This window comes from Phascolarctos cinereus, unplaced genomic scaffold (assembly GCF_003287225.1).
Source record: "Phascolarctos cinereus isolate Bilbo 61053 unplaced genomic scaffold, phaCin_HiC Scaffold_1;HRSCAF=81, whole genome shotgun sequence".
NCBI lineage: Eukaryota > Metazoa > Chordata > Mammalia > Diprotodontia > Phascolarctidae > Phascolarctos > Phascolarctos cinereus.
In genome coordinates, this window is record NW_027555514.1 from 257,967,502 (window position 1) to 258,209,979 (window position 242,478).

At 42.0% G+C, this 242,478-nt stretch overlaps 1 protein-coding gene across 6 annotated transcripts; it reads right to left on the reverse strand.

The window, feature by feature from the left end:
* Positions 1-81,189: 81,189 nt before the first annotated feature.
* POC1B (POC1 centriolar protein B) lies at positions 81,190-189,822 on the reverse strand. Of its 6 annotated transcripts, XR_002325921.2 has the most exons (13): positions 189,652-189,811; positions 186,614-186,698; positions 173,654-173,825; positions 160,630-160,809; positions 147,768-147,875; positions 147,523-147,638; positions 146,135-146,268; positions 142,060-142,128; positions 140,758-140,910; positions 128,363-128,449; positions 87,327-87,551; positions 82,730-82,888; positions 81,190-81,931 (listed from the first exon to the last, which is right to left on the reverse strand). XR_002325921.2 is itself a non-coding variant. In XM_020993452.2 (12 exons), the coding sequence occupies exons 1-12, from the start codon at positions 189,664-189,666 to the stop codon at positions 82,787-82,789; spliced, it is 1,446 nt and encodes a 481-aa protein (XP_020849111.1). In that variant the 5' UTR covers positions 189,667-189,810; the 3' UTR covers positions 81,190-82,786. The 6 variants fall into 6 exon arrangements, 5 of the variants coding, with proteins under 5 accessions (XP_020849111.1, XP_020849112.1, XP_078002676.1 ...); XM_020993452.2 differs by having other exon boundaries at positions 81,190-82,888; positions 189,652-189,810; XM_020993453.2 differs by lacking the exon at positions 189,652-189,811 and adding an exon at positions 186,952-187,032 and having other exon boundaries at positions 81,190-82,888.
* Positions 189,823-242,478: the final 52,656 nt, after the last annotated feature.

Sequence of the window (242,478 nt, forward strand, 5' to 3'; positions counted from 1 at the left end):
AGTTTACATAGACAGAGGATATGGATAAGAGTCATGTTAAAATGATCTTCAGAAAAATGAAGGAAGGTTCACTAGGAACTCTGCTTCCTTCTATTGGCCTTAAGATAAACCTTCTCATTTGACTGGGGGAAAAAAATAAAGAGATGAGAAAGAGAGATGAGCTTGGAGAAGGGGGAAGGGAGAGATGGAGTGGAGAAAATGTTCTCACATCAAAGACGAGCACAGAGAAGTGCTTTTACAGTGGAGGGGAAAAGGGAGGTGGCAGGCGATGCTTGACCTCACTCTCACCGGAATTAGTTCAAAGAGGGAAGACTATATATACATACTCATCTGTGTATAGAAATATAACTTACTTAATAGGAAAATAGGAGGGGAAGGGGATAAGAGAAAGGTAGGGGGATGATAAAAGGGAGGACAGATTAAGGAGGGACTTTGAGGAGGGACAGGATTAAAAAACAGAGAAGAAACAGAACAAAATGGGATGGAGGGAAGTACACAGCAATCATACTATTGTAGTTTGTCCTTCAGTTCAGAAGAGGACCAGTGACATCACTGGCTATGTCCAGACTTGTGAATGATTGGATTTAAGAATGTTGTATTGATGATCAACTGTGAAAGACCTGGCTAATCTGAGGCATACAGTGATCCACGAGAATTCTGAAGGGACCGTGATGAAAAACTGCCACCCACCTCCAGAGACAGAACTGATAAACTCTGAGTGCAAATTGAAGTCTATAATTTTCTCACTTTCTTTATTTTTCTTGCTTCTTTAAAAATTATGGCTAATGGGGAAATAGGTTTTGCATGATTTCACATACATAATTGATAATCATATTGCTTGTCTTTCAAGAGGGTGGGGGAGGGGTGGAAGGGAGGGAGAGAATTTGGAACTCAAAATTTAAAAAAGAGAAGAATGTTTTAAAATAAATAGTAAAATTAAAATTAAAAATCCACAGAATGCTTCCAGCAAAACAACATTTTTTTAAAAAAAGCAAACAAAACCAAAAATTTGTTCTAGAGGTTTGCCAGTTTCCTAGCAGTACCAGAGGAGTGCAGATAGCTTTCCCTTTCACAGGCAGAGAGAGAAAACAAGGACTAACTCTACTTACATACCCTCAGATTTCCCAACCTGAACAATAGAGGAGGGGAAAAAAACCAAGCCTTCACAAAACCACTGCTGCTATTTGCTAATCTTTTATGACTACATAATGAGATTGGCTAATGTCAGGAAAGTGATTAGGATCATTCGGATGAGACTTGGGGGGTGAGAGGGAGGGCATTTACCCTTCCAGTGGGGTGCGGATCTGGTGGGGTCGGGGAAGAGAGGGAAGGAAGCAGAAAGAACAGAGCCCAAGTAGATTTACCTGACGCTACCTGAAAGGCAGACATAGCTCCCCACTGCTGAGTGGATGTACAATTAGAAAGGAATGGCTCCCATCCAGTCAGGGAGGCATTTACTGTTCCAAGGAAACAGCCCTTTCCCCTCTTTTCCCCAACACACATATTTCCTGCAGATGATTCATCCTTGCTCATTTCCCACCCCCACTCCCTTCTAGCAAAGGCATTAGGGCAAAATGTCATTAAGCAAAGTGGAGCCCAAGGCTATGGGAATGAGGACAAAGCACTCTGGAATTTCTTAAAGCAAACACAGAGCCTTTCAATCACAGGGCAGGTCACAGGATCAGGTGTTTAGAGCTGGAAGGGGCCTTAGGGGTCACCTCCTCATTTTGCAAATAAGGAAATTGAGACCTACGGGCAGCGAGGTGGCACAGTAAATAGAACGCCCATGCCAGGAATTAGGAAGACTCATCTTCATAAGTTTAAATCCAGTCTCAGACACTAGCTGTGTGAGCCTGGGCAAGTCACTTAACCCTGCTTGCCTCAGTTTCCTCATCTGTAAAATGAGCTGGAGAAGGAAATGGTAAACCACTCCAGTATGTTTGTCAAGAAAATCCCAAATGTGGCTAAGAAGAGTCAGCCACGACTCAGCAATAACAACAAACCCTGATGGCGAGAGAAATTGAGTGGCTTGTCAGCAAGGTGACACATGTCAGAGAGAAGATTCAAACCCAAGGCCTCTGACTCTAAATTTAATGCTTTCAGGTACATCATTCCCAAAAGTTAGTGGAGAGTTGGCTCATACTTGGGTACACACCCTGCTCCTGAAACGTGCTGGCTTTGTAACTCAGGGCCAGATCAAGTATTCTAGGCAATGATCCACAACTATAAATTGCAGAGAATGCGCTGACCTGAACTGGTGGAGGGAGTTTCTTCACCTGGGAGTTCCCTATATCAGTAAATCACAGGTATACTCTATTCTCATCATTGCTACTATGCCGCTGCATAAAGAACGTTGGATTTGAAATCAGAAAACCTAAATTTGGGCTCTGTTCTCTCTTGTGTTGTGTGTATTCATGTGTGAATGTGTTTCCTTACTACTAGACTTTAAGGTCTTTGAGGGCAAGGTCAGTGTCACATCTATTGGCCCCTCAACATTCAACATCAGCCCTGCCCTGTGTAGGCTTTTTAATAAATGTTTATTATTGAAATGATCTTGGGAAGTCATAAACACCATGGAGTCATGGAGTTATTATGGTCATCCATTCCAACACTCTAATTTGACTGGTGTTTCAGAGAGATTAAAGTGACCTGTCCTAAGTCATGTGTACAGTAAGTGCATTCAGACTCAGATTGTGTGGCTTCTCCCACCCCCACACTGATTTTAAGAAAATAGCCAAAAAAAAAAAAACCAAAACACAAAACCCTGAAGAAATCGAGAGATAACTCCTGCTTCATGGATGGGTCAAGCAAATATAGGGGAAATGTCAATCCTTGCGAAACTAATTTAGAGTCATTTTCTTGAATGTTTACTCATCTGCCAAATGGATAATAATAATAAAACTTGCCATTTTAGCAGAACTAAAGTCCTACCCAGTGACCCATCAATGTCTGGAGATGACCCAACAGATTCCAAGCTCCGGTCGGCCCTTTCAAGATGTATTTCATGAACAGAACAGGCCTATTAATAGACTGTGGGTCTGTTTCCTGAGGATTAGCCTGTCTAATTTGGAGAGATTTTTTCACCAGGCTATGAATTTTTTTGGTCAAAGTAACCTCCAAATAATAATTTGTTGACTAAGTGTGGTTTCATTGGTGTGGGTATTTCATCCACTGATGCAGATAGAAACTCCTTTATGACAAGATTAATGAGTTTTGAAAGTTGCTGTGACCAAAAATATTTACCTCTACTTAGCTAATCTAGTCATTTCTGGGTCTACTATACTCAAAGCCTTTTCAGGTTGGCAAGATCCATTGGAATTTATGTTCCACTAACAAGCTTTCAGTGAGTCACTCAGTCAACAGGCATTTATTAATTGCTAATCACGTACCAGGCACTGTGCTAAGTGCTGGGGATACAAAGAAGGGCAAAAACAAACCAAAAAAATAGCCTCTGCTCTCAAGCAGTTCACAGTCTAATCAAGGAGATTTGGAGAAACCAGAGTCAGTCATCGCCAAAGCCCAATGAAGTATTGGAAGAGGAGGTTAGTGAAATTTCAAGTGTTATTATACTCAATTTGACAGATGGACATCAATAACAATAGCTACTAGAGCTCAGGTTTGATTGATATGGGGAATTCTTAAATGAAGAAACTCTCTACAGCTGTAGGTTAGCGGCTTCTCTTCTACTTATAGGAATTGCCTAGAGTACTAACAGGATAATTCCTTTGCCCAGGATCGCACAGTTGGTATGGATTTGAACCCACGTCTTCCTGGATATAAGGCTAGTTTTCTACCCACTACTCTATGCTGCTTCCAACCACATAGAAGACCAACACAGAATTTTTCTTTCAAAATCAGGTCCCCAGAATTTCCTATATGGGTGCATCCAATCTGAGGTGATCTGAGCATTCACCAACATCCCATCATACTTTAGGATGGAAGAAATAGGAAGATTGTGACCACTAAGGCTATGCTTCGTGGTAGTGGCTAGCAAAATACAACAAGGCAGAGGGACATAAAGACTGAGGTGGATTAATGAATTCTAGGAACCTCTCAGAGAGAACCAAGGCATTTTCAGACTGTCTGTAGAATGTAAGTCTCCCGAGGGCAAAAGTTTTTTGTTATTGTCATTTTATAGTTGACATAGTGCCTGTGAAATAACAGATGCCTAACTGCTGAATTGAATTGTGTTGATCTCAGTGTTCCAATCATGTCCACAGCTACTATCTATCTGAAGAAAAGGTCTTACCTAGCTAAATTATGAAATTTTCAAGAAACTAAACAGATTAACCCTCTTTGTAAATGTTCTGATGAATCATGTCTGCTGGGGAATACTCCAAGAAGGGACTCATCCATAAGCATTGATTAAGCTCCTTCTAAATGCTAGGCACAGAGTAGGAGATATAAAATGCCCCCCCCCCCAAAAAAAGAGAAAGATAGACAAGGTCTCTGCTCTCAAAGTGCTTACTTCTATTAAGGAACATATACAAATATATGTAAATGCAAAATGTATACAGAGTAAATACATGGTAATGGAGCAGGGGGAAGGCACTAGCAGTTGAGGGTTCAAACAGGCCTCCTGTAAAAGGTGGCATTTGAGCAGATCATTAAAGGACTCTGGGGGGTTCTGAGGGGTGGTGATGAGGAGAAAGTGGATTCCAGGAATGAGGAGACAGGCTATACAAAGGAATGACATCAGGAGATGAGATACCAGGTATAAGGAGTAGCGTGAAGGCTGTTTTGGCTAGAGGACAGCATGTGTGATGGGGAGTAACGTATAATAGTCCTGGAAGGGTAATTTGAAGCCAGGCTGTATGGGGCTTTGAGAGCTAAACTGAGAGATTAGTATTTGATCCCAGGTGCAATAGGGTACCAGTGGAACTTAGCAAGCAGGAGAGGCCTGGGAGTCATAGCAGGAAGGGTGTGGGTACAAAGCTTAACAACGTATCTCTCCAGACCTTCACTTGTGGCATGGGAATGAAGCAGAGGAAGTGAGAGCCCTTGCCATGTGCTGTAGTGGTGATGGTTCTTACAGTTGAGAGGCAGGCGGCTTCCTCCTTGTATGGGTAAGGAAACCCCAGGCTAGAGAGGTCACATGACTGGTCTAAGGTCTAGAGTTGTTCAAATTGCTAACAGTTCCAAGAGAACAGCTCATCACGGTTCAAGATGAGGAACCAGCCATCTCCTGATAAATCTTGGAAGGTATTGGTCCGAACTCACCTTGGTCCCTTGACAGTAGCCATAAATTTGAGAGTTGGAAGGGACTTCATTGTCCATCTAGTCTAACTTGTACACAAAAGGAATCCTCCCAATAATGATGTTGTTTGTGAAAGGATCATGACAACTGGAAGGTGATGACATGATTTGCAAGTGAATTGGATTTAAGTGAGGAAGGCTGTGCTAAGTCTCCGGCCTCACTTTCTCCTCTGAGCCATCTGTGTCCTGTGAAAAGATATAGATCAGAATAACTGGAGATGGCCTAGGATGCAGTGAGAGACCTTGGCCTTTTTAAGCTAAGGTCTTTCTCAGGTCTCAGTTTGACTAAAGCAACACCCATTCAGTGATAAAGGCTAAGTAAGAAATAAGGCAAAGGATGGCCTCTTTTACATAGTCCAAAAGGAAAAAAAATTGATCTGGGAGGGGAAGACCCTCTGGGTTTCTGGACAAAACAGAAGCAGTTGCTGTTCACGTTCATTCTGAGCCATCAGAACCCAAACAGTGACCATGTGGGGGTTGGCCTGAGACTTACTGTTGGTCAGTTAATGAGAGCCAGAGTGATTTGGGTTTAAGGCAAGGTCCTTAAGAAAGAAATCTAGCCAGTAAACCCCAAGATATCTTGTGAGGTTTCCGTGATCAAAATTTACATTCCTTTGTGCAGAGCACCTGCAGGTAAGGGTGTGATACCCTGTGTCTCTGTAACAGGGCTGTTCAGTCTCTACTTGAAGACATGCAAGGAGGGAAAACCACCATCGCTCAAGGCATCCCATTCTGCTTTTGGTGTTGTTGAGTCATTCAGTCGTGTCAGACTCTTCATGACCCCATGGACCAACTGTCCATGGGATTTTCTTGGAGAAGATACTGAGGTGGCTTGTCATTTTTTTTCTCTGGCTCATTCTACAAATGAGGAAACTGAGGCAAACCGAGTTAAGTGGCTTGCCCAGGGTCACACAGCTACTCAAATCTGAGGTCAGATTTGAACTCTGGTCTTCCTGACTCCAGGCCTAGTTCTCTTTCCCATCTACTAAAATTCTGATTTTGGAAAGTCTTAACTGTAATAAGCCTTCTCCTGACATGGAGCCTAAATTGGGCTTGAAGCAAACTTACGTCACTCACAATTGATATAATAGCTCATTTTCTCAAACAAGCAAAGCAAGTGAGGCAGTAGGTCTGGACATGAGGACATTTACTTGGTTATTCTCCAGTCTACAACAGGAATTTCCCTGCCAACTCTAAAGGAATTACAATTTTTTCCCTGAAAATATGATCTAAGAATACTTCCATGCTATTAGGCATTTTCCATAATTGTAAAGGAAGAATTCTATGCATACCAAGCCTTTTCAGTCTCTTTCACTGGTCCACTTTCCTTTTCCCACCCACTAAGTGTGGGTGTTCCTAAAGATTCATTCATCAGCCCTATTCTCTTTCTGCCTCCCTTCTTCTTTCCCTGTCCCCCTCTTTTCTCTCTCTCTCTCTCTCTCTCTCTCTCTCTCTCTCTCTCTCTCTCTTTCTCTCTCTCTCTCTGTTTCTGTCCCTGTCTCTCTTTCTATCCTTTTCTCCCTTTCCTTGACAACTTCATCGTTTTCCACGGATTCAATCACCACTGCTATGCTTATGACTCCTAAATCTATAAATACAGGCTCAATCTCTTCCCCTGAGTGCTAGTCCCACACGTGGTGGGTTGGTGGTGGTGGGAGGAGTGGAGCTCCATACCTTGGGTTTCACAAGACAGTTAGGTGGCACAGTAGGAAGTGTATTGAGCCTGAAATCGGGGAGACCAGAATTCAAATCTGGCCTGAGACACTTACTAGCTGTTTGACTCTAAGCAAGTCACTTAACCAATGGTTTGCCTCAGTTTCCTCAACTGTAAAATGGGGATAATAACAGCACTTATTGCCCAGGCTTCGTGTAAGGATCAAATGAGATAATATTTATAAAGCACTTGGCACACTGTAGGTGCTACATAAATGTGCATTCCCTTCCTTTCATGGAACTCCTAGTGTAGAAACTCCCCTATATGCAATCATCATTTCAAATAAGTCTGCATTCTTCTTCATTATGCACTGGCTTCTTTACATTTCAAAGCTTCTCCCTGCCTACCCCACCTCCAAATAATAAATCTCCTGTAGGTAGTTCTCAGCATCTCTCATAGAATATGGTAGAAGATGGGGTTTCCTAGAGTCCACCCTTCCACACATCCCAGTCATCTTGTAAACAGTTTCCTAGGGACTACACAGCCCCTACTCAGTAGGGACCAATCAGGAGTTGCTCTGTAAGCCTGGCAAGATGTAAGTCCTTCATCAAGGAGCCAGAGTCTATTTCTGTGGGAAGTATCTCTAAGACCCTGAGAGGAAGATATAGCTAGCCTTTCCCAGGAGAATGAGCCAGAGAGTATACTTGCTTTCTGCTGTATTTCTCTCTAGCTTTGAGTAAACTTTAGGATTCCTTCATCTCTTCATCTTCAAAGTGAATAGAATCATATTTATAAGACTTTCTGGCAGTCTGTCAATAAACATTTAGTAAGTGTCTAGTACTATGCTAAACACTAGAAATACAAAAAGAGGCAAAAGCTGGTCCTGCCTTCCAGGAACTTACAATCTAATGTTTATTGACTAATCCCCATTTCTCCATCTTCAAGGTGAGAAGAAACACCGTATAATACTTTCTTCATCAAGTAGCTAAAAGTCTAAGTGATGACTGAGGGTCAAGAAAAGCCAGCATTTCTCATCTCTTATATTCCCAACCCTTCACATAGTCCTTCATATAGAGCAGTCACCTAAGAAATGTTTGTTGAATTGAATAAGGTTACATTAAGCAAATGACCTCAAGGGTACAGATCATATCATATCATTCATATATATATATATATATATATTTATTTATTTATTTAGCCTACCTAGCACTCACACAGGATTAAACACATAGCAGATGTTTGCTTGATGATAGCTTTGGTCTAGACTTGAATCTGTATTCACCCAAAGTGACTCTACCCTAAGTGAAATACTTCATGTCTTCTGATGTATTTCCTTTTTAATAACATTTTCTAAAGAGAGTGATGTATCATTCATATACTTACAGCCTGTGAGGTGCCATAAATGATGAGGATGGAGAGAAGATTTTAAAAAATAAACCCTTTAGAAGAAGACCTAAGAAGATGAGGATCCATTTGGAAATTGAAGAGCTCTCAAGTTCATTTTGAGATATTCTTTCCGGGAATATTTCAGTTTCAACCTGTTCTCACCCATCTGGCTGCTTTATTAACAAAAGAGGGTAGCAATTGAAAAGACTTTTGCTTGAGGCAACAGACTTTCCAAAAAATCACAGAAAGAACTTTTGAGATGCTCTTTATCATATTTTTTTTCTCTTTCTCTCTTTTTTTTTATTATTTGGAAAAAATAAATCCCAACCAGAGGGAGAACATTTTATGGAGAGTGTGTGCATAGAAACTGAGTGACTCACACATGGTGTTGTAGGTCTATTCCGGTGCGTGGGTGTTTACAGAACAATTACATAAGTGGCAGCCTAGCAAAGGACTTTTGACATTTGTGGCAACTTAATGGAGTTCTTTTCATCGCCGAAAATGTCCTAATTGTTGTTTCCTCAAATCTAAAATGCATAAAACCAGTGAAGCATCTTAAATTGCTTCTTGGATAGTTCTACCAAGTATTTGCTTTGTTCGCAAAGGAGTTGAAGAAATTTATTTTTGAGAAAATACACAAGATTAAGTTGGAAGAAATGTCAAGGATTCGATCAGTTAGCTTACATTGTCTGGAAGCTCAGACTATCTTTGGGGGAAAAAACAAAACAAAACAAAAAACAGCTTGCACCCCATGCAGTTCATTGCAATTCTTCTGGTTAAGGGTTGGTTAGCATTTCCTCTTGCAACCTACGCACTCTTGGCTTTCACCCAGAAGCAAGGTTACCTGGCCTAGTTTACATAGGTCTGTCTCGGAATTTTCCAACCACATATCTTGGTAAGCACTAGGATTCTAGATTCCACTCCCTTTATAAACAGCAAGCATGGAATCCAGAGGTATGCCATTTTTATTGGTAAAAATAGCATTCAGAGAAGAGCTGGGTCATTTCTTGGAGCATTGTAAGAATGAAGTGTGGTGTAGTAGAAATGATGCTGCATTTGGATTGAAAGGGCCTAGTTTCAAATCCAGGCTCCTCCATTTAATACTTATGGGACTGCAAGTGAATCACCTTAGTGTCTGTAAATGATGGGTCTGGAGTAGATGACCTCTAATATTCTTAAATCCATGATTCTATGAAACATTGCTTTTGAAAACAGAGGACAAAAATACTCTTAGGCTATAAAAATTGATGAAAGGGACAGATTCAGAGAAACTTTAGAAGTCTTATATGGATTGATTCAAAATGAAGTGAGCAGAACCAAGAGAATGATTTACATAACAACAGCATTATAAAGAAAACACCTTAGAAAGACTTAACTTTGGTCAGTGTGATGACCAACCATAATTCTAGAGGACTGATAATGAAGTGAGCTACACACTCCCTGACAGGAGTCTTGATGGACTCGGGATACAAAATAAATATTTTTTCAACATGGCTGATGTGGTAATTTGATTTGTTTGACTATACATATTTGTCATAAGGGTCTTGGTTATTTCTTTTCTTTTTCAATGGAAAGGGAGGTGGGAGATTTTTGTTAATTAAAAAAATTAATTTAATTTAAAAAATACACCACTAAGGAAATCTCCAAACTATCTTCCAGTTTGAGGAAAGAAGGAAACAGCTTACTGAGGGTCTCAGACACTTCTTCCTTTTTTGTTTCTCTATGTGGCTCAAAGATCTTGGGGTTCATAGCATTATAGAGGTTAACAGAATTAATGAATATAGAGCTAGAAAGGATTTTATAATTCATCTTGTTCAGTACTTCCATTTTACAAATAAGGAAACTGAGGGCCATAATGATTAGGATCATAAAGCCCAGTGGGTCCTTGGATATTATTATCTGAATAGAGGTTGGCAAACTATGGTCTGTAGGCCAAATCTGGCTTGTTTTCTGTCTTTGTATAGCCTGTAAACTAAGAATGATTTTTATAATACAGTTTTATTGTATCTAAATTTCTAGATTCTAGGAGAAGCCTTTTATTTTATAGATGAGAGATCTAGAGAGGCTAGGCTCATAAGATAATAAATTTAGAAATGGAAGAGACAGGAGCCATAAAGTCCAGCTTCCTTCTTTTACATGCAGTGGAGAACTGTGATTATAAGTCCTTATAAGTATTCCCTGCTTAATGCAGTTGCTACATGGAGCATGTGCAGATATTGTTTTAGTCTGCTTACCATCTGACAATAACTGAAATGCTCTGAAAAGTGACCTGTGGCACCCAACCCAGCTGTGAAGACCAGGCAGCCAAAAGGCTTTTCTGCAGCCACTTCATCCATTAGCGGCCCCACAGTGGGAGGTGAATTTACTGGGGTGAATGCTTGTAACAAGTGCATTAAGTCTTGAGACCACCCTCTCCAGGGACTGAGGTGATAGAGGAGAGAGTGTGCCCTGATTCAAAGCAATGGCTCCTACTTCTGTTCTTGTACTATCTTCTCAGTGAATATTTCTTTGTAAAAACTAACCAATTTTAAATGATACTATGGTACTAATCACAAGAGGGTATCAGTTATATAAAGGAGATATCGACTCTAACTGGAGATTAATATTGGAGCAAACATCAGAATGGGGGGCTTGAACTGACAGCATGAGAGACAAACCCTGAGGAGAGATATTGCCTTCTTTTGGGGGACCCGATTCGTCAGCTCAAATGGAAACTGGGATAAGGAGTTTATAAAACTGACTCTCAGAAAATTGAAATGACTTCCTAAGTTCACACAGGCAGCAAGCAGAAGGAGTAGGATTTGAACCTGTGTCTCCTGACTCTGAATCCAGCATTCTTAGGACTTGGAATGTATTGCTGTTTGTTTGGCAATCCTGAATGAGTTCTTGGCAAGTCCCTGGGTAAAGATAGGAAATTGAAGTTATGAGGGTGGTGCTATTTACGGGTTAAAAAGAAACAGAACAAAGATCAAGGCAATAATCAGATGGGCTTTGACTCATAGAGGTCAGTTACTGCCCTGCTAACCCCCTTTTAAAGGAGACAGCACAGCCAGAGCACACCCAAGTACAGCTGCAAATACCCAAGTGCCCTTGGATTCTTTCCACATGACTAGAGCTCTTGAACAAGTTTCTTATGCACTGGAAATGAAGCAGCAATGCCCCCAGGGTCCTCTGCCTTTACAGTTTAGAAGAGAACCAGGACTCTCTGAACTTTGTTGGCCTTGGTCAAGGAGATGGTGATATAATGTTACTTATCAATGAGTTATTGAATTAAATACTTGGAGTCCCTGATTGCTAGAGTCACATTCATCCAAGGAGCTCATCTACATTAAAAAAAAAAAACACCAGCTCCAGCTTCCTGATTCTCCATGTAGAAGGTATTTATAAATATTATTCTCCTGACTGAGGGTGGAGAAACTGAGAACCTAAGACATGGTCAAAGGGCAGCTATATGGCACAGTGGGTAGAGTGCCTGGAGTGAGGAAGACTCATCTTCCTGAGTTCAAATCTGGTCTCTGACTCTTACTAGCTGTGTGACCTTGGGCAAGTTACTTAACCCTGTTTGCCTCAGTTTCTCCACATGTAAAATGAGCCAGAGAAGGAAATAGCAAACCACTCTGGGATCTTTGCCAGGAAAACTCCAAATGGGGTCATGAAGAGTCAGACACAACTGAAATGACTGAACAAGACATGGTCAATGCTACAGAAAAGCACAGTAATTATAGAATTCTATAAATAAATATGTACTCTTATAAAATAATAATCCTGTAGTAAGGTTTGGAAGGATCTTAAAGGCCATCTGGCTGACTCCTTCATTTTACAGATGAGGAAACTGAGGCCTGGAGAGAGGAAGAGATTTGCCCAAATTCATACAAATACAAGATTATTGGATCTAGAGCTGGTAAAGACCATCTGGTCCAACTTCTCGTTTTACTGATAAGGAAACTGAAGCCAAGCGGATGTTATGTGAATTGCCCAAAATCACACAGATAGTAGGAGTTAGAGGTGGGATTTGAACCCTGCTCCAATGACTCCAAACCCAGCTCTTTTTAGAGGCAGCTAGTTGTTATGATGGAGTACCAGACCTGGAGTAGGGAAGATCTGAGTTCAAATTTGACCTCAGACACTTACTAGCTACGTGACCCTGGGCAACTCACTTAAGCTAAGTCTGCCTCAGTTTCCTCATCTGTAAAATGGGGGGGGAAACCACACTATCTCCCAGGGTTGTTGTAAGGATAGAATGAGGGAATATTTGTAAAGTATTTTGCAAACCTTAATGTGCTATTATAAATGCTAGTTGTTATAATTATTATTATTAATTTTTCACTGCTCCTTTTAGCCTTTCAGATGAAAAAATGAATGTTAAAGATTGATTCCACTGGGTACAGTATGTGAAAGTGTTTTATAAACCTAAGGCATAATACTAGTAGGGTTCTTGGTTATTTATTTTATTTTTAAAATGTTTTATCAATGAGTTTTGCTTTTCAAATATATTCATTGTCCAAAAATACCATAACATAGTTCCCTTCCTCATAGCTGACAAATAGAAGAGTCAATTAAAACTGACTGATACAGCAAAGGTGACTGAATGAATATACAGCGTTCTGCAGTAGTAGTTTCCCACTTTTTTACTAAGAAAAAGGTAGTGTGTGCCAACAGTTCCAACATTAGTTATCTGGTTGCATTATGTAAATTGTTGTCTTTTGCCGGTTGCCAATCTGCATTATGTTCTCTTTTATCGTCGTCTTCTTTCATAGGACTTTGGTCATTGTGTATGCTGCTCTCCTAGTATTACTTTTGGGTTGTTTCTTAGTGAATCTCATTTTGTCTGACACCTTTGAGCTACAAAAAGTCTATCAGATAATCACAAATCCATTGCCATGAGCCTTCCTTGCTTTGGTGAGTGTGCTGTGAAAGTCTAGCCTAGAAGATCCTCAAGCCATCATCCGTTCTTCCCCACTCTCCTGCAATTATCCCTTCTCAGAGATACAGACTCAGAGAAACTCAGGAAGTCAATGGAACTCTGGTTATGCACCACTTCCTCCTCTGTTGACCCTTATCCAGCTGTGTAGAACCTGAAGACCTTCCCAGTGACAAACACATACCTAAGATGAGTCTATTGCTAGAGTCTTAGTTGTGGTGATACCGAGTGAGATGAGTATTGTCTGATGAGTCCCCAGGTACGTAGCAAGGGCTTCAACAGAATAGACTGAGATTGCTGATTGCTGAAACCAAATCTTAATATTATTTTTATTCAGTTACATTCAAAATAATCCTAAGTCTTTATAGACCGTTTTGGTTTTGTCTTCATATTCTTACTCCCTGGTGTGGTGACCTGCACCCAGTAGGTGCTTAAAAAGTGTGTGTTGAATTAGATTGAATGCTATCCAGTGCCTTTGTTTTCTACTGGGTGAAAAAAACTTGGTTTATTTATTTGCAAATATTTATTATTTTATAGATATTATTTTTCCAATTAATCATTCTTGGTCCTATCAGAATTCTCATGTGGCAGATTGGTGGTAGTGTAAGCCAGGCTTACCATAAGTAGTGAAGTGGAAAAGAAAATGAAGAGCATGGTGTATTGAATAGAAGGAGCACTGAGCATCAGGAGATCCATGGCCTAGTATCATAGAATCTCAGAATTTGAGAGCTGGCACCTCATTGGCCGTCTTTTATTGCTGTTGGGTCATTTCAGTTACGTCTGACTCTTCATGACCCTATTTTGGGGTTTTCCTGGCAAAGATAATGGAGTGGTTTGCCATTTCTTTATCCAGCTCATTTTACAGATGAGGAAACTGAGGCAAACAGCATTAAGTGACTTACCCCAGGTCATACAGCTAATAAGTATCTAAGGCCAGATTTGAACTCCTGATTCCAAGCCCAATGTGTTATCTACTACCCATCTAGTTCAACCCACACATAAAAGATATTCTCACTATAACATGCTTGATTATTAGTTATTTGTTTTCCTGCAGGTGGCCCACCCATCTTCTAGGAGTCTTGCTCTCTTTCTATTGACATCTTAAGGATACCAGTAAAGCGTAGGGTCTGCTCATCTGTGCTCTCTCTCTTTCTTCCCACATAACTAGAGCATGTTTCTCTGCCATATACTTCTTTGATAACATACAGTTGGCTATTTAAAAGTATATATTGGGGCAGCTAGGTGGCACAGTGGATACAGCACTGGCCCTCGAGTCCAGAGGACTTGAGTTCAAATGTGACCTCAGACACTTGACACTAGCTGTGTGACCCTGGGCAAGTCACTTAACCCCTGATTGCCTCACCAAAACAAACAAAAACCCCTCAAAGTGTGTATTGAATGGAATATGAATTAGGCTGCCCAAGCTCCCATAAGTAGGTAGAATGTAAGAAGCATTTAGTAAGTGCCCAGTGCCCTAGAGTTGGAGAATCTGGGTTTGAACTCTACCTCTGCCTCTTACTGCCTGTGTCCTCAGGCAAGTTACTTAGCTTCATTGGGCCTCAGTTTCCTCATCTGTAAAATGTAGTGATTATAGTGGGTGGTCTCTGATGTCACCGCCAGCCCCAGATTTATGAGGCAGACAGGTAGTCCAGTAGATAGCGCGCTGGACTTGGAGTCAAATCTGGCCTCAGACACCTGAGATGTCTGGCCAAGTCACTTCATCTCTGTCTGCCTCAGTTTCATCATCTGTAAAATGGGAATGCTAACAGAGTTGTTGTGAGGATCAGATGAGATAATTGTAAAGTGTTTTGCAATCTTAAAGGATTATATAAATGTTGATGTTGCTGTTACTTTTATTATTATTACTGTTATTATTATTATTATTATATTATCCTATTATTATTCCTATTATTATCCTGAGGGGCTATTTGGTGGGACAGTGGGTAGAACACCAGGCCTGAAGTCAGGAAGACTCATTTTGCTGAGTTCAAATCCAGCTTCAGACACTTACTAGCTGCGTGACCCTGGGCAGGTCACTTCCTGTTTGCCTCAGTTTCCCCACCTGTAAAATGAGCTGGAGAAGGAAATGGCAAACCACTCCAGTATCTTTGCCAAGAAAACCCCAATGGGGTCATGAAGAGTCAGACAGGACTGAAAAGATGAAACAACAACATTGTTATCCTACTGTGTGCCAGTTAACTGTGCTAGGCAGTAGGGATACAAACACCAAAATGAAACAATCTTACTCTCTAAGAGCTAGCATTCTACTGGGGAAAATAACAGTTACCTATATAAGTACGTGTAGAAGTGACACAAAGTAGTTAGGAAGGAATAGCAGTGGAATCCCTTTGGGTTGAAAATTCAACGCGTCCTGGTACATAGTAGGTACTTACACTATTCTCTATGGTCCCTGGCCATTATCACATGGTTAAAGTGGGTCAGAGCCATATAGCTTTGTGGGCCCGCTGATGCTGCTGTGGCAACCTGTGGAGGTGAACCTGGTTATTCAAACCAGGCCTGTCAGTGGCAAAGAACCTTAACCACCAAGGGGGTCTGTCATTATCAACATGGTAATTACATAGCAGATTTTGCAGAAGGGGCCCCTTTACTCAGGCTGGTGCGTGTTGTCTTAATCACTACATAGCTATTTGTTCAAACCACAGCCACCTATTAAGGAGATTGCCTTCACAGATGAGCCTCCTTCCATTCGAGACTTAAAGACAGATAGAATTGTTGTTTATCTATTGCAATTCTCTGAGAAGCTGCAGACCTTTTCTTTTAATTTGCTATCTAGGGTGTCTCTTGGGGTCTGAGTGCTTTGTGTTTGTACATTGGAGTTGGAGTTGTCCTTGCCTGTGGGTCCTTTCTCTGGGAAGTGGTCATTTCTATTTGTTCAAAATATACCATGAAACAGTGATCTGATTGTTTTATTTTTTTAATCTAGGGATACTTTTTGTTTTTACATCACCCTCACTTCTAAATGTATCATCTCTTCTCCCCAGAGAGCCATCCTTTGTAACAAAGAATGAGAGAGAGAGAGAGACAGAGAGAGAGAAGAGACAGAGAGAGACAGAGAGACAGAGAGACAGAGACAGAGAGAGAGAGAGAGAGAGAGAGAGAGAGAGAGAGAAGAGAGAAGAGAGAGAAAGAAAGAGAGAGAGAAGAAGAGAGAAGAGAGAGAGAGAGAGAGAAGAAGAGAGAAGGAGAGAGAGAGAGACAGAGAGACAGAGAGACAGAGAGACAGAGAGACAGAGACAGAGACAGAGGAGACAGAGAGACAGAGAGAGAGAGAGAGAGAGAGAGAGAGAGAGAGAGAGAGAGAGAGGAAGGGAGGGAGGGAGGGAGAGAGAGAGATGGAGGAGAGACAGAGAGACAGAGAGAGAGAGCAATCAGTAAAACTAACAAATATATCAGCTGTTCTACTGGGCTCAGTCTTTGGATGGCTTCATAACCATATTCTTTCATCTTTGAAAAGAAGGGAAGGAGATAATTTTTTTCTCTCCTCTTTCAGACCATGCTTGATTATTATAATTTTATAGCATTTAGGTTGTTAATTTTACCATTGACATAGAGGTAGCCACTGGGTATACTGCTTTTCTGGTTCTGCTTACTTCATGTTGTATGAGTTTCTACAAGTCTGCCCACATTTCTCTGTATTCTTCATATTTGTCATTTTGTAGGGTATTAATATATTTCATTAAATTCTTGTTGATTCTCCAGTCAACTCGCCAATTCTTTTCAAAGGGAGTTAGGGAGGATTAGGAGAGTGGAAATGATCAGTGTCTATTACACCAACACCAACAATAATGATAATAGCGTTTATATAGCTCTTTAAGGTTTTGCAAAATGCTTTACAAATATAATCTCACTTGATCCCTACAACAACCTTCTGAAGTGAGTGGTACTATTAATAATAATAATAATAACTGACATTTATTATTTAATACATACTATGTGCCAGGCCCTGTGCTAAATGCTTTGCTATTATTATCTCATTTAACCTTCAGAACAACTCTGTGAAGTATGTGTTAATATTATTATTAAACTTTCTGAAGTGCATGCTACTATTATCTCCATTTTCCAGATGAAGAAACTAAGGCAAAAAGAGGTCAAATAACTTGCCTAAGGTCACACAGCTAGTAGGTGTCTGAGGCAGGATTTGAACTCAGGTCTTCTTGACTCTAAACCCAACACTGTCCACTCCTCCACCTAGCTATATTTCAATCACCAGTTACCTATTGGAAATTTCAACCTAGATGTCCCAGAGACATCTCAAATTCAATGTCCCAAACAGAACTCATTCTCTTTCCCTCAAAATCCACCCTTCTTCCAAACATCCCTATTTCTGTCAAAAGGATCACCATCTTTCCAGTGTTCCAGGTTCACAACCTTGGGGTTATCCCGACCTCTCTTATCCCATGTAGTCAAACAGTTGTCAAATTTCATCATTTGCACCTTCATGACATCTCTTACCTCTGACCCCTCCTCTCTAGTCACACAGACACCACCTTAGTTCAGGCCCTTTTATTTAGATTATTGCAATAACATGTTAACTGGTTCCCCTGCCTCAAGTCTATTCTCCAAGTTATCCTCTATATTACTTCCAAAGGGATTCTTCCTTAAGCTCAGATCTGACCTTGTAACTCCCCTACTCAACCTCCCCTGGCTTCCTATTTCTTCTAGAATAAAATACCCTCTGTTAAGGTTTTTAAAGCCCTTTACAACTTGGCCCTGACTTCTTTTTATAGCCTCTCTGGATGTTAGTAGGGTTGGGGGCAGCTAGGTGCCTCAGTAGATAGAGCACTAGGCCTGGAGTCAGGAAGACCTGAGTTCAAATGTAATCTCAGACACTTAATAGCTGTGTGACTTAGGACAAATCACTTAACCTCTAACCTGCCTTGGTTTTCTTAATAGTAATATGGGGATCACATTCTCCACACTGGAAGTAGACCCTTACCTTAAGAAAGAGTTTGTAACTCAAGTAATTGGCTGGGATCATGAGCAAACCTCACAAAAAAATAGTCAGACTATAGAATCTTTCTTTGGTGACAAAGAAGATCAGAAGAAAACAAAGTCAAAGCTCCGACATCCAAAGCCTCCAAGAAAAATATGAATTGGTCCCAGGCCATGGAAGAGCTCAAAAAGGATTTTGAGAAGCAAGTAGGAGAAGTAGAGGAAAAACTGGGAAGAGAAATGAGAATGATGCAAGAAAATCATGAAAAACAAGTCACCAGCTTGCTAAAGGAGACCCAAAAAAATACTGAAGAAAATAACATCTTAAAAAATAGCCTAACCCAAATGGCAAAAGAGGTCCAAAAAACCAGTGAGGAGAAGAATGCCTTCAAAAAGTAATATGGGGATCATAATAGTATTTACTTCCTGGGTCGAATTTGTGAAGTGCTTAGCACAGAAAAGACATTTAGTAAATTGTACTTTGTTTCCTTCCTTCTTTCCTTCCTTCCTTCCTTCTCCTCCCCTACTCTGTGACCCAGCCAAATGTCCTTCTGTCTCTTCTTTACACACATCTTTCTACTGTCCATCTCTGTACCTTGTATTGGCTGTCATCTATGCCTGGAAGCCACTCTCTCCTCACCTCTGATTCACTGGACCCTTCTTTTCCTTTAAAATACAGGTCAACCTTAGACCTAAAGCTTTTCCTGATACTTGTTAGTGTCCCTTCCATTCAAATCCTTTGTATACATTTATTTTTTATTCTTTTATTTTTATTCATGTTCATATATGTATGTATGTGTGTGTGTGTGTGTGTATGTGTGTGTATGTATGTATCCTTGTTGTCACTCCCATTCAGATGTAAGAACCTGAGGGATTTTTTCCATTCATTGTCGTTGTTTTCATAGCACCTCGTACGGTGCCTGGCACAAAGTAAATGCTTAATAATTGCTTGTTGAGAGGCTGAAACTAGGTTTCTAATGCCCCTCTAATGCTACTGCTGGTTTTGACATATGCCTTACATACATTACCTCATTTGATCCTCACAGTAACCTTGTGAAACAGACCCTATAAGTATAATTTTTCCCATTTTACAGATAGGGAAAGTGAGGTACACAGAAGTTATTTGGCTTGCCCCATGATCAAAAAGTTATTAAGCATCAAAGGTGGGATTTGAACCTATGTCTTTCTTGGCTTCAAATCTGGCACGTTTTCCACCAAGGTCTGTTGCAGTCTTTGGGTAAGCCCAGTGAGGGCTTAATAAATGCTTATTCATCCATAGCTAATGTGGAAATATGTTTATTATGATTGTACATGTATAACCTACTTGCTGTTTTAGGGAGGGAAGAAAGGAGGGAGAAAAAAATTGGAACTCAAAATCTTATGAAAGTGAATATTGAAAACTGTCTTTATAAGTAACTGGAAAAAATTAAATACTATTAAGTAGGAAAAAAAATAAATGCTTGTTGATCTATTGATATGATATGCTGCTTTAGCAGTGGCATTGAAACTTCTCCCCATTGCCAAAGGACCTGGGGCTGGGTCCTGGCTCTGTGATTTACAACTTGCATTATCTTGGGCAGGTCAATTTTAATTTCCCTGGGCCTCAGTTTCTCCATTTATAACGGGAGTTCTTAACCTGGAGTCCACTGATCTGCCAGGGGTCCACGGACAGATTTCAAGGGGTCCATGAACTTGGACAGAAAAAAAGTGACATCTTTATTTCAACATAATTGGTTTCCTTTGTAATGTCCTGTAATTTTATGCATCTAAAACCCTGATTTTAAGAAGAGTTCCCTAGCTTTCAACAGGCTGCCCAAGGGATCAGTGACACACGAAAGAGGCTAAGGACATCTAATGTATAAAATGAAGTCACTGGATTAGATGATCTCTAAGGCACTTCCAGCTCTAGTTCCTAGGGCCTTGAGAAAAAGGACAATATAACTGCTCTTGCAGTAGTGAGCTATTAAGCAAAACAAATGAAGAGAATGTGAGATGGGGATTCTAAAAGGCAGAGAAGTCTCTTGCCAAGACTGTGAGCAAAGAACAGGAAACAAAGCTAAAAACTACAGGCAGGGAGGAATCACATTGGTTTCCTTGTCTGTGGGTGGATGAGGAGGATGGAGGACTACCGCAGGAAGGCTTAAAATGACAAGATGACAGGAAAGAATACTTTTTATAGAGGGAGAAGAAGTGGATCGGCCGCCTGGGAGGGGAGCGAGTTCCTCCTCACTTGAGATTTTCTAGCAGAACCTAGAAGCCCACCTGTCAGGCATTTTGTGGACAGGATTCTTGTACAGGCCTGGGTTAGATTAGGTGCCCTCTGAGGTTCCTTCAAACTCTGAGGTTCTCTGTAGTCCCCATGTACTCTTGGACATGAATTCTCTTTTTGGGAGGGTTTTGCCTATGCCAGCCCTGAATTTTCCAGAGAAGAAATTACCAGTGCTTTCATATGGCCCCTGCTTACCCTAGCAAGTGCACCATATGCTCTGACCCTCTCTTTTAAAGCTAAGCTGGCCACATCTTCCCCTTAGAGTACTAGAGCAACTTGAGGGGTCAGTGTCTCTCCTCTCTACTACAATTGACTTGAGCCCCTACTGGCTGATAATATTTGTAAAGTACTTAGCTCAGTACCTGGCACATAGCAAGCACTGAATAAATGTTAGTTATTATTATTAATTTTATTATAGTTGTTGTTAGCGGCTACAGACTAGTGCCCCAGCTCCATTTAACCATTTAACATTGGTTAGCTTTTTTCAAAGGAAGATTAACTTCAAAGTTATAGCCAGAATAGATGTCCAAGTATTTTCCACAATGTCTCCAGGGCATGCTCTCCTTTATACCACTTCAGTCTCTTGGACAGTAGGGTCAAAACTTAGCTTAGTTTCTGTATGGCAGGTTAATATCCAGATGTAATACATCTGCAGGATGAACCCAAGTTACAGATACAGAAAGGAAGGAAGGAAGGAAAGAAAAAAAGAAAGAAAAAAGAAGGAAGGAAGGAAAGAAAGGAAAGGAGGAAAGTAAGGTGGATAGAAGGAAAGAGAAAGATGAAGGAAGGGAAAGAGGAAATAAAAAGATGGAAGAAGGAGAGGGAGCAAAGAGAAGGAAGAAAGAAAGAAAAGAAAAGAAAATTAACTCATTGGTTGAAGATTGAATTTTTTGCTGTTTCAGTCCCATTTTAAAACATGTTTTATAGATGACTTTTTTTAAAAAGTGAGTATTAAGCACCTACTATGTGCCATGCCTTCTGCTAGGTGCTGGAGACACTCCTGCTAGCAGTGAGCTTACATTCTGATTGAGGAGGTAATAAGCACAAAAGTATCACTGTCCTGAAGATGAACATGGCCTCAGTACATATGTAAATATCATTCTCCTTTGGACTTCAGGGATAAACCTGAGAAAGCAGACATGGATTGAATGATAGACGGTATGTGTCTACCGTCTGAAGGCCAACCTGCCTAACTGGAGAGGCTGGGCACCAGTTGGAGAGCCACCAGATGATGAATGCTTTTGGCCAAGGCAGCCTATAAAATGGGTTAAAAAGAAGAGTCCATTGCAGATATGGGGAAACTAGTTGGAGAGAGAGCTCCAGGGGTAGAGATCGTGGAGGGAGGCAGGGGATTATGGGAAAAGGCCCTAAAGCTAGAAGGGACCTCAGAGTCTACCAAGTCTAAGCTTTCCTCTTATAGATGATTTACCCTAGGTTTCTCATTCTGCTATGCCACAGTGCTTCCAAGAGTTGGAAGGGAGGAGAGAGAGCACAAGAAATGATACTCCCCTGCTGCCCCACCCTGGAGATCCCACTAGGGCCTGGCAAGTTCACAGCTGCGCTCCTTGCTTTAAAAGTATTGTGAAACCGTCTCTAGATGGGTTAGATAGCTCAACCTCAAAATAGGAAGTGGATATGAGCCTAGCACAGGGCTGCAAATACTTGTCAAAAAATCATCCAGCTATGAAAATTCTCCATGCAACTCAAAATTTACCATCTCTGCTTCCTCCTTCTTGCAGCTATCCTCACCTTGTGCCCGGGGACTAAGTCTCAAAATACAAATAGATAGATTCCAGTGTGAACATCAGCCCTAACAGGAATGAAAAAGAGAGTTAAAAAACAATCACTGTTCTCTAATCTTTGTCAGTCAGAAGTACCAGAGCCAAAACCATCATGGGGTGACTGGGGATGGGGTCCGGGCTCCAATTCTCACCCCAGCCCCCAAAATCTGGGGGCTCGAGGGGGAAATGTAGGATTCCTGGCCCTTCCCTCTCTCCCAGCTCTAGCCACTCTAAAGTCTGTTTGTTCCTTTGCCTGACCAAAGCTACTACGCCCCTGCCCCTCTGACTCCGACTCCCTGAGGATCCTGTCCATGTCACATTCTCCTAGCTTTGTGCCATGTAGGTTAACTGCCACAGCTAGGATCACCAGAATCTAAACTAAAACTCAGCCATAATATGAGGCATTATGGGGCACAATGGATAGATCTCCAGCCTTAGAGTCAGGAGGACCTGAGTTCAAATGCACCTCAGACACTTGACACTAGCAGTGTGACCCTGGGTAAGTCACTTGACCCTGATTGCCTCACTAAAAAAAAAAACCAAACAAACAAACAAAAAAACTAAACCAGGCATCATGGTGGGGTGGAGAAAATGGCTTAGACATCCCAAGATGGAGACACAAATCTTGGCTCTACTGGTGTCTGTGAGACTTTGGGCAAGTTATTCCAAATCACTGGCACCTGCTTCCTCACTTAGAAAATGCGAAGGTTGGATTAGATGAACTCTAAAGTCTTTTCCAGCAGTGAGTGTATGACCCTAAATGGGTTTAGCTGATATTTCATTATAGAAGCTACTTGCTTTTTTACTGATAGGAACAGAGTTTAAACATGGAAGAGGCCTCAGAAGTCATCTGGTCCAATCTTCTCTTTTCAGAGATGAGGAAACTGAGACTCAGATCAATGAATTTACTTGCCCAAGATTGCACAGATAATAAGTGGTTAAGCCAGGATTTAAATCTGGGTCCTCTGTCCTCTTGAGGGCTTATACGGGGAAATTTAATGCCATGAGAAGATCCTCCAAAGATCTCTACTTACTTTAAGCAGAGATCATTTAGGTCTGTAGCTAATCATAGGTACCTTATTCTAAAAAGAAACCTCTGTCCCCCACTTCCAAGAACAATTTTGATAACATTGAGTCTAATAGAGGAATAACAGCATTTATCAGAAGAGACCAATATAGATGCACCAGAAACTTGTTCACCAACTTAAATTAAAAAAAAATATAGAGAAGATGGAAGTACGGGCAGACAGCTGAAGATGTGTGTAAGAGTATGACTCAGACTGGTAAAAATAGTGTGAAGAATGCTGAAGTTTAGAATGAGCTGAGGCTGACGAGGGATGCAAAGAACAACAAAAAAGGGATTTCAGTGGCAGCTAGGCCTGGAGTTAGGAAGACCCGAGTTCTAATCTGGCCTCGGACATTTACTAGCTGGGTAATCTTGGGAAAGCCATGTAACTGCTGTCTGCCTCAGTTTCCCCATCTGTAAAATGGAGATAATAGTGGCATCTACCTCCCAGGTTGTTGTGAGGATCAATTGAGATAATAATTATAAAAGTGCTTAGCATAATACCTGGTACATAGTAAGAGCTATATTAATGTTTGCTGTTTTATTACTATTAAAATGGGATTATTGTAATAACATCACCTACTTCCGAAGGTTGTTATGAGGACCAAGTGAGATAGTAATTGTAATTGTAAATGAGATAATAATTATTGTAATCAATGTAAAGCACTCAGCACAGTGCCTGACACATTGTTAGTGCTATATAAATGTTTGCTATTACAATTAGCTGTTTTTTAAAAGCTATATTGGGAGAAAAGGAGGTTCCAAGAAGGGAAAGGAACTTTGCTTGGTGATGGATAGGACCACGATAACCGGGAAAGAAAAGCTGCTTAATTCATGTTGTTTTTCTGTTTTCTCTGAAAACGAGAAGGGCCTTTACACTGGAAATGGCAGCCTGAAAATGATCAATGGGTAACCAACACTCAATATGAGTGAGGACGGAGTAAGTGAACATCTGGTTGCCCTGGATGAATCCTAGCAACCTGGTCCATTTCCTGAGAGAACTGACCAATATGATTCCAGAATCATTATCAGTGATTTGGAAAATTGTGAAAAAGTGGGGGAGCCAAGATTGGAGAAGGGCAAATGTGCTGATTTTCAAAAGAGAAAAAGGAATAAAGCCTGTAAAATACAAGCCATTGAGCTTGATTGTGATTTCTAATTCTAGAATGTTGTTTGTCCTTCATCTTCAAAGAGGACCAGTGATGGGGCAGCTGGATGGCACAGTGGATAGAGCACGGGCCCTGGAGTCAGGAGGACCTGAGTTCAAACCTGGCCTCAGACACATAATACTCATTAGCTGTGTAACTCTGGGCAAGTCACTTAACCCCAATTGCCTCATTTAAAAAAAAAAAAGACCAATGATATCACTGGGTGATGTCTTGACTGCTGTGTGAATTGGAGTTAAATGAGGCAGAACTGCACAAAGTCACCAGCCTTATTCTCTCTTCAAGAGTCATTGAAGTCTATTGGCAGGACAAAAGTCAAGATGACTAGTGATGAAGTGGATGATTTTGACATCTTTGGTGTCTGAACAAGCTCTAAGTGCTCTACAGCACCTGCTTTAGCCTCCTTCATGGCTGTTGGAATAAATTGTTCTCATCTTCCCATTCTTTTTTTGGTTAGGCAATGGGGTTAAGTGACTTGCCCAGGGTCACACAGCTAGTGAGTGTTAATGTGTCTGAGGCCAGATTTGAACTCAGGTCCTCCTGAATCCAGGGCTGGTGCTCTATCCACTGTACCACCTCGCTGCCCCCTCATCTGCCCATTCTTCCAGTGCAAGTCTTCACCTGCTTGGGATAGACATCTCTCTAAGTCACCAACAGGTTTGAGACCCATTGGTTCCCCTGGTTTGGCCCATCTCCTGAGATGGTTTAACTGGTATGTGGCCACTGAGTATGCTACAGCTTCTTGGAGCCACAAGTGAGAGCTGGGTGATAGGTAGACACCAAAGGTGATGAGTAGCCCTGAAATGGGCTCAGCAGCCTTTACACCAGAGGTGTGCCTAAGCACCCCATATACCCCAATTCTATAATGACTTAATAAAGGGATAGTTGTTGAATATCTAGAAAGGGAAGCAGTGATTAAAAAGAACCTGCTTGGCTTTATCAAGAATGGGTATTGTTGGGGCAGCTACGTGGCTCAGTGGATAGAGCACCAGCCTTAGAGTCAGGAGGACCTGAGTCCAAATCTGGCTTCAGACACATAACACTTACTAGCTGTGTGACTCTGGGCAAGTCATTTAACCTCAATTATCTCACCAAAAAAAAAAAGGGCAGCTAGATGGCACCATGGATAGAGCTCTGGCCTTGGAATCAGGAGGATCTGAGTTGAAATCCCACCTCAAACACATAATACTAACTAGCAGTGTGACCCTGGGCAAGTCACTTAACCCCATTGCCTAACAAAAATAAAACAAACCAAAAAAAAGAGAATGGATGTTGTCATACTAACCTGATGTCTTCTTGAAAAAAAAAACAGATTAACTAATCTAGGAGATGAAGGATATTATTTAGCTATTAGTAAGGCTTTTGATAAAAAGTGCTATTCTTGTGGAGAAGATGGAGGGAGGTGCCTAGAGCAGTGATGTCAAACCTAAATAGAAACCATACTTAAAGATCCCTGAAGGAAGCATATTGACTTAGAAAACCACAGATTAACATTGTCTGTGGTCTATTATATTTGTATTTGTTTTGTTAAATATTTCCCAATTACATCTTAATCTGGTTCAGAAAGCAGTGAGGAGTTTGGGGTAGTGGACACTACAGCTCTGATGTAGATGATAATATAATCATATGGCTTCAGAACTGGATGGATAGAGGACTCAAAGGAGTAGTTGTTAATGGTTCAAGATTGGCACTGTTGCTGTTTAACATTTTTTTTTGTCATTGACTTGGTTAAAGGAAAAAAATGGTACCTAGTCACATTTGCAGATGACACAAAGCTGAGAGATTTAGCTAAGACAGATGATGGTAGAGTCAGGGCACAAAGGAATCTTAACAGTCTATAATAGAGGTCAGCAAACTAGGGCTTTAGGGCCAAACCCAGCCATCTGCCTGTTTTTGTATGGGGACAAACTAAAAAAAAAATAAATATTTTTAATAAAATAGAAATCACCATGGGTCACAAACAAAACAGGCAGTGACTAGATTTGGCCCATGTTTTGCCAGCTCCTGGGCTAGAACGTTAAGCTAATTCTAATCAGATGAAATCCAACGAGAATAAATGTAAAGTACATTTTACATCTCTTACATTTGGATGCAAAAAGTCATCTTCACAAGTACAACATGAGAGTAGCCTAGATATATAGCAGTTGTTATAAGAAAAAATATGTGGGTTTCAGTAGATCATAAGGTGAGTATGAGTAAAACAATGCGACACTGCAGCCTGCTGAGACTGGATTAGCCCTGTGGAATATTTTCTGATTAGAATTAGCCCAGTACTCTAAGCCTAGAAGTTGGCCGACGGCACACGGGCCACATCTTGTCACTGCCTGTTTTGGTGGTGACCCAAGGACCATGGATGGATTTTACAATTTTTAATTAAAGTTTTACTCTATTTAAATATGTTTAAGAATTTTTTTTAAGTTTATATCTGTAAGAAAACAGGCAACTTGCTAGATTTGGCCCTGAAGCCTTAGTTTGCCGGCCCCTGCTGTAGACTGTCAAGATTCCTTTGTGCCTAGACTCTGCCATCAACTGTCTTAGCTAAATCTCTCAATTTGGTGTCATCTGCAAATGTGATGATGTACCATTTTTAATTAGCTTAAAAGCTAATGAGATCTTGGTCTGCATTAAGAGTGTCATATCCTCCAGGACTTGCCTAGAGAGGTCACATAATAGGATCATAGATTTAAATTTTTTTTCTTTTAAATTGTGTTTCATTTATATTTATATTTATTTATTTATATTAAATTTATCCAATTTTAAAGGTTCATTTTTTAAATAAAATTTTCAGTTCCAAATTTCCTCCCTTCCTCCTCCCTGAGAGGGGTAAGCAATTTGACATAGGTTATATATGTACAATCATGGAAAACATATTTCTGCATTAGTCATGTTGTATAAGAAGAAACAGAACAAAAGAAAAAAACTACAAAAAAAATAAAGAAAGTGAACATAGTCTGCTGTGATCTGCATTCAGACTCCATTAGTCCTTTCTCTGGATGTGGTAGCATTTTCCATCATGAGTCTTTTGGAATTGTCTTAGAGCCTTGTATTGCTGAGAAGAGCTGGCAGTCATAGTTGATCATCATACAATGTTGTTACTGTGTACAGTGTTCTCCTGGTTTGCTCACTTTACTTTGCATCAGTTCATATAAGTCTTTCCAGGTTTTTCTGAAAGGATCATAGATTCAAAGTTAGAAGGGACCTTAGAGAATATTGAGTCCAGTTCTCTCATTTTACAGATAAGGAAGTTGCTAACAGAGGATGTGACTTGACCAAGGTCACACAGACAGTAAGTGTCTGGGGTAGAGTTTGAACACAGGTCTTTTCAGCTTAGACCCAGAACTCTATCTGCCGTGCTACATAGCTGCCAAAGAGGGGTGGGGGAGCTCTCCCTACTTGATGGGTTGTCTTTTTTTTTCAGAGGCTATATGACCACATATGGGGTATAGCTATAGTGGTGATTTCCTTGTGTATGAAGTAGACTGGATAGCCCGTGAGGTCCTTTCCGTCTCTCAAATTCTGTGATTCTTTGAACCTAGAGCATTGAAAAAAAAATCAATTTCATTTTCTTTTCATTTCCAGATTCTCTCCCTCCCACACCCATTGAGAAAGCAAGAAGTACAAAACCCGTTATAAATATGAAGTTGATCATCTATTTCAAAACAAGATATGTATCACAAGGCTTCAGGGGAGTCAGCTTTTAATAATTTGAAGACAGGAAGTCAACAGCTATAATTAGCAAGTATGAAGAGTTTATGATTATTGTTATTGTCATTAAGAACACAGCATCCCCCTGCATGTTAATGAATTGCAATCAGCTCTGAGGGAGACAAGTTTTTAGCTCCCAGAAACCACCAGATTCTCCAAATCTGAATGAGAGCGCCCAACAAAACTGTAGCTCTTTGTTTCATGAAGAGCTGCTGACCTGGCTTTAATAGTTTCCGGGAGATTAACTCCATTGATCTGAAGCACCTGTGTTTCTGGAAAAATTCGGACTTTATCAATTTTTGCCATTTGCCCAGGAAGCAGGGCCTGAACTCAATGTTATTTGTACAGCTGAACACACTGACTGTGGAGACCAAGGCAGCTAAGTCAGGAATTTCCTAATGTCTTAGAGGTGTCCTGGATGATTTCCTGAGGCCTAGAACCCTGATCGATGAACATTGGTGCCAGATTATGAAATACCACATCACTCTCATGACCTATGAAAAGGATAAAGACAAAGGAGGAAACGCTGATCATGTGGCCTGACATGTTTTAGTGGTTCCTAGTTTCCCCGTGTAGGCAGATTCTGAAGGTTTCCTTAAAATTCAGTGCACAGGGAGGCTGTTTGTAACAGCTTGAAGCTACAATTTGCAGATATCAGGTCCTTGAAAGAGTTAAAGGGAAGGTCAAATGAGTAACACTATGAGAGGGACCTCTTAGATCTATCTCCTCCATTCACTCTTCCTCTGAATCTTTTCCTTTTCTTCTGCCATGTTAGCCTAGGCAGTGAAAACAGGCAGTAAAGGCAACATGGGATGAGAAACAGATTATCTGGGACCACAGAGACATATCGAATCTTAGCGGCAGAAGGAGGTCATAGAGGTTATCTGACCCAACCTATGACCAAACCAGAATTTTCTCTACCATATGCCAAGGTGCTGTTTAGTCCCTGTTTGAAGATGTTCACCAAGAGGGTGGCCATAATCCTGCCCACTGCTGGACAGTTCTGTGGGGATAGTGATTGGATCAAAGTTATAGAGAGTCATAGATTCCCTAGGTCAAAGGTCTAGAGCTAAATGGGTTATCAGAAGCCATCTAGTCCAATTTAGATGCAGAAACTGAGGCCTAGTAAATAACTTGCCTTAGAATTGGAAGGGACCTTAGAGATCGTCCGATCTAACCCCCTCGTTTTATGGATGTAGAGATGGAGGAGCCAGAAGCTAAAGTCACTTGCCCAGGGTCACATGAGTGTTAAATGACAGATGTTCAGTTGTTTTTCAGTTTTGTCCAAGTCTTTATGACCCCATTTGGGATTTTCTTGGCAAAGATACAGTAGTGGTTTGCCATTTCCTTCTCCAGATCATTTTTATAGATGAGGAAACTGAGGCCAACAAGGTTAGGTGACATGCCCAGAGACACAGAGCTAGGAGGTGTCTGAGGCCAGATTTGAATTCAGGAAGATGAGTCTTCCTGACTCTAGGCCAGCACGCTATCCACTGGGCCACTTAGCTGCTCTAAATGGCAGAGCCAAGAGTCAAACTCAGGTCTATTGACTCCAAATCCACTGCAGTTGCCACTATGCCAGACTAGTGTTAATTTTCAGTGTAGTCATGTATAAAATTTCCTTTTATGCTCAATGGAAGCATAAGGGAGGGAACATTTGGTCCTTTACCCAACTCAGTTGATATAACAACCAGGATGTAATCACAAATGATGAGGTATAAATGTGGTAACAAGTTATTAACAGCCAGTGATCACATTACAAAATATGAACACATTTCTTTGATGGAATTTAAAGAGTCCTGGCCATTGGATGAACAATAACAACAAAATAATAAAAAGGCCATGTTAGGGGCTTTAAATAGATAAGACCCACCCAGAAACAATATAATCCACAAAGTTCAAAGCTGGAGAGCTCAGTGAGGCAGTGAGGCAGTATAGGGGGAGACACTTCTTGGAGTGGGGGAGGATTTTCTCTCATTCTCTCTTTGTGAGTCATCACATTTAGCAAAAGAGCTATTCTACCAAAAGGGGACACTCCATCTAGCAGTTGGAGAGTCCGTTTGAGAGAGCATGAGTGAGCAGAGATATACTATAGACAGACACAGATACAGAAAGGTAGTCACTCAAAGCAGCTTCCAGGAAAGTGACCTCTGGCAGCAAAGAAAAGATTGGTTTAGGACTCAGAAGAACACTATCCCATATAATAATGAGTCAAGTTATAGAGGAATAGACCATGGGAACCTAGCTGAGCTTTCCACCTGCCCAGCAGAAATGCTATACCCAAAGACATGCTTTGTGAGGATTTTATACAGAAGTATTTCAAGGTCCGGCAATACTGTAGGAATGAATAGCTTTGGGGATGTGTAGTCCTTACATATGTAGTGCTAGGTTTGTGTCCATTCTTCCCATAGATGGCATACGTATTTGTAAGGAGTCTGCTGTGGGTTTTTCAGGGGAACATTTTGTCACTTTTGCTAAGAGCTAATTGTGTCTGCTGTCTGACTGCTTAATGGGAAGCACATTGGTGGGGGCTCATGAGTTGTTAGCAGTAGAAGTTGGTACCCAAAGGTTACCCTAGACCCACTCTTCTCCACCAAAGACCCAACTAGCAAGTATAAATGCATGTGTAGAGTATTACAGAAGGCAGGCTACAAAGGGCTTGTGATAAGGAATAAGAAAGGGAAAATGAAAAAAGGAAAAAACCAAAAAACAAAACAAAAGTAGAGATAGCACAGGAAGAAAAGATAGATTTAAGGACCCTCCCAGGATTAACCTGGGAAGTGAAAGGCTAAAAGAGGCTTTTAGATATGGGAAATTTACATATGGGAAACTCCTCCATTTCCCATTGGAAGAGGCAGGAGGATTTCCCAAACATCAGATCACAAAACCAGGCAGCCTCCAAGGCTGGGAAATGATTGTTACCAGACTGAGGCAGGCTCCATGAATCAGTCTGAAAATTAGTTTAACAAAGGTAGAAGAGAAACAACTTCGGAATAGCACCACTGGTGTTCTTCCTTCTCTTTCCTTAATTGTAATGCTGCAGAGCTCTTGACAAGTTAACTGCTAAAATTAATCGAGATTCAGTGATAAGAATGAAGGTGATCTTATGCAACACACACACACACACAATGCCTCATGTGCTCCATGAACATCAGCTTCCTTACAAGGCAGCATCCTAAGGGCTTCCAGGATCAGCTGGGTCATTTGAAAATCAGTAATGTGAATTGAAAAGGGAGAGAATAAGAAAGCCTAATTTAGATTGAATAGTGACATTCTTAGGATTTTCTCTTTTCTTTCTTTCTTTTAAGTTAATTTTGTTTTATTTTTTAAAAAAAGATTTATGGCTTCTTTTAAAAAAAATAGTCACATTCATTTCCCTTTGAATTCTTCCCCTTTGCCATTGAACTCTCCCTTGTACCAAAAAGAATTTAAGAAAATCCAATTGAAATAGCAACCATATCTGACAGTGTAGACCACATTCCGTATTTATAGCCCCGATCTCTGTCCTGAGAGGGGCAAAGTAGGTTCCCTAGGCAGCTGAGTGGCACCGTGGATGGATCACTGAATGTGGAGTCAAGAAGACCTGGGTTTAAAGCCAGCCTCAGATCCTTACCAGCTATCTGAACCTCAACAATTCACAACTTTTAACTGCCTCAATTTTCTCACCCATAAAATAGAGGTAATAACAGCACCTACTTCCCAGAGTTGTAAGGATAAAATGAGATAACACTTGTAAATCAGTACATAAATGCTAACTATTATTATTGGTTCTGGGCAGGTAAGTGGCACAATGGATGAGTGCCTCGCCTAGAGTCACTAAGACCTGAGTTCAAATCTGGCTTCAGACACTTCCTAGCTGTGTGACCCTTGGCAAGTCACTGAACCCTGTTTACCTCAGTTTCCTCATCTGTAAAAGGAGCTGGAGAAGGAAATGGCAAACCATTCCAGTATCTTTGCCAAGAAAACCCCAAGTGGGGACATGACTTAAATGATTGAACAACAAACCACAATTATTGGTTTTCCATGACTATGATTGTTCACTCCAATTATTCAGTGCTTGATGGTTTTGGTTTTGGTTTTTTTGGTGTTATTATCTTTTACATCAATGAATGGTTCTCTTGCTTCTGCTTTCTCTGCTATGCATCACTTCATAGATGTCCTCCATATTTCTATGAATTCCTCGTAGTCAATTTCACTTTACAATAATATGCCATTGCATTCATATACCACGATGTGTTCAGCCATTCTTTAATTGATGGTCACCCGTTTTTTCAAGTTTTTTTTCTCCTACCCCAAAGAGTAATGCTGTAAATATTTTGTTATAAGTGGGGTCTTTCCTCTTTTAGTCATTAACCTCTTTTGGCACATATACCTTGGGATCACTGAGCCAAAAGGAAGGATCAGTTTGGTCATTTTTCTCCCAGAATTACAAACTGATTTCCAGAAGAGCTGATCCTATCCAGCTGCCCCAGCTATGTATTAGAATACTTCTCTTCCTACAGTCCCTCCATCACTCTTTCCATTTTGTTTTCTCTTTGTTTCTTTGTTTTTCTTTTTCTTTCTGTCTTTCTTTCTTTCTTTCTTTCTTTCTTTCTTTCTTTCTTTCTTTCTTTCTTTCTTTCTTTCTTTCTTTCTTTCTTTCTTTCCTTCCTTCCTTCCTTCCTTCCTTCCTTTCTTTCTTTCTTTCTTTCTTTCTTTCTTTCTTTCTTTCTTTCTTTCTTTCTTTCTTTCTTTCTACCTATTTGGTGGACAGGAGGCAAAATCTCCCTCTTGGCATTAGTCATGTTTAAATAAGTGAGGCTTGAGGTATTTTCATTGCATGCCATATTTTCCCCCTTCCCACTCCCACCCCTTTCTAAGCTTTATATTAATTTTGGTCTTTGCTCTAACAAGTTAGTGGGTTGACTCCACTCAGACAGCTGATTCAGAAATGACTCCCACATCGGTAACAAGTCGTTTCCTGTCTGTTAAAACATAATTAATTTCATTTTTGTAATATTTTTGATGCTGTGTCCAACAGCTTCTGATTCTTTTCTCAAAGAAAGTATTTATGATGTTGAAGTGAGAGGCTTCTGTGTAATCACCAAGTGCTTGGCTTCTCTCTTTCCTTTCTTGACCATATGTTCCAGTGTCTTTTTCACAAAAAAATTAATTTCCCAAAGAGTTTTTTACTGACATATTTAGCAGAGTGTCCTGGGTAAGATCCATAGCCACTCAAAAAAGTTTGTTCTGTCTATCCTTTCAGTAAAAGCCAAATGGATAAAGAATAGCTATTGTCCAAATTATGATATGCAGTTCTATAAACAAACCATAGAGCTCATTCAGCAGTATATATGTCTTGGACAGACATGGCAAATGGACCATAAGTTGGGCCCAGAACTAAACAGGAGGTGAGTGGGCTGGATTGCCTTTGGGAAACTGCTAAGTTCTTATAATGATCTCAAACTTCTTCCTGAGCCAAAGTCCCATCTTTTTATTACCAAGAAGCAATATGGTGTCGTGTACAGACAAATGGCTTCAGAGCCAAGGAGACCTTAAGTCAAGTCTCATCTCTGTCCTATACTGGCTGTGTGACCTGAGGCTAACTGCTTAACCTCTCAGTGCTATAGGCAACCCTCTGAGACTTGAAAAAAAGGTGCCCACCTCTGGAATGTCTAGTCCCACATCCTATTCTGCTGTGCTTTTGTTAGCTGAAATACATGGAGAACTACAATGTACAAGAAATTGCAAATGAGTATCACAATAGGGTAAAGGAGAGGTGAAAGATGGAGGGAGGTGTATAAAGAGCTACATACAACATATTGGAAATGAGAAATTATTGAGAAGAACCAGAGTAAAGTAATATCATCAAAGAAATAGACTTGAAAAAGATGAGCTGATTGTGTGGAAAGGGCAAAGGGATAATGGACCTATGGCTTGTGTAGTCCACTGGTATCCTTGGGATGTCAACCAAAATGGAGGAAGGCCTCCAGCATGGTGAGTGGTCCTAATAGACTCTGCTACCCAGTTATAGCAGGTCTACTGTGTCCTATACCTAAATGGCCTGATTTTCAGCTAGCTGTCAATTCCTTTCTTAGATTCTATTCCAAGGCATTAAATGATAAGGATATTTATAATTAATGGGGAAAGGGCTGGCCAGATGCCCTCCACATCTCATCTCTTTCAATTCTTGCCCTTTGTGGTGGTTGTTGGGTTGTTTTCAGTTGTGTTTGACTCTTTGTGACCCCATTTGGGGTTTTCTTGGCAAAGATACTAGAGTGGTTTGCCACTTCCTTCTCCAGCTCATTTTACAGATGGGGGAACTGAGGCAAAAAGGGTTAAGTGACTTGCTCAGGGTCACACAGCTAGTAAGTATCTGATTTAAATTCACAGTCTTCCTGACTCCAGGTCAAGTGCTCTATTCATCGTGCCACCTAGACACCCTCAATTCTTGCCCTAACCTTCCCATAAATCTTCCAAGGAGGAATCCATAGGAAGCTCTCCTGCCTGCCTGAGGTCAGTGTTGCATTTGGGCAGTCTGGGATAGTGGACACTCTCAGGATGACATGGGTCTAAATCAGGGGTGTGCTGGAGTGTGAAGATTTGCATCTTAGAAATTGGCAAAAGCTACAAACCAGGGCTTGATTTATTTTTTTGTTGTCTAAATTTTAAAAAGTGATGGTAAAAATATTATTAATGCAGATTAAACTTAAAAGTGATGCATGTCTACTTTTTAAAAAAATAACTTTTTAAAAAAAACATTTATTGGCACACTGCTGGTTCTAATTATACTTTTAACAGCTGTGTAGCCCTGAGTAGCCCTGCCTTTCTAGGTCTCACTGTCTTCATCTGTAAAACGGGGGAGAGAGTTGAGCTGAGTTGAGCTCAATGACCTTTAATGTCTCTTCCAGCTCTAAAGCTATGATTGAATGATCTCTTATCCCTTAATGCTATCTTGTGACCAGCCCACCTCCCCTTCCAGTCATGAATTTTTAACTGACATAGTCATGTGGTTTGTATTGTTCTTATTGATATGGTCTGTTAAGTTTATATCTTTATTTTTAATTTTTAAATACCATACCTTTCAAAAACAACTGTACCTTCAGTGTCCATTCTTATGCACCATTGATCGTTGATTGTACAATTGTACAACAAGCCAGTGGTTTGGCTTAAGTAGGTTGTACGGAAAGCCTACACACAACTTTGATTCTTCCAAGATTGTAGTGTTTCTGAATCTGTAGCCATCCTCATTACTGGTCACCCTTCATTCTCAAAGAGGACCAATGACATCACAAGCGTGATGTCTTGACTCGCTCGTGAGTTGGATTTAAGTGAGGCAGAACCACACAAAGTCATCAGTCTCACTCTCTCTTTCAGAGTCATCGTGGTCCATATAAAATCGCTGAGAGAATACTGGGGTCACAATGATGAATTTCTGTGTCAGAGAGGTGAATGCGAGTGGTGGAGGGGGGCAGCTTGAAACAGTGGAAAGAGTGGCTTTACAATCCAAGGATCTGGCCCCAAGGCCCTTGTCTAATATTTACAACCCCTGTGCCCTTGGTCAAGTCAAGTCACTTCATTGAAATTTTAAAAAATTTTAATTAATTATGTATATTTTTTAAGCAATAGCAGTTAAGTGACTTGTTCGGGGTCACACAGCTACTAAGTATCTGAGTTAGATTTGAACTCATGCCCTCCTGACTCCAAGGCTGGTGCTGTATCCACTGGGCCACCTAGCTGCCCCAAATCACTTCATTTCAATGGACCTCAATATCCTTATCTATAAAATGACAGGTAGGATTTTAAATTGGAAATTGGAAGGCACCTAGACTACCTCACTCATTTTATAGATTGAAGCCCAGTGAAATTAAGTGACTTACTCAAGATCACGTAGGATGTATGTAGTCAAATTGCTGTTTAAATTCAGGTGAAATTTTATCTTTGTTAGTCTTTTGACTAAAATATTTGAGATTAATATAGTCTATGCACTGTTCAATTGTTTTTCAGTTTTTTGGGAAATTATTCTTGATTCTCATGGGTAGGCCAAGCTAATATTATAAAAATGACAATTCTACCTAGAAAAAAAATGCCAGGGTTATGTCTTCACATCCAAAAGGGGCATCTGTTTGTGTTGGTAAGTACTGTGCCAGCCATGGACCACCTATAAGGGGGGGAAAAGATAGCCTGAAAAGTCCTCTCCCCACCTTGTACAACCCTGAATCCCAGGTCCTAGCATGGCAAGTGGGTAGGTGTGAACCAACCTCCCCAACCCATCAGGGAAGTATTAACCCTCATTCCACCTCCTTTCACCAGCCCAGGATATCCAGATGACCAAAATGATCCCTATTCAAGGATGTTCAGAATCCCAACCAAATTGGCCTGGGAGGGTTGAATCACTCACCTTGGGATCCCCCACCTCGCATAGCAATTCCTGCTCAGCTTCATGCAACTCTTCTGCTGGGTCATAGCTGTACATGGGGGTATCTGCCAGTTTTAGATTCATGATTCATGATCCTGTGAATAGTTTCCTAAATGCTATCCAGACTTTTTTTTCCCTCTCTTAGTCATTAGTTCATTGGGGAAGATCTGGTAGGCCAATTTGGCAGCAATAGAGAGCTCAGGAAGGGCAGTAGGGAATGATAAGCCTGGGAAAGTAGGAATTTGATGCAGAAAGCCTTTAAATGCCAGAAAGTTTCTATGTGATCCTACAGGAAAGATAGAACCTCTGGAGCTTTTGGAGCAAGAGAGTGACCTGGTCACAGCTGTGTTTTAGGAATATCAATTTGGTAGTGAATGGGATGTCCCAGTGAAGACTTCTCAGTGTCATTAAGGTAATGAGTTCGGAAGGTAGTGTGAGAAATGAACTCTCAGAAGTGAAGGCTCCTCAAAGGGTCAAATAATTCTTGATTACAACTTTCAAAATCCTCCTCCACTCAGACCCTGTTTTTAAGCACTTAACAGAAAGAATAAACCCTGCCTCACCCCCAACCTGAGCCGTTTGCCCTTGGCATCCGGCTTCTTTCCTTGTCTTTGAATTTCGAGCCTAGAATGCAAGCCCCACCTCCCAGTTAGAATGTAAGCCCACCCCCAGTTAAGGGGGTAAGGGATAGTGGTGGGTGGAGACTTCGCGTGGTGGGCGGAGATTTGCTTTTACAACTCGGCCCCTGTTACCCGGTTCTCTCTCTCTCCACCTGTATCGGAGGAGCAGACAGCCATCTCCTGAGATTGTAATAAAAGTAACCTTTGCTTTCTACCTTGAGAAGTCTCTGAGTTTAATTTGGGTTGGGGTCGCAGTCCCACACAGTAGCTATGTGGAAGATAGTTTGAAGAGGGAAGATAGATATTGAAGACAGGAAAACCAGCTGAGAGCCTATTGAACTGGTCCAGATCAGAAGCAATAGAAAGCCTGGCCTAGGAAGCCTAGAAAAAAGGTAGTGCTTGAGCCCAGACTTGAAAGAAACTAGAGATTTTAGGAGGTGGAGATGAGGAGGAAGTGCCTTGTAGGCAAGAGGATGGCCAGGGCGAAGTCTTCAAGAAAGAAGATGGAGTACTATATGTAGCACCGGCAAGAAGACATTTTGGCTGGGCTATGGAGCACAAGTAGGAGAACAATATATCATGAGCTTGGAAAGGCAGGTAGGGACCAGATTGTAAGGGTTTTACAAGCCAAACAGGGATTTTCTGTTTCATTGTCAAGGCAGTTGGAGCCATTCGAGTTTATTCAGTGGGGAATCAAGGAGAGTGATCAATCAGTCATGATCCTGGAGAGGAGATGAGAAGGGATGGGGTGAAAGGGCATTTTTTTCCCTCCAAGGATTTAGATGGATTGGAGAAAAGAACGATCAAAAATATTCAAAATATACTGAAAAATAATCTTGGCAGCACTGCTTTAAAAAAAATTACGGATATCTTTTGCTTTTACATTGCCTTAATTTCTGCAGCTAGGTGATACAGTGGATAGAGTGCTAGGCCTGGAGTCAGGAAGACCCGAGTTCAGATCTGGCCTCAGGCATTTACTAGCTGTGTGACCCTGGGCAAGTCACTTAACCCTGTTGCCTAAATTTCCCCATCTGTAAAATGAACTAGAGAAGGAAATGGCAAACCACTCCAGTACCTTTGCCAAGAAAACTCCAAATGGGGTCATGAAGAGTTGGATACAACTGAACAATAATAACAATTTTAAGGGCAGCTAGGTGGCACTGTGGATAGAGTGCCAGGCCTGGAGTCAGAAGACCTGAGTTTTAAATCTGGCCTCAGACAGATTTAGCTGTGTGACCCTGGCCAAGTCATTTAACCTTGTTTGCCTCAATTTCCTCATCTGTAAAATGAGCTGGAGAAGGAAATGGCAAACCACTCCAATATCTTTGCTGAGAAAACCCCAAATGGGGGTCACAAAGAGTTGGACGTGACTGAAATGACCGAAATGACCTCCCCTCCCAGAGCCACCAAGCCATTCCCTGTAACATTAAAGGGAAAAAAAATAGTTCAAGAAAAACAGCTAAGAAAAACATCAGCTAAATCTGATAACCTATGGAACATTCCACCCACCTCAGTAAAGAAGGAAGGGGAATTTCATGAGGGAGGGGGAATTTGGTTCCCCTCCCTCACTCACCCTCAGGGAATGTAATGTGTTAATGCAAGATGTTAACACCCTATTATCCTTCTACAAAGTGTGACTGAGGGAGCAATGTCATTGGAGGAGAAATGATTGACCATGCTCCCAGGTGACCCTTAAAAGATATAATCAGGCTGTTGGAGAGGCAATCCATTCCAGGAAGCCTCAGGAGTTACTCCCAAGAGGGTTCACTGTATGGGGGGGATGGAGGGAGGGGAAGAGATTTCTCACCCCCATCTACCATGGCATCCAGAGGCAGAGCTGCTCACCCAGTAGGAGACATTCCACCCAGCCGCTGGAGTGTCAGTTATAGAGAGTGCAAGGCACAGTTGATCAAGTAGAGACACACACTATTTAATCTTTCCTTTATACATCACCTTCACTTTCCAATATATCCCTTACCTCCCCTGCCCAGAGAGCCATCCCTTTTTAACAAAGAATAGAAAAGAGAGGGGGAAAAAATCTTCAGCAAAACTAATCAACACGATGATTGTGTCTGACAGCATATTCGGTGTTCTGTACCCATATCTCTCAGCTGAGCAAATTGGATGCTTGTATTTTTTTGACAGAAATTAAAATAATATTTTTTTTAAAACCACCATCAACTGAATGGGTGAGCGCCAAGTACTACAAAAGGGTTAGGATGACAGTCTGAACCTCAAGAAAGATGACCTCAGTTTCCTCATCTGACAACTAAGGTCATTGGATTAAATGATCTTTAAGATCCTTTGCAGCTTTAAATCCTATAAAATATCTGGGATAGCCTTGACAACTGAAGCAGTTACTGTCTCATTGCCTGGCTAAACTGCATGACTGAGGAACTTTTCCAGGATGTTGTAGGTGAGGGCTGGGGATGGGCTATATCAGGGGAGCAATGAGATCCCTTCCAGCTCTGGGATTTGATTGCCATAGCAGGCAGGGCCATGGTGACCTGGCACAACCCAGGCCCACAGGTTGCTCTGCCTGTTCCCACGAGATTAACACTCCTAATGGGATCAGGGCCACTACTAATCCATAGATTATTAATACTATTGTTTGCAAAGATTGCTTCTGATTTGTTTAGCAGAATTTAGCATTATTGCGTTTTTTTAACTTCTTTCCCTCTGTCCATTTTTCCTTCCTTCCTTCCTTCCTTCCTTCCTTCCTTCCTTCCTTCCTTCCTTCCTTCCTTCCTTCCTTCTTTCCTTCCTTTTTTTCTTCTTCTTAACCAATTCCAATTCAGTTCTCCCCTGAAAATGTGGGTGGGTAGCTCATAAGCTTACGAATTAAGTACAATTGAACATTAAAAGCTATTCCAGGGACACTAAAGCTCTAAAGTCGTTGGGAACAAGGTAGTGATTCTTGTCTGCAAACAGGATAACCAGCTCTAAAAGATGCCTGTAGAACCCGGTAGAATTTTGGAAACAAACATGTAAGGCGCCTGAGAAGGCGAAAGGAAGAAAGGAAAAAGGAAAAAAAAAACCCACTCAGCAGTAAAAGGCTACTTCGGGTAAACAGGAAAGAAAGGCTCCTAGTTGCTTGGGGGCCCGGAGGTGGAAAGGCTGGGGAGAGTTCCGATCTGAAATCCTGATAGGGGAAACAGAATGGACAGATTTCCTAACACCCTGGCTGCCCGGATCATTTAGATTTCTGAAGGGCTGCTACCTTCCGAGCCAAATGTGTTTCTGCCCTGATCCTACTGCTGAGCTGACTGTAACACGGTCTGACCCACTGGATCTATTCTGGGTTCCCTCCCTGACAGAGAACCCTCCCACTTACTGCCGCCTTCAGAACAGCCCCTAAATTCAGGTAACCACATCATTTTCACTAGTACCAGATCTCCCAGTCTGTACTATGCTTCTGGGACAGAGGGAAACATAGGGCTGGCACACAAGTTGATATCTGAGACTAATATCTTCAACATTTTCCCCAACCTGTCATCAGGCCAGTATGGATTCCATCCAACCTCAGCAAATTGTGTCCGACTTTCACATCGATGACCTTGTTCCAGTCCAAGCCAAGTCAACAAACACTGATTAAGCACCTGCTATGTGCAGACCATGTCATAATGAACAAAAAGGGGCCCTTGGAGTCAGAAGCACCCGTTCTGTCCCTGAAACTTCATGGCTGTGTGACCCTGGGCAAATCACTTTAATCTTTCAAGGCCCCAGGCAAGTCTTTAAAAGAGCAGCTGGTAAAGATCTGCATTGGTAGACAGAGTTTCCTTGGCGGGAATTCTTTATGCCAGTTAAATCACACATCTAGGTGCTGAAATGGATACAGCAGGAGCCCTGAAGTCAGGAGGAGGACCTGAGTTCAAATTCGGCTTCAGACACATACTAGCTGTGTGACCCTGGGCAAGTCATTTAACCCCACTTGCTTCTAAAAAAAATGAAAAGAAATCACAAGTGTAATTCCCTTCTTCCTCGCCCTTTCCTCCCCTCCCTCAAATGTGCTAAGTAATGGAGATAAAATTCCATTCAATAAACATTTATTAAGTACCTAACATGTGCCAGATATAAAGACAAAAAGGAAAAATCGTCCTTCACCACAAGGAGCCCACGTTCTACTGGAAAGAAAGGGATACAACACATAAGAGAAAAGTTTGTAGGCAATAATTTGAGGAGGGTTGGAGCACTCCCAAGCAAGGGGACCAGGAAAGGCTTCCAAGGAAGTGGAAGTGAATGAGTGAAGCCTTACAGGAAGCCAGGGATTCTAAGAGGCAGATGAGAGGAAGGATGGAATTTCACGGGAGAAGGACAGACTGCACAGAGACGGAGGCAGCAGATGGTCTGGGAAATAACAATCAGGCCAGTTTGGCTGGATCATAGCGCTTGTGAAGGGAGGTAACATGCAGCAAACCTGGAAGAATAGGCTGGAGTCAGACTGTAAGGGACTTTAAATGCCAAATCCTAGAGGCAAGAGGGGAATGACTCGGTCAGTCGTGCTGCTTTGGGAAGGTCATGTTGGCAGGTCGTATAGGAGATCCTACCATGCCTTCTGAACCAGGATCAAAAGAGCAAATTATGTTCAGGATGGTTTTGATGTTGTTCGCTTTTTCTATTTTTTTCTAATTTCTAATTTCTTTCGAAATTCGTGTTCACCTTTGTTCTCTCTCTGCTGCAACTTTCAGGCAATCAGAATGTTCAATTAATAAACACATCCAGATAAATGACATTCATTATCTGACCTTGAGGGCCTCAGTTTCCTCATCTGTAAAATGAAAGGTTTGGACTGGATGGCCTTTGAGAACCCTTCCAGCTGTGGATCTAAGAACCTATGACGTTCTGAAATATTCATTATAACTAACGCCTGGCAAATTAGAGTTATAAAATGTTAGAGCTGGGAAGAAGAAAAATAGCCTACATTTCTATAGCACTGCCCCTTGAGGGAGGGAGGTACTTTTAAGAACTATTACCCCCGTTTTACAGATGAAGAAACTGAGGCTCAGATATATTAAATGACTTGCCCAAAGTCTACGGCTATTAAATGTCAGAGTCTGCCATGTAGTAGTGTTTAATAAATGCCTGTTGATTAACTGATTGAAATTGAGGTCTCCTCTGATTCCAAGAGCAGTGTTCTCTCCACCACCCCCCATTACCTCTCTTTAGTGTCAAGATAACATTGACCTGTACAACACAGAATGAGAAAGATGAGAGAAATCAATGGCAAATCATAGATTTTTCCCGCAGTCATTTCCAAGGATGATGACAAACTAGGAAAGTGTGATTAGTGATGTGGAACTCAAGGATGTGAAAAAGCTGAAAATTTTAGTTGGAGCAGGTTAGTTACCTTTCACGTCTTCCAGAAGTTTAGACTCTGTAGCTGACCTTGAACAAATCACGTCATCTCAGTGGGCCTCACTTTCCTCATATGTAAAGAAAAGAAACCTTGGATTACATGGTGTCTGAGGTCCCTTCCAGCTTAATAAATGCTTGTAGATGGACTGACTCTTGGAAACCCAGGTGTCCTGTGATACCGGGGGCAGAGCTCTCTCTACAATGCCTATGTGATGACTGACAGATACACCAGGAGTTGGAGCTAGGCAAATGCCACTAACTTAGAAGCAATGTCACAGCAAAATTGCTTTTTGTTGTTTTTTACAAAAAGGATATTGTGGAAGCTGGAAGTGATTTTGATTTTCTCTCTAGGTGTTTCTAATACCCTGGGCTCTTTGATAGGATCAGCCAATTTTCAAGTTTCACATTTGCAAAAAGAAGAAAAAATTTAGGCCAAAACCCAAACAGTAGCAAGATCCAAGTGAGTTTCCTGAATGCAAAGACAGATCTCTCCAGTAGATACCCCTTCTAACAGAGGAGAAGCGGAGACTGGACTCTTTTTTTTTTCAGCTGCCCCTCCACTCCTCGAGTCATTTGCAAAGAGGATGTGCCACACATGACACCTTGCCATCTCTCCCTTAGACAAATGATTCAGGAAGCCTTTACTGTTGTCTTAGCACGCTAGATCAACAGGCAATTTGCAAAAGAGAGGTAGCTGTGTGACCACTGGAACTGGGAAAAAAAAAAAGAGCTAGAGGAGATTTCTTTTTTAACTCTCTGTAGATGGATCGAAAGGAATAAAAGCACTTTGTGGTAGAATCTGGCTCTCTGCAGGTAATGCCCAGCTGTTGATTTTTGTGGCCAGAACATCTGCACACTGCGGTCTCTTAACAATGGTTAATGTTTAGAAAGGTACAGGGTGTTCTGGTTAAGGACGCTGCTCATTTCCTCTTCCCCCACAGCGCTCTTGTTATTGCAGACCTGCGAAGGAAAGGAAGGGCTTTTTCACCCCATGAAAGCACAGGACCCGGCGCCAAAGTCCCGCTAAATGTAAGGTCACTTGAAAATAAAGACAATCACAGACTCCAGGAAACGCTCGAGTTTACCTGAGCTCCCGTGGGATCGCTTTGCTGGCGGACCTGGGGAAGGACACCCAGTAATCACTTAAATGTACTCTAGTTAGGAAATGACAGGAAAGGCTGAATTCAATTGAAATCAAGGAGGGGTGGATGAGATTTAACCTTCTTGCACACATACACTTTTTAAAAGCAGTATAAAGTCCACAGTCTGTTGATAAATTTGTTATAATCGTAGGTAACATCTATAAGGGACTCTACGATTTGCAGTGTTTTATGCCTTATCTCATATGGTCCTTAAACATGCTGTGGGAAGTGATGCAACGAATAGAGCACTGGCCCTGGAGTCAGGAAGATCTGAGTTCAGATCCAACCTTAGACACCAACTGTGTGACTCTGGGCAAGTCACTTAACCCCGATTGCCTTCCCCCTCTCCCCCCAAAAAATGCTGCGGAAAGTAGGTTGTGTAAGCATTCTTACATTCGTTTTGCAGTAGAGGAAACTGAGGTCATGAGAAATGAAGAAATTTGCTTAAAGAGGTTAAAGGACTTCACTAGGGTCACATAGTAAATATCAGAGGCAAGATCTGAACTCTGATCTTCCTGATAATCTAAGTCCAGCAAGCATTCTTTTGCAAAACTGCCTTTTCAGTATATAAAGGTTTCCAAGTGGTCCTCTTCCCTCCCCTCACCATTTCTTTTTTTTTTTAAGTTTTTTTGGCTAGGCAATGGGGTTAAGTGACTTGCCCAGGGTCACACAGCTAATACGTGTTATGTGTCTGAGGTCAGATTTGAACTCAAGTCCTCCTGAAACCAGGGCCGGTGCTCTATCCACTGCACCACTTAGCTGCCCTGCCCCCCCCATTTCTAAGGCTACCAATCACATATAAGATAATAGACAAAGAGTGAGAGAATAAAAATAGTTATTTACATCCTACTGTATGTTATATACTTTATAAATATTATCTCACTTGATTATTCATTACTATTCTTTATTACTTATCTTGTGAACTGAGGCAGAGGTTAAGTGACTTGCCTGGGGTCACATAGCTAATAAGCATCTGAGGCAGGATTTCAACTCCAGTCTTTCAGACTCCAGATCCAGTGTTCTATCCATTGTACCACCTAGCAGCCCCTAGAGCTGCAAGGGACCCTACAGGTCACCTAGTCCTAGTCAGTCATTTGGCAGATGACAGAACTTAGATTCAGAAGAGAAGGGTGACGTCATACTGGCACTTGGCACTAGGGCCAGTATTTGAACTCAATGTTTAGAGTGTATGCCTCCGAGTCAGGAAGACCTAGGTTCAAATGCTGCTTGCAATATATACATACCATCTGTGTGACTCTGAACAATTTACTTAACTTCTCAGGGCCCCAGGCACCTAAGCCTGTAAGCAGTAGAACCGGTGTTCATTGGCCTTGGTTTTTCTCCAATACACTGTCTTTTTTTAAATTTTATTTTTAATTTATGGAATAAACCAAGCATTTCTATAACAAAGTACAATTAAAAAAAAGATGATTGCACATGAGACTGCAAATCTTCTCTGCACAACTTGCTATTCCTTTCAAATATACAACAAAATTATGTAAATTTCTTTTTTTTTCTTCTCTCCCCCCTCTCTTGCCCTAGAGATGGCTACCATTAGACCCAAATAGGCATATACATATATATGTAAAATTATTCTATACATATTTTTATTTATCAGTTCTTTATCTGGACACAGACAGCATCTTCCTTCATATGTCTTTTATAGTTAATTTGGATATTTATACTATTCAAAATAACTTATTTACTTAAAGTCATTCTTAGAACAATATTGCTGTTACCGTATACAATGTTCTCTTGGTTCTGCTCACTTTCCTCTTTGTTATTTTGTGCAAGTCTTTAAAAAAAAGACCAACATTTGTTATCTCTCCTTTCCACTGTCCATCACGTCATTGAACCATTAAGAAAGAAAACCAAATATACATAATCCAGAAAAACAAATTACCATTATTGCCCGTCCAAATATGCATGTCTCTCTTTGCATCATTGTGGCAGGAAGTGGGTAGCAAGTTTCCTCTTTTGTCCTCCGGACTCATAATTTATCATTGCATTGATCAGAGTTCTAAAGTCTTTCAAAGTTGTTTTTCTTTATAATGTTGTTGTCCTAGAAATTGTTCTAATTCTGCGCATTTCCCTCTGATCAGTTGATAAAGGTCTTCCCAATTTCCTCTGAAACAGTGCATTTTATCATTTCTTGTGGCACAAAAATATTCCATTATATTCATTTGCCATAATTTGTTTAGTTATTCCCCAATGGGAGGAAAGCCTTTTAGTTTACAGTTTTGGAGCTACTATGAAAAGTTATTCTAAATATTTTTGTACATATGGGTCTTTTGCCTCTTTGATCTCTTTCAGGGTAGAGGTCTGTCAGTTATACCAATGAAATTGCATGTCTGATTCCCCTCTCTCCCCTCTTCCAAAAGACCAGGAGAACAGAGTGAAACTGAGTTTGGGTTCTCATCTTTATTTCACAAAAGGTGCTATGTCAAGTATCAATAAAAAGTCAAAGAATGCACGTGCCTTTGTCATTGAATTGAGATAAAACCACTTTTGAATAAAACCCATCCTACAAATCACTGCGTCATATAACTATTGAGACTCAAAAGAAGTCAGAAACTATTAAAATAAAAAGGTTAATGCTGCATCCTAATAGTACCCCCCAGCGCACTATGTACTTACTACCTTTCCGAATGTGCTCAGGTGAGCCCACTACGTGGTCCTGATTTCCAAATACTTCCCTTCATCAGTTATGTAATCAGTCAATACACCAGTATTTCTCAATTGTAGCCAAATTTTAGGCCCCCTCACCTTCTTTGCCTCCCTTTAACAGTACTATAAGGCTCTCTAGATGGTACGTGTGTTTGTTTTTTTAAATGTCTTTTGTATTCTCCTAATAACAACCACTAACCTTTTACAAAGTACTGTCAAGTTTATTATTGTAGCCAGCTAGCACAAACACTATTCATGCAGTCCAGATACTACAGTGGATCTTAGGACGGTAGTTCTGGAGCCAGAAGGGACCTCCAGGGTCAACCCCCTGGTGCAGCCCCCTTCCTTGTTCAAGGTCACACAGCTGGTAAGTGTCAGAAGCAGAATTCCTACCCATACCTCCTGACTCCTGAGACAGTACTGAACTTGAAGGACTGCTAGACTTGGAATCCAGAAGCCTGGGGTCAAAGCCAACTGTGGATGTGTACGAGCTGTGTGATTCTGGCAAATCACTGAACTTCTCTGAGGGTCAGTTTCCCTTCCTGTAAAATGGGCTGATGAAAGCACTTGCCATTTGTGAGGATGTAGGTAGCTATTATGTGAGGATGTAGCTGTAGGGTCTCAGAGTTTGTAATGATGCTGCTCAACTCGATGACTCTTCTGCAGTCTTCCATGGTCTCCTGCAGTCTGCCTTCATCTTGTTGCATAGATTTGCACTGGTCCTCTCTCTAACTCATTACATGATTGGCTCTTTCCTTCTTCCCTCTCCCTAATCTTCCATTTCTCATTTGTAATTGTAGCCCACTCAAGCCCACCATGATTGCCTTTGTTAGATACAATAAACTGTCTGGCCTATTCCTGATTACCATATCCAGTATTTAATTACCAACATGACTTTCAGCAAACCAACTCATGCCATCCCATTTATCCTGTAAAATAGGGTAGCAGAAATTGGCAGTGGATTCCTGCTAGCTATAAGTCAACTGCATTTTACTCAGCAATTTCAAAAGGCACAATTCAAAAATAGATCAAACCTTGTCTGGCTACTTTATAAACTATAAAATGGGAGAGTTGGACTATAAGTCATTTGATACCTTTAATCTTTTCAGAGATCGGCGATCTAAAATGAAAATTTAAACATTTGAATTTTATATTTAAGATCATGATCAAATTCTTGAAAGGGAAACCACACTTGGATCAGGAAGATCTGAGTTCAAATCCTACCCCAGATGCTTAATAAAGGTGTGACTTTAGGCAAACCACTTAACTCCTCTGAAGAATCTCAGTTTCCTCATCTGTTAAATGTAGGGGGTGGGCTAGATGACCTCTAAGTTTTCTTCTAGCTTCAAATCCAAGATCCCATGCAGTTCCAGGGAGCCTATCTCGTTTTCTCACCTTTGTTACGTGAGTTTATCAAGAAGCTGAGAAAACTACTGCTTTTTGTTATTGTGAGGAGAAGGAGGAATAGCACTTGTATTACCAATAATAATAGCAAACATTTATATGGCATTTTAAGGTTTGCAAAGCACTTTGAATATGGTATTATCTCATTTGGTCCTTACAACAATCCAGGGAAGAAGGTGCTATTATTATCCCCATTTTACAGATGAGAATGTGGTATCACTACTAGAATTTCCCTTGTTAACTCTGTGGTATAATTAAACTAAATAATAAATATTTTTTATTTATTATTGTTAATAATAATCAACATTTATATAGTACCTACTATGTGCCAGGAACTGTGCTTACAATCATTATCCCATTTGATCCTCACAACAATCCAGGGAAGAAGGTGCTATTATTATTCATGTTTTACAGATGGGGAGACTGAGGCAGAGAGTGGTTAAATGACAACAATTCTGGGAGTCAGATGCTATTGTTATTCTCATATGGGGAAACATATGGGGAAACTGAGGCAGAGAGAAGTTAAATGACTTGTTCAGGGAAACACAAATAGGAAGTGTCTGAAGCTGGGTTTGAACCCTGTTCTTCCTGACTCCAGTCCCGGGGTTCTACTCATTACACCACGTAGCTGTCTCTTTCAAACAAGATTTCTGAAAGGTCTCTTAGTTAATTATATAGGAAGTACAGTAGACTTAGAGTCAGAAGACCTAGATTTGAATCCTCGCTCTGCCACTCACCCCATGGGTCACCTTTGGGATATTCCTTAGCCTCCCAAAGCCTTGGCACCCTCATCGGTTTTAAAATCTTATTTTTTTTCCCAAACATATAAAACAAGAGGAAGACAATTGTACATGAAGCTATAGGTCTCTAATATAGGTAGCTTGTTTTTCTTTTTTCAGTATGTAATACATTCAATTTATAGCCTTCAAAACTATCCTGCCTGGCAAATTTTGGAAAAACCTAGAAAGACTTATATGAACTGATGCAAAGTGAAGTGAACAGGACCAGGAGAACATTATACACAGTAATAGCAATACTGTGTGGTGAAGAATTGTGAATGTCTTAGCCATTCTCGACAATACAATGATACAAGACAATTCCAAGGGACTGATGATGAAAAATACTACCCACCTCCAGAGAAAGACCTGATGTAATGTGAAGGCAGATCGAAGCATACTATTTTTCACTTTCTGTATTTTTTTCATGTTTTTTTTTTCCGCTTTAGGTCTGTGTCTTCTTTCACAACATGACTGATATGGTAATAGGTTTTATATGATTGAACATGTATAACTTTAAAACCCCAAACTGTCCTGCCTGTCTTTGCTTCTTTTTGGCTTTCCTTCTGCCTTCTGAATCTAAAAAAAAAAGGGGCCTCGACAGCCCTCTTTCTTTATCTGTTAAATGGAGGTAGGAAAATGGACATTTCCTACCCTACAGGGTTATGGTGAGGAAAGCACTATGTGAATTTTGGGGATGGGGACTGGAACTTGTGATTTATGGAAACAAGGTTCACTCGGATAATGGGGGCTCCCTCAACAAGTGTAGGTTGGTACTTTTGTCTCACAGTCTTAATTACCTAGAACACCACCAAGATCCCAGACTTACTCAGAGAGTATCAAACCCAGGTCTTTCTGGCTCCAAGACTAGCTTTCCATAAATTTGAACTATTTGGCCTTGCAAATGACAAATATTGAATAATTAGTTGTAGTACCACGATTGTGTCTGAATTAATTTTGGAGGCAGAAATATTTGGTGGCAGACTCTGTGGAGCCTGTTGGCAAGAATTTCCTCTGCTTGCAGGTCCCCTCAGGGGCTCCCACCTCCATACAAGTTGAAGGTTAGGTGACTCAGATTAGGGCTGTAGTGGAGACATTTGTATTGTTTCTGTCCACACACTTGGTCCTTGGATAAACAGTCCTCCCTACTACAAGGCTGTCGGTTTCACTTTTGGCTAAATTCCTGCACCTGTGATGAGGCCCAGGCAAAGAGTGATTTGGGGCCAACAACAAAAAATGCCACTGAATAAGTGAAAGGTGAACCCAATGACTCTGGCTGGGCCTCGTTAGAGCAAAGCTATTTTTTCAACGTTATGCCTTTTTTGATGACTATGTACATTTGTTTCAAGGGTTTTAAATTGGGGAGGGAAAGAAATTCTTATTAGTTAAAAATGAAAAATGTAATTTTTTTTTGGCTAGGCAATGGGGTTAAGTGACTTGCCCAGGGTCACACAGCTAGTAAGTGTTATGTGTCTGAGGCCAGATTTGAACTCAGGTCCTCCTGAATCCAGGGCCAGTGCTCTATCCACTGTGCCACCTAGCTGCCACGAAAAATGTAATTTAAATGATATGTAATGCATTCTTCTCTAAATCCAAGCCCTCCTTCACATGAAGAACAAGTTTCTACCATTTCTTGGAATGAGAAATCAGTCAGTCAGTAAACATTTATTAAGCACCTACTATATGCTGGGAGAAGGGAAAATTTTTTTAAAAATTTAATAAAAAAATTGAGGAAAATTGAGACTTTGGCTCTTTGACTTGGAGTTTAAGAGCTGCCAAACAATATGGACACCTTTTGTTGTCCCCAGTTCAGTTACAGACCAGCAACAAATTTAAATGGGAAAATGAACAGGAATACACAATTGTGGGCAGAAATGACACAAACTCTAATCTAAATGAGTGGTGCTGCGCTCTTTCAGCCTGGATGAAATTCAGGTCACTTAGGTAGTGAATGGAAGGGCTGGGATTCAAACTGAAGTCCCGTGACTCAGTTTCTATTTTTCCAAGGCACCTCCCTGTTTTGGGTAAAGTAAAATTTGTAAATTGAATCTTTTGAATACTTCCTTTATGGGGGGTTGGGGGGGAGGAATCCTTTTGTGAAGCAAATAGAGATAGGAGAAGGGAGTGGGCCAGAGTTTTCATTACAGTGGGAAATTTCTGAAGGAGAAAGTCCATCTTCTACATTTATAGCCTTAAAGTATTGCCCCAGGCACTAGGAGGTGAAGTGATGTGTTCTGGGTCACAAAGACCTGGGTTCCTTGAGAATTATAGGTCAGAGGCAAGACAAGAATCCAGATCTTCCTGACTCCAAACCTAGCTATCTATTTACTAAGTCATGTTGGCTCTCAAAAAGCGAATCATCACCCAGTAATTTAGCTGTCTTTAAAAAAATTTCTCCTTAGTCTGCCTGCTAGATAGAGACAGTGGATCTCTCGCTGGGCTAAGCAAGGAATTCTGACCATCATCTTGCAAAACACAGTTTTAAACGCATAAAAGACTCAGTCTTGTTCTCAATGATGCAAGGCTTCTTTATTTTAGCTATCAAATTTGTTGTTGCTGTTGTTGTTCTAACGGCCATGAAGGCTACTGATGCAGGTACTGTGGAGGGATTAGAGCTTGGGTAGACCTCAAAGGCTCTAAGGTTATCCACTGCATCCCTGGCCATTGCCAGTCATTTGGACTTTTGTCCCACCACTGGACTTCAGTGACTCTGGAAGAGAGAGTGAGACTGATGACTTTGTGTAGCTCTGCCTCACTTAAATACAGTTCCCAGGCAAGTCAAGACATCACTCATGATGTCATTGGTCCTCTTTAAAAAACAAACAAACAAACAAACAAAAAAACAAATGAAAGACGAATAACCAAACAAATTGGTAGAGTCAGGGAAATTGAATTTCAAAACCTACCAGTGACACTAACTTTGGTATCAGAGTTTAGTCATTCAACTTTGTGCCTCAGGAAACTCTCTAGGACCTACCTACTAAAACAGAGGGGGTTGAGATCTGCATTGGTGCAGAGGTGTTCTTGTACCTGGAGTTTTTCCTGAGGAAGAAGTCACAGGGCTATGGACCTAGAGGTGGAAGAGATCTTATAAATGATGTAGCCCAGTTCCTTGTTTTTGTTTGCATGTTCCTCCATAAGTTTCTTGGGATCGGGAATGTCTTTTTGTCTTTCTTTATGTCCCCAGAGCTTAGTATATAGAAGGGGCTTAATAAATGTTTTTGACTGAGTGATCATATAGCCAGGATGAGATTTCAGGTCTCTGGACTTCCTGTCAGGCTTTCCACTATCCCAACCAAGTAGCCTCGACATATTTTCCAACAAATGTATTCGTCTAGTTGCCAAAGACCAGAATTTAGATGTCCCGGATGCAAATATCTTTAGCCTCACATACATAGAATACTTTCTGTGTTGAGCTGAATGAACAGGTAACAGCAAGCAAAAATCTCCCAGCCTACGATTTTGAGGGCTCAGAAAGCATGTTAGTCTATACCATATACTGTTTTCTCCTCCTAATGTGTTCAGAATTACATTTTCACTTGGTTGCCTTTCTCCGAAGCTCCATTTTACATGTCAGGGAGCAAATAGATTTGATTGGGATTTGTTGTTCACTGAACCAAATCCCTAGCATCCAGTTCTCTTTCTACCTGATAGAGGCATTCCAAATTGGCATCAACCAAACTGACTATGCCCCAGTAAGAAAGAGACTCTGCTTACCTGGGTCACATGCAAGAGAGAGACAGAGAGAGACAGAGACAAAAAGATAGAGACAGAGAGATAGACTCAAAGACAGAGAGTCAGAGATAAGAGACTGAGTTAGAGAGACCCAAAGAGACAAAGACAGAGAAAGAGACACAAAGTCAGAGAGAGACAGAGACACACACACAGAGACAGAGTGAAAGAGAGAATACTTGTAATAAACAATCCCTAAAATCAGATTAAATAAAAGTTCATTTTAACCTCTGAGATTTTTTAATATTTTTCCTTTCTAATATCTGTTATAAAAATTTTCCTTAGTAGAATGTAAGCTTTTTGAGGATGGGCCTATTTTGTATATTGTCTTCATATTCCTAGTCTTTGCACATAGTAGGTGCTTTATTAAACATTTGTTGAGTTGAATATTTTGGATTCACCCAGAACTACTCTATCTATTCTGACTTAGTTCTCTTTTGTATGCCCATGGTCCAGTAGCCCCTTTAACCGCAACCAGCTTGTTTTTTAGAATCTATAAGGAAATCGAAAATGTCCCAGTCAGAGGTCTCCATAACTAAGAGGTATTTTTAGTTTCTTTGGAGTCTTATTGTCACTGAGGTTTGGGGGTAAGGGTAGGAATGTGGTGAGAGGTGAAACCTTTATCAGCGAGAGGGTACTTCCTCCCCAAGTTGATAATATCTACCAATCTCTCCTACTCTTAGATATTCACACATTCATCTAGTCAATTTATTTATGTATTTATTTTTAGGTAGCTACTCATGTGAAAAAGTCCCCTAATGTCTCATAACGGTATAGAGGCAAATCTAGGTGCTCAAGACTTATGCCAGTGAAACAGACACTCATCAGACCCTATCAAGCTGGAAATGCTTTGAGAATAGTCCCAGGCATGAACTGTGTTTATTTTTGACTTAGTCTGGGGACTTGTATGGAATTTGGAGGTAGGAGAAGGGATCAGACTCTCCTGAACACCTTACTCACCATTTAACAGCAAATGTTCTCTAGAAGGCAAATTTGTGGTGAGCCATCTGCCACACTCTGAACAAAGGAAAGACAGCCCATGCACAAAACTTAACACACTCTAATAAGGTTTATTGAAGGATGTTTTCTAGCAAGTCAAGGCTTAAGTACTGGGATCCAAACATAAAAAAGCAAGACAGTCCCTGCCCTGCCCTCAAGTAGCTTACATTCTATTATATAACACACAAAAGAGAGTGATGTCCAAGGAGGGGCATTATGGGCTGCAGTTTTCCAGAAGGTCAGTGAGGCTTTAGGGGAGCATATATCAACACAAATCATCTACAGATAATGGAGGGAGGGGAGGAGTTTGCATTCTCTCCGTTTTAAAATCTGTTTCAGTAAGTGCCAGAATATTATTCCCAAGAAACAAGATTGATCGTAATAGAAAGATCAGAATTTGAGAACACTTTGAAGGACTAAGCAAATTTTTGCATCAGTTGACTTGCCTGGCTCTTCCAGTGTTAGAAACTCAGGGTTTTCCCCATTTTAACTCTAGCATAAAATAGCAGCTCTTCAGTTTGACATCATGTAAAGGCCTTCCATGATCTGGTCCCAGCCTACCTTTCAACCCTTGCTTTGTATAATCCTCTTCTTGAACTCTACTCAAATTCTAGCCAAATTGGACTAGTGTTGTCCAAAATTACTAGCCATTTCCAGATTCCAAAGGCTATTTATCCCTCCATGCCTTTCAGAACCCTCATTTATTTTCAAGACTCATCTCATGTACCACCTTCTCTGGCTAGCCTTCCCTCATCTCCCATCTGAATATCCTGTATCTTGCACAGTTCAGTTCCCGGGGGGGGGGGGGAGTGCTTGCACCGTTGCCTCTAGTTACTTTCCTGCCACTTCTCAGTTCCTTCTGATCTCATCACTCAAGACAGTCTGCTTTCTGACCTCATGGATCAGCCTAAACTGCTCTCTGCCCTCTGGGAGATCTCTGAATGACCACATCTGAAGATCTATTCTCAGTCCCCTTCCCTGGATCTTTGTGTCACTTCTCTCTTTAGGTTCTCCACCTACCTGTCTGGCCATCTTCCTTCACCTTTGCTGGATCATCATCCATCCCCTCTTCTTCTGTGATAGTATACTCCAGGGCTCCGTCCTGGGTCCTTTTATCTTTTCTTTCTATACTCACTGTCCTGGTGTTCTTGTCAGCTCCCATGGGTTCTACGTCACCTCTGTGAAGATGACTTCCAGCTCTATATATCTAGCCTTACCTGAGTTCCAGTTCCTCATCACCAAGAATCTACTGGACCTTTCCAACTTAAAGTCCTATAGGCATCTCAAACTCAGTATGTACAAAACAGAATTCATTATCTTTTCAGCCCTGTTCTTAACTTCTGATCCTACCTTTCAAGGCATAGTACACATTACTTAATTTTGCAAACTTTATAGTCTAGCCAATCTGTCTTCCTTACGCAAGATGACTCCTTTCTGGTCATTTGTATTAGCTGTTCCCCATGGAAATGCCCTCTTTCCTTACCTCTACCTCTTTGAATTTCAGTTTTCCTTTAAAATTCAGCTCAACAGAACCAGGAGAATGTTGTACACAGTAACAATCACATCGTATGATGACTAACGTTGCTAGACTTAGCCCTTCTCAGCAACGCAAGGATCTAAGACATGTCCAAAGGTCTCATGATGGAAAATGCTATCCACATCCAGAGAAAGAGCTATGGAGTTTGAATGCAGATCGAAGCTTACCATTTGCTATTGTTTTCTTCTGTTTTGTTTTCTCTTTCTTGTGGTTCCTCCTACTGGTTCTAATTCTTTCTCACAATATCACTAATGTGAAAATATGTTTACTAGGAATGTATATGTAAAGCCTACATCAGATTGTGCACCATCTTGGGGAAGGAGGTGGGAGGGAGGGGGAGAAAAATTAAAAATATAAAAAAAAATAAAATTCAGCTCAAGAGCTTCCTTCTACATGAAGATAGATTTCTTGATCCCCTCAAGTGCTAATGCTTTCTTTCCAAAGTTATCTTGTATTTATATACCTATGGATGTTGTCTCCCCATATTAAACAGTAAGCCTAAGGACAAATATCATTTAATTTTTGTTTTTATATCTCTAGAATCGAGTCCAGTGCCTGGTATATGATAAATGTTTCTTGAATTTAACTGAATTAGGGGAAACCTTGGTGACCCAGCATATTGGTGTATATTGCTTTGAGATTGCTTCCACTTCCTCTGCCTAGGGCTTACCAAATGGATTCTGTCTAGATGGTTGCTTCTATACTCAGGTTGGGAAGCATTAAGATAGGGTGAAAAGGAGTCATTGGACTTGGGATCAACTTCTGGCTCTGCCGTTTGTTACCTGTATAAACTTGGACATAACTGAGCCTTGGTTTCCTTATCTGTAAAATGAAGGGATTAGACTAGATAGTCTCTAAGATCTCTTCCAATTCAAAATCTATGATCCTATGATTCTAAGTCCTTTGATATGCTTCCACAAGATCCCACTTTCCTCTGAAGCTGCTGCTATGAAAATTTTAAATCTCAGGTCCTAGGTTGGTGACCCAAGGGCATTTTTTTCTCCTCTATTTTCAGTACTGCATATTTAGATCCATTTTGGGGGAGTTGAAATTGATCGGACAATTAGTGGTACAAAATTATCTTAAATCTGGATGCTTTAAAAATTTCTGTCCATTTTTAAAAAAGGATTTCAGAGAATGGAGACATTTCATACTCAGTTGATCTTAACCAAAAGGTAACACGCAAAAAATTAATGCTCATAGTCACTCATACAAGACAAGTCTTCTTGTGAAGAAATGCATTCTATCCCATTGCTACCTGCTAGGTCCTGGTCAGAGAAATGTCATGCAGCTAATAAGTAGCCTCTGTCCCTAGAATTCATAACCTCTGGATATCTGTCCCACAACTGTTAGGGTCTGTGTAGTTATATACTGTGGAACACAAAGGTGCTAAAATCTATTACAAATGGGCCTATCCAGGGTAAAGACTTCAGGTACACCAAGTCTGAGTAGGTCAAACAGAAAAGTTGGTAGAATTCTTTTGGAGTTAGTGTTTATCATGGATATTATCAGTCACTCTAGCTACATTCTCTCCTGTCACCTCCTTTAGGAAGGGGCCCAAGTTAGATAAGGGTTTTGTTTTTGTTTTTTTCCTTGTTTTTGTTTTTGTTTGTTTATTTTGGGCAAAATAAAATTATCTCAGCTCCTGTCTCTAACTCTGTGTGACCTTGGCTTGGTCACTTCTCTGGGTAATGGTTTCCTATTAGCAAACTTGAGGTAATACTAGTAACACCACTTACTTCATTTCTGGTCGTGAACTTAGTTAAGGAAAGCACTTTGTAAACTTTAATTATAATCACATGAGTTATTTCTACAAAGGTACAGAATTATTGGTACCATTAGTATTGGTAGAGAGTATCCCCACATTCAGGAAATTGTGGAACTTTAAACTATTGAAATATCAATACTATGTTATTATTAATTATTGTCATAATTTATATTATTATGTTATACAATATTATAATTATTACAGCTTTTTTACATTTATTAACAATCATAGTTTTCATTTAAGTGGGGATTTATGTTTTACAAAACACTTTCTTTACATCAACCCAGTGAGGTAGGTATTACAAACAGGGGCTTGAGGACAGATTTTAGAGGGTCCACAAACTTGGATGAGGAAAAAAATTACACCTTTATTTTAATATATTTGGTTTCCTTTGCAATCCTATGGATTTTATATATTTAAAACCATTATTCTGACAAGGGGTCCATAAGCCTCACCAGATTGATAAAAGTTTAAGAATCCTAACGCTCAATCTACAGATGAGGAAACTGAGGCTGAGGGAGGCTAAATAATTTGCTCATAGCCAACCAGCTAATTAGTAGTCAGTTCTGACACTTGAATCAAGGTCCTTTTCTACTGGTTCAGTGCTTCATTTACTGTGCCATCCTTAGCCAGCACAATCCTTTTACCAAAGATAATAAAACCATACTATACCGGGGGAGACACTGTGGTGTATAGAATAGAGCATGGGATTTAGATTCAGACCATCTGGGTTTGATTCCTGGCTCTTCTACCTGTATGACCTTTACCTCTCTAAGGCTCAGTCTCTTTATCTCTAAAATGAGTGGGTTGGATCAATGATCTGTAGAATCTCTTCTAGTTTTCAACTTACAATGCTATGATAATTTCAGCATTAGTGCCAGGTGGGGAAAATAATGTTGAGCAGAGTATAGGAAGGTCTCCCCAGGAAGCCTTGAAATGACATCTCACAGGCAATCATTTACTGCTGTCTATGTACCTAAACAGTATGGCTGATCCCACCTGTTTGGGGGTCAGCTCATGGGAACCCTTGATGGGAAAAAATAGAATACAAGGTTTGTGGCTTATATTTCCCATTTTAAATAAAATCTACTATAGTGGTTTAGAAAACTCATTCAGGTAATTCTTCTCCCACAACATGATGGCTTTTAGAGCTGGCCTGATTTCTTTCAACCCTGACTGTGCTGTTTACTTGTAAAATGTGGCCCCTTTGTACAAAGTGTATTGAGCACATCTTTCTTGCTGATTTTTCCATTCACCAGGGGAAAATTCCAAAGGTTATTTTCCTGAAATCTTAATCTCACCACTTGCCCTATAATTTTGAACTAAAATCCTTCTTTAGACTGATTCACCACAAAGCCCTAAGGACTGAACAAGGCGCCATTATTATGTATGTAGCTATTTCCAAATAGCTGGCATTGGCTAATTCAACTATTTATAAGTAACTTTGCAAATGTGACTGACCTTCTGATGTGGGAGTTACTGATTATGGGGCTTTAACCGATAAAAAAAAAAAGTTTCATTAGATCAGGTTAACCCTAAAGCTTCAGTTGGCTTTAGAGAAAATAGTGAAGAGAAATGAAAAATAAAGTTTTTCTTCTTTGATCGTGAAATCACTAAAAAAAATAGAAGACTGGAAATATATTTCAATTCAACAAATATTTATAAGGTACTTTAGATATATGAGTTCCTCACAGTTGTGATTAGCTCAGTTATCAGCTTTATGCAGATGACTCCCAAATCTATATATTCCAGATCTTGCTCCTGAAGTCTAATCCTACATGCCTACTGGATAGGTCTTCCTGGATGCCCAATAGGCACCTTGAAATTAACTCATCTAAAACAGAAGTCATTATTCTTCCATATCTTGGCTTTCCACACCTCTAAATTTCCCTGTTACAGTACAGGACATTACCATATTTCCAGTCACCCAGGTTCACAGCCTTGGAGTCATCCTTGATTCTTCCTTCTCTTATCCCCCATTTTTTCTTTCTTTGTTTTCTTTTCTCCTTCCTTCCTTCCTTCCTTCCTTCCTTCCTTCCTTCCTTCCTTCCTTCCTTCCTTCCTTCTTTCTTTCTTTCTTTCTTTCTTCTTTCTTCTTTTTTTCTTTCTTTTTCCTTCCTTCCTTCCTTCCTTCCTTCCTTCCTTCCTTCCTTCCTTCCTTCCTTCCTTCCTTCCTTCCTTCCTTCCTTCCTTCCTTCCTTCCTTCCTTCTTTCTTTCTTTCTTTCTTTCTTTCTTTCTTTCTTTCTTTCTTTCTTTCTTTCTTTCTTTCTCCTTTTTTTGTGAGGCAATTGGAGTTAAATGACTTGACCAGTGTCACACAGCTAGTAAATGTCAAGTGTCCAAGGTCAGAGTTAAATTCAGGTCCTCCTGACCTCAGGGCTGCTGCCCTATCCACAGCTCAACCTAGCTGCCTCCCTCATCCCCCATTTCCCAATGAGTTTCCCATACTTGAGAATTCTCCCTTCACAAAATCTACTGTATCTGTCTCCTCTTCATTCTCCCAATCACCACCTTACTTCAAGTCCTTAATTTCTCTTGCCTGGATTAATTTAGTAGCCCCCTACTTGGTCTTTCTGTTAACAGTTTCTGCCCTCTCCAATCCATCTTCCACAGTCTCAAAAATTACTTTCCTAAAACATTTCCTCAAGCTCTCCAATGTTTCTAGAATAAAACATGAATTCCTCAGCCAATTTGACCTTCAAAGTCTTTGACAGTCTGGCTCCAGACTGACCTACACACATCATCTCATTTGAGACTCAGAAGAGCTCTGTAGTCTATAAATCAGGAAACGGCTACTCAGAAGTGGTTTGCTCAAAGTCACGTAGCCATTAAGTGTCAGGAATAGAATTCAAACCCAAGTGTCCTCTCACTCCAGGTCAAGTGCTCTTTTGACCACATGCTGCCTTTTTGGGAGGAAAAGGGACTAAACTTTTTATCTGTTTGGCTCCAGAGGGCAGAGCAAGGGTCAAGGGTGGAATTTACATGGAGGTGGATTTCAGCTCAAAATAAGAAAAAATTAGATCTAAAGCTACAGTGGGTTGCCTCATCCTCTAGCTGGAACATAAGCAGAGGATGAATGACCTCTTGTTGGGTATATTGCAGAGGGTGTTGTGTAAAGTAAGGTTAGATCATATCAGTGCTTCCAAACCCAAACTGTCCTGAGGACCAATAAAACCTCACATTTGTTCTATGCATGAAATTGGCTTAAAACATAAACATTCGTGCATAATGAAAAATAAGGGTTTGGAGTAGAATTTTATTATGTCCCAGCCTGATCCAAAAAAGTAGGGATGGTAATCCTAATCTCAGACTAGTCAAAAGTAAAAAGAGATACACTCGAAAAACCCAAGAGAAAACTATGTTATGTTTAAAGGCATTGTAGGTAATGAAACAACATCGACATTGAACATATATGCAGCAATAAGAATAATGTTTAAGGCAGGGGTGGGGAATCTCCGGCCTCAAGGTCCCTGATCTAAGTAGTCAAAGGAAGGAAGGAAATATGGCAGAGTCATTAGAGAGCCAGCACATATTGGCTGTGTGACTTTGGGCAAGTCATTTCATTCATTAGAATGTGAGCTCCTTGAAAACAGAGACTGTTTTTTTGTTTGTTTATTTGTGAGCTTGGCGTTTTGGGGGGGGGAGTTGGCATTTCTTTGTATCATAATCACTTAGTATGACATCTAACACATAGTAGATGCTTAATGAATGCTTCTTGGCTGCCTGCCTGCCTTTAGAAACATGATAAACATAATAAATAATATTTTAACAACAAAATAATACAAATGAAAATAATAAAAATAATAAAAACAACAAAAATACTAAAATTCACCTTAATATAACAATAGATACTAAAAAAGCCATTGACAAAATGAAGCACTTGCTTATTTTAAGAACACAAAGAGTACAATGATTTTTCCTTAATACAATAAAATTTTTAAAAAAATCCTAAACCATGACTAGGCATTATCAATCAATCAACAATCAACAAGCATTTATTAACCACTTACTGTGTGTCAGGTAGAGGGCAGCTAGGTGGTACAGTGGATAGAATGCAGGGCCTGGAGTCAGGAAAACGAATCTTTCTGAGTTTACATGTGGCCTCAGACACTTACTATCTGTGTGACTCCCTGTAAGTCACTTAACCCGTTTGCCTCAGTTTCCTCATCTGTAAAATGAGCTGGAGAAGGAAATGGCAAACCACTCCTGTATCTTTGCCAAAAAAACAAACCCAACAAAAAAACAAAAAAAAACCACACAACTAAAAAACCCAATGCGGTCATGAAGAATCAGACACAACTGAAACAACTGAAAAGAAATGTGTCAGCTAGTGTGCTAAGCTACTTAGAGAGGAAAGCACTAGTAGCTTCCAGGGGACCAGGAAAAGCCTCCTGGAATAGGTGGTGTTTGAGATGAATCTTAAAGGAAAGCAAGTATTCTAAGAGTTGGGTTTTGGAAGTAGAGAATTTCAGACATGGGGAACAGCCAATGCACATGGATGAAGATGGGAAGAGTGTCAAGTGTGAGGAACGGCACATAAGCCAGTATTTATGGATCACAGAGAGTATGGATGGAAATAGAATTTAAGAAGATTGCAAAGGAAGGACAAGACAAGGTTATAAACAGCATTAAATGACAAAGGACTTTCTATTGACTTTAGATGTAATAGTGAGCCATTCAAGTTTAGTGAGTAGAAACATAACATAGTCAGACCTCTACTTTAGGAAGATCACTTTGGCAGCTGAGTGGAAGATGGTCTGGAGTGAGGAGAAGATCAAGGCAGGGAGACAAACTAGAAGGCTATTGTAATAGTCCAGGTAAGAAATGATAAAGACTTGAATTAGAGTAGCGGCTACATGTGGAGAAAAGGAAACACATATGAGAAGTATTGTAAAAATAGAAATGACAAGATGTGGCAACAGATTAGGTATGTAGGAATAACAAGAGTAAGGAATTGAGGCTAATGCTGAGGTTGAGAGCCTGTATGAATAGAAGAATGGTGAGTGTTCAGTCATTTCAGTCATGTCTGAATCTTCATGGCCCCATTTGGGCTTTTCTTGGCAAAGATACTGGAGTGGTATGCCATTTACTTTTCTAGCTCATTTTACAGATGAGGAAATCAAGGCAAACAGGGTGAAGTGACTTGCCCAGGGTCACATAGCTAGTAAGTGTCTGAGGCCAGATTTGAACTCAGACAAATGAGTCTTTCTGACACCTGACCTGGCGCTCTATGCACTATGGCGCCACCTAGCTACCCAAGGATGGTGGTAATCTGGACAATAATAGGGAAATTTAGAAGAGAGGAGGACTTTGGGAAAAGACAATGAGTCTTGCTTTGAACACGTTGAATCTGAGATGTCTATGGGATATCTGGCTCAACATGTCCAAGAGGCAGTTGGTAATTGTGGCACTCACGAGAGAATTTCTGGCTAGATAAAGACATCTAGGAATCACACAATAACTGAATTCACGGAAGACTTATTCAAGAGATTTCTAGAGAGAGAAATTATAAGATTTGGCAACTGATTGGATATTCAGAGCAAGCAAGAGAGAGAACTCAAGGATTACACTGAGGTTGCAGACTTGGGTGACTTAGTACCCCCTGTAGTCATAGGGAAATTCAAACAAGGGAGCAGAAACAATGGAATTTTCACAGTTAGATAAGTGTTAAAACAAGGGTGTTCACTGTCCCTAATACTATTTGATATATTGGTAAAAAGGCTAGTTACAGCAGTAATGGGGCAGGGGGAATGAAGGCATAAGCACAGACCAAGTGGAATAAAAGTTATTTCTATTTGCAGACAATCTGATGCTTTACTAGAACACTCATGAAAGCAAATGTATCATTTTTGTAAAGTTGGAGGATATAAAATAAATCTATAAAAAGCATCAGCCTTTCTTAATACTGCTATCAAAACCCACAAAGAAGAGAAATTCCATTTATAATAACAGAAAAAAATTAAATATTTGGGAAATAACTTATTGAAACACATGTCTGATTCATACAAATGGAACTACAAAATTTTTTTGATAGAAATAAGAAAATACCTAAATAATTGGAGAAAGATTCAGTGCTCATGGCTGAATTGCACCAATGTAGCAACAATGATACTGTTACAGAATTAGTACTACACCAATAAAATTGCCAAAAGGATCATTCATAGAATTAGATGAAGTAAAAATAAATTTCATTTAGAGAAATAAAAGGTTTAAAATATCAAGCCATAGGTATAATGGGGAGGAAAAATATCTTGGTGTTACCATATCCCAAACTATATTAACAAAATAGCAGTTCTGTTACTTGATTAAAAAAAAAAAGGAAAAGGGATGAGTAGAATGTGATAGACTCACAAGGGTTAACAGATGCCATGGCAGCCTTGAGTTCCAGAGCCCAAACTACTGGACTGCTGCCTACTGGTTTAGAAGGAATTGCTGGAGGGCACTGTGGTAAACCTTTCACTTAGATAAGTAGCTCGTGCCCTGTACCACTGTAAGTCCCAAATATATAAATAATTTAAAATATTAAAAGTCAGAACATAAAAAAAAATAGAGAACAGAAGCTTCCTAGTTAAGGACAGCTGGAAATTTTGGGACTAGACACAAGATTAAAGAGATTATGAAAGGCAAAATAATAAATAATAGCCAATAAACATTTATTAGGTATCTGCTATGTACAAGGTACTGTGCTAAGTAAGTGCTGGGGATGCAAAGAAAGGTAAAACACAGCCCTTGTCCTCAGGGAGTTCACAGTTTAATAGGAAGACAACATGTACAAACTATATACAGGATAAATGGGAAATGATAACAGAGGGAAGGGACTAGCCTTAAGGGGGGATTAGAAAAGGCTTCCTGCAGAAAGAGGGATTTTAGTTTGGTACTTGAAGGGAGCCAGGTGGTGGAGATGAAATGGCAGACAATTCCAGGTATGGGGAACAGCCAGTGAGGATGCCTGGAGTTGGGAAATGGAGTATCTTGTGTAAGGCCCAGTAAGGAGGCCTGTGTCACTAGATGTGTGTGTGTGTGTGTGTGTGTGTGTGTGAGAGAGAGAGAGAGAGAGAGGTGGGGTAATAAATTTAAATTTGATTTCACAGATGATAGGGAGCCACTGGAATGTATCAGATAGGTGGGAAGATCACTTTGATAGATATTGGAAGATGGACTGAGAGTTGTGGTAGATGGACTTACCAGCAGGCTATTATAATAATCCAGGCATGAGGTGGTGGCAGTCTCAGAAGAGAGAAGGGGGCATATGAAAGAGATGCTACAAAGGCAAAATTGAGGCTCAGATTCTTAAGATCTGTCCCTCTTGCATAATCTATGCATATAAATGCATAGATTCTTTTTTTTGTTAGTCTTTTTAAAAAAATTATTTATTTTTAGTTTTCAACATTCAGTTCCATAAAATTTTGAATTCTAGATTCTCTCCCCTCCCTCCCCCCTCCCCAAGATAGCATGCAATCTGATCTACACTATATATGTACAATCATATTAAACATATTTCCTCATTAGTTACGTTGTGAAAGAAGAATCAGAACAAAAGGGGAAAACCACAAGAAAGAAAAAACCAAAAAAAAAACCAAAAAAGAGAAAATAGTATGCTTTGATCTGCATTCAGACTACATAGTTCTTTCTCTGGATGTGGATAGCATTTTCCCTCATGAGTCTTTTGGAATTGTCAGATCATTGTATTGCTGAGGTTCTGCTCACCTCACTCAGTATTAGTTCATGCAAGTCTTTCCAGGTTTTTCTGAAATCTGCCTGCTCATCATTTCTTTTTTTTTTAATATAAATTTATTTATTTTTCGTTTTCAACATTTACTTCCACAAGATTTTGAATTCCATATTTTCACCCCATCTTGCCCCTCCCCCACCCCACGATGGCATTAAATGCATAGATTCTTTAAGAGTCTAGGGGCAGCTAGGTGGCACAGTGGATAGAGTACCAGCTCTGGAGTCAGGAGGACCTGAGTTCAAATCTGATCTCAGACACATTAACAGTTACTAGCTGTGTGACTCTGGGCAAGTCACTTAACCCCATTGCCTAGCAAAAAAAAGAAAAGAAAAGAAAAGAAAAAGAAACAACAAAAATAAACAAACACAAGAGAGTAAGGGGAAAGTATCTGGGGCAACTAGGTGGCACAGTGGATAGAACACTGGCCCTGAAGTCAGGAGGACCTGAGTTCAAATCCGGCCTCAGACCAAACACTTGATACTTACTAGCTGTGTGACCCTGGACAAGTCACTTAACCCCAAATGCCTTAAAAAAAGAAAAAGAGTCTGGCCAATATGGCTGATTCTTTAAATATCACCTACCCCCAATCAGTGTTCTAATAACCCTTGTCTTTGGCTGAAAGAAGGCTTGGGTTGAATTCATCCTCACAGGACTGACGTGTTGTGATTTTGGGGTTCTAGCATCTCTAAATCTCAACATTTTGGTGGCCTGTACAGGGAAGTTGCCTAACCCCAAGTTCTTCTCCAGCTAAGACTGGAAGGTATGTGAGCTTTCCCTCCTCTTTCTTGCCCTGCAGCTGGGGTCGCTCTCTAAGCACTTAGGAAGGCTTGGAGGTGCTTTTTGGGCAGACGGTTACGAGACTGTAGCTCACTCGGCCTGACTCTCTCAGGCTCTTGGCATAGAGGACAAGGATGGATGCCCTATCTGGAAGCGCATGCCCAATTCTGTCAATTCTCTCAGCGCTAGGGAATTGGGAAAACTGCAGGTACTTTTTGGTTCCCCGATGATTATTTACTCCCTTCCCCTATACCCCTGGATCCTCCTTCATGGAGGCTACAGAGAAAAGTTTAGAAAAGCTAAAAACATTTTAGCAGATTCTGGAGGTTTTGTGATCAAGCATTAAGAAGTTTTGAAACACCTCCTTACAACCCTGGTCACTCCCTTCTCCCACTCCCTTCCCTTGAGTCAAGAGGGTATCTTAACCTCTCTCCTAGAAGAGAGTTTCACCTTCCCCCCATACCTTTGAATTCACCTCCCCACCTGGAGAAAGAAAGGAGGGAGGAGGGGCAGCAGCTACAGCATGGGCCCCACCAGCAATGGCCTTGGGCCCTGGGGCCACCTTTGCCTGGAAGTATCACCCAGGTTCAGCACATCCTGCTCACCTCTGCACCCCTCCTCAACCCTCAGCAGCTGTGGGGAGAGAGGGAAGGGGGATGGGTCAAAGTAAAGAAGCTAGCCTTCAAACTTGGGTAAGCATACTCTTTTAAAGTTCTAGTTTATGTTAATGATGAGATGTTGATTCCCCGTGTAAAGTACTTTGGAAATGCATTTAACAAAATTGAAGTCACCTAATTGGTAATAGGTTTGTTTTAAGTTTCAAATTGGTCAACTTTTTGTATCCATTATGTCAAGCAACTTTTTATAATTTGGTTACCGCTAAAACAATTTGGCTATTTTTGGTAATTGTTTTAATGTGTAGATTTGCCAAAAAGCTTGTTTGGGTTATGGCTTGCTGAGAATTTGCAAGTATATAGAAATAATCTTTAATGATTGGCTTTTTACACCAGGACAAATTTAAATTTGAGATGAAAATCCTGGAAAAGTTTTTCCTAAGCTATGATTAGTGAAACTTGCTGTTTGAGGTAAAAGCTCATGGGACTGTAAATTATTTTATTTTGAGTTTTCTGATGGATCATAATAATCAATAATCCACCATCTCTGAGACAAATGCCACAAGCTACTCAGAGAGAATGCGATGCTGATGGGAAGTCTACATCGGGAAAAGCTAAGAGGACACTTTTAGCCTCAGTTTAAGATGGAATCCTCCTGGCTCAGTTTCCCCATTATGTTCCTTTGAAAAGGAATGTTACCACTAATGCATTGTTGGTGGAGTTGTGAAATGATCCAACCATTTTGGAGAGCAATTTGGAACTATGCCCAAAGGGCTATAAAAATGTGCATACCCTTTGACCCAGCAATACCACTTCTAGGGCTATATCCCAAAGAGATCATACAAATGGGAAAAGGACCCACATGTACAAAAATATTCATAGCAGTTCTTTTTGTGGTGGCAAAGAATTGGAAATTGAGAGGATGCCCATCAATTGGGGAATAGCTGAGCAAGTTGTGGTATATGAATGTAATGGAATTTTATTGTGCTATAAGAAATGATGAACAGGCTAACTTCAGAAAAACCTGGAAAGACTTGTATGGTCTGATGCTGAGTGAAATGAGCAGAACCAAGAGAATGTTGTATACAATAAGAGCCATGTTGTGTGATGACTAATATTGATAAACTTAACCCTTCCCAGCAATACAAGAATCTAAGACATCTCCAGAAGCCTTGTGATAGAAAATGCTGTCCACATCCAAAGAAAGAACTATGGAAGTTGAATTGCTATTTTTTTTCCTCTTCTGTTGAGTTTTGTTTCCTCTTTCTGATGGTTCCTCCTATTGGTTTTAATTTTTACTTAGAACTTCACTAATGTGAAAATTGTTTAATAGGAACGTAAATGCATAGCCTATATCGGATTGTGCGTCATCTTGGGGAGAATGGTGGGGAGGAAAGGAGAGAAAAATTTTAAACTCAAAAGCATATGGAAGTGATTATTGATAAATCAAAATAAATTAATAATTTTTTTTTAAAAAGAAAAGGAATGTTACCCACCTGGCCATTCCTGAGTCTGGCAATGAGGTGGATTTGATACTGCATGATTGGAAAACTGTGAATTATCTGAATCCAAACAGAACTAAGGATATTTTATCCTGTCACATTTGGGCCCTAAATCTTGTCCCTGCTTTATCCTTTTATAGCAAATTTCTGTAATCAGAGCAAGCGGTCAGTAAAAGATCAATGTATATGTGTGAGATCTTGCTGTTTTGACCTGAATGTACAGTCATTCAATACCCTCAAACAACTGAAATTAAATCAGAAACATCTTCAATTTGGTTTGGGGAGGAGAATTTCAGTGATAATTGAAGTGAAAGTCAGTCTGTCTGCAAATTCATTTGTGTAACTATTGAACCCAGGGGTGGAAAACTTCTACCTGCAAAAGTATTATGTAAACTCTTGAAAGAGTAATGAGATCAGATAATCCTGCAGGTCAAATGTAAATGATTTTACTGGGGCTCTTATATTTACTTCCCCCTACAGTCTTCTTCTTCTTCTTCTTCTTCTTCTTCTTCTTCTTCTTCTTCTTCTTCTTCTTCTTCTTCTTCTTCTTCTTCTTCTTCTTCTTCTTTATCAGATTTGTATCTTCTAGACTACAGGCCATTCACCTACAGCTGTTAGCAAACAGTGAGTACCAATGCCCCCCCATTGTCCCCTGGATGCAGCCTGTGCTTGGTGCCAGTCAGCCTCCTCTTTGGGACCCCCTTGAGGCAGGGACAGCTCTATGCCCCTTACCAGTAGGATGCAGCTTCAGAAGCCAAGACCTTCACCCCTTATCCCAAAAGAATTTGGGTCTCATTTGTTTGAGGGGGGAATGATGGGGATGGGATCTGGACCCCAAAAAAGAAAATCTGTAGACTCTTCCCACATCTCTGGTGCTGTAATCCGCTCAACTGCTTTCCATTGTGGCTACATGCAATCTCCCAATTCTCTTCTGTTACCTTCCAATTGCGCCTGGCCACTTCCCACCCTTAATCCTATCTAGACTCCATTCTCCCTTGGCCACATGGTTCAGGTCCCTGCCATTCTGTTCACCCCAGTTTACTGGCCACTCCCATCCAGATCATCCTTAGATCCCCCCTCCAGTCACCCCAGACTACTTGGCCACTCCTGGATCCCTCTCACAGTCTTTCTGTATATGATTCATTTTGTCTCCATTAAGGTGCTCAGGTTCTTTAAGAGTCTAGCCAAGGGCTCAGATTCTTAAGATCTGGCCTGCTTGCAGTAGCGATATAAATGCTTAGATTCCTTAAGAGTCTGAAAAATATGGTGGATTCTTTAAATCTCACCCACCCCCTGATCAATGTTCTAATAAACCTTGTCTTTGGCTGAAAAAAAAAAAAGGCAAAATCGACAGGCTTTGAAATCAGATTGGATATGGGGGTGAGAGAGACTGAGGAGTCAAGGATTATGCTTAGGTTTTAAGCCTTAGTGACTGAGAGGATGCTATAATTGGAAGCAAGGAATAGTAGAAGTTTTGGGGAGAAAGAGAATGAATTCAGTTATGGACATATTGAGTTTAATATGTCTATAGTACATTTTGTTCAAGTTGTCTAATAGTCAAGTGGAGATGTGAGACTGGAGACTAGCGGATAAGTAGATTTGAGAATCATTAGCATAGACATGATAATTGAATATATAGGAACTGACGAGATCACCAAGTGGAACAGTTTAGAGGGAGACATGAAAAGGGTCTGGGATTTAGCTTTGTGGGACACCTATGGCTAGTAGGCATAACCTGAATTATATAAAATGAAAAATATTTTCACAAATGAAATCAGTGCAGCTATCATCAGAAGAAAATATATAGACAGAGGGGGAAAAACCTTTTGCATTAAATAATTGATAAAAGTCTGACATCTAAAACCTATAGAAAATTTGATACAATTCTAAATGATTAAGATAATTAATCATGTTAATGATCTAACACACTTGTTAAAGAATGGGAAAAGTTGACAAATTAAGAAATACATATCAAATATAAGCTGAAAATGTCCAAAATCACAAATAATCAAAGACATAAAAATTAAAACAACTTTGAATCTATCTCATGCTGATCAAGCTGGTAAAGATGCCAAAAGATAGAAAATCATTATTGGAGGGGTTGTGGGATGGTAAGCATGCTAATTCATTGCTGCTGCACTTATGAGTTGGCTCAATGGCTATTCTGTAAAATAATTTGGAATGGTTCTAGAAAAGTGGCCAAATTATTCCTACTCTTTTACCCAGAGATTCTACCACTAAGATTATATGTGACGTTGGTTACTTACAGGAAGAAAAGACCCATGTGTACAAAAATGTTCATAGAAGCATTCTTGGATATAAAAAAGAGCTTGAAGCAAAGATATGCGCCCAATGACTAGACAACAGATAAAAAAATTCTCATATATTGAAATTATTTCACAGTAATGATGAATATGAATATTTTAGAGGAACATGATATGGAGTGAAGAAAGCAGAATCCTTCAAAACCATAAGAAGCCAATGATGAAGAAAATGTAATTAATGTCAACAATAAATGGCCATAGAACTGTGGTCAAATACATGTTATTGCCATATTTTATCAAAGTTAAAATGTCCCCCTCCCCTTTTTTGTTAACAATTAATCAGCTGTCTTAGGGGGATATATTTTGTGTGGGGCTTACTTTGAGTGTTTATTAGTAAGCATCTGTCATGTGAAAACATAATATATTAAAATGTTAAAAAGAAAATGAACTACTAGCCAGGTTATGTCCAGGAATATAGATCATTTGAATAGATTCTGTGAGGGCTACTGCCAAATAGGTATATGACACGTGCTTTTCTATTACTGGAACCAATGATCCCCTTTGTTGACTTAGACAATTAAAAATTGGCTTTATTTTCAAGGTACTAGACAGGTGATAGTACCAGCTCTTTCCCCTCCAAAAATATTTATCCCTGATATTTCAATAGGCTGATGTATCTGTGTGTGATCTTTTCCATATGGGTACATCATCCAATATCCAATATCACTATCTAGTTATGCCTTCTCATCTTGCATTTGCACATTATTCAGTTGTTTTTCAGTTGTGTCCAACTCCCCGTGACCCCATTTGGGCTTTTCTTGGCAGATATACTAGAGTGGTTTGCCATTTCCTTCTCCAGTTTGTTTTACAGATGAGGCAAGTGAGGCAAATAGGGTGAAGTGACTTGACCCAGGGACACACAGCTAGTAAGTGACTGAGGCCAGATTTGAAGTCATGAAGATGAATCTTCCTGACTCCAGGCCCTGTGTTCTATCCACTATGGTACCACCTACCTGGAGGAATACTGCTGTTAAAAAAAAATGGTCTGAGATTCTGAGATCTGGATCATATTTTCTTTTCTTTTTTCTTTTCTTTCTTTCTTTTTTTTTTTTTTGAGGCAGTCAAGGTTAAGTAACTTTCCCAAGGTCACACAGCTAGTAAGTATCTGAAGTCAAATTAGACTCCTCTTGAATTCAGGGCTAGTGCTCTATCTACTGCACCACCTAGGTGCTCTGATCGGGATAATGTTTTCCATAGAATCATTGGACATCAGATCTGGGAAGTATTTAAAGAATCACGTTCTCAACATCCTTATCTTACAGAAGAAACTGAGGCCCATTTATCACATAGAATATTGCTCACACAAAATGCTATAGAGACCAAAACTTGCTTTTTTTTTTTTTTTTCTTCTGCTTATATAACAGACTTACAGACCAAATCTTACCAATGGGTAACATCCTTGAGAAAGGCTGTGGCAGGACAGGAAAGGCAGCTTCCAAGGTGTTTTGGTTCTATGGCTCAGACTGTACAATGAGCCTAATGGCACCAAATGCTTCAGTTACTTGTGAATAAACAGTTATAGGATTTTATAATCTCCAGTTGTGTACATTTACTGCTTTTAATTACTTCCCATTGCAGATTCCAAAATGCCTTTAGGAATAAACAGAGCAATTTCCTTGAATAAACACACTTTATATTGCAAACGACAAAATCAGATACCGCCACCCTGAGTCCCCCCAAGGTCCTTCCCTCCTTTTATAGGTATATTTATTTTTATCACCTGACATCTGCTTCTAAATTACACCCTCAGCCTTTTGTTCTGGAGCACCTAGTTTATAGTGACAAAAGAAATGCTGGTTGAAGGAATGAAACTGTAAATGATGGCAGGGTTAGAAACAGACATTCTCTCTCTCACGAGGAGGGATCACAAGTATTTTATTCTTTTTCCACCTGAGGATTAGATCTTTAATGTTTCCTTTTCAGAGATCTATGTGCATGAGAACAGAGAAAGGGAGAAGGAGGGGAGGAAGGAAAAGGAGAGGGAGAAGAAAGGGAGAGGGTGAGAGAGGGAAAGAGGAAGGGAGAGGAGGTGACAGTGGGAGGGGAGCCAGAAGAAGGAAAGGGGGGAGGAGAATTATAGGGGCGTATAGATTAGGGAAAGAGAGTGGGGACAGGAGACTGGAGAGAAGGTAGGAGGGAAAGAGTGAAAGGAGACAGACAGAGACAGAGACAGAAAGATAGAGACAGAGATAGAGAGAGGACAGAAAGACAAAGAGAGAGACCGAGACAGAACAGGAAGGGCGCAGAAGGAGAGCAGGCTTCTCTGTGTTACAGGTAACAGGAAGCATCGGGTGCTGGGAGGAGGGGTGGGGGCTCGTTCTTTCACTTAACCGATTCTACCTCTTACCTGCCTAAGCTGGAGCAGACAGAGGATTTGACAGGTCTGAACTTTCACATCATTTTCTCTCCGACCCAATTGCAGTCAGAACGCTAATAAACAATAGTCCCCTTCGAGAACAGGCAGCTTCTAAATCATTAATCTTCTCGCAGACCTTGATATTCAATACAGGTGTAGGAATAAACACTCTAAGCCCTCGGGTTCCATCATCAGGGCTTGGAAAAGCTTCAGTGAAATTCTATAGCAAAGGGCCCCAGCGCTTCCTGCGACTTTCTCTTTGTTCTAACTTTTTTTTTTATCTCTCAGAAAAGCGGAGGGATTTCCTCCAGGGATTAAGCGAAGGAAACAACCTGAGGTGAAGGTAGGATTTCATTAGAATTGAGTAACACAAAAGCCCCTCCCCACCCCAAAGCTGACAGTAGCCAGAAGTCCTTCCCCTTCCCCCCCCCCCCCCCCACTGCCTTGGGCTGCTTCCCTTCTTGGAGCACTAAGAAAATTCTTTCTTTTGGGCCACCTCAGTCCACAAGTCCTGCTAGTCTTTGGTCTAACCAGTTTTTTTTCCCCTGACTTACTTAGGCCTTGTTGAGGGAATGTTTGGGCCTGAGGAGGTAAAGGAAAAGTGGGATCCATAGGGTTCACTGATCTAGAGTTGAAAGTCATCCAACTTCAGAAGTCAACCAACCCTATCATTTTACAAATTCTGGGAAACTGAGGCACAAGCAGATCGAACAGGTAGTCAGTATCTGTGGTGGGACATGAGTCCATATCCTTTGACTCCCCAGCAAGTGTCCTTTCCAATGTACCGTGAAGGGCAGGAGAAGGAAAGGGAGGAGACGTGACTTTGCTTGAGGAAAGAAAAAAGATTCTACCCACACACAGAAATACCTGTCTCACTTCTCAGCTAGCCTGCCACCTTTTGTCTAGGAGTAGAGACCCAAAAAGACAAGAGGCAGAGGCACGAGACTGTTAGTTACTTAGTTGTCAGCTTAGCACAGTGCTTGGCACATAGTAAGAGCTTAATAAATGCTCGTTGGCTGTTGATTATTAAAGCTTAACAAGGACAGTGGAATCTTAACTTGAGGTCTCTGTACCTGGACAGGAAAAAATATATACATCCTTATTTTCACTAACCTCTAACTCTAATTTAGCATTTTCTTCCATTACGAACACAGTAACGAACCTGATTCTGAGAAGGGGTGCATAGGTTTCACCAGACAGCCAACAGAGTCTATGACACACAAAAAGTTAAAAATCCAGGTGTAAAGAATGAATAGAAAATGGAGAATCTCTTGATCACAGAATAGTTTTTGGTTTTGCAAGGTGCCTAAGATACTACTGTGTAAATTTCCATGGGCAAGACTTCATCTCATCCTACATGAAAAGCTGCTGAAAGGATTAGGGCTGTGATAATAAATTGAAAAGATGTGTCAAAGTAACTGCAATAATGTTTACCTGCCATATCTACTAGCAGCACATGGTTAATTAAAAAGGCTTCTATCCTTTCTGTGAAAGAGAAAGTAAAAACACATCATTTAACACATCTAGCCTGGCTTTCACTTTTCTAAAACTGTCACAGAAATGGTCTGGTCATAGTGTTGTCCTATTTAATTTGGAGACTTTTACTTCCTGGCTGATGTGTGAGAAGTCTCTAGTGACCTAGATGACCAGATTCTAACCAGACCCTGTCCTTCATTCTCTTGAAGTAAAAAAGACAGGCTCCTTTTTTTTGAGAGTGGATTCATAGAAATGCAACTGAAGTACTTGGAAATTTGGTAGTGGTGGGAAGTGGGGTGCAGTTTGGATACTTTTTTCCTCCTCCAGCTAATCTCTGCCTCTTGGAAAGTCTAAGTAGCTTTTTTTTTTTTCTGTTTGCAAAGGCTACCATCATACTACCCAGCTTAGGCACATAGAGTTTACAAAGGACAACTTGACAACTACACTATGTTCCTAAGCCAACATATATTCAGAAATGCTCCAGTTCATGAAACTGAGAACCTTTGGACTTGCTGGAGCCGAGGAGATACAGACCATCCAAGGAAAATTCAGTACAGAGGACATATTCTTTGATCTGGGATAATTCTACTTCTAAACGCACCCATGTCCCTTCCTGCTGTTTTGCTTATTAAATCCATTCATGAGTTACTTGTAAGTTATATGACAGTAACCTCTACTTGTGAAAGGCTGATCGATATCTGGGAAGCTTTAGGGTTTTACCCAGTAATGGATGACTCATCCTTATATGTAACCATTGATCTTCCCTGACATGTACAACTCCTCTTTTGAGGTGCACACTCAGAGAGTTGGGAAGTCAAACTTTACACCATAGAGCAAAAAGGAAATGTTAAGTTTCCCTGCGATGATCAAGATTACTTTAGATTTCTGAGACACTAATACCACTACCACCACCAAAACACACATTGCCTGCTTCCTAAAATGGCCAATGATCAAGGAGAATATGGGTGCCAGGGAACTAGGGTGGGGGATTGGATGAGATGATCTCTAAGGCCCTCTCTGTCATAATAATGACAGCTAGCTCTTTAAGATTTGCAAAGCACTTCACAAGCAATATCTCATTTAATCCTCACAACAACCCTATCAGGTAAGTGCTATTATTATCCCTATTTTGTAGATGAGAAAACTGAGGCAGAGCTGGAGTTAAATGACTTACCCAGAGTCACACACTACTAAGTGTCTGAGGCTGGATTTGAACTCAGGTCTTCCTGACTCCACACCCAGCCCTCTTATCCACTGTGCTACCTTGCTGCGCTGCTTGTGTGTGTGCACACACACACGTAAATTTTTATGAGCACAATCTACATAGACACATAGAGAGTATCATTCATAAGGACATTACAAGGCAAGTGATATTACATAGTAACTATCGAATTCCTTATAATATTCTATAATAAACTAAGGTAAAACATTATTAACCCAATTGACCAAAAGACGTACAGTGTAATATCCTACTATAGGTATTACTTGTTTGTAATAAAAAAGCATTTGATTGGGAACAGCAAAATGTTCCCTTAAAAGGCTGTTCTATGTGTGTGCAATTTTAGGTTCTTCTAAACATATAACAATAGAGATAACCTTGTTTGTTGATGCTGTGATTATTGAAAACAGATAAGGCATAAAACAGAGAGAACCAGCCCAGAGTTCAAGTCAAGGAAGGCTCTTTATAAATGGTGAGGTCTTCCAGATATTAACTGTTTAAAGACGACATGGTACGGGTTGCATTGACACCCTGGAACTCACTGCAGATCCTCTTAAATTGAAGCCATAATCACTCAACAGAGTTTGGCTTAACTATATACACAGGAAAAACTAAGCAGCAGAAGAAAGCCTATTGTCCATACTATGATATGCAGCTGAATTTGCAATCTATAGAGCTGTCTATCAGTATGTATGTGTATGTATATATACATACATATTCTATTATTTATCTATTCATCCATTTCTTTTTCTCTATCATCTATGTATCTATCATCCATCTATTCATCCATCTCTCTCCATCACCTCTTTTTTCCATCTCTTTTTCTCAATCATCCATCCATCCATCCACCCGTTTTCAGTCATCTCTTTTTTCCAATCATCTATCCATCCATGCATCCATTCATGTATGTATGTATGTATGTATGTATGTATGTATGTATCTATCTATCTATCTATGTATCTATGTATCTATGTATCTATCTATCTATCTATCTATCTATCTATCTATCTATCTATCTATCTATCTTTGGAAGTCACTTCAATGGGTTGAGCCCACAGTTGAGCAGAAGGAAGAAAACAAGCCAAATTGTTTTCAGGAAATTGTAGGTTAAAATTTTTTTTTTCTGTGTGATTCTAAGTTTCTCTCTGAAACAAGACCCATATTTTTATTACTAATAATCTATAGTTGAGACAAGGAACATAACAGTTTGCAAAGAACCAAAAATGAGACTCATCCAAAGGGCAATAGTTTGTTTGAGCAGCATGTTACAGAGAAATATGGCCAATAAGCATTTCTTAAGCACCTACTATGTGCTGGGCACCATGCTAAGTGCTGTATGTATGAAGGAGAAGTAATGTAAATAAAGGATGTCATCACAGAACTAAGAGAAAAGGAAGATGGGATGGTTATGTGGTAAGAGCAAGGCTTAACTGATGAACAGCCCAGGTCTTCCATTGATATCCTTATAATATCAAGACAAAAAAGAGGAAGGCCTCTATTACACTGGATGCCCTTTTGTGGTGACCTTATGGTAATACAAGAGTCTCACAGCATGACCAGGCATGGATGGGTTGTGATCTGATTATTGTAAGGAATGCCCACATTGGTGAGCTCCCAGGTCCATTTGTGTATTTGGGAACCCATTTCAGGGGCTGCCATGTTTTTTTTTTAAACCATCACCCAATAGCCAACCTCCTCCATTCACAGACAGGCTGGTTTTCAGAAAGCAGATAGTCCAAAATTATAACTACTTCCTTTTTGGTAGAATCTGCCCGAGCTTGTACTTCATCGAGTTAGTTTTTAAGAAGCTGAGGTCACTACCATATCATCCTAAGGCAGGAGAACAGGTCTTTCATGGAGAAATGAAGGAACTGCTTTCAATGAGTTTATGTCTCTTGACCTGGTTGAATTACTCCACAGAGACCTCAAAGAACTTGATCACTGAACTGCTTGCTACAGGTTAGCTTTCAGAATTAATGGAGAAGGGCAGAGCAGCTATTAGACTGGAGAATGATCCAGATTTTTCAAAAAAGGAAGAAAAAATAAACCACTAAGTATGACATTTTATGTTTTAAAAGTAGTCTTTGTGTAATTTGTGGAGAATTCAAAAAGGTGTAGAGTGATCATTAAGAGTTAGTTGCTAAGAAAAAAATTTACATGATGATATTGTTGTATATTTGAAAGGAATAGCAAGTTGTGCAGAGTAGATTTGCAGTTTCATGGGCAATATCTTTTTTGTTGTACTATGCTATGGGAATGCTTGTTGCATTCCACAAATTAAAAATAAAAATTTTAAAAAGTTGTGGAACACTAGCTTTTTTCTTTTATTGGCAGAGTTTCTAGACTGAGACATTGATAAGAGAAGAGTGTTGACCGAAGGACCATAGCACTTTAGTTCTAGAGTTGGAAGAAGCCTGAGAGGCCACCTGTTACATCTAGTAGTACAACTTCCTTATTTTATAGATAAGGAAAATGAGGCCTACAAGGGTCAAGTGACTTGCCTAAAGTTACCTAAGTAATAAGTGTCTGAGGCAGGATTTTTTTTTTTGCATTTATTTAGTATTTTATTTTCCCCCAGTTACATGTAAAAACAATTTTTAACATTTGTTTTTGAAACTTTGAGTTCTAAGTTCTCTCCTTTCCTCCCTCTTCACCCACCCTCACTGAGAAGGCAAGCAGTTCCACACAGGTTATACATGTGTAGTCATGCAAAACATATCCATAACAGTCATGTTGTGAAAGAAAACACAGACAAAAAAAACTCAAGAAAAATAAAGTAAAAACAAAAAGTATGCTTCCTCCATCTGTATTCAGACACCACCAGTTCTTTGCCTGGGGATAGATACCATTGCTTATCATAAGTCCTTCAGAGTTGTCTTGGATTGTTGTATTGCTAAGAATGGCTAAGTCATTCACAGCTGATCATCTTACAATATTGCTGTTACTTTGTACCCAGTACATTTCACTTTGCATCAGCCCATGCAAGTCTTTCCGCATTTTTCTGAGAGCATCCTGCTCATCATTTCTTATAGTACAATAGTATTCCATTATAATCACATACCACAAGTGGTTCAGCCATTCCCCAATAGATGGGCATCCCCTCAATTTCTAATTCTTTACCTCCAGAAAAGAGCTGCTATAAAGATTTTTGCACATATGGATCCTTTTCCTTTTTGTTTTTTTAAATCTCTTTTGGGATACAGATGTAGTAGTGGTATTGCTAGATCAAAGAGTATGCCTGGTTTTACAGCCCTTTGGGAATAGTTCCAAATTTCTCTAGAGAATGGTTGAATCAGTTCACAACTCCACCAACAATGCATTAATATCTTTTTCCCACATCCCCTCCAACATTTGCCATTTACCTTTTCTGTCCTATTAGACAGTCTAATAGGTAAGAGTTAGTACCTCAGGATTGTTTTAATTTGCATTTCTCCAATCAATAGTGAGCTAGAATATTTTTTCATATGGCTATAGAGAGCTTTGATTACTTCATCTAAAAATTGATTTCATCTTTTGATCATTTATCAATTGGGGAATGGCTTTTATTTTTATAAATTTTGACTCAGTTCTCTATATATTAGAGAAATGAGGCCTTTATCAGAGAAACATGCTTCATTTTTTTTCACAATTACTATTGCTAACTGTATTTCCCTCCATCCTATTCTCCCCACCCGTTTATTCTCTCTCTTCTTTCACCTTGCCCCTTCTCAAAAGTATTTTGCTTCTGACTCTCACCTTCCCCAATCTACCCTTCCTTCTATCACTCCCTTTCTGTGATCCCCTCCCTCTACTTTCCTGTAGAGTAAGATAGACTTTTATATCCAATTGAGTGTGTATGTTATTCTCTCTTTGAGACAATTCTGATGAGAGTAAGGTTCACATACTTCCTCTCACCTTCCCCCTCTTCCCTTCCACTGTAAAAGCTTTTTCTTATGAGGCAGGATTTGAACTAGGGTCCCCTGACTATATAACCAGTGCTCTTTTTACGGTACCACAATGCTGCCAGTTGAAATGAAGATAGCTGTTATCTCTTATGACATCACTGGATTAGATGGATGACAATACATCCCAGCTAGGTGGCTGCTTGTGTCCAAAGATTGGGGATTAATACATTATTGTCAGCTTAGAGGAAGGTCTGTAGTGTCATGCCCTCGGGATTCTGTTCTTGGCTCGGTTCCACTCTACATTTTAATCAATGACTCGGATGAAGGTACAGCTAGCGTGCTTCTCAAGTTTGTGAATGACACAAATCAGTGAGGAATAACTAATTTAGTGGATGATTGAATCAAGATGAAAAGTATCTTCACAAACTATAAAATGGGTTCAATCTAGGAAGTGGGCATTTAGATAGGGATAAATGTATAAGTCCTAAACTTAGGTTAAAAAATACAAGCACCAGGGGAGGGGCAGGAGGGTGGTGTTGGAGAGATGTGACTAGATAAAAATTTCCATGAAAAATACTCAAAGTTTTTAGTTGACTTCAAGCCCAGTATGAGTCAACAGTGATGTGGTTGTAAAAAAAAAAAAGTAAGCTTAGGTTGCATTAAAATTTAGAACAAGGAAAACAATAGTCCCACTGTACTCTGTGCTGGCCAGACCACACCTGGAGTATTGTGTTCTGTTCTGGGTGCCAGCTTTTCAAAGGAACTTTGGGAGGTGGAGCATATGGAGAGGAAGGCAACCTGGATAGTGAAGGGACTCAAAACCATGACATCTGAAGGGTCAGCTTAAAGAAATAGGGATGTTTAGCATGGATTAAAAAAAAAAGGCTAAACATATACCCATGCCAACCACGGGGCCTTGAAAGAGTCCTGTATTATTATTTTTATTATTACTTTATGGAGAAAAAAAATTTAAGGGGTGTGTGTGATAATCATAGGGGATCCTTAATCTACAGCTGAAAAGGACCTCAGATGCTGTCTTGTCTAATCCCCCCGATGCAGAAACCTAGTTGAAGTAGATGGAATGATTTGTCCAAGGTCACACAGGAAGTGTCAGAAGAAGAATTTGAATGCCAAACCTCAGACACCAGAGCTAGAGTGCTTTCTGCCGTACCAAACTTGTTCAGTATCTGAAGCAATGTCTGTGGGGAAGAGGGATTAGACGATCTTCAGCACTGACTCCTGGGAAACCATTAAGAACGTAGAAAAAAGGAAAGTTAAAAATTGAAAAGGGAGTTGACACCACTGGCTTTTGGGTCCCCTATGACAGCCCACCCTTGGACAAACAGGCTTCGTTTCATTCTTCCTCTTATTATCATGGATCTGGTTGCCATTTATAAGGTCACTATGTATGCAGACTCCACTCTTTGCTGCAAGTCTACAGAGGGAGCTGTGAGAAGCCCTAATATGGTGGTTATAGCAGCCCAGGGTTAGGTGAAGGAGTCCTTATGTTCCCTTCTTTATTTTTTGAAAATACCTGGGGAATTCTCCACCTGAGAGAGAAAGCAGCAATGGCTCATCTGCAGGTGGATTGTTGTCTCTATCTTTGGACATTTGAAATTGATAGAGGATACTAGTCTATGCTCTCAAAGAGACCAAAGAAAGAGGAACAGGACACACATATTTATAGCATCTCTTTTTGTGGTAGCAAAGAATTGGAAACTGAGAGGATGCTCATCAATTGGGGAATGGCTGAACAAATTATGGTATAAGAATGTGATAGAATACTGTTGTGCTGTAAGAAATGATGAAGGGGATGGCTTCAGAGAAACCTGGAAAGACCTGTATGAACTGATGCAAAGGGAAATAAGCAGAACCAGGAGAATAATTTATACAATAATGACAATACAGCAAAGATGAACAATTATGAAAGACTAAGGAACTCAGATCAACATAATGACAGTAATTCAAAAGGACTCATGATGAAATAGAGTATCCACCAGAACTGATGGGTTCAGATTGCAGAATGAAGCATATGTTCTTCTCATTTCTTCCTCACTCCTGCTCTCTCTCTCTCTCTCTCTTTCTCTCTCGCATGCACACACGCGTACACACACACACACACACACACACACACACACACACACACACACACATGCACGCACATTCTTTTTCTTTCCAACTTGGCCAATATAGGAATCTGTTCTGCATGACTATACATCTTTCAAATGGGTTTTGGTTTTTCTTGCCTTCTCAGTGGGTGAGTGGGGGAAAGAGAGGGAGAGAACTCAAAACTGAAAAGAAAATTGGATTTAAAAAAGAATGGTATTTATGATTTTTAATTGGGAAAGAAGGATCTGAGATCTAGTTCCACCCCTTTCTATTACAGATGAGGAAACTGAGACCCATGAAAGGGAAATGACTTGTCCAAGGACACATAGGTAATAAATATGAGTCCAACTTTGAATCCAGGACCTTTAACTCCAGAGTCAGTGCATGCCCTTTCTACCACACCACGTGGCCTCCAGACTTTCTTGAATTTCATCAAGACTTAGAGGAGAACTCACACAAGAAAAATTTTAAATGTCAATATTGAAAATTCTTCAAAATATTTTTATTTTATATCATTATTTTCACAGCATTTAGAAAAATCAGAATGGATGATTCATATAAAAAATGGTGGCTATAGAAATCAGGAGGTCTAGTTTTTTTCCAGGTCTTACTCATTAAAAAATATGAAAAACATGAAAAAATTGTTATAGAAATAGTCTTTATTATTTGAAGAACAGAGTGGAGAACTAAACAGAAATTGTTTTTTTCCAAGGAGGTTATTTAAAAAAAACCATTTAATCTTTGTAAGCATTTGGAAATTTGTAAAAAATTCAAACCACGTTTGATATAAAGGTACTAGCACCCTATGAATAGACCAGAAACTCAGTGTTTGACCTCACAGATAAAATAAAATTAAGGTGTGGGAATACTGAATATACATGTATACATATGCACACATAACAAAGGACTTCATTAAAAAAAAAGTCTAGCCCCCTTCCCTAGTCACTTGCAGACACTGTAAATATGAAAAATTTTTTTTTAATGTTCCCTTTGGTCTTGATACAGATAAACGGAACCTGCAGATTACATATGGTCAATGTGATAACTGTGACCAAATACACCAGCTAACATATGACTGTAAAAATCCCATTTGCTTCACTAATTCACCTGGTTTTCTTCACTTTGATCTTAAACCTTGTTTTAGGAAAAAAGACAAAACAAAACAAAACTCAATCTGAAATCAAGATTCTTTAGAAAGGCTCGGCTCATTTTTATTGTGTTTTTCAACCACCAGTCGTGACAAAATCATTAGATGATGACGATGCTGCGGGGTAATTTTTTTTAAAAGGGCTTTGCTCTTCAGCAGCCAGAAGGCACCCTTCTTCACCAGTAATATTGCAATGTAGTTTATCCCTCTCGCTCCCTTTTGCCCCTCGAGCATCCTGAAATCACATTAACATAATCTTTAGGAACTGTTGCTTCCGGCCATTGGTGCAGTGTGTTCATCTTTCAAAGGAAAGAAGTCTGTGCCTCTAGATTTCCATACCTATTCACTGTCCTAAATGACAGCTATTCCCCCTCGGAGGGAGGGGGCTGACCACCAGCGAAACAGTGGAAAACAAATGCAAATAAAAACCCATTGTGCGCAACTTTGTTACTCAGAAGTCATGTATACTCTTAGATGTTAGCTTGTTGGGGAAATTCTCAGTGTCTCATCCTTTTTAGATTGTGTTTTCAAGGCATTATTAAGAAAGGAAGCTTTATTTTTAATAAAAGCCTCAATGGAACGGGTAATGGCATACGGAACCAGGCATAAATAACCTACTCCCTGGCTTTCTTATGTCTTTCTGGAGGCCAATGGGTCCTTCAGCTCTGCTCTCTACAGAACCCCATTCGATGCTTAAAGGAGTTACATCTGATGTGGCGTGGCTAATTTACGTCCAGAGAGTGGGCTCCTAACCTGGCAGGATCTAGCTCTAAATGAGAACTGTCATTTTGATTAACAAAGGGGGAAAGTCATACTCACTTACACACTAGGTAACTGTGAGCAGAAACAAAAAATTCCAGATGTCAGTATTTTCAATTAGCCTCAACTGCCATCCCTGATGATGTTGCCATTAGTCCTTGTATGTGGGTTTTTGTTTTTCTGTTGGTTTGGTTTTGCTCTGGTGCTCAGACTTACGAAATGCTGTGATGGTTTGTCTGCTTGTTGTTGAAGTACAGGAAGTATTGCCTATTACCTTTCTAAGATCCTATAAAAACAGGTGTTCGTCGGCCTGTCTACTCAAACTTTCTGTTCAGCTTCTCTGTTCTCTGTTGAAAACCTTCTGTTGATTTTCTAGGCAGTCTTTCAGTTTATCCTCGGTCAATGTCAGTCGCTGCTCCAGAATAGAGACAGTCTACAAGAAGAGGACAATGAAACGAACAGAGGGTGGTTATGATGATAGACTCATTACCCTCTGTCAGAAGGGCACAGCACACCAGGACTCAGGGGAGGGGTTCTGAACCTTTATGGGATCATTGATCCCGTTGGGCAGTCAGCCTGGATGCCTATGCATGCCTTCTCAGAACAATGTCTTTCAAAGCATAAAATAAGACACACAGGAATACAAAGGTAATCAATTCTGCTGAAATACAGTCACCAAAACATGTGAAAAACAAATTCACAAGACAATAACTTAAGAATTCCAGGTGCTTGTCACGTAAAGTTAAAAGGCCCCTAGATCCTGCCGGCCTGGGCAAATGACTAGAAAGTGGGCTTCTGGGAAAGGAGGGAAAACAGGAAACTTTTAAGGAATAAGGGATCAACCTGCAGGAATTCTTCACCTTTTTGTTGTCGTGGGCCCCTCTGACAACATGGACGCCTATGGGCCCCTTCTCAGAATCATGATTTTAAATAAATGAAGGAAATGCTACATTTCAGTTAGAGGTGAGTGAAAATAAATGATGAAATTTTTCCCCCCCATGAAATCTATCCATGGAATCCCTCTGGGATCCACAAGTTAAGAATTCCTGAACTAGAGGGAGTGGAAAGGGTAGTAAATTAGATTCTCCTGACTTTTGGTTCTTATTTTGAACCTATTCCACTAATACTCCAAGAGACGCTTGAGGAGATGGCATTTGAGGAAGCCAGAACCTTCATCCATCCCTATGCTTGTCTATCTCCAATCCAAGCAACAAAGCCTAAAGCAGGGGGTGGGGAACCAGCGGCCTTAAAGCCACATATGGCTTTCTAAGTCTTTAAGTGCAGCCTTTTGACTGACTCCTAAAGGATTTGTTCTGTAAAATTTGGATTCAGTCAAAAGGCCGCATTTAAGGATTTGGAAGGCCATATGTGGCCTTAAGGCCACAGATGCCTCACTCCAGGGCCCTAAACCATCCCATGCCAATGCATCCCATTTAAAGTATACATGGATAAGCAGCTTAAAATAAGATAAGGCATACATGTAGGAAGGAATCTCCTTCCAAAAAGGTGGACTTGAGCACCTGGGAGAGTCTAACAAGCAGACCATGTCAGGTCCAGGATTTAATTCACAGCAATATGAATTTTTTCATCTAAAATCCACATTTCTAAATCAGTGGCATTTAAGCACTACTTCTGAGACTCTTAAGAGTTTTAAGATCAGGGCAGCTTGCTCTACGCAACTTCCCATGAAAAATGTAATTAATTGAATTTTAATTGATTCCCAATTCAGAAACAGTTACAAACTGCCCAGGTCTGAGTTAGCCAGGAAGTCATGAGTCATCTGAAACAAAATGAATCAGAATGTGCTTATTTAGGAAGCTGGTAGCCCAGTGAAGCATGGACTTTCTGGAAAGTGAGCTGGGTGGGGCCCTCCCTCCTCTGACTCTTCCTCATCTCCTGCCCCCCCAACATGAGGCTTGGTTTCAAAAAGTTAGGAAGAAGCAGAGTGGACTTAGAGGTTGTGGTCCAGACAGTGACAAAGCGGGGAAGGGAAGGAATCGTTCTTTGCCCCAAGGAGCGGCGCTGGGGAAGACGAGGAAGGGAAAGGCCACTTGGTAACAAGAGGAAGTTGGGGGCCAGGAGGGAAGTGAGCATCTGACCTTAGGCCGACTGAGAGGCTTTCGCCAGGAAGCGGCCTTTGAGTGGGGGACTGCCCTGCAGGTTATGGAAAACTGGCCAGAGAGATGGCCAGCGTGGGAATCGGATGCTGTGACACAGAGCAAACCTCTCCTGGTGGACAACCTGCCCTTCTCAGGCATCCCCAAGCTCCACCAGGCCCTCAGCATCCACAGGCCCTGAGATCTCGTGTGGGTCCAGAAAGAAAACTCTCAGACGCAGGAGTGGCTTCTTTAAAAACTGCAGCTGTGATTCCAGAGAGGAGGAAAGCCTTCTGCCAAAGCCCGTGGGCACCTGCTCCTCAACTGAGGGTCTCGGACAGCTGTGTGTGTATGGGTCTGGTGGGGGCGTGGCTGGTTCAGGGTCAGGGGGCATGTGGGCCAAGGCAGGACTCGAACCCAAATTCAACCCTCTGACTCTGAGGCCATTCCTCTCGTAAACAGGCCATGCTGGCTAGTTGAACCTGACATTTTCATTCTGGACAAGTGGTTCACAGGCCATAGCCCTTTGTTTATGTGTTTTTCCACCTCCTGTACCATCATTCCTGCAGAAATCAGAACCCTTGTTTGGTAGAGAGGAGAAGCTTCCAGACTGGTAGAAGTCACACTGGCTGGGTGGCCTAGAAGGCAGGCACTTAATTCAGTGTCTCCACATCCCCTCCTCCAGTCTGGCTTCCTGAGCAGCTAGGTGGTGCCAGAGTGCACAGAGCGCTGGGCCTGGAATCAGGAACGCTCATCTTCCTGAGTTCAAATCCCGCCTCAGACACTTCCCAGCTGTGTGACCTTGGGCAAGTCACTTCACCTGGTTTGCCTCAGTTTCCTCATCTGTCAAATGAGCTGAAGAAGGAAATGGCAAACCACTCCAGTATCAGAAAACCTCAAATGGGGTCACGGAGAGTTGGACAGTACTGAAAGAATTAACAATGACAAATCTGGCTTCCGGCTCTACCCTTCCCTCGAAATGCCTCTGTCCAACGTCAGCAATGATCTCTTTATCACCAAATCTAATGGCCTCCTCTCTATCCTCGTCCCCCTAGGTTTCCCTGCGGGCTCTGACACTGTTCATCACCCTCTGTCCTGGATACTCCCTCCTCTCTTGGTTTTCTGACTCTGTGCTCTCCTGGTTCTCCTCTTACCTCTCTGACTGCTCCTTCCCAGTCTTTTTTGCCGATTCATCATATTGTGTCATGCCCCCTAACTCTTAGTGCATTCCAAGGCCAGGGGTTTCTTTCCTGAACAAAACCAAACAGAAGCCCGAGGGGCTAAACAGACTCCTGAAGTATGAACACTCCACTGGACCCAAACCAGTAACTATGGAGAAGACAAATCAAAAGTAGAATTCTATAGGTGTATTAGCTGAAGGGTTTGCCCTACCTACATTCGAGTATCCTTACAACATAAAAGGGAGTCCCACAACATAAAGTGAGGGACAATTTAGTGTAGGGGATTTTGGAATCAGGAAGACCTGGGTTCAGTTCTCCCCTCTGACACATACTTGGCTAGGTGACCTTGGGCAAGTCATTTCACATCTTAGTGTTCCAGACACTCAAAACTGTAGAGCAAGTTCTAATCTGCATTAGAGGGGTTTTCTTTCTAGAAATCTATAGGCCAGGTCCAAAAAATTAAAACCAAAAAGATCAAGGGGATTGGGTGTTGGGGAGGAGAGAGGAGAAATGTGGAAGGTGAGTGAGTTAAAGCAGAAGGGCTTAAGATAATTAGAGATATGTCCTACAGTAGCTACAGAAATGAGCCTGACATTAGCATAATATGTTTTAAACAGAGGCCATAATTAATCATAGACAATTGCGTTTTCTAAGTCTCCAAGACTTAAAAGCTTGCTGCTGCAATCATGCATACAAAAACAATGAGCTAACAGGAAAATTCTGCACAAAAAAAGTCCCTGAATCAAAAATCGAGCCTCCCAGGAACAGTACAAAAAATACAGCATAAGATTCCATTTCTTTGCTCAAGAGTCTGCGCTGCTCCCTTCTGGTCACAGGGCATCAAAGACATCCTTATCTGCATCGTACTTATTGGCTTGGCAGGGCAGTGATCGATCTATTTAACAAGCATTTATCCAGTGCCTACTGTGTGCAAGTGATTTGAGGTGATGGACCCTGAGGATGCTGGGGGAGGAGGAGGAGCTCTGTGAGGCTTCAGGGCTACTGAAGGTGCTTCAGGCTGCTGCTTGTTGTCTGCAACAGACTGAAAACTGTCCCGGGCCTAGCACAAGAAGGAATGTGCCCTGGGCAGGAGTGTGAGTGGCCAGAAGGACTGGGCTGGTGGGGGAAGAAGAGAGCAGTCCCATACCTGCAGCTCTGGCAGGCGAGGGATCCAGTACTGAGGCCGAGCAGGGGGTGAGTAGGCACAGAGTTGGAGAAGGGAGATGCTTGGAATACCACTGAAGGACCGTGCTCCCCAATGAGCCCAACGTGGTTTGTAAGACAGGAGAGACCTGAACATGTTTGAAAGCGGTGGAGAAGGAGTCAGCAAGAAGGCAAGTTTGAAGATTCATGAAAGACAATGGAGGGGAAGGACCACGGGCCAGAGGAAGAGTCAGCTCTGGGCAAAGGTGAGAAACTAAATCCTCTGAGAACGGGCTCCCCAGCTTCCTGACGGCTTCTTGAACTAGGAAACCTTTCACCTCAGGGGTGACTGGAGCAGGAGAACTTTCTGTTTGTTCTGATGCGTTTGGGACCATCACTTGCTCTGTGTGATGACTGCCCACAGGTGGGCCACCAGGCTGCGCCTACTCACCTGGGTTAAGACATTCAGCTGTTCCATGATGTGTTCCAAGGCATAGGTTATGGCCAAGGGGATGCTCTTCTGGCCATCAGCAGAGGTGAAAGAGTTGATGCCCTTGTCTTCCAGTTTCTTCTCCATGGTTACGGTGGAGCTTATTGATGAAGAAGGTGCTAACGCAGGGTTCAAGAAGTGGGGACTGCTGTAGTCTGGCGGCGTTTCGTTAGCAGTTGGGATTCCCTTTGGCATAATGGGAAAGAAAGAAAGATTCATCATTTCCAACCTTCGGGGACTTCTTACGGGTAAATTAATAATAAAAGATTTTCAATTTCTCTCTACCACAAAGTCCAACATAAAATTCCAATCAAATCATCTTCACCTACAAGGGAATGACAATTATAAAAAAAGTGGCAAAGCCCAGGGCTTACAGAGGAAATTCAGTCAGCATTGATGTTTTCAACATAAATTACACCTTGCCTACATCTGTCTGAGGGATTAAATGTTTTGCTATTAAAAAGAGTAAGCTAAATCCAGTTTCATTCTGATTTTAAAAAGGAGGATAACCATTCTATACATTAAAAAAATCTTCAATCAAAAATGGATTTCTGATTATTACTTCTCCATCTAAACATTCCTGAAGAGGGGTGTGTGGTCCTGGGAAAGTCACTTAACCTCTGCCTGCAGGACTTGAACCCAGATCTTCCAGACTCAAAGGCCAGCCAGCCTATCACTCATTGCTGCATTTCTTTAATAGTGTATTTTTGTCTAACAGACTATATTGATCCCAATGAGCCAGAGAAGTCCTATGGGCTGTACCTCAGAAACCCAATCAGCTCCTCCAAGATACAAGGAATACTCCTTGAACCATGTCGGATAACGTCAAAGTGAATTTAAAAGGCATTCACAGAAATGACTTTTCTAGCCTGTAACACTTCAATTAGAAGCTAAGTTTTCTTTCTTTTTTTTTAAACTTTTAAAAATTTATTTTTAGTTTTCAACAATCACTTCAACAAGCTTTTGTGTGTTAAGTTTTCTCCCCCTCCCTCCCTCCGCAAAACGGCGTGCAATCTGATATAGGCTCTACATATACATTCCTATTCAATATATTTTCACATTAGTCATGCTGTAAAGAATAATTTGAACCAATAGGAGGAACTACAAAAAAAGAAAAAATAAAACAGAACAGAAGAAAAAAAAGAGCAAATAGTATGCTTCGATCTGTATTCAAACTCCACAGTTCTTTCTTTGGATGTGGATAGCATTTTCCATCATGAGGCCTTTGGAGGTGTCTTAGATACTTGCATTGCTGAGAAGAGCTAAGTCTATCAAAGTTAGTAATCATATAACGTGGCTGTTACTGTGTACAACGTTCTCCTGGTTCAGCTCACTTCACTCCGTATCCATCCATACAAGTCTTTCCAGGTTTTTCTGAAGTCCGCTTGCTTATCATTTCTTAGAGCACAATAGTATTCCATTACATTCATATGCCACAACTTGTTCAGCCATGCCCCAATTGATGGGCATCCCCTCAATTTCCAATTCTTTGCCACCACAGAAAGAGCTGCTATAAATACTTTGTACACGTGGGTCCTTTTCCCATTTATATGATCTCTTTGGGATACAGTCCTAGCAATGCTATTGCTGGGTCAAAGGGTATGCACATTTTAATAGCCCTTTGGGCATAGTTCCAAATTGCTCTCCAAAACGATTGGATCAGTTCACAACTCCTCCAAAAACACATTAGTGTTCCAATTTTCCCACATCTTCTCCAAAATTTGTTATTTTCCTGTTTTGTCATGTTGGCCAAGCTGATAGGTGTGATGTGGTACCTCAGGGTTGTTTTGATTTGCATTTCTCTAATCAAGAGTGATTTAGAGCATTTTTTCATATGACTATAGATAGCTTTAATTTCTTCATCTGAAAACTGCCTGTTCATATCCTTTGACCATTTATCATTTGGGGAATGACATGTATTCTTATAAATTTGACTCTGTTCTCTATATATTTTAGAAATGAGACCCTTATCAAAGACCCTGGTTGTAAAAATTCTTTTCCAGTTTTCTATAGAAGCTAAGTTTTAAAAGCATTCTCTATCATCCTATGAACCTAACTCATTACCATCTTATGAGGCCTTACATCTGACATGACCAAGAGAAGTTAAAACAAAAAAGAAAAAAAAATCAACCTGACTCCCCCCCACAAAAAAGGAATTTTTAAAATTATATGATAAACTACCGAAGTGAGGTTGCATATGCTCTTCCCCCTTTCCAGAGGTTCTTAATCTTTTTTATATTTTTGTATTTTTGGCAGTTTCATGAAATCTGGTCTCAGAATAATGCATAAAATAAAATACGTAGAATTACAAAAGAAACCAGTTATGTTGAAATAGTTATATATCTATATACATATGTGTGTATGTATATATGTGTGTATGTATATGTATATACACACACACACACACATATATCCTCCCTTATCCCCCACAGATCCCAGGCTAAATGCTCCACCCATAAACCTTAAAACAGACCCTTACATTAAAAAATATTCTAATATTTAATAATTTAATAGTTATTTGCTAAGCCTCTTCTTTATATAAGAAACAGTACAGGTGCCAATTACAAAGCTGAACTGGAATGACATTCTAGTTCCTGCCTCTGGGAGCTTACATGTTGGTGGAAGAGATAAAACAAGCCCACAAATAATTAGGACACCGAGGTAGAGAGCAGAAAGACAAGGCATAAACACAGTCTACAGGGATTCAGAGGAAGGAGACATTGCCTCAAGTCTAACTACCTAGGTGATTTTTTCTTCTCTTCTCTTTCTTCCTAGCTGCTGGAGCTGTATTTCAAGCCCAGCAGGGGAACCTCTTGGTATGCAAGGAAGAGAGCAAGAAAGTTCCCTGGCCTTCAGCTCTCCCTTTGCCAACAGTGACCAGTGCCAGAAAAGCAGCAGCCATCTCCCATCAGGCAATCAATCGAAAAGCGCTTATTAGCCTGGCAAGTTCCAGCCCCGTTGGGGATGACTCAGAATGCAAGGAATGAAATAATCCCTCTTCTCAATCTGGCCAGGGGAGAGCACAAGGTCACATCTAAGTATATAAAGAACAAATATGAAAACAATAAATTAACAGAACTACTGGGTGGTTAAACACAGGCCAGTCAGGTAGAGCATTAGCAGGTAGTGCGGTCAGGAAAGGCTCCGCCTTCAGAGGATGAAGCTGGAGCTGTCTCTTGATGGAAGAGGGGGATTCTGAGATGGAAGTGAGGAGGGCGTGCATGGAGGCATGGGGCCAAGAGGTGAAGGGCTGCATAGGAGGGCCAATTGATGAATAAGCATTTACACTCTGTTGGAGGTTCTGTTCTAGCCACTATACAGAAAGAAAGGATGAAACAATCAGAATTTGGCTAGACTGCAGAGTGCAGGAGCGCAGGTCATTGATATACGAGGCTAGAAAGATAGGCTGGAGTTAGGTCGTGAAGGGCTTTAAATTTAGTTTAGATTTGACCTTGGAGGGAACGGGGAGCCATTGCAGTCAATGGAGTAAGGGACTGACACGGTCAGATCTACTCTTAAGGGAAATTAATTTAGCACAGACCAAACAGACAAGTAGCCAACACCACTGTTATCAGAGTATTTATGAAATGTACAATTACAATGGGCAGCTAGGTGGCACAGCGGATAGAGTGCCAGGTCTGGAGTCAGGAAGACTCATCTTCCAGAGTTCAAATATGACCTTAGACACTTACTAGCTGTGTGACCCTGGGAAAGTCACTCAACCCTGTTTGCCTTAGTTTCCTCATCTGTAAAATGAGGAAAAGGAAATGGCAAACCCCTCCAGGATCTTTGCCAAGAAAGCCCCAAATGCGGACAGGAAGAGTCGGATATCACTAAACGAGTGAACAACAAACAATTACAATAGACAACTCTCCTGAGTTAAAAAAAAAAGTATAGAATATTCGTAAAATCATTTCTTTTGGATGCAAACACTTGGAACAGAGATTGCCCACTGGACCACTTCTGGGCCCATAAGTATTTGCTTGCAGACTGGGATCCAGGCTGACCTTTAGTTCATCTGGGAATCCCAGGGCAGTGGGAATGGCTTGGCTTCAGCAGTGACTCATCGCTGTGCTGAGCTGCTGGCTCTTTTCCTCAACTTCTAATTCTTTCCTGAGGTCAGAAATCAGTGGTTAGTGGAACCTAACCTGGATAAGCCAGGGAACAGGGGAAAGAGCTGCAGAATGGCTCCCACGGCCCTCTTGGGAACACATCACCTGGCTGGCTCACAACTTCCATTTCAGACTTTTAGTAAGATAAATACTGTATGCTTGTGTGAATGTTCCTACCCAGTGGAGTCTTTACTATGCAGAAACAGGAGAATGTCAATCAATTCTGTTTTGTTCATTAACATAAATTTGAGAAAAATATCTAATTTGTATTCTTTGCTGTCACATTTTGCCCAGGAAGAACTGTATGGTCTCTTTTTACAATAGCCTTCAGGGTTTGGGAATAAGATTAGCCATTTGTCTTTGATTCCTCATCCTCAAAACCCTTGTGAAATCATATTTTTTTGGGGGGGGGAGGGGAAGAGGCCAGAATACTTGGATACTCCCAGAAATACAAAACCCCAGTCCATTCTCGGCCTCCAAGCAGATCTGGGTGATTAATTCATTCCTCTCAGAAAATGTCCCTGGGATCACAAATCTGCCAAATGCCTTTATCTTTGTCATTATCTCTTGAGTCTAATTAATTCTGAATACGTAGCTGGGCAGGGAATACCAGACCCAATAAATGACCCAAGTCTACATGCATATTTTCTCCTACTTACATTCCATTTTTTACATATTTTAGTAGAAGGCAGGCAGCCAATTCATTAAGGGGAAGCTTTGTGTCTTCCATGCACCCCTCCCCAGCCCCCTCCTCCCTGGCAAAGTGGGCGACTGATATGTAATAATGATAAAGACTGGGCAGCTAGGTGGTGCAGTGCATAGAATGCTGGGCCTGGAGTCAGGAAGACTCATCTTCCTGGGTTCGAATCTGGCTTCAGATACATATTAGCTGTGTGATCCTGGGCAAGCCACTCAACCCTGTTTGCCTCAGTTTCTTTATCTGTACAATGAGCTGGAGAAGGAAATGGCAAATCAGTCCAGTAAGAAAACCCCAAAACGGTCATGAAGAGCTGGAGACAACTGAAAATGATTCAATAACCACAATAACAACATGACAAAGAATAAAATGATTGTGTCCAGGTGAGAGAATTTCCATACTTAACTCTTACTAAATCAAAATCCTAACTTAACACTAGAGGCTGGGAAGGGAAGAGGGAAAGGAAGGCAAAGCTGGTCAAATGACAAGTCAATAAAATCCTCAGTCAATTCAAAGGCAAGAGATACCTGCTTTCTAAACACAAGCACTAACTGGGCACTCCCTTCTACTGTAGGAAACATCCAGTACTGGGTGAAGTGGATAGAGAGAAGAGACCCCTATTCAAGACTATCCTTCATGATGAAAAAGAAGAGGTAAGAAGTAGTCCCAGAGGTCACCTTAATTTAACTGGGGTTAGATTAAAACGTGTGGTCGAGAGTTAACTATTCCTATTTCGACAACAACTCTCTGAGATTTGTATTATGAATATGTAATCTCATCCTCTGTGTGATCAAAAGCAACACAAGTAAGATGTTTTTGAGAACTCTCACAAAATAATTGTTGTAGATTTGGAGAGTGCATCATTATTTTCTGGATTTTGAAAACTATTTCCCAAGCCTCCTCTGGTGTTTGAGAACTGGATTCGTATTTCTGGGCCACAGCAAAAAAAAAAAAAAACAGAGATAGTGGGTTTTTTAGCCAGGGAAGGAGTGCACCTAATGAGGGTCAGGGAAAACAATTGCCTGAATGCTAGAGGAAAATCTAATATGGATTTATTTGGAAAAGGAAGAGAGGGTGAACATTGTTCATGTGGATGACCACACGCATACCATTATATAGAGGTACAACAGAAGAATCTCAGAAACAGATTTAGAGCTTAAAGGGGTCTTAGAGGTCATCTAGACCAATCCCCTCATTTTATAAATGAAGAAACTGAGGACCAAAGAGGTTAAATATCTTATCCAAGACCATATTTGTAGCAGAGCCAGAATACTAACTTAGGGCCTCAGACTGTAATCACATCACTCTTTCTACTAAAATGTGACCTAGAGAACAAAGTCTGTCTTGCTTTTCTATTTTTATTTTCAGGACCTAGACAATGGCTTGGCACATAATTGATCCACCAGTAAGCATTTATTAAGTGCTGACCATGGGCAAAGAACTGTGCTAAGTCCCAGGGTTACAAAGCAAAAGCTCAAATAGTTCCTGACTTTAGAGAGCTTACATTCTAAAGGAGAATGATGTTCACCATATCACAATGCCCCTCGAGAATGGAAGAGAGGATTACTAATTCCAGAGACAATATGAAAAAGAAAGCAGTAACCCATGACCTCATATGTCTCATACAAGTGAAAAAAAGCATTGATGATATGTAGAATGAACTCGCAACATCAATATAGAGAGGCAAATGGGACCTCATAGGTGTCACAGATCTGATGGTGTGGGACTGACAGCTTGAATGTAGCTCTGGAAAGGAATACCTTATTTTAAAAATCAATCAGTCAGTTACTAATAAAAGCAATGCAAATCCAAACAACCTTGAGGTTTCACTTCATACTCTAGAAATTGGTAAAGATGATGAAAAATGGGAATGGTCAATGCTGGAGAGGTTGTGGGAATATGGGCACACTGTGGCACTCTTGGTGAAGCTGTGAATCATTACAACCATTTTGAAAAACGATTTGGAGTGATGTAAATAAAGAGACTAAAATACCCAGACCCTTTGAACCAGAGACTCCATTCATTACTGGGCTTATACTCCAAGGGGCCCATGATAAGAAGAAAGTCCTTATTTACAATAAAAATCTTATAGCAGCACTTTTTTGTAATAGCAAAGAATTGTAAGCAAAGTAGATGCCCATCAACTGGGAAATAATTAAACAAACCTTGGTATACGAATGTCATGAGATACTGCTGCACTCTAAGAAATGGTGTGTGTATATTGAATAAAGAGAAACATGAAAAGATCTCCATCAATTGATGCAGAGTGAAGTAGGCACAGGCAAGAAACAATGAACACAAAGAGCACAACAATGTATTCAAAGAAGAAGCGCACAGGAAAAAAAAGTCAATGTCACAAAATGATAAAGAACAAATGTGGTTTAAAAGAAGAGCTATAAGATCTTCCTAACATATCCCCTTCATTCACACAGGCGTTGAACAATGCACATGGTTTTGAATGTATTGACTGATTGTGCTTTTTCCTCATTTATTTCTTTAAAAAACTATTTGCATGTGGTTCTCTTAGATATGGATGGTTCTCTTGGAGGCAGAAGGAGAGGGATACTGGGAAAAACTATGATGATGTAAAAAGCAAAAAGACATTAATAAAAACTTTTAAAAAATCAAGCAAGCAATGAGCTTTATTAAGCAGGAAATGTGATAAGCATTGAGGATCTAAACACAAAAGTGAAAGTTACTGCCTTCAAGGAGATTATATTACAATAGGAGAGACAACATGATTAAAATGATAAAAAAAATGATAAAATGATAAAAATAGGTAACAGTGAGATCATCACTTTTCCCAGGACTGTTTCTCTCTAAATTCCATCAAAATGACACGAAATGATAAATGATAAAATGATAAAAAACGAATGATAAAAAATACATATCCAAAATGAATGCAAGGTAGTTTTGGGAATGAGGGCTGTGCAAAGTCACCAGCCTCACTTTCTCCTCCGGAGCCATCTGGGTCCAATGGCCAGATATAGATCAGGACGACTGGAGATGGCCTCCATAAGAAGGGGAGTAAAGTGTAAGAAAATTAGAGAGTTAGGAAGGGTCAGGCTATAAAGACACCTGAATGTCAGAGTTGATATTTGGCACTAGGGAATCACTGGAATTTACTGAGTACAGAGATGATATAGTCAGACACGTATTTTAGGAAAATCACTCTGACGGCTGTGTGGCGGATGGATGGATTCAAGTGGTGAATGACGCGGGGCTCAGGACCAAATAGGAGGCTATTGCAATGGTCCAGATGAGAGGTGACAAGGGCCTGAACGAAGGTGGTAGTTGTATTAGTAGTGAAGAGGCAATGTATTCAAGAAATAATGTGAAAATGGAAATGACAAGATCTGGTGATGGATCAGCTATGTGGAGACAGTGAAAGGAGAGAATCAGGTTATCAGGATACTGATACTGAGGTTACAAGTCTAGGTGACTGGAAGGGATGGTGGGCTTTGGGGTCCAGAAAAGAGAATAAGTGAGATGCCTCTGTGACATCCAGTCTGAAATGTCTAATTGATAACTGGATTTGAGACTGGAGCTCAGGGGAGAGACTAGGGCTGTATGTATAGATCCGGGTAATGTGCCCAGAGGGAGTAACTGAATCTGTGGGAATCGGAGAAGTTACTGAGACAGAGTCTACAGAGAAGAGAGAAGAGGGACCAGACACACACCTACAGTTATTGAGCATAATACGGCTGATGAATCAGGCAGAGAGACTGAGAAGGAACAGACAGACAGGTGTGTGGGCAAGCCAGGAAACAAAATTCAGGAAAACCCAAAGAAGAGACAGTACACAGGAGGAAAGGAAGACGTTACATGTGGCAATTAAAAGATCACTGGCAACTTTTGGTGATATCAGTTCTAGTTGAATGATGAACTTGGAAGCTGAATGGAGAGGGCTAAGAAGAGAGGGAGAAGAAGGGAAGTGGAGGCACTGAGGCAAGCCAGTTTTTCCACAGAGTTTAGCTGAGAAAGGGAAGGGAGATATAAGGTGATATTTAGCAATAATGGTGGGATCTTTGTTATCCAGTCATTTTTCAGTCATGCTCAACAATTCGTGACCATGCTCTTCTCCAGCTAATTTTTTTTTATTAATTAATTTTTAGTTTTCAACATTCACTTTCACAAGATTTTGGGTTCAAAATTTTCTCCCCATCTTGTCCCTCCCCCAACCCCAAGACAGTGTGCACTTTGAATACCCTTTCCCCTAATCTGCCCTCCCTTCTATCACCCCCCTTCTTTTATCCCCTTCCTCTTCTATTTTCCTGTAGGGCAGGATATATTTCTATACCTCATTGCCTGTATATCTTATTTCCCAGTTACATGTGAAAATAATTTTTAACACTTGTTTTTAAAACTTTGGGTTACAAATTTTCTCCCCCCCCCCACCATTCAGAAGGCAAGCAATTCGATACAGGTTATACATGTGTAGTCATGCAAAACACTTCCATAGTAGTCATGTTGTGAAAAACTAAGTATATTTCCCTTCATCCTATCCTACTCCCCGTTTATTCTATTCTCTCTTTTGACCTTGTCCCTCCTCAAAAGTGTTTGCTTCTGATTACCCCCTCCCCCAATCTGCCCTCCTCTCTTATCATCTCCTCGCTCTCTCATCCCTTCCCCCCTTATTTTCCTGTGTGGTAAGATAGATTTCCATACCCAACTGAGTGTGTATGTTATTCCCTACTTAAGCCAAATCCGATGAGAATGAGATTCACTCATTCCCTCTCACCTTCCCCTGTTTCCCCTCCACTGTAAAAGCCTTTTCTTGTCTGTTTTATATGAGATAATTTACCCCATTCTACCGCTCCCTTTCTCCTTCTCCCAGTGTAATCCTCTCTCACCCCTTAATTTTGTTCTCCAGATATCATCCCTTCATCTTCAACTCACCCTGTGCTATCTATATCTATCTATCTATCTATCTATCTATCTATCTATCTATCTATCTATCTATCTATCTGTCTGTCTGTCTGTCTGTCTGTCTATCTATCTATCTATCCGTCTCCAGCTCATTTTTCAGAGGAGGAACTGAGGCAAACAGGATAAGTGACTTGCCCAGGGTCACAGAGTTAGTAATTATCTAAGGTGAGATTTGAACATAGGAAGATGAGGCCTCCTGACTCTAGGGTCAGGGCTCTATCCACTGTGCCACCTAGCTGGGAACTAGTGAGGACTTTTTAAAAAATAGAGGAGAATTGGGCTTGTTTGTAGGGAACAGGAAAAAAGCAAATGGATAGGGAGAGACTGAAGGTTAGTGAATGAGAAGGTATGACCAAAGGGACAATTTGCTAGAGAAGAAAGGAGGGATGGAATCAAAGGAAACAAAGATGGATAGAAAAAAGGGGCACGATACTGTAAAAATTATCAGGAGAGGTAAATTTCAAAATAATGTGCTGAAGCTGGGGAGGGAGGAAAGGGAGGATACTAAGGATAGGGAAAAAAAAGGTAGTTGCTTATTTGTTTTAAAGCCATGTTGGGTCAAGAAAAGGATCAAAGGAGATATACAGGTCTGCTGTCCAAGGTGGCAGGTTGTTGATAATCAAGGATGATGAGAAGGGTGAATTTACTATTGTGGATTTACTATTGCCATTATTAGCAGTAGTGCTGGTAGTAAGACATCTTTTATATCATGTTTGATGGAGTTTAGAGAGAAAGGATCCTGGGAAAAGTGACGATCCTGCTGTTATCTTTTTCTAGTAACTATTTCGTGGATTATTGCACAGGTAGATAAAATAACCATTTTGTAGATGAAGAACCGTATTAGGATTAAAGCTTGGTGTTTTTGCTAGTCCTGTTACTTCATTTTTCTCATATCTGTGATGGAGTTCAGATCAAAGGGGTCTAAGGACAAGTCATTACCCCACTCTTATTCTTTTATATTTAATATTCCATGTACTAGGAAGGAGAGAAATAAGCATTCATTAGGTGTCTACTCTGTGCCAGGCACTGTGATAAGTGCTTTACAAGGGTAATCTCATCTGATCCTCACAACAGCCCTTGAGAGGTAGGTGCTACTGTTATGCCCATTTAGAGTTGAGGAAACTGAGGCAGACAATGATTAAGTGACTTGCCCAGGGTCAATAAGCCAATGATATTTATTAAGCACCTACTACGTGCAGGCACTGTACTGAGCGCTGGCTCACGCTGCTGGTATGCATCAAGGCCTGATCTGACCTCCAGTCTTCCTGACTCCAAGCCCAGCAGCTGGCCACTCTGTGACTCCGCCACTTCAGTCTTATTACCCAGCATTCACTTTGCTTCTTTTTTCTTTTATAAACAAAATGATCTTTAGACGTGAGAGAAGGGAACAGATTGCTTTTCGGGGAGGGCACAGATAAGCGAAGAGCCAGACAGAAGGCACAGAACTGCTGTTAGTAAGTTCGAGCGCCAGCAGGCCCAGATGAACCAGCCCCGGAGGGCTATGGATGGAGGCGGATGCGGAGTCTCTCACTCGCTGTCAACGATCTCTGGAAGATCAGAGATTTGTCAAGGGGCCACATGACTGGACGCGAGCAAATGTCGCCCCGGTTTCCAAAGGGAGGAGGGTCTGCAGACATTAGACTGGTGAGCTGGATTTCTAGTCCTGGAAAAATACTAGAACAATATTTAAGGGGATGGTTTGGGAGCGAAGCAGTGACCTGTAAAAACCAGCATAACTTTGCTGAGGACTAGTCATGCCAGACTAACCTCATTTTCTTTTCTCATAGGGTAAGGGAAGGGAATGAGCATTTAAGTGCCTACTGTGTGCCAGGAACTGTGCTAAGCACTTTACAAATGTTATCTTGTTTGATCCTCACAAGAACTGGGGGAGGAAGGTCTATAGGGACACTCTCCTGGTAGATCAGAGGAATGCTACAGAGGCAGCTGGGTGGTGCAGCAAGTAGAATTCTGGACCTGGAGTCAGGAAGACCTGAGTTAGAATTCCACTGCAAATACCTACTAGCTGTGTGACCCTGGACAAGTCACCTTTCTACACCTTCGTTTCCTCACCAGCAAAATGGGGATACTAATGGTACCCACCTCACAGGATTATTGTGAGGATCAAGGGAGATAATATATGTGCTTTATGAACATTAAAAGCTTATATAAATGCTAGCTACTATTATGCTTAAATTTTAGCAAAATGGTTTTTAATTTTTTTCATTTAATTTATGTGTCATTTTTTCTCAATTACATATAAACTTTTTAAATCTTTTTTTTTTTTAATTTTGAGTTCCAAGTTCTCTCCCTCCCTCCTCTGCCCCTCCTTGAGAAGGCAGCAATTTGATGTAGATTATGCATGGGCAGTCATGCAAAACATTTCCATATTAGCCATGCTGCAAAAATATGCTTCAATTTGCATTCAGACTCCATCAGGTCTTTCTCTGGAGGTGGACGGCATTTTTCATTATAAGTCCCTTGGAATTGTCTTGGATCATCCTATCAGTAAAATGTCTGACCAAGTCTCTTAGTGCTGGCCCCCATTTGCCTTGTGACACATTCCTCCCCTTCACATATACTAAGTCCATCCAGAGTGGTCTTCTTATGGCCCCTCACCCACAGGACTTGGCTGTCCCCTGTGCCTGGAATGCAATGCCTCCTTAGCTTTGTCTCTTAGAGTCCCTCATTTCCTTCAAGACTCAGCCAAGAACTTCCAAATAAAACTTGTCTGGACTTCCTCAAGGGCCAGTGCCTTCTCCCCCGAATTTTTTTTGTTGAGTTATTTCAGTTGTGTCTGACTCTTCGTGACCTCATTTGGGGTTTTCTTGGCCAAGATACTAGAGTGGCTTGCCATTTTCTTCTCCAGCTCATTTTATAGATGAAGAAACTGAGGCAAACAGGGTTAAGGGACTCGCCCAGGGTCACACAGCTAGTAAGTATCTGAGGCTGGATTTGAACTTGGGAAGATGAGTCTTCCTGACTCCAAGCCCAGACCTCTAACCACTCAGTGTACCACCTAGCTTCTCCCTCCCCCAAATTATCTTGTGTCTGTTATGTATGTATCTAAATAGGTATATGTTGTCTTTCCCTGCCAGAGAATCAGCTCCCTGAGGGCAGGACTGCTTCACTGTTGGGGACGTAGTAAGAGCTTAATAAATACTTGCTAGTGGATGGATCCTATTTTGGGAGGCAGACATAGAAAGAGAGAAGCTAGATAACATTACAGCGGGGCAAATGCAAGGCTAGTTAAATGAGCAGTCCCAAAGAACAGGCTTTAATGTTTCAATGTTAGCTTGAAGGAAGGCTCCTAATGGAGCACTCCTGGGGAATCTGTCCTTGGATTTGGGCTATTTGATACTTTTATCAGTGACTGAGATAGAGGCCGGCATGTTTATAAAATCTGAAGATGACATGAAATGGAGAAGGATAGATAACACAATGACAGAAACCACATCCAAAAATCTCAGAGCTACGGGCCAAATCAAATTCAGTGAAATTTGTGATAAATATAAGAGTAAAAAAAAAAACAGCCTCAAAAAGTACAGGATATAGAAGACAGAACTAGGAAAAAAAGTTCCTGTGAGAGAAAAAAATCTGGGGTTTTTAGTGAATTGTAAAGTCAAGATGAGTCAATATATGACACAGTAGCAAAAAAAAAAAAAAAAGCTAATGCTACCGTAGGCTCCATGGCAAGACATAGAGTCCAGAACATGAGAGGTAACAACAGTACTACTATATATTCAGCTCTGGACACAGCACATGGTTCAGTTTGGGGTGCCATATTTATGAGAACCCAGACAAGCTGGATCAGGTCCAAAGGAGAAGTGATGGTTCCAAAGGGATAGCAGCTGCCTTCAGGTACTGAAGAGTTGTCCTGTAGATGAGGGACAAGATTTTCTCTGCTTGGCCCCAGGAGACAGAGCTGGCAGAAATGGGTGGAAGTCACAAGGAGGCAGACTTAGGTTTGATGTGAAGAAAACCTTCCTGACCACAAGAGCTGACTAAATGGGGAATGGCAGCTATAGGACCTCTGACAGGTCTGGCCCCTGGTAGGGGATGTTGTAGAAGGTTCCCTGGATCTGGTTCCAGTGGGGCTTTCTGTGCTCTGATGTCCCTTCTGACAGTTCTATTCTGTGATTCTGAGATTCTTACATAACTGCCTCCTAGCATCATTTTGTGGAACAGCTTCTTCCCAACCCACCGATCTGTCTCCAAATGCTTCTGGTTTTAGTTATGGAGGTTTTTTTCACTCAATGAACTCAATCTATACAAAAGGTCTTTAGATAATTAAATTAAGAACACGTGACAAATGATTAATATTTGACTTTTCTCATTTGGAAAGGGTTCTAACTTCCTCACCCCATTGATATCTGTGTTATTATGAAGCAGATTCAAGAGGGAATGCTTATCATATCTCAAATGGACCTGTAATTGTTCTCTCCAATGGAGATGAAGATCACAACCATTAACGACTCCCCATTTGGATTCTTTTCCATATCCCTGATAAGTTCATCAAAAGGAGTCCACTCAAAGTGCTGGGGCCTACCTCATTTTTTCTTGCCATCATGAAGACGCCATTGGAGTACTTGGGCTGTCCGCGGGCCATCCCCTGCTCTTGCCATGCTCTTGATGAGCCAGTCTTCTGTTTCAGTCATTCACTTCTCGCATGACATCCTTTTAACAGATTTTTATGTCTCCTTATTTGTTACATGTTGTATTCTGCTCTCACACATCATCCATCAATCAGTCAGTCATCCTTATTGTTGTTTAGGTGTTTCAGCTGTAACTGACTCTTTGTGACCCCATTTGGGGTTTTCTTGGTATAGCGGTTTGCCATTTCCTGCTCCAGTACATTTTACAAAGGAGGAAAATGAAGCAAACGGGATTAAGTGACTTACACACAGCTAGTTAGTATCTGAGGCTGGATCTGAACTCAGGTCTTCCTGACTCCAGGCCTGGTACTCTATCCACTGTCCCATCTAGCTGCCCCTATGTACTATATATAGACATTATTTTTCCACTACTGTGAACCTGTATACTAGAAAACTACTCTCTTGAATACTAAGAGTGAACCACCAACCTGAGAACACATAGAAATAAGTAATACATACAGTTTGGCAAGGGAAAAAATGTGATTATTAATACCAGAGTCTGTTACTTCATACCTGGTAAAGAATTGTTGTTATTCATTCATTTCAGTAACATCCAATTCTCTGTAACCCCATTTCGGGTGTTCTTGGCAAAGATACTGGAGTGATTTGCCATTTTCTTCTCCAGCTCATTTTACAGATGAGGAAACTGAGGCAAACAGAGTTAACTGACTTGCCCACGGCCACACAGCTCACAAGTGTCTGAGGCTGGATTTGAACTCAGGTCTTCTTGACTCTAGGCCTGGCGCTCTATCCACTGGGCCACCTAGTTCCCTTGCTGATAAATTAACTTAGAACTAATTGACCTGGTTTTCTGATTTCCTTCAGTAATATGTGGTAGGTATTTTTCATGTTTGTCTTAGTATCCTCAGTAACTGGCCCACAAAAGGCACTTAACAACTTAATGGTTGTGGAATGGAAATGAGTCAATGAAGCAGGTTTGCCCACCTAGACGATGTACAGGCCTGTCATTAGAAACAGCCAGGCATTTCTCTGTCCTGTTTGTCATATGGCAGCACCTTCACCATGCCTCCTAAGTCTGCTGGGGGCTAATTTGACACTTCAGCCATCTAGATATCCTGAGTGAGAGTAGATCTTTACAGGAGTCAGTCCTTTTTATTGTGAGTTCTGTGTATTTTGTCCTTGGGTTGTAGAGAAACAGGGAACCCCAGCCACTCCAAAACTATTCCCACCTACTGTAGTGGCATTTTTCTGTCACCTTGACTGGAAAAAAAATGGAGTCATGGTTGATGGTGAGTAATGTATGTGTTCACTTCCAGCAGATGAATTTGTATTTCATCCAACAGTACTACCTGGGAAGTCTAAGGAAAAAAATCTAGCTGATGTTGCTGCTGCTGGTATTTAAGCTGATTTTTGTTTGGAGATGAGTCCCGATAAAAATGAATGCATAAAGAATATTGCCCACAAGGCATCGTGTGTAGAGGTGGCCTGGAGGTTGAAGAAGCAGCTTTGGCAAGTTAAGATTACAGATGGAGAGTGGACCAGAAAGCATGATGCTGCCTGGTTACATGATACTGCCATCATTACAACCCTACAGAGCTGTATGACAAAAGGCAGAAATGTTTGGGTAGCACTTACACAGTGTGATCCCAAATAAGATAGATAGCAGAATGCTGGACCACAGCAAAGAGCTGAAGCTAGTGTCACCTAGTATGTGAGGGAAAGAATGATGTACAAAATCTTGCTGAGAGATCAAATGATAAATGAACTCCATGGGTCAAGAGTAGGTGTTTTGGAGGGAGCTTATCATCGAAGGGACACCGAGAATAACTTGGGTGCCTTGACAGAGGTAAACAGGGACCTCCCTACTGCTACATCATCACCCCCACTGAAGCCCACTTCCCTAGACTCCACTTTCACACAGCAAGGATGATGGGTAAACGATGGACAATTCAGATTGCATGGGGCCACAAATGGCTAACCAGTCCCAAAACTCAATGGGATGAATCCACATGATCTATTTGGGCAAAGATGGAAACGGGAGCCATGGTATCAATGATTCTGGAGTTTGGTTGGATCTGTATTCTCATCGTAACAAACTTAGCCCAGTACCTGGCACACAGAAAGTGCTTAAAAAATGCTTACTGACTAAAAAAAGGCGCAATCACACATTTGACCATGAATGTTCACATAACATACTCCATCTGATCTTCGTAACAGCTCTCTCAAGGGGTTAAGACAAATGTGATTATTTCCATTTTATAGATGCGGAAATGGAGACTGGTCACCTGACATCCCCATGGTCACATCACCTGACATCCCCATGGTCACATAGCTGGCATGCGTGATAAAGCCAGGAGTAGGATCTGGGTCTCATGAATTCCAATTCACAATTGGTCCCCCAAGGTTGGAATATGCCACCTCCATCTGTCTCTTCCCTCGGCCTCAAAGCACTGCTTGGTATCCAAGGCCTGCCCTGATCCCTCAAGTTACCAGAATGTTCTCCCTCTTGAACATAGTCTGGATCAACTTATTTGGGCATTGTGTTGGAATCTCTCTGTCCTTCCAGTCGCAAAAACACCTGAGAGCAGAGTTGGTTTCATATTGTTTTTGAATGCCTAGAACCTAGCATAGTGCCAGGTATACAGTAGGTGCTATATGTGTGTACACACACACACACACACACACATATATATGTATATATACGTATATATGTATATATGTATATATATGTATATATACGTATATATACGTATATATATATATACACGTATATATATATATATATATATATATATATATATATATACGTATATATATATATTTGTTGGCTTGAATTTCCACTATCTTACACCACCTCAGAAAGGAATCTGTTCTGTTTATTTAGTAAAGCTTGATGGTATTCGAATCAAGGCTGAAATCCAATGGGAAGGTTAATTTTATGACTGTGACATTACTTTTTTTTTAATGAATGCATACATAGATTGAAATGGGCTCCTTCAGTTAAGTTGTGAATAGTAGAAATTCTTGAGAAGTTTCATGTTATCCTGTTTAAGAGCTTCCTGCTGACTGCTATTTTCAGATAAATTAAAGGCCAGCCATTATCAAATTCCTTCACCTCTTTAACTGGGTAGCTCACTTTGTTATTTTTAGTTCATGTGTCTATGAAAATATTTTTGTAATTTATCTAAGTGTTTGAGCATTACCCTTCCTAAGCCCTTATATTCAAGTAATGTATGGTGAGAAATTTCTCACCTTTAAAAAGTCGGCGCCTAATTGCTTGGCTTTCTGCTATTTCTTCCACCATAAAAATAAAGGAAGAAAATAGCTATTGTTCTACGAGTTTACAATAAGTGGGGGCTCAGAAGTCTGTGTTTCTGATGGCCAAAGGAGAAGAGCTTTGTGGGCAGGTCTTCCCAATTTGCTGATAGAATGTTCATGTTGATGAATTCTCTGCTCCAAGGAGCCGAGGAATAATAGTGCACGTTAACTTTCTTCCAGTGTTCTTTCAAGATCATGATACACTTTGGCTCCACAGATGCTTTAAACTACTAGATATAACCATTCTTTGTCTTATTCACAATAATAATTAGTGTTATTTATGTAATTTTTTAAGGCTTATAAGGAGCTTTTTCACAGCAGGCCTACCAGAGAGGTGTTTTAGGTATCACTGTGTCCACTTTAGAGAGAAGGACACTGAGGCTGAGAGGTAGCGACTTGCCAATGGTCCTGACGAAATTAGGATTCAAACCCAGTTTTCTGACACCAAGTCTACTTTCCTTTCCATTCTCTCTCTCTGCTGGCCATCATGCTGCATGGAATAGAAACCATGCCCCGGAGGACTTTAAACCGATATTTACAACTGACCATACAATCACAGATCTAGAGTTAGAAGAGATCCCAAAGGCCATCTGATCCACCACCTTATTTGACAGATGAGGAAACTGAGGCCCAGGGGAGCTAAATGCCTTGCTCAAAATCACCCTGGAAATAAGTGTTAAGAGGCAGAATTTGAATCCAGCTTCTCTGACTCGAGAGCCATTGTTCTTTCATTCCTAGAACGCCTGCCCCAGGGTTCTACTGTCCTGAGGTGGTTGCTTCAGTTGCCCACTACAGGTAGCCTGGCCTGGCTCCAGCCATGCATTGCTTCACTCCCTAACCACTGCTCCACCAGGCCCCATGCCATACCACCTCAGGATTCCCTCCCATTCATATCAACTGTCACGGATCCCAGAAAGGGTATACCAATTAATTTTCTTCCCCTTCTCTTCCCGCCTCCCCCTCGGGCTTTACTCACCATCTCAGTAACTTTCTAGACCAGAACACCCTCCTCCTGACCATCGCTCTCCCATATGTGTCACATATGAGCGGTCTTCCCTTTATATCTCTATCCTAGCACTCAGCCCAACTCTTGGCACATGGCATACAATTAATAGATGCTTTCTCATACATTCATTCTATTAACTGTACTGCACCACCTCTTGTCAAAAGAAGTAAATGCCAATTCTTAGCTGCCCTCACTGTGAGGCTTAGGCTGACACATGAGAGCTAGTGGGGGACCATCTGCTGCAATCACCACGTTTTGCAGATGAGAAAACGGGCCCCAGAATGTGAGGTAGCACGCCCAGGGTCACCCGGCTAAGTGGGGAGCGGTGGTGGGAGTGGCCTGCAGCGCTCTCTGAGGTCTAACCCAGTGCTTTATCCCAAGCCTGCAGTTTGACTTAGCCATGGGACAGCCTGGATCTCTCTCCCTCACCCTGCTAATACCATGTTGCCTCCTCCGTCATTGTCTGCCTCTTGAAGGAAGGAGCTCGATTCATCCTCAGCCACCATTCTAGGCTATTTCCCTCCCCTGCCACCTGAACCCACAGATGTGGAGTTGAGGCCAAGATGGCCATTTCCCCATCTAGGCTGTTCTTTCTACTCTAACATCATATCCCTCCAGGTTTTTGGGTTGTACACATGAGGAAATGAAAACAAGAGAAGCTGCTGAGTCATATCCAATGCAAGGGACGAGAGGGGTACATAGTAGGTGCTTAGTAAATGTTTACTGATTGACTGACTTCAGACGTACAACTGAAATCTTCCATTCAGAAACCTTTTGCTAGATTTCCATTAAAAAAAAAAGCCGAATTTTATCTTGTAGTTTTAGGGTATAAATACTATGAAGATAAAGAATTATGTATATTAAGACCCAGAGGCAGGAACTGGCACATTTATATCAATTCTAAATAGGAAGAAACCAGCAACGTGGTAAAAAGGGTAGTAGAGAGACTTGGGCCCCAAACACCTCATGTACGAAGAGATGATTTCAAAGTTGCCAACACGGCTGTCTGCAATGACCTCCAAAATGCCACTGCCACATGCTAAAGCTTAAAAAAAAAATTTTAGTGGCCAGGCCCTGGGAGCAGGGATGGGGCCAAGAAGAAGGAAACACTTCAAAACCCCCTTCTGGCCAGATGTTTAAATCTTAGGGCTATCACTTAATCCAGCCACCATGTACACAAAAGTATCCGTGACACTTAAGAGCAGAAGTAAGCACAATTTCAAACCTGTCTAAAATGCCAATGATAAAACTTTTTTTTTTTTTACCAAAACAGCTCTTCCTTAGTTTCAAAATGAATCCACAGAAAATGATGCTTGACTTGCTTTTCTCTTTTTGTTTCCTATTGTAGCATATGTTAAAGTAGCACAATGCATGTCGTATAATAACAGGCAACAGCACCTGAAGGTGTGTAAAATACTTCATGAATATTATCTCCTTTGGTCCTCAAAACAACCCTGGGGTATGGAGGGGAGGTGGGGGAGGGAGAGGTGCTAGTATTAGTCCTATTTTACAGATGAGGAAATTGAGGCAGAAGGGTTAAGTGACTTGCTTAGGGATCACACAACTAGTGTCTGAGGCTGGATTTGAACTCAGGTCTTCCTGATTCCAGGCCTGGCACTATATCACCGAGCCAGTAAGTTGATGGTGATGTTCAGATGTTTCCAGTCATGTCCAACTCTTTATGACCCCATTTGGAGTTTTCTTGGCAAAGATACTGGAGAGGTTTGTCATTTCCTTCTCCAGCTCATTTTCCAAATGAGGAAACTGAGGCAAACAGAGTTAAGAGACTTGCCCAGGGCCACACAGCTAGTGTCTGAGGCCAGATCTGAACTCAGGAAGATGAGTCTTCCAAAGTCTAGGCCTGGCGCCCTAGGCATTATGGCGCCTCCTAGCTGCCCTAGTAAAGTGCTTTGTAAATCTTCGAGTGCTATATTGCTGTTAGTTATTATTGTTGTTGTTACTGAAGCAAAAATGGGTATGTATTCCTTTCCAGGCACATTTATTTGCTTGGAATTTCTCACGTCATTTCATTGGGCATTAGACTCCTCCAGCACCCTAGCCCCCAGTCAGATATAAGCTTTGTGAAGCCAGGGAATGTTTCATCTTTGTCACTATCTCTAGCACAGTGCCTGGCATCCAGCAGGTATTTAAAAAATGCTTGTGGGGTTTTTTGTTGTTAGAATAAAGCTATTTTTTCTCAGAAAAAAAATCCTTTTTGATACTCTCATAACAATGTACAAGGATCTAAAAATCTGAAATTAGGCATCTGATTTTTTTTTTCTCAATGAAATGACACATTTTCATTGTGAACTAAAACAGAACAAAGAGACTGCAGCATGCTTTAAAGTGGCCATCAAGGGAAAAATCATATTCCTTTGCTAGGCTCTACACACGTTCTGTCACTTCTCTGACGTACACCTTTGTTTTTCATTATGACCACGCTGGTTCCCATATCGAGACGGCTTGTCAGAGTTCCAAACCTCCCACTGAGGCTAAGTTCCCTCTGAACATGCAAACCTTTGAATCTGTAACATTTGCTTTGCCCGAGTCCACGTGAAGGGATACGTTCATCTGAAGGAGGCTCTTCAAACCGCAGAACACATAGAAAGCTGGGCACTGAAGAACTCTACTGGACCTGGAGCCCACAACTTGCAACCTTTCCATTTTGGGGTGATATCACTGGGCAGTAGCGTCTACTATTACGACTTAGCTCTATTCATACTGTAAGAACTAGTATTTGCATGTCATCTCCAGGCCCCAAAGAAGGAAATGAACTGACGTTGGAGAGTTTGGGTGTAGATTCCCATGGATGGTGGCCAATCCTACATCACAGGGAATGATAATTAGAGGGGCATCACCAGAGCAAATGTCTTAGGCTTGGGAAAACAGGGCTCAACGTTGTAAAATGGCTACAAAATCACTTGCAATAAGGAAGTCTCACGACGCTAGCCATGACCACTCTCCCCCACACACTTTTAACTTCATTCCACTGTAGAACATTTCCTCTGGAAATGGATCTTCAATATCACTAGGAAAGTCATTGTTAAAATAGGACTAACATCGCAACCAAGTTGATGGAATATCTTCTATTGAATTTGTATCTCTCCAAAGGAGGTAGCATAGTGGATAGAGTGCTGGGCCTGGAGTCAGGAAGACTCTTACTAAATTCAAATCTGTCCCCAGATACTTCCTACCTGTGTGACCCTGGGCAAGTCACTTGACCCTATTTGCCTCAATTTCCCCATCTGTAAAATGAGTTGGAGAAGGAAATGGCAAACCACTCCAGTATCTTTGCCAAGAAAACCCCACACGGGGTCACAGAGCTGGAAAAGACTGAACAACAACAAAGGCAGGTCACCCCGATGACATCTTGTAAAGCCCTTTGACCCTTTCCTATTTTAAGGTGCACTGGATTCTATGTTCTGGAAGAAAAAACAAGCCTCCCTTTAGTATCCCCCTACCCCCCAAATAAACTGAGGAGAATACTGCTGTTAACCAATCACAAATACTTGTTGATATAGTTACTATATATTCTGGAACAGATTTAAATGAAGGGTTTTAAATGATAGATCAAATAATGATTCATGCCAGGAAGCGAAATCCACACAATTGAGCTTGACAGAAACATGAAGAGCCCTCCATATGACAAACCTTCTGGAGAGGAAGCAATCTTAGACTCAATTAGCTTTGACATGCCTTTGCTGCATTAGGCAGAAGGGTTGTGCTGACAAGTGGCCACCAGTCACGGAATGAGGACTTACCACTTGGGAACAGCTGTGAAACCCAGAAGATGGCTCTGCAGACAGTTATTTACACACTGGCTACAGGACTCACTTCCGAGTTCCTGTTCCATAAGTTCTTGGTACACATTTTTACTCTTTTAATATCAGAGATCTGGGTCAAACCTTTTGGATTATTCTACCTCATTGACAGGAGAAAAGGCTCTCAACAAACCCCCAAACCAATAGCCAAAGCTCGGTAAAGTTGACTAGGTTATTGCAACCACATTGGCAGTTCAATTCAGCTTAAATCCACATGGATTAACTACTCTGTGCCCTTAAAGGACATAGGAAGGTTAAGGCACCTGGCCAAACAAGAGTGATTCAAATAAGAATGTGATACATGCAAAGGAAAGGTCCAGACAAAGTGCTGTTAGGAAATCTGAAGGGGGAGAAATCACTTTGAGCTGTGAGGATCAGGGAAAACTTCATGAGGGAGGGGAAACCATGACTGGTCTTGAAAGAAGAAAATGGCTTTCACAGGTAGACCTGGGGAGGAAGTAGAGTCCATATGAATTCATGTGGGTGGAAAGGCCAAGATCTGGGAATTTTTCAATTTGGTTAGAAAGTAAAGAATAATAAGGAATACAGAGAAATAAGATTGGGAAGGTCAGTCACATCTGGACTTTATCCTCCAGACAATGAAGAACCACCCCATGTTTTTGAGCAGGAGAATGGCATGCTCAGCCTCAGGCATGGATCAGCAAACATTTATTAAGCACTCACTATGTACTGGGAACTATGCTAATCTCTGGGTTACAAAGACAAAAGTAAAACAAACTGTCCCTGACTTCAAGGAACTTATCAGGAAATAACATGGATATATATGAGTGCATCTAGAATGTATGCAAAATGCATGCAAGGTAGTTTTAGGGAGGGAGAGACAAGTACCTGATGGGGGCACCAAGAAAGGCTTCTTATATAAGGTGACACTTGGGCTCAGTCTTGAAGAAAACAGGGGATTCCAGGAGGCAGAGGTGAGGAGGGCGTGCATTCCTGGCCTGGGGGACAGCCAAAGCAAAGGTGAAGAGACATAAGATGGCGCACCATGAATAAGAAGCAGAAGGGAGGCCAGTATAGCTGGAACAAAGAGTCCATAGGAGGAAGTAAAGTGCAAGAAGATGGACTCAGGGTGTACAATGAGCCATAGATATTTTGGATGTGGTCAAATTGGAAATTTGTTTTGCTTGACTAGGCATATCTGTTACAACCCTGTTAAAAGAGTTTTGTTTTTCTTTTTTCCCCAATGGTTATTGAGGGAGGAGGAGAAGTCTGAGGTAGAGGGAGGAAAAAATAGATTTTTATTCACTAAAAAAAACCTTTTTTTTGCTTTATTTTTTTTATTTTTTTATATAAATTTATTTATTTTTAGTTTTCAATATTCACTTCCACAAGTTTTTGAGTTCAAAATTTCTCACTCCTCCCCCCACCCCAAGATGGCATGCATTCTGAATACCCCTTCCCCTGGTCTGCCTTCTCTTCTATCTCTCCCCTCTCCCTTCTCTTATCCCCTTCCCCTTCTATTTTCCTGTAGAGGAGGATAGACTTCTGTACCCCATTTAAAAAAAAATCTTTTTTAAACTTTTAAAGGAGCCTAGGAAGGTAAAAAGGGTCTAGCAGGTTGTCAGTCAGAGAAGCTTACATATGATGCTAGATGTAAGAGGAAGCCACTATGGTTTATTGAATAGGGAGGTAATATAAGGAAGATTATTTCATTATCTGAGGTAAAGGGTTGATTGAAGAAGGAAGGCATTATAGGAAAGGAGGCTTATTATAACAGCGTAGGCAGGAGATAATGGAGGCCTGAACTAGGGTAGTGGCTGTGTAAGCAGAGAGGAAGTATGTGTGAGATATTATCAAGGAAGAAAAGAAAGGTCTTGGCAACTGATTGAATGTGGGGAGTAAAAAAGCAGAGAGCCCCAAAGGTGACTCTGAGGTTTCTAGTCTGAGTGACTGGGAGGATGGTGGTGCCATAAAGAAGAAATGGGGGAGGTTCTTAGGAAGAACAGGTTTTGTAGGGGAAGCTGACAAATTTCATTTGAGACATGTGAAATTTGCGGTAATGATAGGCTATTCAGGTGAAGATGTCCAGGAGGCAGTTGGAAATGTGGAACTAAAGCCCAAAGGAAGGAAGTGGGAGTTGGAGGTGACCACAGAAGCCATGGAAATAGATACACTTGCCAAGAGTGGAGAAAAGAGTGAGGACTGAGGGCAGAACCTCGACAGTCTGGGCATGGGAGGAGGAAAACGAACCAGCAAAAGGAATTGAGAATCTCTGGGAAGATGACAAAGGCACACAGGAAAGGAAGATGTTGCAGAAACCAAGGAAGGCAAGAGTTATCAAGAAAGGACGGTAGGGTAGGGATCAACAGTGCCAATGCTGAAGAAAGGTCAGGGAGGACAAGGCATGAGAAAAAAGCCAGTGGACTTGATAATTAATTGAAACATGAAAATTGAAAAGTTTTTGTTGTGGGGGGGACCCAACAAACTTGTTGGAATTTGACAACAACTGGGAACCCAATTAAACACACCACTTGCATGTATGCACACTACCCCCTATCTAAAGCAAAAACTCAGACTAGGGATAGGAAGAATAAAAGTTCAAATCAGACAACTGTTCCTTCAATAGGAATTCAAGTTTGGAGATTTTAGAGGATTTGGGTTTTTTTTTTTTTAGAGGGAGAAAACTTTCATTTATGCAACAGCCAATATGGTTGCAGCATATGGAAGAACAACCGGCCGCCCTCGAAAGCAATAGCACCATAAATTCAAGGACACAAGGCGCTGAGGAAGGACGAGATTTCAGCCTGAAGAGACAGTTTCACTAAGACCACATCACTTTTTTTTTAATCACCTCTAAAATGTGCCCTACGCATTTCATATGAGCTAAATGCCTGAAACACAAATGACTGCCTTAAAAATCAGAGTATTTACAAATGCAGACTTGCTCACCACTGCTACCGAGTATAAATATTAACTGTCAGAGAGCGAGATAGAAAAGCCAACTGGCTTCATTCACAAGCAACACTGAAAAATTCAAAACCAGGTAGTTATATATTTACAGGAGCACTGACGGCTAAGTGCAAGATTTGCCACGAAACCCCGAGAGAGAGCCATGAATGGCATTTAGGTCAGTAGTAAACCATCTTCTGGGTCAGCAGGAAGCTCGTGATGGGCAGACAGTTCCAAGTGACAGAAGCCGTTTTCTGTGAGAGCTACAGGAGTAATTTCCTGTGTGAAAGCTCACGGCTGCTCCTGCATTCCACAGGGTACATTTCTTCTCATCTCAGAGAATGTTGCTCTTCCACAGGAAGAGGAAGGAACCAGTTGTTACTGGATGTGTGGGCTGATAGCTGTTGGGCATTTTCTGCATGCCTCAGTATCAGCTGTGAGAACTGGGGATTTGGCTTGGCTTCCTAGCCCTGGGACAATATTACTCCTACAGGCACGAGGTCATAGTTTGTGAGTACAGTATCTCAGGAAGTGGGGAGGCAGCAGTGATACCTGGAACGTCTACGCCCTCAATTCCCAGAAATGTGCTAATTTTCTAAAGGAAACACTAAAAGGGAATTACTTAATTTGGCCCACAAAGAACAGGTTTTTAAACATTTCCTCTGTAAACAGTGATTTCTTTGGAAAACATACATCTGAGAAAAGTGTAGATCCTAAGTCATCTCTGTGGACAACTTCAAGGAACTAAGGTATTTCAGTATCTAAAATATGAGTGAGTAAAATTGTTCTATAAAATGTCAGTTAATGAATTAACAAATATTTTCTGGTAGAAGTTGTCTTTTTTGCCCCCTCAAACGTATGAATGTGAATGAAACATTTCAGGATACATAAAACGTAAGGTGCTTGGACCATTGTTATAATCTTAATTTTTATAACTGGAAATTGTTATAACTTTAATTTGCACATCTATCCCTAAAGCCTAGCCCAATGCTTACTAAGCGCTTAATAAATACTTTAAAAATATATTTATTTATAATAAATATTACACAATTGCTTCATCATAACACCATCTTTTTTGGTAGAATTTTCATCACACTGAATTATATGTAGATGAAAGTAAATACGAAAGATATTAAGGAAAAACTTCCTAATAATCAAAGCTATTTCAGAGTAGAATGGGCAGCTTGGGGCAGACAGCGAACTCTCTCCTATCACTAGAGGTCTTCAGGCAGAGGGGTGGGGAACTCATGAAGCTGTTTTCTGAGCATTTGGATAACTGTATTTCAATATAAATTAGTTTCCTTTGTAATCCTGTGCATTTCATGCACTTCAAAATGTTCTTCTGAGAAGGCAGTTTCACCAGCAGTCAAAGGGGTCTGCATACAACAAAGACTCTGAACCCCTGGTTTGGAGGCAACATCTGCTCAAGTGCGGGTTGGGTTACCGCGGCTTTGCGAGCCTTTTCACCTCCGAGACTTGGTCATTCCAAGGTGTCTTTGGGCTCAGAGTTGGCTTTCCTCCCAAGTGTAAGTCTTCCTTTCTAGATTTTTATTGTAAAACCAAAACAATAGCCACCCCCGCTCTCCTAACTCTCACGCACAGCATTTCCTCCAAAGGACTGAAGTGTCTGTCCTACACCCAGAGACTAGCCGAGTGGTAACTGGTTTTATAACACGCATCATTAGGTGCTTCAGGAGTTCAGTTTTCATTTGGTTTTGGTTGGTTGGTTTTTCAAAATCTACAAAATAGCCCAGGTTGCTCTTCATGGGAAAATTCAACCCGGGGATGGATGAGGAGGATATTTCTAGAGTCTCGGGAACAAAATGCATTTCAAAAATTATTGATATCTTTGGGGCAGCTAGGTGGCACAGTGGATAGAGCACTGGCCTTGAAGTCAGGGAGACCTGAGTTCAAATCCAGTCTCAGACCAAACACTTGACACTTACTAGCTGTGTGACCCTGGGCAAGTTACTTAACCCTAACTGCCTAAAAAAAAATGATATCTTTTATTTTTACATAATCTTTATTTTTAAATCTATCCCTCTCTCTCCCTGCAAATTCTTGTAAAAAAGATTTTTATAATGCATGTGCACACACCGCTCCCCCCACCCCCGACACACACATACATACACACACACACACACTCTTTATGTCTGTTGGCCTCAGTTTCCTCATCTGTAAAATAAGCTAGAGAAGGAAATGGCAAACCATTTCAGCATCTTTGCCAAGAAAATCCCAAATGGGATCATGAAGAGTTGGACACAACCGAACTACAAATACAGCTCATTTTACAGATGAGGAAACTGAGGCTAACAGCAGTTAAGTGACATGCCCCAGGTCAAACAGCTAGTAAGTCTCTGAGGCAGGACTGAAACTCAGGACCTCCTGACTGTAAGTTCAGCACTCTGTGTACTACTAAAATTCCCCACCAACTAGGGAATGATTAAACAAATCGTGGGATGTGAATATAATGAAATGTACTATAAGAAACAAGGAATATAAGAGTTTAGAAAGCCATGGGAAGGCTTATATGAACTGATACTGAATGAAGTAAGTAGAAGCAGGAAAATGTACACAATGACCACAATAACGCAAAAAGAATTTGAAAAGAAAACCAAACCCCTAGAAACTGTAATGACAAATCTTTGTCCCAGAAAACAGGATGAAACACACCTTCCTCCTTTTGGTAGAGAGGTAGGGAATTACAGACGCAGAATGAATGTCGCATGCTCACGATCACCTTGGCAGTAGGCCCTGCTTAACTCTTTTCCCTTGTCGCAAGGCAGAACTCACTTTGGGGCAAGGGTGGGTTTACTTACATCCCACCATCATGTAAAAACAAAAAACAACGATAAAACTTGAATTGTAAGTCATTTTTTAAAAGCCTGTAATTTTAAAAATTTAAACCACTTCAGAAATTAGAAATAAAAATCACTATTTTGAAACCAATATGAATAATCCTAATTTCATTCTGATAGTCCATTTTGTTTTTATTGATTTAAATTAATTAACATTTGACACCAAGACTAGCAATTTGTATTCTAATGATAGGAGTCATGGGGTAGTGGAAGCATATGGGGCAGGAAGCAGTCAACGATTCCAACCCTAGTTTTGTCAGTAACAAATTATATGACCACAGGCCATGCACTTAATCTGGCCTTTTTTTTTTTCCATTTTGTTCACTGTAAGCCTGTATGAACTGCTGCTTCTTCATCAACTCTTTAAAAAACCCCTATGACACACCTCTTGGCATCTTCGGCTACCAAACTCCTCTTGTGGACGTCACCACAGTACACAGGGCAATGTGAAGGACTGGTGGCCCCGGGAGGCTCTCAAATACTTCATGGTGAGGTTGGTTAAGACAAAACTGTATATTCTACCCAACTGCAGAGTACCAACAAAATAATGTAAATAAAAAATAAGTAATGAAAATAAAAAATTAAGGGGCAGCTAGGTGGCAGAGTGGATGGAGCAATGGCCTTGAAGTCAGGAGGACCTGAGTTCAAGTCCGGCCTCAGACCAAACACTTGACACTTACTAGCTGTGTGACCCTGGGCAAGTCACTTAACCCCAACTGCCTAAAAATTAAAAAAATTAAAATTAAAATTAAAAAATTAAAAATTAAAATGTTTGAATTTTTTAAAAATAAAATTTTTAATTTTAAAAAATTAAATGTTAACTTAATTTAAATTTAATTAAAAATAAATAAAAAATAAAAATAAAGAAACAGAATAGCAAAGTAATAATAAAAATAAAATATTGTGAAGAGAGCTTTGAAAGGTAAGTGAACGCCAAGGTATAGTTCTGCTTTCATCCTTCCTAGATCACAGGCCTAGGGCTGGAAGGGACCACTGAAGTTCTGGGGTTCAACCCTAAGGAAAACTGAGGCCCAGAGATGGTCACACAAGTAGAGAAAGGCAGAGAAGGGATTCGAACTCGGATCCTGGGACTCCGAGCTTGGTACTCTCCCTACTGCCTTCATTAATCACATAAATGACAAGCCAAGCGGCAACACAGACCTATCTCGTTCCACTCGTGGTGATTTAAACATAAATGTGACCTGACAGAACCCAAATTCTGAATCTTTTTTGTATCTAAAACACAGGGGAAACATCACAACCCCACGAAAATTGCTGGGGATGTGAACAATGGTTCTCATTGACTTTAATGCGTGAGAAAAGGAAGCTGGGGGCATCTGGGGACAACAAAGACCATTTTACTTTTATTTTCCAGGTTATAAATTTTAATTTTGGGACATTTCAGTTTGTATACACTATGTTCTTTCAAGTAAGCCTTTCCAAATCTCTGCTTACATAAGCATTGGGAACTGGAATAGCTCAGGACTAGTTATGCAATGTTGTCTAGTAACCAGGATATCCTGTTGCCACAACAGCCACTGAAATATTCCCTCTGTATTTGTAAGTTTGCTTTGTCTACACATCTATTTTGTCAATATATTAATATTTTTCGGATGGTGTACAGCCTTGGAAAACCTCCCCAGAAGCAAGGAACCTTCCCTTCCCAACAATGGGGTAAAGGCAAACCTTTTTAAAAATGAAACCATCGGCATGCTGCTGATAGATGAAAATCTAACCCGTAGCCAACCGTGAAGAGAATGGTTTTAAGTGGCTTTTCCAAGTACGGGGGAAAAGCAACGAGTTTTTTGAATTTTGGAGGACACCTGCAATGTCTTTTGCATTCTCAAAGAAGAGAACAAATCCTCTATTTGCCTTCTTTGGGACTTCCCACTGAGCCAAATGCTGCTTGCAGCCATGATTTAGGTAGTATGTTGGCCAGAAAAAAATGAATCCAGCGACACAAGAATGAACCAAGCAGTGCTCCACCCTGTGCTCATCAGACAGAATGATAGAAAGGGATCCCAAAGAACTGCTTTCAAGCACACGTTCCCTGGCTTCCTTGTAGGTTGGGATAGATTAGGCACTAATTCAGCTTAGGAAAGAGCTCAGGCACTGGAGCAATCTAACCTGTTGATATTTTTCTTTCCACGGTAGCTTGTCTCCAGCATTTATCAACGTCGTAATATTATGGGCTAAGACTTCTCCACCTGCACCCTTCCGCATGTCCTCCTTCCTTTAGTCCTTTCACCCACTGCCCATTCATTCTACACCAGCTCCAATTCTTCACTCCAAGAAGCCTTTTAATCCACTCTGGGATACAGAGATTTTTTTTTCCCCTTTCTCTCAATCCAAAGCACTTATGGATTGTACCATTCATTTGGCAGTTATTGGCTAAAAGGTCACTGCTTTGCCATCTCTTTTACTGTAATTAAGAACCATTATTAAACTTTTCACACATTTATTTCAAACAAAACTCCTTGAAGATGCTGATGGCATGCTAGTAGGCATTCAAATATCTGATCAACGACTGACGAAACTGATATGAGACCCAAGATTATAAAGTTAAAACTGAAAGCATCTAGCCTGTTTAAAACAATCATTTGTCCTGAAATAATCATTTTTACTTATTTACGAGATATATGCATAGGGGTAGTGTTGTATAGCACAGAATACAGTTCTCTGAAAAGAATACCCAAAGTTTCAACGTGTTCAATTCTCCCCCATTGCTATCAAAATCATGAGTTTAATTTTGCTTAGTAATAAGACAAATATGGGGAAACCTGTTAAAAAATGAGGATTTGGCAATATGTTTGCCTATGAAGGAAAATCAATAAGTTGCATCATTTATGACTCCCGAGGATTTTTAAATCATGTTAATGTTCAAGATAAAAAAGAAAATAATTTTGTATTTAAGCTAGAACAGTGGCATTAATCAAACCAAAATTTACCACAGTGGTTTTGTTTTAATGAAAGATGCCACATGTTATACTAACTACATTCGCGGTTAGGTCGAATGCCATGGCCTGGCTTTGATTATATGACTTTGCACCTGTGGGAGCAAATAAACGACAACTAGGACATCTTAAATACATGATGCTGAACTTTAAAGGAGCGCTGGTCATCAGTACTTCATTCCCTGGGTATAGCATCAACATAGAGATTTAGGAATTTGGGAAAGAATGCATTTTCAAAGTAGGATAGCTGGTTTATCCCATTTTCTCACTCTTGAGAGTAACTTCATAAAATGTGAGGTTTACAAAATTATAATCAAATGAGTAATTAGACCCCTTCTTGTGTCCACAATCTTGATGATCAATTTCCCTAAGTAAGGTTAAGGGTCTGGTCCTAGACACAAAAAAGAGACTAATTACTCATTTGATTGTAATTTCATAAACCTCGTTTAAAAAAAAAAATCAGGACTTGTATGTGTCCTTCTCCAGACATTTGGAACCTCTCCCCCTTCTGTGTTCTTCCAAACATGCCTGACAGCGGCTCAGCAATCATATCCACCAGTTCTTCTGCTCCCCAGCCATGAAGCGCATCTGGTCCAGGTGACGTGAGTTCATCGAGAGCAGCTAAGTGCTCTCTTCCTATATTCTGACTGACTCCTGGGTGTGATGCTTCTCCTGGTTTCCAAGCAATAATCAATCAATCAATCAATCAATCAACAAATACTTATTAAGAACCTACTATAACCCACAGACTCCAGCTTCTGGGATAAGAACTCACTATTTAACAAAGACTGCTGGGAAAACTGAAAATAGTATGGCAGAAACTAGGCACAGACCAACATCTTACACAATATACCAAGATAAAGTGAAAACAGTTACGTGATTTAGATGCAAAGGCTGATACTATAAGCAAACTAGGAGAGCAAGGCATAGTTTTAACTGTTAGATTTATGGAGAACAGAAGAATTTATGAACAAACAAGAGATAGAGAACATTATAAAATGCAAAATGGATGATTTTGATTACATTAAATTGAAAAGTTTTTGCACAAACAAAGCCAATGCAATCAAGATTAGAAGTGAAGCAGAAAGCTCGGAAACAATTTTTATAGCCAATGTCTCTGATAAAGGTCTCATTTCTAAAATATACAGAGAACTGAATCAAATTTATAATTACAAGTCATTCTCCAATTGATAAAAAGGTCAAAGGATATGAACAGGCAGTTTTCAGATGGAGAAATTAAAGCTATCTATGGCCATATGAAAAAAATGCCCTAAATCACTCTTGATTAGAGAAATGCAAATCAAAACAACTCTGAGGTACCACATCACACCTATCAGATTGGCTAACATGACAAAATAGGAAAATGATAAATTTTGGAGAAGATGTGGGAAAATTGGAACACTAATGCATTCTTGGTAGAGTTGTGAACTGATCTAACTGGATTCTGGAGAGCAATTTGGACCTATGCCCAAAGGGCTATAAAACTGTGCACACCCTTTGACCCAGCAATAGCACTTCTAGGTCTGAATCCCAAAGAGATCATAAAAATGGGATAAGGACTCACATGTACAAAAATATGTATAGCAGCTCTTTTTGTGGTGGCAAAGAATCGGCCATTGAAGGGATTCCCATCAATTGGGGAATGGCTGAACAAGCTGTGGTAAATGAATGCAATGGAATACTATTGTGCTACAAGAAATGATGAGCAGGTGGACTTCAGAAAAACCTGGAAAGACGTGTATGGACTGACGCTGAGTGAAGTGAGCAGAACCAGGAGAACACTGTACACAGTAACAGCCACATTGTGCGATGACTGCCTTTGATAGACTTAGCTCTTCTCAGCAATGCAAGGATCTAAGACAGCTCCAAAAGATTCATGATGAAAAATGTTGTCCACATCGAGAGAAAGAGCCATAGAGTCTGCATGCAGATCCAAGCAGACTATTTGCTCTCTTTTTTTTTTTGTTGTTTTGTTTCTTCTTTCTTGTGGTTCCTCTCATTGGCTCTAATTCTTCTTTAAATCATGACTAATGGGAAAATGTTTAATATGAATATATATGTAGAGCCCATATCAGATTACATGCCATCTTAGGGAGGGGAGAGAAATTTTAAAACTCAAAATCTTATGGAAGCAAATACTGAAAACTAAAAATAAAGAAGAACTTTAAAAAAAAAAACCTACTGTGTGCCAGCCACTGTGCTCAGGGCCGGGAGTACAAAAAGAGGCAAAAGACAGTCCGTGCCCTCAAAGGACTTATAATCTAATGAGGCAACACTGGGACACGGTAGGCAAAAAGCTAATGTGTTTATTTTCTTTTGTCTGGACCTAAAATTTCATTATGATTAATTACATTAATAACCGAAGCATGGAGTCTAGAACGATGGAGGCTCAGTACACATTGTGTAGGACAGAGCACTTCTGGGATACAGGGTGACCCAGAAGTCTTAGTGCAGCTTAACCTTTGATAACTTCAGGAGTATAAATGCTACAAATGTACAAAAAAAATTTGAAAGACTAAAAAATACTGATTATTAAAATTCAACGTAACCATGTTCTGTTGATTTTTGGACTTTGTCGATTACTGTGACTGAATGGACTGCATCAGTAATCTTTGTCTTAAGATCATCCAAAGAACAAGGTTTTAATGCATACAGGGCTCAGATTCCTAAAATCTAGCCACTGCTCAGATTCTTAGAATCCAGCCAATACTTTCAGACTCCTAGATTCCTCAAGGGTCTGGCAATATGGTGGATCTTTAATTAACCTTGTTTTTGGCAAAAAGATTTTGGGGTTCCAGCACCTCTACCCTCTAGACCTCATCATATGGTTCCCTGCACCGGGAAAAACTGCCTAATACCAAGCTCTTCACCAGCCGTGACTGGTGGAAGATACAGGCCATTCACCTACAGTTGAAAGCAAACAGTGGGTACCAGCCAATGTCCCCTCATCGTTTCCTGGATGCAGCCTATGCTCAGTTCCAGTCAACCTCCTCTTTGGGACACCCTCGAGGCAGGGACAGCTCTACACCCCTTGCCAGCAGGAAGCAGTTTCAGAAGCCGAGAACTTTTCCCCTTACCCCAAAAGAATTTGGGTCCCATTTGTTTGAGGGGGGAATGATGGGGTTGGGATCTGAACCCCAGAAAGGAAAAACCCTGGACGAAAATTTCGCACGTGGCCAAATCTCTGGTGTTTGCCCAAGGCTATAATCCTGTCAAATAGCCTTTCATTGTGGCTACACTCAATCTCCCAATTCTGTTACCCTTAACCTAGCCTAGCCCTCCCTATGACCCCTGGCCATTTCCCACACTTAATCCTAGCTAGGCTCCATTTTCCAGGTCCCAGGAGTCCTGTTCACCCCAGTTTACTGGCCACTCCCATTCAGATCTTCCTTAGACTCCTCCTCCAGTCACCCCAAACTACTTGGCCACTCCTAGATGCCTCCCACAGTCTTTCTGTATATAAGGTTCATCTTGTCTCCATTAAGACGCTCAGATTCCTAAAATCTAGCCACTGCTTGGATTCTTAGAATTTAGCCAATACTTGCAGACTCCTAGATTCCTCAAGGGTCTGGCAATATGGCGGATCTTTAATAAACCTTGTTTTTAGCAAAAAAAAAATGCATATAGGATTGTTTTGATGTGATTCCTGAAAGAAAAAGTCTAACAGAGATAAATCAGGTGACCAAGGTGGTCGAGCAAGACAATGTCCTCTTTCGATCCAGAAACTGCCACATTCTCAATGAATAATGACATGGTACCCTGTCTTGCAAAGACTAGAATGAAAAATTCATTATCTAAAATTTTAAAAATTAAATAAGTATAACAGGAATTTCAATAACCATCCTTCTGGAAGTGTTTAAGTTACCCAGGGATGGATTACCACTCACGTGGGTGGAGCACATGGCCCTTGGGAGCCTTCCAGCAGAGGCCAGATGACCACCTGCCACAGAGAGGGCTGCCAACCAGCTGGTGTCTGGGCAGCGGGGCTGGTCCTGCCACACAGGAATCAGCGGCTGGTTCTAGGACAACTTTGGGGGGTTATTTTCCTTTTGATCCTAGCAACCCTCATTCAGAGGATTGTGGATTTAGAGATGGAAGGAAACCAAGGCTTTTTCTAGTCCAATGTGTTCAATTGACGGAAGAGGAAACTGATATCCAAAGAGGTTATTTGACTTGCCTATGTTCTCCCCACACAACCAGTAGGAGACAGGGGTGGGATTTGAACTTGGGTCCCCTGGCTCCGAATCCGGGGGTCTTCTCATGCTACCACAATGCCCCTCGTCCCCACTTCAGATATGAGTTGGACTGGATACTACCTGAAGTCCTTCCAGCTCTGGGCCTCTGATACAAAGGTCATCTAGTATCTAGTATTTATTAAGCCCTTAATATAATAAGCTCAAATTCCTGAGGGCAGTAGGTGGTGCCATAGTGCATACAGTGCCAGGCCTGGAGTCAGGAAGAGTCAACTTCCTGAATTCAAATGGGGCCTCAGACACTTATGTGCCCTGGGCAAATCATTTAACCCTGTTTGCCTCAGTTTCCTCATATGTAAGATGAGCTGGAGAAAGAAAACAGCAAACTACTCCAGTGTCTTAGCCAAGAAAACCCCAAATGGGGTCACAAAGAGTCAGACATGACTGAAAAATGACTCAAAACCAAATCAAATTCCTCCTAAGCCTTTTCTCTAGACTAAACATTCCCAGGCCCTTCAGCCAATACTTGTTTAAAACAACAACGACAACAAAAAACCCCAACCCTTTATCCTATGAGCCAAGCACTATGTCGAGGGGCTAGGAATGCAGAGATGAAAATGAGAACACCCCTGCCCTCAAGAAGCTAACATGCTAATGGCGGTGGGCAACATGTCCCTCTGTAAGTACATTTCAAAAATTGCAGTGGGAGGAAGGGAAGTTTAGTTAGGGACTGTAAGAGGCAGAGATAGGGAGTACATGCATTCCAGCCTGTGGGACGGCTGGGGCCAAGGCACAGGAGATGATGTGTTTTGTGTGTGTGAGAACAGCAAGGAGCCTGGTGGGGCCTGGCAGAAGCCTTACAGCATAGGAAGAGGGAAAATGCACAGGCAGGACAAGGCTGCCCTGGCTGGGGAGGGCTGTCTGTTTTATCCTAGAGGCAAAAGGAAGTCACTGGAGTTTATTGAAGGGGAGAATGACTAGGTCTGAGCTACAGTTTAGGTAAATCACTTTAGTGGCTGGTTTTATGTGTCCTCCCTGAGATCTACAGAGATACCAAGCGCTGAATTTCCACTTTCTTTTTAAAATGACATATGAGTATACTTAGGAGAGAAAAATTGCAGCCAATTGTAGTTTAGTCTGAGACCAGCCAGGAAATAACATCAAATCAGGTGATCAAAGAGGAAATTCAGGAAAACTATTTCTTAACCACTGTAACAAAGAAGAGACAGACATGATCTTATCCTACAAAGAAGTCTAACCAATTAAGATTTGACAGTAAATCCTTCTTAAAATCCTACTCTGATGAGCTGTATTTCTCAGGAAACCCTTTCCTCTACAAAAAGCCATATAAACGCTGCCCTTTTTGACCTTCTACATTTCCCTGTATAATTAGGTTGCAGTCACATGCAAACTTAACACTAAAAAAGATTTAACCCAACGTGCCTTATGCCAAGACATAACTTCCCTTTACAATTATGGGGGGGAAATGGTTTGTTGGAAGAAGAGAGAAAGGGAAAGCTGCCCTTTAAAAAATAAAAAGATAAATTTAAAAGTACTGATTAACAGAGAGTAATGGATGGCCTACTAGTTTCGAGTAATTTCACTTCATTTTTCAAACCAATTGTCTCAGATATACTTAAAGAATTCGTGTACATGCTGAATGTTTAAAGCAAAGCAGCTTAGAAAACAAACACTGAAACTTTACAGGGACCTAAATTATTTTTAAATGAGGCTTCATACCTCCAGGGAGAGAGTAAGTCATAAAATAAATGGAATCAGCATTCTTTACTCGTTTCCTAAGGGCAAACAGCTATTTATAAGACTGCAGTACATAATTTACCCATATAAGTCTTAATTATGAATGTATGATCTAGGCTCAATCTAAGACCAATTTATAGCCAACTTTTTCTGGACTTCATGTTGACCAAACAATTTGATCTAGTGATGGGTGGGCCCTGTTTAGACCTTCCTCCCAATTATTTCACTCCCCCACACGCTAGTGATGTTTTCGGCGTTTTTCACTGAGCAACACATTTGTAACTTTGCCTAGGGAAGCACGGGTCCAGGCCACCTGGACTCTGCCTTATGAGGAGCAACCTGGCAGCGTAGGGAAAAGAGCTGGGGATCCCAGCTCTATCACTTACTTAATGTGTAAATTTTGGCAAGTCACTTAAACTCTCTGAAAACAGGACCGATGATTCTTGAGCTACCTGCCTCACTGTGTTATTGAGGGTCAGAGGAGTTGATATCTATAAAATATTTTGTTGTTAGAAAAGGCCATATCAAGAGAGGACATATTTTTATGACATCTCCTAGAGAGAAATCTGCTGTTACTCACCCCAGCTTAGTTAAGTAATCATTTCAATTCAACAAGCGTTTTTAAAGGGCCTAGCAGGCCTCCACTGCCAGGGTCCCCGGCTCTGGTGGGTGATCCCTTGTGTTATCCCTGCCAAGAGCAGACCACCATACCACTTCCTCCAATGACTCCGCATCCTCACCCTTCTGTGTGCTGCCTTCTCTGGTTAGAATCGACATTTCTTGAGGGCAGGGACTGTCCAGTTTGCTTTTACGTGCATCCTCCGTGCTTAGCATCGTGGTTTTACACACAGCCACCTGGCTTTGATTAATCAAAGTGCTCTCTCTCTCTCTCTCTCTCTCTCTCTCTCTCTCTCTCTCTCTCACACACACACACACACACACACACACACACACACACACATACACATGACTGAGATACCTGGTTGCTACCAGCAAACCTATATCTCTGTCCCATGTAGGCAATGAAGGACATCTGCCCCTTGGGCTGTTCGGTCCATCTAAATTCTTTATGCCGCTATGATACTTGACTATCGAAAAGCCCTGTCTCAAAGCACCATGTCTCAGCTTCTGGACCAAGAGCCTTTGGCTGTCTCTGTGCATCCTCTAGACCAGGGGAATCTTACATTTGTTTTTGTTTCTGTTTTTTATGTCTACAGACCACTTTAAATGGGGGGGGGGGCTGATTATGTCTCCTACCTGCACCCATCTGTCACTAAAAAGTGCTGTATGGGGGGTGGAGGAGAGACAACTCATTAGAATTACTAGTAAGCACAGAATTGCTCCGAGATGCTAATGACATGTCTCCTCTCTTTTACATATCACAGATTACTAACTCAGTCAGCCAGTCAATAAACATTGGTTATGCACCTATTCTACACCAAGCATTACACTAAGCGCTGGAGGCACAACGAAAGGCAAGGAGCTGCCCCCAAGGAGCTCCCAGTCTAATTCATGCCAGAAACAAGCACTATTGTGATGTCACAGAATTTGAGCACTGCCTCTAACACTCACTGTGTGTCTCTGGGCAAATCTCCTACCCTAAGTCCCTGTTTCCTCATCTTTCAAATGCCTGCCCAGGCCATCTCTGGTTGTCCTGATCTATGTCTCACCACTGGACCCAGATGGCTCTGGAGGACAAAGTGAGGCTGGTGACCTCGCACAGCCCTCCCTCACTTAAATCCAACTCACTTGCAAGTCCTGGCATCACCCCCCTGATGTCATGGTCCTCTTGGAGAACCAAGGACAAACGAGAAAAACAAATGCCTGCACCGCCTCCTCGAAAGGGCTGCTGAAGGAAAGTGATTAATATCAACTAGAATTCTCTTGATCAGTGTAAGCTAACAACATATACCTGTGCAACGCTTAGCCTTCCTGCCACACGAGCTCAGACCACGTGGCCACCTTCAGCACCCCTGTCATCCTGAGATTCTGCACCCTGGGAATCATCTTTCTAGTCTAGGTGGTCTTTAAGATGACTTCCTGCCTCAAAGAAATGGAAACGGAGGAGATGCCCATCCACTGGGGAATGGCTGAGCAAGTTGTGGCATGTGAATGTAATGGAATAGTATTATGCTATAAGAAACCATGAGCAGGTAGACTTCAGAAAAACCTGGAAAGACTTGTATGGACTGATGCTGAGTGAAGTGAGCAGAACCAGGAGAACGTTGTACACGGTAACAGCCACATTGTACGACTACTAACTTTGTTAGCTCTTCTCAGCTATACAGAGATCTAAGACAACTCTAAAAAACTCATGGTGGAAAATGCTATCCACATCCAGAGAAAGAACTATGGAGTCTGAAGGCAGATCGAAGCATACTATTGCTCTCCTTTTTTTTGTTGTTTTGTTTTATTGCTTCATTCTTGTGGTTCCTCCTATCAGTTCTAATTCTTTTTTACACCATGACTAATGGGAAAATATGCTTAATATGAATGTATAAGCAGAGTCTTTATCAATTGCATGCCATCTTGGGGAGGGGGAGTCGGGGGAGAGGGAGAAAATTTAAAACTCAAAATCTTATGGAAGTGAATGTTAAAAATGAAAAATAAATCAATTAATTATTTAAAAATAAAAAACAAAAAGATGCCTGCCTGCCTGAGAGATACTCTTTAACAGAGGTCCAGCTGGGCAGCCACCTTGTCATCAAGACCATCTTCCGATGGAACCCCTTCAGGAACACGTGAACCAAGCTTTTTTGTACCACCACTTCCTAAGTCCCGTTTGGGCTAACGGACCTGTTTCATACTACATTCCTCCCAGCTGACAACAGTCTTAATGACTGTCTACATGATCACTGCAGGGAATAAACATTTATTAAGTACCTATTATGTGCCAGGGAACTGTGCAAAGAGCTGTACAAGTACTATCTCATCTGATCCTCACAACAGCCCTGTGAGGCAGGTGCTATTACTATCTCCATTTGACAGCACAGGAAACTGAGGCCGAGGTTCAGTGCATGCATCTAGCAGGTGTCTGAGGCTGGGTTTATGCTCAGAGCTTTTTGACTCCAGGCTTGGCATTCTATTCATTGAGTCATTTAGCAGTCACTGTTCAGAAGGCAATGTCTACACTTCTGTTGCTGTGAGAACATTCAATATTTTATGAGGCACTACCTTATAAGTGTCTGATCAAAGCTGACACCAATCAATCAGGGCCAGTTTTGCATTAGCAAAGACTTAGGAGCCTCACTGATCTAAGCAGGGGTTTGTTTTTTTTAAATTTTTTTTTTTTGCCCTGTGAGGATTAAATGGATCTAAAAAACAAATCATCATCCAGGAGGAAGTAGAGCATTTGAGGTCGTGTTATCAGAGGTTTCTGAGTTAAAGAGCAAGAAAGGGGAACGCTGCTTGTTTTTTGGGTATAATCAGCAAGGGAGCACAACAAAGCTTGTTACACAGACCTGGGGCCGTGGAAGGAAGGGTGGGCCAGGCTGGAAGCCTGGAAAGAAGGTGACTCACACAGCGAGCCATCTGTTAGGTGGCAGCTGTCAGTCAGCCACCTTCTTGGTACCTGAATAGGGCTAACAAAGATGAGACCACGGACTAGACACTAGAGCTTCGGGGTTAACAGAGTTGGGCCGCCAGCAACAACATTTAGCTAACATACCTCCCTCTTGTGGCCATTGAAAGTGAGCTTTCCTAATACAGAATTTCTCTTCCAAAATGCTGTGAGATGATGAGACCCACCTATCACTGGCCTTCAGAAAACGGAATCGCATTTATTTCTTTTAAATCAGGGTTTTCACGTACATTCCAGAGCAAACTTACCGTTGTATTTGAGGATTCGGAAGAAAGAATATCCACAACAAGAGGGTCAGAAGTCTGTAAATTTACCACTTCAAGCTTGGGATTAATCTGCACATAAAAAAGCGTAATATCAGTGTTGTCTGGAAGAAGATATTACATTTAAAATGTATGACATTCATGTTTTCACCTCATGAAAAAATTGCAATTTGTCAGAAGTTTTCAGGTTTGGGTATTTGAGTGTGCATTTATTTCTCCAAAAAAAAATCAACACGGCACTTTGAATTGTGCACTGCTGATTTTCTAAGGGGCGAGGGCACATGCGTTAGGCTTGGGGCCTAATTTATTGCTTCATTCTTGTGGTTCCTCCTATCAGTTCTAATTCTTCTCTATTCCACCTCCTGGCTTTAACGTTTATGACCTTGTGACCTTGGACCCGTCACCTCTCTGGGCACGGTGCCTCACCTGTAGAATGAGGGGCCTCCAAGGCCCCTTCTAGCCGGATACCTGGGATCCTAAGACAACTTTCTAGGGCAGAGGGTTGGGGGGAGGGGGACCAGAGGCAGAGCCTAGCTAGCATTTTCCACTTTTTCCTGTCTGTGGCCATCTCCTTTCCTGTTCTTTCATCGTCATCATGAAGACCCTGTTTTTTGTGCTTACCTGAAGCTGAGGAGCTGAACTGGAAGCACTGTGAGGAGAGTCAATGTGGGTAGGTCGAAGGAGAGGAGTTAAAGGGGACTCAGTAGCCCTGTCACCTGGCTACGCAGTATAAAAATGATTCAGGGGAAAGGACTAGCCTCCAGATGAATGGCATTTTCATCCTGGTGCTGCATGGGCACAGCAGTACCTGCTCATTTTTAGGACAAGTTACCAGCATCATCGGCCTTTAATAAGAACGCTATTAAATGACGAAAGGCAAAGTAGAAGACACACTGGATTTAGAGGTCGCAGGCTCACATGGATTGGAATGGACCTTAGAGGTGATCAATTCCAATCCTCCCTTCTCCATCACAGGACTGGACCAGTCATGTAGTGAACCAGGGATGAAATGATGGACAGCCTTCACGCTCCGCTGGTGTTCACAAAACGTCAAGAGATGCAGAAGGCCCCCAGCACATTGCGTGGCCCCTTAGGGAAGAATTTATGGCAGGGAGGATATGGGCCAGTCACCCAATGTAAGATGGGCTCGAGTCGTCACACACTAATGAGTTCACAGATCCATCAAAATATCTGCCATGTACTTATTACCATCTTAATAAATGCATGGTGAATTAAAAATAGATTCATTTTAAAGACGCTTTAGTTGCTAGGTAACTGTAACCATGATTCTATAAATCCGGCCCCACGTGAAGAGGAGCTGGTGCATTTCCCCTCTCTCTCCCTGGTACTCTTGCCCCATTGACATTGTTATCGTCATTCATCGTAACCTGGTCCTGACCAGTCCTGACCAGTAGGTGACTGGATCTGAAGATTCAAGGGCAGGAATGAGGGGGACAACTACAGCCTCGCTACGATTCTGCCGTCGAGGAAATATGTGCCTTCATGATTCCACAGAGGTGAATGCAAACCCGGGCTCCTTCCTGCCAAGGAGCTTTGAATAAGTGCCAAGTTCATTCCAGAGAAAGGAGCTGAGATGCAAGGAGGCCAGTCTTCTCCAAGTTCGGCGACCAGAGAAGACACTTCATTCTCTTTTATCTGCTGCCATCTAGTGTATGCTAGGCATTGTTTCCCCATGGAAACAATGAGATTACATAAGGACAGCTGGTCACCTGAACTCACAAATATCTAACATCTAAGAGGCCGCTTTGAAAAACATCTGTGTTCTACACACAGCTAATTACCTGATGTTTCGCAGAGCTGTCTACATAAGAGCTATCAATGCACATGCCAACGCGATGTTCAATCTCTGGATTGGGGGGAAAAACCCCCCAATTAATTTCATCCTCCTTTTCAAAGAGAGCAAATAGAAGCAACATTTCTAGCTAATCTCTAGGAAAGCTAATAATTCACATCGTTCATTCTTGTATAAGAACAAAAGTAGTAACCATGAAGAAATTCCGTTAGTACCACGTAGGATTTTATGATCACTGGGGAATTGAACCAGATACCAGAGCTGGACCCTAAGATAAAAGGAAAAATTATCTTTATGATCAATGTCCAAAGTCCTGGGGTGGGGAACCTGTGGCCTCAAGGCCCCATGTGGTCCTCTAGGTCCTCAAGTGTGGCCCTTCGACTGAATCCAAACTTCACAGAACAAATCCCCTTCATAAAAGGATTTGTTCTGTAAAACTTGGATGCAGTCGACAGGCCACACCCAAGGACCTAGAAGGCCACAGGTTCCCTACCCCTGGTCCAAACAGCTGAACACCCAAATTCCTTACTGTAGAAAAGAAACTGATCCCATGTGAGGATCAGCTAAAAGCCCTTTCTAAGACACCCATAAAGCAGCATCACCCAGCTATGGTGTTTCCCTCTTTGCCTTGTTAATTTCCTGGGAGAACAATACAGACTTAATAGCTCTAGTGTGGCAATTGCAAATCCCCAAAGCACTGAACAAACCATTTTATGAATGCATCCTTCTTAGTGTCTTAATGATTTTGAATCTTCTTCTAAAGTCATCTAGGATTCTGGTTTCTGCAAGACGTGCTCTCCTCTAGAACATACCCAATTCAACATAGAGCTTATCCTCTAGCCTGATAGAGTGGGAAGAGCTCTGCTTCTGAGTTAGAGAACCAGGGTCCACATTCTACCACTGAGTACCTGGGTGATCCTGGGAAGGTCCTGTCCCCTCCTGTGTCTCAGTTTCTCTATTTATAAAACGAGAGGGTTGGAATGCATGGCCTCTGAGGTCCCTTCCCAAGAGCCTCGCTCCTACGGCTGTCCTTTCCTTATGAACATCTATGGAGGAGGGAAGGCTAATCACGTGAAGATTCTGGGAGCCATTCAGTTCTCCCATCTCACACAAGGATGCCTGAATTCTAGTGCCAGTGTCCAGCATCAGGGAGGGCCCAGTGAAGTCAGTTTGCTGAAACTCACAAGATCTTTAGAATCTACTCCTTTTCCTCTAGGACTTCTCACCACCCAATGAAAGTTGTTTTCATTTCATTTCAGGAAGCAAAGTGGTCTAGGCCAAGAGTTGTCCAATCCAGTAAGATAGACCCTGAAACCTGCCAATTTTAATTTCTGTAAGTCTGTAAGTCTGAGTTACGCTCACAGCAAGGAAATGTTGCCCACCACTAGTGCCTGAACCTGAGCTTTTACACTTAATACATCCACTCAGGCTGCCTCCTTTCTGCTGTTTACAAAGCAGTCTGGCTGCTGCTACCTCTGCCCCTTTAGAAATGAGGCATTTCATTCTCCAATCAGGTGGTGACCAGATTTAGCTGGGACTCCTCATCCTTGAACCAAAGAAACATCAGTGCTTAGCAAACTGGGGTGGGGGGGGAGAGGATTTTAAAAGGGGCCAAATGATTTCCAACTGAAAGATTAAGATCATTATGTAAATTCCAAATGAGCCTCAAAGGAAACACATAGTAAAATCTCAACCATCCTGCCGGAAAAATAAGCTGCTGAATGTGTTAAGAGATTCCCAGGTTACTGCCAGAAAGCTCATCAGATAAGTCAATAATATACAATTGCCTTTTCCCTGCATTCCTCATTCTTTATATTCGTTCAATTCCATCACTAAGGTCTGATTTGGAAAACACACTAAGTCTCCCATTTCTCAACAGTAATAAACATAACCCGATACTCTGTCCAAGTCCCCAGAATTTACTTCCTACCAGAACATGTTGCAAGAGTTTGCGGTAGAATTGTTTGACCTGACGACCTGGCAGAAAGCGTGGGTCTGAAGTCATTCCATGCTCCCCCCTCTCTCCCTCCACCCCACTGCAAGGGAAAAAAAAATAAAAACTACCAAAAATTAGATTCAAACTAACCTTAAATGAACTTGCTAACATTCTCTAGTTTCAGTCACACCAGGCCCTTTCAGTGCTTTCCCTTTTACCAGGCTAGGTGGTACAGTGTAGGGCTGGAGTCAGGAAGATCTGAGTTCAAATCCCACTCCAGACACTTAGCAGCTGTGCGATTCTGAGCAAACCACTAAACCTCGATCTCAGTTTCCACATCTGTAAAATGGGGATAATAACATACCTTCCAGGGATGTTGTGAGGATCAAATAAGATAATATATGTAAAATTAAAGATGTGAATGCTATTAATATTATTATGGGTTATCATCATCATCATCATCCTCATCACCTTGCCTTCAGGGTTTGTTGGGGCATCATTTCAATCCATTTGAAAATAAAATCAATCTGTATTCAAAAGAGCACTTTGGTACTTCACTCATTTACTTAGATGCTCATCATGCAGAAAAGGGGGTGCTCTTTCCCCCCCAACTTTACACCTTCGTTTTATTTTAAGAAGAGCTTAAGAAAGAAACTGACAGATGGAGGCTCAGATGCCTTTTGCTTTAGCAGCTTTTCACACGCCAGTGATGCCAAGCGCTCGTCCTTTAAGCTACATTGCCAAATCCACTGACGCTGGCTCGGGCAGATTTTTACAGAGAGGTAAACTGAGGTATCGAGCAGCCAGTTTTCTCAGGACACTAGCAGGAGTTTCTAGTCAATTCAAGGCATGACACTCCTAGTCCAGAGTTGTTACAGGAGCCCTTTAAGTGTGTGAGGGATAAAGAAGGTGGAGAGCCTGGACCACCCCACCCCTGGGAGCTGGAGGCTTCTGATACTTCTGTCTCTCAGTCGGGCTGCATCACCCTGGCCCATGATCCAACATGCTTCAGCTGGGGACCTTTCTTCGTTTTTACCTGAATCAGCAGGATCACAATTTACCACTAGTCTTGGTAAAGCTAGGTAATGAAGTCTGGCTGGTTGTGAGGAAGGAGGGGGTTACAAGTCTAGGTGATAATAGATATCACCAAAAAAGGAGGTGAATAGGATAAAAATGTAAAAGTCTGAAATTCTGATGGAATGGTAAACTTGGAGAAAGTAACAAGATTAGATTGTTTTCTCTAAGCACTAGGACACACACACACACACACACACACACACACACACACACACACTTTCTCTAAGAACTAGAGTATACATCTCTCTCTCAAATGTGCCTAATGGGATATATAAGCCTTACGTATATTTTGGTGTTAAGTTCTCAAAACTGGATTAAGGAGTTTACATATAAATTATGTTAATAACTGTAAAGAAATTTTAAAGTATTATAGGGAAATAGTCTATCATTATTTGGAAAAACTTTTTTTATTTATATTGTTTGAACCTAGCTCTTAGATTAGACAATGCCTAGCCACACAAAGCTTGGTTCAAGCAATATTAATAAATAAGGTTTTCCAAACACTACAATAAAATATTACTCTACACAAGCAGAGGTCTGACCAGGTCACTGCCCTGCTCAAGAATCTCGCATGGCTCCCTTTTGGCCTCTCGGACAAAAACACAAACTGCTCAACGTGACTTCTGAAAACTTTCACAGTCTGGCTCTGTGCTCTCCTTCCAGCCCTATTTCAGATTATTTTGTGAACTCTACGCTGCAGCTAAAGTGGCTTATTTACTGCTTGTTCCCAGTTCATCTCCCACTTCCATGCCTCTAAGTGGGTCACTCCACACACCTGGAGCACACTCCCTCAGCTCTTGGAATCCTTCATTTCCTTCCAGGCTCAGCTCAGGCGCCACTTCCTCCAGGAAGCCTCTCCTGATCCTCCTGGTTGCTGGGGTTCTCTTCCTCCTCAAGTTATGTTATGGATCTAAGTAGACTTCTGGAGGGCAAAGCTTTTTGGTTTTATCTTTGTGCTTCTGAGCACATGTGATGCCTTGCACACAGTAAGTACTCTATCAGTGTTTGGCATGTGAATGAATGAATGAATGAACGAATGAATGAATGAACGAATGAGTGACTACACTCTGATAAGGAGCCGGGGGGGGGGGGGGGGGGAGGAATTGGGTGTGGCTTATTCTAGGGTTGGGAGAAGATTCCACAGAGCTCCTCACTACCAGCCAGACTTCACCCTCTAGTTCTCCCAAGATTAAGGAGAGGTGGTGATCTTGCTGCCTCAGAAGGAAAGCAAGAGAGGTGCCCAGCGGAGGCATGGTGGATCACCAGCAGCCAGGGTGACCCAGATGGGCACTGAAGCCCTGACCTCAGGGGTGGGGTGGTCCAGGCCCTCCCTTTTCTTCATTCTTCACACACATAATGGGGGTCAGGAAGCCTCTATAGTCACTGTGAGACCTCAGACAAGTCATGGCCTCCTACCTCGGGCCTCAGTTTTCTCATCTGTAACATGGATGGCTTGGAATAATCAAGCACAGTCAGCACAATGCTTTCCACAAGGCAATTCACAATTTGCTGAAATGTAAACAGCAGAGGAAGCTCATTCTCCTACCGTCACAAGAAGAGGGAGCCCTTGTCCTCACCAAGGCCAACCCCTCTCTTCACCCTGTCTTCCGCAGCAGATTGCCCCTCCTTTCTATCCCAACTCCCTCACTTCTCTTCAATCTCTCCCTGTCTGCTGGCTGTTTCCCTACTGCCTACAAACGTGCCCCTGTCTCTCTGATCCTTGGAAGCCCCTAATATTGATCCTCTTATCCCTATTATCATCCCATATCTCTGCTGCCTTTTGAGGTTAAACTCCTGGAGGAGGCCATCTCCAATAGGCGCCTCTACTTCCTTTTCCATCCCTCTACAGCCTGGCTTCTGGCCTCATTATTCACCTGAAGCTGATCTCTCCAAAGTCACCAGTGATCTCTTAATCACCAGATCTGGGGGCAGCTAGGTGGCGCAGTGGATAGAGCACTGGCCCTAAAATCAGGGGGACCTGAGTTCAAATCCGGCCTCAGACCAAATACTTGATACTTACTAGCTGTGTGACCCTGGGCAAGTCACTTAACCCCAACTGCCTAAAAATAAATGAATGAATGAATGAATGAATGAATGAATGAATGAATAAACAAATAAATAAATAAACGATCACCAGATCAGATGGCCCTTTCCCAATCCTCATTCCTCTTGACCCCCCTGCAGCCACGGACACCCCTTTCCCATTGATTCTCTCTTTTCGATAGGTTTTTGTAACACCGCTCTCTCCTGCTTCTCCTCCTCCATCTCTAACTGCTCCTGGGCCTACCCCTCTGGATCTTCCCCCAGGTCATGCCCCTATCCATGGGTGTCCCTCAGGGTTCTTTCCTGGGTCCTCTTCTCTCCTTCCTCCACACTACTCCACTTGGTGATCTCCTCAGCTCCACGGGTCCAGTAACCATCTCTATGCTGACGATTCTCAAACCTACTGATCCAGCCCCAGCCTCCAGTCTTCTATGTCCAACTGTTTATTAGACATCTCGAACTGGATCTCTTACAGACATCTTAAACTCCACATTTCCCAAGCTGAACTCATTCTTTTCCCCACTGGACCCTCCCTGCTTCCTCACTATCCTGTAACTATCAAGGGCCCTGCCATCCTGCTGGTCACCCAGGCCTGCAGCTTAGGTATCACCCTTGACTCCTCACCCTCTTACACTGCCACCCCACTGGTGCAGGCCCTCATCACCTCCATGCCGGGCCTTCTGCCTGCCTCCAGTCTCTCCCCCAGCCAGTCCATCCTCCGCTCAGTCACCCACGAGATTCCCTAAAGTCATTATGTGTCGTCCCCCCACCCCCCAATAAGTCCATTGGCTCCCTGTCACCTCCTTGATCAAATATTAAAGCCTCTGTTGGTCAGTGCTCTTCCTTAGTCGGCCCTCCCGCTTTTCCAGTCTTCTTACACTTTACCCCCCAACATGTACTCTTTGGTCCAGTGACACTGGCCTCTGGGCTGCTCCACAACCGGACACTCCACCTCCCGACTCCTGGGCCTTTCCCTGGTCATCCCCTACGTCCGGAATGTGCTCCTTCCTCATCTCGACCTCCTGGCTTTCTATGAGTCCAAACTAAAATCTCACCTTCTGCAGGAATCCTTTCCCAATCTCTCTTACTTCTAGCGATTATTTTCATTTTATCCTGTATACTGCTTGTCTGAATGTAGTTACTGACATGTCTCTCCTATTAGGCTGTAAGCCTTGACAGTAGGGACAATCTTCTCCCTTTCTTTGTATCCCCAGAGTTTAGTGCCTGGCACATAGTAGGGGCTTAATATATGTTTACTGAGGGGGCATTTAGGTGGCATAATGGATAGAGCACTGGCCCTGGAGTCAGGAGGACCTGAGTTCAAATCCGGCCTCAGACACTTACTAGCTAGCTGTGTGACCCTGGACAGCTCACTCAACCCCCATTGCCTCCAAAATAAAAAACAAAAACAATAAATGTTTACTGACTTATTGATAAGATGGAATAGTAGATAGTGCTTTGGACATTGAGTCAGAAAGTCCTGAGATTGAATTTAGCCTCAGACACTTATTAGCTGCATGATTCTGAGCAAGTCACAGAACCTCTCAGCCTCAGTTTTCTCATCTGTAAAATGGGAACAATAATTAATAATAGCATTCCCCCCCCCCCAGGGCTTTCATTCATTTGGCAGTGTTCCAAAAGTCTCCACTATTTTTGTCCAAGGATCTGGAATCTTTAATGTTGAGAGGTTCACTGGCATGTATTATATCCACACCTTGGGAAAGTAGTGAGTGACCTCTCTTAATTTTATTAGGTTGGCAAAAAGCTGCCTTCATATCCTCTGAGCAAGGAGCACCAATGAATTCATATTTGTAAAGCACTCTGTAAACTTTTGTAACATATAATGCTAGCTGTTATTACTAGCTATTAACTTTTTAAAATCAAAATGATTTATTTATAATGTTAATTGCTGCATAAATGTTGAGATGTGCACTAAAAGGCCTCCAAATCACAATCTAAAAGGCATTTAACTAGCAAGGCAACCAAAATAACATGTAATCTAAAGAAAAACTCCATGTAATCCTGCCAAACGCCCGATAATATTATGACGTCCTAACAATGCCACTTAAGTTAAGAGCTCACGCTTCATAGGTTTGAGGTCCCTTACGTCACCAAAGCATTCTAGGAACAGAATCAGTAGAAGAGACTCTTTCACGCTACGGAGAGTAAGAAGCATGCAGATGAGTGAAAGGATTTGGAGGGGACAGGCTCTAGTGTGGGGGTGAGGAACCTTCAGCCTTGAGACCCCCTAGGTCCTCAAGTGAGGCCACAGGTTCTTCACCCCTGCTGGTAGATGTTCTCTGCTCCTGTGCCAGCTGTCTCCAGAGAATATTATTAGACTGGTAAATTAAGAGTCTGATGATCCTTTCTCCTCTTTCTCATATTTATGCTAAAGGAGAGGTAAATAATAGAACTGACTTCTGGATGCATATTATTGAACCAGCGCTAACTGCTGAAACGCTTTCCCTTCATTCCTATAGAATTAAGAAAACTTTGACATGGAAGGGATGTCAGAGGACGTGGAGTCTTCCTGACAAATGTGCTAGAACAGGACTCCCACCCATAACTCACCTGGCCAGTGGTGAAAGCCCTCCATTGAGCGGGGAGCCCACTTCCTCTTGGGGCAGCCCCTCCCCCACTTCTGGACCGCTCTACTAGTTGAGAAAGTTTTCCTTAAATTTTCCTCTCTGCAACTTCTACTCACTGCTTCTGCTTTCTGGGACCAAGCAGGAAAAAAGAAAAAAAAAAGACTAATCCCTTTTGATGCGATAGCCTTTTAAATATCTAAAGTTGGTTCTCATACCCCTTCTAAGCCTCTCTTCTCCAGGTCAAATTTCCCCAGTTTCTTCAGCTGATCTCACCTGTCTTTTGCTATCATGGTTTTCCCCTACAGATTCTCCCATTGTTCATGTCCTTCCTAAAATGAGCCCAGAACTGTATGTGCTGCTCTTAATGTGATCTGACCAGGGCAGGCAATGACCTTATTATTCTAGGACCCTCTGAGTCTCCTAAGGCAGGCTGGAATTGCATTCATGTCCTTGGCTGTCATATATTGTTACTGACTCTTTCCACCAATGTCCTTGGCTGTAAAGCCACACTTCTCCCATTTTGTAGTTGTGAAATTTATGCTGAACACTAGTGGAACACTTTACACTTAGACCTACTAAGTTTCATCTTATTACCTATATAAAAGAATTCATGCCAGACTTAGGATATTTCCCAAACTCCTCATCCATTTCTCCATCTATCTAGGTGATCTATAGCACACTCTCTGTTAGTCTTCCCTCAAATATCCACCTCTACACTTCGCCTCTCTGCTTCCTAGGTTTTCTCATATTGAATTGGGATCTCTAGTTCACTGGCATATAAATATCTGAGACCAAGTGTTTTTATTATTGACTGATTTTGATTTATATAGATTTAATATTATTATTGATTAATTATTGGTTATTATTATCTGACTTCAGTTCCTGTCTCAGATTTTTTCCTCCTATAAACTTCCAAATGTTTCAACTGTTCTTCTTCCTATAATGTACATATTTTCTGTAGTATTTAACCTGATGGATAAATGTTGGCAATTTTCCCTTTGTGCCTTCTTTTTTTTTTTTAATTGAAAGCCCCCTTTTTATTAGATTTGGAAGACTCTAGATGAATATATTCTTACCAGCCCTTATAAGGTGCCTTCCATATCTGGCCATGGACTTATCATTCCTAGATTTTAGACCACGGATCTTACCTTGGAAGACATGGACTTGTTTAAAAAAATATATATGTGTGTGTATGTATGTATGTATGTATATATGTATATGTAACATATATATATGCATGCATACATATATATATATATGCACATGCATATATATTTTTGATAACTATTTCAAAATAATTGGCTGCCTTTGGAATCTTATGTATTTTTTTTATACATTTAAAAATACAATTCTGAGCAGGGCTCCTTGGGCTTCATGGGACTGCCAAGGGGTCCATGACACCAAGAAGCATAAGAACCTCTATTTTAAACCATGGTCCAGAAACCCAAACCCCATTCTTAGCTGAATTTTTCTTCACTAGCCATCCACTTCCTAAAGCTGCCTCTTTTCTTCTAAACCTCTTTCATTCAATTGACAGCAGTACTGCTAATACCCTACGTGTCCCAAAAGTCTGCAGCATTTTTGTCCAAGGATCTGGACTCTTTAGTGTTGAGAGGTTCACTGGCATGTGTTAGATCCACACCCCGGATAAGCAGTGAGCGACTTCTCTTTATTTTACTGGGTTGGCAAAAAGCTGCCTTCGTGTCCTCTGAGCGACGGGTCACGCTTACTTGGTGGCACCTGTAGACCCAGCTCATCAGAGCATAAGCAGCAGCTGCTGTTGCTTCAGAGGACCCGGCTTCCTGGGATGCAGAACAGCCTCATATTTGCTCATTAGCTTCACATGCTCAGAGGCCCTTCCTCCCTTTCTTCTATGTGTGACACACCACCCTCCAAGCGCCTAACATAGGTCAGAATTTCCCTTTGCTTATTAACTTTTCCTCTGTTGACACTGAAACAATTCTTCTGTCCCCCCCCCACCTAATTCCTGATAACCCTGATAATATAGAGAACGGAAATGCATTCCTTAAGCCCCTCTGCTTTTCTCCTCAGGGGAAGACCAACCTGCATCTTAAGCATGGTCGTGCTCTGTTTCTGACTGTGTATCCTAAGTGCTGAGCACACTGCTTACGTAGTATGGAAGGTACTTACTATCTGCGCTCTGAGTTCTTCCTGCTCTCCTTTCTTACCATAAGTGACATACTCAATCTATCCTTTCTGGCTAATAACTCTCTTGGAGAATTGCTATAGCAAACTGCTTGTAAGAACCATAAGGATTTTGCCATGGAACCAGGGGAAGAAAGAGCTATAGAAGAATGCAGTGAATCAACTGTGTCAAATGCAGAGAGGTCAACAAAGATGAATTTTCAGAAAAGGCAAATGGATTTGGTAACAATGAAGTCCAGGGGACCCTTTTCGAGAATGATCAAGGTGGAAAGCAAATGACATGGAGCAGTAAAAAAGTCTAGACGACTCATCGGATGGGCCTGGCAGTGAAAAGAAGTGACACAGGATGGCAGAAAATGGGGACAGCAAGCATTTCTGTAGCCACTCGAGATCTCACTGCAGCTGGTGCAAGAGCTACTCTGAGGGAAAATAGATGCGTTTAGAGAAGCTTTGGATCTAGAAGCAAAGAAAGGAAAGAAGCTGTGAAAAGCCAGAAGGCACCAGTAGAGAGGGAGAAAGGGAATATACAAGAGAGAGGATGGAGACGTGCTAAACCAAGAACTCAGATGAACATGAGAGGGTGGGATTGAGGACTTCAGATGAGGGGCTATCATTAGAACAGAGAAGGGATGCTTTTCCTTCTGAGACAAGAAGGGAGGAGGGGACAGATGAAAATACGGACAGAGTGGGAGAAGAGGAAAGTTGACAGAGCTCTGTCTGACAGCCTTAATCTTCTCAGGAAATAGCTAATACTAACCTCAATTGATTCAGGTTTTCTACCATGGTGATGAGAGGTTCTTGGGTAGATATCAAGAAGATGAGGTGGGGCATCAAAATGCAACCTTTTGATGTTTTTTTTCAGAAGATCTTTATAATTCATCTCATCGAAATTTGTCTTCCACAATAAAATCTAAAGAAAAGTGAATAATAAAGACAATTAATGTTTTTAGGATAAAAATTAAAAACATATCTGATTTTAAAAGGAATCCCAAAGCCCAATTAGTCTGATAAGATTCCAGTGCATTATGGTGACTTCCCACTAGACAACTGGACTTCAGTTGGAACGCTATGAAATGGGATACAAACGCAAAGTATTTTTTGAGTGAAACTATCAAGTCCCGCTTTCTGTATCAAGCATAGCAGAGCTTGTGCATCTGAATGCATGGCATTCCTCAGGGTGCAGAAGGTGGGAAGCAACGAATGGATCCTGCCATTATTACTGGGGCTCAGAATGCCATAGAACCACAGAAGGGTCCGGGTGGGAAGCACCAATGGGACCATCAGGCCCAAGCCCCTCACTACAGAGAGAAGAAAACCAAAGCCTTGGGCAGGGCCCCCAGCCACACCTCGAGGAAGTAGGAGAACCAGGTCTCAAATCCCAGGCCTTCAGACACAGCATCTGGTGCTTTCTCTCTACTTGGAAATGCTATTTCAGGGGAATTGCTACCAAGGCTAGTTTATGATCCACATTAAAAAAAAAAATGTCATATGTCATGTTTCTGACCCCAAATAGTATCACTGAGTTTGATCACCCATCTTATTCAGCTATGAATAACTTTTCGCTACTGCCAGCTAGTATTTATTAAACACCTACTGTGTGCCAGGCACTATGCTAAGCTTTATAAACATAAATTCATTTTATCCTGACAGCAACCGTGAGAGGTAGGTATTTATTATTACAATCCCCATTTCACAGATGAGGAAACTAAGGCAAACAGAGATTAAGTGACTTGCTCAGGGTCACACATCTAGTAAGTGCCTGAGCTCAGTCTGACAGCCTTAATCTTCTCAGGAAATAGCTAATACTAACCTCAATTGATTCAGGTTTTCTACCATGGTGATGAGAGGTTCTTGGGTAGATATCAAGAAGATGAGGTGGGGCATCAAAATGCAACCTTTTGATGTTTTTTTTCAGAAGATCTTTATAATTCATCTCAGGTCTGACCACCTAGCTGCCTCAAATGGCAAAAATGTGTAGCGTGGCAGCAGCGTCAAACTCAGCTGAGGTCAGCATTTTCTCTAGACAAAGGGTCCCAGAGAGTTGAGGGAGCTCACAAACCTGGGCATCAGCACCTCCAGATGTGAACTGCTGGCCATCTTTTGAAAAGGAAATGGCAAAGACGGGTCCCTAGAGAATGGGAGGGTACAGGAAGGAAAAAGGAGAATTGCTCAATGATGCTCTAGGATACACAAGATTATAGAGAGTACTGACAGTCTATTTTTCATCTCACTTTATAGAAACCAGACTCTAAAAGACCTCTGGTTGAACACCAGCTGCTGACAGTTAGCATACAATCTTAAAATAACCTTGAACCAATTATAAATTATAACAAGAAAATATATCATAATCTCTTTCATCTTTAATCATTCCTTTTCCATGCTGGGAAGCATTCATGTCAGCAGCAGACATTTCAAGGAATGGGCTGGGATGCCAACATATGAACACAGGTCATTTCCTACTCCAAAGTCTTCACTTGGGTTTCTCTGTCTGCTTCTCCCATGGATGCAGTGAATAAATTAAAAGTCCTTTAGACTTTTTAATGGTCATCAATCCAACACTCACTTCACACTGAAATATACATGGCATTTGCCCTTTAAAGGACAGCTTGACATAAAAAAGTATGTTTGCTTTCTGTTTTTCCAATTTCAGTTTGCTTTTAATATACCTTCCAAGTTAAACATGGACAATTTCCCACTTACAAAACGATCTGTACATAGGAACCACCACCTTTATAAAACCTACAGCAGCAGCAGCTGCATTCAGAGAAGCTGCAGATTCAGATGCAGAAGGAAAGGAGCTCAAGGCTTAAGGAACTGAACCCTGGGAACAGACCTCCAAGCAGGGGGAACCTGCTAACCAGTGGGTCCCATGCCCTCAGTCATTTTACTTTTGATGTCACAATGTTCTTTACTTTACTCTGAAATGCTTCCTTAGGCTCCACAAATTAAAGATGTATTTTTTTTAGCAAGCATTCTTTTGGGGGGAAAAAAAAAAGGAGACAGCCAGGAGTGGTGGTATACACCGACAGTGCACCTCTGTGGCCAGAGAGGCTGAGGCTGGCGGAGTGCTTGAGCTCAGGAGTGCTGAGCTGCATCAGGGCTAACGCCAATCAACTGGGCGTCCACACAAAGCTGGTGAGCCTCTGGGAGTGAAAGGCCACCAGGCTGCCTGAGGGAGGGATGGGCCCACTCAGATCAGAAAACCAGAGTAGATCATACTTTCTGGGATGATCACTACTGGGATTGAACCCATGAGTGGCTGCTGCATTTACCGCCTGAGTGGGAAAGAGAGCCTCAGTCTCACAGAGAATCAGAGAGGTCAGTGCAAATAACTCTAGGAAGATTAAGAGGCTATAGCCTCACACCATCTGGTCCAACTTAGTGATGGTCTGTACAGATGGACATAGACACATATACTACCCAAGAGTGAAAAAAGTTTTCCTGGTAGAGGTGATTACTTCCCCATAGAATCAAGGGATTAATACATTCAATCTAGGCCAACTTCTGAGTTAAAATAATAAGCAATGATGTCTTACCTCCAAAATAATATCGGCAAATAGAATATGAATAATAGTAACATCTAGCCTTTAGAAGACTTTGGAAGACCTCATAATTGTCACATAAAGTACATCTCAATTCATGAGTAAACTACTGAAGCTTTCTGAAAACTCTCACATACTATCTCTTTGCACCTCTAAGCTTCTAAAATTAAATCTAGCAACCTGTTGCATGAGAAATCAGAAAATTTTTCTTTTATACTAGTCAATGATCTCTTTAATTAAGTGGAATGGTATTGGTAACTTTTAACCATGACAATAGCTCACATTTATATAACATTTTTAAGGTTTGCATACCACTTCAAAATGGTTCTGCAAAGTGTGTAGTATAATATTACTAGATCCATTTTAAAGATGAGGAAACCGAATCTCTGAGTGCCAAGTGACCTGCCTGTGGTCCAACTGCTAGAAAACGTTGAAGCAGGATTCAAAGCCAGGTCTCCTGACTTTAGGTTGAGCGCTCTACCTGACACATTGCCTCTCAGGATCTATAACGTAGGACCCATCCTATAAAAGCAGACAGTTTCCATATCACTTTGAAACTCCTCTATACTCCTAGGTTCAGTGTGGGGTATTTTGAGAAATCAAACATATGCAAAAATAGCTTGACCCCACATCCAACCTTTTCTACCAACACTGACCAAGAGCCATAAACCAAATGCCAAGGTTTTTAATTACTACAGAACATAAAAATAAATAACAAGGGAAAACTGTGTAGAAGAAAAGTTCTCAGCCCCCAAAACAAAGGGATACAATCTCCCATAGGCTGCCCTGCTGCCGGTGGAAGAATGGGTGCTTTCTGGCCATCTCACACTCTCAGGGCTACATCCTTGCTAGGTCGCCTCTTCTGGGTCTATCTTCTGCCAACCAGCCACAGGCCTCCCTGCTGCCCCCTCTGCCTCCAAAGCCATCATCTGTGCATCCCTGCCCTGCTGCTGTCCCACCTGTCAGAGTTGACATCTGCTGCTGGGTGTCCTCCTCCCCTGGAGGGTGTGTGTGTCTCACTCCTTTGGGACACTGCCTGGTCAGTGTGTCTAGGGCAGCCACCCCAAAGGGCCCTTTGGGCTGTTCTCCCACCTTGACCTCATTCACTCCACCAAAAATGAGAAGATTCCCTGACGCATAGGTTGGGGGGCAAGGTTCTCCTTTCACGGTCCATCCCGCCCCTGGCAGCCAACCCCAGAGCCATTCAGTAAGCGTCAAGGGGGCACCTAGTGACGCTGGAAGGGCTAGAGCAGAGGAGGAAACCCATGTCATGCATTCCTGCTGCCCCTCCCCTAACAAGTCCAGCTTCTTGTCCCCTTCTTTTTAGGAACACTTCCACTTACTATTAAAGCCAAATATTCAAAGAATTCAACAGCCAGAGTTAAGAACAGTGATTTGCATAGTTTTTCTCTTTCCCCTTTCTACTATTATGTCGAACGTGCCCTCCTGTTCTATGTACTCCTTTCACTAACCTATTAAATTTCTTTTGACCTATCTGTGGAAACATATGGAGTCTCTCCACTCTACATTGATTCTTGTCCCTTGATCTCATTTTTGACGGGGCAGAACCAGAATCTTTTAGAAGGCCAAAAGAGGTCAAATGAGGAGTAAATGATTACAGTATATGGTTCTCTGAGGCTCAATGACATTATTTTAATATTTGTAATATTGTAATAACATAAGTTATTCTTGTTTGTCCTTATGTTATTCTGTTTGAGGAGACTCCCTCTAAAATTATTTTGTTCAAGAATTTTCAGAGATGGAGGTAAATTTGACTATCTTCGGACCACTCTCTAAGCAGAAATGTTTAGAATTAGGTTAATCTAAGTTCATAACACTGTTTTTGCAACACATAATTTTCTTTCACACGTGTAGCTAGGGGCTGTTGGCTACTGATTTTGTTATTATAAAAAATGTTTATAATTTATTCCTGCTTTATCTAATTTAAATATGGCATACCAGAAAGTGTCCAGGGCTCAAAGTTAGGAGATCTGAGTTTGAATCTCAGACGCTTAGTGACCACAAGCATGTCATTTAACCTCGTGAAGTCTCGGTTCCTTCATCTATGAAATGGGAATGATACCACCTGTACCACCTGACTCACCAGCTGCTATGAGCAAAGTAGGAAACAAGTCAGGAAATGTATAATATACCATCCTAGTGCAGAATGAGCCCTTTCTCTCTTAGTACCTTCAATACAATTCTACTTTGAGATCCAATCTTCAAACTCCTATTTTGAAAAAAGGCAATCTCAAGTATATAAAGAAAGCTCCAGAGAAAATTATGAGAAGTTATGCACTTAGAAGATTATTCAAGACTTTTCCTTGAAAACAGACCATATCCAACCTATTTATATAGTCATGAATACAATGAGGGGTTGAGTGGCTAACGAATACGAGAGAAACCCCAAGAATATCCAGCATATTAGGAGCTGTTCAATTCGAAATGACATTATGCAATCACATAAAGGCAACTTCTTTGATAACAGCAGCAAAAAAAGGCATACTGAAACAAGAGGGATGATAAGACATAATATCGTCAGGATTTAAAGAAATGTATCTTTTTAAAAATGTAAAATGTCATTGCCTGTACCGTGTGTCCTTGAAGCGTATAGATGAGTCTTCCTTCGACGAGATCCAAGATTTTAAGAGTGCCATCGGATGAGGCAGTGATGAGATAGTTACCCGAAGGATGGAATGACAAACAGTTGACTCCACTACTGTGAACTGATTTACATGAGGGAAAAAAGAGACATTCAGATGTCAATTACATCTTGAAAACTCTAAATAGGTTCTAGAATTTCAAAGTAGTATCTTTACCCCCATTGTAAGGGAGTAAAAGTTTCATTTTAAAAGAGGTTATTTTGCTGCAGATTGTCTCAATAAAATTAAATTTTATTAAAAATTAAAATAAATTGGTTATTTGGCATCACGTAAGCAAAATATCTGAATAACTGGCTTATGTGGTTGTTTTGACATCAAGGAGACGTGGTTCTGGTCTAGTTTGACAAGAGCCCTTGGAAAATGGGAGTGTGTCATGAAAGAGTAATGTATTGGATACATATCCAACATCCCTATCAAGTTCTTATTACTAGCTTGGAAAATATATCTAACAGCTCCAAAGCTAAAAACCAATTCAATTAGTAAGAGGAGATAAGGAAGGCACCAAACACAGAAAGTGGTAGAAGAGAATTGTCCTTGGGAAATATAAGAATACATTTGATGGGAATGAAAAAAAAACCCAACAACAATGGATTTCTGCCTTAAATTCAGGCTGGAGTCACTCCCAAAGAACAGGGCTCATTCAGCCGGCCTTACATTTAGTAAGTACCTACCATGAAGGGGGAAAAGAAAACCTTGTATTAGACAATAGGGGAGATAGAAAGACAATGTATTTACATCCCCAGGGCCTAGCACAGTGCTTGGCACAGAATAAGTCTTTAATAAATGCCTTTCATTCATTCAGATGTGGACCCTGGCCTTCAGGAGCTCACCTGCAGTAGACTTACAACCTGGGATTTGGTAGCAAGGGATCTGTTTACAGCAGAGGGAATTACCTTTCCTCCATTTCTAGGACTCCCAGGTTTCCCACCATTGGCACTTATCTCATCTGATCAGTTACGGATGGAGCCAGAGCAACAGAAATCTGTTCCGAACCCCTTAGAAACTTTTTTAAAAGTCTATTCATAATAGGAACAAGAATACGTAATCTGTGCCGGCCAGCTAAAAAGTGAAAGAAAATAGTCATTTCAATGGTTACCTGATCAAGAAAATCAACAGAAATGGCTCTCTGTTTACATCCCTGGGATACTGAAAAGAAAGCAATTGTCTAAAGCCTGTGGACTTTCTCAGAGCAGTACAAAGGCAGACTGGTACCACTTTGGGGACTCGTTAAAAGGACCACGCTAGGCCACAAAGAGGTTCAGAGGCTTGAGGAGGATTCTAGAAAGACTTGATTTGCTATGCTTTAGAAATTGTCACCTTGGTAATTCTGAAGTAACTTGTTTACTCTTATATCCCAGAGTTTCACTGTATGATCAGAACCTGCTGAAGCTATGCACGTACCACTGGGGTTAAAAGACACAAAGTTCGCAAACCTATCAGGAAAAATGAATCAGATGTCAGGCACTGTCATTTTCATTAAGTAAAAGATTGCAATAATAGAAGAGTAAAGTCTTCTGTAACAAAGCACAAGCACCCAAATGTGCCAGAATGGCTTGACTTACCCTTCGGAGTCTGTAAAGCTATTAATGCACAGTTTATTTGTTGTATCCCAGATTTTAACGGTCTTATCCTCACTACATGACACTATTAGTCTTCCATCAGCTGAAAATCTGGAAAGCATAAGAAGACAAGTTCTAGTAAACAGGCGATATTTACAACAAAATAAATCTTGTATTCCTGGGAAAGCACTAAAGAGAATCCTTAGGAGAAAATCCATACGTTTAAACACAACACTTTCATCAACAAAAGGGAGAAGGAATAGAGCAATAAACTGGAAATGAAACAACAACAAAAAAACCCCCAAACAAACCTGAAAAGCAACTAATAAAAAACCACAATTAATCACAAAAATAGAAAGTCTAAGAATAAAAGATAAATGAAATTTTTTTAAAAACCCTTTGAATTGATCAATACACTTAGGAGATGGTTTTTTGAACAAATAAAAAATAAACCTTTAGCTAATCTGATTTTTAAAAGGAGAGGAAAATCAAATTGCTAATAGAAAAGATAAAAAAAAACCCACAACAAATGAAGAGGAAATGAAGGAAATTAGAAACTATTTTGCCCAATTATGTGCTGACAAAAACTAGAGACAGTTTGAAGGGAAAAAAAAGTACCAGATAAATTTATGAGTGAAATCTATTAAACACTCAAAATTAATTCCAATATTACATAAATTATTTGCGAAAATAGGAAAAGCAAGAATCCCATCAAACTCCTTTTGTTAGACAAATATGGTCCTGATATCTGAACCAGAGAGAGATAAACTATAGACCAATATTTCTAATAAATACATATGCAAAAATAATGGAAAAAAGATTTTAGCAAAGAAGCTACAACAGCATAGCCAAAAGGTTATATACTGTAACCAGGTTAGACTTGTACCAAGAATACAGGGTTGGTTTGATATTAGGAAAACAATAAATATAACTGATAATATTAATAACAAAAACAATAAGAATCCTATCGATTTTATCAACAGATGCAGAAAAAGACTTTTGACGACATACACCACCTGTTTATGTTAAAAATGGTAAGAAGGATAAGAATCAGTGGACTATTCCTTAATGTGAGAAATGATTTCTATCTCAAAAGCTGGTATTATCTGTAATGGAGAAAGGCAAAGCCTTTTCCACTAAGAACAAGGGTAAAGCAACTTTGTCCACTGTCACCACTGGTACTTCATATATATGTCAAAATGCTAGCTACAACAAGAAAAATAAATAAATTGAGGAAATAAGCACAGTCCAAAAAGAAACAAAATACTGATTTTTGCAGGTGATAGGATGATTTACCTCAAGAATCCTGGAGATTCCACTAAAAATTAATTGAAACAATAAAGTCAACGAAGTGGTTGGATATAAAACAAACCCATATAAATCACCCATATTTTTATATCTTACCAACAAAAACCAACAGGATAAGCTAAAAAGAGAAATTCCATTCAAAATAACTACAGGACTTATAAAATAAGGAGTGCACATACCAAAATATATATTATATGAATATAACCACATACAAAATAAGGCTTTACAGAAATAAAGACAAACCTAAATAATTGGGGAGATAGTAATTATTCATGATTGAGCCATATAAATATACAAAAAAGAGAATTCTACCTAAGTTAAATTACTTATTCAGTGCCATGCTAATCAAGCCGCCAAAGGATTAGTTTACAGAACTAGAAAAAAAATCAAAATTCATCTAAAGTTAACACATGGTCAAGAATCTCAAGGGAAGTAACGGGAAAAAAAAGGGAAACAAGGGGGCCTAGTAAGACCAGATTTTATATTACACTAAAAAGCAGTAATCACTATAAATACTTAGCATTGGTTAAAAAATAGAAAAAGCTGATCAATGGCACCAATTAGGTATATAAAATGCAGAAGCAAATAGATTTAGTAGTATAGTGTTTAATAAATCCAAAGATCTAACTACTGTGAAGGTAATGACTCACTCTTTGACTAAAAGTGCTAGGCAAACTGGCCAGTGGTCTGGCATAAATTCAGTTTAGCCAAACACTTCAGCTCCAAATAGATATATGACTTAGACATAAAAGGTCATATAATAAATAAACCAAAAAAAAGGAACAGTAAAGATGATACCTTTCATAACCATGACAAGGGGAAGAGTTCTTGACCAAAAGACAGAAAGAACTACGGGAGATATAATAAACAATTTTGATTATGTAAAACTGAAAAATGTTTTGCACAAAAATCAGTATAAGGGAATAATTTAACAGGGAAGAATTCTTTGTACCAAACTTTTCTCATAAAAATCTGGTATCCAAGCTATCTAGGGAACTGATTAAAATCTATAAGAACAAGGACTATTCCTCAATAGATAAAAGATACGAATAGGCAGTTTTATTTTTTAAAAGGTTCCAAATCACTAATAAGCAAAATGCAAATTAAAATAGTTCTGAAGTTTTACCTTACATGCCTCAGATTTGCAAAGATAAGAAGATAGGAAAGTAGCCACTTTTCAAGGAGTTATGAGAAGAAAGGCGCACTAATCCGTTATTGGAAGTACTGTTAATTGGTCCAGCCATTCCAGAAAACAATTAAAGGCTACACCCCCAAAGTTACAAAACTTTGACCCAGTGATATTACTACAAGTCTTGTACCCCCAAAAACAGTGAAGACAGAAAGGAACCATTTGTGTAAAAATATTTATGGCAGCATTTTCTGCAGTAGCAAAGAAATGATAACAAAGGGAATACCCATCAACTGGGGGAATAGCCAAGCAAATTGTGGTATATGAACACAATGATGTATTTTATGCCGTTAGAAACAATGAAATGAATGGATTCTGAGAAGCCTGGGAAGACTTGTATAAACCGATGCAGAGTAAACAAAGCAGAATCAGGAAAACAATTTACATAGTCTATGACGTTGTAAAGGAAAACAGCTTTGAAAGACTTAAGAGCGATGATTCAAGACATGAACAAAAATACGTCCAAAAGATCAATGATGAATCATACTTTCTACCTCTTGCAAAAGAGATGGTGGACTAACGATGCAAATTGTTTGGGTGTAATTATTTAAAACAATACAATATAACAAAGGGCCTTTGGTAGAGGGAGAAGAGGCTCAATGGGGCCTAGTAAGACCTTTTGAAATTGCTCTGGCTGACAAATTAACTACTGGAATTTCCCTTGGTAGCTCTGTGGTATAATTCAATTCAATCATAAATATTTATGATTATTATTATCACCACTATGACTAATTAAAAGCTAACATTTTCATAAGACTTACTAAGTGTCAAGCATTGTACTAAGTGCTTCACAATTATCTCATTTGATCTTTACAACAACCCTGAAAAGTATATGCTATTATTATCCCCATTTTATAGATGTGGAAGCTGAGACAGAGGTTAAGTGACTTGTCCAAGGTCACACAGCCAGTAAGTATCTGAGGCTGGATCTGAACTCAGGTCTTCCTGATTCCAGACCTGGTACTCTGTCTACTAGCTGCCTCTGGAGCCAAATCAGAGTTTCAGTTTCATGAATGCAATTATCACGATCATACTACTTTTCTTAAGGCAGAATACCCCCATTCTTTCAACCAGTTCTCAAGAGGTATGGGGCACGGCTTCCAGGTCCCTTTTGTCTTCTTGGCCACCCTCCTCCAGATGAGCTCAAACTTGCCAGTTACCTCCCTGGTCACGCCCAGGACCGAACTCAGATGTGCTAGATCTGGGGAAGGTACATAGCAGCTGGTAACTTCCTCCATCTAGATGCTATCACCTCTCTCCATACAGCCAACAGAGGGAATTCATCCTTTTGGCTGCCAAGTTGCTGCTGGCAGAAACGGGGCATCTCAGAGGACCATCTAGATCTCGACAAAGAACCCGCTACAACACATGCCTTTGCTTTAAGCACCCGTCTCCTCCCACGGCAGCTGATTCCACTTGGACTTCCTAGGGCCAGGAAGCGTTACCTCAGACTGAGCAGAAATGGGCCTCTCTGCAGCTGTCATCTACCAGGAGTTCTCTCCTCTGGGACCAAGCACAACAACGACAAGCCGTTTTCTCCTCTTCCACAGAACAACCCTTCAAATGCTTGAAGGAAACTCTCACACTCCCCCTTGAGACAATTCTCTTTCTTCTTCCTTCTTTACGAGTGGGGTTAAGCGACTTGCTCAGGGTCACACAGCTAGTAAGCATCAAGTGTCTGAGGCTTTGAATTCAGGTCTTTCTGACTTCAAGGCCAGAGTTCTATCCACTGCACCACCTAGCTGCCCCAAGGTGCTTCTTTTCTTTTCTTTTTTTTTTTTTGTGAGGCAATAGGGGTTAAGTGACTTGCCCAAGGTCACACAGCTAGTCCGTGTCAAGTGTTTGGTCTGAGGCTGGATTTGAACTCAGGTCCTCCTGACTTCAGGGCCGATGCTCTATCCACTGCACCACCTAGCTGTCCCCAAGATGCTTCTTTTCTAGGCTAACCATCCCAAGTTCCTTCAAATGATTTTTCTATGTAATGGTCTCAAAGAAACATGGAGCAATGGGAAGAGGGCTAGATTTGGAGTCAGGGAACAGGCATTCAGGCCTTGACTCTGCCTCCTGCTACTGTATGACCTTGTAAGTGTAAGACACTTACCTCTCTGTCTCTATTTTCTCATTTGTAAAAAGAAGGGTTTGGACCAGATGACTTCTAATGTCCATCCCTGCTCTTGATCTTTAAGTTCCTTCCAGTTTGAAATCCATCGTTCTCCAACATCCTGGTCGTCCCTCTCAGGATGCTCTCCTGTTTATCAAGGACCTTCCTAAAAATGTTCCACCCAGAGGTGGCTTAAGCAGTGTTGACTAATGTTATTATTGGCTCTGTGGTCCTGGGAGCAATGACTCTCTGAATATTGCATAAGATGACATTAGGCTGCCATAGGACACTGCTGACTTACATGGTGCTCAAAGTCCCAGACCTTTTTCACACAAATTGCTGTCTAGCCTTGCTTTGTTTTGTATTTGTGAAGTGGATATTTTTACCTAAATGTTAGAGGCAACATGGTGCAATGGCTAGAAGTGGGATTTGAAACTAAGAGTCCTCTGAATTTGGAATCAATCCTCTAGTGTTTACTTTCCATGTGACCTTGGACAAGTGACTCGATTCTCTGTGCCTCAGTTTCCCCATTTGTAAAATGAAGAATGGACTTGATGACTTCAAGGGTCCCTTCCCACTATAGATCTAGGATCCTACATAGCTTTACACCTATTGTTATTCATTTTAATAGATTAGCCCACAACCTTCACCTAAAAGATTGCTTCTGAATAAGGTATAGGAGATACTTCTAGACCCATCCACCAAGTCTCAATAGTACCAATGATGGTACCAACTTATCTCTTTGCATTCAAATCTCTAGCATACCTCCTGGATTTCCAGTGTGGCAGACTGGACAGAGTAAGTCAAGAAGACAGTCAAGAATACTTTAGATACATGCTACCCCTGTGACCTTGGGTAATGATTTAAACCCCCAAATTGCTCAGTTTCCTCATCTGCAAAATAAAAGAATCAGATTTAATGATCTCTGAGGTAGGTAGGCGGCAAGGTTGGACAACCTCAATTCAAATCTAGCCTCAGATACTTACTAGCTGTGTGACCCTGGGCAGGTCACTTCCTGTTTGCCTCAGTGTCCCCATCTGTAAAATGAGCTGGAGAAGGAAATGGCAAACCACTCCCGTATCTTTGCCAAGAAAACCCCAAAGGGGGTCACAAAATTGGAGGTGACTAAAAAACAATGGAATTGATGGCACCTGTGGACAAACACCATGTCTTCTTGGAACACAAGCAGCTACTTCCTGTTCAGGATGCTTGCGCTGAACTTTCTGACCCAGGTCAGGATTTCTCTCTCCTTCAGATCTCTTTTCTCCTTTGTTTTCAGAGAAGAACTGATGATAATTAGTTATGGCTAATAATTCTCATATTAATGGTGCTCATTAATAAGAACGAATCAGGTTGATTATAGTGCTTTAAGACTTGCAAAGTGTGTTCCTCACACCAAGGTGATATGGGCAGTTACACGTATTATTAGGAGGCTCTGAGGAGGAGGTGACTTGCCCAAGCAAGTTAATGACAAAAAATGAAACCAACTATATGTCTTAGCAAGGAGAAAATGACAGGTCACTAATGTGAGTCATTTCAGATTCAGCATTCAGATCTCTGACTCTATGTGAGTGTGAAGTTCAAAGTCAATACTAAACTAGAGGAAGGGGCACTTATGGGCAAGAAACAATCTGTGCAAATATAGCAGCTCCACCCCTGCCTATTTAAACATTGTAAGCTCTGAAAACCAGAAGAAAAAAGCACCCACAGCCATGAAAATGACCACATCTTAGAAGTGTAATCAGCTCCAAACGCTCAGCAGAAGGAGGCCAAAAGGGCCCCTCGGCACTACAATTAGCTAATTCTGCATTTGCGGAAGAGAAAATGGTGACCGACTAAGCTAACAGTGGGCAGTGCATGTCAGGCTTGGGAGAGGAGATGCACATTTTGTCTGTCCCTCCCGTTTTACACACCTGAGGCATGTACCTAATCTGCCTTATTCTATGATGGCTCTGGAGCTCAGAAACCACTTCCAGTAGAAAACCCTGGATCTCCCTGCCAAATGATTGGCCACAGTGACAAGAACACCAGTTCAGAGTACAAGCTAGTTTGTGAAACATGGTGGAGGGGGGAAGAGGATGGGAGGTTATGAGCAGTAATCTCACGAAACACTGAAAAGCACTGGAGAAAATGAACCAGCATGAGCCCGGCTAAGCTAAATCATCCTGTCCTGTAAATGAAATTGGAAGGAATATAACAAACACACAGAACTCAAAGAGAATGCTGACATTCCTGTGGTGATTTATTTTCAACAACAACCACCATCACATTTGGACACTACCATTTCAAGAGCCAATGTACTCCATGAGAAAATAGCAATGAAACGTCTTCCCAATATCAATTGTAGGGAAGAGAAATGGAATCTAACCAGATACACACAGGGAAAAAAATATCTGTGCTAGAGTTGAAATAATTTTAAAGGCTCTTGGGGATTAGGTTTCAATATATTTCAAAGAGAAAAGATTAGAAAAAAATCATAGATGGTATTTTTATAAAAACAAAGTGGCAACAAGCAGAACACCATGACCACCTCATTTGCTTACTTCCTCATCTTTAGAAAATCTTTATGAGAAGGTTCTCTGCATGCATCAGGAGCATCCGCAATAAAAATATGAGAAGGAATGAGCAATTTTCGCAGTGGACTATATCTTTATAGTTCCCACACTGGGAGATGCAGGGAATATGAGAACTCACTGTATCTATTGTTTGTTGATTTCAACAAATCATACTGAGAAGGTAAAACAAAATGCGGTCTTAATGGCTTCCCCCAAACCAGATGTCTCCCACATGTGAAAATCACTCAAGATTCCACCTGTGATGCCATCATGGAAATGACTCTTTCCACCAGTCAGGTGAGAAATTAGCATCAAGCAAGGCATATTCAGTGAGCTGTGCTCACCTAAGCCGTTCACTGAGGCTGCGGATGTCCTGTGCAGAGATCAGATCGGAAAGGGACGATCTAGTGATGAGAAGTCTCTCCAAGGGCTCCTTTTTACTGTGCTCATTTCACTGGACTCTGGAACATGACAAAGTCTCCTTAAGAAACAGATCTGCCTAACCATCCACACTGCAAAAACAGAATTGTTGAGAAACCCGTGGGGCCCAGACAGCATAGGTAGTGGGAAGAGCAGCCCACTGACTCATTCCATCAGCATATGCAGGATGTCCCAAAATTCTTAGTGTTATTTTTTTTAAAAACTTCAAACTGCACTAAGACTTTTGGGAGTGTGTGTGTGTGTGTGTGTGTGTGTGTGTGTGTATGTGTACGCGTGTGTGCGCGCGCAATCAAATAAGGGGAGAACATCAGACTGGTCTCTACTTGAGAAACTACACAGGATTTGTAATGAATCCAAGTTTGTTGCTGTTGCAAAATCCAATACTTTGCTGATGATGAGGCCATGTGACTAAGAATCATGAGACACAACGGTTCCATCAAGTAGCAGGTGATTCAAAAGGCAACTGAAAGGTACATGGCAAGTGTAAGTCAAGCTACAGTACATTACCAACAGTATTTGGAAGTATCCAAGAAAGGGGATGGCTGCTCAGGAAACCAGAGTGGGAGGGAACAATCACCCATAAAACACTGACACTCTCAGAGGAAGGGCTGGAGACTGTTGGGAGCATCTCCCAAAAGAGAATTTAGGGAAGGCCACAGAACAGAATTTCACAGGATGATAAGATGTGCCCAGGTGGAGATCAGCAGCACAGTGGAAGGGTGAGAGTCTATTATCTAGGATAACAACAACAGCTAGCAGGAGCTTGGACTGGATGATTTCGAATGATCCTGCCAGTTCTATCATATTAGGAAAATTTGGGATCAAATAAAGAATTGGGTTAGTCTTTTAAAAAACAGTCTCCAGCCTTGCAGTCAGGAGGACCTGAGTTCAAATCCAGCCTCAGACATATAACACTCATTAGCTGTGTAACCCCTGGCCAAGTCACTTAACCCCACTGCCTGAACCAAAAAAAGAAAAAAAAAAGGAAAAAAAAACTCCGTGTAATAAGATAATGTTCAAGGTAACAAACAAAATAACATAGGTTTTTAAAAAGTCAATAAGCATTTATTAAGTGCTTACTAAGTGCCAAGCTCTGTCCGGAGTGCTGGAAAAAACATGGGTGAGAATGATAATGGACAATCCCTGTGTTGGGGTCAAAGTTCCATCTGGGCCACACTGTCCTCTCCTGGCGTCCCTCCTACCAGTCAGCCTGCTGATAGGTTCTTTTAGTAGAGCGCATCATCAATCACTCTCCCGCCCTCTCTGAGTGGGGATTTTCTCCAGCTCTGCCTAGAGCCTTCTTCCCTTTTCAGTAGCTCAATAGCTCTTCAGATACCTGTTTCCTATCTCTGTGTAGGTGATTCCCAAGTTTGCATGTCCACCCCTAATCTCTCTCTTGAACTTTAATCACACATCAATTGACTCTTGGATATCTCATAGAAACCTCAAATCGAACATATCTAAAACAGAGCTCATTCTCTTTCGTCCTGAGTCTGCCCCTTCTCAAAACTACCCTATTTAGGTCAACGACAATGCCATCATTCCAATCAGCCAGGTTCATAACCTCAGAGCCATCCTTAATTCTTTCCTCTCCATCCCCTCCCCCACCTCATCAGTTGCCAAGTCTTGACAATTCTACTTCCGTAGCATCCCTCACATCCGGCCCCTTCTCTCCCCTCAAGTACTAGCACCCCTAGACGAGGTCTCCGTCACATCTTGGGATGACTGTCTCAGTCTCCTAAATTGGTCAACCAATTGGAAGCACTAGCTCAGCTCACCAAGCACACAGCATCTCAGCAATGGGTGGGGTTTTTGTTTTTGTTTTTTTTTTTACTCTGGACTTAAGAAAAAGAGTTAGGCAGGTGTTGAAAAAGCAGGAATATCCAACACAGTGGGCCTTCAAGGCAAGCGTCTCCCCCATCTTCACTCCACCTCCTTAAACCTACAAAAATCTACCAATTGCCCAAGGCAGACCAAGTGTCACCCCTGCTCAAAATAGCTCCTCACTGAGAATAAAATAAACTCCTTAGCCTGGCATTTAAGGCCCTTCACCACCTGGCTCCCATCTCTCTTTCTAGCTTTATGTTATACTACTACCCTTGACGAACTCTTTGTTCCAGCCACACTGAGTTACCAGCCATTCACTGAATTCATTTCTCCGCTGCCCATCTCCGTGTGGTCCCAGAGACTCTAGTTTTTGTGCCTGGAATGGGCTTCCTCTTCATTTCTGCCTCTCAGAAGCTGGACCTTCCTTCAAGGCCCAGCTCAGATGCCTCTTTCATGAAGCCTTTGCTGACCCTCCCATCTGTTAGTGCTCTCTTCTTCCTCAATTTTTTCATACTACACTTATCTGTGTGTGTAGAATGTCCCTAGTAGAATGTAAGCTCCCTGAAGGCAGGGCCTGTTTCATTATTTTCCTTGCATCCCCAGTTCCTAGCACACAGTAGGCACTTAATATTTATCAAACTTCTGACCCAAAACAACAGAATTAATAAATCAAGTAAATACAAACTATGCATAAATAATAAATGTTGGGGTAGTGAGGTGGCGCAGTGGATACATCACTGGCCCTGGAGTCAGGAGGACCTGAGTTCAAATCCAGCCTCAGACACTTGAAACTTACTAGCCATGTGACCTGGGCAAGTCACTTAACCCCACTGCCTAGCAAAATAAATAAATACATAAATAAAGTGTCGCCATAAGCTCCATAATAACAATGTTTCAATGCAATCTAAAAATCACTTCACCTTCTATTAAAAACAATAAATCTTCTGCAATTAAGAAACTAGAAAATAACCTGCACTGAATTTGACGGCATTGTTAAGAAGGAAGCCACATGTACAGAAGGCTTATTCGTTAACTTCGGCAGAGATGGCCTCTCTTCTAAGTATTTCCATAAATTCCGTTCCAAGAACAGAAAGGAGAGTTAAGCCAGGTTGAGCTGACAGAACCTTATTTTACATTTAAGGGGCATCAACCTTGTATATAGTGCAGAATAAATTTTTGTGCCTGGTTTTAATTTTGTAACAAGACAAATTTGGTTTGTAATAAGACATCCGTATTAAGCTCTAGGTCTAGTGTCAAAGAAAGGATGATCATTATTAAAATCGATTGTCCAAATGTCAAAATGTCGGCCTCAAAGGGCTACTCTTCAATGTTCCCCCCACTAAAATGACCTCCTCCCACATCCTGAGAGCAAAGGGAAGGAAGTGGTGGTGGCAAGACCTTTCTTTGTGAGTTTCTCTAATCATCTCCGATTTGGTACTAGTGGTAACTCATTGTGTAGGGGAAAGGGTAGCTCATTTAGAACTTCTGCTTAGAGTGATGCCACTTTCATTTTAGCAGGGGGGACATAAGGCTTCTGGGACCTTCTCCTATGGGAAGAAAATTAAAACAATAAGAATAAAAATCTTCTAATTTTTTTATGTCCCTTTTAATAAGTTGGGGACTCTGTGGCATGTATGTGACTATCTCTGTCTGGACTCTCCCCTTATAGATTTTACAAACAAGCGTCAAGTAGACTCTTTGCTTAGTAATTTCCTTTCATTGCCTTTACTTTGCCAATTTGAAAATAGTTACATTGTTCCAGCAATTCTTGACTAATTTAATTAAATGTACTTTTTCACTTGTATTTGATGAATACTTTGCTTCAGTAAATTCATTTCTTCCCTATCTTTTCTCCTGACTCTTCAGACCTTCCCATCTCAGAGCCAGCAGCCTTCTCACCCTGAAGATGCCGACTCCTGTGGCCCCTTCCTTTGAGTTCCTGCCTAGAACCGTCTTTTCAGGAAGGGCCAGGGTCAGCCATGCTTATTTCTCTCCTAGCCCTATTACTTTTTCTCTGAACTTTTTCATGTTCCCTGGGTTGCACCCCACTCAACCCCCAACTTTCCAGCACTTTTTGGTGGGTCATCTTCTCCTAAAAAGGTGTGCTCGAGGGTAGAGAGTTTCTTTTTTGCTTATATTTGTATTCTCAGCACTTAGCATGCTGCCTGGAACAGTAAGGGCTTAATAAATGCTTTAGCTATCCTTCTACCTTTATCTATCATCTCTATCTATTCATCTATCCATGTCTATGTCATCTCTATATTTATCTATTTCTAGCATCTCTATCCAACCATCTATCATCTCTACATCTGTTTTCTGCCATTATCTACCTCTCTATCCATCCATCTACTTACCTCTGTCACTTTCTATCTCTACCTCTCTACCTCTATCATTTCTATCTATCCATCTATCTCCCTGTCATGTCTCTCTCTCCCTCTACCTATCATGTCTATCTCTCTATCTCTATTATCTTTATGTCTAATTATCTCTATCTACCCATCTATCCCTGTTTCCATCCACTCATCCATCCAACCGTTCACCCATTCATTCACCCATTTATCCATCTATTATTCATCCATCTATTCATCCATTCATCCACCTGTTTATTTACCCATCCATTTATCCATCCATCCATTCATCCACCTAGCCATCCATTTTCCCATTGACTTCCATTATAAAATTCAGGATCAGTCACACACTTACATACACAGACTGAGTTGAAAACTTTAGGTAAAGAAAAGATGAAGATGGTAACATGCTCAGTATTATGGTATGAACACTCGCAATAAGATGATGTCTGCTGAGCCCTCAGAGGATCATCCCAGACACTCGTTTAGCTTTTCATTTCTTTTGTCTATTCAGTGCTTCTTAAAGGTCGCGACCCACCGTTTAAGAAGTGCCGAGAGGGTCGTGGGTGGAAAAAAGAATTTAAGAAGTCCTGGTCTATAACACATGCATGAATTGGAATGAAGAAATCACACTGCACTGTGATGGACTCAGATTAAAACTTCTTTACCTTTATTTCCTGCACTTTAACAGTTTTGTAAATTTGAAATTTTCCATGGAGTTTTGGGATATTTCTTATGGGTTGGCACCTGTTTGACAACTTTTAGATTTAGAAAGCCACCTGTCCAGGGCACTGACGGGGCAATGACTCACCTAGGATCACACAGCCAGGATAGGCCAGGACTTCCTGACCATGAGGATGCCGTGCCACCTCTCATCTACAGAATTCACTTATTTTTAAAAGGAGAAGACTTGCAGAGAAATTAGGTATTCCAATAAAAAAAAAGGCTTTTTTTCCTCTCCTGATTTTTGTGATTCATACATTAAAATATGTGAAGAGATTCTGAAACTCTCTTTTCCAGCAGAGACACTGCTGGAAAAGTCTGACGCACATTAGGAAGCACACATGTATGTTTACTCGACTCCTTTGAAACTTACCTGGCGCAGCACACCCAGTGTGTGTGCCGATACAAGGAATACAGGAAGCGCTGCCGATACATATTCCAAACTTTGATTGATTTGTCCTCAGAAGCTGTAGCAAGAAACTGGCCATCACAGGAGAAGTCTACGCTTCGCACAGGGGCAGTATGCGCCTTGAACTCCGAAGACTTCCCTTTCCTGGAAACATATTTCCCACAGAGGCTGTCAGAATAACACTAACTTAGGCATTGTTCAGAACTAGCAAACTGACTTAAATGTGTTATTAAAAATCGCCTGTTGTTGAAATAGACAGAATTGGAAAGATCTTGTCACACCTGTACTCTCTGATAACACTGTCTTTTAAAATTTGCTTTGTTAATAGAAAACACCACTCCTAACAGGTGGTTCCTCCCTATTTTTGTTTTAAACCAGAAATGGAGAAAATAATATTCTGAATGGCTCTCTGCCAGATGCTGTGTACTTGCACCTCTTGTTCTGAGACTGGTAAGGGGGTATTTAAGGCTACAACTGATGATTTTGATGTTATTAAACAGAGGGTGATAAGAAAATTTTGAGAAAACACACAGCCATGATCTTGAGTGTGTGTGTGTGTGTGTGTGTGTGTGTGTGTGTGTGTGTGAGCTCTGAAATAGGTTTCCTGTCCATAGCTCCTTCATTCCACACTGTATTTTCCTAGAAATCTGTCTATTCCAGGTACCACCTCTGCTAATGTTAATCAGCATTAACCAAGGCCTTGCAAACACATTCCTTCTTACCTACTTCCTCCTTCTCTTCACCTACTCAAGTCCCTTAGATGAAATAAAAGAAAAATGGTTTTTTAACATAATTTCCTTCTAAAGAGCTGGCCTTGGACCCTGAAAAACCTGAGTTGAAGACCTGCCTCTGATATATACTAGCTGGAGACTCTGGGCAAGTCATTTAACCTCTGAGAGATGTAGGCCACAGTCTAAGACTGCAGAAATTGCATGGCAGCCGCAGGCAGATTTGATCAGGTAATGGGAGTTTCCTCACTCAGGAGGTCCCTGGACCAATGAAATCACAGCAGCTCTGGTCTCTATTGCTTCCTTTTATAATAGCACAGAATTGCTGCTGTGGTTTTCTTTGCTGGGGACAGGTGAAGGAAGGGAAGAAGGAAATGGGAGAAGTCATACAGGGCCCTGGAGGGCAGAGATTGGGGCCAGAAGGAAGCCTAGAACTCTGGGGTTGGGCTGGAAAAGAGCTTTGAGAAGCCCTACTCTTTCCCAAAGCATTCTTATCTTGCTAATAACTGAGATTTAGAAAATGTTCAGTTTTGATAGTGGTATTAACATTAGTGATACCTTACAGGAAATTGGTCTGGAAATGGAATTTATTTAATGCCATACCAAAAGTCTCAAGCATTAATAGATAAGGATGATTCAACTCAGAACCTGCATAAGCCTCGATTTGTTTTATTTAGTAATTATAAAATCATGTAAGAGCAAGCTGATGGTACAGGAGATAAGAGCACCAGGTCTGGAGTCAGGAGGATCTGAGTTCAAATCTGGCCTCAGACACTTACTAGCTGTGTGACACTGGGCAAGTCACTTAACCTCTTTGTGCCTCAGTCTCCTAATCTGAAAAACAGGGATAATGATAGTACCTACCTCCCAGGGTTATGAGGATCAAATGAGCTGTTTGTAAAGCATTTAGCCCAGTACTTTCCACATAGTAGGTGCTCTATAAGGGTTAGCTATGACTAGCTATTCTGTTTCCCCTTTTGAAGGGCAGAATGGTGTGATCAACTTGGAGTAAGGAACAGCTAGGATCAAATTGCACCTTCTTACTTGTGCTCAGTGACCCTGGGCCAGAAGCTTAATCTTTTTTTTTTTTTTGATGAGGCAATTGGGGTTAAGTGACTTGCCCAGGGTCACACAGCTAATAAGTGTCAAGTGTCTGAGGACTGATTTGAACTCAGGTCCTCCAGATTCCAAGGCTGGAGCTCTCTTCACTGCGCCACCTAGCTGCCCCCAGCCGCTTAATCTTTATGTGCTTCCAGCGACTCCCTAGAGCTTGGGCTGCTATCTGCATGTGGATGGGGTTCCCCACATGGGAGTTGCCTATGTCAACAAGATAACATGTGAATCACAGGGCCATATTTGTTAAGCGCTGTCTTCATGCTTATACATTCCTGTGGACACTCAAGTAAAACAGCCATTTTAGCCCATAGGTCACTACTCAGAGGTGTCTAGAGGGGTCTGTGATCTCTGTAGTTTGGAAACACCTTTCAGTGGCACAGATTGTGGCCCATCCACGTCCCCTGTCATTCCTGGTGATTCTTGGCCACTGTACCGGCCCCAGTTCCCACATGTGCCAGAGGCCTTCACTTTCTGCTGACAGCACAGAGGTGCCAGTGCCATGCTCTGGCTGGCCCCTACCCCAGCTCCCCCCACACGGGACCAGCCGCTCTTCGGTTCCCATCACACAGGTCTTTGACGCCATCTTTCACTCTTGCTCTTCCTCAAAGTTTCTCGCTGGTTACATGCTGCAGCCTGGACACCCCCACCTCTGACTTATGTGGGATCTTCCTTTTGACTTCTTCAGAGACTACTGTAATACCCATCTCATTGCCCTACAGCCATACCAGTAGAATGTCAGCATTAAAGAGTCAGGCCACTATTTCCATGGGAGGCTTGGGGTTACAGGTCTAACTGGCTTTCCAACTCTTGCTCAATTCTGGGCCTGAGCTCTCTATCCCAAACACATGTGTGTCTGTGTGTGTCCACAGGCTATAGGACAGTCTATAGGCTGTCCATCCAAGAGCATGACGTAACTCGGACAACAAACATTTATCACGCACTCGGTCTTTTCACTGTCAATGGCCAGGCCAAACTCTGCAGAGACCTCTTTCCAGAAGGCTATGCCGCGTTCTGGGACTGGGTACGACTAACACAATACAATCTAGAGACTTCCTGGAGCGTAATGAATACATATCATGCTGATATCATAACGACGATGTTAGATCACCATTATAAAGTGCTTCCCTCACCACAGTGTCGTGAGATGACAAAATTAGGGCTCAGAGGAGTTAGATGACCTCCCCATGGTCGTGCAGCTGGCAAGCATTGGCAGGACCTCAACTACGATTTGATTCTTGGTATCTGGGATGAGCACTGCAAATGTCTCCAGCAGCAAGTGGCAGGAAAGGCTTGGGGGAAGGGGGTCCAAGTAGGGGTTAAGAGAGAGGTTAATGCTATACCTGGAGAGGCACAGAGACTCCAGGATACCTTGAGGCCACCATGGTGGAGGTCACTCACACATGACCCCCTTCCCTCAACAAATGGTGCTGTTTAGCAGCTTCCTAGTTAAACTATGTGCTAAACTGAGGTGTCTCCTCACATCTGCCATCCAAAAAACCTGATTACTAGGAGTTAGGGAAGGGTGACAGAGGAAGGGTTCTAACTTATAACAAATAGAAGATGCTCTAGGGGAGGGGGGCTGAAGACCTAGAAGAACAAAGAGGACCATCTAGCTCAAATTCTCATTTTCAAAGAGGAGGGAACAAAAGCCCCGAGTCCAAGAGGCTCTTTCAACTTACAGAAAATGAGGCCAAGATGAGGTGGAATCCAATGTTTTACGTAGTCAACTTGCTTAGAAAGTGTTTACATTTAAATTTATCATAGGATCAAAGATTTAGAGCTGGGAAAGTCTTCAGAGACCACGCAGTCCAACCTCCCTCATCTGACATGAGAAATCTGAGGCCCAAGGAGGCTGAAGTCACACAGGTACCCGGGGCAAGGCCGGGATTTGAGCCAATGCCCTGACTGCGGAGCCAATTAGCTTTCCACCAGATTACGCTGCTTCAGCTCCTAACGCACTGTAACACTGTTTCCGTCACTCCTTCAAAGGTTTGTCCACTCATTCTCATTTACCAGTCCTAGCATTATAGCTGGGTTATTTCCCCTTTGCATTATTTCACAGATGTCTGTCCAGGTTTTACTGTTTACATCATATTTGTCCATTTTAAATGAGTTATAATATTCTTTCATGTTAATTCCCTGATATAATGTACTGTGATGTATTTAGCCCATCCTTAACTGTTAGACATTTAGGTCCTTTGCTATTATATGTAAAGCTATTATGAAAAATCCTGGATGGCTTTTTTTTATGTCTTTGATAAAATTTGTCAAGGTATAGTTATAATAACGGAGGTACTGTGTTAAAAGGTGGGATTTTTTTTTTAAGCTCTTGCTACGTACTGCCAAATTACTCTCTAGAAAAAAGACCTACAAATTTGCAATTAGATAAAAGTTGTATAAAGCCCAAGTCATACAGACTCATAGACTGCTAGAGGCGGACGGAGCCTTAGGGAAAACCTTGTCCAACTATCTCATTTTACAGAGGAGAGAACAACGACTCACTGCCAGAGCAGGGATCAGAACCCGGCTCTTCTGACCCCTGGCCTGGTGCTCTTTCAGCCAGGTTGTTGAAATGAGGTGTCCCTGAGTGGCGCAGGGAGCATCAGCCCTTCCAAAGCAGCAGTCTCTGGTCTCATGACTCAGCATAAGCAGCTTAGGAGGGAGAAGGGCCCTTTGTCCTCCCAGGTACTCCCTGGACCTAAGGTCACCCCATACACATACTTCTGCTCAGCAGTCTAGGAGGGCAAAGCTTTGAGGAAAAGACCCAACGATGAAGGACTAAGAGGCAGCTCTCCAGCTGGGGCCCGGGGGCTAAGCAGCTTCTCTTGCCCCACCTAAAGTACGCCCCACCCCACTTCAGAGGCCATCTAGCCAACCCCCTCATTTCATAGGGACTTGCCCAAGGTCACACAGGCAGTAAGCAGCAGCAGTAAGATTTTGCTACTTTACCATCCTGACTCAATGGCAGACAACGCCCAGGTCCGAACATTTCCCTTTCCCCAGGGTAGCTCCTGGGATTCCTGGTGTCCCTGCCCAATGCCTGGGCAAGATTTGAGAAACAGGGGAAGGCAACATTTGGGAGGAAACATTAGGTCCTCAGAATCAGGGAGAAGGAAGCATCCTTAAGATACTTAAGATACAGGGCTGAACATACTGCCTCCCTTCCCAGTCTGCCACCAGTCCCTGAGCTGCCTGGCCTCTCTTCCAAGGGGGCATTCAAGCCACAGCTAGGCTTGCTAGGCCAGGGCTAGGGCTCTCTCCCCACCCTGAGGCCTAGCCAGAACTTGGGAGCTACCTGAGGGAAGCAGGAGACAATCAAGCTGCTCCCCAGCTTCCTCTTCCGGCTTTGTCTGCCAACCCCATCGGGACCACACCCTCTGCCGCTTTCCTCTGAAAAACACAACTGTTCTGCTTTTTATAACTCCTTTAAATTGCCTGTTGTAGGGCAAATTGCCCAGTGCCAGACAAATCCCTGGTCACTCTGCCCTGCTTATCCTCTGAGTGCTGGAAACATTTGGGGCTCAAACATCTGATTCACAGGCACTAAGGCTGGGAAGGGAACTTAGCAACTTTTTAGCTGGATCCTCTTATTTTATTTTTTTTTAATTGATATTTTACTTTCCCCCAATTACATGTAAAAAACAATTTTCAACATTCATTTTAAAAACTGAGCTTCAAACTCTCTCCCTTCCTCCCCGCCCCTCTCACTGAGAAGGCCGGCAATTCAATACAGGTTACACATGTGCAATCATCCAAAACATATCTCCATAGTGGTCATGCTGTAAAAGAAAACAGACCGGCAGAAAAGCCCGATAAGAATAAAGACAGTTTAAAAAAGGCTTCGATCTGTGCGCAGACTCCATCAGTTCTTTCTCTGGGGGTGGAGAATACTTTGCATGCTAAGTCCTTCCGAGCTGTCTTACAGATCCTCTCATTTCAAAGATGGGGATCCTGATGCCCCAAGAGGTTAAGTGATTTATCCAAAGTCATACAGTTTACAAGTGGCACTCAGGATTCCAAACCAGACTTAGGGTCCAAGTCCATTATCCTGTGGCTGCCTTTTGAGCAGGGCTTCTTAGCCTGGGGTCCACAGGCCCCCAAGAGGCACATGGGGAGATTTCAGGGGCAAAACATGAACTTGGAGGGAGGATAAAAGTACATTTTTATTTCAATGTAATTGGTTTCTTTTGCCATCCTCTGTATTTCATTTTATGCACTTAAAAACATGATTCTAAGAAGGAGTCTGTAGGCTTCACAAGAGACTGCCAAAGAGGCCACAACACAAAAAGGTGAAGAACCCTGCTCTAGGGCAATGCTCTCTGATAGAAATGGCAAAACTATTTCGATTCTCGTTAAACTTAATTAAGTATAAGTTAGAATTATTAGATGTTTCAATAACCATAGTATAATTTCTTTTTGGAAAAACTGCTTTTTTTTTAACTTGTACCTCTCTATCTTTGAACTGTGTACTACAAAGCACCTGATCTCCTCAGTGGGGTATGCCCTTCAGTGGTGCAGATCGTGACCCACTTGTGTGTTCTTCCATTTATCCTCAATAGAAGGGGATCCATTTCTACCCAAGGGGTGGGATAGGTCTTCCCAAGAGCTTAGCTCTCACTATAAGACAGAGGCACTTTCTTTTAGGGTGATTCCTGGCTAATTTCTTTCAACATTGCAATAAAATGCAAATGTGAATTAAGAAATTATGTTTAAAGACAAACACAAAAATGAGCAGTGTGACTTTGGGCAAATCACATACCTCTCTGATCCTCACGCAACTTTCTCAGTAATTTAAAGTAGGTTGTGTTCTGCATTGGTGGAGAATGTCCCGACACCAGGAGACCCTTATGACAACATCATGGGTCCTTCACAGCCTGACAAACATACATGTTATAAGAAATGCAGATAATAATAAAAATTGTAGAGCCTGAAGATAAACCACAAGATGTTTTTTTCTCATTCTCCTAAGTGAGAATTTTTCTTTCCTCAGAATCAAAGAGGTAACTAGAAGATGTAAAGCGGGCTCAGACACCAACAAGTTTTGGGATTGGCTTTTGCTTTGATTCTGTTATGGTCAAAGTACAAAAGGATGCTTCATAAAATGACATAGTTAAAAATTTTCACAAAGAGGTGAATATTCTGCCTTTCATTTTTCCCCAATCTGAGCTACAACAATCAAGTTAAACGCTGATTATGATCTTAAATCTGAATCAATTGCTGGTGTTAACACTGGAGGTTCCTTATGAAGTCTGTCGTCTCTTCTTTGGGAATGATCAGAAAATAGCTTGAAAAGTATGATCCCACATCCCTGTTCCTATCCCTGTTGCCACAATATAATGGTTTGCAGGTCACTCCAGCCTTTTTCAAGGAGTTAGTACCTGACTTGCAGTCTTCTCCATCCTTACCCCTTCTTTCATGCTAAAAAATTTCAATAATCCTACTGATGTCTGCTCATCAAAGCTCTGTCCTGGGCCAATCTCATTCTCTGTACTGATGTCCTTGGTAATCTCAATCATTCCTATAATTTCGATATATGCCTGCCCAGTTTACATTTCTACCCCCAGCTTCTCCCCAGGCCTCCGTGTATATTTTTTTTTTCCAGACACTTGCTGAGTTGTCTCCAACTGGTTATACTACCTTCACTTCAAACCCCAAACATCCAAAGCTGAAATCATCTTCCCCTCAAAGCTTCTTTTTTTTTCACTTCCTTATTTCTACGAAGTAACGGTTTTTCTAGTTACCAGGCTCAAAACCTTGGAAGCATCTTTGCATCTTCCCTCCTCTCCCCTCAACAACTACCTTTCCTCCTCCTTTTCCTGACTCTACTTACTATGCTCTCCATGGTGACGGTTCTAAAGCATATTTCTTCTCAATGCTCCTCCTTCCCTCTCCAAACATGCTGCTGCATCACTTTGAGAACCTCCCGGCCTCTCCATCTGCCCTGCAGCTGAACCATCCTACAGAAGTTGTCTCCCCCAGGACTGGCTTCATTTTCTGTGTGAGTCCCTAGCACGGAGCACACGGTCAGCACTTACAATATGTTTTCACTCACTCATGCATTTTCTACTTTTATTGAGACCATCCAACCTGAGTGCCTGCAGGTCCCTTCCTCCTCTAATCCTCCCGCTGCTCTCATCCACCTTCTCCATCCCTCCAATTTCAAAGGAAGAGATGAGCCCCCAATTTGTAAAAGCAAACCCCTCCATCTGTACCCTTGATATTTTTTCCTGCCCTCTTTTCTCCACAATCATTTATTCCCTCATTGTCCTACATCTTTCATCTCTCCTTCTCTACTGTATATTTTTCCACTCTATATGCTCAGGTCTCCAATATCTGTATCTTCCCCTCAAAGAAAACCAAGTGTCCTGCCCCACCCCACCTCAACGCTATTACCACATCCTCACTCTCTCCTCCTCTTCATTGATAAATTCTGGGAAAGAAGAGTCCTGTATTGTACTTAATGTCTCTAATTCCTCAGCACCCACTCAGTCCTGGGGAGTCTGCTCCCCACCCCACTCTATTGAAACTGCTCTCCCAAAAGGAAAAAAGGACCTAAATGTACAAAAATATCTGTAACAGCTCTTTTGGTGGTGGCAAAGAATTGGAAATTGAAGGACATCCATCATTTGGGGAATAGTTGAATAAGTTGTGGTATATGACTGTAATGGAATACTGTTATGCTTTATAAGAAATAATATAGTGGATGGTGTCAGAAAAACTTTGGAAGACTTTTATGAACTGATACAAAGTGAAGTATTCAGAACCAGGAGAACACTGTACACAATAAGTGCAATATTGTACAATGATCAACTATGAATGACTTAACTATTCTCAGCAATACAATGAAATAAGCCAATTCCAAAAGACTCATGATGGAAAATGCTATCCATATCCAGAGAGAGAACTGATGAGTTCTGAGTACAAATTGAAGCATACTTTTTTACTTTCTTTATATTTTTTCCTTTTGTTTTTGTTTTTTGCAACATGGTTAATTTGAAAATGTTTTGCATGACTTCACATGTATAATTGATATCATGTTGCAGAAGGAGAGAATTTGGAACTACATTTTTTTTTAAATGAAGGCTAAAAATAAATTTTAAAATTAAGAAAGAAAAAGAAACTGCTCTCCTCCCAGGTCATCAATAGTATCCTAATTGACAAATTTCAGTGCAATCTGTCTCTATCCTTGGTCTCTTTAAACTTTCCCTCGGGCTACCTCCTCCAACTTGACGTCATCTCCACCCTTGGCTTCCAAGACGTGGCTCTCGTGGTTCTCCTCTTACTCATCTATTAACTCCTTTTTTGTCCTTCTTTTCTAGGCTTTCACCTTCCACCTGCCTCCTAAATGTATATGTTCTACAAGTGTCTGCCCTAGGCTCTCTTCCCTTCTCTACCCACACTCTCCTCCTCAGTTTTCTCATCTATTAACATAGCTTCGATTTCTCTGCAGGGAACACCCACACCTAGCTCTCCATTCCCAATTTCTCCTCAGAATCCCACTCTCATTATTTCCAACTCCTGGTTAGTATCTTCTCCTGGATAGACAGATGCTTCAAAATCAATCTTTTCCCCCAACTTTTCTATCTCTGTGAACAGTACCTCTAACACCCCTTTTGGCACTATCTTTGATCGCCCCTGTCCCTCGCCCCAAATAAACAGTTCATTGCCAAAAGCTGCCCTTCCTAGCTCCACAATACTTCCTGTACCTAACTTTTCTTCTACACTCCCACAGTAACCACTATTTAAAGGCTTGAACCCTTCCCACCTGGAATATGACAATAACCTTTAGTTGGCCTTCCAGTCTACAAACTATAACCTCTCTAATCCCTCTTCCACACTGCTTCCTGAGTAATCTGCCTAACCACTACAATCATACTACTCCTTTATTAAAAATAAAACAAAACTCTCCCCAGCTCCAAATTGCTCCATAATAACATTTCAGCTCCTCCCTACTGATTCAGCCAAACTTAACATTGATTCCCTTGCTGTAGGCCATGCCCCAACAAAGAGGATTCCTCTCTGTACTGTGTTCTCGTCATACCCTTTCCCACCTCTTGGCCTTTCGCTCACATTCGTCCCCCTATGCTTGGAATAGACTCTTCTTCCAACTCTCATCACTGTTTGTTGAAGTATTTCACTTCCTTCAAGGCCCAACTTAGATGCTTCCGTGAAGTCTCCTCTGACTCTCCAGGTGAAAGTGATCTTTCCTGGGCATGAGAAGACACTTCCTTCTGCTTCTCACCAAAGACCGGATGGTATCCACAGGTATGCAACATTGCATACAAGGTCACATTTTCTTAATGTACTGATAGGTTTTTACTAAATTTTTTTCTCTTCTTTTTTTCTTTCTTTTTAAAATTCTTTATAGTAAGAGATAACTCTCTAAAGGGAAGATGAAGGATACAAAGGGAAATTTAGGGCTAGTAAAAACAAAATAGCAGCAAGGTGGTGCAGTGGATAGAGGGACAGGCCTGGATTAAGGCTCAACTTCCTGAAATCAAATCTGGCCTCAGACACTTAGTAGCTGTGTGACCCTGGGCAAGTCAGTTAGCCCTGTTTGCCTCAGTTTCCTCATCTGTGAAATGAGCTGGAGAAGGAAATGGCAATTCAGTATCTTTGCCAAGAAAACCTCAAAAGGGAGTCACAAAGAGTCAGACACAAGTAAAACAAATGAACAACAAAAATACATCAATAAGATTTATTTTTTTTTAAAAAAAGTAATTTCTCCCTCCTTATATTTCTCATAGCAACTTGCCTAGCTCTTCTTTGCCTCATCACATGTTAAACTGTACCAAACATATCCAGGTGTGTGCTGGTAAATGTTTAACAACCAGCTGGGGGGGGGAATTTTGTACTTTTAAGCTTAATTGCATTATTAACATTTTCTCCATCACTTTCCTAAGTCTAGAAATCCACAAGACAATAAATCAAGCCTTGATTTTCAGCATTTGTCAATTTCCAAGATGCAAATACTCACAGTGGAAATTTAACAATTGGTCTTCTGTGCTATTACAAGCTGGCTCCAGCATACCACTGATTACCTGTGTACATAATATATCTCTCCTATTCCAATTAGACTGTAACTTCCCTAAGGCTGGGACAATATCATTTTTCATCTTTGAAATTCCATTACATGGAGATATTTAATAAATGTTTGCCGCTCTAAATGGTTAGAATTCTTTCTTCATATCAGATCTGAATTTGCCTCTCAGATTCTGCCCATCACTATGATTTCTGCCCTCTGAGGCCAGGAATAGCCAATCTAATCCCTTTTCCACAGGACAGCCATTCAAAGACTTAAAGACGGCTATGATGTCCCTCTTCTCCAGGCTAAACATTCTCAGTTCCTTTAAACTGATCCTTACACAGTGGGATCTTGAGGACTTTCACTGTCTTGCCCATTCTCTTCTGGAGCCTCTTTACTTCTCAGAGTCCTTCCCGAAATGTGGCATTGAGAACTGAACACAATAATGCAGGTGCAGCATGGGAAGGGCAGAAGACAATGGCTTTCTCACCTTTACCCATGGTTCAGAGTGTACCTAAGACGGGGCTTTAGCCTGGATGGAACGGCTGATAAAAAGACTGAATGAAAAGTGTTAAAAATAGATCTGACTCAAAAATTTGTTTAAACTCTAATCATCAGAGAAATTTAAGACAACTTGGAAATGCTATCTTATATAGCTCACCCAACTAGCAAACTAGTTAAAAACAAAAGAAATGATAACTGAACTATGAGAGCTGATGAGATCCCAAAGGGAGAGAAAAGAGAGGAAGAAGAGGCCAAGGACAGAGTTTTGGGAGATACCCCCAGGCAGTGGGTGCAACCTGGATGAAGATCCAGCAAAGGAGAATGGGAAGGTGTGGTCAGATAGGTAAGAGAACCAGGGAAGAACAGTGACACCAAAAGTTGAGGAGGGAGAGAGTTTCAGAGAGAAGAGAATGATCATCAGGGTCAGAGGTGGCAGAGTTCAGAAAGGATAAGGATTAAGGAAAGGTCATTCCAATGCAGCAATCTGTTTTGCTTGACTATCCATATTTGTGACAAGGGTTTTGTGTCAATCAGTGGGGGCTGGAATAGAGGGAAAATAGACTTTGATTAAGTGGAAGAATAAAATAAAATTAAAAATAAAAAGTCATGATATTAGGCAATTAAGGGAGTATTGGTAACTTTGGAGAAGGCAATTTCAGTTGAATGACGAGGACAAAGGTTTTGAAGAGAGGAAGTGGAGGCGCCTGGCTGTAGACGGCCTCTTCATGGAGTTTAGCCTTAAAAGGGAGTAGTGCCATAGGACACTAGCTATCAGAGAGGGATGGATGGATGGATGGATGGATGAAATGTGGGATTTTTTAAGGATGAGGGGGACATGGGCACGTTTGTAGGCATCAAAGAAGCAGCCGGTAGGTAGGGAGAGACTGAAGATAAATAAGAGAATGGGGATGATAGAGGGTACATGGGATGAGGCTGGGATGGATAATGGGATAATTTGTGCATGTAGAGGGGTTTACCTTGGCATGGAGAAGGGTCACCTCATTATGTGAAGCAGGAGTGAAGGAGCTCATGGTGGGGAAAGACATTTGAGTGATGTGAGATGAAGAACAAGAGAGAAGAGAGAGCTCTTGACAAATGCCCCCAATTTTCTAGTGATGTATATATAAAGTAAGGTTTTCAGCTCAGCAAGTAGGGGACAGGGGGACCATGGAAGGCTTGGAGTCTTTTACATGTTGAAACTAAGTCTAGTATAATTAAGGGACTCAACAGTTTGGAGGCGCTAGGAAATGTGTAAGTATCAATTCATATGGATTGAGGCAGCTAGGTGGATAGATCGCCAGGCCTAGAATCAGGAAGACCCGAGTTCAAACCCAGCTTCAGAGACTTACTAGCTGTGTGACACCAGGCAAGTCACTTAACCTCTGTTTGCCTCGGTTTCCTCATCTGTGAAATGGGGATAATAATAGCACCTATCTCCCAGAGTTGTTGTGAAGATCAAGAGAGACATTTGTAAAGGCTTAGCACAACTATATAATTGTTAGCTATTTATCATTGTTATTATTAAACCCAGACAAAGCCCTCCATAGCCAAACACTCCCTCTTTCCCCTCACGTTTCAATTTCAGAAAACAGCAATTTTGGTCAATTACGCTTACCTATCAGGAATCCATAGTCTAACGGTCCTGTCTCGGGAGGCAGACGCCACTAAGTTTCCAAGTGGTGAAAACTGTACACTGGTCACAACATCCTTGTGACCCACATAGCGGAGAGCTTTAGGCTGTGGCTTGAAATCCCATAGCATGAGAAAGGTATCCCAAGAGGCACTGGCTATCAAGAACAGAAGAAATAATCACAGTTTTGTTAAAGCAAAATTATGCAGGTTGTACCCATAGTTAACTGTACATAGGAAAAATTAAGAGGGAAGTAAGTATCTGAGTTTCATTACAACGTATTACATCAAATCACAAGGTAACAGCAGGGGCTGGAGACAGGTAAAGCTACACTGGAGAACTAAAAAAATAATAAAAAAGAAATCCACATCATTAAACTGCCATCTTGATGCTATTTCCTTAGGGGCAGCATGGTGTAGTGGGTTTGGTACCACGGTCCTGGGCTCAAGGCTTGTCTATGACACCTACTAATTCTATGACCAATGAGTAAGCTACTTGACCTTGTACCTTAGTTTCTTCATCTGTAATTATTTTTTTTTTAAAGTGTGGACCGCTGACTTTATCTGTGTAGAAAGCCTCCATCGAGGAAACTCTTCATCCATGCTAGTCAACTCCTTACAGTGTTATTTAGTTCAACTTCAACCGTTTGACCAGGTACACAGAACGGCTCAGAGAAAGCACTGGACTCCAGTGCTTTCTGATTCTAAGGCTGGCCTCCTACTTTATGTGTAATCTAGGGGGGAAATACAAAATGCTTTGTAACCCTTAAAAAGTTATGTAAATGGGAACTGTTACTATTTGTAACCCCCCTGGCATACATAGGTCCTGGACTGTTTACCCAGTGAGAACCAATAAATGTTTCATGACTAGACAGAGAAGGGTAAGTAAGCCAGGGAGCACCTGACAAACAGCAGCACTGAGGCTTCCGGGGAGAGGGCTTGAGGGTGTAATCTATGCTACAAGTAAACACTTGGAACATTCACAGCAGACAAAAACATCGCCTCTGTCTCTGAGTGAGAAAAATCTCCTTCTACTTGCATAAGAATTCTCACTAATGGAGGAAAGAGTCAGTGTTACTGAAAGAAAACACACACACACACACACACACACACACACACACACACACACACACACACACACACACACACACACAGCTGTCTTCAGATCTAGAGTCCGAGGACCAGGGTTCAGACAAAATCCTGTAAGCTTTGTGGGCCCCAGTTTTCTCCTTTATAAGATGAGGGAGCTGGTGCAGACAGCCTCTCAAGGCCTCTTCCAGGTCCAAGCCTATGATCCTGTTGCTAAAAGGGATATCAGAGGGAAGATGAGCTATAGTCAGTCTCAAAGAATCTTGCAATTTCCTTAACAAATACATTAAAACTATTTGCACTTAGTACATTTGTTTCTATGAAAACTAACAATAAAGGGATTTCCAAGTTTATAAATATTTGTTGGCTTAAGTTGGCTAAATACTCCTCCTTTAATTTCTTTGGCAATCTCTCTCCCGACCTCGCCCTTTAAAAATACACTGTACAAGGATCCTTGGATGTACGGTGGCGTGATAAAGCAGAGGGACGGCCGCAGCACAGGCCTTCTGAGCACTGAAGGAAGTGTAAGAGGCACTCCTGCCTAACTTTAACAATCATGAAGTTTCTCTCTCTAGAATCGGAATAAAATGGGGCTCCTGTATGCCCAAGATGACTTTTTGGCCATGTTACTAAATGATAACCACACTTGTCCTCAAAAGCACAACTATTCCCCCCTCGTGGCCCTGATCTTCACACCTTAGCAAATGGTCTTCAAGAGTTGTTGGGGCCCGATCAGCCAATCAATCGATCATGGGTAGCTAAGCATCTAGACATACTTAGTGTTAGCTAGGCTGCTCTTCGGATTTTGCATTTCATCTTTCTATCTCCTGTATAGTGTCTGCATGTAGGGGGCCTCAGACATGTTTGTTGAGTTGAATTTGTTAGCCAGACAAACTCAGAAGGATAACCATTACATTCCTTCATTCGGTTCCTGTTTCTTATTTAATGGTATCAATTCCTCCAGGGCCAGGACAGAAACAACCTAAGTCTACCTGGATGTTCTCTGAGGACTCTTGCAACCCTGAGACTCTGCGATTCTCTCCTGTCCTCCACATGCTTCCCCCACAGTGACTAGCCCGGTGCTTTGTTCCTGTTTAGGTTTTCCATAAACACTGGCTGCTAGATCCAGAGACTCAGCATTCACTCAGCAATAGACAGCCCATGAAAGGTGGAGAGACCTCCACCTACATTGTAAGATGCAGCAGGAATGGGGAACCTCAGTATGGGGAACCTGGAGTCAGAGGCTCTCTGCTCAGACACAGATGAGTCACTTGTCACCTATGTGAGCTTTAGCAACTTCCTCCACCTCTCTGGGCCTTGTTGGCCAGCTCCAGGCCACAAGGGAGACAAATGGCGGTGACACAGCAAAGAAAAAGTAGCACCAGTCAACTGATGTGTGGGGGATGCTACTATCAATCTGAGTGAGGGGTAGAGCTGGAATTGTTATGGATTCTTATTTCATCTCAGTCTTGTGAAATAATAGCAAGTTACATATGATTTAGTTTCTTGTTTCTGCACTGTCCTTCCCCAGGAAAGAAATGGTCACACTTCAAAGCCCAATACATCACAAATTACTGATGTCAGCGCAGTCCTGTGCCAGCTCTTGAATGTTTCCATTTGAAACCCCACCCTGGATAAACATGATACACAATTTAAAATGTCAGCCCCTTTGTATCATGCATCATCGAATAGATCCTTTTGGAGATGAAAAGGTCAAAAGAAGGGAGTAGGACACATCACCTGGTATAACCAGGCGTCACTCTGCATCCTTGACATTCCCACCCCTGAGGCCTTTGCTGACGTTTCCTGGATAAGATGTGAATTCATCGGCCAATGGGCAATTCTCTTCTTGAGAAGTACTGATGAACACACAGCCAATTCATAGACCCTTAGATTGCGGCTTTTGGGGTTGGAGCAAGGGGGTCAAAGAGAAGGAAGGGGTGGCAACGAGAGAGGAAGCAGGAGGGCTGGGAGGGAGAACAGCAAAAGTCTAATCAGACACAGGTGGCCTTGGTTTCCTGGAGAATCACTGGCACAATCATCCAGCTTCTTCCCAGGGCTGCCGGCACCAAAGGAATTGTTTCGGTGGCAGAGCTGCTCCTGAGCTGAGCAGTTTGAGGTCTGCCTCCCAGGCCCTCCAGGATCCCTCCTATGAAGAAACACTTCCTCTTTTGTGAATCTGCCCTGAGTCACCTGTGCAAGAGGGGAAAGGTGCCTTAACTTGACTCTTTGGGGCAAACACCTGCCACAAAGCACTTACTTAGTGGATTTATTGGGCAATTTCACACAGTTAACAGGTACTTACAAGACGTCCCCATTTGAACTGAATATCTTAATCGGTTTATGCTGAATTTCCAGTCAACCAAAACCTTTAGTCTTTCATCCCGTGAAATACCCTGAAGTCAGGCTTCCTTATTGTACTTCTGAAGTTGATTTTCTTTGAACCTAAATGCAGGATTTTTTATCTTACACTACTAGAAGAGTTGACATATGTAAGCTTTAGAGCACTTTGCAAACCTTAAAGGGCTATCATCAAAGGTATTAGATATGTTAATATCTAAGACATCTGTTTTGTGTCATCTCCAAATGTTATGATCATACTCTCTGTCTTCATTCAACTCACTGATCAAAGATGAGCCAAGGACGACCCTGTGCCACACCACCACAGATGTCTCTTTAAATGACATTAATCAACATTCTCTGGATATGATTGTCCAACCTAACTCCTCTCACCTACCCTACGTTTCTCCATCTTGTTCATTAAGACACTGAAAGATATTCTGCCAAACGCCTGCTGAAATCCAGACAGACTGTGCGATTTCCTTGACCAATCAACCTAGTCGCTTTACCAAAAACCAAACAAAATTACTTGGGTACATCACTCATTCTTAGAGACCTCCATTCTGGCTCTAAGTGACCCCTGCTTTCTAATTCCAAATGCTCACAAACCACTTAGAGAATAATCTCCTCTAGAATTCTGCTAACTACTGTCATCAAGGTCTTCCCACCTTCCTCCCAGTCTACTCACCCTATACGCCTCCTTTTCTCCTCCAACACTGCTACAGCTCTGATGCAGGCCCTTATCATCTCACACCTGGATTACTGAATAGTCTGTTGGCTGGTGACCCCAGTTCCAGTCTCTCCCCACTCCAGTCCACCCTCCGTTCAGCTGGCAAATGAATTTTCCTAAAGCACTTTGTCACTTCTCTAGTCAGTAGACAGCAATGTCTACTGGGCCAGGCACCATGCTAAGTGCTGGGATACAAAGGTCCAAACCACTGATTGCTCCCAAGAAGCATTCAAATAACAGTGGACACAGCAAGCTACGTACATGAGTAATCAGAGATAATCATGGAGGGAGGGCACCAAGGTTAAGGAGGACTGGGAAAGGTAAGTTTTTTGAGACTGGAAGGAAGCCAGGAGGCAGAGATGAGGAGGGAGAGAGTTCCAGGCATGGGGAGCCAGAAGTAAAAATTTGGAGTCAGAAGACCGAGAGTTAGGTTTGAGGACTAGCAAGGGGGCTAGTGTCACTGGACTGCAGAGTACCGTGGGGTGAAAGGGGAGGGTTGGTGTGAGAAGGTGACCAGACAGTGAGGGGCCTTAAAAAGCCAAAAGGAGGAGTCTTTATTTGATCCTGGAGGCAAGAGACAGCCACGTGAATTTACTAAATAGAGTTGCTGATATGATCAGACTTGTACTTTAGGAAGGCAAATTTGACAGCTGAGTGGAGAGCAGACTGTGGTAGGAAAGGGACTCAGATGGGCAGACCAACCACCTCGCTACTGAGTCAATACAGGAATGAGGTGATGAAGGCCCACACCAGGGTGGTAAGTGTCATCAGAGGAGAAAAGGGGACAGGTGGGAGAGATATTATGAAGCCAACACCACAGGCATTGGCAAGAGACTGGATATGGGGAGTGAGCACAAGTGAGGAGTCAAGGAAGACACTGGGGTTGGGAGCCTAGGAGACTGGGAGCATGGTGGTGCCCTCAACCATAATAGGGAAATTAGGAAGAGGTCAGGGTTTAGGGAGAAAGATAAAGAGGTCAGTTTTGAACGGGTTGAGTTTGAGATGGTCAGGAGAAAGGTTAGAGCTAGATAAAGAGATTTGAGAATGAGCACAAAGAAAGTTGAATCCATGGGAGCTGATGAGATCACCAAGTGAAATAGTACTGATGGACAGAGAGCCCTGTGGGACACCCATGATTAGTGACCTGACCTGGATGAAGATCCAGCAAAGGAGACTTAGTTATCAGACAGGTAGGAGGAGAAGCGGGACAGACTAGTGTCTCCAAAACCTAGACTGAAGATAAAATCACGGAGAAGAGGGTGCTCAACAGTGCCCAAACCTACAGAGAAGTCAAGAAGGATGAGAATTTGATTTGGCAATTAAGAGATGATTGGGAACTTTGCAGAGAGCAGTCTTGGTGGAATGCTGCAGGCAGAAGCTAGATTGTAAGAAGTTAAGAAGAGAGCATGCAGAAAGAAAGTGGAGGCACCTGTTGCAAACGGAGAGAAGGAGGACACATCTAGGATGCTAGCTAGCAGGGATGGAAGGACCAACCTCGCAGTTCTTAACCTAGAGCAGGATTCAGTTCTCTCTGAACCACCATCTCTCTAGCTTTTCCATTTTGAAAATCATTCCCTTTGACCCAACTGCAGCAGTACTGACTGAATCACCCTAGCACCTCAGAAAGTCACATTTCTTTTACACGCATTCTAGAGGGAAGCTTCCACAGGTCAGAAGACAGTTACTCGAAATCTCACAGGGTTGTTGCAAGGCTCAAACAAGGTAACATGCGTGACTTCCCAATCTGAACGGTTCCCCCAACCCCTTTACCTACACAGACTCCCAACAAGAGCCACAGTCAAAACAGTTTTTGGTAAAATTTTAATAGGGCATAGGGGCAGCTAGGTGGCACAGTGGATAGAGCTCTGGCTCTGGAGGAACCGAGTTCAAATCTGACCTCAAACACTTGTGACTTACCAGCTGTGTGACCCTGGGCAACTCACTTAAAAACAACGGTCTCACCAAAGAGGAAAAAAAAAATAACAAGAGCACAGTACAAGGAAAAATGACTGAAGAATCTAGCCTTCCATTTTGTTTCTATTTAAAGAAATCAGGATAAGGGGGGAAAAAGGTTACTTCATTTTTAACACAGTCAACTGTAAACATACATTAAGTATATTTGGTATGACAGATCAACTAATAATTCCAGTTTACATTTCTAAAGCACTTGAAGGTTTGCTAACCAAATTACATACGTGATCACATTTGGACCCTACGACGAGCAGGGGAGGAAGACCCTGCAGGTATCATTACTCCCATTTTACAGATAAAGATGCCTAGTGCCTAGTGCCAGAGCTACCAAGCAGAATTCGAACCCAGGCCTCTCCAGCAGTCTTCCTCCTACATTGTACCGCCTCTCTCCGTAAATATCATGAAGGAGCAGTCATAGGGAAAGGGCAAAACAACAAACTCATGGGTATCCATGACACAACTCCAACACGAAAACTGCTGACATGTTGTTTTGTCTACACCAGTCACATGAAATGAATGAAAAAATGAATTCGTTCAATAAACATTTATTAACTGTCTGTGTGCCAGACACTGTGCTATAGCACTGGGGATACAAAAAAGAGGCAAAAGGCAGTGCCTAGCCTCAAGGACCTCACAGTCCAAAGGAAGAAACCACATGCAGACAAATATGTACATACTATATATGGGATAGATAGGAAAGAATTAACAGAGGGAAGGCTTTCTGTAGAAGATGGGGATTACAGTTGGGACTTATAGGAAACCAGGGAGGTCAGCAGCCAGGTGGCAGGTATAATGAGTCTCAGATGTCTTCTTATACCTTATACCCCGACATGTCTCCTTTGAGCCAGTGACACTGGCCTCCTGACTGCTTCACCAACAAGATACTCATCTCTCAGCTCTGGGCATTCTCCTTGGCTGTCCCCATGCCTAAAATGCCTTCCTTCCTCCACTCCAGCTACTGATGTCCCTGGCTTGCTTTAAGTCCCAGCTAAAATCCCACCTTTTATGGGAAGCATTCCCTCTGTAAATTCTTTCCTGTTTATCTTGTACATGGCTTGCTTTGCAGATATTTGTTTGCATGTTATTTCCCCCATTAGATTGTAAGCTCCTTGAGGATGGGGACCGTCTTTTGCCTTTTTTTGTATCCCCAGTGGGATACCTACTGGCACATAGCAGGCACTTAATAAATATTTATTGAGTGAATAAGAGAATTATAAAATGAAATTGCCTACTACCAATAACGGCTCTCAGTGACAGCTGATCCTCTGAGAATAAATTAAAACACTTGTATCTGTTTACCAAAAACAAAAGCGATAGTTTATTTCATGTTCTTCCAACACCACTTTTAAAACCTTTAGAAAAAAGGGTCCAAGCGGCAGCTAGATGGTGCAGTGGATAAAGCACCAGTACCAGAGTCAGGAGGACCTGAGTTCAAATCTGACCTCAGACACTTGACACTAGCTGTGTGACCCTGGGCAAATCACTTAACCCCACTGCCTCACGAAACAAAACAAAACACCCAAAAAACTATATTGAAAAAGAGGGAGAGGCAGCTAGGTGGCTCAGTGGATAGAGTCTTGGAGTCAAGAGGACCCGAGTTCAAATCTGGCCTCAGACACTTGACACTAGCTGTGTGACAATGGGCTAGTCACTTAACCCCAACTGCCTCACCAAAAAGAAAAGGAAAAAAAAAGGGTCCATATTCTAACCAATCACAGAGAGCTATTTGTTCACCTTTTACAACAGACTAAAACACCTCAACATTCTTTTATTAAATTATTCAAAACAGCAACTCAAGACAAAGAACACATTTTCATCGACAAGTAACCCCCAAATGTATAAAGACCATGCAATTTTCCGTTGTCTTCAACCAAGGAGATTCTTATTTCGTCAACAAAAAGTGAATCAGATCCTTCTAGGTAAACTAAATTCAGCTGCGATTCAGTTAGTCTTAGGTGTACATCCTTATTCTTAAAAATGCCTACACTCAGTTTATCCACATTAATGAAGGTCAGTTTGGAAAATCTGAAGTCCACAATGTTAATTCACAGTTCACACACCTCATTTTGACCCAGAGTCTCAAATTCCTACCTCATTAAAAACTTTACTAAAGCGACTATCAAGCAGAGTGATTTAAACTGTTCGCATACAAGAGACAGATGGTACAGAGAAACACAAACTTCAGGTAGTAAAAAAATAATAATTTATATTTGATTTTGGACTGCGCCTTTGTACTTGAGAACCGGATGTGAAATTTACAACATGTCAAAGTAGACAGTGGAGCCAAGCTCTGATGAGGTTACTACTCCAGGCTGGGAAAGCTGTTCAGCCCCTCTGGTTTGTTTCACTTTTGTCCTTGAACCCCCAATGCCCAGCACAATGCCTCGCACATTAATATGCACTTAATAAAATGACTGATCCTGGCTCCCCTGCACATAATCAAGACGACAGGAATCCCTTCTCATCATCAGTGACACTAACTGAGTTCCAACCTAAAGTTTCTTTCTTACCCCTGCTTCATATCCAGAGAAGTCTGGTTGGCCAAGTAAAATGTCAGAGCAATTTAGGAGCTGAAGATAGCAGTTTCACTTCTGGTGTCACTACACAACTAAATGTTGGAAGGGTTGCAAGCAAAATAATGTCCTGAAGACAGACTGTAGGATGGATAGTGGCATCCCCTGAGTCAATAAACCCCTTTAAAAAAAAATAAAAAGTGCAGTATAAGCTCCAGGTTTAAAAATCATGTCTAACTTTGTTTTTTCATAAACTAAGAACTCTTATTTTCACACTGGCTATAGTCTCATAGAAAGAAACAAGACAAATTAAAATAGACCAAGTTTTTTTTAAATACCAAAAATATAATTTTCAATGCTTCGATGCTTCTCAAATAATTTAGTTTGGGAAACATTTCTCAGTCTTCATCCAAAAGATGACTTCAGAAAATTTTTTTTTAAAAGTTTATTCAACAGTTATCAAAACCACATAAACATAGTGACCAGCTAACTACAATGAACATTCATTCCCCAACCAAAACACAGCAATTTAATTGAGCTCAGCTCATTTAAAATTTAAAAACAAAAACAACCCTTTTCAAGCTTCATGGATGAGAGGTATGTCGTTCAATTACATTTACATATGGTTAAGTTGGGAAAGATGGAAAGTGATTTGAAGATTGTAGTGCTAAGAAATATCTCATTTTCCTAACTGACAGACACAGGGGAAAAGAGTGCTACAGATATTGCGGTCAAACTGTATTTACTTTCAAATTCACACAGTAAAGTAAATATTGTTGATCTTAGGTTCAGGGACATTCCCACTGTGTTTACTTTAAATGATTAAACATTAATAAAAAAAGGGAAGGAGAACAACCCCCTTGGTTCTCTTCTATTTATGAAATGAAAGAACTGCATTAAGATAATGAGCATGTACATATGTGTATAAGGGAATTCACTGGGATTTCTTACCAAGCCAGAATGAGAGGTACCATATGCATCAAGCCAACGCTTGACTCAAAAACTGTGGATACCTCTCCATTTCATTCAGGCACCTACCTATTCCTTGAGATGTCTAAGCATTAAATTGCATAATTCCAAAACCTAATTATCCAAATGCTCTAGAACTGTAGTTCAACATTCAAACAAAGGCTAATGATACACTCCTCCACTGGTTGGTCTGTTTTTTCTTAAAACAACAAAACCCTAAAACCTCAAATTGGCGGATGAAATAAAAATCTTATATTTACCAGGCCGGTTTTAGTGTAATCACACTGCACATAATCTTCAAACGTCAGTAATTCATGCATTAATATAAGCCATTTCTCATATGGTTGGATTTTTTATTTCTTGAATTGTAAGTTTGGAACTTATAGCCTCTGGGCTCTCTCACCATACAAAGAATTCTCCAAAGAGGAGGGAAAGAGAGATTGGGTTTGGCTTAGAAAATGAATTAAGTCCATAAGGCATCTACTAATATGAAAAGTGGTTTTGAGCCCACCACCAATCTCAGTGTATTAGACAAGATAAAGAAACAGCTTTTCTGGAATGATCTCAGGTGACATTCAAATAACTTTTTAACAAAATACAGTCTTGAGGAGGCTGCTTTTTTGTTATAAACACCACTGTGCAGGTGTCCAGGCTAATTCTCAAACCTCCAAATCTGATTTTTATCACCAGTGTTACAAGTTCTCATTTGTACATCAGGCCGCCCCTCTGATGTACGGTAGGCACTCAGACACATGCCAGACTGGGGATGATAAACTGTTCCATCTTCTTTAAAGTGCCAAATAATCTCTTCAGGAACAGAGGACCCCTGCTTAGGACAGTACTGCATGCCAACATAATTGTTCTGCTTGGGGACCATCACACATAATTCCGTCTGGACACTAAAGCGTAACTCTTTCTTTAAGGTGTACTCGAAAAACTGATTGCCTCCTTGCCCGTGACATCCAAACAGAGACAGATGAGCTGCTGTGGGATCATGTTCTGGACATTTGTAATCGAGACATTGCGAAGAGATTCCTGTACTTTGAATGGCCCCGTGCCAGCCTGGCCGATCCTCTGGCACACTCAATGTAGGAAATACATTTTTCAAATACCAGTCAAAACTCTTGCAATTCAACCGTTTTCTCAATAATTTTCTTTCGGACACATCACCGTAATTTACCTTCCTTGCTAAAGGGTTTCGATTATAAAAGTGCTCTTTATATTCATCCATCCACACCTCTGCTGCCCGGACTGTGTTCTGTGGGAAATTAGGCCTGGCGTAGGGGGCTCGCTTCGGGAAAACGTGCCCTACGTGGGAACAGGGGTGAATCTCCAGGGCTCCTCCACACTGCCAAACTCTGAATGACAACTCCAAGTTCTCACCACCCCATACTTCCATCCCTGTGTCGTAAGTACCGAGGTACTCAAAATACTTTTTACTGACGGCAAATAGCCCTCCTGCCATAACGGGGGATCTGATGGGGTCAATTCTGGATTTCCACCTTCTCTTTTCATGCTCAGGGACTGCCTGCCACAGGAATGTCAAGTGCCAATCAAATCCCCCAATTACTGGCTCCCCTTCCTGCATGTAAAAGTCAAACGTATTCCAATCAATTGTGTCTATAACAGGACAAATGATCACGGATTCATCTTGACTAATCCTCTCCAAGAGAGGTTCCAACCACCCTGAGCTACACTCACAGTGACAGTCTAGGAACGTGAGCACTTCCCCAGTGGCAAAAGTCGCTCCAATGAGGCGGGCTCTGACCAGCCCCTCCCGCTTCTTGGTCCTAATTAAACGGACTCTTTGCAGATTGCTGATGTAGGTTTCCAGCTGTGCCTTCAAGTACACTTTATCACTTAAGTCGTCGACCAGGATAATCTCCTTCAGGAGGACCGCAGGGGAAGTCTCGAGGACACTGTGGACTGTCCGCAGCAAGGTGGACCAGGCTTCGTTGTAGAAGGTGATGATGACCGAGGTAGTGGGCAGCCTGCGGTACTCGTAGGTCTTGAGCCGGCACTCGTACATGCGATCATCCCGGATGTGCCGGTGCAGGGAGATTTTGTCACTCAGGTAAATGTTAATGGCATACCTTTCGGTGAGCTCTTCCGCCCGCTTCTCCTCCTCCCCCTGGAGCTGGAGGTGGCTCGCGTCTCCCCACTCCCCCAGGGCCCCGGGGTCCGGCGGGGGCTTGGCGTACAGGGGCTGGGCCAAGTCTTCCGCTTTCCCCCCGGGGCCAGGTACGCCTCTCTCCCACCTGCCGGCGGTGAAGATGTCCTCAGCAGGGGCGCGCCGAGAGGCCACGGACAGCTCCACGAGCGCATAAGCCACCACGAGGGCGCCCAGCAGCAGGCAGCCCCGGCCGAGCCAAGCCCACCTGGCTGACACGCGCACCTTCATGGTCACTGGCGCGCGCCCGCCCGGGCTGCCCAAAGTCCAGCCCGCCGCCCGAAAAGTTTGTGCGGCTGCTGGGAGGGGCTGGGGGCCGCCCCACGCGCGGCAGGAGCCCCGAGCCCAAACTCCCGGGGGCTCACTACTTCCTCCTGCGCGCCTGGTAACTTCGGGTCACACTCACTCACACACGCACACTTGCACACACGCAGGCGCGCACAGGACACAGAAACCCGCCTTCTTCCCGAGCCTGACCCCTCCCTCGGCCCTCCCCGGGCGGGGCCCCGGGTCTGGGCTCCAGCTGCGTCTCCAGCTGTGCGGGGAGGGGAGGGAGCGCACCCCCAACTCTATCCCCCCACAGAAAGGCTGGCTCCATCCCGAAGTCACTCCCACCCCCCTCCCCAGCCCAGGAGGGGGAGGAGCTTTTCCCAGCCCTGGACCCTGAGGAAATACCCCTCCCGGCCCCCCACCCCACTCCCAGGCTCCCATTGTCCATCCCACCCTGGGCCGGAAATCTCCCGGCTGGGTCAAGTTCAAGTGCGTGGATCTCAAACTGGCAGTTCTTAAAGGATTATTGCTTTAGAGCTGGAAAGACTTTAAGGTCAAGTCCAAACTCATCATTCTACAGATGAGGAAACTGAGGCACAGAGGCTTGCTAAGGTTAGAGCAAGTGTGCCACAAAACCTAGTTCAGAGCTGGAAGGGGCTCTGCCGTGAAATGCAAACCCCTGTTTTCCAGATGAGGAAACTGAGGCACAGGGACTGCAGGGATCTTGCTCCGGGTCCCACAGCTAGAGAGTGTCCCGGGCCAGATTTTAACCCCGCCCCTTTCTGATTCCAAGTTCCCGGCTCGGTCCTTTACACTAAGCTACCTCTCCATTTGTACAGAAGTTAAAAACACAAAAACAAAAACAAAAACCAGGGAGGGGTACATGATACTTACCAAGTCGTTTGCCATTGGGGCTGAAATCCACACTGGTCACTGCAGCTTTATGGCCTTTGAAATAACGCTCCAAAATTGGATCCTCCTGGAAGCAGAGGTCACCCAGGTTTTCAAAGGGGGCCCGATTTCATTCAGGAATGAAATTCACTTTTCAATCACCCACCCAGCCATTCAATAAACTGCCAGCAAACAGGGGAGCGCCCTCCCCCCCAGCCCTGCGGTTTACAAAGCAGCCCCAGTAAAAGAAAGAGCAGCTTCCACACTCCAGGCCTTTTCACAGAAAGCTCCCCCTGGCAAAACTGGAGGCAAGGGGTGGATCCAGTTAAGTACCCTTTTACCTTCCCCCTAGGTGGAGTGGGCTTTGGAATGAGGAAGTTCTGTGTTTCTCAGGGCCTCGGTTTCTTTATCTGTAAAATGAAGCAGTTTTTTCTGTCCTGTCTGACTCTTTGTGACCCCTTTTGGGGTTTTCTTGGCAAAGATGCTGGAGTGGTTTGCCATTTCCTTCTCCAACTCATTTTTTTATAGATGAGGAAACTGAGGCACATAGGGTTAAGTGACTTGTCCAGGGTCACACAGTGTCTGAAGCTGGATTTGAACCCAGGTCTTACAGACTCCAGGCTCAGAGCTCTATAGCTGCCCCATCTTTATACAGGCCTAGGAAGGTGTCTTGACTAACCTAAAGTCACACAGGTAGATAAGATTTGAACCTAAATCTTCTAAGTCTTAAAAAAACAAACAAAACCCCCCACCAACAACTTTTCTCCTTTTACAACCAGATTGGAAGGGCTACTGACTCCAAATTCAAGGGAAAGAACAAATCCCTTCCCCTCCTCGGACTCAGTCTCCCTCCTATGTAAATAACTCACAAAACAAGCATTTCCTCCCAAAGAAGCCTCAGATAGTAGTACAAAGTGAGGGGGTTCAACCAGACCAGCAGTTTCTAACCCTTTTTGCAGCATGGCCTCTCTCTGGCAGAATCTGGCGATGTCTCTGCATCCCTCCTCAGAGCTATGTTGTGGTTTTTTTTTGAGCTATGTTTTTAAATAATTCAATGAAAGGCAGGTAGAAGTTAGTGAAAATGAAGATGTAATTTTTTTTCCTATCCTTGTTCAAAGATCCCTTGAAATCTATCCACACTGCCCTTAAGAGTCCATGGACCACGGATGGGTTAAGAACCCCTGGACTAAGTGATGGCTAAGCTCCCCTGAAGCTCTAAGTCCTATGGGTTTCCTTCTAGCTTCAGTCTGCAATGGTACTAACCCGGAGGATGCTTCTGGGGCTGAGGCAATCTCCTCTAGGGGATGGCTTGGAGGGTATAGCTGCTGGTCCAGGGTTAGAGTTTGGGAGGACAGATACAATTAATAATTGGAAGACATATTTTTTGGTCATTCAACAAGCATTTATTAAACACTTACTATCTTTGTCAATCCTTGTGCAGACTGGGGATACAAAGAGAAAGCAAAAACCGTCCCTGCCCCCCCAAAAGCTTTCATTCTAATGAAAGTAACAGCATTTCGATACATTTGACTTTTATTTGAAGAAGGAGCCAGTAAGTGGAGGACTGGGTTCAAGTCTGGCTTTTGCCACTGACTCAATAAGAAACACTGGGCAAAGCACTTCCACTCTCTAGCCTCAGTTTCCCCATCTGTAAAACAGGAGAGTTGGACTAGAACTGGAAAGTTTCTTCCCAGCTCTAAGTCAGCAGGTTCTATGAGGTCCCCTGTAGTGTCAGACTATGACAAACATCCACCAGCAGAGGATTCTGAGGCTGAAACAATGGGCAGGCCCAGGTCCTGATGTCCATTCAAAGAGATCTGTCTTAAAGGGATTCGGAGTCCCAGCTCTTTGGGCAAGGAACCTCCTCTCCCTTTAAGTCCTAGCTAAAATCCTACCTTCTGAAGGAAGCCTTCCCCCACCCCTCTTAATTCTACCCTTCCTCTGCTAATTGCTTCCTATTTATCCCCAACAATAGCTACCTTGTACTTGTAGTCTTCTACCCTTAGATAAAGTTCCTAGAAGACAGGGATTGTCTTTGGCCTTTCTTTGTTATGACCAACACTTAGCACAGTACCAGGCAAACAGTAAGTGTTTCATAAATGTGTATTCCCTTTCTCCCTTTGTAGTGTTTGTCCATAGTTGTTTGCACATTGTCTCCCCCAGTAGACTGTAAACTCCTAGAGGACAGAGATTGTCTTTGGCCCTTCTTGGTATCACCAACACTTAGTACTTGTCAAACAGTAAGTGTTTAATAAATGCTTATTCCCTTTCTCCCTTTGTAGTGTTTGTCCATAGTTGTTTGCACATTGTCTCCCCCAGTAGACTGTAAACTCCTAGAGGACAGAGATTGTCTCTGGCCCTTCTTGGTATCACCAACACTTAGTACTTGGCAAACAGTAAGTGTTTAATAAATGCTTATTCCCTTTCTCCCTTTGTAGTGTTTGTCCATAGTTGTCTGCTTGTTTTCTCCCCCATTAGATTGTAAGCTCCCTGAGGGCAGGGACTGCCTTTGGCCTTTCTTAGCTTAGCACAGTGCAGGGTACCTAGTAGGTACTTAATAAGTGTTGATCAACTGACACCCACGGTCTCCATTTCTTTCTCTGCAAAAATCAGAGGGCTGGACTGGAGGACCCCCAACATCCCTTCTGGCTTGAAAGCTCTCATCCTGAGGATTCTGGCTCACAGCGCAGAGACCTTAGGAAAGTCCCGTGTGCCTCGGTTTCCCCCCTGTAAAACAAGCGGGCTGGATGGACTAGCCGACCCCTCCGACCCTTCTGGCCGCGAACCCGTGACCCTCGGACCCGGGCTTTGCCGCAACTTGCGGTGTGTCCCTGGGAAAGCCGCCAGGCCGCCCGTGCCTCAGTTTCCCTCCTCGTCCAGGAGGCGGGGCTGAGCAGAGGGCCTCCCGGCTCCGAGCCTCAGTTTCCCCGCTTGTCCTAGCCGGGGCGGGGCTGTTGCTCCGGAGCCCCGGGGTCCGCCCCGCCCCCGCCCCCCAGATCCGCCCTCCGCCCCATCCCCCCGCCCGGTCGGTCCGTCCTTACCGGGGCGAAGGCCATGGGGACGCGGCCGCGCCGACGCCGGGAGGGGGGAGGGGAGGGAAGGGGAGGGCAGGGACGGGGGCGGGCACGGCGGGCGGAACCGTGCGGGGCCCGGAACCGTTTGGCGGCGGCCGCGGCGTGGGCCCGTCACAACAACGACGGCGGCCCAGTCAAACCCCCCGCGCTCCAGCCCCGGCGAGGCGAGCCCCGATCGCACCCTGGCCCCATTGGCCGCCTTCGCTTCCGGCCCGTGGCGTCAGCGGCCGCCCCGAGGCCCGCGATTGGCTCGGGTTCGTCCCCCTGGCGAACTGATGCGGCGCTAGGACCCGGCGGGAGCCCGCGCTGAGAACCGAGGGGAAGGCGGAAGGTGAAGCGGGAGTTGTTGGGATCGACGCGATCGGCGATCGATTCTGCGTTAAAGGGAACGGGTCGGTGCGGGAGGGGCTCGAAAGCGGCCCTCGCCCTTCCCATTACAGACGGGGAAACTGAGGCCCAGAGTGGGGAAGTCGCCAGCCTGAAGGGCCCAGGTAAATATCAGAGCCGGTGTGCAATCTCAGGTTCTCTGACTTCAAATCCAGGACTCTTCCCATTACACCACACCGCCCCTGCCACCCTTCTCCATCCTCCCCCTCTCCCTCCCTCCCTCCCTCCCTCCCTCTTCCCTCCTCCCATCCCTTCTCCCCGTCTCTCCCCTCTCTCTTCCTCTCTTCCATCCATCTTCCTTCTCCCATCCCTCCTCCTCATCTCCCATCCCCTTTTTCCTCCCATCCTTCCACCCCTCCCCCTATTCCTCCCCAGTCTCTTCCATCCCTCTTCCTCCTTCCTCCTCCCATCCCTCCTCCCCATCCCTCCTCTCTCTGCTCGCCATTCACCTCCTCTCCCTTCTCCCCAACCCTCCCTCTCCTTCCCTCCTCACCCTCCCTCTTCCCCTCTCTATCCCCTCGCTGCCCCATTTCCCCCCTCTCTTTTTTCTCATCTCCCCTGTCAGTCCTCCTCCTTCGGCCCTCCCTTCCCTTATCCATCTCTTCCTTTTTCCCTCCCTCCTTCCCTTCTTCCTTCCTTCCCTCATTCCTCCTCCCCTCTCTTATTCCTTCCCCTCAATTTTTCTTCCTTCCTCTATCCCTCCTCCATCCACCTTTCCTCTTCCTTGTTCTCTCCCTCCTATTTCTCTTTTACCTTCTTTCCCTACTTCATTTCTTCATCCTCTTTTCTCCCTCCTCCTCCATCTCCCCTTCCTTCATCTCTCCTCCCTCGTCTCCCTTGCCAGTCTTCCCCTCTCTCTTTCCTTCTCTCCCCCCTCTCTCTTTGCATCTCTGTCTCTCCTCTTCTTCAACCTTCCCTCCATCCTTCTATCCTCTTCTCCTCCCTCCCTCCCTCATCACTCCTGCCCACCTTCCTGCCCTCACTTTGCTGTCTCTCCCTTTCCATTTAGTCTCTAGAGACAAAAATTCCCACTAAAGATCCTGCCCCTCAGCACCTTGAGGACAGTAATAGTAACAATTAAGAGGTAGCATGCATGTTCTTAAAGCCAGGAAGACCTGGATTCAAGTCCTGCCTCTGACATCGCTTGGCCGTGTAAGTCTGGACAAGTCACCTCTCAATGTTCTCCAAAAGTATAAGTTACAGAAAAGGTGTCAACCTGTGTCCCCTCACTCCGATGATCCCTATGCCTATTAAATCACAAGTGCAATCCCTGTCCGCTAATAATAATTACCATTTGTATAGCACTTTAGGTTTGAAAAATATTTTTACCTATTTTGACCCTCACAGGTTGGTGCTCTAATTATTTCCATTTTACAGATAAAGAAACTGAGACCAAGACATAAGTGACTTGCCCAGGATGATCATACGTTATAACTCAGATTTGTAAACCTCTTTAGAGGCTATAAAGCACTCAGTGAAGAAAGGATTGTAAATGTTATTGTCTCCATTTTTAAACAGCCAAAGAGAGGAGAAGGACCCAAGACCCAAGTCTAGGGTAATTGTTAGAGGGAGGATTTGAACCCAGGCCTTCCATTCCCATGTCTGGAGTTTCTTCAGGTACTTCTCTACATATTTAAAAAAAAAACCCTTCCTCCTGAGCCACAGCTGATCCTTTGCAACTTTTGTCTATGGGAGAAAAGAAACATTTTAAAAGTTGTCTGGATCTGATTTTTAACATTCCCTCTCCTTCCATTCTTTTGCCTATTTTACTTGGTCACCTCCCCTAGTGTCCTAGAATATTGTTCATTTCTTTCCTCACTTTGAGGTTAAACCTTTTTGGAGTTTTAAGTAAAGGGAGAAAAGTGTCTACAAATTACTTCAGGCTTTTTTCTCCTACTGTAGTAGATTTCAGCTTACAATAGATATGTTCTGTTTGTTGTTCGTTCTTTCTTTCCTTTTTTCTTTTGGTGAGGAAATCAGGGGTAAGTGACTTGCCCAGGGTCACACAGCTAGTAAGTGTCAAGTGTCTAAAGGACAAATTTGAACTCAGGTCCTCTTGACTCTAGGGCCAATGCTGTGTCCACTGCGCCATCTAGCTGCCCCCATCCTTTGTTTTCTCAGCAGACCAGTGACATCATGGGTCAATGTCTCGACTTTCAAGTGAATTAGATTTAAGTGAGGCAGAGGGGCACAAAGTCCTCAGCCTCACTCTCTTTCCCAGAGTCATGGAAGTCCAGTGGCAGGACAAAAGTTAGAGAAACGTTCCCTACATAGATGGGCACATTCTAGCTTATACAATGATATCTCTATTAGCGTGAACGCCACAGATTCCCAACTGGCTCAGTTGGGCTTTACGGATAGGAATGGGAGCCATGGAGTGGTAAAGGTAGGCAAACACTCTCTTCCAATTGAAATGGACATCTCAGCAGCTCATCAAATGAGACAATTGCCCAGAGCACTGACAAGTGAAATGACTTGCGCAAGGTCACACAGCCAGGCTATGGCTGAAGCAGGAGATGAACTTGGGTGTTCTTGACTTTGAGACTGGCTCTCTGTCCACTCCTCATGGGTACAGCTTGAGGTAGAGGAAAATGGCACTCCTCTTCATTTGGTACCTTTAATTTCACTCTCCCATTTTGGAGTGGGGGCAGACCAGCCCAGTGGGTGCAGAGTACCTCAACTCATCTTCGACTTTTCTGTTCCTCTCTTCCTACTGTCCAAAGAGCAAAGTAGGAGGTGGGGATATGTGGTCACTCATGGATCTGTAGGAAAACACCATCTAGGTTTCAAGTGTTGCTGGGGAAACCACTTGGTTTTTCTGATTCATAATCACAATAGTTGAATTTCTGAAGAATCACATCCACATTATTAAGGATTTTGTATCCGTCTTCATGAAGAGGAGTCAGATGTCAACAAGATACTGTTGAGACCCCCTTACTCAACTAGTCACCGTAAATTAGTCCTTGTCATTATAATTTTAGAGGCAGCATGAAGGACTGGACAGAGGGTCAGGAAATGGATTCTGACACATGTAATACTGGGTAAAGAATTTTATTTCCCCCCCTTTTTTTTTGAGGCAGAGTTAAGTGACTTGCCCAGCGTCACACGGCTATAAGTGTCTGAGGACAGATTTGAACTCCGGTTCTTTCTGACTCCCGGGCTAGTGCTCTATCCACTGTGCCACCTAACTGACCCTAAATCATTTTGTTTCTCAGTGCCCTCCTAGCAGCCTTCAAAGACTAGAAGTTATTAGACGGATTGCCAGTCTGCATGGGGGAAGGAAGTTTGCACAGCCTTGATCTCTGCACACCAATGAAATCCTAGGTCCAGGCCAAATACATAGATACAAAACATTCCACCTCCCGTTGTCCTAAGGCTGAAAAATTAAATTTCTTAGCTCTGGCAGTTTAATCAATGAATTTACTTTAGCTAGATCTTGAAAGAAGCGCCTTCAAAATTCGACTATTCATTTATGATACAAAAGCGCCATCTACTGTTGAGAGCTCCATATGACACCTTCAAGGGGGTACTATTTGATCCACGTAATTTGATTTTCTTAGAATCCCGACACAGAGTGGGAGGGGACCTGAGAGGTCATTTAGTCCAGTCCCCTGTAACCCCTACCATGTATTATATGATCCCCAGTCTGAGAAGTAATGATCATAATGACTGACATCTAATGCCTTAAGATGCCAGTTATATACAAAGCCATTTAGCAACAGTCCATGAATAATCAGCAAGCATTTATTAGGCACCTAAGTGCTGAGGATGCAAGGAAAGAAAAATGCAGTCCTTGCCCTCAAGGAGCTGATATTCTAAAGTGGGGGAACTCCAAGCAAATGACTGTATACGTGCAAGATAGATAGGAGTATAAATGGGAGGGAACCTTGGGGGAAAAATATTTGTAAGGCGTAAATAAGAGAGAGGCAGCTAGGGGGTGCCATGGTGCACAGAGCACCAGGCCTGGAGTCAGGAAGACTCATTTTCATGAGTTCAAATCCGGCCTCAGACACTTACTAGCCGTGTGACCCTGGGCAAGTCACTTTGCCCTGTTTGCCTCAGTTTCCTCATCTGTAAAATGAGCTGGAGAAGGAAATGGCACACCATTCTAACATCTTGGCCAAGAAAACCCCGAACGGGGTCATGAAGAGTTGGATATGACTAAATAAGAACAAAAGTGAGGGGAGGAGGGGGCATAGGAAGGGGGAAGGCTTGGCACAGAAGGCATGATTTGTTCTGAGTCTCAAAGGAAACCAGGGGAGCAAGGAAGAGGAGGAGGTGAGAAGGGGAGAGCTTTCCAGGATACGAAACATGCCCAGAGGTGGGAGATGGGGGGAGGGGGTCCTGTTAGATGAATAGCAAAGAGGAACAGAGGGAGACCTGAGAAGAGGAGAAAGGGCTGGGAGTGATTAGGAAGAGGGACAGAGAATGCAGGGTGGAGATGAATGCACTGGTAAATGTTTAACAACTGGCTGACCAGGAAAAATACATAAGCAAGACAGACTTAAGTTCAATCTGCATTATTACTATTATCTCCATCACTCTCTTAAGTCTTGAAAGTCAGCAACAACAAAAAAATAAGTCATGATTTGGAACATTTACCAATTTCTGAGGTGTGAACGTTCGTAGTGAAAATTTAACAATCGGCTCTCAAGAGCTGGTAGGAGTTGGTTCTAGTATACCACTGGATGAAGAGGTAGGCAGGAGGGGGAAAGGGACAGAAAAGAAGGGAGGAACAATGGGGAGGATGACAGACTGTGTGAAATGTTGTAGATTGGCCCTCACATTTGTGAAAAGAAACTAGGCCGACTAAGTCCATCCCAGGACTGAAGAGAAAAAGAGGAGGCCGAGGTTGCCAAATATTCTGCACAGATCTAAGTGTGAGCAGGGAGTCAGACATACTCCCTAGAGGCGGGTGCTGTGCTGTGCTGAGTCTACAGCTGAATGCTTTGGGGGAGGGGGTAGGAAGAAAGCAGCATAGTGATGGTCTTGGGAACTCCCAACCTGATGGAAGTGACTTATTTGCAGGAATATAAGTAAGGCTGGGGAAGTCCCAGAGTTTGTGGGTGGGCCAGACTCCCAGGTGTCAGAGCAGCTGTAGGGAGAGTCAGACATAGGAATCCTAGGGCATAGATACAGAAAGGAATGAATCCCCTCAGTCCAAAATGGCAGCCAACATCCAAAGCCTTTAGTCCTGGACCCAGGACTCTGAGATGGCAGAGAACCAAACCAAGAGATAAACCATCCTCTTACAGAATTCTAGACCTAGGGTCAGAAAGTCTTGAGTTCGAATCCAGCTGTGTGCCCTGGGCAAATTGCTTAACCTCTCTCAAACTCAGTTTCCTCGTCTGTAAAATGGAGATAATAATAATAACAGCTACTTCCCAGGGTTGTAGTGATCAAATGAGAAAATATTTGTAAGGTGTTTTGCAAATAAAAAAATATTTGTAAGGTGTATTGCAAACCTTAAAGCACTATATAAATGCTAGCTATCATTATTAAACTGTCTGCACTGGGCCTGGATACCTCTGCCTTCTTTTTTCCCTGGTTTCCTTCAAGGATCAGTTCAAACCCCACCTCCTGCAGGAGGATTTCTCAGGCCCTCCTTTTACCCCCTCCCCATTGCCTTCCTTCAGAAATTTCCTTGTATTGACCCTGTGTATATCTTTTATGACTAATATTTTGCATATTGTCTCCCCTTTTAGAGTGTGAACTCCTTGAGGGCAGAAACTATTTCTGCCTATTCCTATAAACCCAGTGCCTTGCCCAGTGCCTGGCACATAGTAAGAGCTTAATAAATGTTTGTTGACTGGCAAAAAAAAAAAAAGACTATTCCATTTAATTGTACTTATACTCCCAATTCATGGTGAAACATAGTAAGCACTTAATAGATGTTTGTTGACTGACTTATTAGACGGGCGAGAATCCAAATGACATATAAAGCACTAAGTAGTAAAGAACATGTCACTTCAACAGCATGAAAACAGATTGCACAATTACGATATTTACACAAGCGAATGTAACAGGAGAGAGTGCATTTGGGGGCCTGGTGACGGAGTTTGGAATCATGGGAAGTGCCCACTTTTTTATTCTCACGCCCTAGGGAGGATGTCAGCATTGAGCAAGAGAAGCGTTTTGGAGGTTCGTCTTTGTATCCTAATGCCTGAGGCACTTCCTTATGCAAATGTGCCCCTGCCAAATATTTCTGGAACTGTTGAATTCACTTAGCAGTGATAGAACAGACCAGCCCTGATATTTTGAAGAGACATTCCATTTTTCTCTTTTTCATTGATGTTTTCTGTTTTTTACATCACCGTGGTATCCCATATGTCCTCCTGCTTCCGCTCCCTGAGAGCTGTCCCATGTGACACACAACCGTTTGTTTGTTGTCAGAGGAAAAAATGGCACAGCGATCAATACACTGAGAAAGTCTGAAAATGTGTGCAATGTGTGACACGTGCGAGCCTCCCAACTCCACGAAGCGGAAAGTTGGGGGTGTCTTCTCCCATCCCTTCATTTGAGTCCCACTTGATCTTTGTAACTTTGTTACACGCACTTTTCCTTTTTTCTATCATTCTTTCCGTCTCCGTAATAAGCACTGGGAAAGACCTTAACTTAAAAAAGCCAAGGTCTCCAACTGCATCCTGGGCCATCTCCAGTCGTCCTGACCTATATCTGGCCACTGGACCCAGATGGCTCTGGGGAGAGAATGAGGCTGGTGACTTTGCACAGCTCTGCCTCACTCAAAACCAATTCACTTGCAAGTCATGACATCACCAACATCACCGTCCTCTTCTGGAGCAGAGGACAAGCAAGATTGTTATAGTTACTGTGTATAGTGTTCTCTGCTACTCTCTTATAGCACAGGAATATTCCATTACGTTTGTCCCACAATTTGTTTATCTGTTCCCCAGCTGATGGGCATCTACTTTGTTTCCAGTTCTTAGTTATCACAAAAAGTGCTGCTATAAATATTTTGGAGTACATGGGGACTTGTTTTCTTGTAACATTCCATTTTAAGAGTCTGTTGAAAAAGTCAGTGTGCTGAGGGGTATATTTTGGGAACATTTCCCATGAGGATGCATCTACTATTGATGCTTAGATTACTTGTATGTGCCAGACATGCACATAGGGGAACCAGAGGCTTGGTGATAAACCAGGACTTACACCTTAAAGGTCTACTTTCCAAGAAGGTATATACGCACAAGGGCCATAAATGGTCACATCTCTGTCCCTATATTGTTGTTCAGTCCTTTCATTTGTGTGTGACTCTCTATGAGGTTTGGGGTTTTCTTGGGCAAAGATACTGGAATGGTTTGCCATTTCCTTCTCCAGCTTATTTGACAGATGAGGAAACTGAGGCAAACAGGGATAAATGACTTGCCCAAGGTCACATAGCTAATCTGAGGACAGATTTGAACTCAGGACTCCGGGCCTAGCACTCTGTGCACTATGGCACCACGTAGCGACCCTATTTCACATTACTCTCCTTCGTGTAGATTCATTCTAGGCAAACTGAACTACCAGCTATTGGCCGTACTTGACATGCGTCCCCCAGCTCTGTGCCTTCATACAGACTGTCCTCCAGTCCTGAAAAACCCTCCCTCCTCATCTTTGCCTTTCATATTCCTTATCTTCAGGGGCAGCACAGTGGATAGAACACCTACCCTCAAGTCAGGAGGACCTGAGTTCAAAACCGGCCTCAGACCAAACACGTGGCACTTACTAGCTGTGTGACCCTGGGGCAAGTCACTTAACCCCAATTGCCAAAAAAACCAAAAACCAAAATCATATTCCTTATCTTCTTTCAAGGGTCAGCTCAGGGGCACCTTCCCCATAAAGCCTTTGCCCTGATCCTCCACTTTTCAGTGATCAGCCCCTCCCCAAATATACCTAGTATGGCTATGCCCTGGCTGCCCGGCTCCCTACTTTGTAGAATGGCTGTCTGTGTGTGGGTGGTAGCTTCCTTATGCAAGTAGATTATAAGCCCCCTGAGGGCAGGAGTGGTTTCATTTGTGTCTCTATGTCTCCAGTGCCTAACATGGCTCCTTCTCTTAGTCTCTACTTAAACGCTTGTTGAACTGGGTTAAGGATAAAATCTATATAAAGCACAAGAGCCACGTAAGGCTGCATAGGGGAAATATGCTTCAAAGCACCTCTATATTCCCAGGATGCTTAGTGCACATAGGGACTGGTTTCAATGGGATAGGAGGTCCTGCCAATACAAGTTGGCACCTTCTCTGCAGCTGAAGTCTTGGGACCCTAGGCAAATCACTTAACCTCTGTCTGCTTTAGTTTCCCCATCCATAAAATGGGAATAATAATAATAGTTCTCAGGGTTGTTGTGAGGATCAAAGGAGATAACATTTGAGATTGTGAACCTTGAGGTTCAGGGTGGGCTGGTGGGGTTCATGCAGTGGTGGGGAACCTGCAGCCTCTAGGCCACCTGTGGCCTTCTAGGTCCTCGGGTGCAGCCTTTTGAATGAGTCCGGTTTTACAGAACAAATCCTTTTATTAAAGGGATTTGTTCTGTGAAGTTTGGATTCAGTCAAAGGACTTCACTTGAGGACCTAGAGGGCCACAGGTGTCCTCAAGGCCCCATGTTCCCCACCCCTACACTAGATAAATGCTAGGTCTTATCATCATTATGGTTACCTAGAACAATGAGAACTTAAGTGACTTGCTCCAAGTCACACAAGCAGTGGGTGTCAAACGCAGGACTTGAACCCAGATCTTCCCGTCTCCTAGGCTAGCTCTCTCTCCATTATGCCATGCGGCCTGACTTTTTATACGGTAGGCACTTTATACATAGAGAAGTAGGAGGGTATGCTGGAGAGAGCTGGCCTCCAGTCAGGATGTTGTTGGGTCATTCCACGGGTGTCCAGCTCTTCATGGCCCCATTTGGGTTTTCTTGGCAAAGATATTGGAGGGGTTGGCCATTTCCTTAGCCAGCTCATTTGACAGATGAGGAAACTGAGGCCAGCAGAGTTTTGTGATTTGCCCAGGGTCACACAGTTAGTAAATATCTAAGGCCAGATTTAACTTCCTGACTGCAGGCCCTGCACTTTATCTACTGCATCACCTAGCTCCCCCCTTAGTCAAGATAACTGGTTCAAATCCTGAACTCTGACACCTAGCATTTGTGTGACCCTGGGCAAGTCACTAAGAGTCCCAGGACTAAAAACGATAGCTTAGTGCCTTGGTAAGGAAGTTTGGGAACTCGCTATAGAGCAAACCCCTTCCCCCCAAAGAAAAAAAGATGGTAAATATGGAAAGGGATGAATGATGAGATTTGACTAAGTAAAGAGAAGAGGAAGAAGGCAAGGAGAAGTTTGAGCAAATGCGTGGAAGTGGATGTGAAAATGGCCCATTCGTAGGATAACTTTGCCTGGAACACAGTGTTGTGTTGAGAGTTATGGGTCACATGCCTTGATGGGCTTCTTAGAATAGGAGCATAATCGGGGCATCTAGGTGGCACATGGCCTTGAAGTCAGGAGGACCTGAGTTCAAATGTGGCCTCAGACCAAACACTTGACATGTACTAGCTGTGTGACCTTGAGCAAGTCACTTAACCCTGATTGCCTTACTTTAAAAAAAAAAAACGATAGGAGCATAATCATGGCAGATTCAGGAAGCCAGACAGAAGCCACTAGATTTGGTTAGGGGAATGGAGAGCCACTGTAAATTCTTGAAGGGAGGAGGGTTATCACAATAGCATTTTTAGGATATTTACTCTGATGGTTGGAGCTAGGGAGAAAAGCTACTCAGATGATGAAGTAAGCTAGGTGATTGGTGACAAGGGTTAAGACCAGGAAATGGCTATCAGAGAGACTTGGAAGGAAGAATCAGCAAGACCTGGTGACTAACTGGACCTGTAGACTAATGAGAAGTCAAAGATGGCGGTGCTGTTGACAAAGAAAGCAGAATGGAGAAAGGCATCTGGTTTGGACGGGGAAGATGATGTGTTTGGGTTTCAGAATGGTTTGTAAGGTGATAGTGGGGACATCCAATGGAAATGTCCAGGAGGCAGATGGAGATAAGATTGTGGAGCAAGAACTGGGATCATTGATAGCGGTAACCGGAGCCTGGAATCTTTTTCTACCATTTTACTTCCTGATTCTGTTTCTTTATAAATTATAGATATGCCTATGTAAAATTAACTTCCATTTGAATCCAGTCTTTACTGTGGATTGCAACAGGAAAATGCTGTCCTGAAAAAGGAAATTAAATTCCCTGAAACTGGGATACTGTGGTGTCAGAGTAATAAGATGTAGTCTCCTCTCAGATATCATAAGATCATGGGATCAATATCATTGGCTTCCCTTCTCAGACCTTCATCCAGGATGACCTTAATGCATGTGGAGGATCGTCTCATGACGGCGTTAGAGAGATGATGGAAATGTTGGCACACGTGTTAATCGTTGCTAATATTTTCATTAGCACTTTTTTTCCCTTTGGTAACAAGATCCAAGATTTTCCCCAGACATTTGGCATCCTTCACATCTCTCCCCCTGCTTCACATATCTTGGGAATCAGCCCCTCAGTGCCCTCAAAATCATATATTCCTCTGGTTCAGCTTCTCTGCCCATCTTTGTTTTCTTTAGTATTAATTCTGCCTCTTGGTGAGGCATGTTTGGATCTGTGACATTATAGTTCACTGTCATTGATGGCAAAAAAAATTGTTCTAGAAATGTTGAGGGGGTCCTCTCCACTTTTCTTCAGTTCATTGTCATAGGATTATAGATCTGCAACTGGAAGAGGGTTAGAAACCATCAAATCCAGCTCTTTCTTTTTACAGATGAGCCCCGCAGGGGCAGCTAGGTGCCTTGGAGTCAAGAGGACCTGAGTTCAAATGCGGCCTCTGACACTAGCTGTGTGACTTTAGGCAAGTCACTTAACCCTGATTGCTCCAAAAAGCAAATGAAAGAAAACAAGAATGACAACAACACCAGATGAGGCCCACAGAAATCAAGTGACTTGCCCAGGATCACACAGCTGGTAAGAGTGAGGCAAAATCTAAACCTGGGTTTTCCTGACTTCAAGTCCAGTGCTCTAACCACTGTGCCCAGCTGCTGTCTTCGAGCAGGAGCTCTTACCTAGGGTCTGTGAACCTTTATAATAAACAAATAAATGAATAAATATATACTTATAAATATATTTGAACATAATTGGTTTCTTTTATAATGCTATTTAGTTTCTCTTGTACATTTAAATACATTATTCTAAGGCTTTACCATATATAATAGGCATTTAAGGTGACCCAGTGATTAGATCACTGGAGTTGGAGTCAGGAAGACTCGAGTTCAAATACCATCTCAGGCATTTACTAGCTGCTTCAGTTTCCTCATCTGTAAAATGGGGATAAAAATAGCATCTTCTTTACCAGGGTTGTTGTGAGGATCAAATGAGATAATAATTGTAAAGCACTTTGCAAATGTTAAAGCCTTATATAAGAGCTAGCAATTACCAGCTATTTCTACCAGGTAGTCAAAAGATTCCATAAGACAAAAAGGATTTAGTAGAGATGAACTTGAGAAGATTTTCCAAGTTGAATTAAGTATATACTTTAATAGTTGGTGACTTAAGTGTAAAGGTGGGTGTAGGAGGAGATGGCAAAACAGATTGAAAAATAAATTAACATTTATATAGGGTGTCTCCAAAGTTTTAGTGTAGTTTAAAGCTTTATTAAGTCAAGACTTTGGGGGCATTTTTTTTTTTAGAACTTTAAGGTCTACAAGGCACTTTACATAACCCTATGAGGAAGGTGCTAGCATTACCTCAGTTTCCCAGATGAGGAAACTGAGGCTTAGCAAAGCAAAGGGACATGATCACAGTTACAACAGAAAGTAAGAGTCTGAGGCAGGATTGAAACTCAGACCCTAGATCTAGAAACAAATGACACCAAAGGCTTATAGGCTACTCAGAAACCTTATGCCCATGTACTATGAAAAGTTTCTTCAATAAGAGGTTTGGAAGCCTGCAAACATGTTGAACATTGAATATTCTTTCAATCCTCAAATGGATATCAGATCTCATTGATTCAAGAGTTTCCTCTGATGGTGCAGGTCACCACCTGTCTGTCCATCATGAGTAGCTCTGTTTCATGGGTGACTGTGTCCTCTCCTGAAAAATGTTACCCCTAGTTGGTCAGCCTCCTGGTTATGTGCTTATCTGTGGCTAATTAGGTTGGTCCTTGGGAAACAGGCACGTAGGCCATATTGGAATTCTTTTCAGAGCGGCAGAACCAGCCAGCACCTTCAAGAGACTAAGCTCACCTCCATGCCATGACGAGGCATTGGAGTGGGAGGACACTGAAGGAACACTAACGCTGCTCAAAAAAAGAACTTACTGTGTGTTATCAGACAGGAAACAAGTGATTCCTCATACAAGAATCACTTCCAAATCAGCCATCTGTCTAGAGTGGCACTGGTGACTCATTAAACCAAAGATCAAAATCAATACAACATAAACTAAGGTATGAGAAGGAGATATGGAATGCAATTAAGATATTCAGTAGAATACTAAATGCTTGTTGCACTCAGTGTAAAAAGATCTAAAGGAAAGTCCCTTGTGCTGGGAGGACCTTTTACACGTGATTTATGGGAGTACATGGCCATGAGTCCATGAGAAGAGGCCTGGATGGATTGAGATCTCTACCAGTGGAGGAAGTACTCACCTGTGCAACCCAAGGTTCAAGGCCGGTGCATTTGCACAAAACTCTCTTCATTGGTGGAAAGAACAGTTATTTCTCCATGCCTGCGTGAGGGGCAGACTTGGGGAGAACTTGGGAGAAGAGTTTCTGGTTTCTGACTTTGAGAGAAGAAACACACAATTCCAGTGTCTCTTCAGGGAGAGACTCCTAAAGAGAGAGAAAGTCTTTAAGAAAAAAGAGATGAGGCCGCCATGTATTCTTCATGTCCATATTGCTACATTTTGAGGAGTTTCCCCTTGGGTTAGATTGGGAGTTATCTCTGTCAGGTAAACTGAGATAGTTCACTTCCAATGGGGGAAATCATTCATTCTCCATGTTGTCTGGAATGTTGTATTCTATGTAGCTTCTCTGATTTCTATTCTCTCTTTGCTCAGATAAATACATTATTTGTTCTTCATTATTCACTCTTCTTCTTCTTCTTTTTAGGTGAGGCAATCGAGGTTAAGTGACTTGCCCAGGGTCACACAGCTAGAAAGTATCAAGTGTCTGAGGCCAGATTTGAACTCAGGTCCCCCTGACTCCAAGCCCAGAGCTGTATCCAGTGCACCGGCTAGCTGCCCCATTATTCACTCTTCTTGATGGTCTTTGTGTAAAATTAGCATTTGGTGGGAAGGAAGTCAAGCCTCTGGATATAGTTTGGGGCACTCCTTCCCAGTTAAGGAGTAGTCTAGGAAGGGGCAGCTAGGTGGCTAAATGGATAGAGCTCCAGTTTTAGAGTCAGGAGGACTTGAGTTCGAACGCAGCCTCAGACATTTGACACTTACTAACTGTGTGACCCTGGGCAAGTCACTTAACCCTGATTGCCTCACCGAAAAAAAAAAAAGGAATAGTCTAGGAAAGCCGCTTGTACCTAAAATAATTTCTCCTACACTAATAATATTTATGTGGTTAAGCTTGCAGGGAGATCTAATCATGCCTTCCTGAGAGCTACGTTCAGACAAACTTGTGTGGCCATACACATAACCTACATAGAGAAACACACGTACTCTACACATGGGTGAGGTCACACGATCATTGAAGTTTTAAAATAGGCTGAGATCATATTCTATCAGACTCTTTGATCTCTAGGGTTCTGTGAAATGGCAAAACTTCAAAGTCTAATGAAGAAGCTAAATTAAAGACATTACTCTTGTGGTTTTTTAGGAATGTCATTTAAACTCCAGTTTTCTCCCTCCCCTGTTAATAATAATAACACTTCGATAGATCAAGGATCCATGGTTTTGTGAGTGGGTGCTCCATCCTCCCATGAAGATCCCAGCACTTTAAAAGACCTTCTTTGTGAGTTACTGTGGCCAAAAAATGTCCTCTCCCCTACAGCCAACTTCCATGGTGAGCTTCTCTGAACTTAGCTGGGGTGGTGCTTAAAGCGCAGACAAACACAGCATCACTTCAAATATTTGAAGCCTTTCTAGCTTCAGAGAGCTGGCTAGAGTTTGTGCCCTGCTGGCATAGCACCCAGGAACCCAGGGGTCACCTCCAGATCATGACCATGACATCCTAGGATCATAGATTTAGAGCCAGGAAGGACCTTACAGGCCATGTGGTCTGATCACTTCATTTTACAGAGAAGGAAACTGAGGCACAGAGCAATTATAGGATTATAGATTTAAAGCTGGAAAGGACTTTAAAGGCCATCTTGTTCAATCATCTTTTACAGATAAGGAAACTGAGGCACAGAGCAATTATAGGATTACAGATTTAAAGCTAGAAAGGAATTTAAAGGCCATCTTGTTCAATCATCTTTTACAGATAAGGAAACTGAGGCACAGAGCAATTATAGGATTATAGATTTAAAGCTAGAAAGGACTTTAAATGCCATCTCAACTATTTCTTTTTTTTTTTTAGTGGATGAAACTGAAGCACAGAGAGGTTTCATGACTTACCTCCTGTTGTACATGCAGTGAGGAAAAGAGTATGGAATTCAAATCCAGGTTCTCTGACCCCAAATCCAGTATTCTTTCCACTTTACCATGCCCCCTCTCCCACAGCGGAGTCCTTCATAAAGTTTAAAATGCTATTTTTAAACCTAATGATAATAATAATGATAAGGATGAGACCTCTGATTTTATTGCTGTAGAGAAGTCCCTCTAGCAAGGCAGCTTGGGACTTTCAGTGACTTACCCAAGGTCACAGGTAATAATCCCCCAAGTCAGGATTCAAACCCAGGCCCTCAGATTCCACATCCATTTCCATTTCCACTGTCACATGCGGAAGCGTCAGCAGAAGACTGTAAGCAGTGATAACGATTTTAGTTGTGGACCCACAATTATATCAATGTAAGGAGTGAGCTCCCTGGAACGGAAGCTCCCCCAAGTGACTGCTTGGCAATTCATGATCTTACATCAGTGCTTGAGGTCGTTGAGAGATTAAGTAATTTGCCCAGGGTCACACTGCCAATATCAGAGATAAGACTGGAGCCTGGGTCTTAATGCCAAGGCTACTTCCCTATCCACTACCCCATGGCTATCTCTCACACTGACGTCTTATGATGCAGATCCACAACTGGATTGGTATTGGAACTTCTGGTGATGAACCTCCCATCCCTGGTGCAGGACAGCAATTCTTCTAGGCTTAGTGGGTCGCCAAGGGGCACTGAGAAGTGACTTGCCCAGGGTCAGATGGCTAGAATGCGTCTGAGCCAGACATTGGATTAAACACTGGGGATACAAAGAAAGGCAAGAGACAGTCCGTGCTCGTAAGAAGCTCATACTGTCAAGAAGAACCTGGCTTACTATCCTTTGTCCATCCAGTCTTTTCCATGAGTGCCACTGTTAATATCCATCAACTAAAAAAGTGGTGACCACTGTTTTATTTTCCAAAGGCTAGTTAGCCACCATGCTTTTAAAAAATTCCCCTTAACCATGTTGTTTTGTCATGATGGCTTGAAGGCAACCCCATTTGGGGGGAAAATATACACACACACACACACACACACACACACACACGTATATGTTCACATTACATGTAAAAACAGTTTTTAACATTCATTTAAAAAATTTTTGAGTTCCAAATTCTGTCTCTCCTTCCCTTCCTTCCTGCTTTGAGAAGGTAAGCAATTTGATACAGATTATACATGTGCAGTCATGCAAAACATGTTTCCATGTTGGCCACGTTGTGAAAGAAAACACAGACACAAAAACCCCCAAGAAAAATAAAGTTTAAAAAAAAAAGCATGCTTTGATCTACGTTCAGACTCCCATCAGTTCTTTCTCTGGAGGTGGATAGGATTTTTCATCATAAGTCCTTCAGAATTGTCTTGGATCTTTGTATTGCTGAGAAGAGCTAAATCCTTCCCAATTGGTTATCCTACAGTGGTGCCTTGTATAACGTTCTGGTTCTCCTCACTTCACTTTGCATCAGTTTGTGTAAGTCTTTCCAGGTTTTTATGAAACCATCCTGCTTGTCCTTTCTTATAGCATGATAGCATTCCATCACAATCATATGCCACAGTTTGTTCATCCATTCCTCAATTAATGGGCATCCCCTCAATTTCCAATTCTTTGCCATCACAAGAGTTGTTATAAATATTTTTGTGCAATACGTCCTTCTCCCCCTCCCCTTTTTTAAACTGTCACACAGATTCTTAATGGATAGATCCATGGATTGTATGCTCTGGTATGTGTTACCAAGCTAGAAATGTTTAAGTATACAGGCCTGTGCATGAATTGGGTGTCTGTCATCTGAGGTCCAGCCTGAGTCAATTTAGAAAGGCATTTCATGAGGGATGCTGCAGGATGATGAATTTTTTAGCTCCCTGGATGCAGGAATACCATTTCCTAAGTCATAGAAGGGCTGCAATCAGTATTGGTGGAGAGAGTATTCACAGTGGCAAAATCACAACTACAGATCCTGGTGTAAGTGCAGAATGGTGGATGAGAGAGAGCTTGATGGGAAGGAGCTTGTTGAAGTAGGGCGGAGAACTGTATTCTGAAGTGATGAGTTCAAGTCGCTGCTTTGGGGAAGACTTGGATGGATGATGTGGGACTTGGACAGGACAAACAGAAGGTGATAGAAGAAGACAGAAGAAGGTGATAGATAAAAGACAGATAGTTGGCCAAGACAGTGAGATTGGCCAGAGAGCCCTAGTGAAAACCTTTAAAGTTCAAGGTGTGACCACTAACTAGATCCCAGTGTGATGAAAAATGTGCAAGAAGTTGGCATAAGGTTATCACCATAAGATCAATCAGTCAACAACCATTAATTAATAACAACAACAATAGCAAGCATTTGTATAATGCCTTAAGGTTTGCTAAGTGCTTTACATACGTTTTCTCATTTGATCCTCATAATCATCCTGGGAGGTAAGTGTTAGTCCTGTCCTCACTTTACAGAAAGGGAAACTGAGTCAGAGAGAAGTTAAGTGACTTGCCCAAAGTCATACAACTAATAAGTGTCTGAGGCTGGATTTGAACTCAGGTCTTCCTGACTCCAGATTCAGTGCTCTATTTACTTTGACATCTAGCTGCTTAACTAATTAAGGGCTTACTATGTGCCAGGCACTGTGATAAGAACTAGGGATGGAAAGAAAGGCAAAACCATACTTCTTGCCTTCAAGGAGTTCACATTCTGATACATAATGCCATTTACCCTGGACATTTCTCAAAGAGATCATCTAATCCAGATGTTTGTGATTCCTGTTCCTAGTTTTTTTAAGGGAGATGTGGGAGATATTTGGTAAATAACAGTGTTATCCTATTAAGATGAATTAATCTTTTTATTTTATTTCTTTTGCTTACATTCATGATAAAGTCTAGATTTTACTTCTTTTCCTATTGACGAGGGGGTATGAGAAGGTTTATTGAAAGTCAGGAGGTGTAGGGAATGAAAAAGGGATGGGAAACCCTAATCTCATCCATCCATTCATTTTATAGATGAGGAATTTGACTCCCAAAGAGGAAAAATGACTTTTGAAGCCCTTCACATTTGATCCCAATCAATATTTCTAGGCTCATTATCCATTTCCCCATCTCCTCTCACACCTCGGTCTAGCCAAACAGGCTTCTCCATGTCCCGTGTCCAAGTCTGCTGGGGACACTGTCCCCTAAGGCTGGCATGCACTTCCTCTTCACCTCTGCCTAATAGAACTCCTGTCTTCCTTCAGGACACAGCTAGAGCGCCACCTTCTTCATGATGCCTTTCCTGATGCCCCCAAATGCTAGTGCCATCCCTCCCAAGCTACCTGGCATTTCCTTCTATTTATTTTGTGTATACTTGTATATATGAACATGCAGTCTTCTTCCCCAGGAGAATGTAAGCTCGCTGAGTAGGAATTACTTGTTTATTTTCTTGTCATGTTATCCCTAGTGCCTAGAATGTGCTAGATCCTTAATAAATGCTTGTTGATTGAGCGATTGACTAAACCACATGAGGTCCCTCATGTAACTTACAAACTGTCCTTAAGGATGAAACTATGCTAAAAAGCCAACATGGTGGACTTGCCGAGAGCTGTCAGTGACCCTTTCTGCATCCGTGGGCTTTCAGCATTCTGTATTTCTGCTCCCTGAAACTTTCCTTACATGCTTGTTCTCATAGATCATTAAAGAGTTTCTGAGCAAAAGTCAAAAACTTGCCTGAGAGCTACTCTCCCATGGTCATGAAGGCTCTGCTTCTAGACATAAGTACAAAAAAATCTCTTTTCATAATTGGACACTCAAAGAATGAAATGTTACCAAGACCTGAGGATTCCCTTGTGTTCTCCAGGCATTTTCAAAGTGTTGAGACTTTTTCTGGTCGATAATAGGCTTCAGATTCTGGGAGCTCTGTGTAATGTTCAAGATGACACTTTAAAATATTTGGCAAGACCCCGCATTTCCCTAGACAATATGTTGAGAGCATATTTATATCCATTTTACAGTTTACAAAATACTCTCATCACAACAAACCTGTAAGGTAGATAATAGCTGAATGATAATGGCTAATGTTTAAAGAGTGCTTTGAAGGTCTGCAAAACTCTCTCCTTACTGTCTCATTTACACCTTATAACCATCCCAGGGAGGCAGGGAGGAGAGGGTGTGGGTTGTGAGGCTTGACATCATTGACTTGAAGCCACAGAGGTGAGGATTTTAATCCAGTCCTTGCTAGATGAGGAACCCTAGGGAAGTCATGCAATCAGAGATTTGGAGATGATAGGGACCTTTGAGATTATCTAATTCAGCCTCCCTCATTTGGCAGATGAGGAAACTGAGGCCCAGAGATGAAGTCACCCAGGCATTAATAATCATCAATAAAAGATCAAATTAAATAATGCGTGTAAAACAATTTGTTAACCTTAAAGCCCTAATATTATGTAATATTTTGAAATAATGTTAAATAAAATTATAATTAAATAAACTTTAAATAATAAATAAAATACATAGTAAATAAGTAGTAAGTTTAAAAATTAATATTGTGTAATTCACTTCCATCATCGTAGCTCTCCAGGAAGCAGACTCCCTCGTCTCCTCTGTGAGTAGAAGCTACAGTCTCTTGTCGCTTTTATATAACATTCCAGGTCCATAAAATACTTTTTCACATATTGTCTCTTTTGATCCTCTCAACAGCCCTGTGAGGTATCTCATTTAAGAGGAAACTGAATGGTACAGTGGGTAGTGAATAGGCAAGGCTGTGCTGGAGCCAGCTTATGCTGGCTGGAGAGAGCCTATTGTTAAATTTTCAATGTGAGCATTTACCCCTCAAAATTTGACGAACACTACAAATGAGGGCTTGATTTCTTGTTTTACTGATTGCCTAGACTTGAGAAGGTGATGGAGAAAATGTTAATAATGTCAATTAAAGTTAAAAGTGTGTCCTATGTATGTTTTTCCCTCAGAGAGAGAGAGCTGATTGTTAAACATTTACCAGCATACCTCTGAGAGTGGGCTTTGGAGCCATGATAGACCTGAGTTCAAATCCTGCTTGTGACCCATACCAGCTGTGTGACAATGGGTAAGTCACTTGAAATCTCAGTGTTCCTAGGCTGCTTCCGAAGTTGATAAACTTCTGACAAAGTACTCCAAGGGCAGCTGGGAGAGCAGGGAGGCGGGAGGAAAGAGCCCTGCATTTGGAGTCAGAGGACCTGCGTTCAGGGCTAGCCTTTGACCCTCAATTCCTCATCTGTCCAATGGACTGGCATAAATGGTTTCTGCCTCAGGGTCTTTTCCTTTTCTAAGAGACCCGTTCCTGTGATCTAGGGCCAAATCCTGCTTCCAGCACAGACTATGTTTGTGGCTCTAGGCCAGTCAATTAACTGTGTGGGCCTCAGTTTTCTCCTTTGTAAAAAGTGGCCATTGAGCTCCCTTCAGAGCTAGAGCTATGATCCTGTAACTTTCCTCACCATGGACCCCAGGAAGAAGAAAGGGTGGCAAATGGGAATGTCCCCATCTGACAGATGGGTAAACTAAGGCCAGGCCTGAGTAAGTGATTGTCCACAGCTGCTCCAGCAGGTGGGTGGCAGGGCTGAGACCAGACGCCAGGTCTCCAGTCTCTTGCTCCTTTCAACTACACCATGGATTAACCTGCTGCTCTTCAGGACCTGAAAAGTCCTGAAGAATAATTTGATGGGCAGGTTTTTGCTCATGTTTTGATTAGCATCATTTACATTGTGGTGGGCTTCTTGTTTCCTCCCCCCAGGACACTGATGAATTCTGTGGTCACAGCCAACACAAACACACACATTTATTCTCTCTCGTCTCTGTCTGTCTGTCTGTCTGTCTCTCTCTCTCTCTCTGTCTCTCTCTCTCTCTCCCTCTCTCTCTCTCTCTCTCTCCCTCTGTCTCTCTCTCTGTCTCTGTCTCTCTCTCTCTCTCTCTCTCTCTCTCTCTCTCTCTCTCTCTCTCCCTCTCTCTCTCTCTCTCTCTCTCTCTCTCTCTCTCTCTCTCTCTGTCTGTCTCTGTCTCTGTTTCTGTCTCTGTCTCTCTCTGTCTCTCTCTGTCTCTGTCTCTGTCTCTGTCTCTCCCTCGCTCTCTGTCTGTCTATCTTGTAAACACTCCAGTGGAGATGTGCGTACTGGTTTCACTCAGGCGGTCCCTAATCAACTGCACATAGACTTAGAGTCTTGATTGCAAACGACTTCACTAGCATGAGCTCCCAGTGACCCATTCGGTTCCCCACAGGCTCATAGAATATGCAGTTTTTAATAGTCAGTGGCTTGTCAATGGTGGACATAGAAATGGTCATTAGTGGCTTCTTATTGCCTAGAAGGAGATGGGAAAAAGAGGGAGGGAGAGGAGAGATGGAGAAGGAAAGAAGGCAGAGGAAGGGAAGGGAGGAGGGAGAAGAAAGAAATAGACACTGCAGCATGGGTCATGTATCCACACCTGAGTGGATCCCCAGGCTTCTACCAGAATCCTCTTGGGTGCCTGTCTAGAATAATAGCTTTGGGCTCCACAGTGTCAGCCCAAACCCACTTTACAGTGGCAGAGTGTGCTCTAAGTTAGTGCTGTCAAACAAACAGAAACCTGCGAGCTGAATTTTGACTTAGAAGACTACACATTAATATTATCTGTGACCTACTATATTTTTATTTTTTTGTTGAACAGTTAATGTTTAACACTTGTTAAACATTGAAATTACTTGTTAATTTGGCTTGGGCTGTATTAGAGAGTTTTGCTGATGGAGTTTGCCACTTCTGCTCTAAATCTATTACATGTAAATTGAAAATGACCTGAATTCAAATGTTGCCCCAGATGCTTATTAGCTGTGTGAACCTAGGTGAGTCACAACCTCTCAGCCTCAGTTTCTCCATCTTCAATGGAGATAATAATTGTTGTTCAGTCATGCTTGCCTCTTTGTGACCCCATGAACCATAGCATATCAATAATGTCCACGGGGTTTTCTTAGCAAAGATACTGGAGTGGTTTGCCATTTCTTTCTACAGTGGATCGAGGCAAACACAGTTAGGTGACTTGCCCAGGGTCAAGGGTCTGAGGCCATATTTGAACTCAGGTCTTCCTGACTCCAGGCCTACTGAGTCACGTGGCTGTTTCCACAGAGCCACATAACTGCTTCCAGAGCTAATAATAGCATCTCCAAAATGGGGATAATAATAGTCGCTGCTTCAGAAGTTTGTTGTGAGGATCAAATGAAATAGGACGTGCAAAGTGCTCTGCAGCTTTGAAAGCTCTGTATAAATATTAGCTATTATTATTCGTAAGCCTTAAAGCTCTATGTGAATATTTGCTATCATTACTATAGCAACACTTCTTATGATAGAAAAAACAACAACGACCTGGAAGCAAAGTGTCTGCTTATCATCTGGGAGATAGTAACAGAAGAATGTCGTGTAATATTATCACATTATGAGAAATTACGAATATGAGGAATTCAGAGAATCCTGGGCAGAGAAAGCATGAACCATTAGAACTAGATGCACCCGGGTACAGTGATGTAAACAAGAAAGACACTGAAAGACACATTGAATTCAGGTTAAATTCACTGTCCTCTGGTCTCGGCGCCAGAAGACAGATGATGGAGCACACACCTCTAAGGGCTCCCCAGGGCCAGTGTTCAGTCTTCAGTGTGAGAATTTAAGCCTCAGAAATTGGCAAACTACAAAATCAGGACTTGGTTTCTTGTCTTGTTGCTTGTCTAGGTTTAAGAAAGTGATGCAGAGAATGTCAATATGCCGATTAAACGTAAAAGTGTGGTGTGTACATTCCTCCCCCCCTCCCCCCAGAGCCTGGCTTTTAACATTTACTAACACCCCCTCTATATTCCTCTATGCTTGAGCTGCTTGAGCTCATCAGGAGGGTGGGAGAAGGCTCGGGGAATGAAGTCATCTCTAGACTAAAGAGGTCTGGTGACTGTAAGATAGTAATGATAATAATAATAATAATAATAATAATAATAATAATAATAATAATAATAATAATAGCTGGCATTTGTATAGCACTTTGCAAAGTGCTTTGCATCCATTAGCTCATTTGAGCCTCCCCACACCCCTGTGTACCTCCCTCCTTTCGGGGGGACTACAGGTGTAGAAAGTTGCATCAGGTTTCAGATGGAATTGTTTGGCTAGGCAGTTTCCTTGTTTACAAGGGAGTTCTATGAGGTTAGATTATTAGGAAATGTTTGTGATGTAAAAAAAAAATGCAATGAACTCAGAAGTTGATCTTGCTAAGAAAGTCTTCAGAGGTGGGCTAGTCTAGTCCCCTCATTTTATGGATGAGTAAACTGAGTAGACTCAATGATCTATATTTAATACTAAGGACAGATGGACTCTAGTGAATGAATGAGTGAAACATAATGAATGAATAGGTAGCTCTCCATCCAGGACTCCTTTTTCCCAACCCCACTGGACTAGGAAGTTGGTTCCCAGAGGGTGGCTATTTACTAAGTACTTCTCCCATCAGGGTTCTAGGGATACGCCGGAGGGTCTGGGGGTGTTCTCTGATATGTCACTGACTCTCTGCCCTCCTTGCTTCACTCAAGCCAAAGGCTTAAGAGTCCTGAGAATGCCCAGAGAGAGGCTCAATCGATGACGTAAGCTGTATTTGGTAATGACTCCTTTTCAAAATTTTCCATGGACTAAAACTGAGCTTTCTGGCAGCCCACCTTCCATATTAGACCTTTATTAAATGTTGCAGTGTAGAGGCATTCTCTCATCTCCGTGTCAATCACTGGCCAGCTTTTATTGCCTGAAATGTAGAGCATTGTATTATGGGGAGTTTCTAATTTAGCTGGGGATTCAGTGTGTGCTCGCGTGTGCATGTGTGTACACACACACACACACACACACACACACACACACACACACACACACACAAAACAAGTAAAGAACGATCCATCGGCTTGGACCTAGTCAAAGGAATATGTATATCCCCTCTGCCTTTGCCTGCCCCATAACCTGTCCAGAACTTTAGGTCATTCCCTGCTCCCCTCAAACAAAGTGACAGAGTTAAAATCTCCTCATCTCCTTTTTATCCCAGCTAGATACTGTTATTTTTAACTTCTAAAAATAAAACAACTCCCAACTTTTCTGTTATTTGGAAGGATGGAGACAGCATGGTCCAGTTTAAAAGGGAAAAAAAAAGGATCCTGAGCCTGAGAACTGGGGTTTGAATCCTGGCATTTTCATATGACCTTGGTCATCACTTGACCTTTCCTGTCCTTGACCTCCTCATCTGTAAAATGGGAGAGTCAGGGATTTGACTGGATGGCCTCTGGGCCCCTTTCAGCTCTGGAGTCAGAGGACCTGAGTTTGAAATCTGAGCTCTGCCACTGACTAAATGTATGACTTTGGGCAAATCACAGTTTCTCTAGGCCTCAATTTCTGCATCTGTTAGGTAGTTTCTAAGATCCTTTCCAGCTATAAATATATGCATTGAAAGACCCCAAGGCATTAATATATTATCCCAGATCACTTAATAAAGTCATACACTGCTCCCCAGGGAACTTTACCTTAGGGCAAAGTCATAATCTGCCCAGGCCTCTCTAGGAGCACAGAAAACTGCCACATACTGCCTTTCTAACTCAAGAGGAATCTGCTCAAATGTCCTGGGCCTCCTCTGTCTAGTTCCTGTACACCTCCTACCCTGTGGGTCTGGGCGAAAGAGACCCCTCCCAGCCTCTCCCAGGAGCTGGGTGGGCCCTGCTGTCATCACGCATCTCCCCGCCTACATTGGCATGCCAGCCTCTTCGGGGAAGCATGATTCACTTGGGAATGACTAGGGCCAGGGGGCTTTCATTGGAGCCATCCCCCAGCAGAGCCATGAGGTCAAATTGTCAAAGTAAACTTAGCTTCTCCTTTGGGATAAATATTCTGATTTCAGCCCCATGAAATTATACCCCAAATCTCATCGATTTCTTTTGTTCCCTTTCTTTCTCTGTTCCATTCTCTCACACTATTTTCTCACTTTCTCACTGTCACTCTTTTGCACTTTCCCATCTCTCACTTTTCCTTTCACTCACATTTGTTCTCTCATTTTTTCTTATTGTCTTCGCGTTCTTTCTATCTCTCTGTTTCTCTTTCTGTCTCCTGTCTCTGTCTCCCACCCTCCTTCCCTTTCTCTCCTCCTCCTTCTCTTTCTTCTTCCTCCTCCTTCCCTTTCTCTCCTCCTCCTTTTCTTTCTTCTTCTTCTTCATCTTCTCTTCCTCCTCCTCCTCCTCCTCCTCCTTCTTCTTCTTCTTCTTCCTCCCCTTCTTCCTCTTCTTCTTCTCTTGTTCTCTCCCTCCCTTCTTTGCTTCCTCTTTCTCTTCCTCTCTCCTCTTTTCTCTCTACCTCTTCATCTCCATCCTTTCTTCATCCCCCATCCCCACACTGCTCTCTGCTTCTTTCTGCCTGGGTCTCTGTATCAATCTGTCTCTGTCCCTCTTTGTCTCTATCTCTTTGCTTTCTGTCTCTCTCTGCTCTGTCTCTCTGCTCTCTGTATGTATGTATATTTATTCTTAGTGTCTGTCTGTCTCTGTCTGGCTTTCTCTCTCTTCTTCTCCCCTTCCCTCCCTCCCGTCCTCTCTTTATCTTTTTCTTCCTCTCTCCCTCTCTCCTTTCTCTCCTTCTGTCTCCCTCTGTCTCTCCATCTCTGTCTCTCTCTCTCCCTCTCCCTCTCCTCTCTCTCTCCTTCGTCTCTCCCTGTCTCTGTCTCTGTCTCTCCCCCCTCTCTCTCTCCTCTCTCTCTCCATTTCTGTCTCTCTCTCTCCCCTCTCCTCTCCTCTCTCTCCTTCCTATCTCCCTCTGTCTCTCCATCTCTGTCTCTCTCCCCCCTCTCCTCTCCTCTCTCTCCTTCCTATCTCCCTCTGTCTCTCCATCTCTGTCTTTCTCTCCCCCTCTCTCTCCTCTGTGTCCTTCCTCACTCCCTCTGTCTCTCTCCCCTCCTCTCTCTCCTTTCTCTCCTTCCTCTCTCCCTCTGTCTCTCCATCTCTGTCTCTCTCTCTCTCCCCCTCTCCTTCCTCTGTCCCTCTGTCTCTCCCCTTCTCTCTCCTCTCTCCCTCTGTCTCTCCATCTCTGTCTCTCTCTCTCCCCCTCTCTCTCCTTCCTCATTCCCTCTGTCCCTCCATCTCTGTCTCTCTCTCTCCCCCCTCTCCTCTCCTCTCTCTCTCTCTGTCTCTCCATCTCTGTCTCTCTCTCTCCCCCCTCTCCTCTCCTCTCTCTCCTTCCTATCTCCCTCTGTCTCTCCATCTCTGTCTCTCTCCCTCTCCCTCTCCTCTCTCTCTCCTTCGTCTCTCCCTGTCTCTGTCTCTGTCTCTTTCCCCTCTTCTCTCTCCTCTCTCTCCTTCTTCTCTCCTTTCACCATGTCAATTGGAAGAGTTTGGTTGGGTAAACAAGTCCGTGTTTGGATTGATGTCTTTTGATGAATGAAGACAACAATAACTGGCATTGACCTAGAGCTTGGAGTTTTTCAAAGCTCTTCTTCATCTCTGTGATCTCATTTGAGCTTCACAACAACCTGTGAGGAAGGCAGCACAAGGGGCAGGGGAGAGAACGTTAGCCCTGGGTCAGAGACCCTCAGACCCTGGGCCTGTGACAGGGGTGCTTGGGCTACAGACTTCCAGATCCCGTGACCTTGTCTGAAGCATAAGTGAGGGGACAACATGGCCTCATCTATCAAATGAGGGAGCTGGCCTCAGTGGCCTCTAAGTCTTTCTGTTCTCGCTCTGTGACCCTAAGAGAAAGGGGCGGAATTGAACACTCTTCACTCCAAGTCCAGAATGCTAACTATGAGGCCTCAGTATCTCCCAAGGAAGTTGATGGCTGAAAAGAAATGATGGGAAATGAGTTAATCAATAGAGTCTCCTTCATAAAGCTGTACTCGATTGTACTCTGACTCTGCAAGTTGGGTGAACATATACCCCCCACACACATACACACACAAACTCACATATTCATATGCAAATACACATATACATACACACAGAGAAACACATGTACATATGCACATACAAACACAATATATGATGCAAACATATGTATACACAAACCACAGAGAACCATGCTCACATGTAAGCATGTGTATACATGCAAACATATACATGCAAACATAAGAAACACACAGCACATATACATAGAAACATATGTACACACATGGATGTGTCAATACGCATAAGCACACCAACACAGAGAAACACACATGTACACACAAACACACACATGAGTACACATATATACATGCGAACACACAGAAACACATACCCAAGCAAACACATTCATGTACACAAAAATATACACAGAAACACAGAAACATATAGTCACACACAAACACATACACATGTAACTGAAGGACCAGGAAAATACATGCAAGGTGAAACCAGGTTAGCACAATGCCTGCACTGTGCAGAAGACAAGCTGTCCTGCACTGCCATGCTATGGACTATATGGAAATGTGAGACCCTCTGCCACCACCTCCCACCCAAAGTAGAAAAGGGCTTCTGCACAGATAAAAGGCTGAAAGACTAGAAAGGGCAGTGGCCATTTATAGAAAAAGAGCCAAGAAAGAAATGAGAATGGGCGCTTTTAGAGCAGCTGAGCGCGGTCAGGCCCTTGGTTCCTAGGTAGAAGATTTCATTCCTGTCTCAAGTGAAGGCTTATGGGAACCCAAGCTTCAGGCCTTTGTGGCAGGCCTGGGAGCATGGGCAAATGGAAAAAAACAAATTCCTGGCAAGCAGCAACTTGGAGATGGGACAAAAAAAAAAACCCAAGCCCTCAGTCCTATAGCATATTTCCTCCTTTACTGAATACATGTTAACATGCCCAGAAAAAAAAAAAAACAACTTTCTTTAATCTTTTACTGATTCCCAAACTTATTTTTAATTTCTGCCTTTCACTTTTTATTTCCTCCACCACAGATGGCAGCAGGGACAACAGAAGCCTGTAAAAGTGAGACTTAAAAGGCTTTCTTTTCTTTTTTTGGCTTTTAAAACATTACGCGTGATTCCATGCAAGTCCCACACCCTCCTCCCACTCTTACATTTTTCCTCCTGGTGCATTAATAGGACGCAGCTTTGGGGAAAGCAGGAAACTGAGTAGAGTCCTCATCAATCATCCTGCTTGCTGCCTATTAAAAAGACTTTGAAATAATCCTGAAGATGGCACCACTATTTAAAAAAAAATTAAGAGCTAGATAGGAGAATATAGCTTTTACTCCATTTTCCTCTTTATTGTACCTGGGGCAGCAACACCGTCAAGGTAATGGCGTGGGATGTCACGATGGTTGGCTCCTGGTTAACTGACACAGGAGGGCTCATGAAACCCGAGTCACTTACCGATCTGGAACAGATAGCTCAGTGGTGAGGAGAGCCTATCACAGAGCTAATGGCTTAGCCTAACCCTATTATTTAAAGGAACAAAGAGGACATTCAACCCTTCATGGCAGTGTTCAGCCAGTAGGACAAAGGAGACACGCTATATTTTTAATCAGCTTTTCCTGAGCCGTGTTCCAAGGTTTTTGCCATGTGAGTACAGAAGGATGAGTTTAAAGGACCAGATAAGCGGGCTCCAAGCGAGATTTAGAGCTGGAAGAGGCCTTGGAGGTGGGTGTAGTCCATCCCTTTCAGTGGCACTTAGAACATTTATTAGTGCCTGTCACACAGTAAGTGCTTAGTAAATGCTTGTTGACTTGACTTAGACCTACCCAATATCACCTAAGTTATAAGTGACAGAAGCAGGATTTGAACCCAAGTCCACTGATTCCAAAGCTGGTGCTCTTTTCCTTGTACCCTTGGAAGCAACTCACTTTGGGATCCCTCCAGAAGAGCTCAACAGAACAAGAATCCAGGGACCTAGATGCAAATCCTCTGCCCAGAATTAACAGGACACCCCCTTTCCTTCTTAGATTGGTGTATGCTATTTCTTTAATTCCCAGTAGTAATTTGAGGATCTCTGGTTCCAGACTTGTTTGGCAGCCCAAAGGGCAGGGAGCAGAAATAAAGGTAGAAATAAGAAAGTTGTTGGTGGTATATTTTCACGATCAAGGCTTTTAATGCCAGAGAGGAAAAAAAATAAAAAAGATCAGCTTGCTTAAGCACAGAAGAATTGGTCTCCCAGGCATCTCTCAGCTCTGATTCAATCTGTTGCTTTTAGAGGCTGGCCAAGGGCAGGGGCCGTAAGCAAGGGACCCAGGTGGGCAGAGAGATCCATGGACCCTGGAGAAGCAACATTTGATAGCAACAGTAGTAATCCTGGACCTCCTCTGGGGATGCCAGGTGCTAGGGGAGGTCTAAGGTTTACAGAAGACCGTACCTCTGCCCTTAAGGTTGGATGGCTATCTGTCAGGAAATTGTAGGAGAGATTTCTGCTTTGGAGAAGCCTTTGGACTAGATGACCTTTAGCTTATAGCCGAACAGCTCCAGGCATTCAGTCAATGTACTCAGATGTAGTGACGGACAGAGATTTTGAAATGAACATTAGCTGTGATGAGGCAAAGCCCAAGGAGAATGAATGTACACTGCGTGTATGTACACTGTGGATATATTCTATCTCTACTTCTGTTCTGAATGATGTATCACTACACAAAAAGGTAAATAATTACCTTTGAGCGTGAAGGGCCCCTTTCGTGCATGTCTTCCTACTCAGGCATGGTCTGTATCAATTTCCAGGCATGTTTTGGGTCAGCATTTACTCAAAATCAAAGGCTAAGAGCCCCCACTGATGTTTTTCTTTTGCCAGTCAATCAGAATGGAACCATTAGTTTAAACACTTAATTAAACAGTGAAGCAAAATAAAAGACAAGGGAAGGCCACCCATACACACAGGATATACTCCCCTCCCTCCCCCTCAGATTAACATGACCTCTCTAGAGGGCACATAAATAGGAACTGTGCCTAGCCAGGGTAATTAATGATGGTAGGCTGTTGTACCTGCTAGGACACATCCCTGTCTCTGATGCTGCTATTTACTTACTTCCCAGAAACTCCCTGGATGGGATCTGCCAGTCTGCTGAGGTCATCTGATTATGAACTGCTTTCTCTGCTGCTGTATACTGATGCAATGCTCTGCTATTCTTTTCTCTCTGCTAGATGGCACAGGGAATACAGTGCTGTGCCTGGACTTACGAAGTCATGAGTTCAAATGTGGCCTTAGACATTTACTAGCTGTGTGACCCTGGGCAAGTCACTTAACCTTGTTCATCTCAGTTCCCTCCTCTGTAAAATGGGGATAATAATAGCACCAACCCTACCAGATTATTGTAAGGATCAAAGGCAACAATGTATCTAAAGTGCTTGTAAGCAGTAACTCCTTATATAAAATGCTGGCTATTATTATCATTAGTTGTGACTCAGAGCCAGGACCAAGCAACCAACTTGTTGCTAGGCGGCCAGAGAAACCCCTAGGCGTTAAGTCTGTCTTTTGAACTCCCTTTCTTCTACTTCAACTGAAACACTAAATTTATTTTACTCTTCAATTTAGGGTGAGAAAATCCCTTTCAACTCAGATCATGCCCTGCTTACTCCATGGATCTATGAAAATCACCGCATGAATTTCACGTCGCAATTCTAGGGGTCAAGACCGAGCCAAAAACTTATGTATTCCTGCTGGCAATACAATTGCTGTTCTGTTTATATCTATATCCATATCAATATTCACAGATCTGTGTGTATGAAAAAAAAAAGACTATCCAATCCAGTCTTTCTTTCACTACCCACAATGCATTCATCATATACTACAGTCAAGTTGTACTTCCTTTATGAAGCCTTCTGATCACCTTATTATTGTTTATTGTTATTGTTTTTCAGTCATGTCCAACTCTTCCTGACCCCATTTGGGTTTTTCTTGGCAAAGACACCGGAGTGGTTTTCCGTTTCCTTTTCCTTTGCCAGTTCATTTTATAGATGAGGACACTGTGACTTGTCCAGGGTCACACAGCTAGTAAATGTCTGAGGCACCATCTCGATGCTCTAGCCCACACTGATTTCTCCCATCTCTGAATTCCTCTTGTTTTTAGCCCAGGTCTCACAATTGAATATTTAGAATCAGAAGGGAGCTTATCTAATTTAAACATCTCTCCTTGCCTGCCCTCTCGCACTCCCTACCTCTGATACAAATCTCTTTTATGACATGCCTGGCAGTTAATCGTGGAACATCTGCTTTAATATTTCTAGTGATTAAGAGTGACTACCTCATAAGGAAACTGATTTCATTTTGAGATGATTGTAATTGTAATAAACTCCTCTGTTTATATCTTAGTGAAGACTATTAGTTACTGGTGTAGCTTTCCAGGTACCTGCCAGTCCTTTGTCTGTCTGTCTGTCTCTCATCTGTCCATGAATCAATCAACAGCTAGATATCTGAGGAGAGAGCGAGGCTGCTGGCTGTACAGCTCTGCCTCACTTAAATCCAATTCACTTTCAAGTCAAGACAGCACCCTCATGGTGTCAGTCATCTTTGAGGAGGAAGGACGAATGGCAAGATAGATATCTAACTCCTGGAAAAAAAGTAGCCAACATTCTGTATCTTGTCCTGGGTCTGGATTTGTTACAGTTTATCAAAGGAGGCTGCCTGGAAGGTTCAGGAAGTCAGGGTTGTCTGTGGTTATCATGGAATAAGGGCTGTACTGGCTAAATCTGAGGAGTCCTTTTATTTGTTTTGTTGTGATAACTAGAGACGACAGTCATCCATAATTCCTTAAAAGATATAACACCAGAGATAATTTTGTTAGGTAACTCTAATTATTAATATCCAGTGAGGCACGAAACAGGGAGAAACATGCCCATTGCGAAGCTTCACCAGCGTCATAGAAGACATTTGACACAGAGTTGAAGCTGAAGAGGGGGTTCTTAGACATGATGAACTCCTCCCTTCTGAGGATGACATTGTGCTGGCTGCATTGAGCCCCAAAGCCTTCTAAAGGAGATCTATGATCACTATAATAAAAAGTGGCCATGGGAAAAGTTGAATAGATGAATGGTAACTTTTTAGGGACTTTGATAATTTCCAGAACTCATCCATCTGCACACACCACACACACACACACACACACACACACACACACTTTGGACCAAGTGGTTTCTTAAAAATTCATAATTGGAAAGAAATAGTTTTTTTGAGGTAAGGGTTGTCCCCCACGTGCCCTGTCCCTTCATGAAGTGGACTGACTGTCCAGAACCCCTTCCTGAAGCTTGCTACCCTCGCTCAATGTTCCATGCTGGAGAACTTTTGTGGTGCAATCTCCCATCAAAACTTATGTGTCCCATGTTCTATTTCCTTCCAGCCCTGTGAGGTGATTGGCTAGTTCTAATCTGATTGAACTAAATTTCCAACAGCAAATAATGGATACTCTTTCAAGATCATATATGTATCTTAACAGGCACCTTGAATGGGCAAGCTGAAAGAATTGGTTAAAATGGGAATTTCAGGCAGTAGGCTAGCTAGGTGGTACAGTGGATAGAGTGCAAGCCTGGAGTCAGGAAGATGAGTCTTCCTGAGTTCAGCTCTGGCCTCAGACACTTACTTACTAGCTGTGCGACCCTGGGCAAGTCACTTAACCCTGTTTGCCTCAGTTCTTCATCTGTAAAATGAGCTGGAGAAGGAAATGGCAAACCACTCCAGGATCTTTGCCAAGTCTCAAATCGGGTCAAGAAGATGACAACCACCACCACCATGTTGTAGAGGCTCTGTGGATTGCTTTGTGGAGGAGACCCCAAAAGGGAAAGGAAAAGATGTGATTTCCTTCCCCTGCCTGTGGTGTCTTGGCTGCAGAGTAGGGATATGCATCCGTCTCATCCATCCAGCAGTTTGAGGGAGTAGAAACACACTGGTGGTAGACCATAAATGTAAGTGTTAGGAGTGCAGACTCCCAGCATAGAATCTGAGAGTAGCAGCTACCTTTGTGGACTTAACCCATAAGTTTGAATGCACGTTGAGAAAGTCGTCTAGAATAAGGAGTTACATTGGTTTTCACTCTCAGTGGATTATTTTGAAAAGTTGCCTTAAAAAAGTAAAAATATGGATAAATCTCTTTTCCTAAAAGAAAATGCTGGGAAGATAATTTATTTTTCGTCATTCCCTAGTCAAGTGTATAATCTCTGGTCTGGATTATGTGAGCCCCAACTGGTTATATCACCTAGCAGCTCAATAGATTGCAAGCCCTTTGAGAGCAGGAATCATGGTATGTATTAGGAAGTCAGGAAATATTTCTTAAGCACCTATTATGTGCCATTTAATTTTTTTTAAGACTTCCACCTCACCTAGCAGAATCCCAAGTACCTGTTGGTGATTAATAAATATTTGTTGAACTCAATGAATGGATGAAATGTTTGTTTGAATGAGTAGATGGGCAGTTGCATTGCTTGTAGTTTAATCAGGCTACTAATTTTAAGTTTCTCTCGTGTGTGAGGAAGGGACTTAAAAGGAAAAGTCAATTTTTTTTAAAAAGCCTTAATGATTAAAATTTTGTGCCTAGAAATTTTTATTTAAACTCTCAGTGATTGACATGTGGGGGAATGCAAATGTGGGGATCATCTCCTTTATTAGTGATCTGTAAAGAACTAGAATTTTACTCAGCTGTGCAGAGCACAAAGCTGGGCCAAGCAAAAACTAAATTTCTGACCCACAAAGGCTTCCTTACTCACGAAATTTCTTATTATTCAGAGTGCATAGGCAAGGCTTCTTTCCTTTCTCATGAGAAACCTGGGGGAGGAAATGAAGATATCCTCCCAGTAGCGGGAATTAACAGAGTAGGCAACTAAATTGAGTAGAAAGAAGCCTGGCTAGGAATGAACAGCATGGCTTAGGGCTGCGGTTCTTAAATCATTTTTTGTGGCAGGGATTATGGATTCCTTTGGCAGCGTGGACTTTTCTCAGAATAATTGTTTTAAATTATTAAAGGAAATGCTAAATTTCAGTTAGAAGTTAGTGAAAATAAAAATGCACATTTTTCCCCATCGCAATTCATTGATCCTTTGTAATCTATCCATAGATTCCTTGGAGGGCTGTGGGTTCCAGATGAAGTACCTCTGGTTTAGTTAAATGGGGATTTTGAATCAAAGGATCTGGATTCAAATCTTGGCCCTGTCATTTCCTACCTGTGTGACTTCTAACATGCTGTGTAACTTCTTTCTTTGTTATAGGGGATGGTTTTCTAGGGAGGGGATATATCCAGAAATGAAATATATTTGGAAATGAAGGTGATATAAAAACAAAATGTTGTTCAGTCATGTCCAACTCTCCGGGACCCCTTTGAGATTTTTCTTGGCAAAGATCCTAGAGTAGTTTTCCATTTCCTTCTCCAGTTCATTTTATAGATGAGCAAACTGAGGCAAACAGGGTTAAGTGACTTGCCCAGGGTCACACAGCTAGTAAGGGTCTGAGGCTGGATTTGAACTCAAGAAGATGAGTCTTCCTGACTTCAGGCCTGTTACTCTATCCACTATGCCACCTAGCTGCCCCCTAAAACAAAACAAAACAAAACAAAATACATTTACAAAAAAAAAATTTTAAAGAAGTGAGTTGAGATAGATTTGTAAAAGTGAAATGCTTCATGTTCCAGATAAGAGAATTCAGAATTTCAAATGTTATAACTCCTATTATACAGTTCACACTATCCATTCCTTTCCAGCTTCTTGACTGACTGTTTGTTGCCAACTGTTGACTAACTGTTTGTTAGACTCGGGCCTTGGCATCAAATCCGAAGAAAAACAATTAAGGCTGCCCAGAGCTCCTGTATCAGAGGGCCTGATACTTTGGGTCTCAATTAACCTTTTGAAAAGGTTATGCACAGATGGCCTTCCTTGAAAAATGACTGTAAGAGGAAAAGGAAAGGGGAGTTTGTGGGTCTATTTGCTTTTCTGAGAATGCTTGACAAAGAAATAAACAGGCTAAGTGTAAATTATGAAATGAGATGCTCCTTCAATATTTCGAAAAACTGACTAGGGGAGAGGATAGGGGGTGGGGAGCTAGCTGTGCCATGTAATTAGAATGCTTGGAGTAAAAGTAATCAGGAAACAATTTGAATTAAGCAGCGATCCAGACTCCTGTGTAATGAGTTGTGTAGGCATCAAACAAAGGGCTACTTTTAGAAACTACCGTTTGATCTACACGTGGACTCCTGCATCAGGAACCAGAGAGGGGTTCTGGGGATGGCCCGGCTTCCTAGACTCTCCTCTTCAAAGATCAGGCATCATTCCTCCTCAGGAAAATCACCAGGAAGACACGGCTGGGGATTCCAGCCACCTCTGAAGCTCGCTTCAATATGGTGTTTCTCCATAGGCCAACATTGCTAATTCTGATCCTTTAGTTGAGTTTGCACTGACGGAGTGGAGGAGGGGCTCTGCAGGGTATGGTGGAAGGAGGCCCAGGGGGATTAAAGGACTTTCCCAAGGCCACACAGGTAAAATGACAGGATTTCAAATTTAGAGTTGGAGGGAACCTCAAAAGTCATCTGGCCCAGCCCTCTAAATTCATACACGAGGAAAATGAGGCCTAGAGATTTACTCAGAGTCCCATAGGCAGAAAGAGGGAAGGACTAGGATTTCAAACCAGGTCCACTGCCTCCATAGTCGGGATTTTCTTCCCCTCATTACATCACGGTCTGACTTTCCCACTTATGGCCTGTTGGACTGTAGGCAAGTTCCCCATTTCATTTATAAACTAAGAGGGTAAAACTAGATCATGGGATCTTCAATACAGAGCTAGAAGGGACCTCAGAAACCATTATTTCATAGATGAGGAAACTGAGGCCCAGGAAAGAGAAGGAACTTGCCCAGGGCCACATACAGAATCGTGGCTCTAGAGCTGGAAGAGATACCACAGACCTTTTTACAAATGAGGAAACTGAGACATTCAGGGATAGGATTCTAGATCTAGAACTTGGAGGTACCTCAGAGCCCTTTCTTTTGTAGACAGGGAAACTGAGGCCCAGAGACTCTTAACTGATTCCTCCAAAATCACCAGGTCAGTCGGTCAGTGACGGAGGCAGGCCAAGGTCCCAAGCTAGCACAAGAAAGCAGGTGAGAGGCCAATCCAGGACTGACTGAGCACTTTTAATGGTCCAGCATGGGCTTTGTGGTTCTACTGTCCAGGGCCTTGGCATCCCACCTAGCTGATAGAGATCTGCCACCCGGGCTGTCTCCTTCTGCTCAATTAGCAAATTAGAAGTGAAAAGCTGCAAGAGGAATTTTTAAAATAATTGAGAGCAAACTGTTTTCAGTCACTTCTGGACACTTTAGAAACACTCATTTATGGACTTACCGCTGATATGCTAATGACAGTTTCTTTTGATTTATTAAAGCAAGTTGCTTATGGTTTCCTATTAGGCAAATGTCCAGTTGTCCTAGTCTGAGTGCCCCTGTGTATTGGAACATAATAAAGTTACAATCCTCTAAATATTTTAATTCTAATTTTCACTGGAGATTTGGTTAGAATTAGTGGTGCTTTCCTGCATTTTCGCTTAAAACAGGGGAGCCCCCTTGGTCTGCTGACTTGGGCACTTCCCCTGGAGCAGGGAAGGAACTCTAGCCCATTTCCTTGAGGCTCAATTTTTGGCTTCTTGCTAAAAGACCTGTCTGACCTGGAAACCCCTGACAAGTCTATTGATCTCTGTCACTGGGGAGGTTCTTGAACATGATTGGCAGCTGACTCAGGAGAAATCTCCCCCCTCCAGCTATAATCGCTTTACAAAGTCCTCTTTTTTTTGAAGCATATTATTTTGGGACTCTTGGCAGCAAGAATGCGCTAGAGCCAGCTTTAACCAGCTTGCAGTTGATTGTTCAGTTTTCAGGGTCAGCATTTACACCTTTCCTACAAACCAGAGCTTGGTTTATTGTTTTGTTGATTGTCTAGACTTAAGAAAGTATTAATGATTCAGATTAAACTGGAAAGTTCATTGCATACTTTTTCTTTCCTTTTCTGGGAGTCCAGCTGTTAAACATTTAACAACATACTCCTGCTGCAAGCTCTGCCTTGGACTTTTGGTATCTGCCTCAGCAGTAATGGCTGCTATGCACCCACCCACGACAAAAGAGGACACTGTTGCCTAGGCTGGCCTGAGGCTGGATCTCCAGTCCCCAGCTTCATTTTCTGCTTTGTGTTTCCTTCTCTCAAAGTAGGTTTGCAACCAGCAACAATGAACAGTGGTCACCCCAGGGCTTGGTGGCTACCTCCCGAATTTGAGGGGTCCTGAAATCTTGAGTCTGGTGCCGGCTGCCAGTTCAAGATGCTTTTTACAATCCCACTGCTTCTCAGAGGACAAGATAAACAACTAGTTGGCATAGTTGTTCTGTTGTTGTCCGTCCTTCATTCTCGAAGCACACCAATGACCCATCACGAGGGTCGTGAATTTTATTTAAGTGAGGCGTGAGGCGGAGCTGCACAAAGTCATCAGCCTCACTCTTTCCTCCAGAATCACTGAAGTCTAGTGGCAGACATAAGTCAAGACAGCTGGCAACGATGGCCCACATAGTATGGTCCGGGAAGACATTTCTCAGTTTCCTCATTTTTTAAATGGGGATAATGAAAACAGCTACCTCACTATCTGATGCCTTGGGAGGATCAGATGAATTCCAGTATGGTCTGCATACCTGAAAGCCCTAAATACCTGTTAGCTGATTAGCTGATAAGATGACCCCCTGGACAGGATCCTTCTAACCCTGCAGGGATTAAAGTGCCATGCCCAGCTAGACTTGGTGAGCTGTTTCCTCAGTGCAGATCAGAAGTATGTGACATATCCCTTCCACATCCCACTAAGTGGTTCTTACCCTCCTGGAAAGTATAATAGGTATGTTGGGTTTTTGTTTTATGTCGTAAGCATTTGTTAAGGTACATCTGTGAGTCTTGTATTTTAAGCCTTTCTTTTATGGTGGAGGAGATAAATAACTGTCCTATACCTGATATCTTGAGTACTTTTTCCCCTGGGTCTTTGGTAGGTACGGCTGAGGCATCTTCAGGAGCCAGGATGCATATCCATTGGGGTTGCTTCCCTGGATGATGCATGAGAGCACTGGGCCGAAAGCATTGCTATTCCCAGGGTTCCTGAGCTCAGGGTCCTGGGCTGTCCCTATCAGGGTCTGAGGGAGATGGTGGTCAAGGTGATGGTATTTTTTTTTTATTTGCCTGGCATATGCTGCCTCCTGTCTCCCCCACAGGGTGCCCTGCTGCTTCTAGTAGTCTGACTGGTCTGTCCTGAGGCTGAGGGACAGCAGCTGGATCCATCTAATATTATCATTGAATATTTAATGAGTATCTACTGTATGCAGGACACCATGTGAAGCGCTAAGGGGACAAAGAAGTGTAAGACATATCTTGTACTCAAGTGGCCTACATACTAGAAGGCGAGCACAAGATACAGTATAGTAGAGCCTGCTTTTTAAAAAAAATAAATTTTTTCAGTTAAGCATTTATTTTCTCTCATTCTCCTTCCGCCATTCTGTTGAAACTGAAAAACAAAACCTTTGTAACAAATACGCATAGTCAATTGAGACAAATTCCCACATTGACCATGTCTAAAAATGTTTGTCTTAACCACTGCTTGCCTCAGTTTCTTCAGCCGTAAGATGGGAATAATAATAGCACCTACTTCACAGCGTTGTCTGTGAGGCTTAAAAGAGATCTGTGAAGCACTCAGCATAGTACCTGGCACGTAAAAGGCACTTAATGCATGTTTGTTTCTTTCCCTTCATTCTACATCTTGAGTCTAATCACCTTTCTGGCAGGAGGTGCTCAGTATGCCTCCTCATGGGTCCTCTAGAATTGTGATTGGTCATTTTAAAGGCTTTTTTTAAAGGCTTCCACAGTTTGTTAATTTTTACAATGTTGTTATTCTATAAATTGTTTCCCTGGTTCTGCTCACTTTGCTTTGCATCAGTTCCTACAACCTTCTGAGGTTTCTCTGAAACCACCCCCTTCATCATTTCTTACAATTCAATGGGATTTCATCACATTCTTATACCATTATTTCTTCAGCCATTCCTGTATTGATGGGTACCCCTGGAATCTACTTTCTTATGGAACCCCAGGCTGATCTAGCCACGCCTAGTTGGGCTAATGGAAGAGCCCTAGAAAGGCAGGTCCAGATTGTCTAGAATGGAGTCCTTGTGAGAGGCGGGGAACTTGTGGCCTTGAGGCCACATGTGGTCCTCTAGGTCCTCGAGGCCACATGTGGTCCTCTAGGTCCTCAAGGCCACAGCTGCCCCACCTCGAGTTTAGATAGTTTTGTGGAATATTATGTTGAACACAACAGCTTTTTAAAATTCAGCATCCTGGTTATATTAAGCAGTACTGCGTTTACTGTCACATTATGGGTTTAGATCTGTACGGCCAGCCCTGAGGAAGCTGTTACTTACCTCCAAGTTATTTTGCATGAAATCAGCCTTTGCTGCTCCCAGGTGAATTGTGGTACCTTGATTATGGCCTAGTGCTTGAAATAGTCAGACTTCCCAAAGGCATCATTAGCAGAATGGCACATTTCTCTGCTAAAAAAAAAAAATTTTCTTTAAGGCTTTATTTGATACAGCTATTTAAACATTAACTCATATTAGTAGTCAATTGTTATGTAAAATACTCACAGGAAATTTCAAAGAAATCAAACAGCTGAGATACCAGTTAGTACCTTTCCCACTTATCCACAACAAGTTCCAATTACTGCTTAATTTAACCCCCCCTTTTTGTTTAAATTTCAGGCTGGTGTACGATGGCCTTTCTAAGTCACTCAACCTTTTTCTAGCAGCCAAAAGCCTTCATATTGCCCTGTCTATGGCTTTTTCTATTTAAGGAATTATTCCTATGTTACGCGATAACATAACATGAAAACCTTAAATCTTCCTATAATTGCTTGTTCAGTCATTTGTCAGTCATGTATGAGACCCCATTTGTGGGTTTTGGGGGTTTTTTTGGGCAAAGATCCTGGAGTGGTTTGCCATTTCTCTCTCTACCTCATTTTACAGATGAGGAAACTGAGGCAATCAAGGTTAAGTGATTTGTCCTGGGTCACAGCTAGTAAGAGTCTGAGGCCAGACTTGAACTCAGAAAGATGAGTCTTAGCTATTATTATGACATTCCCCTTTTACACCCTGCTAATGAAGTGATTTTTGCAAAGGTTAGCTTCTAGTTTTCTCAGAACGTTTAATTTCTCTACCACGTAGAATCATAGTTTAGAGCTGGAGGGGATCTTAGAGGCCATTGAGTCCAACTCTCACATTTTATAGTTGAGACTGAGTTCCAAGGATGTTAAGGAACTTGCTTGAGATCTATAAGTATTAAGGGGCAGCAAGGTGGAGCAGTGGATAGAGCTTCGGCCTTGAAGTTGAGAGGACCTGAGTTCGAATGTGGCCTCAGACACTTAATACTTACTAGCTGTGTGACCCTGGGCAAGTCACTTAACCTCATTGCCTAACCAAAAACAAAAAGATCCACAAGTATTAAGTATAAGGAACAGGATTCAAATCCGAGTCTTACGACTCCAAATCCAGTATCCTCATTTTGGCAGAAATAGGGAAGAATTAGAGGCATTTAGAATTTCATGTTGGCAGCATGACTGGCTTGCTTTCTTTTCCCCAGTCAGACACTTGTTAAGCATCTAAGAGGTGCCAAGGATTGTACTAAGTGCTAGGGATACAAAGAAAAACAAAAGCTATTCCCTGCCCGCAGGGAGCTTACAGTCAAATGGAAGAAGACACAAAAAAAGCAAGGCAGAGGGAGTGGGGAGGATGGGGGGCGGGGTGTGGGGAGGTGATAAAGTGCAGAGAAGTACAGCCAGGTGGGAAATGCAATGATGCTTGGCCCAGGCACCTTCCTAAAATGGAGATTCCAGGAGGAGCGCTTCACCCTCCAATCAGAGGCGAGGGGGGAGAGGACAGATGCGGTGTGAGTTCTAGGGCTGAAGGATCTTGAAGAGGTTCCTAGGGGACCATGGCCAGGTGGGGCATCAGAACGTTGTCTCAACCTGACCCCTTGGTTTTCCCATTTTCTTCCCTTTTTTGGGGGGTGGGGTGGGGAGAGAGTGTTTCAAGTTTCTTCACTTCCCTTCTAATCTTCTGGGTAGAGTATGAAATAACACTCGCGTTAAATAATTCCCATGGCAACCATCACACATAGTACTTCATACATCTGTCCTCTGATGTAGATTGTTGGCTGAAAAAGCTTGCAGTTACAAAATCTTGATGCATACCAGAGCATTAAAAAAAAAAGAAAAACCCAAGACTTTTAAAGACATTTAAAGCGGCATAATTATACCCTGCTTAGGGGAGAGATCAGATGACTCAAGTTTACTTTAAGCAATGAAGACACCCCCAAGGTGAGTGAGGAATTTTTTTCTTTGGAAGTAGCTACTGCTACATAAATCTCTCTCAAATAGGTCAGTTAATAAGCATCTTTTGGGGGCAACTAGGTGGCACAGTGGATAGAGCACCAGCCCTGGAGTTAGGAGGACCTGAGTTCAAATTCGACCTCAGATATTTGACACTAGCTGTGTGACCCCAGGGTCACTTAATCCCGCTTGCCTCATTCCCCCACCACCACCAAAAAAAAAGAGGAAGGAAGAAAGAAAGGAAAGAAGCATTTATTGTTTGCTGTGTGCCAGCATTGAGAGAATCCGTTTGACACTAGCTGTGTGACCCTAGGCAAGTCACTTAACCCCAATTGCCTCATCCCCCCCCCCAAAAAAAAGGAAGAAAGAAAGGAAAGAAGCATTTATTAATTGTTTGCTGTGTGCCAGCATTGAGAGAATCCTTGTCAGGCCAGTGAATGCTAGAGATCTGTGGTCTCCACATGTAGATTACTCCTTGGCTGGGTAACTTTGACAGGGTTAGAGAATTCTCAAGATGCTTCTGGACATTTTAAATGAATTTGGGGATCCTGGTTTAATCTGGCACACCCTCCTATTTGCCTGTGTCAGGAGGCTGTCAAGAACCATTCATTTATTCATTCACTCAAGAATTTATTACTAAGCACCTACCTTCTTCCCTTAAGGTCAGTGGAATTACCACATTTGGACCCAACATCATGGTCTTGGATATGCTTATGGTGGGGGTAGCAATGGAAATAAGGAGAAAAAAATGGAAAAAGCAGCCAAATTGGACCAAGTTTAAATGGAGGAGATACATGCTGGGGGCAGTGCAATTGTGAGGGTGTGGAGAGAGCGATCTACAAGGTCTCTGAAGAAAGGAAGGTATCAGTCATAGGTGAAAAAAGCTCAGACCTTATCGACGTTTAAAAAATAAAGTGGCTAAGAGGACATTCATACTATTGACCAATATGTCTGTTCTCCCATTTATACACAATCATCATGAGAGTCAGCTATACTTGAACTTGGAGCACCATTGATGAGGGTAGTATAAGGGAAAAAGTAGGTTTTTGAAAGTGATGTTCAGCAGTGGACCCCAGTTTTGCCATGTCACAGTTGACTAGAAGATGTAGAGAATATAGGGTTCCACCACTTATTATCATTTACTTTAAGTATCATTGAATTGCTTATTATTATTATTGAATTATATTATCGTTATTCAGTTGTTTATTATAATTGAATTTTTTAAAAACCAAGTCAGAAGAGAAATTATAGCTGGAGATGTAGTTTAGAGGTTACATCCATCTTTGTTGGAAACAAGAGAGTGAGTGAGCTCATCGAGGGGTTACAAAAAGAACATAATGTCAAGAATAGGATTTCAAAGGACATCTAGAGTTAAGGAGCCCCTGGGGATAAGAAATGAACACAGCAAAAGAGAGTGTGGAATGGTAGCCAGGGCAGTGGACTAGGAAAACAACACCATGGATGTCAAGGTAATAATAGGATCATTTCTGTAGCACTTTACACTTTGTAAAGTCATGAGGTAATTAATTACATGGGGTAGGGGGAAATGTGTGGTTATAGTTTTTACTATATATACAACTATATATATTTACTATATATATAAAATGGGTAGTTGTAGATTTTTATCACTGTGGAGGAACTCCAGTATGGAAACTCCCTTTCCCAGTGCAGAGTGACAGTTCATTTATAATTCATCATTAATGCATAGGGCATTAAAAGGCTAAGAATCATGCCCATGGTTGCATAGGTGGTCCGTCGCAAAGAAAGCACTTAAGCCTGAATCTGTCTGCTCCCAAGGCCAGCCCTCTCTCCACTCACTCTCTCCCTCTACCATGATTCTTCTCATCCTTATTTTATAAATGAGGAAACTGAAGCTCGGAATGGTGATGGTAGGACCGAATTTCAGGGAAGGGGTATGTAAAAGCCTCAAAAGAGCAAGATGATCACTAGCTTGGGATGAGAGAAGCCTCAGTTTTGGTGAGAGTTGGACAGGACCTCAATGACCATCGAGTCTAGCCCACACAGGAAAAGAATCTCCACTATAGCAAACCGCAGAAGTTCCATCTTTGTCACTAACTAGCTGTGTGATCTTGGGCAAGTCATGTCTGAATCTTCATTAGACAGCACCTTTGGTCTCTCTACAATATTAGATGCTATCACCACACCTTCTTCCCTTGGTTTTTGTGATGCTGGTCTTTCTTGGTTCTCTTCCCATCTTTCTGACCTCCTTATCCTTTGCTTTTTCAATCTCCCTGTCCTATGCCTAGCTGAATGTTTCCCCTGAGGTTCTGTTTTCTTTCTCCCTTCCTTCCTTTTTCTCTTTCTTCATTCTCTTCCTTTCTTCCTTTTTTTTCCTCTCCACCCTCCCTACTCTTTCTTTCTTTCCTTCCCTTCCTTTCTTTCTCCTTCCTATTCCTCTTTCTTAAATTATATACATATATTTTTTTTCAATTACCAAAAATCCTACTTCTCTCTCTCTTGCTACCCAACCTCCCCCCACATTGAGAGAACAGAAAAGCAAATTCCCTGTTACAAAACACGTACATCAAGCAAAACAAATTTCTGCATTGGCCATATCCAAAAAGAAATACATTTCATTCTTTACTCTGAATCCTTCTCCTCTCTATCAGAAGATAGGTCACATATTTCTATCATCAGTCCTCTGAAATTGTGGTTGGGCATTATGCTGATCAGTTTTCCTAATGCTTTCAAAATTTATTTATGTATTGTATTGTTGTCATTGTATAAATTATTCTCCTGGTTCTCTTCATGTCACTTTGCATCAGGTCATACAAGTCTTTCCAGGTTTCTTATGGCACAAAATATTCACATTTATACTGTAACTTTTCTAGCCATTTCCTTATTGATGGAAAGGCCCCTGCAAGCTCTCAGTGCACTCAAAGTGGTCTGATTCAGGGAGAAGTCTGATTACTCCCCCCATGGTCTGAGCTCTGTAAGTTTCTGACCTGGGTTTGAGTCTGAGCAACAGTAGAAACAGGTGATGGTCAGACTTAGCCATTCTTAGCCAGCTGGGAAGCTCTGCTATTTTTGAGTGACAGAACTTCAGGTTCCCCTTTGGTCAAGGATTCCTGCCCTGTTATTCCTCTGTAGACTTCAGATTGGCCTAGAAGCTGGAATAGAGATGCTGGTCTGCTCCTGGGGTGAGGGGTGGGGTAGTTTGCTTTTGAACTTTCTCCTCCCAGCCTATGGCCTGTGGCTTCTCCTATCCCCAGGTGCAACGCCCCTTCTAAGTCCACCCTGGATCTGGGACTCAGAACCTGGCAGAGGATAACAAAGCCAGATGGCACCTCTTCTTGTGGGGTGCTGGGAGGCTAGTTACCCACTGTGTGGTGCATGGCTTGCCAGACCTCATCCTCAGTGTCCAAGCTTTACTGTCTGTCTCCCTATGCCAACTTGGCTGGAAAAGTGCCTCTGATGTTTTTTCTTGGATTTCTCCCTTAGAATTCAGTCTGGTGCATTTTCTAGATGTTTGGAGGTATTTTAGAGGGAAAGAGGTAACAGTGGTCACCATACTGCTACTGAGTCATCTGGGCTTCACCTCCCTTTCTCAATACCCTCTCTCGGTGATCATGGTGTCACTTCCTAAATTCAGATATTAGCTCTATGCGGATGACTCCCAGATATGTTAAGCTCCAATCTATCATCAGTTGGCTGTTGGACATTTCCAGCTGGACATCCTGTCCTATAGGCATTTTAAACTCAACCTGTCCAAAACAGAAGTCATCACCCACCACTTTTCTACAGCCCCTATTTTCATTGAGGGTGCCTTCATTTTTCTAGTCACTCAAGCTTACAACCTCAGGGAGTCATCCATGACTGTGCATTCCCTTCCCACTCCCATATCCAGTCATTGATTAAGTCTTATTGATTTCACCTCCATTATATCTCGTATCCAGTTCCTTTTCTCTACTCACACGACCACTGTCCTAGTTCAGCTGGGGAACCTGGGGGATGTTATAGTGGGGATTTCTTATCCCCTCTTGCTTGGACAATTTCAGTCACTTACTAATTGGTCCCTCTGCTCTAAATGTCTCCTTTCACAAATCTGTCCTCCACAGAGCTGCCAAAATGTCTTCCCAAAGCTATGTCACTTCCCTGTCCAACAACTTTCACTGGCTCCCTATTGCCTGTTGGATAAACTGTAAACTTCACCTGGCATTTAAGATCCTTCAAAATCTGGCTCTGGCCTATCTTTCCAGATGTATTTTACATTATTTCCATTTCATGTTTCAGCCAGACGGGGTCACTTGCTCTTCCCCTAACTCAGTATTCCATCTCTTGGGGAACACAGGAATTTCATACTTGGAATGCTTCCCTTCTTCCCCTCCCAGCTTACCAGAATCCCTATTTTCTTTTTAGGCCCAGCTCATGTGGAAACTGCCTTATTCTTCCTAAAAGTTTGGTGCTCTCTACTTGAAATAGCATATACTTATCTTTTTACACTTGGTATTCTTCCAATAGAATGTAAACTGCCTGCTGTCTCTTATTCCTACTTGATATATCATATAAATACTTATCTTTTTACACTTGGTATTCCTTCAGTAAATTTTGGAACTAGAATTCCTCCAGTACACTGCCTGAGGTCATGGACTAGCATTCTTGTGTTTGTTTTTTTTTTAATTTTTTTATCCCTCCCTGGCATCTAAAAGAATAGTCTTGTACATAGGCATTCAATATTAATTCATCTAAGCATTTATTAAATGCTTGTTGAATTGGAGTAATTTATCTGAAAAATGAATGGCAAATTCATAATAAAAAGGAAATTTAAAAATAATGAAATGAAAGGGTTGGATCAGATGACATTTCAGGTCTCTTCTAGCTCTAAAACCATATGATTATGTGAAAACACCATTGACTTTTAGCAATTGATTAGCTTTTGGTGCTCCTGGGGAGTAGTTTTGCTGAAGTTGATAGGGGAGAAGTCAAATTACTAAGCTTTGAACAATGAAGAAATGGGGACTGTGAGTGCAATCCACTTTTCAAGAAATTTGGTGGTAAAAGGAAGGATTGAAGTAAGACAGAAACAATCCATCCCCATATGGCCATTGACCATGCTGACTGTCCTTCTTTGGATGTACTCTAGTTTATCAATGGGTTTCCCAAAACAGTGCTTAGAACCATCTCCCATATTCCAGATGTGATCTGACGAATGCAGAGCCTGGATATATGTGGGACAGTGGGGTCATTTTCAGAACTCATTATAAAAAGTGGAAATAATTTGAGAGCAGTAGATGAAATGAGGTAGAAAGGTTGGTATAAGTAGATAGTACCCACTTTCTCTAAGTTGAGTGATAGCTGCAGAACATGGTCTGGAACGGCCCTGGGAAGCAACAGACTGACTCCTCCCCTTCGGTTATGGGAGGAAAGGATGGGAAGTGAGTGAGGATTCTACTGCAGGGTATTGTGGGAGGAACAAGCTTAGGAGAGCCAGCTGTTAAAATTTTTTTCAGTGTGAGCATTTACACTTCAGAAACTGGTAGAAGTTACACATCAGGGTTTAAATGATTATTTTGATTGTTTAGCCATAAGAAAGTGATGGAGAAAATGTTAATAATGTGGATTGAACTCTAAAGTGTGTCTTACTTTTCTGAGAGCCAATCGCTAAACATTTAGCAGGATGCCCCTGGATATGGGTCATCTGGAGAAACCAGAGTTTCACTTTCAGTGAGTGGTGGAGGTAGGTTAAAAAAAAGGCCTAGGATAAAGGAAAAATTTGCACACTTGTAAATTTGGCTCAAAGTGGCATTGTACAAGTGTTTATTGATGGACTGATTGAACTGGGCTGTCGTGAGAATTTTAAGGGAAGAGTTTTGTCCTGGGGATGGCAGAGGTGGGTAACAGGGATAAAGGGAGCAGGTTGATAGGAGGCTGACTCATGTTGGGCTGGTGATGAGAGGAAGTGGGAAAGGGGTAGGCTGTTATCCTTTGGGAAGGTTAGAGTTATTTCAGTGGAATTGGTGAAGAGGGTAGACGGCTGCACCCTTTTCTCGCCACCCTGTTCAGGGGCTTTGCTGGTAAACAGATACTCGGCATTTCCACTAGGACCAGGTGGACTCATCATCTTTTTTTATAGTGTACTATCCCCCCCCCCCCAAAGTGTGCTGATCCTAACATTAACATTTAATAAAATTAGTTATATTAAATATTCTGATTCCTAATTTGAGTTTCTTGGGAAATCTTGTTACCTTTTCGGGTTCCTCTATCTACTTTTCCTCTTGACAGCATGAACATAATAATAGCAGTTGGCTTTAAGGTTTACAAAGCACTCCATATACTTACCTTGTTTGAACTTCCCAACAAATCAGGTAGGTGGGGCGCTGCAGGGTTTTTCTGTTTACATTTCTTTGGACACGGCCTTCTGAATTCACTGAACTGCTGGTCAGGAAACTCTCTCTACCAACCAGGGTACGTAGTACCTGCACTGCGACTTCGTCCCAGTGAGTCACCTGGGCCACTGAGAGATTAAATGAATTGTCACACGTGAGGCAGTGCTACCCAGATCTTGAGTCCCAACCAAGCTCTCTATCCCTGCGGCCACACTGCCTTTTACGTAGGAGGAAACTGAAGTTTCAGCATCAGGGCGGAATTCAAAATAACTATTTTTCAGCCAATAAACATTTATGAAATGCCTGGTATGGGCCAGGCACCATGCTTAGTGCTGCTCTCTGGAAGTCCTCCAGGCTTCAAATCAGTCACCTCTGAATCTTTCTCCACCACCCCTCACCTTCCACACCCAATGGGTGGGCAAGTCGGCTCTGCCCTGCCCTGTCTGGCTCACACGTTCTCCCCTTCCTACTACTCCCATTGCAACTATGTTAGGTACTAATAATAGCTGGCATCTTTCTAGCAAGGTGCTCTCCATAGGTTACCCCACTGGACCCTCACAACTCTGGGAAGTAGGTGATGTAACCCTCCTCCCCATTTTATAGCTGAGGAAGTTGAGGTTTAGAAAGATTAGGGGATTTGCCTATAGTCACAGGGTTGGAGCCTGAGCACTCTAGCCACATCCACAATTCTAAAAATTAGAATACAGGAATTCTTAACCTGGGAAGGGGTCTACCTGTGGATAGATTTCAAGACGTGGTTGTACTTCATGGAATCTAATAAGATGAAATTAATTATCAATCAGCAAGTATTTAAATGGCCAGTATGTGCCAGGTACTGTTACGTGCTAGAGGGAGGAAGCCAAAATGAAGACCTTCCCTTCAAGGGGCTCCTGTTCTATTGGTGGAAACAATGTGTATACACAACCTAAACACAAAGTGATTTTAAAGGGAAAGCATCTTTCAGAGCTGGGGTCATCAGGAGAGGGCCCAGGTAGATGATGGCTGGCTGAGCTTCAAAGGAGGCTTGGCATTTTCAGACAGGCAGAGGTGAGGACAACTTTCTGGGAGTGAATGTTTGCTAGGTGGGGCGGTAGACAGTGTACTGGCCTTGAAGTTAGGAAGACCCGAGTTCAAATCCCACCTCACTTACCGCATGTGTGCAAGTCACAACCTCTCTAGGCCTTAGTTTTCTCATCATAAAATGGGGAGAATAATAGCACCTACTCACAGAGGATTTGGGAGGATATAAAGTGCTTTACAAACCTTAGAACAGTAAATAAACGCTAGCACTTATGATGTATGAGGCACAAACAAGAAGTAAGCCAGTTTGACTGGGAGGTAGAATTCCTGATTGGGAGTAGGGCCTAGTAAACCCCGATAGGAATCACAGTCAGATTATAAGGGACTTTAAACATCAGAGCATTTGAATTTGTTCCTGGAGACAAAAGAGAGCAACATGTTGGGAAGGTTTGACATGTGCTTGAGGAATATCGTTTTGACACAGGCATGCAGGATGAACTGGAGGGTGGCTAGACCAGGGATGCTACTGAAATGATTCAGGGGAGAGGTGATAAGAACCTGGACCACAGTGGTGGCCATGTGAAGAGGGAAGAGATGTAAAAGATATTATAGAGGTGCAGTCAAGGCAAAGACACTGACTGGATGGGGGCTGGGGAAAAGGGAAGGTGGGAGAGGAGAGAGAGCGCAAAATTTGCAGAGGACTCCGAGGTTGAAACATAAATGACTGGGAGGTTGGTGGTGCTCTACTGGGAATAGGTAAGTTAGGAAGAGATAAGGACAAACATAAAGCCAAGTGGATGAAGAATTCCTGAATTCCAGATTATGATATGCAGTCGAAAACACAATCTGTGGAGCTTGTCCATCAATACTTAAATGGCTCAGTGCTGGTCCTGGAGTAAGGAAGACCCAAGTTCAAATCCAGTCTCAGACTCTTATTAGCTGGGTGACTTAACTGCTCTACACCCATTTCCTCAACTGTAAAATGGGGATAATAATAGCACCTTCAGGGTTGTTGTGAGGCAAATGAGCTATTTGTAAAGTGCTTTGAAATGCTAGTTGCTATTATTATTGCTAAATACTGCAGATGGGCAATGAGTTTGACACAGTATTGAACAGGAAGATGGCTACATTGCCTCTGGGAAATGGCAAAGTTCAACTTTTAATGACCTTGAGCTTCTCATTGGAACAAAAATACCTTTTTGGGGCGGTAACATTATTCCAGTATTGCCTTATGACTTCAAGTCATAGAGTCCTATAGTGTTTTTAGAATTGAAATGGATCATCTGTAGGGAGGACCAGGCCTCATCACGTTACAACAGGGCAGAATGGAGAAGCAGTATATAGGATGTCACCTGGGATAAAGCATAGAAACCGAGTATGTCATGTGTCAACAATGAGGAGTGATTGATGAATAGCTCATGTGCTCCACTGGTATCCTCATGAGGTCAGAACTCAAAGGAAGGCTCCTAGCACCACTGCATAAAACCCCAGTAATTAACTTATGGGACAATGTGGAAGAGTAGCATTATACAGGCAGACATGGAGCTACTGCAATTCCAGCCCCCCTGGAGGGAATACCTATGCTGATAAACAACAGACCCGTCCTCTTGCTGTCTCCCCCCCCCCCACCCTCCCAGCTCCTGACTCTAGCTGTTAAACCTGCACTAGCTGTTAAACCATTCCTGGAATGCTCTTCCCTCCTCCTCTCCACCTGCCAGTTTCCTCCAAACCTCAGACCAGATCCTACCTTGTGCAGGCCATTCTATTGCTGCCCCCACCCCACTCTTGTATGTTTTTTGTGTGTTATCCTTCCCATTAGAATGTTAGCTCTCCCTAGTATTTAGCACAGTGCCTGCCACAGAATAAGCATTCAATTGATTTTGAATTTGACAAGATCCAAGATTCACTGGAAAACTTGGATAAATGTAAATAACTGATTTTTATAGCAATGTAGATGCTTTACACTTATATTTTAAAAGCTAACAGAAGATACATGTACTGTTGTAAATATAACACAACACAGAATATATGTATATGTGTGTATACACACATATACATATATATGTATATATGTGTGTATACACACATACATATATGTGTGTGTGTGTGTGTGTGTGTGTGTGTGTGTGTGTGTATATATATATGTAAAAATTGTGAGAAAAAAACCCTGTAAGAAAACTGGAGGAGGGAAAGTTCTCTTTTGGCTGGAGAGACAGAAGGGGAGATGAAGGAAGGCTTATAGAGGTGGCATCTGAGCTGGATCTTCAAGGAAGAGAAAGATTTTGAAAGACCAAAAATGTAGAGAGCATGCATCCCAGACCTTAGGAACAAGCTGTTCCAGTGGCGGGGGAATAGGACCAGCCTGGGGAGAAACTAGTAGTCCATTTTGGGATGTAGTGTTTGTAAAAGTGAACTGTGAGAAATAAGGCTAGAAAGGTAGGTTTGAGCTAGATAAGGAGGGCCTTAAATGCTATGTTAAGCAGGAACTATTAAAGTTTTTTTTGAGTTTCATTGTTAAAAACTCTTGCATTGGAAAGATCAAATACAGGGACGCTATGTGAAGGATGAATTGGTGGAGGAGGGAAAATGATGCAGAGTCATCAGCTTTTGGAATACTATAACAACAGTCCAACCGAGTGGTAATGGCTAACTGTGGGGGGAGTGGTATGAGAGATATTCTGCAGGTACCATTGACAGAAGTTGGCAACTGATTGGATGCTGGGGAATGGAAGAGGGAGCTTGGTGACTGAACCTGGGAGGAAGTGTTGTGAACAGAAGTAGAGAAGAGAGAAGAAGAGCAAGTTTCGAGTTCAGCTTTCGGCCTGTCATTCCTGATGGTGTTGCATAATTGGAAACACAGAACTTGTGCTTAGGAAAGACCATCTTCAAAGAGGGAGATGGAACAGGGAAGGAGTATGGGAAAGCTAAGAGATGGAAGGAAATGAAATGGAGGGAGGAAATAAGAAGAAAGGAATGGACAACTTTCAAATGATGCAGAAGGGGGCAGCTAGGCACCACAGTGGATAGAGCACTGGCCCTGGACTCAGGAGGACCTGAGTTCAAATCCAGCCTTAGACACTTGACACTTACTAGCTGTGTGACCCTGGGCAAGTCACTTAACCCCAGTGCCTAGCCAAACAAACAAATGATGTAGAAACCTCCAGGATGAAGAAGGCTGGACAATGCCCATTGGACTCATTACCGGTGTCCCAGAAGAGGCCAGTTTTAAGAGCAGTGGAGACTCAATGCAGATTGTAGACATTTGAGGTATTTCCCATCATTGGGAGTCTTCAGGAGGCTGAGATAACCACTGAACAGGGATCAGAGGGTCTTTTTCACCTACTCTATCTTGTACAACAATTATTTGTGTACATCTAATGTGCTAGCTCCTTGAGGGCTATTAACTGACTTACAACAGGTTCTATCCCTGTCAGTCATTTCATACGTAATTACCTCTTCATTTGTCTATAATCCAGAGAAAATGCTTGCTTTTAAATAGTCCTGTAAATAATAATTTAAAAAAAAAGACAACTTCAAAACACTCCTCGTCTTCAACAAAAACGTAGCTTGGAGCTCGGGGAAAACGTTAAGTCTTAAATATCTAATTTCCATATTCTATAACAAACATGATAATTCACAAACTACAAATACTAACATGAACATTGTTTAAACAATAGACCCAAATGATGGCTGTGATTGTGCATTCTCTCAAATGGATAACTTGAAAATTTATGTCCAAGTCAGCCCCTTCGATTAAAATAATTATAAAGCACTCAGAATTTGAATCAAGGGAAACATTACGAAACTGACAGAATGTTCTAAAAACAAAGAACCATTCCATTTCATTAAGTACATATCACTAAATAACTTCAAGGCACTCTCTGAAGAGGGTGATAGCAAATATTCTCCTTCAAAATTTGATAGTAGGCTTGGATCACTAATTTCAAGATTGATGTGCCATCACTTTGTCACGTGGGGCCCTAGACATGCTTGGCTTTACTCTTGTTCTTTTTTTGCTGGCTGTATAACCACTCTCTTTTCTCCAGTTCTGGAGAGAGGACAGAACCTGGACTTGTGAATATATTGGTATATGTTTTTTCCACCATGTCAGGTTGGTTTCTAAGGTAACACAGCCACTCTATGTATCAGAGAGAGGACTAGAACCGAGGTCCTCCTCTGTTTG

Bases quoted from the DNA above. Each gene is read 5' to 3' on its own strand.
- POC1B (XM_020993452.2), bottom strand. The intron at 173,826-186,613 runs GTAAGTATCATG...TGTTCTTGATAG, and splicing joins CCCCAATGGCAAACGACTTG to CCAGTGCCTCTTGGGATACC. The intron at 87,552-128,362 runs GTAAGTTTGCTC...ATTATGCCAAAG, and splicing joins CCGAATCCTCAAATACAACG to GGAATCCCAACTGCTAACGA.